General features: G+C 55.7%; 11 protein-coding genes, 1 long non-coding RNA gene and 5 other non-coding genes across 18 annotated transcripts; 4 read left to right on the plus strand and 13 right to left on the minus strand.

Annotated features, from left to right (window-relative positions):
- Window positions 1–1,102: 1,102 nt before the first annotated feature.
- LOC104567385 (unconventional myosin-Ig-like) lies at window positions 1,103–12,538 on the minus strand. The gene is given in 23 exon segments (XM_088533286.1): window positions 1,103–1,259; window positions 1,344–1,384; window positions 1,386–1,499; window positions 2,309–2,422; window positions 2,500–2,604; window positions 2,687–2,831; window positions 2,907–3,130; window positions 3,568–3,775; window positions 3,848–4,014; window positions 4,451–4,583; window positions 4,719–4,793; window positions 5,837–5,907; window positions 5,994–6,164; window positions 6,494–6,608; window positions 7,107–7,252; window positions 7,323–7,529; window positions 8,826–8,942; window positions 9,629–9,724; window positions 10,386–10,439; window positions 10,526–10,691; window positions 11,838–11,931; window positions 12,046–12,254; window positions 12,435–12,538. Coding segments are annotated over 23 exon segments (3,024 nt in total). The 5' UTR covers window positions 12,530–12,538.
- A 1,193-nt stretch (window positions 12,539–13,731) lies between these two features.
- LOC148592876 (small nucleolar RNA SNORA9) lies at window positions 13,732–13,865 on the minus strand. The gene has a single exon (XR_015913868.1). It is a non-coding gene; the product is annotated as a small nucleolar RNA SNORA9 (small nucleolar RNA).
- A 1,560-nt stretch (window positions 13,866–15,425) lies between these two features.
- LOC148592877 (cerebral cavernous malformations 2 protein) lies at window positions 15,426–34,025 on the plus strand. Its single transcript, XM_088533272.1, has 10 exons — window positions 15,426–15,516; window positions 25,452–25,625; window positions 26,208–26,291; window positions 26,720–26,903; window positions 27,468–27,604; window positions 29,334–29,469; window positions 30,084–30,141; window positions 30,903–31,041; window positions 32,296–32,434; window positions 33,595–34,025. Exons 1-10 carry the CDS (start codon window positions 15,487–15,489, stop codon window positions 33,873–33,875), a joined length of 1,362 nt encoding a protein of 453 aa, XP_088389398.1. The 5' UTR covers window positions 15,426–15,486; the 3' UTR covers window positions 33,876–34,025.
- Window positions 34,026–39,620: 5,595 nt separating this feature from the next.
- On the minus strand, window positions 39,621–40,089 carry LOC148592878 (uncharacterized). Its single transcript, XR_015913861.1, has 2 exons — window positions 39,966–40,089; window positions 39,621–39,794 (listed from the first exon to the last, which is right to left on the minus strand). It is a non-coding gene; the product is annotated as an uncharacterized LOC148592878 (long non-coding RNA).
- Window positions 40,090–43,937: 3,848 nt separating this feature from the next.
- FASTKD4 (FASTK mitochondrial RNA regulator 4) lies at window positions 43,938–51,656 on the minus strand. Its single transcript, XM_088533274.1, has 10 exons — window positions 51,231–51,656; window positions 48,788–49,105; window positions 47,836–48,007; window positions 47,212–47,369; window positions 46,656–46,766; window positions 45,854–45,998; window positions 45,273–45,515; window positions 44,814–44,925; window positions 44,619–44,733; window positions 43,938–44,039 (listed from the first exon to the last, which is right to left on the minus strand). The coding sequence occupies exons 1-10, from the start codon at window positions 51,654–51,656 to the stop codon at window positions 43,938–43,940; spliced, it is 1,902 nt and encodes a 633-aa protein (XP_088389400.1).
- LOC148592880 (small nucleolar RNA SNORA5) lies at window positions 45,027–45,164 on the minus strand. The gene has a single exon (XR_015913864.1). It is a non-coding gene; the product is annotated as a small nucleolar RNA SNORA5 (small nucleolar RNA).
- LOC148592881 (small nucleolar RNA SNORA5) lies at window positions 45,661–45,798 on the minus strand. The gene has a single exon (XR_015913865.1). It is a non-coding gene; the product is annotated as a small nucleolar RNA SNORA5 (small nucleolar RNA).
- Window positions 48,107–48,240, minus strand: LOC148592882 (small nucleolar RNA SNORA5). The gene has a single exon (XR_015913866.1). It is a non-coding gene; the product is annotated as a small nucleolar RNA SNORA5 (small nucleolar RNA).
- Window positions 50,808–50,941, minus strand: LOC148592883 (small nucleolar RNA SNORA5). Its single transcript, XR_015913867.1, has one exon. It is a non-coding gene; the product is annotated as a small nucleolar RNA SNORA5 (small nucleolar RNA).
- Window positions 51,657–55,319: 3,663 nt separating the features above from the next.
- On the minus strand, window positions 55,320–57,630 carry CAMP (cathelicidin antimicrobial peptide). The gene is made up of 4 exons (XM_088533278.1): window positions 57,457–57,630; window positions 55,699–55,806; window positions 55,536–55,619; window positions 55,320–55,465 (listed from the first exon to the last, which is right to left on the minus strand). The coding sequence occupies exons 1-4, from the start codon at window positions 57,628–57,630 to the stop codon at window positions 55,355–55,357; spliced, it is 477 nt and encodes a 158-aa protein (XP_088389404.1). The 3' UTR covers window positions 55,320–55,354.
- A 1,787-nt stretch (window positions 57,631–59,417) lies between these two features.
- Window positions 59,418–73,670, minus strand: KLHL18 (kelch like family member 18). 2 transcript variants are annotated; one of them, XM_088533275.1, is made up of 10 exons: window positions 73,453–73,670; window positions 67,659–67,789; window positions 67,374–67,514; window positions 65,325–65,523; window positions 64,211–64,371; window positions 63,715–63,851; window positions 62,897–63,119; window positions 61,013–61,117; window positions 60,690–60,801; window positions 59,418–59,804 (listed from the first exon to the last, which is right to left on the minus strand). In XM_088533275.1, the coding sequence occupies exons 1-10, from the start codon at window positions 73,588–73,590 to the stop codon at window positions 59,418–59,420; spliced, it is 1,734 nt and encodes a 577-aa protein (XP_088389401.1). In that variant the 5' UTR covers window positions 73,591–73,670. The 2 variants fall into 2 exon arrangements, with proteins under 2 accessions (XP_088389401.1, XP_088389402.1); XM_088533276.1 differs by having other exon boundaries at window positions 62,897–63,134; window positions 73,453–73,618.
- Window positions 73,671–76,071: 2,401 nt separating this feature from the next.
- On the plus strand, window positions 76,072–94,112 carry KIF9 (kinesin family member 9). The gene is made up of 20 exons (XM_088533273.1): window positions 76,072–76,233; window positions 76,849–77,014; window positions 77,220–77,326; window positions 78,236–78,460; window positions 79,398–79,481; window positions 79,612–79,704; window positions 80,427–80,574; window positions 81,281–81,345; window positions 82,364–82,441; window positions 83,761–83,829; window positions 84,265–84,369; window positions 85,486–85,541; window positions 86,868–86,958; window positions 87,546–87,679; window positions 88,328–88,510; window positions 89,382–89,590; window positions 90,797–90,976; window positions 92,246–92,361; window positions 93,531–93,635; window positions 94,005–94,112. Exons 1-20 carry the CDS (start codon window positions 76,138–76,140, stop codon window positions 94,110–94,112), a joined length of 2,418 nt encoding a protein of 805 aa, XP_088389399.1. The 5' UTR covers window positions 76,072–76,137.
- Window positions 94,113–97,197: 3,085 nt separating this feature from the next.
- SETD2 (SET domain containing 2, histone lysine methyltransferase) lies at window positions 97,198–137,885 on the plus strand. The gene is made up of 21 exons (XM_088533279.1): window positions 97,198–97,266; window positions 104,895–104,910; window positions 106,360–110,750; window positions 112,028–112,159; window positions 112,702–112,830; window positions 114,887–115,010; window positions 116,186–116,263; window positions 116,537–116,634; window positions 118,168–118,294; window positions 119,758–119,892; window positions 120,637–120,765; window positions 121,994–122,635; window positions 128,239–128,287; window positions 129,597–129,777; window positions 132,601–133,291; window positions 134,300–134,434; window positions 134,830–134,969; window positions 136,526–136,637; window positions 136,733–136,813; window positions 136,899–137,000; window positions 137,724–137,885. Exons 1-21 carry the CDS (start codon window positions 97,208–97,210, stop codon window positions 137,883–137,885), a joined length of 7,713 nt encoding a protein of 2,570 aa, XP_088389405.1. The 5' UTR covers window positions 97,198–97,207.
- A 959-nt stretch (window positions 137,886–138,844) lies between these two features.
- On the minus strand, window positions 138,845–142,498 carry LOC148592885 (death domain-containing membrane protein NRADD-like). The gene is made up of 5 exons (XM_088533268.1): window positions 142,349–142,498; window positions 141,018–141,153; window positions 140,108–140,423; window positions 139,894–140,039; window positions 138,845–139,143 (listed from the first exon to the last, which is right to left on the minus strand). Exons 1-5 carry the CDS (start codon window positions 142,406–142,408, stop codon window positions 138,845–138,847), a joined length of 957 nt encoding a protein of 318 aa, XP_088389394.1. The 5' UTR covers window positions 142,409–142,498.
- A 1,545-nt stretch (window positions 142,499–144,043) lies between these two features.
- On the minus strand, window positions 144,044–152,655 carry LOC148592886 (D-serine dehydratase-like). Its single transcript, XM_088533269.1, has 8 exons — window positions 152,596–152,655; window positions 151,249–151,406; window positions 150,893–151,173; window positions 148,677–148,863; window positions 147,347–147,468; window positions 147,084–147,273; window positions 146,910–147,015; window positions 144,044–144,140 (listed from the first exon to the last, which is right to left on the minus strand). The coding sequence occupies exons 1-8, from the start codon at window positions 152,653–152,655 to the stop codon at window positions 144,051–144,053; spliced, it is 1,194 nt and encodes a 397-aa protein (XP_088389395.1). The 3' UTR covers window positions 144,044–144,050.
- A 2,060-nt stretch (window positions 152,656–154,715) lies between these two features.
- Window positions 154,716–181,514, minus strand: NBEAL2 (neurobeachin like 2). Its single transcript, XM_088533270.1, has 55 exons — window positions 181,401–181,514; window positions 175,260–175,348; window positions 175,004–175,168; window positions 174,456–174,537; window positions 174,245–174,363; window positions 174,057–174,139; window positions 173,240–173,325; window positions 172,500–172,770; window positions 172,322–172,428; window positions 172,051–172,122; window positions 171,875–171,952; window positions 171,689–171,787; window positions 171,064–171,608; window positions 170,845–170,977; window positions 169,718–169,837; window positions 169,310–169,637; window positions 169,151–169,233; window positions 168,976–169,068; window positions 168,537–168,708; window positions 167,641–167,774; window positions 167,407–167,566; window positions 167,228–167,330; window positions 166,803–166,956; window positions 166,383–166,541; window positions 166,143–166,302; window positions 165,871–165,956; window positions 165,053–165,766; window positions 164,754–164,932; window positions 163,803–163,962; window positions 163,252–163,389; window positions 162,864–163,169; window positions 162,620–162,769; window positions 162,386–162,543; window positions 162,192–162,316; window positions 161,992–162,112; window positions 161,653–161,810; window positions 161,219–161,352; window positions 161,019–161,126; window positions 160,754–160,849; window positions 160,556–160,680; window positions 160,337–160,477; window positions 160,127–160,257; window positions 159,926–160,035; window positions 159,707–159,824; window positions 159,527–159,624; window positions 159,321–159,437; window positions 159,140–159,229; window positions 158,938–159,047; window positions 158,213–158,385; window positions 157,997–158,091; window positions 157,742–157,858; window positions 157,495–157,656; window positions 157,082–157,230; window positions 156,849–156,984; window positions 154,716–154,863 (listed from the first exon to the last, which is right to left on the minus strand). Exons 1-55 carry the CDS (start codon window positions 181,449–181,451, stop codon window positions 154,756–154,758), a joined length of 8,259 nt encoding a protein of 2,752 aa, XP_088389396.1. The 5' UTR covers window positions 181,452–181,514; the 3' UTR covers window positions 154,716–154,755.
- Window positions 181,515–181,991: 477 nt separating this feature from the next.
- Window positions 181,992–201,478, plus strand: CCDC12 (coiled-coil domain containing 12). Its single transcript, XM_088533271.1, has 7 exons — window positions 181,992–182,141; window positions 194,475–194,536; window positions 199,131–199,210; window positions 200,435–200,496; window positions 200,575–200,609; window positions 200,920–200,996; window positions 201,380–201,478. The coding sequence occupies exons 1-7, from the start codon at window positions 181,992–181,994 to the stop codon at window positions 201,457–201,459; spliced, it is 546 nt and encodes a 181-aa protein (XP_088389397.1). The 3' UTR covers window positions 201,460–201,478.
- Window positions 201,479–275,003: the final 73,525 nt, after the last annotated feature.

Below are 275,003 nucleotides of genomic sequence, written 5' to 3' on the forward strand. Positions count from 1 at the left end.
GGGCTGCATTGCCATGGCGACGCCCCGCCCCCTGGGAGGAGAGCTCCGTTGCCATGGTGACGCCCCGCCCACAGCCCCGGTACCGACGCGGGGCGCGGGACCGGCCGAGGCGGCGGGAAGGGGGATCCCGGCGGAGCATCCGGCCCCAGCTCCGTCCATCCCACCCCATCTCCATCCCGATCCCGATCCATTCCCTTCATCCCCTCCCATCACAGCCTCCTGCAATTGTTACGGTTGGGAAAGACCTTCACGTCCAGGCATAAACCCGTCCCCCACGTCCTGCTAAACCATGTCCCTGAGCACCTCATCCACACGGCTCCTGAGCACTGCCGGGGACAGCAATGCCACCTGGTCCAGTGTGTCACCACTCCTTCCATGCAGAAATGTTTCCGAGTGCTCCCCTGAACAGCTCTGCCCCATCCTCTTCCTGTCCCGTCATCATCCATCCCACCCCATCTCCATCCACTCCATCCCATCCCATCCTGACCCACTGCATCCATTCAACCCCACTCTGCTCCTGCCCCGTCTCCATCCTGTCCCCTCATTATGGGCCTCACCTCATCTCCATCCCACCTCATCTCCATCCACCTCATCTCCATCCTATCCCATCCCATCTCACTCCATCCCATCCTGACCCTCCTCCATCCATTCCACTCCGCTCTGCTCCTGCCCCATCTCCATCCTGTCTCATGTCCATCCATCCCATCTCATCCCACACCATCTCCATCACTCCCACCCTCTCTCTATCTCATCCCAACATGCCCCATCCTGCCCCATCTCCATCCAGCTCATCTCATCCCATCCTACACCAGCTCCATCCAGCTCCTCCTACCCTATCCCATCTCCATCCTCACTCCATCCCCTCCTCACTCCATCTCCTCTCCCTCATTCTCCACCTTCTCACCCTCCCCATCCCTCCTGCCACCCAGTAGCCAATTTTAGGGCAATGGCTGAGCCATGGGGACCCGAGGCCACTGTGCCCAGGCTGCTGGAGGTCCCAGGCAGCATCACCCCGTGCTCCCATCCAGGACTTTTATTCCCAGTGCACACAGAAACATTTCCACCTCCGCAGGATCAGGAGCGGACGAGGGCAGCGGGACCCTCATTTGCCGGGCCAGTAGAGCACGAAGCCATCGCGGCTCTTGCCGAAATCGGGGCTGGCCACGTCGGGCCGGGTCTCCACGGTCAGCAGGCGCCGGCGGCCGCGCAGGCTCAGCTGGATGCAGTCGGACACGCGGACCTGCAGCTCCCGCTTGGTCCTGCAAGAGCCCGGCTCAGCGCGGCGCCTGGGGACGCCCGCGTGCCCTCCCGCGTCCGTCCGTCCGTCCGTCTGTCCCACTCACGTGCGGCAGTGCTCCAGCAGGACGCCCACCAGCTCGCCCGCGGCGGTTGTCACCCGGCGGCTGCGTCTTGTGCAGGCACACGGCCACGTCGTCACGCTCCTGCGTGTGGAAGACCACGAGCTGCGCCTGGCAGCTCGTCACGCTGAGACCTGTCACCTGCGGGGCGCGCGCGGCCATCAGGAGGTGGGACACCAGCGCCGGGCGTCCCTCATGGCCCGAGCTGGGACACTGGGAGCCCAGCGGGCAGGGGTCCTGGGCATCCAGGAGATGGGACACCAGGAACAAGGGATAGAGGGACCTGGGACACCAGGAGGTGGGGACATCAGGACCTGGGACACCAAGAACAAGGGATACAGGGACCTGGGACACCAGGAGGTGGGACACTAGCACCTGGGACACCAAGAACAAGTGATAGAGGCACGTGGGGACACTAGAAGATGGGATACCAGGATCTGGGATATCAGGAGCCAGGGACAGAGGGACCTGGGACACCAGGAGTCAGAGATACAGGGAGTTGGGACACTAGGATTGAGGGACAGAGGGACATCAGGACACCAGGACCTGGGGCACAGAGATCCTGGATCACTGGGATCTGGGCCCCTAGGACACAGGGACCCTGGCAACCAGGGACCCCAGTGACCTGGGACACCAGCAGCTGGACAGCGAAACCTGGAGCACCAGGTGCCAAGGACCTCAGGGACCTGGGACACTTGGAACAGGATAGTGCAAGGCAGGGACAGCAGGTCATGAAGATGCATGAGGGAGCTGGGACAGTGGCACCAGGGAGCACCGGGGACACCAGGAGACAGGATCACTGGAGAGGGAGGACACCAGGAAACACAGGACAGGAGGACACAGGGAACATGGACCTTGGGACACCAGCAGTGAGGGATCCCAGGGAGCCGGGTCGCAGGGAGGCGGGACCTGAGGACATTGGGACAGCAGGGAGCTGTCCCCAAGCTCACCGTGCTGAGGGGCAGCGCCCGCATCACCCGGTACTGGCGCCGCGGGTCGAGCTTGTAGAGGTGCTGGTCGGTGACCAGGATGGCCCGGTCCCGGCTCTTGTTGAAGCGGTTGATCTGTGGGGACAGAGCCGGCATGACCCGGAGCGGGAGGATGCGGCAGCGCCAGGGGACGGCATGGGGGGACCCCTCACCTTGCGCACGTGGCAGGAGAAGAGCACGGCGCCGAAGTGCACCTTGTCCCGCAGCGCCTGCACGCGGCGCGCGAAGGCCAGCGCCAGCGCCGGGTTCTCCGTGACCTGCGGGGACACGCGGCGTCGGGAGGGCGGCCGGGACCCCATGTGTCCCCACTGGCCCTCGGTGCCCCCCGCGAGCCCTTACCGAGGAGAGGTAGTCGCGTGCCCAGCTCCGCTGGCACCCCCAGTCCTTGCGCAGCCCATGCAGCGCCCCGAAGGCGGCCACCTTGGCGCGTAGCTGGGCCATGTCCGACGGGGGGATGTTCTTGATGATCTGCCGCGCGCGCCACCTGCGAGGGCCCAGGCAGCTCGGAGGGCGCCCCACGAGCTCCGGCGCGCGCGCCGCGGCCGGGCCGCGCGCTCACCTGCGGAAGAGCCGCTGCGTGTCCTCCTGGAAGCGCGCCAGCACGGCGGGCGGCGCGGGCCACGCCACGCTCTTGCCGTAGTCGGCCATGGCGCGCACGCCCTGGAAGCGCCGCGCCAGCTCCCGCAGGTAGGACTTCACCTTGTGCCGCTTGTAGTAGCCCATGATGGCGTAGGCGGCGCGCAGGTAGCGGCAGCGGCGCCGCGCCAGGGCGCCGCGCCAGGCCTGCGAGACACCCGAGGTCACGTAGGACATCCCATCATGGAGGCAACCTCTTGGTCACCTCCTCCTCCATGCCAGGTCCGTAGAGCAAACCCATTGCCGGCTCCTTGGGTCAGCCCAGAGCTTGGGGATCCAATCCCAAGACCATCCCGGTCTTGGTGAAGGCCGCTTCTTGGTCACCTCCTCCTCCATGCCAGGTCCATAGAGCGAACCCATCGCCGGCTCCTTGGGTCAACCCACAGCTTGGGCACCCAACCTCAAGACCACCCCGGTCTTGGTGAAGGCCACCTCTTGACCACCTCCTCCTCCATGCCAGGTCCATAGAGCCAACCCATCATCAGCTCCTTGGGCACCCAAACCCAAGACCACCCCGGTTTTGGTGGCAACCTCACCCCTGGTCGGGCCATTGTAACCCAAGTTGCATCCCCCGCGGTGCCCACCTTCTGCAGCAGCAGGACGATGATGGGGATGAGCTGTGCCCGTGCCTGCTCGAGGCTGAAGAGGGTGCGCGGTGTGCGGATGAAGACCTTGGTGTGCCCATAGGCCACGTCCTCCTGGAAGCCGTGCTGCTCCAGGAGGGCTTGCGTGGCCTCGCGGTCGGTGGCCATGAGGTGGTTGGGCCAGGTGTACTCGCACGTCATCTTGTACCTGGGGACAGACTGGGGGGTCAAGAGGGACAGCGGGAACTCGGGGATGTCCTCGGGGCTGGGGCGGCCGTACCGCAGCAGGAAGCGGTCGTAGGGCTGGCGGTAGGCGAAGCCGGCGCGTCGCACCCGCACGTTCTCCAGCAGCCCCAGGTAGGAGACCTGGTGGCGGCAGCGCTCCTCGTCGAAGAGCTCCGGGGACTTGGAGTCGTTGGGCTTGATGCAGCGCACGTAGTAGGGCTCCTGTGGGGACACGCGGTTGTCCCCTCCTGCCTGCCCCTTGCGCCCGCTTTGGGGACCCTCACGTGTCCTGGGGCCAGGAGGCTCCAGGGACACAGGGTTTGGGTGGCACGAGGACAGCCCGCTGGCTGAGGGACAGACCAGTTGGCCTGGGGACATGTCAGGCCGACACAGGGACCACCTGGTTGGTACAGAGCATGGCCAGCTAGCTCAGGGTCATGTCCAGCTGGCAAAGGGACATGCCCAGGTGACACATCTGGCATGGGGACATGTCAGCTTGGCATAGGGATGTGGCCAGCTGGCACAAGGACAGTCCAGATGGCATGGGTACAGCCTAGCTGGCAAGGTGACATGCCCAGGTGACACGGGCACAGCCCAGCTGCCATGGGGACATGCCCAGCTGGCACAGGGACAGGCCTGCTGGGCATGGGGACGCTACCTTGGAGGCCAGGTTGTCCACCAGGGCCACCATGGAGTTCTTGAAGAGCGTGGCGGCGGTGAGCGGGCGCTTGGTGACCTCGGTGATGCTCTGCTCGCCGTCGGGCCACATGGCACGCAGCACGGGGTCGGCGCTGGGGACAGGGCACTGGCACGGGGCTGGCGGCACCCAGCCCCACTGCCAGCCCCATGCCGGTGTCCCCAACCCCATGCCGGTCCCCTCTGTCCCCACGGAGTGTCCCCAGCCCCAAGCGGGCTCTCTCCCCAACCTGTTGTAGAGGAGCCGCTTGAAGTCCTGGAAGAGCGTGTCCTTGTTCTTGTCCAGGAAGCCCTCCACCGAGTACCTGTGGAAGGGGGACACCATGCTGGCCCTGGGACAAGCCACATCCTGAGGGACCCAGGCGTCCGGGCAGCCCTACGTCCCCCAGTCTTTGTTGTAGGTTGCAGGGGGCTCTTGCAGGACCAGGGTGCCAAGAACCTCCTCCTGGGACACGGGCACCCGGCCCCAAGCCCTTATCCAGCCCCATGGAGGCAAGGTGGGTGCTCCCCTGGGGAGCCTGGGGGAACCCCATGGTGCCCCGTTCTCCCGCACTCCTCCCTAGTCCAAATGATCCCCCCACCAAGGTCCCCCATAGCCTCCCATGGTTCCTGATGGTCCTCCATGGCCACCATAATCCCGCAGGGTCCCTCTGTTGTCTGAAACGACTCCCTATGGCCACTCACTGTCCCCATTACGCCCCCTGCCCCTCATGGTGGTGGGGCGTGGGGTGGGGGGAGGTGGTCCCTATGCCTCCCCCACAACCACCCATGGATTCCTACAGTCCCCCATGATCTTCTGTGATTACCAATAGACCTCTACAGCCCCATTGTCCCCTATGGCTCTGCAGTCCCCCACGGTGTCCTAGGGCTCCCTATGGCCCCATGACACCCATCGATGACCATCTCCCCCCACGGTGCCCTGTGGCTCCCCATGAACCCTCATGGTCCATTATGGTTCCTCACAGCTCACCATGGCCCTATGACACCCACCAACGTCCAACATTCCCTGTGTCACCCTATGGCTCCTCATGACCCACCAGGACACCCTACAGCCGCATTGCCCCCACCCCCTTGGTGCCATGGCCACCCATAGGCATCCGTGTGGTCCCCAACGACCCTGTGGCCCTGCAAGGTGCCCTATGGTCCCCTCTAGCCCCTCATGCCCATGGCGCCATGGCCACCCACAGACACCCGCATGGTCCCCAATGACCCTGTGGCCCTCCAAGGTGCCCTGTGGTCTCCTCTAGCCCCCACGCCCATGGCACCATGGCCATCCACAGACACCCGCGTGGTCCCCAACGACTCCATGGCCCTCCAAGGTCCTATGGTCCCCTCCTGCCCCCCTCACGTGACGTCTCCGGCGTAGTGCTTGATGCGGAAATCCCGGCCGAACTCCATCGTCTTGTCGGTGGGGCAGAGCTGGGCAGAGACGCGGGGTCATCAGACCCACATGGCCACGGCCACCACACGCCCCCCGTCCCACGCGCTGGCACCGCGGCGGGCACCTTGCGGCTGGTGTAGTGGGGGTGGCGGCCAAGGCGGGTGTCCATGGAGTCGAGGAAGAGCGTGTCGGTGACGGCGCCCGCCGCCAGGCAGGCCTCGTCCAGCAGCGCCAGGACGCCACGGTGCGGCTGCTCCACCAGCTCCACGATGAGCTCGTTGTTGAAGTACTCGATCTGCGGGGACGGCGCGGCCATGTCCCCACCAGCGTCCCCCTAGCCATGCTCGGCCACGCGATGCCCTCCCCGGTGTCCCCAGATATCACGTTCTGCCAGGCAATGTCCACGGTGGTGTCCCCCCAAACCTTGCTCTGCCAGGTGATAACTCTACCAGTGTCCCCAAAATCACGCTCTGCCAGGTGACATCCCCACCTGGTGCTCCCCAAACATCTCCCTGACACAGGATACCCTACCCAGGGCCCCCCCAAATTTCACTCTGCCGCGTGATGTCTCCCCCCAGCTCGTGCTCTCTCAGGTGTCCCCCATGTCCCCGTGTCCCTGCTCACGGTCTGCCAGGTGATGCCCTCGCGCTGGTACTCGGCCTGCTCCTGCCGCAGGATGAGCTCGATGAAGAGCTGCTGCAGCTTCTCGTTGCAGTAGTTGATGCAGAACTGCTCGAAGCTGGGGACAGAGGGGACAGGCCCTGCTGTGCTTGGCCCCATCCCCACGTGGCTCTGTGCCCTGTCTCCTCCATGGCACCTGCTGTGTGTCTCCATGGTGCAGGCATCCTGCTGCATGTCCCTCCTGCACATGTCCCTTATGGTCCTGTCCCCACTGTGTGTCCCATCCACGTCTTTTGTGCTCCTGTCACCTCTGTGTGTCCCATGTCCTTCTGTCTCCTTCAAGTGTCCTTATGGTCCTGTCCCTTCCACGTGTCCCTTGTGCCCTGTTCTGTCCATGTGTCTCTGGTGAGTCCTGTCCTCTCCGTGTGTCCCACATGGTCCTGCCACCTCCACATGTCCCTTGTGCCCCATTCTGTCCTTGTGTCCCTCCTGGGTCCTGTCCTTCTCCCTCTTACGTCCTGTCCCCTGGACACATCCCTCATGGCACGGGGGATGGCAGGTCCCCTCCATCTCCCACCTAGGGCACGGCAGGTCCCCGCGTCCCGCCCTGGGTCACCTGTTGGTGTCGAAGATCTCGAAGCCGTAGATGTCGAGCACGCCGATGACGGTGCTCTTGCCGTGCCGGCGCGCATCGTAGCCGCGCGCCGCGATGCCGGCGTTGACGCGCCCCACGATCCAGCCGAAGAGCCGCTCATAGACGGCCTGACCGCGGCAGCGGGGAGCGTCAGCGGTGGCCTGGGGACACCGCGGTCCCCGGGGTGTCCGGGCTCACCTTGGCGCAGGCGTCGCGGGCGTAGGCGGCCTCCTTGGCGCTGTGGCCCTTCTCGATGAGCTCGCCGCCGCCGGTGGCCACGGTGCGGGCCAGCAGCGCCTGCCGCAGCCGCTCGGGCGCCGTGGCCGTCAGCGCGGCCAGCGTGGCCAGCAGCGCCTCGTCCGCCACCGCCGCCGTGTCGCCCTCGGCCACAAACGCCACGTTGCCCTGGGGACCCGGGACGCGCCGTTGGTGGCCGTGGCCCTGTGCCACCGGCTGGGGTGCGCTGGGCAGTGCTGGGCTGTGTGGGGCTGTACTGGGTTGGGTGGGTTGTACTGGGTTGGGTGGGCTGTACAAGTTGTACTGGGTTGGGTGGGCTCTACTGGGTTGGATGGGTTGTACTGCGTTGGGTGGGTTGTACTGCGTTGGGTGGGCTGTACTGGGTTGTGTGGGGCTGTACCGGGCTGTATAGGGCTGCACTGGGCTGTGTGGGGTTGTACTGGGTTGGGTGGGTGGTACTGGGTTGGGTGAGGCTGTACTGGGCTGTGTGGGGCTGTACTGGGTTGGGTGGGTTGTACTGGGTTGGGTGGGGCTGTATTGGGTTGTGTGGGGCTGTACTGGGTTTGTGGGGCTGTACTGGGCTGTGTGGGGCTGTACGGGGTTGGGTGGGCTGTACTGGGTTGTGTGGGGCTGTACTGGGTTGTGTGGGGTTGTGTGGGGTTGTACTGGGTTGTGTGGGCTGTACTGGGTTGTGTGGTGTTGTACTGGGTTGGGTGGGGCTGTACTGGGTTGGGTGGGCTGTACTGGGTTGTGTGGGGCTGTACTGGGTTGGGTGGGGTTGTGTGGGGTTGTACTGGGTTGTGTGGGCTGTGCTGGGTTGTGTGGTGTTGTACTGGGTTGGGTGGGGCTGTACTGGGTTGTGTGAGGCTGTACTGGGTTATGTGGGACTGTACTGGGTTGGGTGGGGCTGTACTGGGTTGAGTGGGCTGTACGGGGTTGTGTGATGTTGTACTGGGCTGTATGGGCTGTACTGGGTTGTGTGGGGCTGTACTGGGCTGTGTGGGGTTGTACTGGGTTGTGTGGGGCTGTACCGGTGCCTGTTTCTAGCGGTTAAGGCTAGCTGGGATGCTGGGATGGGACAAGATGGGACTGAATGGGATGGAAAAAGATGGAACAGGATGGGGCAGGTTGGGATGGGACAGAGCAAGATGTGACCAGACGGGATGAGGCAGGACAGGACGTGACAGGATGGGATGGGATGAGATGGGACAGGGCAGAAGTGGATGGGGTGGGACAGGAGGGGACAAGATGAGATGGCGCAGGAGTGAAGGGGACAGGACAGGCTGGGACTGGGTGGGACCAGACGGGACGGGAGGGGATGAGATGGGATGGGATGAAACGGGATGAGACGGGATGAAATGGGATGGGACGGGATGGAATGCGATGGGACGGGATGAAATGGGATGGGCCGGGACGGAATGCGATGGGACGGGACGGAATGCGATGGGACGGGACGCCTTTCACCAGGTGCAGGATGGCAGCGAGGATCCTGTGCACAGAGCCGATCTCCTCCGGAGTGAAGCCGATCACGGCCATGGCCTCCTCCACCTCCTTGTAGCTGGCCGCGTCGTCACCCCCGGCCTGGGGACAGCGGGCACCGGGGCCACGTGAGGGCACCGGGGTGTCCGGGTACCCTGCTCGCCCTCCGGCCTGGCAGGCCGCGGGCTGAGCCCTGTCGCGCTCATCACTGCTGCCGCCGCAGGGCACAGCGCCGTGGTGTCCCCAACACCACGGTGTCCCCAAAACCACAGTGCCCCAAATGCCACCGTGTCCCCAATGCCGCCATGTCCCTAGTGCCGTGGTGTCCCCAGTGCTGCGGTGTCCCCAGTGCCGCCGTGTCCCCAACACCACGGTGTCCCGAATGCCGCCGTGTCCCCAATGCCGCCATGTCCCCAATGATGCGGTGTCCCCAGCGCCACAGTGTCCCCAGCGCCACAATGTCCTCAACACTGCTGTGTCCCCAATGCCACGGTGTCCCCAACGCCACGGCGTCCCCAATGCCACTGTGTCCCCAGCGCCGCCGTGTCCCCAGCTCCGCCATGTCCCCAGTGCCACCATGTCCCCAGCGCCATGCTGTCCCCAGCGCCATGCTGTCCCCAGCACTGCTGTGTCCTCAGTGCTGCCGTGTCCGCAGCACCAAGCTGTCCCCAGCGCCACCATGTCCCCAGTGCCGTGGGATGCCCGGTGCTGCCGTGTCCCCAGCACCACGCTGTCCCCAGCGCCGCGCTGTCCCCAGCGCCGCGCTGTCCCCGCACGCGCTCACTCACGCCGCCGGCGGTGCCCTCGCGGGTGTAGCGGTAGGCGTCGGGGTCGCGCTGGAGCTGCAGCGAGGCCAGCAGCGCGGCCGGGGCTCCCCGCAGCAGCTGAGGACAAGGGGTGGCCGTGGGGCCCGGTCACCACCCCGGGCCACCCCTGGGAGGTGACGCTCGGGACAACATCCCGCCTGTCTGGACCCAGCTGGTCCCATCCGGCCCTGTCTTGTTCCATCCCACCATGTCCTGTCCCATCCCATCCCAGTCTGAGCTGTCCTGTCCCAGTCAGTCCCATTCCATCCATCTCCATCCCGTCCATCCCTGCTGGGTCCAAGGCTGTTTCCCTCCAGTTCCATCCCATCCCGTCTCATCCCATCCCATCTTCTCTTCTTCCAGTCCCATCCCACCTCAAATGTCCCCATCTCATCCCAACCCTTCTGATCTAAACCCAACTCATCCTGATCCCTCCAGCCCCATCCCATCTGTCCCATCTAATCCCTTCCCATGCTGTTCCATCTCATCCTGTCCCATTTCATCCCAGCCCATCCGATCCCACCCAGTCCCATCCCATTTCATCCCGTTTGTCTCGTCCTACTCCATCCTACCCCATCCCCTCACATCCTATTACATCCCATCCCATCCAGTCCCATCTGTCCCATCCCATTCCAATCCATCTGTCATATCTACTCACATCCCATCCTGTCCACCCCATCCCACTCAATCCCACCCCATCTCACTGCATCCAGCCCCATCCCATCCCATCCCGGCTCACCTGGTAGAAGGAGTGGAAGTTCCTCTCGCCCGGTTGCTGCTGGATGATGCGGGACTGGAGGAAGGAGCAGGGGGTGGGTGCCCGGCGGTGCCACCACGGCGGCCGCGCCGGAGCGCCCACGCGGTGCCCCGCGCCTGCACCTTCTCCAGGAGGTAGTTGTGGATGTGGCCGCCCGTGGGGTCGCCCTTGAAGTCGAAGTTGATGTCCATGTACTTGCCGAAGCGGCTCGAGTTGTCGTTGCGGTTGGTCTTGGCGTTGCCGAAGGCCTCCAGGACGCAGTTGGACTTGAGCAGGACGTTCTTCACCCTGCGCGGCGCAGGGTGGCATGGCCAAGGACATGTGACGTGGCACCCCGGGGGCCCATGTATGGCCCTGCTGGAGTGGGGCACCCCACGGGACCCCACAACCACCCCTATGGGCATGGGGCATCCCAGGGACCCCCATCATCATGGGGTACCGCAGGGGCTCCCCGTACTTTGACATGAACACAGGGCACCCCAGGACTCCTCACAACTGCCCTACGGACATGGGGCATCAGAGGGACTCTCACATCAGCCCTACAAGCACGGGGTTCCCACCTCACTCTATGGGCATGGGGCACCCCAAGAATTTCACATCACCCTTATAGGCATAGGGCAGCCCCGCACCCCACCATGAAGAACCCTAAGGACCCCCCTGCACCACCCCTATGGGCATGGGGCATCCCACGGGACCCCACAATGACCCATACGGGCATGGAACTGTCCAAGAACCTCCCACCATACCTATGGGTACAGGGCAACCCCAGGCTCCCCATACCCTACCCTATAGAGCACCTTATGGACCCCCACACCATCCCCATGAGCATTGGGCATCCCAAGGACCCCCATGATGCCCTATGGGCACAGGGCATCCCACAGCATCCCACAACCACCCCTATGAGCATGAAGCTGCCCATGAACCTCCAACCACCCCTATGGCCAGAGGGCAACCCTGGGCTCCTCATGCCCTACCCTATGGAGCACCCTATGGACCCTGCTGCACCATCCCCATGGGCATGGGTCATCCCACATCCCATAAAGCCTCTACGGGCATGGGGCATCCCACAACTACCCCTATGGACATGGAGCTGCCCAAGAACCTCCCACCATCCCTATGGGCATGGGGCAACCTCAGGCTTCCTGTGCCCTACCCTATAGAGCACCTTATGGACTCCCACACCGCCCACATGGGCACGAGGCATCCCAAGGACCCCCATAAAGCCTCTATGAGCATGGGGCATCCCACAGCATCCCACAACCACCCCTACGGGCCTGGAGCTGCCCACGAACCCCCCACCATCCCTATGGCCATGGGGCAACCCTGGGCTCCCCACGCCCTACCCTATGGAGCACCCTATGGACCCTGCTGCACCACCCTTATAGTCACGGACCCCAGGACCCCTGGCCCAAGGGGCCGCCCCGCTGGCCGCACCTCTCCACCTCGGCGCGCTGCGTGGGGTTGGTGATGGCCGCGATGTACTGCATGATGTACTTGCTGGCCTCCGTCTTGCCCGCGCCGCTCTCCCCTGCCACGAGGGTGACGCGGGGCGGGTGACACGGGACGGGTGACACGGGGCAGGTGACACGGCGCGGCCGGCGCTCCGGGGCGTCCCCAGCCGCCCCCGCGCGCGCACCCCTACCCGAGATGACAATGCAGGTGTCCTTGGCGCGGCGCTTCATGGCCTTGTAGGCGGCGTCGGCCACGGCGTAGAGGTGCGGCGGGCGCTCGTAGAGCTCGCGCCCGCGGTAGCGCTCCACGGCGGCGGCGCCGTAGAGCGGCAGCGCCCGGTACGGGTTCACGGCCACCACCACCTCCCCGATGTACGTGTAGATGCGGCCGCGGGAGAACCTGCACGCAGCCGAGCGCTGGCGACGCGGCCCCGCGGACGTGGCGCCGTTCCCCTGCGGGCGGATGCTTCCTGCCCGCGGGGCTGCTTCCCACCCCGCGTCCCCGGCCCGCGCAGGGCGTCACCCGCGTCCCCGGCGGTGACGCCCGAGGGCCGCGGGCTCCGCGGCGCCCACCCCGTACCGCAGGCGCAGGTTCTCCATGAAGTGCTCCATGGTGACCTCGTCGAGCAGCACGAAGTCGGCCTTGCCGAACTCGGGGCTCTCCTGCTCCGCCATGGCGCGCCGGGCACCGCACGGATGTCCCCGAGGCGCCGGCTTCCTGTCCCCGCGCCGGCGGGCGGCGCAGGCGCCGTGCTCTGCGCCCCACAGCCCGGCCCCGTCACCACATCCCCTGGGTGCCCACGGTGGCAATGGGGACGCCTGCCGCGGCGCCCGGCTCCGGGGATGAGCGTGGCCCTCGCTCCGGGGTGCCGGAGCCAGCTGGGTGCTCGGGATGGGTCAGGGATCCCAGTGGGATGAAGCGTCTGGATTTGGGGGGCCAGGGGGGCTGCCGCGGTGGCGCAGCGTCACTTCCCTCCGGAGCGGCGGTGGCGCCACCGCGGCATCCGGCCCACGCCCCGGCGCCCGCGGCCACCCCGCGCGCGGGCACTTCCGCAGACAGGCGGCACCCAGGTTCCTGCCAGAAAGCGGGAACCGCTCGTGCGGGGAGCGGCATTCCCAGCAGGAAGCCCCTGGATACGAACTGCCCGTGGCAGAGCACTTGGAATGCCCCGGAGCTGCGGCCCGGAGCTGCGTGGGAGCAAAGTGGCGCCAGGGGACAGAGGACACAGGACTGCAGTGCCAGGGACTCGTGTTTATTCAGTCGGGCTGCACCAGGACAACCCCGTGTGTAGGAATCGCCTCCCGCGGGACAGGAATCGCCTCCGGAGCAGCGCCAGGTTCCTCCTCCTCCTCGCAAGGCTGCGCTGGGCATCGCTGAGGGAGCTGGAGAGAAGGTGGCAGCGTTAGGAGCCTGTGGGACAACCTCAGCGTCCCCAAACAGCCCCAGCCACAGCGGGTTTTCCCGTCGGGGCGTTTCCTGGTGCTTCCCACGACCGCGGAGCTGGAGTGGCAGCTCTCACCGGCGCCGGTGCCTTGGCGCGTCCCCTCTGTTGGCGCTGGGATGCGACGTGTCTCCGTGCTCACGCTGCACGGGAAGCCCGTTGGAACGGGCCAGGACTGCGGCGCAGCCGAGCCGGGTCAGGGCCGAAGCTCCCCATCCTCCTCCTCCTCCGTTCACGGTCTTCCTGTGCCTGTAGGTGCCATCCCGGGGGGAAAGTCCCTTCTCATCCTGTCGGCTCTGCAGGGCAGGAAAGGGATGTGGGTCCGTGTGCAGGCCCTGCGAGCTCCGCCCGGCCACCCCCGTGTCCCCCAGGGCCACGCGGAGCTTCTGCCCTGTGGCCCGTGTCACCACGGTCACATTCCAGGTGAGAGGCTGCCCCTGTCCGAGACTTCTATAGCCCCCCGCCGGGAAAAGGCGGCAGGAGACCTCAAACCGTCCCGGGCTGCTCTGGCAAGCGCTGCAGGAGTGTGCGGGGCCACCGCAGGCCGCGCCACGCTGGACGGCTTGCGGCCAAGCCCGGAGGCAGAGCCCTCCTTCCGGAGGGATTCCGGCCCCACCGAGTGCTTGTTCGTGGCTGGAAAGGGAACGCATCTGTTGTGGCCGCGTTTGGACTCACCTGGATGGACAAAATGCCCCGACGCGGTGGAATGGGGAAGAGAAGCCCCTCGGGACGGGCCCGTTTCGGGCACCTGCCTGCGGTTGTCCATCTGTCCAGGCTGCCAGGAGGGAGGGAGGCTGCGAGCTGGGAAAGAAACGGAGTGGCTGTTATCCCGGGAGCACCTACAACAGGCCCGCGCGGCCGCCTGGGAATAAGCCAGGGAAAAGCTGCCCACGTGCAGGGGATACTGGAGTGAAACGCCGGGGCCTGCCCGAGCCTCCTACTGCCCTGCGCTGGGAAGGGCGGCGGGAGCCCCCGAACCGCCCCGGGCTGCCCCAAACCCGGCCCCGGGACGGAACTGCCCCCCCCCGGGCTCGATGTCCCCCCGTCAAAGCACTTGGCAAGCACCGACCCCCCTCCCGGTAAGGCTGCACCTCTCGGCCCGGAGGACACGGAGCCCCCGCAGTGCTCGGAGGCCGCAGATCCCCCCCAGGGCCGGGGGTTCCCGCCGCCCCCCTCCATCTCTCACGGGCCCGGGCCCACGCGGCCCCCACGCGCGTGGGGGGACGAGCCCTCCCAGCGTGCACCGCGCCAGGCGGCGCCTCGCGGCCGCGGCGCCTCCCCGCCGCGCCATCGGGGCAGCGCCGCCGCCCATACCGCCGCCATCCGACCGCACAGCCTCGGCGCTGCCGCCCAGAGGCATCCCCGGCCCCCGGGAGCAGCCCCGGCCGCCGATGGCGGCGGATGTTACCACGCCACCGCTGCCGCCCTACCTGCCGCCATCGCCGCCATGGCTGTAGGCGGAGGCTCGGCGGCGCGTGACGTCAGCGCGTTCCCTCCCGGGAGGCGGAGCCACCTGGCGGGCGGTGGCAGCGCAGCCCGAGGGCGGGGCAGGCGCATGCGCAGTGCGCACAGAGGGGAAGAGGACAGGGCGGGGGAGTCAGCTGGGCGGGGCCGACGAGAGGGGGCGGGGACAACTCCGAGATGGGCGGGGCCGACATGAGGGGGCGGGGGTGGGTCGCGATGGGCGGGGGCTCCGCATTGGGGGCGTGGCGCGGGTCGGGCTTCGCGGCTGCGCATGTGCCGTGTCGCGCCCCCTCCGCTGCGGCCCCGCCCGCGGAGGACTGAGGTCAGTCCTCCGGGCGGCGCGCGGGGCACGCCGGGAAGCCGCCGCCCAAGATGGCGGCAGGATTGAAAAGTTGCGGGCGCCGCTGAGGCGGCTTCGCGCGGGCCGCGAACGGGAGCGGGGCCGCCGGCACCCCCGGGACGCTAACGGGAGCGGGGCCGCCGCCACCACCCCTAGGCTGGGAGTGGAGCCGTCGTCACCCCCGGGCCGCGAGCGGGAGCGGGGCCGCCAGCACCCCCGGGCTGGGAGAGGAGCCGCCGCCACCCCCGGGCCAGGAGCGGGAGCGGAGCCGCCGCTGCCGCCAACCCCGGGCCGGGAGCGGAGCCGCCGCCACCACCCCCGGGCCGCGGCCACCGCCGCCGCTGCGGGGATGCTCCGAGGGGGCCGGGAGCGCCGCTGCCTGAGACATGGAGGAGGAGGGCAAGAAAGGCAAGAAGGTGAGAGCGGCGGGGGCGGGAGGGGGTGGGTTTCTGCCCCGGGGCTGCTCCCGGGGCCGCCGACGGCGCTTTCGCGGGTGGCAGCCCCGCAGGGTTGTGCCGTCCCGCCCGGTGCACGCCGCGAGGCACCGTGCGTTCGCGACGAGCCGCCCCGAACGGGGCCGGCGGCGCTGCCGTCCCCTCCGCCTTGCTTCTCCTGACTTCAGCTTCTCCTCTTCGAGCCTCTCTTTTTGCGCCCTCTTGTCGTGCGTAACCGTGAGGCGAAGCTCCCGCTACAGGCTGAGGCCCGGCTGCCGCCTCTCTGCGCTGCCTGAGCCTGTCGCTCTCCGTGAGGAATCAGCCCTTCGCCCGCTCTGGTGGTGACATAAGTGTGGGGGAACCGGCTATTTTTAGTCCCCTCTGCTTGGGGACACCTGCAGTAACTCTCCTCTCAGAAGGTGGCAGCAGAGCCTCCCGCTGAAGCGCTGGGATTCGCAGCCCTGCGAATACTCATAAAACTCTCGGTTCTGTCCCTCTTCTTCCTGATCTACCCCACGTTGTTACCACAGAACCGAATCCTGAAGGCTTTTCTCAATGCTCTGTCTGGGAAAGAAGCTTAGATCGCATCGGTAAAGGGCAAATCCAGAGGGCTGTGACACATCTAGTGACCTGCGGGCTGTGTCACCACACCAATGGTGCCGTTGGGACGAGAAGTGACCTGGCTTTGCGCAGCAGGCTGGGCATGGGTAGCATTCCCTCGAGGCAAAGCGTTTTCCTCAAAAAGCAGCAAATCTGGACGTGCCCGTTGAGGCCTCAGGTGCTTGCGGGGTGACTTGAGAACCGGGGTGAGAGCAGCTACAAGTCAGTGCCTGTTGCTGCACCAGGCAGGGGCTGTAAGTGCTGGTCAATAAAAGGGTGTAATCAAGATTTGTTGATCTTCAGAAGTGGAATAATCTGTTTCTCTTGAAAAATAGCCTTCTGCTGTTAGGGCTTTTATTTATTTTCCTTACGAAATGATGCTGTCCGCTTGTGCGGTCGCCCTGATTGAGAGCTGTGTTGTCCCCATTGATGTAAACTGCATTTAGGGAAACTTGGAGTGGGGAAAGGTGTGAGTATTTAGGTGTGAGCAAACAGAGGGTAAAAACAACTGGAAAAAGAGGTGTCTGTGCTGCAGTGCAGGGGCTTTTAGGACAGAAAACCTGCTGCTGTGGTCATAGATTTGCAGACCTGGAGTGGCCGGGGTTGGCGCGGAGGTCATCTAGGCCAAACCTCCTGTTTCCAGCCTGCTCTTTCCACTCGCTTTGAATATCTGCTTGGATGGAGACTTCCCAGCCCCTCTGGACATCTGCTGGATCTCCTTCAGTTGGAACATAAACTTTTGCTGTGAGTTTTGTGTATTTTGGGTTTGTCCCATTGCCTTTGGCCTTTCCCTGGACACCACTGAGAAGTGTCTGGCTCCTTCACACCCCATAATTAGTTTATTTAGATTAATTAATAGATTATTTGTCTGTCCCTGATTTCCCCCCACTTTTTCCCTAAACTGCTCCAGCGTGTTCCGGTCTCCTGCCCTGCTGAGCCCAGGAGGGATCCTTGTGGACAAGGTATTCCCGAAGACCTAGGGGCTACAGGGACATGTGGCTGCAGCTGACAGATTGGGCTTCACCCTAGGATGGAGTCTTTGGTGCTGCACGATGTTCCTGGAGTCTCTCCATGCTGAATTCTGGCTGTTTTGCCTAGTTTTCTTTGGCACTTACTGCAGCCAATTGTGCCGATGGGATCTATTTGGAGCTTGAGAACTTGGGGACTCCATCTAGGATGTCTGCTCCTAATGTTACCCTTCTTGGGAAGGGTGGAAGGGGATAGGCTTCTTGGTGAGCCCTGATATCTAAATACCTTGGTCTGCAGAGTGGGATTCTCTTTCCTAGGTCCTGCTGCCTCTTCTGTTGAGGCTCTGGAACCCAGCAGAAGGTTGTGCTTTTGGCTTGTGTGGGGTGTGCAGAGGGGAATGTGAAGCTGAGGACCTTCCCAAGGGAATCAGAGGAGCCAAATCCCTTGAGTCCAACTGCTTGTTGTGCTGCCCATTTCCCTAGGCACAGAAAATACCAAGGTTTGAGCCTTACTCTTTGAAGCAGCAGCTCTGAGACTATGTTTCTGTAGAAATGGTTATTCCTTGACTTTACTGGGAGAATTAACCCACTTGAATGCAGCATCCTTATTTTTAGCTCACTCGAGTGTTTTTAGGCTAATGAAAGCACCCACATTGGGCATTAGATGTGGATTCGAGTCCGGAGGGCTTGTTCTCATTTTGCAGCACTTCAGCCAAAGCAAAGCACGTGCAGAACCTTCCTGTGAGCCCCGAGTTGTGGTGGTTGCTCCTTCCTCTTCCAAGACTTGAAGCGGTGGCTGTGATCAAATCCCAAGCTTTCAAGGCTGCTAGGTGTTATCCAAAATAAGGAATTGGTCCGGATGGGCTCAGAGCGGAGCCTCCGGTGTTGTCCTGCAGCTGGAACACTGCTCACCTTGAAGCTTGGCCACTTCAGGCAGGACTTTGGTGCTTGTCAGCACAAAAATCCTCCTGTGTTTGATCTTCCCTGCTTGATGGGAGGCTCCTGTAGGTGCCAGCAGCTAGAGATGCTTAATGAGGCTCTTTGAAGACCTCTTGATTTCCATGGCTTGTTCTGTGTGAGTTTAGAAGTGGCAGTGACAAGTCCTGTTGCCGGCTCGGCTCGTTTGGATTCCTTGGGAAAACCCCAAGGGCTGCTCGGCATTTCGCTAATCTCGCAGCAAATCTGTGCTCAGAATTTCAGTGAAGAGTGAGCTTGGCATCCCCCACCCTGCCTCTGGGTTGGGAAATGGCCTTTTCAGGCTCTGAGTGTCTATCAACCTCATGATCTAAGGCTCGTAGGGAAGCTGGAATACCCAGAAAACGGGATCTTGAGCAGCTGCTCTCCTTTGAACTGCTTGCTCTTGACTAGCTCCGGGCACGGAGCTCAGCAGGACCATCCTGTATTTGCTGCTCTTGGCTGCGATCCGGCAGAACGGGGAGCCTCTTGTGCTCGCAGGGCTTCCTCCTGCCTGTGAAGAAGCCAAAAATCCCTTAAAGGAGGGAGGAAAAAGCGAGCAGAGTCTCAGTGACGGTGGGTCCCTTTGGTTATAAGCTTGGCATGCAGAGCTGGGGACATGGGGGCAAAATGTGGCTAGCGAGAGCTCTGGAGGGAAGGGGCAGGAGTCAGTTGGCTCCTGTGTCCGACTCGGATGTGGTGACAGTTGGAGCCAGCTGTAGTGACAGCTCTAGCAACCCCTCTGCAGTGGGTTTCCTGCACAGGGCTCTCCTGCCATGTTGATGCTCTTGTCTTCTCCCTACCCTTGTGCACTTGATGTCCTCAGCAGATGTTGCTCCTGCCTGTGGTCCTCTTCTGGATGGCAGGTGAATGTTGTCCTGTGGGAATTTGTGCGCAGGTTCCTGGGAGCTCTGTCCCTCCCAGATGGAAAAAAAAAAAGGGGGCTTTTTTCCCAAACCTGACCAGCTTTGGCACTGCAGGAATGTCTCCAGCATGTTCCTCTGCTCTCCTGCTCCCTGCCATGGGCTTAGCACCAGGATATGAGGAACAGCTGTGGCTAGAGGCAAGTTCACCAAAGTGTCACCTGCTGTGGAGGGGGAAGATGAAGCTCTGTGTTGGAGCAGAATCCTGACTTCCAGCTGCAGATTCTGCCTTGGGAAACACTCCTCAGCTTGCCATGACCTGTGTAATCACAGGCTGTGCATTAACCATTCCACCTTCAAATGCTTGCTGGTATGTATTTTTATTTTGTATTTGCTTCCCCCTGCAAAAGAGGGGGTGAGAGGGGTCGCTTGGCCAGGGTTAAAGCTTCAGAGCCGTGAAAATAAACAGGACCAGTTCCCATCTTCAGCATCTTGGACTCAGTAAGTAAAGGTGGTATCTGGGTTGCTCACACTTGCTTTGTCCTGGTTGCCCATGGGTGGCTTCCCTTTGTGACCAGTTTATGTGGGACAGGGTCTCTTGCTCCCATCTCCTGCTGTGTTTGAGGGACGTGAGGCTCCCTCGCATGGGGTGACAACCAGGGAGCTCCTTTGCTTTTTGGAAACATGGGTTGTTGCTGTGCAGAGAGGGACAGTGCAGCCAGGTTAGTGTTGCCCGAAACTTCGGAAACCTCCAGCTTCACTTTTAAAGCTTTCAGCTCAGGCTCAGCCCCTGGAACATGCTGAAAATACACCAAGAAATGGAGCTTCCAAGGGCAACAGGGCTCCGGAGCGGTTCAATAAGTGCCAAAAAGGGAATCTGAACCTACAACCCACTTGGGACAGCAAAATCATGCAGAGAGCCTTCAGTGTGGTACCTTGGAGCACTTGGTCATCCCAGTTATGGAGCTGTGCTGATAACGTGGAGGCTAACGTGGATTTTCAGCTTGTTTTGCACTCTTTATCTCAAAATACAGCTTATCCAAACTAATTTATTGGTGTGCATCCTTCCCCGCTGCCCAGAGGGCCCTCAGTGCACTTCAGCTGCCATCTCAGGGTTAAGCTGTGCATTTACAGCGCGGCGAGCTGCAAAAACCTCTGCAATAAGTGACCTTTGGCAGGAAAACGGTGACAGAAAGTGCAAGGTTTAAGGCAAGCAGAGAAAGGGCTGCGATTGCTGCCGGGCTGGAGCCTGCGACGTGCCGAGGTCGAAGAGCAGCGGCCCCGTTTGCAGGCCGGGGTGTAACCAGAGAGCTCCTGCCCTCTGTGCAGGAAGGCCAAGGGCAAAACCATCCTTAAATCGCTGCTTTCTCCAAGTCTTGGCAAAGCTTTAAGTAAATAAATATCCTTAAGTGCCTGGCTTAGAGCGGGGGCAATGCACAGCCTGTCAGCCGGGACCTCGGGTGCCTCTGGAGTGTCATTTATGCTTAAAAACACAGTTTTCCCCCAAAGCACTTAAGCAGAGATGAAGCGAAGTTGCTCAGCACAGCCTTAGCCACCAGCCTTTCAACAGGCCTTTCTGTTTCCTGGAATATTCCAGTTGTATTTACGGAACCATAAGCCCAACTCGAGATCCTCCCTGTGTCTGCGTAGTCTAAGTTTGCTAAAGGGGCTTTAAGTCACCAAGTTGGAGAACAAACATGGAAAAGCCACTTAGTGCCACTGGGTGCTGGTGATGTTGTGGCAGCTTTGAGGCCTCTGCTTGTTTTTGTAACCTTAGGCAAGTAAAATTTCTCTAATAAAGAGAGGAAATAGCCACCTTTCCTGCTCTAATCCCTCTCGGCCATCCCGAGCTGTGGGCCCTCCTGGCAGAGCGGCGCTTGCGGAGGGCAGGAAAGGAGGGAGGTCTCTGGGATGGGAAGGACCTCGTGGGGATGGGATGCTGCCCTCAGGACCAGGAGCTGAAGGAGAAGGGTTGGAGTGGTGCTGCCCCTGGGGAGACGTGGATACAGATGGATACAGGTGCTGCCAACGTTGGCCCTTCCTCTGGGGCTTTGGGCTCCTATCTCTCAATGCTGGAGTCGCAGCAAATGTGCTAAACCAACCTGGATGTTATCCCAGAAACCTCCTGGGGTTCCTCACCTGCGAGCTGAGACAAAACCCTGTTAGCTGATGCTACCCCGAGTCGCTTCAAAGTTATTTCCCAGTGAAACAACCATCTCGAGACGGCGAGGAACTACCTGACCTCAGATCTGGGTCTTCCCCTTCTCGTTTCTATTTTAAGCACACAAAGAATTGAAATATCTTTCTGAAAGGCACCAACTCAAATGGTTCTGCTTGAAGATGGGCTTCCAAAGGGAGCTTAGGCCCTCCTGTGGCTGCTGCTCGGGTTTGTTCACCGTGGAGCTGCGTGTTCCCTGTTCCCAGGCGGAAAATGGGAATGGCGGCTCTAGCTACTGGCCTCGCCTGCGCCCGGACGCTTGGGCCCTCTCTGGTTTTAAGGATTCTTCTTGTTTTCAGGCATCCAGGCAGCTCCGCAGGCATCTCTGAGCTCTGCATTTTGGCAGCATCCCCTTGGCGTTTGTGGAAAGAAAGCGGAGCAGCGCTCGCTCCAAAGGCAGATTCCAGAAGGGCTGCAAATAAGCGGCTCTTGCCACATTCTCCTGCAAATATCCCCAAGGATCAAAAGCCAAAGTGGTACCGGGGCCGCCCCGGCGGAGCGGGAGAAGCAGTGCGGATGTGGGTTCCACAGCTGTGGATTGAGTCCTACCTCATCCTACAGACTTGGATTTGTGGAATCGGGATCAAATTGCACCCCTGAGCTGTAGTTTCATGGGTTCGGGATCCTAAGCCCGTGGCTGGGAGGTCCTAATCCGAAAGCAGGGAGTGCAGTCGGCAGGAAGCCGCCCCGATGCCGCCTGCTGCTCCAGCACACGCTGCCTGCTCGGCAGATCCGTGGAAACCTCTCCTGGCAGCTTAGCAAGGAGCCTGTGCCCGTTCCCACCCGGCCGTGCCGGCGCTGCATCCCAAAAAGCCGTGGGCGGAGGGCTGAGCCGGAGGAATCTCTCCGGGAGGAGAAGCGAGGGCCTGCTAAAAATAGCCAGGGAAAATTCCTTTGCTCCGGCCTTAAAGGAAAATCCCGTCCGTGTGGCCGGAGCCCCGGCTGAGTGGGCAAAGCGGCTCCGGGTGTGGAAACACGGAGCGGAACCGCGTCCTGGAAGAGGCTCCTGCAGCTGCTGCATTGCGGGACACAACGGCTGCTCTTTTTCTAAATGGACTTTGGTGCGAGCTCTTTTTTTTTTTTTTTTTTTTTTAGGAAAATTGTGTGTTCCTGCATTGCTTGGATTTAATCATCCCCAGTGCTTGGCGGGGTGGGATCGGATGGCGGATTCGCTGGGGAGAGCAGGGCTGGGGCTGCCCTTGAGGAGGGTCACGTCACAGAATCCCAGAAGGGTTGAGGCTGGAAGGGATCTCCAGGGATCACCCAGTCCAACCCCTGCTCCAGCAGGGATTTGGTGTCACCCAGGACTCCCAAATCCCTCTCACGGAGCTGCTTTCCAGCAGGGCAATCCCTAATCCGTGCGGGTCCCTGGGGTTATTCCTGCCCAGGCGCAGGGCCCTGCCCTTGTCCTTGTTGACCCTCAGGAGGTTCCTCTGTGCCCAACTCTCCTTCCTGTCCAGGTCCCTCTGAACGGCAGCGCAGCCCTCGGGAGCGTCGGCCGCTCCTCCCAGCCTGGTGTCACCTGCAGACTTGCTGGGTGCCCTCTGTGCCCTCGTCCAAGTCACTGATGAACAAGATGAGGAGCCCCGGGCCAGGACTGACCCCTGGGGACACCACAGGCCCCCAGTGGGACTTGGCCCCATTTGTCACCACCCTCCAGGCTCTTCTCCAGTCCTCAATCCACCTCCCTGTCCGCTCATCCAGTCCGTGCTTCGGGACGCGCTTCCCCACGAGGATGTTCTGGGAGACGGTGTCTTCCTTCCGGAACAAATCTCACATTGCGGCGAGATCTCGTGCAGGAGAAGCAATGTGTGCCGGAGACGGCTCCCAGCACCTGGGATCTTCCCTTGCTGCTCCTTGGAAGGGGCTTGCTCTCTCCAGGAAAGCTCTTCAGGTGGAAGGAGCTGCACGGAGTGTCCCCTTGGATCCAGCACCTGCTCCAGGCTTTGGGTGCTGGATCCCAGCAGGTCCTCATCCATGGAGCAGCTGCAGTCTGGAGGGGAGATGAGGACTTCTTAGCCGGAGTGACCTATTCCCTCTGCTTCGTGCCGCAGATCCCGCTCCCGCGGTTCAGCTCAGGTGCTCTCCCCAAATCCCGGGAGGCCCCTGCCCACATCTTGGCGCATGTGCGAGCTCCGTGCTACGAAATGTGGGAGCAAACAGGCTCCAGTCGGCTCCCAAACCTTGACCCATGGAGGTGACCACAGGTACCTGCAGCTCCGTCACCCCGATAGGCCTCACGCCCGTCTGCTCGGGCTGCCCTTCCTCCTCCTGCCTCCTCTTCGCAGGACGGTTTCCCTGGGGCAGTAACCAGGCCTGGGAAGGCTGCAGCTCCCGACCCCTTTGCAGAGCCTGCCCATCCGCACGTCCCTTCGCTTTTTGGATGTGAACAACAAATTTAAAGCCTCGAAATTTAGGCCCTGGGACAGCTCCCTGCGCACTAGGAAGCTCAGCCGGCCTCAAACAACGTTTTGAAACGGTGGAAAGGGAGGAGGCCTCCTCGGCAGGGCTGTTCATGCTTCTCCTTTCCTTTCCCCCCTCTCCGGAGCCGTCTTGCCCGCAGCTTTATTGGGTGCCTCGAGTGTCACAGGAGGAAGCTGCGGTTCTCGCGCTTCCTGGCCGCGCTGTCGCAGGTTTTGCAGCTCGTCGCCGTGCCCGGGCGGGCTCAGGAGCCCCTGCAAGCTGCCTAGCGGCGTCCCCTTCCCTTGGGGACATCCCTGGGGAGCCCCCGGAGGACCCGCACCCGTTGGCTCTGCTCCTGCTCCGCTCCCGGGGCCCTTCCATGGAGAACGAGGTAGGTCCGGGCGCTGCAGCCGCGCGGAGGAGCACGGGCGCCGCCGGGTCCTTCTTCCTCATCGCCGTCTCATGCCGCCATCCTCAATTCGGACCTTCCAAACTGCAGAATCCGGGCACGTCGGGGCTCGGAGGAGAACCTGCAGTTTTCCTGCGGGGCTGGAAGGTTGGCTGCTTGCTCACAAGATCATCTGGAGCATCCATATCCCGGCCCCGGCCGGATTGCACACGGCAGCAGCTCCATCTCTCACCCCCGTCTTCAAAACCCGCAGAGCAGAGCTGCTCAGCAAGGACAGGTTCACTATCACGTAGCTGTTTCTTCTGTCCCTTTTGTCCTCCCAGCTGCCTATTTTTGGCACACACGGGTGGAAGGGAAGTTTTCCAGGGCAGGGCTGTCCCTGACGTCCTTGCGGTGCCTGGGAGCTGGCGAATGCTGTTAAAGCAGTAGCTTTTCGGTACCATTTTCTGCTCTTAGGCTCGTATTTCAAACCATTCTCGTCCCTCCTGGGTCTCTCTCAGTCCTGAAGGTCTTTGGTGTTGGTCTAAACTGAGGAGTGGAACAAAGCCAATATGTCCAAGTACCGAGGGGAGGATGCAGGGAGGACGGGGCCAGGCTCTGCTCGGTGCTGCCGCTGCCAGGACCAGGGGGAACGGCACAGGCTGAACCCCAGGCAGCTCCATGTCCGTGTGAGGAAGAACTTCCTTGGTGTGAGGGTGCCCGAGCCCTGGCACAGGCTGCCCAGAGAGGCTGTGGAGGCTCCTGCTCTGGAGATCTCCAACCCGCCTGGATGCGCCCGGGTGCCCCGTGCTCTGGGTGTCCCTGCTGGAGCCGGGGCTGCACTGGGGGGTCCCTGGAGGGCCCTGCCAGCCCCAGCCCTTCTGGGAATCTGGAATGCTGCAGAAGGTCCTTTGTGCCTCCCATTCGAGCTGTGGGATCCCTAGGGATATGTAGGGATGGCGCCTGGTGGGCACCGGCCAAGCCAGAGCCTGTGGCGCATCCCGGCCTCCGCAGCCGCTTCCCAGGCGGAGCCGCGGGACAAGGACAGCCCGATGCTCCCTCTATAGCTGGGAATCCGTGTGTGCAGCTCCTGCAACCTCCAGCTCCCGGGGCAGCAGCGGCTCAGGTGTTTTTGCAAACACCCCCCTGGGCACCACTGTTGCGGCCTGAGATATTTGCAGGTCCCCCTGGAGCTTCTGCAGCGCAGACTTCCAGCCTCCCAAATCCGATTGCCACGATCATTGCTCCAAACTTTATTGACCAGGCGCTGCCCTACACAAAGTGCATTTGTTCACCTGTTCTTGCAGGGTTTCTTGCCCTCTCACTGCTGTTTCGTCGCTCGCTCTGCTTTTACACTGCCTGTAAGGAGCAAAACCCTCATCCCGCTCAACCCCATCATGGAGACAGCATCTCGGAGGCTCTGTTTCCACTGGAGTCCCTGTTATTAGCCTAAAACGGGCGCGTGGTGGCGCGTCCCGCGGAGCCCTCGCCCCTAACCGTCCCCTTTCCGTCTCTGCCAGCAGCCGGGAATCGTGTCCCCCTTCAAACGAGTCTTCCTGAAGGGCGAGAAGGGCCGCGATAAGAAGGCCCAGGAGAAGGTGACGGAGCGGCGGCCCCTTCACACCGTCGTGGTGGCCCTGCCCGACCGCGTCGAGCCCGACGTCCTGCTCAACGACTACATTGAGAAGGAAGTGAAGGTAACTCCTGCCTCCTCCTTTGCCCCTTCCTTCCCGCAGGGGTGTCCAGCTCCAGCATTCGTTGCAAAAGAGTTTCCCTGTTTTTTTGCTGCTGAAGACGTTGAAATCGCATCCCAAATTGCCTTAAGGGCGTTGCTGTCTCCTGAGCGAGCAGCAACAGCCACGAGGAATTCGTGTGGCTGGGAAAGGTGGCCCCGCCGCCTCTGTGTCCCTCCCTGCCACCGCTGGCCTCGTGGCTTTAGCTCCTGCAAAGCGTTTTGTGGTGCAGTCCGTAGGAGTGACGCTGCTCCGAGTCACTCCCTGATCCCCCAGGCCTAATCCCAAGGGAATGCTGGGTTTCTGGCACCTCCCTCCCGGTAGCAGTGGGAATGGATGGATACCCTGGTGTTAGACCTCCTTAAAAGCAGAGATCTTCCATACTGAGGTGCTGTCTCGTGCCTCCAAAGAGGGGCTCAGGCAGCAGCCGCTCTGCAGTGCCCTCTGCACAGGGTCCATGGTGCTCCCTCATCCAACAGCTCCCGTGTTTGGGGCCCTGCTCGGTGTGCGTGTCCCCTGGTGACACTTTTGGGTCTTCTTTCCCAGTATTTAGGCCAACTGACATCCATCCCCGGCTACCTGAATCCCTCCAGCCGCACCGAGATCCTGCAGCTGATAGATAACGCCAAGGTGAGTGCTCAGCCCTTGGGAAGCTCTGGAATGCATCGCCAGAGACAAGTTGTGGGAGGGGGGTTTAGAGCTGGAAGAGCTTCCCAGGGAGCTGCCTTCATCTGGGGTTCGAGACCCTGCTGCACTGAGCTGCCTTCACCCCCATCCCCTCCTCTTCATCGCTTAACTGCCGGTTGTGGGTATTTACCATTATCAGGAAGCCCCAGCAAACACAACATGGCTGGATGAAGAGGTGGGAGAGGAAGATTCTCCTCCTTCTGGGAAGAGGGGCCTCCTCCCTGTTACCCAGCAGCTGCCAGAGGAGAAGCAGTTCAGATTGTAACGGCAATGTCCTCGTTTCAGAGGAGAAACAGTTCAGGTTTCGGTGGAAACGTCCTTGTTTCAGAGGAGAAGCAGTTCAGGTTTCAGTGGAAATGTCCTTGTTTCAGAGGGCACATCAGCTCCCGGGGCAGCTAACTCCAGAGCACGACGCCGTGATCAGTCTGTCCGCCTACAACATCAAGCTGGTGTGGAGGGATGGGGAAGACCTCATCCTCCGGGTGCCCATCCACGACATCGCGTCCGTCTCCTACATCCGCGACGACTCCTCGCACTTGGTGGTGCTGAAAACAGGTAGGTTGTGGCCAACATGGGCCATATGCTTGGGGGTTGTGCTGATGAGAGCTCATCCTGCTCTCCTTGGCCTTCAGGGTGTTAAATAGCCACACGAAATAACTGTGATGACACCCCGGGGCCTTGCGGGCATCTCTCCAGTCCCTTGGATTGCAGAGAGGAGCTGGAGCAAGGAAGAGTGTTTGAGGGTCTCCCCACTAAAGAAGAGGCCTTGGGAATTGGCCCGCAGCAGCTCTTCATGTGTTAAAATTGAGTCTTTTTTTTTTTTTTTTTTTTGGCTCAAGTGTTTGGGGAACGCTGAGCTGCTTAGGGGATATAATGACAGAGACTCATCGGATTAGAAAACCCTGTGACAGCAAAGGAGAGGCTGGAGAATAAATGAGTCGCCGGCTTGCAAGATTGTAATTCCACCTATGGGTTTTTGTGCCTCTCTAAGCCATGGAAATAAAGCCAGCGATTTCCAAAGTTGTCAGAAACCTCCTCTAAATTAGAGCCTCTTAATTGTGGGGTTTGATGGGGTCGGGGCAAGACGTCCCTTTCCGTGACGGATTCTCTGTTTCTCAGCTCAGGACCCCGGGATCTCCCCGAGCCAGAGTCTGTGTGCCGAGAGCTCCAAGGCGCTGACGTCGGGCTCGCTGTCCGAGAGCGGCGTGGTGCCCGTCGAAGCTTGTTGCTTGGTGGTCCTGGCTACGGAGAACAAAGTAAGGCTCAAATTGGCCGTCCTGCCGTGAGGTTGCTGCCAGAATCGCTCCGGAATTGATGCCTGAATGGGATCGCAGGGAGGTTTCAAGCGAGGTGGCCACAACCTCTTAGGTTGGCACTAGAGAAGATGGACCAAATTCTTCTCGGTGTCAGGACGAGGGGGAACGGCACAAGCTGAACCCCAGGCAGCTCCATGTCCGTGTGAGGAAGAACTTCCTTGGTGTGAGGGTGCCCGAGCCCTGGCACAGGCTGCCCAGAGAGGCTGTGGAGGCTCCTGCTCTGGAGATCTCCAACCCGCCTGGATGCGCCCGGGTGCCCCGTGCTCTGGGTGTCCCTGCTGGAGCCGGGGCTGCACTGGGGGGTCCCTGGAGGGCCCTGCCAGCCCCAGCCCTTCTAGGATGCTGGGAACCAGGAGCCCCAGGCTGGCCTCTCTCATGGCCACAATTGGCACGTGCTGATGTCCCCCCTCCAAGTGTCCCCTCTCTCACGAGCAGACATAGGCCTGGTTGTGACAAGGAGGGTCTAGGACTTGGGGTGGGTGACAAGCCCTGCACTGCTGGGACAGCTCTTGGGGGAGCTCAGGAGGTGGCCAGTGCTTGGATGCCCATGCTGGAAGTGTCCAGAAGTGAAGTCAACTCCCCCTCTCCCACGTAGGGCTGGCTAAGGTGCTCTCCTGGTGCTGATCCCGAAACCTGCATTCTCCAGGAGCCAGGATTTTTTCTCTCTGCCTGTTTGTTCCCATTTCCACAGCAGGAGCCCTTTACCTTGAGGGTGGAGTTTCACGCTCCTCATTTTCAGGTCTTTTATCTTTAGCACTCTCTGGGGTGCCCACAGCTATTTGGGATGTAGGTTGTGCCAGAACGAATGTCCAGGGAACAGAACCAAGGAAGGAGAGCAGGACAGCGCACGGAAACAAAACCTGGATGTTATTTAATAGTCGTGAGTTGATTGTGAGGGTGACGGAGCCTCCTGCTGCCTCCGACCGCGTGGGGGAAGAGCGCTGGGATGTTTCTGGGGATTGCGGAAGGGCGATGGGCAGCGAGGGGGTCATAAAATCATGGAATGCTGAAGGTTGGCAGGGTCATCCAGTCCAATCCCCCTGCACACGCAGGGTCACCTAGAGCACGTGGCACAGGGTGGCATCCAAGCGGGTTTTGAAGATCCCCAGAGAAGGAGACTCCACAACCTCTCTGGGCAGCCTGTTCCAGTGCTCTGGCACCCTCACTGTCAAGAAATTTTTCCTTAAGTTCCTGTGGAACTTTTGGTGTTTCAGTTTGGGGCCGTTCCCTCTAGTTCTGTCGGTGGCCACCAGTGAAAAGAGGCCGGCCCCATCCTCCTCACTGCCTCCCTTGAGGTACTTCTAGACACTGCTCAGGTCCCCTCTCAGCCTTCTCTTCTCCAGCTGAACAGGCCCAGCTCCCTCAGCCTCTCCTCACAGGGCAGATGTTCCAGGCCCCTGATCATCCTCGTAGCCCTGCGCTGGCCTCTCTCCAGCAGCTCCACATCCCTCTTGTCCTGTGGGGCCCAGAACTGGACACAATACTGCAGATGTGGCCTCACCAGGGCTGAGTAGAGGGGCAGGATCCCCTCCCTCGACCTGCTGGAGACGCTCTTCTTAATGCACCCCAGGATCCCATTGGCCTTCTTGGCCACGAGGGCACACTGCTGCCTCATGGTCACCTTGTCGTCCACCATGACATCCTGCACGTTCATCTCCTGTCCCCGCAGGTGACAGCAGAGGAGCTCTGCTCGCTTCTCAGCCAAGTCTTCCAGATCGTTTACACCGAGTCCACCATAGACTTCTTAGACCGGGCCATATTCGACGGGGCGTCCACGCCGACGCGGCACCTGTCCCTGCACAGCGGTGAGTCCGCGCTCCTTCCCTTCCCCTGCTCCTTCCCTGGGCCTCTCCTGTCCCACCTGCACCGGGTGCCTCTCTTCCTGCCACGCTCCAAAAGGGAATCCAGGCAGGATGGACCTTCAGCTTCCCCTCCTCAGCTCCGTATTCCCTATGGGCCGTGTTGCACCTCCAGTGCCGTCAGCTCCGGCCCCACACGGGACCTTCCTTTCCATGAGCCTTGCCCCAGTGAGGGGCAGGAGAGCCCGAGGCCGTGCAGAGCTTTGGGAAAAGGCCCCTTTTCCCAGCTGCTTCCCAGCAGGGCTGTGGTGAGCCTGGAGCCACGAGCTGTGGCAGGGCAGTGTTTTTGCTCCAGAGCCTTTCCCTTGCTCTATTCATCCCGTGGAAGGGAGCAGTTACAAAGGGGAGCTTTGTCCTGCGTGGATCCGCGTCTCTTCGTCCCCAGCCCTGACACAGTGTTGCTCCCTCTTCCACCGCCGGCTCAGCCCATCCCGCAGTCCCTTGTTTTGTTCCAGACATGAATGCTGAGTCAGGAATCCGCACGCACGGGGCTCACGGGCTGGGAAAAGCGCTGCCTTTCTGCCCCTCAACCCCTTGTGTCTTCAACATCTTCCTTGCAGATGACTCCTCTACAAAAGTGGACGTTAAGGAACCTTACGAAGCAGAGGAGAGTGGCTTGTAAGTTGAGAGCCAACGCTGTATAATGTGAGAGCTTGGCACGGTGGGGGTGACACCTTGTCCATGCAGCCTCCCTGCCAGCTTTAGAGCAGGAACTGCTGCGGTCTGCACATTGAAAAGCTTCTGATGAGCTCACCCGAAGCATTTGACAGCATTATTTGTGCCTGCACACGGGTACTATAGGCCCTGCTTCCTCAGCAGCCTTTGCTGCATTGTTCTGTTGGCACAGTTTTCCATATATACACACCTATATATTCATATATATTGTGTTCAGCTCCACACATCATCAGGAGCAGGGTTGGAACGTGCACAAATTTGGTCTGCCATGGGGGAATCGGGGGTGGGTTTGGAGAACTGATTTCACCCTCTTTCCCAAACCCCATTACTCTGGAAACATCTTTTTCCTGAAGCAGAGTGAATGCAAAAATGCCAAACAGTTGTGGACTGAAAAACCTGACCCTTGAAGTCCTTGAGCATTTCAAATGTAAAAGTATTTTGAAATATCCCTCCTCACAGTACACACACACACACACACAAATCCAGAGGAAACAATTTGAGGGAATCTTTTCCCACAGAGGGCTTCACTTCCAGCAAATCAGAGAACTAAGGAAGGGGCAAAGCTCCCCAATTGTGTTTCAATCCTTGCTCTGTGTAAAGCTGCAGTCAAGGGCAGTGTTTTCAGCAGCCAGACCATAGTGGCAGCAGTAGCAACAGTGCTGCTGGAGGAGACCATCTCATCTCACCCTCTCTTTGCCTTTCAGCTCCTTTCCAGAAGGCCTGGACGTAGATGACAGCTCCCCCTCGTCTTTCTCCACGCAACAGTCTCCGCACGTTAAAACCATCAGCGAGAGCGAGCTCAGCACCACGGCCACGGAGCTGCTCCAGGACTACATGATGACGGTAGGGTGGCCTCGAGGCAGCACCTCGGCCCAGGGCAGGACACATGGGTCTGTTCTGAGATGGTTCATAGAATCAGAGAGTGCTGAAGGCTGGAAGGGACCTGTAGAGATCATCTAGTCCAACCCCTGCACATGCAGGGTCACCTAGAGCACGTGCCACAGGGCTGCGTCCAAGTGGGTTTGGAGAAGAGAAGGCTGAGAGGGGATCTAATCAGTGTCTATAAGTACCTCAAGGGAGGGAGTGGAGAGGACGGTGATGGTCTCTTTTCAGTGGTGGCCACTGATAGGACTAGAGGAAATGGCCACAAACTGAAACACCAAAAATTCCATAGGAACTTAAGGAAAAATTTCTTAACAGTGAGGGTGACAGAGCACTGGAACAGGCTGCCCAGAGAGGCTGTGGAGTCTCCTTCTCTAGAGATCTTCAAAACCCGCTTGGATGCAGTCCTGTGCCACGTGCTCTAGGTGACCCTGCGTATGCAGGGGGGTTGGACTAGATGATCTCTAGAGGTCCCTTCCAACCCTAAGCATTCTATGATTCTATGAAGATCTCCAGAGAAGGAGAGTCCAAAACCTCTCTGGGCAGCCTGTTCCAATGCTCTGGCACCCTCACTGTCAAGAAATTTTTCCTTCAGTTCCTGTAGAAAACATAAGGAGAGAGGTTGAAAAGGAACATCCCTGTTCCCTCATGGAGGCAGAGGCTGCGCTCCGTGCTGGCACACAGGGAGCACTGGATGTCCCACTTGGACACAGTCCTGTGCCACGTGCTCTAGGTGACCCTGCTTGTGCGGGGGGATTGGACTAAATGATCTCCAAAGGGTCCTGCCAACCTGGGTTTGTCATCTCCACTTGCATAAGGTGACACAACAGTAGCATCTCATCCTTTCTTGACCACTTCTGCTCGGAGCCACCCTGGGATCTGAACCTGCATAGCCACCCTCACCCTGTTATCCCCTCTCGCTGCGTTAGGGCCCGTCCCAGCACAGACGGTGTTTGGGATCTGTCACTTTGGGAGGTGGGGACAAGCTGGGAGTACAGGCAGAGGCCCTGTTTGAAAGCTGCCAGCTCAGTCGAGGATCCCACCAGCCCATCCTGCTGGTTGATTACTGCAGCTGCTGCGCTTGACCCTTGTCAAATAGCAATAAACTAAGCTGCCTTGTACCTGTTTCCCCTCATCTCTTCCCCCTGCCACTTTCAGGGCTGAAAACCCACTCCTAAAAGTCAGTGATACTTGTGCTGCTCTTCTCTTCCTCAGCTCCGAACGAAACTCTCTTCCCAAGAGATCCAGCAGTTTGCAATGCTCCTGCACGAGTATCGCAACGGGGCCTCGATCCACGAGTTCTGCATCAACCTGAAGCAGCTCTATGGGGACAGCAGGAAGTTCCTGCTCTTAGGTGAGTTCCTGGTGCCAGAGATTCCTCACGGATAACAAACCAGAGGGCGGGAGCAGCCTCAGGCTGTTCCCAAGCCCTGGTTGGGATTTAAGATCTCACTAAGTGACAGCTGACTGATCTCATCAAGACAACTACCCTTGCTCAGTGTCCTAGGCTTGAGATGTAGCCAAGGAAGGGGTAAGACCTTAATTCCTGGCTCCTTGGAGTCACCCTCTTCCCAAGAGCAGTTTAGTCCCTCTAGCTCAAGTCCCCTGCTCTTAAGGCAACTCAAATCATCCCTTGGGATCCATCCCAAGGGACTGCAGAGGGAGCCGAGATGCTTGACCAAGGGCCTCCATGGTGCCACCTCCCCGCTGTCCCTCAGCGCAGGAGGAAAAGCTGGGGGCTGCCTGCAGCCCTGCATCTAATTGCAAAGAAAAACAGGTTGAACCCCTCAAAGAGAGGTTAAAGAGGCAACAAGAAGTCACCCGCCGGCCTGCCGAGCCCACGGCTGCTGGAAGCATCCTCTGGGCTGGGTGCTGTTTCCTCCAGCTTGGCTTAGCTCTCTTAAGCTGGAAGTTGCTTCCATGGTGCTGATCCTGCTGACCTTGCCGGTCCCCTTGATTCAGGGCAGCTTCCAGCTGTTCCTGCTGCCCTCAGGGCTGCGCCAGCAGCACGGGGGCTTGGAGTGAGATGCCGGGGTGGGAAGAGGGGCCAGATGTTCTCTCAAACCCCCTGCCCGTTGCCCTGGGGGAGTTTAATCGCAGGCTGATGCTGTTACCGTAACAGGATCAAAGCTGAGCAATAGGATTGAGGGAGGAGCAGCAGGCGAGCCCTGGAGATCCCACCTCAGCTGCTTGGCTGCCTTTCTCAGGAGCACAAATGTGACATGAGACCACACAATGAAGTCCCCAAAAGCCCTACGGGGCCATCCGGGCCCTGGGCAAGGTTGGGCTGTGGCACCACTGTGAAAAGTCACCCCCAGCCACCTCCTTCCCCTCTGGGGACGCAGAGGGGGCTGACACCGAGGCTGCTGGTGGCCTCCTGCCCACGATGAAGTGGTTCAGAGCAGAAACACCCCCCAGAGCTTGCCACAACCCAACAAGTCCCCGTTACAGCACCGGCAGAGCGGGTGTTACCCCCGTGCTCACGTTCTCCTCGTGTCCTCTCTCCTGGCCCAGGCCTGCGACCCTTCATCCCCGAGAAGGACAGCCAGCACTTCGAGAACTTCCTGGAGACCATCGGCGTCAAGGACGGCCGGGGCATCATCACAGACAGTTTTGGGAGGTACAGGCGGACGCTGAGCACGACCTCCAACTCCACGACCAACGGCAACGGCGCCGCCGGCAGCTCGGACGAGCAGTCCGTGCCCTCGGAGGAGGACGAGTGGGACCGCATGATCTCGCACATCAGCAACGACATCGAGGCCCTGGGCTGCAGCATGGACCGCGATTCCTCGTGAGAGGGAGCAGGGGGAGGAAGGCTCCGTCCTCTCCCTTCCACCCTCCCGCAGGGACACTCGTCTTTGTGCCTGTCTTCCCGACCTCCGTTCCGGAGGAGGGTTTTTCCCGGGATGGAGCAGGCTGGCCTCACGCTCCCGTCCTCGCCAGGGGCTTCGCTGGCCCCCGTGGCCGCTCGCGGGCGCCCGGGGACCCCTCTTACTGTGAAAGGAGGGAGAGGAGCTGGGATCCCCGGGATGAAGGCCAGTCCCAGCCCGCGTTACCGTTTTGCACAGGAGCTGCCCCCGCACCCGCTCTTCCTCCCCCTCTCAACAAAGTTTACCGCAATGTGAATTTATTTAAACCCACCGTGACGGCGGGTGACAGAGGCCCCCCCTCCTGCGCACACACTGCTCGTGCCACCCTCAGCCTCCTCCCGCTGTCCCCAGGTCCCCGTCCCCCCCACAGCGACGCTAGCACCGCCACTCCCCACGGAGCGGAGGAGGGCGACGGCACCGCGAGCCCTGCGGATCCGCGCGCCCTCCCGGCGCAGGGAAAGGCCCCGAATGCGCCGGGGGCTATAGACACTCATGTACAGGTTGTATATATTTTCCAGGCCCTTATAAATACACCCTTATTTTTGTAAGCCCTCCCACTCCGAAAAACGGGGAAAACGGGAGCGCGTGGCGCTTTGTGCCCAGACACTGGCTCAGCAGTTTGGGCAGCACCGCGGGGTCCGGCCGCACCGGGCACATTCCTGGGCGCTTTATCCCACGCGGCCGCCTTTAACCCCTGCTTTTCCCCAGCCTTTTCCCATCTCCCAGAGCCAGGACGCGCAGGGGCATCACATCCCTAGCCCCATCTCCCGCCCTTGCCAACAGGGACCTCCCTCCAGAGGCCATCCCTGTTGCTTTTCCCTCTTTTTTCCCTTAAAAGCCACAGCTCCCATCCTAGCGGTACAAGAGCGGCTGGAGCGGGGCTCCCAGCGAGCTCCGGCCGCAGGGAGGAGCCGGCGCCGGCCGTGGCTCCAGCTCTTAGTGCCTTTTTCTCCATTCGCAGCTCAACAACAACACACACATCCGTAAACACGGACACGCGCACGGCGGGGGAGTCACTGCAGACTTATGCAAATTTGGAAGAAAATCCCTATTTTTGAGACGATTGTATAACGAGAGCTATAAGAGAAGCCGGCATCGCTCGCGGTATTTTCCTACTTGGCTCAGGGGGAAGGTTGGGGCCGGGGGGTCTCACCTGGTGTCCCCAGGTGCCGTCCTGCCCGTGCCACCGAGCCGGGCGCTCGCGAGCGGTGCCGGCGCTCCGGGGCCCTTTGTACATCCGCTTTCTGTACGGGGTTCTTTGGTAAATATAATCCTGCACCCGGCGTCTTCCTGAAGCCTCCGTGTCCTGCACGGGGTTCCCAAATCCCCATCGCAGGAGCAGCCCGTGCCCATCCACCCTGGCATCCCGGCACCATCCTGAGGGAGCTCCCCCATCCCAGGGCCTGGCCGAGGTGCAGCCCCCGCTGTCCCCAGCCCTGGCTTTGTCCCCTCCCGCCCCGTCACGGAGGCGCTGAGCGATCTGAGTGCTGCAGGAGGCCGTTTATTGAGCGCTACAGTCGCGGCAGCAGCGCGCGGGGATCCGGGCGGCGGGGACGACGGTGCTTCTATACAGGGGGGGACGCGGGTGGCGCCGCTCGCTACATGGTCAGCTCCTGCGGGGGACACCGCGTTAGGGACACGGGGGCTCCCTCGGGGTCCCCGCGGCATCCCCCCGAGGCGGCCACTCACCATGATGGCGTTGACGATGTCGTTGTTGTTGTGCCTGAGCGCGCGCACGGCCTTGGGGCGCGACACGTTGGCCTGCGCCATGACCAGCTCGATGTCCCTCACCTCCAGCCCCGTCTCGTCCACCTGCAGGGGACACAGCCGTCACCCGCCTCGCACCGAGGGGCCTCCGGAGCCCCCCGGCCTCCGCGGTGGCGCCCACCTCCTCCTCCTCCTCGCTCTCCTCCTTGATGGTGAGGCTGGGCGCCGTCTCCGTGATGAGCGGCGAGTGCTCCATGGGCACCTTGAACTTCTCCGCCGCCGCCTTGTGCACTTGCTGCGACAGGTCCTCGATCTGCGGGGACACGGCCTTGTCCCCAAGGGCCACCTGCCCGAGCCACGCGCCCCGGAGCCGGCCCCCCGCCTCACCTTGGCCTCCCCGAAGACGATGTAGATGTCGGACGCGGGGCTCTTGAAGACGTCGGGCTTGGTGATGACGAAGAGGATGTTCTTGGACTTGCGGATGGTGATGCGGGTGACGCCGTGGATCTGCCGCAGCCCCAGCTTGGACATGGCCTGCGGGGACACGGCGACGGGTGTCCTCCAGCTCGGCCCTGGCGGTCCATGCGTGTCCAAGGGGCTGCTTCTGACTCCCAGTGAACACAGGAGCCGGCTCCCAGCAGCAGGGGATGAGGTTGGTGGCCCCCCCAGCTTGGCCACCACGGCCTTGCTCCCTGTGGCCACCATCCAGCAGGGACACCCAGGCAGGACACCGGTCCCCATCACACCCAGCTCACGGTGCCACCAAGTTAGTCCCTCCAAGAGGCCCAAAACAGCCCGGCCACCACCCCCCATCCCGGGAGCCCTTCCAACGCGCCGGGGACTTTAACCAGAGCTAATCCCTGTGGTCAGCACCAAACCCGGCCCGATTTGGCGCCCCAACCCGTGCGCGGCAGGAGGAGACCGGGCGCTCCTCTTGCACCCACCTTTCGGGCCTTCTTCTCGCTGCGGCTCTGCTTGGCCTTGCTGGCGCTCTCCTCGCCGGCGCCCGCCGCGTGGCCGAGCGGCGCCTGCGGGACGGGGACGTGAGCAGCGCCGGCGCCGGCCCCGCTCCGGGCGGCCTCCGCGGGCCTCACCTGGCTCTGCGCCGCGCGCGGCTCGGCGCCCTCGGCCTCCTCCAGCTCGGGGATGGAGTCCTCGTTGCTCTCCGAGTCATTGCAGGAGCCTGCGGGGGAGCCGTGAGACCCCTCCGAAACGCACGAATCGCCCCCAAAAACCCGCCCCGCCGCGGCGCCGCTCACCTTTGTGGTTGGCCTCGCAGCGCGGCGGCGGCGCGCGGGCCTCGCCGCACGGCGCCCCGGCCTCGCCGGCCTCCTCGGCCTCGCTGGACGAGCTGGACTCGGAGTGCAGGGAGCCGCGGGCGGCGCGGCGGCCCTCGCCCGGCGCCGCCTCCGGGCCCCGCGGCGGCTTGCGGCCCCGCGGCGCCTTCTCCCGGCCCGGAGGCGCCTCGGCGGCTGCGGGGGCAACGGGAGCAGTGAGGCCGCATCCCACCCGGATCCCCATCCCAGATCCCGCTCCGGTGTTACCATCAAGGTGCTTCCGAGGGCCCGGCGGCGGCGACAGTGGAGGCACTTGGACGAGTTTGGAGAGCGGAGGGCAGGGAGCTCCCGGCGGCACCGGGGTGTCCGCAGAGACCATCGGAGCTGGAACCGCGTCCGGAGGAGCCACCGGCGGCTCCGGGGAGCCCGGATGGGGGGCAGCAGCCGGAGGCTCCGGAGACTCGAGGGCAGCAGCCGGAGGCTCCGGAGAGACATCCAGAGGCTCCGGAGACTCAAGGGCAACAGCCGGAGGCTCCGGGGAGCCCGGATGGGGGGCAGCAGCTGGGCTGGGCTCTGGAGCTGGAGACTCGAGGGCAACAGCCGGAGGCTCCGGAGACTCAAGGGCAACAGCCGGAGGCTCCGGAGAGTCGTCGGCCTGCGCAGGACTCAGTGGAGCGGCTGTATCCAAGGGGCCGGCACACGGCGCCGCGGGCGCTGCCGCCTCCTCTTCCTCAGCGCCAGGGGCCTCCTCTCCCTCGGGACGAGGCGGCTCCTCCGGCCTCGCGGCGGCCGGCGGCTCCGGGACATCTTTGGGTTGAGGCTCGGGGGCCGCGTCCCGGCCGTGGCCGCGCGCCAGCTCCCCGAAGGAGCCCTGCAGCAGGGAGGCCACGTGCCGCCGGTCGCGGAGGCGCCGCGACGCCGCGGGGCTCTCCGCAAAGGCACCGGGTGGTGGTGGGAGCAGTTCGCTTGGGGCGGCCCCCACGTAGACCTCGCGCTCTGAGGCCGTGAAGCGGGGCCGCCGCGGGGCCCGGCAGTGCCGCCACGGCGCCCCCGGCCCTTCCTCTTCCTCCTCTTCCTCCCGGCCGCCGCGGGGAGGGGGGGACGGCGGCGTGATGGCCCCCGGGGGCCGCCCGCCCACGGGGTCTTCGCTGGGAGCAGCGGCTCCCGTCGGAGGCCGCTCCGGCTCCGCGGTGCCCGCAGGGTGCGGGGGCGTCGACCTGGCACCTTCCTCCTCCTCTTCCTCCTCTGCGGTGCCGGTGGCTCCCGAGGGCTCCGCTGCGCCGTCCTCCTCCAGGACGGGCGATCCGGGCGCTGCCGGGCACGGAGCCGGCGGCGCCTCCGTCCCCTCCACCAGCTCCAAGGGCACAGGGGGCTCCTGGGGGTGACACGTCCCCAGCTCTGCTGGGGCCTCCGCTGGCACCGCGGCCTCCTCAGGCATCGCGATGTCCTCAGCCATCGGAGCATCCTTTGGAGTCACGACATCTCCAGGTGCCACAGCATCCTCCAGTGTCACATCCTCGGGTGTCACGATGTCCTCTGGTATCGTGGTCTCCTTTGGTGTCACAGCATCCTCCAGTGTCACATCCTCGGGTGTCGCAATGTCCTCTGGTATCGTGGTCTCCTTTGGTGTCACATCTCCGGGTTTCACAGCATCCCCTGGTGTCACATCCTCAGGTGTCACAATGTCCTCTGGTATCGTGGTCTCCTTTGGTGTCATGACATCTCCAGGTGTCTCATCCCCAGGTGTCGTGATGTCCTCAGCTACCATGGTGTCCTTTGGAGTCACGACATCGCTGGGTGTTGCAGCATCCTCTGGCATCACATCCCCGGGTGTCACAATGTCCTCGGGTATCATGGTGTCCTTTGGTGTCACAACATGCCCGGGTGTCACAGCATCCTCTGGTGTCATGATGTCCTTGGGTATCGTGGTGTCCTTTGGTGTCACAGCACCCTCAGGTGTCACAGCATGCTCTGGTGTCACATCCCTGGGTGTCACCATGTCCTCAGGCATCACGGCATCCTCAGGTGTCAGGACATCCCCAGGAGCCACAATGTCCTCAGACATCACGGTGTCCTCTGGTGTCACAGCATGCCCAGGTGTCACGATGTCCCCAGGCATCACAGCATCCTCAGGTGTCACGACATCCCTGGACATCACAGTGCCCTCTAACCCCATGACATGTCCAGGTGTCACGATGTCCCCAGACATCACAGCATCCTCGGGTGTCACGATGTCCTTGGACGTCACAGCATCATCCAGTGCCCTGGTGGCCTTGACTGTCACAGCACCCTGTGGTTCTTCAGCCTCCTCCACCTCCTCTTCCTCAGAGGGGCAGACAAGGAGGCACTCGGTGGCCGGCTCCACGGTGGCATCTTCAGAGGGGACGTGGACAGGGCTGCCCTGCACCAGGCCAGCGTCGCGCTCTTCCTCCTCTTGCCGCTGCTCCTCCTCCTCCTCTGGGGCTGCCAATGCTGGCTCAGCTCCATCTCTCTGCTCCAAGGGCTCTTCCTCGCCAAGGTCTTCCTCACACGGAATCCTAGGGCTGAGGAGCAATGGAGGAGCCACCTTCTCCTCCTCTTCCTCGCCTGGTGTCCCAGGGCTGCAGGGTGATGGAGGCGCCACCTTCTCCTCCTCTTCCTCACCTGGCGTCCCAGGGCTGCAGGGTGATGGAGGTGCCACTGCCACCTTCTCTTCTTCCTCACTTAGTGCCTTGAGACCATGGGGTGATGGAGGTGCCACTGCCACCTTCTCTTCCTCACTTGAAGTACTAGGACCATGGGGTGATGAAGGTGCCACTGCCACCTTCTCCTCTTCTTCCTCACTTGACATACTGGGATCATGGGGTGATGGAGGTGCCTCCTCCTCCTCTTCCTCACTCAGTGTTTTGAGACCATGGGGAGATGGAGGTGCCACCTTCTCCTCTTCCTCACTTGGTGCCCTGAGACTGTGGGGTGACAGAGGTGCCGCTGCCACCTCTTCTTCCTCACATGACATACTAGAACTGTGGGGTGATGGAGGTGCCACTGCCACCTTCTCCTCCTCTTCCTCACCTGGCATCTCAGGGCCACAGGGTGATGGAGGTGCCGCCACCTCCTCTTCCTCGCCCAGGGCCCTAGGAGCGCAGGGTGATGGAGACGCTGCTGCTTCATCCTCCTCTTCCTCAGCTCGTGCTCCGGGGCTGAGGAGCGATGGAGGTGCCACCTCCTGCTCTTCCTCACTCAGTGCCCCAGAGCTGGGGGATGATGGAGGTGCCGCATCCTCCTCTTCCTCACTCAGCGTCCCGGGGCTGCAGGACAATGAAGGCGCCGCTGCTGCATCCTCCTCCTCCTCGGCCAGTGTCCTGCCACCCAGGGGTGGTGATGAAGGCACCTCCTCTTCTTCCTCTTCCTCAGCCAGTGCCCTGCTACCCAGGGGCGGTGATGAAGGCGGCACCTCCTCTTCCTCGGCCAGTGCCCTGCCACCCAGGGGCGGTGATGAAGGCAGCACCTCCTCTTCTTCCTCAGCCAGTGTCCTGCCACCCAGGGGCGACAAAGGTGGCACCTCCCTCCTCTTCTTCCTCCTCTGCCAGTGTCCTGCCACCCAGGGGTGATGATGAAGGCGGCACCTCCTCTTCTTCCTCAGTCAGTGCCCTGCTACCCAGGGGTGATGATGAAGGCAGCACCTCCTCTTCTTCCTCTTCCTCAGTCAGTGCCCTGCTACCCAGGGGTGATGAAGGCAGCACCTCCTCTTCTTCCTCACCCAGAGCCTTAGGGCTGCAGAGCGACAGAGGTGCCGCCACCTCCTCCCTCAGTGTCCCGGGGCCACGTGGAGATGAAGGCACCTCCTCCTCCTCCTCCGGGGTCCCAGGGCTGCGTGGGGACAGCGGCGCCGCATCCTCCTCCTCCTCCTCGCGCGGCGACGAAGGCGCGGGCTCGGCGCCGGGGCCGAGGCGCAGCTCGATGCCGCCGGCGGGCGGGCGCGGGGGCAGCGCGTGGCGCTCGGCGCCGTAGAGCCGCTCGTCCTCGGCGCCGCCGTACGAGGATGAGGAGGATGAGGAAGAGGAGGCGGCGCCCGCCGACGTGTCATCGCGGAAGGCGAAGGCCTCGTCCGCCCCGTCGGCCACGGAGCTCTCCGAGAGCGAGCGCAGGAAGGAGGCCGAGGCGCTGTCATCTTCATCGTCATTGTCATCTTCCTCCTCCTCCTCCTCGGGGGAGGCCGGGGTGATCTCCACGGCTTCGGCCTCGAAGAGGAGGCTGCCGCGGAAGGGCAGCAGCGCGGCGGGCACCATGCCGGCCTCGGCGGCGCCCAGCAGCCGGGCCAGCAGCGGCGCCCCCCAGCCTTCCTCCTCCTCCGGCGTCGCTTGGCCTTCACCCTCCTCCTCCTCCTCTTCGGGCAGGGCAAAGGGAGCCACGTGGCAGCCTTCGTCGCCCTCCTCCTCCTCCTCGGGCAGCGGCTCGGCGCCCAGGTTGGGCGAGCAGGAGGGCGACGTGCTGCCCGTGCCCGAGGAGCCCCAGCTGCCGCCCTCGGCCGTCATGTAGGAGCCCGACGGGGAGGTGGGCGGCGAGCCGGGGCCTTCGCTGCCGCCCGCCGCCTCCTCCTCCTCCTCCTCATCCTCCTCCTCGTCCCGGTCCCCGCGCAGCCGGGCCAGCGCCGCCTTGACGGGCGTCGAGGGCGCCGTGAAGAAGAGGTCGGGCTCGAGCGGCGCCCGCCGCGTCTCCTCGCCCATGACCACGCGGGCGTCGAGCGGCTCTGCCCGCGCGCCTTGCCGGGGGACGACGGCGGCAGCGGCGGCAGCGGGGGGCCGCGCTCGGCCAGCGCCGGGGGGTCCCGGCGGCGGCAGCGGCCGCCCCGTCGCAGCTGGCGCCCTCGGGCGGGGGCCGGTCCTCCTTGTGCGCCGCGGCCGGCGGCGCCCGCGCGGCCTCTGCGGGGAGAGGGGCACCGTGAGCCCCGGCGCTCATCGCTGCAACGAGCTGCGAGTTCTCAGCCCTCGCCCAGCCCCAGGGACCCAGCCTGCGCTCATCACTGCACTAAGTTGCAGGTTCTCAGCCCCCCTCCTCACCCAGGCCGTGCTCACCAGTGCACTGAGCTGCACGTCCTCAGCACCCCTCCAACCCCACCTGCTCCCAGGGACCCAGCAGCCTCCCCGCGCTCATTGCTGCACCGAGCTGGGCGTTCTCAGCCCCGTTGCCCCCCCCCGCCCAGCGGCCGCCTCCTGCTCCCATCAGGGCCCCGAGCCGGGCGCCACCAGCCCCTCCCCGCGCAGCCCCGGGGATGCGGCAGCACCGCTGTGATGAGCTGGCCGTTCTCAGCCCCAAAACCGCAGAGCCTCCCCCCAAACCCGGCCCCGGCGGCCGCATGCGGCGCTCATCAGTGCAATGAGCGGGGCGGTCTCAGCGCGCGCCCCGTTACCTGCGGGCGGCGGCTCCATGAGCGCTGCCCGGAGCCGCTCCCAATCCCGATCCCGGTACCGATCCCGGTCCCAGCACGGGCCCCCCCGCCCCGCGGCGCGTTATAAAGGGGCGAGGGGAGGGGGCGGGGGCACAAGGGCTGCTGGGAGGGGGCGGGGACCCGGGCAGGGATTTAAGGGGGCAGCTCAAACCCCCCCCCCCCCGCAAGGTGGAATTGGGGGGGGGGGTATCCCAAAAGCGCCGCCCCTGGAGCTGCTCCTTCCCCCCCAGGGGCTTTTCGGGGTGTCTCCCCGCTCCCCCCGCAGGTTTCCACGCGGCGGGGGGGGGGGTTGTGCGGCCCCATCCCCATCATGGGGCTAAACCGCCCCCCGCCCCGGCGCATCCCGGCCCGCGACCCCCTTTGCGGCGGCTCCCGGGGCCGGGCCCTGGCGACGCTGCTGTCCCCAACCTCCCCCCCCTCCCCCGGGGTGACCTTGGGCCTCCGGTGTCCCCAGCGGGGCCGCGGGGCGCGGGGACGGAGCCGGGGCTGGATGCGGGGCGGGGGGGGTCGATGGTGGCGAAAGGGGATGGCGCGGGGGGAGGTCCCCGCTGTCACCTGCGGGCGGCGGCCGCTCCGGGCCCCCCCCCCCCCGCGCCCATCACCGTCGCCTCGGGCCGGTTCCCCCCCCTCCGGCGCCCCCCGGCCCCCCCCCTCACCTGCGGCCTCGCCGGGCATCGCGGCGGCGGCGGCGGCGGGCGCGGCAGAGCGGCCGGGGGGGCGGGGGGGCCGGCCCCGTCATCCCGATGATGTCAGCAGAGATTTTTTTTTTCCCTGTGTTTTTCCCCTCCCTCTTTCCCTCTTTTTTTTTTTTTCCCTCCCCCTCCCCCCCCCGGGCCGTGCCAGGCGCTGCGGAGCCGCCACCCCGGGGGGGGGGGGCGGCGCCGTCTCGGTGTCCCCTGTCACCCCCCCCGGTGCCGCTCAGCAGGGGGAGGTGGTCCCCCCCCCCCGGGTCACCATGGGAACAGCCCTTCTCCTCCTCCCATTGCCATGGCAACCACGTGGAGGATGGGGCTGGTTGCCCTTGGCAACGGGGGGGAGGGGGCTGGTACCCCCCCCCCCGGCGTGGGGCTGGAGGGGGGTGGTCCTGGATGGATGGACGGGCAGGTTGGGGGGACACATGGATTGGGGGGACACTCGGCCGGACACCTGGACAAGGACAGGCGGACACAGGGATCCAGGGGGGGCACCCGGAGCGGGTGGTTGGATGTTGGTCAGGGGGTACCCTGACAGACGGACGCCTGGACAGAGGGATGCAGGGAAGGGCCCACGGCCGCTCGGATGGGGAACAGGGTCCCCCCTTAGGGACCAGCCACCCCCGGGGACGCCGGGGCCTGGTGGCGCATCCGCATCCCGGGCCGATGCCGGCAGCGCCCGGAGCGGCGCCGGCAGCGCCAGGACGGTGACTCAGCAGCCGGCAGGGCCGCTGACTCAGCGCGTGCGCCAGGGGCCGCGGATGCTCCGAGGCCACCGGGGCCCAGTGTGTCCCCCCCGCCCTCCCCGAGGCCCAGAGCGAGAGGGACACGAGTGTCACTGCAAGTGTCACTGCCCGGCGGTGGCTTTATTGAGGGCCGGCGCTCAGCTCGCCAGCTCGGTGGCCACGGCCTTGTGCAGCTTGTCCTTGAGGAAGGCCACGCGCTGCCGCTCCGACTTCAGCTCCAGGAACTCGTAGTAGGGAACCTGCGGAGAGGGCGGCCGTGGGACGGAGCCGCGGGAGCCCCGAGACCTCCCCGTGTCCCCAGGACAGCTCGGCGGTGCAGGATTCCCTGCGCATCCCGCCGGATCCGTTCCCGGGGGACGCTGCCGTCGGAGGGATCCCGCCCCCCGTTCCGTTTATCCAGCCAAGGCTCCGGCCGGGGGACGCGGCAGCTCCGTGATCCTCCTCCTCGGCGTCTCCCCACCTGAACCTCCCCGGCCGCCGCGCGCGGGGCGGTTACGTAAGCGGCGCCGCCCGGCTCTGCCGCAGCGGGAGCGGCCCCGGAGCGCCGCTCCGGATGGGAACGGGCTAAACCCGGCTCGGCGCGGGCGCTATAATTACCCCGGGGCAGCTAAACCGCGTGTGACCCCGTTTGGAGGCCAGGAGAGGATCACAGCGGCTAATCCCGGCGCGCGGCCCGGCCTGGGATTTGGAAGCGGGAGCCTCCGGCACGGGGAGAAGCAGAGGGCGGCGGGCGGGCGGCCGCCGGCGCCCCGGCTTCCCGCAGCGCTTCGCGGCCCTCCCGGGAGCCGCTCGGCTCCGCTCCCGTCGTGGCTACTCACGTCGACGACGAGGAAGCCGGCGGCCTGCACGTGGCGCCGGGCCATGGCGCAGCGCCCCAGCAGCTCCCGGCTCCTGTTGCTGAAGCTGGGGAACTCCCACCTGAGGAAGGCCACCCTGCGGGGACGGTGACAGGGTGGCCGTGAGGCCCCGGCCGCCCTGGTGAGGCCCCCGGCCACCCCGTGGCCCGGACCCACCTCCTGGCGCCCGGTGGCAGCGGGGCTGTCCCCTCCGAGCGGAGCAGGTGGGGAGCGACGAAGCCCCTCAGGGGCAGCGGCTTGTTGTCCCCGTCCAGCAGCATCTCGGCGTCTGCGTGGGGCGGCAGGGCAGCGCGGGGCGCTCGCGACGCGTCGAGGCCCACGTGGCGCCCGCCCCGGACCTGCCCTCCCGCCCGTCCCCGCGGGCGCAACGCGTGTCCGTGGCACGATTTTATCCCCGGCATCCCATGGGAAGGGGATGCGGAGCCCATGGACTACGGCCTTGCTGTGGCAGCCGGCTGGCCGGTCCCCGCCACGGCGCGGGCGGGCACCGAATTTGACGGGGCTGCAGCGGAGCCGGGGGGGAAAACAGAGCGGATCCCGAAGGATACGAGGGAGAAGGGAATCAACTCCAGCCTCTCCAGCCACCCCCGGGCTGCGGGGAGAGGCCGGGCTCACCGAGGTGCCAGCCGTAGACGGTGGGAACGTCGAAGCGCCCGTTGTCGCTGCTGCCCAGCACCGCGGCCAGGGCCTCGCGGAGGCCGCTCTGCAGCGGCGTCGCCTTCTCGGCACCCCGGCCCTGGGCGCCCAGCGCCTCCGCGGGCAGGAAGGGCCCCGCGTAGTCTGGGCTCTCCAGCCGCGCCGCCGCGTTGACGTGGATCAGCTTGAGCCGCGAGCTCTGCGCTCTGGGGGACGAGTCGCCTGGCGGCAGGAGAGGAGCAGCCCTGGGGACGCGGCCACAAGAGGCGGCTCCCATTCCCGGCCCCACGCGGGATTCCCGCTTCCAGCCCCATTCCCACCCCGCCCCGGCTCAGGATCCCGCCCGCGCGTGCACAGCGCCGCTCGCCCGTGTCCGTGGCACAGTTTTATCCCCGGCATCCCACGGGAAGGGGACGCGGGGCCCATGGACTACGGCCTTGCTGTGGCAGCCGGCTGGCCGGTCCCCGCCACGGCGCGGGCGGGCACCGAATTTGACGGGGCTGCGCGAGCCGAGCGGGTCCCCCGCGGCGTCCCCGGTGCCGCGGGGACGGTCCCCTCACCTGGCAGGTGCGCGTGGAAGGCGGGCGCCAGCACGTGCCGCAGGTAGGGAGCCCTGGCCTGCTGCAGGACGCACAGCGACCACACCACGTCCGTGAGCACCGGCGCCTCCAGGCTCTCCAGCTGCCCCTGCAGCTTCTCGTGCACCTGCGGGGACGGGGTGGCACCGAGCGCGGCCGTGTGGGGACGGCCCCGCTGCCTCCGGGCGGGAAGGGAAGGGACCTGCTGCCCGTGGGGACTTGTTCCCTGGGCCGAGGACACTCGCTGCGGGTGTCAGCACGGCCGAGGGACGCCATGGGAGCACTCCGTGCCGCACGGTGAGGCCGTTCCCTTGGGATCGGAAATCCCAGGCGTTTCTACACCACGTGCCAGGCAGGCAATGATGGAAGGAGCTCCTGCTGCTTCCCGCAATCCCCCCGGGATGCGCAGACACGGACAGAGCGAGCACGACCGCCCAGAAGGGTCTCCATCCTTCCCGGGAGCGCCGTGTGGCTCCGCCGGGGCTGGGCGTGCGGCCGACAACCCGCGGCCTCGTTAGGGGGGTTAATGAGGGCAATTAGGTCTGGGAGGGCACGGAAACACCCTCTGCCCTCGCTCGGCACCAGGCAAGGAGCCAGGGTGACTCCGGAGCCGGCCGTGCCCCCCGCGGGTGCCGTTCCCATCGCCCATCCCGGCTCTTCGCAGCTGGCTCCAGATGTCCAACGCTCACGTTTTGCACGGGAATAAGCGCTAGGAAATCTGCAGCCTCCCCCCTGGCTCTGGGAGGGAGGAATGGTAGAAGGAGAGGAAGAGGAGGGAGGGTACCATGCTGAAGAAGTCCTCGTTTGCGCTGGGCTGGAAGTTGAGGCGGGCAAAAGACACGATGATGCTGCACAGCTGGGGCACCGACATCTCCTTGCAGTTGTCCAGGGCGTACTGGGTGGCAAAAGCAACAAAATCAGAAAAACGGGCACAGGAAAAGATCGACGAGGCCAAGTGAAGATCCCCAGGGCAGAGCGGGAGCATACGAGGAAATAGGCCTCTTGTGCCTCCCTGGGATTTTATCCTGGCGCCAGGAAAAGCCGTGAGCGGATGCAGAGCTTACGGAGCTCAGACCTACATCTCATCTTCCCCATGTCCTGCAGGAGCCAGGGGAGAGAAGCCCCTCTGGGATGCAGCGGGCGGAGGCTGAAAAGGCAGCTGAAATGGGCCCAAAAAATCCCAACGGACTCTTGATTTTAGTGAAGCGCAAACAGCACCCAGCGCAGTGACAGTCAGCGGGCAGGGAGAAGAGTGACAACGTGACAACCGCTGTCTTTGGGGAGGGGGACACCGTGCTGGCCCCGGCGGCGCCTCCGTTACCCCCCCGGGGCCTCCTCACCTGCGCGATGGCCTCAAAGAGCGGCAGGTTGAGCCACTTGAGGAGGGCGAAGGAGCGGACGCAGCGCGTCACCTCCAGCGGCGACATGGTGGCCACGAGGGGCTGCAGCTCGCCGGCGATCTTCTGGAAGACCTGGGGCTGGTGGAAATTCAGTTTTCCTTAAAGGGGCAAAAGAGAGCGGCGGTCGCTTACACGGAGCTGGGGCGGGAAGCGCGGAGCGGCCGGCCCGGAGCGTCGCGGCGCTCGGACGCGACTCTTCCTTGGAACTTATTCCAGAGTCATCAACCTAATAGCAATAATCAAGCTAATAACATCAGCCTCAGCCCCTCCAAGGCCAGCTCTGCTGGGGTTATTCCTTTTTTAGAGTACAGCTATCCCCAAAATGCCCTAATGAGAAGAGTCGGTTCCGCTCTCGGAGGCCAAATGAGGAGCTGAACCTCTAACCTGCACAGAAGGGCTCCGGATGGGCTCTGCTCCCTTCCTTAACCCTGTTCGTCCGGGATTTTTGCTCAGGATTTTTTTGGTTACCAAAAGTAAGGTAGGAGAACACGGCCACACAAAACATGGCCCAGAGCGAGGAGGCGCAGGGTTACAAGGCAGGTCAGAAGCCAGCCCAGCACGTACCGTAGGCGAAGATGAGGTCCATGAGGACGGCGAGGCCGAGCTCCGTGTGCCTCTGGAGCAGGTGGTAGGACAGGGCGCGGAGCAGCGGCACGGAGCGCCGGTTCTGGTAGGCCAGGGCCAGCGCGATCCTGCGGATGTCCTCGGGGCTGAACTGCTCGGCCAGCTCCAGCGCCTGCGTGGGACAGAGGTGGGAAGGGAAAGGCCGGGCCGAGCTACGGGCTCGGCCTCTGCACGGAGGCCCCGTGGCCAAGGCCTTCTGCCTTGTCACACGCCGTGTCCGCAGCGTTTACCCCCCGTGTCCAGGCACAGGGACAGCGGGGCTCGTGAGCTACAGGTGTTGCTGTGGCAGCTGTTTGGCCGGTCCCCAGCACGGGGCAGGCGAGGACCGAATTTGACTCAGCTGCAGTCAAGGCCAGAAGGGAAAAGGGGGGTCCCTGCAGTGGCTCCTTCCCAAAGGACATTTCCCTCATCCTGAAAACAGGGACTTCCCTGGGCAGGGACAGCAAAGGGGACAGATCTTCCCCAGCCTTGCAAGGTGGGCTGAAAACAAGGCTGGTTTTAGCTCTCTGTTCCAGCTCCCATCACAACCCAACTCTTGCGGGGCAGCAAAGGCACCAAATCTGGGGCAGCCGCCTTATCCCGGCTCTGTTAAGTTGCTGCCCGTCGGCTGAGCAGGAATAAAGTGCTGGAGCTCGATGAGCTCAGGCTGCCGTGAGCCAGGTTCCCTCAGTGGAAACTCTTCTTAGAGCAGCCACGCTCGGAAGCTGCTTAAACAGGACCAAATTAGGCTGGCTTAGCCGGGAATGCAGCCTGGGAGGAAGCAGAGAGCTGGGAGGAGGCCAGTTGCTTAAAGAGCTCCTAGAGGGGCATCCCCTTATATATAGGGAGGGTTTTATTGCCTGCAGAATTCCCAGAGGGAAGAGATGGAGTGGGAAGCAGGAGGGGACCGTACCTTGTCCTCCAGGCGGTCCATGAGCGCCGGCGCGACGTGTCCCACCTTGGCCATGAGCGTGACCACGGTGCGGGTGCCCTCGAGCTCGGTCCAGCGCAGCTCCAGCTTCCGCAGCACCTCTCCGAGCAGCCGGCTGCCCCCGGGCGGCTGCAGGGCCAGCAGCTCGGCCAGCGCCGCGAGCTGCCGGAAGCTGAGGCGCCGCAGCCGCCACAGCACCTCGTGCTCGATGGACTGCGTCTCGCGGCGGCCGCCGTCCAGGCCCAGCGCGTAGAGGCTCCTCAGGAGGTTCACCAGGGCGTTGTTCCACACCTGGGACACCTGCGTGGTCGGGAGGAATCATAGAATAGAATCACAGAATCATAGAATGCTTAGGGTTGGAAGGGACCTCTCGAGGTCACCCAGTCCAACCCCTGCACACGCAGGGTCACCTAGAGCACGTGGCACAGGACTGCGTCCAAGCGGGTTTGAAGATCTCCAGAGAAGGAGACTCCACAACCTCTCTGGGCAGCCTGTTCCAGTGCTCTGGCACCCTCACTGGGAAGGAATTTTTCCTTAAGTTCCTGTGGAACTTTTGGTGTTTCAGTTTCCGGCCATTTCCTCTAGTCCTATCAGTGGCCACCAGTGAAAAGAGACCAGCCCCATCCTCCTCACTGCCTCCCTTGAGGTACTTCTAGACACTGCTCAGGTCCCCTCTCAGCCTTCTCTTCTCCAGTTGAACAGGCCCAGCTCCCTCAGCCTCTCCTCATAGGGCAGATGTTCCAGGCCCCTGATCATCCTCGTAGCCCTGCGCTGGCCTCTCTCCAGCAGCTCCACATCCCTCTTGTCCTGTGGAGCCCAGAACTGGACACAATACTCCAGATGGCGGCCTCACTAGGGCTGAGTAGAGGGGCAAATGTGAGGAACGTGAGGACAGCATCACAGAATCATAGAATCACACGAAGGGACCACTCGAGATCATCTAGTCCAACCCCCCTGCACACACAGGGTCACCTAGAGCACGTGGCACAGGGCTGCGTCCAAGCGGGTTTGAAGATCTCCAGAGAAGGAGACTCCACAACCTCTCTGGGCAGCCTGTCCCAGTGCTCTGGCACCCTCAGAGCCCCGTCGATGCGGATCACGCATCGTTTATGCCCATGCACAGCGTGAACGTGCTCTGTCTCCTCTGGCCTCCTCGCTGCGCGCATGGCTGAGGGGTTTAGGCAGACTTTACCCTGCTCTGGAGGTGCACACACTCACACCTTGTCGCGGGATGTGACACCAGTGAATGAGGGACAACCCAGGACAAGAAACTCAAGCAGCAACAAGGCCCAGGACGCCTTGTGTCGCCCGGACGCGGTGCCAAACCAGGGCCACGGAGAGAGCAGGGGCGTTTCGGAGCGATTTGCAGCTAAAGAGCCCCTGGTTTTTCCCCAGTGCCTCTAAAAGGAGGCCCTGTCCCTCACTGCGAGGCTGCTACACAGAATTTCCAGTCCAAAAGCTCCACGAATTCCCGTAAGAAACTAAATCCACAGGAAAAGATCAGTTCTGACGGGGAAAACACTCCGGAAAGGGCCGCCTCCGGAGCACAGCGCCGACCTGACACCGCGCTAGCACGGAATGGTTTAAGACACAAAAATTGCTTCAAATTGACAGCGCGGGAGGCAGGCGAGGCCGCGCGAGGGCCCGCAGCACTCGGAGCAGGACGTGCAGGAAAACCAAGGCTTCAATTTTCCGGCCTGTCAAATCCCTGGCACTTCTACCAGCCAGGACAATTCCTCAGGCAATGCTGGGGCTGGTGCCTGATTGGGGCTGGACCCACCAATCTCATAGGGATAATCCGAGCACTCCGAGGGTGCTGCAAAGGGTTCCTGGAGCAGGAAAAATCACAAACCAGATGGAGCTACGCAGATCAGCATGGGCAGGATCTTCTTTAAAATGCAGCAGTTACGGAAGCATTTCAGCCCCCTTGGGACAAATCCCACCTGGAATCCTCCGGCAGGTTATAGGGAACAGGTATTTCAGCATGGATGAGGAGGGATAAAAGTGTCTGCAGGTTGTTCTCGTGCCCAGTGCTCGGTCAGGGAGAGCTGGGGCTCAGGAACTACAGAGGTTTCTGTAGCAGCCAACTGGGCCAGTACCAACCACAGAGAGTGGCACCGAATTTGACGGGCTGCTAAGGTGGGAAATAAGGGGAGTGGAATTAATGTGACGTAAACGGAGTCGTTTCACTCTGTTTTGGTCATGACACAAAAAAAAACCCATTGCTTTTGGGGAGAATTACTGGGGCATTCGAGATGGAGCCGGTCACTTCCTCTTCCTGGTTCCCACAATTTCCCCTTGGAAAAGTGCAAATCCTAAAAGCCCAACTAGGCTGATCCCCAGCAAGCACTTCCAGGAAAGCCAGTCCCGGGAATGCAGAGGGCTTCCCAAGCAGCTTCTTCCCTGGATACAGGTGGGAACTCACCTGAGAGTCTACGATAGCAAAGAGCTGCTCAAAGCGCTTGTCCTGCAAAATCCCATCGGTCTCCAGGTGTTTTTCCGCGGCGAGGCGGGAAAGCCGGGTGATGACCAGCGAGGCCTGGTTGCTATTTAGAGAGTGCAGTTCGTGGAGACGGAAGAGTTCCTGAGGGCTGGCAGCGGCTTCGATGAGTTCACCGACGAGCTTGTGCTCCGGGTTCCCACCGTCTTCCAGCTGCTCCTTGGCCGGGAAGCCGTCGGCACGGGCGGAGGGGCCGGGAGCGTGCAGGGAAGCGAGCGGCGCCCGCGGCAGCGCTCGGGCCACGGCCACTTTCCCCGTGGGCACGAGCAGGGCGGCCGGCGCGGCCGAGGGGGCGCAGAGGAAGGTGCCCAGGTGGTGCCAGCGGCAGCGCCGCACCAGCCGCGCGGCCATCGCGGCGGAGCGGGAACGCTGCCGAGGAAACAACGGGAGCGTCAGGGAAAGGAGCGTTTCGGCGCGGGGAAGGAGGGAGGAGGCCTCAGGCTACGGGGAACCCTGGGCGGAAAAGGGGCTTTTTACTCATCAGTACTTGAAGCGGTGGAAAAAGATCAGGAAAACACCGAGAGAGGGGCAGGAAAATCTCCCCATGGGGATGGCTGGGGTTAAGCACTCCCAGTGACCTCCGCTGCGATGGTTAACGTGGCTTTGGGGGTTTCAAGGGCAAACTGGACAAACGGGGGGAGAAGGACCCTGGAGAAGCCTCATGGATGTGGGGCTCCCGGAGAAGCCCCATGGATGCCAGGGCTCCTGGGGAAGCCCCATGGATTTGGGGCTGCCAGAGAACCCTCTTGGATTCGGGGCTCCTGGAGAAGCCCCATGGATGCGGGGGCCCCTAGAGAAGCCCCACGGATGCCAGGGCTCCCGGAGAAGCCTCATGGATGCTGGGGTTCCCAGGGAAACCCCATGGATTTGGGGCTCCTGGAGAAGCCCCCCGGGTGCCGGGGCTCCCTGTGGGGTGCCGGACACGCCAGCCCCGTGGCCAGCCCTGGTGTCCAGACCCCCCACCCCGGTGTCACCCCCACGGCGGCCCAGGCCCTGCTAGGCCGGGCCTTGTGCCCCTTCATGGGCTCTCACAGGGCGCCCCCCCTCTCCGAGCCTCTCCAGGCCGGGCCCAGTGTCCGTCCGTGTCCCCCTCTCCCAGAGCTTGGCCTCATGTGGCCTTGTCCCCCTGACCCCTCCCTAGGGCGCCATGTGGCCTTGTCCCCCCCCTCAAAGGCCTCATGTGGCCTTGTCCCTCCCAGCCTCTCATGTGGCCTTGTCCCCCCACCTGGGATCTCTTGTGGCCTTGTCCCCTCTGAGGGTCTCTTGTGGTCTTGCCACCCCCCCCCCCCAGGACGTCTTGTGGCCTCGTCCCCCCCAGGGTCTCATGTGGCTTTGCCTCCCCCACAGGGCCTCATGTGGCCTGTCCCGGTCAACCCTCAAGGCCAGATCCGCACCGCGTCCCCCTCCAGCCTCTCCCCCGTCCCGCCCTGATCCCGAACTCCAGGTCCCGACCCACCGAACCCCCTTTTTCCCCCCGCAAAAGGGCCCCGGCGTCCGGGCCTCCCCCCACCACCGCCGCCGCCATTGGGCCTGACCTCGGCCGCGCCGCACCGCCGCGGAGGCGCCGTGCGCATGCGCGCGCGCGCGGCCCCGTGACGTCAGCGCGCGAGAGGCGGGAACGGCGTGAGGGGAGCGGGGGAGGGCGGGAGCCGTGAGGGGAGCGCGGCGGAACCGGGACCCTCCGCCGGTACCGGGACCTCGCGCCGGTACCGGGACGGCCCTCGAGGGGGTCCCTGGGCCCCCGCGCCCGCCCTTGGCGCCCTTCTGTGGCGGTTGCGCTGCGAAGGCTGCTGCTCCGGGCTCGGAACCGGATTTTGGGGGTTGTTTTGGGCTCGCTCTGTCCTCGGAGGCGCCGCTAGGTCCCGCTCTGTGGTGGGGCTGGGGGCGCCGCGGGGACTCGGGGGCTCAAGAACCCCCGAGCTCCCTGGGGTGAATTAAAAAAATAATAATAAAAATGAAGGGTTTACAGTGGGACTAGATGATCCTAAAGGTTTTTGCAACCGTAATGATTGTGTGTGAAAACAGGAGCTCCCACGTTGTGGAAACGGAGCGGAGCGCACGGGGATGGGTATCCATTGGGATCGGCTCCTTCCCGTGGCCACCTCGGCGCAGGGCTCTGCTCTGCCTCGCACAGGGGACACCAGGACCCGCCACCAGCTCCTGGCCACCGCGCTGGCCCCCAGGACACCCGGGTCCCTCTGCAGAGCTGGATCCGGGATCTAACGGATGGATCCGGTGGCCTCTTCCAGCCACCTGAGTCTTTCCAGGGCTGGGGGGGCAAAGCGACCGTGGCCGAGACTCAGCACCCTGCGGCAGACCCGGCATCGAGCCGAGCGTCCCCCAGCCCCTGTCCCCACGGTGTCCCCGTGTCCCCTACCAAGTGTCCTGAATCCTTGCGGCATTCCTGGGTGTCCCACCTGGCCCCTGGCCCCACGGTGTCCCCGTGTCTCCTACCAAGTGTCCTGAATCCCTGTGGCATCCCTGGGTGTCCCACCTGGCCCCTGGCCCCACGGTGTCCCTGTGTCCCCTACCAAGTGTCCTGAATCCCTGCGGCATCCCTGGGTGTCCCACCTGGCCCCTGTCCTCCTGGTGTCCCTGTGTCCCCCTGGTGTCCCCGTGTCCTCATAGTGTCCTTGTCGCACCCCTCAAGCATCCTACATCCCTGCAGCATCCCTGGGTGTTCCGCATGGCCTGTGTCCCCATGGTGTCCCCATGTCCCCCACCAAGTATCCTGCATCCCTGCAGCATTCCTAGGTGTCCCATCTAGTCTACGTCCCCATGTCCCCATGCCCCCCATCCCTGCGGCATCCCTGGGTATCCTGCCTGGTCCCTGTCTCCATGGCGTCCCCATGTCCCCCAAGGAGCATCCTGCATCCCTTGGTGTCCCACCTAGCCCTGGTCCCCCCCCACCAGGTGTCCCACTTGGTCCCTGTCCCCATGGTGTCCCCATGTCCCCCACCAAGTGTCCTGAATCTCTGCGGCATCCCTGAGTGTCCCACCTGGCCCCTGTCCTCATGGTGTCCCCATGTCCCCATAGTGTCCTTGTCGCACCCCCCAAGCATCCTGCATCCCTGCAGCATCCCTGGGTGTCCCGTGTGGTCTGTGTCCCCATGATGTCCCCATGTCCCCCACCAAGTGTCCTGCATCCCTGCAGCATTCCTAGGTGTCCCATCTGGCCTATGTCCCCATGCCCCCCATCCCTGCGGCATCCCTGGGTGTCCCGCGTGGTCCCTGTTCCGTGGTGTCCCCATGTCCCCCAGGAAGCATCCTGCATCCCTTGGTGTCCCACCTAGCCCTGGTCCCCCTCACCAGGTGTCCCACGTGGTCCATGTCCCCATGGTGTCCCCATGTCCCCCAAGAAGCGTCCTGCATCCCTTGGTGTCCCACCTGGTCCATGTCCCCTCCAAGCATCCCACCCAGCCCATGTCCTCGTGGCGTCCCAAGCGTCTCCCCCAGCCTGTGACCCTGCATCTCCTCTGTGTGTCCCCCCAGGGTCCCACTGTCCCCAGTGCCCCATGCTGCCCATGTCCCCATGTCCCCGCTGCCAGCATCGCGCCCAGCCCACATCCTGCAGTGTCCCTGGATGTCCCACCCGGCCCACGTCACCCACCCGTGTCCCTGAGGTGCCCCATGTGGCCCATGTCTTCCTGTCCCCACCTTGTGTCCCTCCCAGCCTGCATCCCTGTGTCCCCAAGGTCCCCCCTGTGTGTCCACCCATCCGGTGGCCCCGTGATGTCTCCAAGTGTCCCACCAGGTCTGTGTCACCACATCCCCCCTGAACACCCCACACTGCCCATATCCCTGGGTATCCACCCGGCTGCTGTCCCCATGTCCCCCAAGGTGTCCCACATGCCCCATGTCCTGGTGCCCCACTGGCCTCTGTGTCCCTCCGTGTCCCCATATCCCCCCAGCTGCCCCACATTCCCGCAGCGCCCCCATGCCACCCCCCTTGGCCGCCGTCCCCGCGTCCCCCACGCATCCCCGGGCCGCACGGAGGGGAGGTGACACGAGGACGCGTCGGGGGTCCCGGCGGGGCCCCGCTTTATTGCTCAGCCCACGCGGACCTCGCCGCGCGCGTGGATGTTGAAGCGGATGACGGGGCGGAAGCGGCGCAGGCGCCCGAAGAAGCGGCCGATGCGGCCCCGCTGCACCAGCACCGGCTGCGGGGGGGACAGCGGCGTCACCGCGGGGCGTCCCGCTCGCCGCGGGGTCCCCGGGGCCCGCACTCACGTCGGAGGAGGCGTCCACGCAGCGCAGGTCCAGCTCCGGGGCGCCCTGCTGCGCCTGCACCGAGCCCGTGCAGTCCTTGATGACCTGCCGGGGACACGCGGGCGTCAGCGCGGGGACATCGCGGGGACGCGGCGGGGGGGACGCGCGCGCGGGCCCCGCTCACCCCGTTCTCCTTGAAGTCGCAGTCGTCGGGGAGCGCGCGGGCGCCCGCCTCGCACTCCGTCTCCATGAGCGTGAAGTTGAGGCCCCGCAGGCTGCTGAGCGCCACGTCCTGCCGGGGCGGCGCGGCCGGGGCCGGCGCGGATGGGCACGGAGAGCCGGCTCCCCCGGCCTTCCCTCCTTCCCTATCCCAGCCCGCCCCCTCAGGCCACCCCTTCTGTGCTGTGCTGTCCCATCCCATCATGTCCCATCCCATCCGTCCCAATCTGTCCCTTCTGTCCCATCCAGTCTCTCCTGTCCTGTTCTGTCCCATCACGTCCCCGTCTGTTCCTCCCCTCCTAATCCATCTCATCCTACCCCATCCCATCCCTTCCTTCTCATCTGATCCCATCCCTTCCCCCCAATCCCATCCTATCCCTACTGTCCCATCCTGTCCTTTCTATCCAGTCCCTGCTATTCCATCCAGTCACATCCCTCCTATCTCATCCCATCACTCTCTTCCTGTTCCATCCCTTTCCATCCCATCCCATCCCATCCCATCCCATCCACCCCAATCTGTCCTTTCTGTCCCATCCAATCCCTCCTTTTCTGCCCTATCCCATCCTGTCCCTGCCTGTTCCTCCCCTCCTGCTCCATCTCTTCCCATCCCTCCCATCCCAATATGTCCCATCCTGTCCCATTCAGTCCCTCCTGTCCCATCCCATCCCATTCCTCCCCTCCTGCTCCATCCCTTCCCATCCCTCCCATCCTATCCCACCCCATCCCATCCTATCCCATCCTGTTCCTCCCCTCCTGCTCCATCTCTTCCCATCCCTCCCATCCCAATATGTCCCATCCCGTCCCATCCCATTCCTTCTGTCTCATCCACTCCTTCCCCTCCCACTCCATCCCTTCCCATCCCCATATGTCCCATCCCATCCCTTCCCATCCATCCCAATCCATCCCTTCTGTCTCATCCACTCCCTCCCCTCCTGCTCCATGCCTTCCCATCCCAATATGTCCCATCCTGTCCCATTCAGTCCCTTCTGTCCCACCCCATCCCATCCCATCCCATCCCATTTCTCTCCTCCTGCTCCATCCCTCCAATCGTATCCCACCCCATCCCATCCCATCCCATTCCTGCCTGTTCCTCCCCTCCTGCTCCATCTCTTCCCATCCCTCCCATCCCCATATGTCCCATCCCGTCCCATCCCATCCATCCCAATCCATCCCTTCAGTCTCATCCACTCCCTCCCCTCCTGCTCCATCCCTTCCCATCCCTCCCATCCCAATATGTCCCATCCTGTCCCATTCAGTCCCTCCTGTCCCATCCCATCCCTCCCCTCCTGCTCCATCCCTTCCCATCCCTCCCATCCGATCCCACCCCACCCCACCCCTGCCTGTTCCTCCCCTCCTGCTCCATCCCTTCCCATCCCTCCCATCCCCATATGTCCCATCCCGTTCCATCCCATCCCTTCCCATCCATCCCAATCCATCCCTTCAGTCTCATCCACTCTCTCCCCTCCTGCTCTATCCCTTCCCATCCCTCCCATCCCAATATGTCCCATCCTGTCCCATCCCATCCCATTCCTCCCGTCCTGCTCCATCCCTTCCCATCTCTCCCATCCCAATATATCCCATCCTGTCCCATCCCATCCTATCCCTGCCAGTTCCTCCCCTCCTGCTCCATCTTTTCCCATCCCTCCCATCCCCATATGTCCCATTCCGTCCCATCCTATCCCATCCCATCCCATCCCGTCCCGTCTCCCCCGGCGGCACTCACGGGCGCGGGCTCGGGCTCGGCGCTCAGCAGCCGGAACGCGCTCCGCACGCCGGGCCGCTGGTTGAAGGCGTCCACGGCCTGCGCCAGCGCCTGCGGGTACGTGAGGGCGGGCGGCGCCGCGCGGCCCGCGGCCGCCAGCAGTGCCAGCAGCACCAGCGCCCGGCACCCCGGCATGGCAGCGCTGCCCGCGCCGCCGCCGCGCCGCCCTTTATCCCCCCGCGCCCTTGGGCAGCGCCGGGAAGCCTTGGGCAACGCCGGGAAGCCTTGGGCAACGCCGCGTTGCCCCATCCTTCCCCCGGGAGCCGCCCAGGAAACGGCGGCGGGGGGAAAAGCGCCGGGAAACCGCGCTCGGCCCCTGCGCTTTGTGCACGCGCGCGGCTGGGGATTCGGGATGTTCTCCCAAATTTATAGATTAAACAAGAGGCTGCCTGGAGTGGGGACATGGAAAAGCCCCTCTGGCGCTTGCCCCTTCGCCGAGGCGCGGGATCCTGCTGGTTTTTGCCAAGTCCTGGCCAAAGCGGCTCCGTTTTGATCCCACCATCCTCATTTTTCTCTTTCCGCAGAGTTTTGGGAGCGCGGGAAGCCCCGGCGCATCCGCCTGCTCCGGTGCCACCCGTATGCACGGAGCAGAGAGGTGTCACCGACGCCGCACGTGTTACACAGCCACATACGCTCATATACATATATATAATATATACCTAAAATATACACAGTACCTGAACATATAGACAGCCACATATACACCCAAAGGGAAAAAGCCCCGTGGAGACCGGGACGGGTGGGAAGGGTGGGATTGGGATGGAGGGAGCCGCAGGGGCACCCAGGGATCCGGCTCCATCCGAGACACGGGAAGATTCGTCCACGTTCCCGCTCCCTTTGCCACCGCCGAGGGGGACGTTTAGTGTCGAGGGGCTCCCGGTGCCACCGCTCCAGGCCCCATCCGGCTGCTCCTCCGGACACGGGGAAGGAGGATGGAGCGGGGGGAAAGGGGCTGGGGATGGAGCCCCGGCCGTGTCCCGACTTGTGTCCATGCAGGAGCGACGCTCCAGGCTCCGACGTGGATGAGCGTCCCCGAAACCCACGCGAATCCCGGCTGCGTCAACCGAGCAGCGAAACGTGGGGCCGAAACCAGGCCCCGTGCAGCAAAATGGGGAAAAAACCAACATTTTTGGCACCGCGGTGAGGCCGTCCGCAGCGCCTTTCCAAAGCCATCGTGAAAACAGGCGCCTCTGCTGCTCCTCATCCCCACGGCAGCTTTGAGCGAGGAAATCCTGCCTTTTCTGGCCAAATTTGAGGGACATCTGCCAAATTAGACCCGCTTGCCCAACGTGAAGCCGTTAGAGCTGTTGCTTCGTGGCCTTTCGGCTCCCCTTTTCCCCAAAGGTCTGAGGAAACCCAGGAGCGGCTCTGGGCAACCGTTTCGCCCCCGGCCTCGTTTCTCCATCGCGCGGCTCTTGCGGAGGAGTTTTCCCCATCGCGTTGCCCCATCGCGCCCACCCGGGCCCGTTGCTGCTGCCGAGGGTTGTGCAAGGGCCAGAGCCCCCGCGCGTCCGCAGGACGCGGCCTCAGCGCCCGGGCCGGGCGGTTCTTGTTGTGTTTCCATAAACCGGGCAGGATCCCACCCGGCACGGCTAAAACAAGGGGCAAGGAGCAGATTTTGCCCAAGGCAGAGCCGGGGAAAAGTTAAATGAGGGAGAAGGAGGCGGCTGTGTCCGTGGTGGCACCCGCCGTCCCCGCGATTGCCCCGGATTTGGGTTTTTTTGCTCATTCCAGAGCCCGCCCGGGACAAAAGCCAAGGGGAGGGCTCGTTTCCGTGGGGAAACGCGGAGTTTCTGACTGTTTGGGAATGACACGCGAGCACCTGGAAACGTACCTGCGGGGCCGGGATCGTCGCTCCGAAGGCAGCGGCCACCCCCCGGACCGGGACAAACCCGTGTCCCCCTCCCCGTCCCGGTCCCCCGTCAGAGCGTGAGCAGCGGCACGCAGCCCACGCCGACCCCCCCTTCGTGGCACACCATGGGCGCCATGAACGTCCAGCGCTCGCGCTCGGGGTCGTACATCTCCACGGAGCTCAGGTTGGACTGTCCGTCGTAGCCGCCCACGGCGTAGAGGCGGCCGCAGTTGGCCACGAGGGAGACGCGGCTGCGGCGGCTGCTCATGGGCGCCAGCAGGTACCACTGCCCGGCTGCCGAGCTGTAGCCCTCGGCGGCGCTCAGGAAGCCGGAGCCGTCGTAGCCGCCGCACACGAACATCCTCCCGGCCAGCGCGGCGGCGCCGTGGCGGCAGCGCTTGTTGAGCATGGTGGGCACCGCGTGCCACGTGCCCGTCGGGGGGTTGTAGTACTCCACCTGCGGCACAGAGGGGACAGCGTCAAGGAGGGTCCCCCGTGTGCCCCGAGCTGTTCCCTGCGGATCGCGAAGCGGGAGATGGGGCCGGCACCGCTCCGAGCGCGGGATGAGAAAGACTGGGAGGTTCCTGGCCCAGAATTGGCCTCAGGGGCATCAGGTTGTGGCTGGAACCTGCAGTTCCCACAGAATCCCAGAAGGGCTGAGGCTGGAACCTCCAGGGACCCCCCAGTGCAGCCCCGGCTCCAGCAGGGACACCCAGAGCACGGGGCACCCGGGCGCATCCAGGCGGGTTGGAGATCTCCAGAGCAGGAGCCTCCACAGCCTCTCTGGGCAGCCTGTGCCAGGGCTCGGGCACCCTCACACCAAGGAAGTTCTTCCTCACACGGACATGGAGCTGCCTGGGGTTCAGCCTGTGCCGTTCCCCCTGGTCCTGGCAGCGGGCAGCACCGAGCAGAGCCACATCTCGATGACAAGTCCCCTTGGGCCACTGCCTCCTGCGCTCTCCAAACAGGTCTGTTTGGAGGCCAAACACTTTCTAAGTGCACCTTTCTTTAGGGGATGAGCAGAGAACTGAAACTCGGAGCGCAGCAGCCCAGGTTCCCCCATCATGAAGCTCATTCCAAGCTTCCCCAACTGCCTCCAAACGGGCGAAGGAAGCAGAGGAGAGCGCAGGGCACCCAGGAAACCCCAAGAGTTTGAGCCCAGTTCTCAGCAGGTGCCTGGTTTTGCCCTTAGGAAGAGGGAAGGTCCTGCAGATATCACTTGGCGGTGCAAATGGTTAAGGAAGGGAGAGTTTGGGCACATAAGGAGAGGGCATGGAGCCTTCCCAGCCCCGCTCCGTCCCGGCACAGGGATTCAGGGAAGCGGAGCCGCGTGGGCACTCACGCTGTTGAAGATCTGCAGCCCGTCGTGCCCTCCGGACACGTAGATGCGGCCCTCGAAGACGGTGACGCCGGCGGCGCTGCGGTTGGAGCTCATGGGCGTCACCGCCGTCCACCTTGCCGAGGGAGAGGGCAGGTCAGGACGGGGCTCCCGCGATCCCACGGATCCCTCCAAACACATCCCGTTTCCCAGGACTCCCTCTCCGTAATTCTGCCTCTTGCAGCGAAACCACCCGCGTGCAGCGAGGAAAACTGTTGCTAGAAGGGGCTGCCGCGCACCCAGGGGCTTTTCCAGCTCGTTCCCCGCGCGGCGCTCGCGGCTCTTACTTGTTGGTCTCCGGGGAATAGGCCTCCACGGAGTTGAGGGACGAGTTTCCGTCGTAGCCGCCGCACACGTAGATCTGCCCGTCCAGCACCACGGTGCCCATGGCGCTGCAACGAGGAGTGCGGGCCCGTGAGGTGGCACCCCCGAGTGCCGTGTCCCAGCGGGGGACACGCGAGTGGGGGACAACCAGCGGGACCCCAAGGGGGTTCTCTGGGTACAACGTGTCCCGCTCAGGGGGCAAAAACGCCCCTTTGTCCCCATCAAACCAAACTGAAAGCACAGGAACGGGGAGCCAGGAATTCCAGCATCTCCCCGGCTTCCTAGGGGGGCTTCCTCCCGGCTGCTGTTGGAGGATGACCTGGAAATTCCTGCAGTGGGCACCACTACCCAGCCCAGGAGACACCGTGGGAGCAGCCACATGTTCAGCTGAGGTTTCTGGTCCTCCTGTTGCACCCTGCAAATCCCATATTGGGCCCCCAAGGCATTTGGGCAGGCTGCTTGGAACAAGAGGCTGGAATTGCACCCTGAGAGGGAGGTCTGGAGAGCCCGGTGCACGTCCTCGATGACACAAACCCAACCCTGCTGCAAGAGCCAAGCAGCGAGGAGAATAACTGCTGTTACAAGAGCATCTAACCCTGTCCTGCTTGTGGGAGAGGAGCCAGTGTCTCTCATGGTGGCAAAGCTCCAGCATCCAAGGGATCTCATTGCTATGGAAAACGGAGCTTTTCTGCTGCAAATGAAAAACGTGGGTGACCTCCCTGGCTAGAAGCAATCCCAGGATTTTATATGGGCTCTGCCTCGGAGTTGGAAGCTTTGGTGAAGAACCAAAATGCCCAGGACTTATTTGGGTGCCACAAAGCCACAGAGACGCTGTCACTGCGAGCCCTGTGCCTGGCATCTCACACACGTGCTCACAGCACGTTCCTCCCATCCGACCAACATTTTAAACCCCAAAACCAAACAAAACGCCCCAAAACAGACAAATCATTACGGTAAAGAAGTGCTGCAGAGCTTGCAGAAACACGAGCGACTTAACAGCTCACAGCGACCAGGCGAGAGGGCAGGGAAAACCACAGCAAAAATGCTGGGAAGCAGGAATCTGTCTAGCTGGAAGGCGGCAGCAATCGCCATGTGGTGACGGGGAGGACGGAGCGACCACACGGGTGGGTTTTAAGCACAACTAAAGGCAACCCTGGGCACAAAGCGGCTCCTTGGGTTAGTCCCCAGCTGCAGCACTTCTGCCATGGCACACAGAGCCCCCAGCTTCACTCCAGGCTTCTCCTGCAGACTGCAAAAACACTCTCCTCTTCTCCCCACCTGTGAGTGTCTCTGCTTTCTGCTGAGAAAAAATGATGCCTGCACCGCACAGAAAGGGAAAAAGAGGGTTATTTCAGCTTCTGTCGACACAGGGAGCTCCCCTGCGTCGTTCCTGCTGTATCTCCCCTCTGGCATTACATCAGGACATGGGGATCCTGCTGCTTCCTAGGGAACTCCAGCACAAACCTTGGCAGATCTCTTCAGCTGTTTGGTTTGACTTCCCTCCCCGGTGCCACCAGAAATAAGTGATCTCTGTCATTTGCAGCCCACGCTCAGTCACTTCTGAGCTGCTTTTTTTTTTTCCAAACGTATGGAGATGTTAATGTTTTTCCTCCTAAACTGATGCCTGGGTAAATTTTGCAGCCCTTGATGGCAGTGCCTGGGTTTGCTGCAAGCGCCTCCTTCCTTCCACGTAATTCCAAGTATTCATCCTGGGAGGGCTGTTGGCCTTTTTTGCTCCTTTCCCACCCAGGAAACCCTCCCCTGGGATGCAGCACCCTCCAAGCTCGCCCCAGCACCACGTTTTCCCACCCCGGCCCGCTCCAAAGGAGCCGGGGAGCCGCACGCACCTCCGCTTGCTGTTCATGCTCTCCACGTGGGACCAGGAGTCGCTCTCGGGGTCGTAGACCTCCACGGTGCTGAGGCGGAGCTGCCCGTCGTAGCCGCCGATGGCGTAGAGGAGCCCGTTGAGCACGGCCACGCCGACGCGGCTCCGCGCCGTCGCCATGGGCTGGCACCGCTCCCAGCGGTTGGCGACGGGGTCGAACACTTCCACCACGTTCAGCGAGTCGCCTGCGGAGAAATTTGCTGCTCACGTTAAAAGGGGGAGGCCGATTTGTCGGTCTCTGCTGTTTCGTGCATTCCCTTCTAGCAAAATCGCCCTGGGAAGGGGCATGGAGGGAGGGAGATGCTGCTCAGGCTGCACAAGGATGCTCAGACTTTACCTGCTGGTTTCAAGGGAAAAGGCTGCTCTCATGCTTCCCGCTCCAGCCTCCCCACTCCTACACAACAGTCGGATTAGGGGCATTTCCCAGCCACAGCTCTACTCCCCGACAGAGAGAACCTGCTCATGGTTCACTAAAAAATTAATTAAAATTGCCCTCTGCGACACAAAACGAGGACAGAGTGCTTCCAATCTGCCCATTCCCTGTGCAGCAAGTCCCTAAAAGCCCGGAATGGTGCGAGAGGGGCCGGTTATAACCACAGAAGGAGCAGGAGGATTGATCAGACACAGCCACCTCGAGCATTTTAGTGTCCCTTCGGAAACCAGAAAGGGCTGCACAGAGTGGGGAAACTACCCAAAACTTTACAGAGCGGGGAGGATGACGGTCCCAACGCTTCAGCCTATGAATTTCTGCGCACTGCAGGGAGCAGAGGTGCAAGGTACCTGCCGAGTTGAGGCCTCCCACGGCGTAGATGAGCCCCGCGATGGACGTGCAGCACCGCGGCCGCGTCTTGAACGCCGGCAGGTGCGGCCGCCGCTCCGGCATGAGGTGGAAATCTTTCGCCTCGTCAACAAGATCCCTGGAATCAAAGGCAAAGGGATGTTTGAAGAGAGCTCGGTCGAGCGTGGCCTTTGCCAGGACGAGGCCTTGACCATGCTGAAGCAGATGCAGGTTTGGGCAATAGGCTTTTCCCTGCCCAAAAGGGCTGATTCTACTGGAAGAGCCCATTTCCCTCCCGAAATAGCTGCTTTTGCCAGAAGCCTAGCCCTGCTGTTAGGTGATCAACAGGGAGGCTGCTGCTGCGAGGTGCGACGTCCACGGAGAGAGAACTCCGGTCTCCGGGATCCCCGGCGGCATTCCCGCTATCCGGGATCGTTGGAAACATTCCCGCTATCCACAGACAGCGCCGAGAGCCCCCAGAGGTTCCTAAGGCCTCACCTGCACTTGTGGCAGCAGCGGACAAGGTCGTCCTGTTGCACGCGGTCAGTGAGAAACTGGGGCCGGCAGAGGGGCAGGCGGATTTTGGCCAGGAGCTCGGGCAAGTAGGACTCTCTCTGGTCCCGGTCGTAGCGGATCCAGGCGAGCGCAGCCTCAAACACCTGCGGGAGGGAGGCCAGGTCATTTTCACAGCATCCCAGAAGGGCCGGGGCTGGCAGGGCCCTCCAGGGACCCCCCAGTGCAGCCCCGGCTCCAGCAGGGACACCCAGAGCACGGGGCACCCGGGCGCATCCAGGCGGGTTGGAGATCTCCAGAGCAGGAGCCTCCACAGCCTCTCTGGGCAGCCTGTGCCAGGGCTCGGGCACCCTCACACCAAGGAAGTTCTTCCTCACACGGACATGGAGCTGCCTGGGGTTCAGCCTGTGCTGTTCCCCCTGGTCCTGGCAGCGGCAGCACCGAGCGGAGCCTGGCCCCGTCCTCCCTGCATCCTCCCCTTGGGCACTTAAGCTTTTCTTTCCCCCCATGGGACAGCAGAATAAGAGATTACGAGGGGTGACCGGTGCCTGGTTTCACCTGCGCTCTCTGGTTCTCCTCCTGTTCCTCCTCCTGTTCTACTGCATTTACGTCCAGACGAGGGCACCCAAGTCACCACTCGGCCGTGGTTGTGGCTGCCACCTCGTGGGACAGCCCTCGTGGGACCCCATGTGTGTGCACCCATTTTGGGGGGGTCTTTCATTGCAACTTGGGGTGCCGGAGCATGTTCAGCAGGACCGTAGATGGGAAGCAAATGATGAAGCCTCTTGTTTATGGTGGGGAGAGCCAGAGCCTCCCACGTCACCCTTCCCGAGGCCCTTTGGAGGACTGCTGTGATCTTCCAAAAAACCAACAACATAACAAAAACAACCCCCAAACTTACTTCCATATTCCCAGCTTCCTTAAGCGCTTTATGCATGGTTATTCCCTGATTATTCATGGCATTCCGTGGTTATTCCAGGAATAACCCTGTCTAAACAAGCTCTCTTGCTGGCAAATTTAGGGGCACATTTCCTACCAAAAAGCCACGACCCCGAGCCCAGGAGCAGGGTCGTTTCCCACCCCGCTCCCGCGCGGGTACCTGCTCCTCGGACTTCACGTTGAGCTCGTCCCGAGAAACGAGCTCCAGGACGTCCTCGAAGGGCAGCGCCAGGAACTCCTCGGACATGGACACCTCCACGAAGTGCTGCTGGATGAAGCTGTTGGCGGCGGCGTAGAGCACCGCGCACATCATGGTCTCGGCAAACTGCCGCACGCCCAGGCAGTTCTTGGGGTGCAGCCTGCAAGAACGGGGAGAGAAGAGCAAAAAAACCCCAGGGCAGTTTAGCAGGAGCAGGGAATTGCAGCAGGGCCAGGGATGCAGCGCGCGGGAAGCACGTGCCAAGGGCGGGAGATGTGGAGGGATGCAGGGAAAGCAGCTGGGCCCACTTCCAAGCCCAACGTTTCTGTTGGAGCATCAGATGGCAGATTCCAGCTCAACGAACGTGGAGATCTGATGCGTGGGAAACCCGAAAGGATGGGAATCGCAGCTGGAAATCTCCGGGAAGCGCCACGGGAGATTTCCTCTGCTTTTTGGCTGCCGTTCCAGCGAGGGGACGTGAGGCTCTGCACGAAGCATGTCCATCCCTCCCACATCTCTCATCCCAGGGCTCCACACGTGGCACCTCCTTGTTTTCCAGCCCCAGACAAAGCTGGATTCAAGCACGCTGCCCAAACACCAACAACCCCCGCTCTGTTCCTCGCCTTGCAGCTTTTGGAGCCCTCCAGAGCCGCATCGCGGCTTCCCGGAGCTGTTTCCCGGGATGAGGGAGGCCGTATCCCAAAACCTGCCTTTGCAGCGGAGGTGAGGCCGGCAGAGGGGCTGTGCAGCCCCCCGGCTCCCTGCGCTGCTCCGAGGCCGCTCGGAGCCACGAGGATCCGGAGGCGACGTCGACCACAAGGAGCTGCCGCTTCCAAGCGGCTCCGCTCCGCTCATCAGCACACAGTAGATTGAAGGGCACCAGTTTGGGAAACACTTTGGATTCCCGGGGTTTTCCATGTAAAAATGGGATCTCAATGTGCACGTTCCAGCTCTTCGGGATGGTCAGAGCCCACAGATTGCTTTGTTATTAATCAAAATGATAGCTGTGCATTTCGCTCGTTACTTAACTTAGGACAACCAGCTGCTCCGGGTAGATTTTGGAGACCCATGGCCACTAAATCTGAGAAATAAACCACCCTGTTTAACCTAGATATAGATACAGCTACCTAGAGCTAGTGGGGACTCATCTCTCTGCAGTCTGTCGTTATGATCAGTACCAAAAATGGGATTTTGCAAGAAAAATGAATACACTGTAGTATTGCATGGCTTAATTGTAAACCAAAGAAGCTTTGGATGCACACAGGGCTATACACTGAAACGTCTTGAACCTGGAGGAAACGTGTTTCTGCTCCCCAATCCAGGATTTTAGGACAAATGCATTGAGAGTTTTAAAAAACGGCAGAAATGGCCACGATGTTTCAGCTGTTTAGGAGATATGTTTAATACCACAGCACTACCCTGAACAGCTGCAGAGAAATAAGGTGTGTGCGTTGGCAGGGGTGGAAAATAACTGCACAGGTTTCCCTGGCACTATCTACCGATACGGGGGGAATGTTTCCAAGGAATAACCCAGCTCCTCCGCTTCCAGATCCGCTGCTGGAACCGTCCTGCAGCCAAATGTGAATCCCAGAATCCCAGAAGGGCTGGGGCTGGAACCTCCAGGGACCCCCCAGTGCAGCCCCGGCTCCAGCAGGGACACCCAGAGCACGGGGCACCCGGGCGCATCCAGGCGGGTTGGAGATCTCCAGAGCAGGAGCCTCCACAGCCTCTCTGGGCAGCCTGTGCCAGGGCTCGGGCACCCTCACACCAAGGAAGTTCTTCCTCACACGGACATGGAGCTGCCTGGGGTTCAGCCTGTGCCGTTCCCCCTGGTCCTGGCAGCGGCAGCACCGAGCAGAGCCTGGCCCCGTCCTCCCTGCATCCTCCCCTCGGTACTCGCACACGTTGATCAGGTCCCCTCCGTCCCCTCTCCTCCCTCTCTACGTGCCAGGCGCCCCGTGTTGCAGGGATCAAGTTGTCCCGTGGGTGCTGGTGGCCCCGGGCGCTCACCTCTCGCGCAGGAAGGCGCAGCACGCGTCCTTGATGTTCTGCAGCTGCAGGAAGCTCGCGCCCATCAGCAGGGACTGCACGTTCTGCTGGTCGATGGCCAGGTGGCCGTTGTAGGCAAAGTTGATCAGAGCCTCCAAGGCACTAAAGGAGGAGGGAAAAGGGCAGGAAACGCGTTGATCCGATCGGCAGGACACACCGCGAGCAGCAAAGTCCTCCCCAGGAGGGTTTATATTAAGAGGGGAGGTTTTGGAGCAGGCTGTATCGAGGACTTCCCTTGGGAATTACCTGGGATCCATGCCCTGCATGACGATCTCGTCCTGCTTGCACTCCATCATGTCGTTGGTGAACATGGCATGGAAGTAGGGGATGGAGGCCGCCAGCACGATCCGGTGGGCGCTGAATTTGTGGTCCCCCACCTGGGAGGGGACACAAGGAGAGAAGCTGAGCACCATCCATTGCTCCCTGCACGGGCCGGATTCGCTGCCCAGCAGAACCAAGGGCTGAAAGTCGGGTCATTCCCACTCATGGATACGAGAGCAGCCTGGGTGTTTGGAATGACATTCACGCTTTGGAATCCAGGCCTTCAGCCTCCTTGTAAGAGGGTTCCCCTTGGCAGACATGAAACAGCATCACGGACGGGCAGGGCCACCCCAGAGCGCTACAAGGAGAAGCCAGGATCACCGAGGCAGGAGTCGGCACAAATTCACTCCCCATTCCCCCACGTGCACGAGTTTCCAGCCTGGATCTGCTTGCTCCGCACAGGAAACACTCAACCACGGTCCTGCATCCGCCCCGCTGTCCAGCTGCCCCTTTTCCACGTCACCCGCCTGCTCCCAGGACACCCGTTTTGGTGGTGCCTCTCCCAGCAGGGTTTTATGCTCTGACTTTCAACAGCCGCTCGAAAGGGACCACAAACTCCATGCTGGCCTCTTTGGCCGAAGATGCTTAAAACCACTCGTAAACACGCTGTTTGATGGGGGAAAAAAGGGGAAGGAAACGTAATTCCAGCAGCTCGGCACCTCGGAAAGCCAACGGCACCTCACTGCATCCTGGTCGTCGTTCCCGGTCTCTCCCGGTCGCCGGGTTCGGCGTGCGAAGGTGCCCGGGCTTCGCTGCTCTCCGCATCCTCGCGTAAAGCGGAGCCCAAAACGCTGCTTGTGAGGAAAACGCTGGGATAACCAGGAGGAATCTGGTGTTGGAGCAGAGCCCTGCAGCGCCAGTCCTGCCGTGTGGGTATCCAGGCAGCTTCCAGGAGCTTCCCGCGCTGAAGATCCCGGTTTGGCCCTTCCTGTTGGTTCAGCTGCAAGGGGGATGCCTGGGATCACTCCTGTGCTCCGCTGCATTCCAGAGGCTCAGGAGCGCCCGACCTGCTCGGCCAGCTCCGCGGGCTCCTCCAAGCTTCCCCGGAGCCTTCCCGCCCTGCGGATGGAGCTGCCTGCCCGGCCTTCCTGACATAATAAAACATCCGTGGGGGATAAAACATCCGAGAGGGAGCAGAGCTGCCCAAAGGGGAGCTGTTCCCTGGCGGGGGCAGGATGGAACCTGCGATTCCTTATGCAAAAGCAAAACCCCAAGGGCTCCGGGAACGACACGGAGCCCCTAGGAGATTTATCAGCTGGGATCTCCGGCCTAGAAACCCTCACTGCGTTCGTGCCATAAAACCTTAATGCCAAAGTCTGGAGGAACGACCGAGCCCAGGGCTGCTGGCGAGCGACGGCTCCTGGTTTTCCTGTACAGGCCAAAAACGCTCCTGGAGATGAGCACAACAGGGCAATCCTGCTCCGTGCGGCCCTTCCCCTTCCCTCGAATACGGACCCTTTACCCCGTGCAAGGGAAGTCTAATGCTAAAGTGACAGGGAACTCGGGCTCTTCTTGGTGTCCCTTGAGCCCCACGGGCTTCCGTTTGCCAACCATTTGTCACAGCCTTTCCCAGGAACTGCAGAAGCATCGGCAGAGCCTAAGAAAAAGCAGAAAAGAGGCTTGGCCTGCTGGAATGAAACCCTCTTTTTGCACTTTCTGAGCAAGTGGCAGGGACAGCCTCTTGTTGGGGCCTTGCAGCAGAGCCTGGAACCGGCTGCCCGTTTTAGCTGCGCTCCGGAGAGCTCTCCAAGCAAAGACTTTCCCCTTTCAATTACCCCGGACCTCAGCACGCTCCTATCGCTACCCGGGATCAGGAAGATTTGTAGACTCCATGTATACGGCGCCCAGAAAGAGGAACATCCCAGGAGATACCATCAGGTCGGCAAAGGGAAGAGGCTCCAGGACGAGCGTGGCCTGCAGGAGGTTTCCACCCTCGTGCCAGGAAATGCCACCGGCCTCTGCCCACGGGAGAGGGTTTGGCAGGAGCACGAGCATGACCAGCACGGGCAAAGCGGCGTTTCTGACCTCGGCTGGCGCAGGAGGCTCTTTTTGTGCCTTCCCGAGCTCATTCCTGAACAGCTCCTTCTCCAGCACCCTCCCACGGCCGCGCAATGTTAATAAGTGCCGGGGCACAATGCCGCTTTCTCCACGGAAAACGCGGCGTGGGTGTAATAAAGACATCCATTCTTTCCACGACGTCGTTGCGCTGCGGAGCCGGGAAGTCTCTTGGGCTCTCCTGAAGGAGCATCCACAGGAGATGCTTGGCTCTCCCACTGTATTCCCACATCCCCTCCTTCCAAGGAGCAGTGTTTTCCACAAGCACGGGCTCCTCCTCCACGGGATATGCCGGCACCAAAGGGCACTCAAGCTGCAGGACAAGGTTTGGCTCCTCTCCTCCATTCTCACCACGTCCCCTCGACCACCTGGCTCAAAGGGGACACGGGACCCAGGACGGCTGATGACCGTCACACAGAGCTGCCTTTCCAAACCGAAAGCATTTTGCCAAGGGCTGGGAATGAGCTTGGAGGCAGGCAGCAGGTCTTTCCATCAGGGCACGACGCGATTTGAGCAAGAGCCTGAACCAAAAGGTCTCATGTGCAAAGAGATCAGCTCTGACAGCTCATCCCTGGCCTAACAAAGAGAGTGTTTTGCTCAAGAGCTCAGAAACACCCCTGAACACCCGCATAAACTGCCTGAGATCCCACTTCTCCTTCGGGAAGAGGCATTTTGGGAAGAACACACTTAGATCGGAGCCTTTGCAGGGAGAAAAGCCAACAGGAGCAGCACGTGCCCGTCCGGTCCAGCTCAACGCCTCTCCGTGCTGGGAGACGCCTCATCTTACAGGGCTGAATAATTTTGAGGAGATTTTTCTCATTAGTCACAGGGTTACTCACGGGAATGTGGCATGTGAGCTCCTCAAAAGCAAGGGAGCAGCAGCAGCGCGCGGAGCTGCCGTTGAGCGGGCGCTCGAGGGGCTGCCGACGGCACAAACCTCCTCCTCCTGGACACGGATTTATTCAGGATTTGCTGTGGGCGCCAGCTTGGCACCCGCTCCTGCTCTGCTGCAGCAGCCGTAAAAACGTCGGCTCCGACGGATTTTATCAACGGAAACAGCTCGGAATATTCCTGCTTCCCAGCTCAACGTGTCCCCCGGGAGCGTTTGGGCCTTGGAGCGAAACTCAGCAGCAAACTCCAGAAAACAAAACAGGGCCCAAAGCTCCTTCCTCCCAGCAGGAGCCTCACGAGCAAAAACCACCGTTTGGGAAAACCAAGCACCGAGCGGCTGCTTTTATGCAATTAAAACGCAGGCAAATGTCCAAATCAGGGCTTAATTTCCCTGAATACCTCCAGCCTTCAAAGAACTGAAGGTGTTTCTCCATTTTTGCAGTATTTGAGGGCTCTAAAATGCCTTGAGAACATGTGAAAATATTCAAAGTTCACTGGAAAATAGCGGGGAGAGTTTCTATGGTGGCACTGGCGGGCACAGAGAGAGGAGCAATGAAGGCCCAAGACTTTCGGGCAGAGCATGGCTAATCCAATTAGCTAAGAGCTAATTGCTTTTTAGCAGCAAGGTGCTGGCAGCGGGAAGGACCGAATGCAAGGTTTACGTGCAGGCAGGAGCTGATTCCCATTGCAGAACATCCTCCCAAAGCTCCTCCGAAACCGAGCGGTTGGGAGTGCCCCGAGATGTCCTGATGCTTCAGATCCAGCTCCTGGGGGAAAAACAGGCACAAGAAACAGTGGACAGAAACCACAACCTCACTTATTTCAGCCTAAAACCAGCACTTCAGCCAAAAACAGGTTGCAAAGCTAATAGCCAACAACTTAAAATAGCCACCGGGCCTCAAATCACTTGACACAACCATCCAAGCAGCTAAAAACCCCGGGAAATTTGTTTTCCTTGGAACGGCAGCGACGCGGATCCTCCGGAAGGAGACCCCGTCCTGCCCCGCGGCAGCTGGATCGATGCCCGCCCGGCTTTACGAGGGCAGTAATTAAAACAGACACTCGCTAACGATTCGGGGTCAGTTTGAACAGCAAACACTGCTCCGGGCTGGCAGGATCATTCGCAGCCCTTGACCCCAACGCTGATAGCGCTGAAGAGGCCGCTGAGTAACCCCGGGGTGCTCCGAGGATCCGCCGGCTCCCGTTTCCGCGGAGAGGCCGGATACCCGGAGCATCGCTCGGCACCGAATTCCCAGTGCTGGCCCAAAGCAGCGACCGGGGGGTTGTTTCTTCATGCAGGAGCCTGAAAACACCCCTAAAAATACCGCAGTGAACCTGCTCGGTGGTGCAGCAGGATCCACTTCCCGCTTTTCCGGGGTTGCCTGGAAGCGCATCCCGATGCTCTTCCCTCCGCCGCTTCGGAGGGCTCCCCGCTCCGTAGGCTCCGTGCACAGCGCGACGTTTTGCAGGATTTGCAGCACAGAAAACACAACAAGGCCAAGGGAGAAGCGGGTCTGACGCCAGCCCACGGTGCCCGACCGATTCCAAGACGCCACCGGAGCTCCGTTAATAATGAGTCTTATTATTAAGACTCCGAGGAGAGTTCGGGAAGACACCTCGTTCCAAAGGAAGCCTTGGATCACCTTCAACACGCAGCATTAACTCAACTGCTCCGGGCCAGCGCTGAGAAATGGGACGTCGGGAGGCAGAGGCAGCAACCGAGTAGGAAACATTGACGTTATAGTGAAGGAATACCCCAGCAGCAGAGCAAGAAAGCTGAGATTTCAAGAAAAGCGACTTTTTAAAATAGTTGTTAAAGTTTTGCAGCGACGACAAGCCCCACACGGGGCTCTCCGGGTGAGATTTTGCTCCAGGGACTCTAAATAGCGAAATATCAAACAAAAAGGGAAAAATCGCGGGGACAACGGGGTGTCTTCACCCACAGAGCAGCCCGCACGGGCAGGGGACACATTGGGACCTGCGCTGGGATCCCTTCAGCCCTCAGGGTTTTGAACGTTTTCCCGCTCGGTGGTGGAAGAAATACAAATAAAATGCAATAAATAAGACTAAAACAAGGCACTTTGATGGGAAGGGAATTCAGGGCCGGTTTGGCTGGATGATAAGGAAGAGCAAGAGGCCGAGCTGCTCCCAATAAACACGCCGGCCCGGGAAGCGACGGCGCGCTCCGGGCTCCAGGACTCGGATCCGCAGGCACCGCTCCGGGAGGCGCCGCTTGGGAAGCGCCTCCACGCGCCGACCGAATCCCGGGAATTCCGCGGTGCCCTAAGGTGCCCCATGGACACCGGGCCGGGAGCTGCCGGCACCGACGTCCCCATTGAGGGACCCAGAGGGGACCCCGAAATGGCGGGGGGGGGGGGGGTCCAGCTCCCCCTCTGCCCCCCAAGGGGCTGCGGGAAGGGGGGGGCTCTGCTCCATTTTACTGCTTGTTAATGGGGACCCTCGGGGGGGGATCCTCAGCTGTCCCCTTCCTGCACCCCAAAAGGGTATCGGGGAGCCCTCAGCTGCTCCCAAAAATGGGGTCAGAGAAGCCCTCAGACCCCCCCTAAACAAATGGGGTTGGGGGGGGCGGTTGAGCTCCCCTTTCCCACCCCAAATGGGCCCAAAAGCGCTCGGAGAGGCCCTCAGACCCCCTTTTTGTCCCCAATAAAACGGCGGGGGTGGGGGGGAACATCAGCTCCCCGCTCCCCAACGCGTCCCCTCGGCCGCCCCCTCCCCGCCGCCGGGGTCCCCGCGCCGCCATGTCGCGCCGCACCTTGAGGGTCACGTCGCACAGCTTGCCCTGCCGCCGGATCTCGCCCATGACGCCGTAGCCGCGGCTCGGCAGGTCGCCCACCGAGAAGTGCACGAGGTCCTCGGCGTCCAGGTCCAGCTCGGCCGCCGCCTCCAGCATCTTCCTCCCCGCCGCCGCCTTCGCCTCCCGCGCACGCTGTCCCCGCCCGGCCGCCGTAGCGCGGCCCCCTGCCCGCAGCCGCCCCGCCAGTGCAAGGGCGGAAGCGGCCGCCCCGCTTCCGCCCGCCTTCACTTCCGGCGGGCGCCATGGCAACCGCGTCCCCGGCCACGCCGGGCCCTGGGCCGCCGCCATCGCGGGCCCCTCGGTCCGCTCCAGTCCGGTTCTTTCCGGTCCGATTCTTTCCGGTTCGATTCGTTCCGTTCCGTTCTGGTTCGGTTCGGATCAGGTACGAGCGGGGCCGGGGTCCTCGCACTGCCCGAGCCTCCTTCTCCTCCCGGCTGCGTCGCTCCCTCCTCTCTTAAGGCCTCTCGTCCCCTCGCCGAGGCCTCTGGTCCTCTCCGGGCCCTCCCGTGCGGCCCCGTGTCCCCCCCCAGCCCCGGGCCCTGTCGCTGCCCCTCGGGTCCTTGTTTCTCCCCTTACACCCCCAGCTCCTCCTTCCCCCCTTCCCAGCCCTCTCCTCCCTTGTCCCCTCCTTAGGGCCCTTTCCCCTCTCCAACGTTGTCACTCCAGGTCTCGTCTCTCCCTTTCCCACCCCACAGCCTCTTTGTTTCCTTCCCTCCAGGCCTCTCCTCCTCACAACGTCCCTGTCTCCCACCCCAGGCCTGGTGTCCCCCGCCATGGCCCAACCCGCTGCTCCTGGCCCTGCTATGGCCCCTCCTGCCACTTCTTTTGCCCCCATCCTCCCGTGCCCCCATTCCCACGTGCCTCTTTCTCCAGCCCCCTTCGCTTCCCACATGGCCTCGTCCCTTTGCACCCCTCCTGGGTCATTTGGGCTCTTTTCTCCCTGCTGTTCCCCTCGGGACAGAGGTGGCACCACAGGTGCCCTGTGCTGGGGCCAGCCGGAGCCTTGGGGACTTATTGCCGGGTGGATCCGGCACCAAAATCATCACAGGAGCCCAGATTCCAGGGGACCACCTCAGGGCACCCCAAAGCAGTTCGACCTCCCGGGTTACACTGACTTTTGGCCCAACTTCTGTCCTCCTGTGACGGATAAATTCAGGGTCAGAAATAAACGTGGCTTTACTGGGTGCAAAAAACGAGGCCTTTTGTCTCTTCCTGCTGTGTATTATGATGGAAATTGTATTTTTTGGACTCTTTGCAATGTGTTCCAGGTGCTGGATGCTGACTCGTGGGGATGGCAGCTCTTGCTCTGGTCCTTTAACCACTTACGCTCCAGCCCGGCGAGGATGGTGTTGGTGCCGAGGCAGCCTGCGGTGGTTCTGGTTAGTTAAGTGCTAAACACGCAGATTTCCTCATAGCACCTCACTAAAAACTCCAAAAACTGATTAAAAATGAGGGTGGCTGGAGGCTTGGGGTGCTGCTAATGAGTTGGAGAGCTTTGCCCTTTACGTTTTTGGTGAAGAATCTGATGAGGGTTAAATTGGACACTTTATTCAGTGGTTTTGGTATGAATCTGAGGGCTGGCAGATATTTTTCCAGCTTTCTGTGATTTCTGGGCAAACCACTTAGGGGCAAGGCTTACAATGGCTCCTGTGCCATCGTAAGGAGCTGGATGTCCCCACGGATTCTCCAGGTTTTTATAGGGAACATTGTGCCCATATCGCTGGGATGGAGATGGGGAAGCAGCACCTCCGAATTCCTCACACGCAGCAGCTCCCTCAATCGTTGACTACTCAAATGCTCCCCCTTTTTTCAAATAAAAAGGAATCTTGGTGAGATTTCTGCTTTTCTTTTTAGAGCAGTCGTGGCAGATAAGGTGATGGAGGAAACTGAAACTATGCAAGTCTAAACTAGACATTGTTGGTAGCTGTGATCTAACCATTGAGCAGAGCTCAATGTAGGACACAGGCAAGAGAAAACACAAGATATTCCAAAGAATTTAATCAGAGGTCATTAAACCAGAGGTTTAATGAGAGAAAATCAAAGATCATGGTGAGAAAATCACATTTCTCAAATTGTGTCATAGGGAGATGCATACACAGCCCTGTAACTGCTGCTAAAAACACAAGAATCTTTAGGCTTGGTTATAAAATGTCTTCCTCAAAGCATTAGAAGCTCAAAACTCAACTCTGGATGGCCTGATGGTACAAAACAGCAGGTCCCAAGGGACTGGTGAGCACAGAAGCCTCCACACTTGGAAAACACCAGAGAAAAAAAGAAACCATCTCCTGCTCCTGCAATTCTTTTGCTTTGCAAGGCTAATAGGACAAGAAACTAATATTGTTAAACAGTGCCAGGTATAAAAGAAGAAATTATCATGAATAAGACAACTGGCCTTTTTTTAACATGCTCAGTTTTCTAAGCAGAGCAATACTGGGAAAAAAAAATCAGCCTAGGCCAGTTTGACCACAGTGGCTCTTAATAAAGAAAAGAAACTGCTGCTTAACTTTCATCAGCGCTTTATTTTTAAACCTGACTACTCTGTAGCTTGTCTTCCGGTAACAAATAAGACTATTTCTTTTTAGGGAATGCAATATTGTTGCATATGTGTTTTTTTTTTTCCCTTTTTCTTCCTCTTTAGGTAAAATGGATACAGTAGAAAAGCGAGTCCACGCCTTTGTGCGGGTCAAACCGACAGCTGATTTTGCTCAGGACATGATCAAGTTTGGGCAAGACAACAAGGTAGAGAGAAAAAAGCTTGCAAGCATGAAAGGTTTGGGGGTTTGTTTCAGCTTTGCCCATGGAAATGCAGAATTCTTCATTCCTCAAGGCCACACACGTCGGGTCACGTTTTCCTGCTTGGTGCAGACTGAACCTCATGATTTTGTTCCAGTGTCACTGTTTGTATCAAGCGCCACCATTTGTGTGATAAAGTCACTAAAAATCTTTTAAAAATGGGAGTTGGACTGATCCTGGAGGAATTCCCAGTGGTAAGCACTATTCCAACCAAAGAGGTCTCCTTGGGATGCAATTTCTGCCTCCCCTCAGGCAAGTTCCTTACTTTACCTTATAATCCCTGTGTTAATACTCATCTCTCTTATTTAATTACCAATTTCCCCGGACACCAAATCGCAAACATCACTGAAATGTAAACAGATGAGCTCAGCCATATTTCCCTCTTCTAGGACATGTAATACCACAAAACACCATCCAGGTCAGTAAAGCAGCATCATTATTTCGGCTCCATTTGCTCCTTACTTCCAGATCTTCAGTGGGTGTCTTCATTTTTTTGAGAAAACGGGTGCTGAAACCCTTCCTAGCTATCGGCCTTATCTTTGTTTCTCCGTTTGGTTGCAGAGCATAGATATTTACCTCAAAAAAGATGCCAAGCAAGGCGTTGTGAACAACAGGCAGACGGAGTGGTGCTTCCGGCTCGACGGGGTTCTTCACAACGCCTCCCAGGACCTGGCCTACGAGACCGTCGCTGAGAAACTGGTGTCTGAAGCTTTGAACGGCTATAATGGTAATTTGTTGTTATTCTGAGCAAGAATTGTTGTTATTTTGATCAAAAATGGTTGTTATTTTGATCAAAAGTTGTTATTTTGATTATTTTGCCCGTCGGCGGAGGGTTGAGCGGAGGTGGAGATCCTCCTGAGGTCTCCTTTGAGGAATGCAGCTGTTCCCTCCTTCCCTCCTGAGCTGGTTCTTTTGCTGTGGAACTTTCCCAGGCACCATCATGTGCTATGGGCAAACAGGGGCCGGGAAAACGTACACGATGACGGGAACGACGGCGGACTACAGGCACCGAGGAATCATCCCCCGCGCGATCCAGCAGGTACCGGGGCCGGGATGAGAGCAGAGGATACAAGGAAAAGGCAAAGGCATCGTTGCATTTTTTCTCTTACCTGCCTATCTGCTATTGCTGGTAACCATGGCAGTGTATGGACACAGCAAAAGAGGTTTTATGTGCTTGCCACCAGCCCATTTCCTTTCATTTTAACTACGTGATGATCATTAAGGGCTTAAGGGAGCTTTAAAATACACTTTTTATATAAAAATACACATTTTATGACGCTGTGGCTTTGCGCAGTGATGCTGGTGACATTTGAGGGCACGGGAGTGGTGTTGCTTTGAAGCACAGTGATCTGTGTCACTGTCCAGAGTCTCCTGCTGCTTTAGTGATATCTGCACGTGCCAGCACGTCGCTGTGCTTTGTGTTCATTTACGGAGCTTGTTCCTGTTTGCCTCTCTCTCACATCATACACCAGATGCTCCCCAAATGTAGGCGTGCCTCGTTCTTGCCTCAAAGGCCTGTTCTCAATAGCTTGCTTTCAATTAGCCATTTTTTCCTCTTGAGTAATACTCTACCAGTTATATTTTTGCCACAAGTGCTATTAGGATAAGGTAAATTAGTCAGTATATGAAGAAGCCTTTTCATTATATGTTCAGGGAGGGCCAAGTCCTCTACATTTATGTTAATATTCCCACCCAACCATGCTATTTTAAAGATATAATGCTTCAAAAGTGTTTCTGAGATGATAATCTTAAGAAATCATATTTAAAGTGTTGTCTGCATCTGGTCAGCCCTCAGGCAACCACAACTGAGCAATTAGCTGCGTGCTAATTGCAGATGAATTTACGGCCGTTCAGAAAGTCACAAATAGCTTCTCTGAAAGGCTGTAAATAGCTGATAGTTCTGTCTGTGAACTAAGATGCCAAGAGAAACCCCTTGATGTTTGTGCAGGTCCTCAAGGCGGCTGCGCATTGCGCCGATCGATTCGTCACCGTGCGAGTGTCCTACCTGGAGATCTACAACGAGACCCTGTGTGACCTTCTGGCCACCGTGGCGAGCGGGGGCACCGGGGACGTGCCCTTGGCCGTGGTGGACTGCCCGGGGGGTGTTTATGTGAAGGGTTTGTCTATACATACAGTCAACCATGAGGAGGATGCTCTAAATCTCCTGTTTGAGGCAAGAAGAAACAACTGTTGCCCCTCGGGGGACCGTGACGTTTCCTGGCATGGCTGAGGGAAGAGGCAGGAGGCGGGTGGTGGGTCTGCTGGAGGGACATCCGACCCTCTCCGTTCTTCTTCCAGCAGGTGGAAGAACTGGTAGCTCTTTGTAGCTGGGATTCTTGCAAGGAAAATGCCCTTGGCACAGAGATTCTGCAGGATCCCCCTGGTGAATCCCTGATTTTAGCATTTGCCAGAGCCATTGCAGGAAGCCGGAATGGCAGAGCAAGCGATGGCAGCACAGCAGGGCTGAGACCCCTGCTCCTGGGGTTAGAAAGCACCAAGGTGTTGAGCATTGAGGGGGTTAGAAAGCACCAAGGTGTTGGGCATGAAGGGCATTTCCCTGTGCGTGAGCTTTGGCCGTTTCCTTTTCCACCTTGCAGATTGGCTGCCCGGCTCTGTACCGCGCTGGCAGCCCCACAGCCTTTCCAGCGACTGTTTTATTTTGTTTTCTGTTCCTGTAAACCATCATTACGAGCTCGTGGTTCTCCTCTGCAAGTTACCTGTGACAAATTTAGCCTTGGGGAGCTCTTTGGTTTCCCACTCATCGAGAAACTGAAACGGAGAGGGAGGTATCGCCTCGGAACGAGCCTTGTCTGGCTGTTCCTCAAAAAAACCCCTCAGTTCTGAGAGCTGAACCTTGAAAGTGGAAATGCAGATAATGTGGTCTCGGCTTTTACCGTAACCCGTGGCCTTTACCAGCTGTGCTGCAATACGCTTCAAAAATCTTCTGAGTAAGAAAGGGAGACAAACAAGAGCTCCTGCTTTCACCCAGTTGTATTGCGGTCTCCTTGCAGCATGAAATTGAATTATTTGCTTAATGGTGTGGATCTGTGATTTCTCCCTCATTCTACAGAATGTAATAATATGATCCTCAATTTTGCCTTCATTCGCAGGGTGAGACCAATAGAGTAATAGCAGAACATGCACTGAATAAAAATTCATCCAGATCCCACTGCATTTTTACTATCTATATTGAGGTAAGTGCTCCAGCAGTTTTTCTAGGGCCTCAGGTGGCTGATGCTCATTAAATACCTGTATTTTTTAAGTCTATTTTAGTTTTGTCCAATGTTAAGTACAGTTTATATTCTCTCTTCCCCCCACCTGCAGTGTAATTTCAGAGTTTTGTCGGATGTCAAATGCTTGAACTCCAAAATCAACCTCATAGACCTGGCAGGCTCAGAGAGGCTGAGTAAAACTGGGGTAAGTCATGGAAGAAGAATTTGAGACCTCGGTGAAGAGCGTAGTAATGAGCACGGGGCAGCTGAAATGACAGGGTTTTCCCACAGCAGAATTCAGGCTCTTAATAAATAGGAAGCTGTGGCAAATCATAGGCCACATTAGCACATCAGAGAGCACTGGGTTGCTTGCAGGTGCTCTGTATCTTAGTTCTAAGTTGTACTTGACTCCTGTCCTTCAGTGCCTTCCAAGCTAACCCAGGTTCACAGCGTTCATGCCACATTATTGTTTGTCAGCAGAGAAAAAGGTCTGAGCAACCGGCTGTATTTGGGCAAAAACTCTCTGAGTTTTTCTCTTTTTTCCCCATGACCAAGTGTGAGCCCTTGGCTTCTAGTGCACAAAGTGTTGAAACCTTCCCACAACGCTAGGGCTCAGCAACGGAGACATTCCCAGGGCCCTGTGAAATTCTGTCTGGATCAAAACAGAAAGCCCATCAGCCCTGTGACAAACACATAATTTTCCTTTTTTGAGGGAAAGACAGTGATCCCGGTAGATTTTTAATGTAGAAAAGAAGGTCTCTGCAACCTTGTTTTCAAACTGGAAGGAGATTGGACTTTGCTGAATCTGAATTAGATCCTTGTCTTGGGGGTCAAGCAGAGCTGCCCCGTCAGGAAGAGACGTGCTCTGCTTTGTGGCTCGTTCCCAAACACCCGCTGTGAAGCTTTGCCTTCTGCTCTCCCTCGCAGTCTGAAGGGCAGGTTCTGAAGGAAGCCACCTACATCAACAAGTCGCTGTCGTTCCTCGAGCAGATCGTCATCGCCCTGAGCGACCCGAGGAGGGACCACATCCCCTTCCGCCAGAGCAAGCTCACGCACGTCCTCAAGGACTCGCTCGGTGAGGACATCGGGCGACACCAGCCCTGGGGTACACGGAAAACGCTGCGGTTTCAGCGAGCCTCTCGGGTCCTAATGGACAGGGTGACACGTGGCACTAATCGTTGGTCACAGCGCGGCTGCTTTTCCTCATCACTCAAGCAGCAGGCGCAAAGACAGCACAAATGCACACACCGAGCAGCCTAACAGGGACACACTCGGCTTTTCTTAGTTAGAAAACTTAAAAACAACCTCCTGCCAAGACCCGCTGGCACACGAGCCTGCTCAGATGGTTGTGCTTTGGCTGCAGATGATAAAGCCAAAGCTGTGGTGCCTCTGGCAACGCAGATGGGCAGCACACGCAGGTGGAGACTGCGGGGACTGAAACCATCAAAACTGAGGGGAGAGCTGAGGTATTTTGAGCCCAAAGCTTGCACTGCTCTTGGGAGAGATGTGACAAACTCCTGTTGGCTTCCCTGGTATTGGAGTTAGGCCAAGGCTTTTCAAATCCTCTGCTCTGATTTCATCCCGTTTCAGACTTTTACAGTTGTCACTTGCTGTCTTCTTGCCGCAGGGTCACCAGATGAGAAACACATCTGATCTTCATTCTTAAGTCATTTTATACCAACTATATGTGTGTATATATATATATATATATATATGCATATATATATATGCATGTATTTCTTGCATCTTTTATTTATTTTATTTTTTGGTGTCATTTCCAGGGGGAAACTGCAATACTGTCCTGGTGGCAAATATCTGTGGGGAAGCTGTGCACATGGACGAGACCGTAAGTGGAACCAGTTTCTACAGAACTGAGGTCTTGTCCCTGCTACTCTTGCAATTATGTTGGCCACAAAGAGATTTAAAGCAGAGTCTCTGTGGGGCTGTGGCAAGATTCCCAGAGGAGCATCCTGCCTAATTCCTCAGAAACATCTCAGAGCCTTGGAGCACAAAGTGCTTTTGCCAGTCTGTCTGTGATGCCAGCAGGGGAGTAGTAACCTGCTCTACTCAGAAATGAGAAATGAGGATTAGAACAGGCTCAAGCAGCTAAAACCTAAGCACACTGGATACTGTTAATTATCACTGTGGTTCCGCTCTAAAAATGTGCTTTGAGTGGTGTATCACATAATTAAGTCAGTGGAATGGCTTCCAGCCAGGTTGGGATACTGGCAGCAGGAGAGCCTGCTAACAGTAACTCTTTTTAAGCCATGAAAAGATAAAATTAGTGAAAGCCTTGCTGTGTGAACCAGCCCACCTCAACCACTTCTGTCACACAGGGAATTGCCTTGCTGTTTGCCAAGGGAGAAGCTACACATAGCAAAAGAGTGTAAATACAGTCACGGGTTACGCAGTCGTCTTTGAGGCACTGGCTTTATCATCTTCTACTCTGGTTCTGATATTATCTACAAAACAGAGGCTCCACTTTGTATTCAGAGGAGGATTTTCAGGCTGAACTGGCTCAGGATATCACAAGAATCGGGCCTGAAAGCCACTGGTATGTGGTTCCAAATTATTATAAGTATTATTTTGATGCGAAAGGGTGTGATCGCTTCTGAGATCACGGCCCTGTTGCACAAAGAGCTGCCACGTGCATAGCAGAAAAGACAAAAACATCATTTGAAGCTGCCTAATCACCTGGAAGCAGATAAGCAGGAGAGGACACACTGCAGGAGTGAGAAATCCTCCCTGTCATTAAATAGCTTTTGTATTTCTACCTAGTAGCCTGCGATGTGAATAGCAACGGGTTATAAAAATTATACCTTTGTCAGGATTTCTTTTAATTAGTGTATACGTATATTTTTCAGTTGTCCTCTCTTCGTTTTGCTACCAGAATGAAATGGATCACAACAGAACCAGTTGTCAATGAGACATGTGACACATGGGTAGGTAGAGGAGGGGATTGGAAGATTTATTTTCTCAGGTTCATTCATATTTAGGCTAATGACCTTAAAAATCTGAGGGAGATGCTGCAATTTAATGAGTTACAACCCCTCAGCCGAGGTGACATTCCTTGGATGCGAGCGTGTAATGAAAAGAAGATTAGTATTAACCTTTTAATTGGGATTTATTTGGAATTACTGGGAGTGTGCAACAGGGTACAGTCGTACAGGGGGTTCCACTTTTCCTGGAACATGGAGATCCTTAAACTGGGAGTCCGTGCTGTTTCATATGGGAATCTCCTCTTAAGAGAGAGGTTAGATTGTGGATCTCTCCCCTGACTTGTGGGCAAATCACCTCCAGGTCTATCTCAGCTTCACACAGCATTACCCTGCTCCTGTGGGCAGCCTCACTTTTTTGACACGATTACGATGCTTGTTTAAACACAGAAATAATTTAAGGAAGGTGATTGTTGTATTTTAGATGTTTTTGTGTGTGCTTTCACACCTGGAATTGGTGGGACAGCAGCAAATGCTCTATGAACTGCTGATGGCCCAAAGAGCAATGTCAGGGTTATCTTATCCATGCATGGAGTGAGAGAGCCCTGCTGCTGTTTCGTGCTCTGATTTCACCTGTAAGCAGAGAAGCAGCTGGGGAGTTCCCTCCAGCAGTTTCCAGGGAGGTTTGGAGCTGTGCAACAAGCTTTCCCTCTTCAGTTCCCTTTCATTTGTGTTGTGTGGGATGGAAAAGAGCAGCCAAAATGTATTTAAGGAAGTTACTGTGCTCTGATACTCAACAGGTCACTTAAAAAGTAGCTCAGCATCCAGTTTTCACTGAATTCCAAGGAGATTTGGTTATTTACACCTTTTTGGAAGCTTATTTTAAATAGCAAATGCTTGAAAACATCCCAGATTATGGGGAAATTCAATCACAAATACACCCCAGGGCATCCTGGCCTTGAATAAGGTGAATGCCAGAAGTCCTACGGGTTGTATAGGGAGGAGAGTGGAGCCCTGCCTGGTTCTTTGCTTTCAGGATAATTCCTCACAGTCCAAAATCTGACAGCCACAAGGGTGCCACATCCAATCATGAAATAGGTGACCCTCCTTTTAATGGCTTAGGCTGATCCAGGACAGCGCAGGAGTTGTCCTGTTGGAAGCAAATCAAAGGCAAAATCATTTCCAGGCTCCCCGATACAAACCTGACAGCAGATCCAGGGGGAGATGCTCCCCAGCCCTGATGTTATCCAGTTTGATGCTGCCCTTCAGCAGCTCTTCCACTGACAGCACTTGAGCATTTGCTCCCCTTTTTGTTTTCCTGCTAGTGGATGGTGAAGACTTTGGAGAAGGAGATCAGTTACCTGAAGCGGGAGCTGGCCATGCACGACAGCTTGGTAAGGAACAGCCTAAGCTGCCTTAAAGAGCATCTTGTTTTCGGAAGATTTTTTATTATTGTGAGCTTTGTTGAGCAGTAGGAATGGCCAAATCAGTGCCCACCGTGCTTGTGCTCTCTGCTTTCAGCACAGTCTCTCCAAGATGGGCCAAAGCTCTGAAAATCTCTTGCTGTTGAGATTGTTTTAGCCTCAGGCCCCCTGAGAAAAGGCTCACAAAGCCCTTCCCTCATATGATGGGAAAGTGGAAAGGAGGAACCGTTTTCAGCACGGCCCTGAGTCCTGCGTCCTGCCAACTCGGGTGATGAGAAGCCACACTCAGAAATTAAGTATAAGGCTTCCACGGACCCACTAGAGAAATATCAGGCATTCACCCAGAGATTTTTATAATTCACTCATATTCAATTTTCACTTTTTTTTTTTTTCTTTTCCCCCTAGGTCAATCGCTCTTTGGTGACTTATGACCCTCTGACTGAAATCCAGATAGCAGACATTAAGTCTCAAGTGCTAAAATACCTCGAAGGATCCATTGATGAAATTGATGTAAGTAGCTTCTTTAGTAGAGAATGATTTATATGCTGATTTTGTCCCGTTTTGTTCCACGTCAGAAGGAATAAAGATATCTTCTGAAGAAGCTGTTTTAACCTGAAAGATATTGCAGGTTTTTGTTTGTTTGTTTTACTTATTAAGGAGACAGTCTCTCCTGGATTTCATCCCATTTTTGCCTTTTGGAAGTTTAAGGGGACTTTTCCTCTGACTTTAACCTCCCTGGGGTTCTTTCTTTGGAGTCTCTTTAACTATTTTGCTTTGCCAATGTGAAAGCAGACCTTTGTAAGCTGTGCTCCCAAAGCATCCCTCAAAACACGTTGTAGAGAAATGCACTGGGGTTTCTCAACTGGAAACTGCCTGTTCATGGCAAAATGGTTGTAAAAAGAAATAGCAAAAGTCCCTCGTGTACAAACATTCCTTTGTGGGCAAGCAGGCAAGCAAAGAAAATGAAAGAAAATTAAAGAAATGAGCACAATTAGATAACCCTAAGGAAAGAAACAAAAAGAAACCCTGCTGGAGACCCTGCCTCTCATTTCATGTTCTCCCCACGCTTCTCCTGAAGGCCCCGTGTGCCCCCTCCAGCAGGCAGGAGCAGGGCAGCATGAGGGTTTATGTGAATGTTTGTTTTCCCCGGGCTGCAAAATGTGCTGTGGGCAGCTCATGGGGAGCAGGGAGGCACCCGAGACCCTGGGGAACCCGAGTGCAGATTCCTGCTCGGCTGCAGCCCGCTGTGACTTGTCCGTGTGTCCGACCATCATCTCCAAACCAGGGGTAGCAGCAGGGCTGTATTCCCACGATTCGATTTCATGGGCAAGTGGACTGAGGACAGCGCCCTGGCAGCAGCGTGATAATCCACAAGGACAGCAGAGCCCATCCTATGTTGCTTGTAAAGGATTTCATATTGTAAATAATTCCCTATCTGGAGGCTGGATGCTCCCTGGAATTCACTCCAATCTGTGAGGTTCCTCTCTCCTTAAACATCCCTTCAAAGTGACTTCCAGCGCCTCCAGCCTGACTTCCCAGCCTCTCCTCAAGCGTTGGGATCCTACTCTTGGGAAGCTCCTCTAGAAATGCCCGCCTGTTTCTTCACTATGTGCATCTCTTCCCCAGATAGTGAACATGAGGCAAGTCCAGGAGGTTTTCAGACAGTTCAAACAGCTCGTAAGGTAAGATAACCTGCTGGTGTGCCCTTCTCCATAAGGTTTAGAAATTCCACCAACCTTTTCTTCTGTGATACTGCACTTGCTGTGACGTTGGTATGAAATACAGGGAATAACTCGTGACTGAAAAATCAGTGGCTTTTCCCCGAGAGGACTATTATATTTAGCCTTCCAGTGCTCACAGATCATGTGCCAGGTCTGTTCGTGGTGTGACTCACTGATGTGCTCCGTAGAGGTATCAGCATGGAATATATCCTGGGCCTCAGGTACTTGGCCGTGGAGCGCGTGTCCGTTGTGCAAGGCGTTCTAAAACACATCTTTGGGAAAATAAAACTCTGTAGGATGAGATGATATGCAATGGTCTCGGTGCAGCAACTGCTAAATGTTAGGAAATGCTTTTTTTGAAGGGATTGTGGCAAAAGAAGGTCATAAAGGAATACGGAGGGGCATGGAAAGAAGGCTCCGTGGCTATTCCCAGGGAGCTCTCCCTGGTGTGTGCTGTGGGACGGGAGAAGTGGGAAAGTGCCATTAAGAAAACATCACCAGTGGATGATGAAAGTTGTTTCTTGAGCTTTTGAGGGAAGGTAAAGAGCAGGCGCAGAAAAATTCCAGGAATGAGGCCAAGCAGCTTCAATGTCATCAGAGAGCACAGAAGGGATTTATGGCAACCACCTGCCAACATTTTGACTTGGAAAATGTCCTTTGCAGCAGCCGTCTGGCCAGGCAGTAGAGGCTGCTGCTCCCAAGAATGAGGCTGAGATATCACTGCAGAAAATCTGCCTGCCCCCACATCCAAAATAGGTTTCTTGGTTACTGTCTTCACATTTTGCCTGATTTTTTTTTTAACTTAGGACTCCTTTTATTGGGCTGAAACAGTGCATTATGGTCTTAATTTGCAGATTCCCTAACAACTTGCAGTCTTCTGTAGTGTACTTTTTAAGCCTATGGATACTGCTTCACGTGTTTTCTTTCAGTGAGGAAAAATATATAGTTTGAATCCCAATAGGTTAAAGATGAAATTGTTCTGTGGCAGAACTGAACAAATGTGATAGTAGTTGGTTTGGATGATTAAAGGTTATGTTAAGTATTTAAATAGCCATAAAAAGCTTCTGTATCCAAGATGCCAAAAGGATATCATGGAAAAAGAAAGGAAGAGGAAAATGGAAAAAGGCTAAAACAGGTATCATGAAGAATGCAGGAGGCCACGTGGGATGCACGGAGGGGACATCACATGGAAAAGATGTTTTTCTTGGAAATCTGGTGTGTTTACAGGTTTGGGCATGTGGAATAGCCCTCCTCGAGCACAATACTGAGGGCCTTTTTCTCCCCTAGTCAACAGGAGCAGGAGGTGGAGGCCAGATTACGAAGCAAGTATGCGCTGATAGACAAAAACGACTTTGCTGCTATTGCTGCTGCTCAGAAGGTAACGCCCGGGGCTCCAGCCCCGGCCAAAATCCACCTCAGAATCCGCTGATGTCCATCTCGTGTCAGCAGAGAACGTGGCCCGCCATCTAAAGAGAATAATTTATTAAATGGGAATGAGGAAAACACAAATTAATATGAGAAAGTGACCTCTCTGTCAATCGGTTAATTGTAAAAGGCAAGGGCAGATCACCTTCCTCGATGGGGGTTCTCCTTCTAGTTTCTGGAGAAAAGAAAATGTGCCCTATGTAAAGCATAAAGTCACATATGGATCCATACCTGGTTTTTAATATATTTTTCTTTATCCACTTCAATATGTGAAATACTTTCTCTCTGAATTGGTCAGTATTTACCTCAGAATTGTTTCTCTGATATTAAATACAAGTTATACCCACCTTAAGTGGCTGACATGTTCAGTGTAGGAATCTCAGGGTAACTTTGTCCCTAGTTTTAATGTTTGATTCATTTTCATGGATGTGTCTCCCTGAAATGCCTGCTGGTGAGTACGGATCTCCGGAATAGATGGTACAACAGGGTGGAATTGGTGCCGATGCTTCCCAGCTCATTGCTGCTTCTTCCCGTTTCCAGGCGGGCCTCGTTGACGTGGATGGCCATGTGCTGGGGGACATGGACGGGCAGGATTTGGGGACAGGAACTGCTCATTTTTCATCCAAACATGGTGGGAAGAAGATAAAGCCCAAGAAAACCAAAGAGCAGGGCAGGTGAGTCCTTATTTTCGGGTAGCGCCTCGTCACCCGCTCCGGTTGTGGCCAAGGCGTGAGGGCAGCCCGGGGAGGACGGCAGAACCGGAGCCGGCCTCGGAGGTGTATCCAAGCGTTGGGTTTCCTCAAGGATAGTTTCGCATCCGTGGTATCCTCATGGCCACAAGAACGTGGCAGGGCAACACGTGCGGCAGCAGACATGGCCTGTGGCAAGAGAAGAACCCCGTGAAGAGGAATTTGGGGCACAAATGGTCAGTGTGGGCCCTGTTAGGGGTGAATCGAGGCTTTGGGCCTTGTGGGCTTGTGGCCCTGAGGGCAAGTGAACCCCGTCAGGGGGACAGTCCTGGGATAAACCCGGAGTTTTCCTTTCAACTCCGTAGGTAGGAAATGTGTTAGGGGGAAGGAAGGGGCAAGCGAGGAGGGGCAGTAGATAAGGAGTGGGGCTGAGAAGGGATCGTGAGGGGGAAGGACGAAGAATCGGTACAGCAAGGCCCAGAGGCTGGTCTCATTCCTTGGCAAGAGACGTTTGGCCCTAAACTTTGGCAGATGCAATGTCAGACTGCTGGTTTTTTAACCAACAAATGAGCACTTGAAGTGTGTTTTGGTTCCAGTATAAATTGATCTGGTTCCTCTTGTTTGCCCTGTCAGGAAGGAAGGAATCGGGACCTCTTCTTCTGGGAAAGAGATGGATGTTCTTCTGCAATCAAAAACTCAGGTGATAACTTCCACCAAGGATGTGGATGTGAAAGAGGGAGTGAGGAGCCAGGATGCAGCAAATATTGACACGCAGCCCTCGAAACTGGCTTCTCTGCGGGACTCCCAGCAGCTCAGGTAAGCCCAGGCAGGGGAGTGCAGAGGTGGATTTGGACCTGAGTGAGGCCATTGTGTCCCCCTAAAACCACCTGCTTCAAAGTGAAGCAGGAGAGACTTAGAGATCTTCACTGCAGACGTTTGTTGTAGGATAGCAGTGCTCATGTGGGCACCTTATGTACCTAAGGATGCTGGTGGCACCTTCATCTGCTTCGTGCTCTGTCCTGGCCAGTCCTCTGTGTAAGGGGCCCTTTGGAGGTCAGTCAAGGGAATGCTGGAGGTCTCCACGCTGAGGAGCATGGAGACTTCTATAGCTGCCTTCTACCAGATCCCTGCATGCCAGGAGCCCCTGCACCACACAGGGCAACCCATCAAAGTGGGACATTCCTGCCACGGTGCCGAGGGTCTCCCGGAAGCCCAGCTCCTTTTTCCATGGATTTTGTGTAAAGTGAGGAGCACGTCTGTGCGAAAGCCCTTTCCTAGAAAGCTCCAGACAAGGCAAGTCTGGAAGGGCACGGTAAAGGCAGGCAGCGGGGTTTGGTGGGCAGAGGTCACTGGTCTTGCTGGGAACACAGGAAAAGGCAAAAATATTTCTGTTTAGCAGCAGGCACAGCATTAATTTACCTTCCTGAAGAATCAGACCGATTTCCAGGAAAGGCTCAGAAGTTCTGAGGCATCTCCTAGGAAACTTGGTTTTGGTAGGAATAACTCTGGGGATAGTTTGGGGGAAAAAGGGGCATGAAGCTTGGCACAGAGACAGGGCCAGGACGCGGCCAGCACGGTGAGATCCTCAAAGATCCATTTAAAACCATGCACAAACCTCAGCTGGGACCGCGTCATGCTGCCCGCTACAGCAAACTGAGCCCCACCGTGTCTGTCTCCTTCTCTCCAGCTCCCCTCCATCCAAGCCGGCGGCGTTCGAGCAGTTTAAGAAGGAATGTGGCAGTGAGATCAACCGGATCTTTAAAGAGAACAAGAGCATCCTCCTCGCCAGGAGGAAGAGGAGCGGAGCGGTCGCGCAGCGGCTCAACCTGATGAAGCAGGAGATGGAGGGCATCAAAGAGGCGCTGGGGGCTCAGCGGCAGGAGCGGTGGCAGCAGGGTGAGTCGCGGGGAGGGAGGACACAGCTCTGCCCCCCGAGTCCTGCACCCTTCCCTCCTCCGGCTCCACGAGCCGCAGGCTGCTGCCCCCCGCGCTCTGCTGCATGGGGCAGGGGACAGATTGTCCCTCCTGCCATCCGAGGGGGCTCCTCGGGGTTTTACCTCTGCGTGTGACAGTAGGAAATGCCAGTGGCGACGTTCCTTGGAGGCAGGAAGGGCAGAACAACCCAATTCTGTGCAACTTACAGCCTAAATTTCTTGCCAGTGAGGGTGCCAGAGCACTGGAACAGGCTGCCCAGAGAGGTTGTGGAGTCTCCTTCTCTGGAGATCTTCAAACCCGCTTGGACGCAGCCCTGTGCCACGTGCTCTAGGTGACCCTGCATGTGCAGGGGTTGGACTGGGTGACCTCGAGAGGTCCCTTCCAACCTTCAGCATTCTGTGATTCTATGATTCTATAAATTATCTCCAGGCAACGAGCAAGGGGTGAGAGGGAACGAGGAAGTGAGCAGTGGAAAGCGAGCGGGCCCTGCCTGGCGGAGGGGACAGCTGTGTGACTGGGCCCCTGCAGATGCTCCTGCTCTGAGGTGCTTCCTGCTTCCTCGGCCATCCCCGTGGAGCCACCTCGGTGGCCTAAATGTGGCCCAAGTGTCAGTCTTGGAGCTGAGCCCCAGCGCGAACGCTGCTCTGCTGGGGGGTTTATTCCTCCTCCTATGGAGAGACTTTTGTGACCACCCTTTTTAAGGGGCCTCTTCCCGCGGGATGCAGTCCTGCAAGGTGCACAGCTTGCAAAAAGGGATCTTCTCTCAGGATCGCTGCCTGCTCTGGGCCTCTGCTCTCTGTGATGACATCTCCCAACCGCTGGTTTCTTGTGGCTGCTGGAAACCAGAGCAATGAGAGGAAAAGCAGAGAACCAAGAACATGATGTTTAGCACAGGGGAGCAGCGCTGGCCTAATGGTCTCCCAGGGACTGGCCAGGCTGTTTCAAAGACTTTCACCTTGATGGTGAGCGGGTTCAGGCACTCAGCAGTGATTTCTGCCCCACGTTACTGCAACCCGGTGTTTGTAGAAAGCCTGTCTAAGGAAATGGCAGCTGTGTGGTTAACCTCAGCATAACCGGGTAACTACCGTGCGGTTCGAAGCACCAGGACTGGTCTCCGGCCCTCTCCACCCTCACGAGAGACCTTTGCTTCCTCCTCTTCCCCTCCAGGAGAGTACGTTGATGAGACGGGTCAGATCATCATCGATGAGGAGGAGTTTCTACTCATTATGAAGCTCAAGGACTTGAAGAAAGAGTACAGGTCTGATTACGCAGAGCTTCAGGACCTGAAGGCAGAAATCCAGTATTGCCAGCAGCTCGTGGACCAGTGCCGGAACAAACTCATCTCAGGTACTGGCTCACCAGGGTGCTTTCTAACAGGGTGCTTGAGGGCAGCTCAGCACTTTGGTGCTTCACAGACACGTGGCATCAAACCTCCGCCATAAATCCCCGTCGTTCTCTGTTGCGATTTTTTCTTGCTGTCTCCCAGACCTTGATTTTGTTGTTGTTATTTCGACGTGTTGCTGAAGTGCTGCAGGTTCTCTCCCAGGTAACGACGTCCTCGGTGCTTGAGGCTGGAAGGAACCTCTGGAGATCGCCCGGTCCAATCCCCCTGCTCAAGCACGTTGCCCGGGATTGTGTTTGTGTGGATTGTGAACGGCCCCAGAAATGGGGACATTCCTTTAGTCAGGTTCTGCTGAAAACGCCCCGGCGGGAAGGAGGGTTTGGCCGTTTTAGCAGGTTTTTTGGGAGCCTCACGCTCGTGGTGCTGGGTCACCCCGTGCATCCATCACACGCCACGCAGAGCGTGGGTAGCAGGGATGTGGTCCTGGCATTTCCCTGGATTTGTCCTGTACCCTGGAACACTGTAGCTGTACAAATCCCAGAGTCCCAAGCACTTGGATGCTGTACACGTGGCAGCACTTTATTTTCCAAACTTGCCAAAGCACAACTTGCATCCACGAGGCCGGTCCCACGCTGCTGGAAGTCCACGATTCATCCCAGGATTCATTCCGGCTCCACAGGTGCAAATCCTAATTCTGCTGAAACTTTGCCACGAGTTTCAGCTGGATCCAGGTTTGGCATTTTTGGGTGCTCCAGATGTTTCCCGATCCGTGTCAGGAACATCCGTGTCATCCCAGGATGCACAAGCCATGGCCGAGGCCACCTCTTGGAGTCATTCCTGGGAAATGCTGCCTTCCCGGCGGGGTTTGGGCTCTAGCTCCATAGGGAAGCGTGCCAGCGGGACGGCAGCAGCTTTTCCTGGGAAATTCCTGCTGTTAAACTCCACATTCCCGTGGCGCCCGCTCTGTGTTAGCACTGGCTATTATGGGATGCAGAGTGGCTTCTCCCATGGTATTTGCAGCTGAAATCTGTCCCCAAACTGCCGATGGCTCCGAGCTGCTGCTTCTGAGCAGAGGCCGGGGCATCCCTGGATGCAGGAGCAGTGCCACCTCGTGGCCAGGGGACTGTCCCCAGGGCCAGGCCTGCTCCCCGGCCACCTCCCGGGCAGCAAGGCCACGCTGCAGCTCCAGGAACATCTCGGATAGTCCGTTGGCGATCCGCAAGGAGCCGGCAGAAATCCCCCCCTGGCCTCTGACGGCTCCGCTTTGCTTGCAGAGTTTGAGATCTGGTACAACGAGGCCTTCCTCATCCCCAAGGACGTGCAGGACACGCTGAAGCCCGGTGGCAGCATCCGACCTGGAATGATTCCCATAAACAGAGTGCTGTGCCTGGTGAGTTGTCCCGGCGGCTCTGCTTGTTCTCCTTGGTAGCCACACGTTGCGTGGTGACGAGGGCACGACTCAGGGGACGAGGAGGAGGGCACGGCAGCTCTGCCCCCTCTAAACGCAGCAGCTGGCATTAAAATGCCACCCGATACGACGCAGACAGGGCAACTATGTGGAGATGCATCTTGCTTTCACGTTAGCTTTACCACCAAGAGGCTAAAATCGACCACAAGGACAGGGCAGGGCTGGGACACTCGGGCCATCTGTAGTGTTTACAACTCAACTATTGTGTTTCATGTTGTGGCAACTGGGGCTTGGCCAGCCCTTGGCTTAGAAACGATCACTTTGGGCTATCCAGGATCCACCGCTGCCAGAGGATGGTTCTTTTAAACCGCTTATTCACCAGACTTGTTCTTTGCATTATTCTCCCCCAAAGTCACTCTGGGTTTTGTCCTTTACTGTTAAACATCAGGCCCAAAATCTTAATGCCACTAGATAGGGACATGGGGCCAGCGCTTCACATTTGGGTCCCATTTCTAACTTGTGGGGAGGGATAGGAAAGCTGGAAAGGGATTTGTCTCCAGGCGCCTGCTTATTTTGACTCAGGGCTAAGCATTTTCTGTATTCCTCTCTAGAAAGGTATGGAAAGAGCTTTAAGGCTGATCCTAGAAAGGTTCTTCCCTCTTCTCCGGAATTAGCTCCTCTGAGAGTATAAGTAACAGATATTAGGGGAGAAAAAATGTAGCAGCTTGGCTTTTAAACAATGTTTTGATGTAGGGGACTGTGAAACAAAGAAACAAAGTCTATACAGGAAAGAGGAGGAGGAAAAGGAGGAACAGGCACCCGTTGGGTAACGTGGTGGCCCAACGAAGTCAACAGGCAAAGTCTGAGTGAGTGCCCAGGCCCCGGGTGTCACCCTTTGGGGACGGAGGGAAATCTGTCACTGGCCACTTGGACCAAACCAAGTTCCTGTATTCATAGAAACGGTTTCCAGCCTCGGATTTCTTGTCGTTGCCTCAATTATAGCCTGAGAGATGAGTGAAAGGCGCCTGCTAGCGCTGCCGCCTCGAGCCGGAGATGGTCCCGGGAGGAATCCCGTGGGAGAGGGTGATCCCTGCCGTGCCGTGCCGGGAGCATCCCGCGCTCACCGCGGCTCCCTGCCCTTCCTCCCGCAGGAGCAGGACGTGCAGGACGGCTTCGAGCGCATGCAGGAGGCCGCGCTGCCCGCCTGCCCCGACTCGCTCTCCTTCTACAACGCCAAGATGAGGGCCGAGCAGAAGGTAAGGGACCTTCTCCCTCGCCCCGCTGCGGGGCCCTGGGCTCCTCTGGCCCCTGGCGCTCTGGGCCAGGGCGTTTTGCGGGATTCTGGGCTCATCCCGCAGCACAGGGAGGCTCTTTGAGCCGCGGTTCCCCTCTACGTTTAAAATTAGGCCCTCCTTAAGGCACAAAATAAGAGCACGAGAGCCAAGCAGGCTCCCCAAGCCCAGCCTTGCCTAGCGCAGGGCCAACTTATAAATCAGGCCTTTCAGAAATCCCGCTGGCTCCGGGCGCTGCCCGACCTCCGAGGAAAAAGCGGAATTTTCTGAGTGCCAGGGGCGGATTGTGCGCGGCCGCGGCGGGGACGCTCACGGCCCCGTTTCTGCTCGCAGCACACGTACGCCCGAGCCATGGGCTCCCTGGAGCAGATGCGCAGGAAGCCCGGCCTCATCACGGCCACCATGAGCGGCAGATCCCCGGCGTCGCCCCGCGGCACGTAGCGGCCACGGGCTCGGCCCGCCTCGGCGAGCGGGCGTTTTCCCTTTCCGCGGTGGATTTATCAAAAATAAACACCCGTGGAAACGAAACCGGGCTTTGGTGCTGTGTCGGTCCATGGGGGAGCCCCCTCCGGCGCGGCACAGCCCCTGCAGGGGAGCGGGTCGGCGTTTCCCGGCATTTCCCGGGAATGCGGCTTGGAGCAAAACTCGGGTGAGCATGGACGGCCTTTCCTCAAACCTGCCACGCAGCCCAAACCACGAGGGACATCTCGTGATGCTCCTGAAGCTCCATTTCAGCCTCCTGCCCAGGAAAAGTCTCCTGGCGAAGGGATTCGAGCCATCCCACCTCTCCCTCTCCTCATCCCGAGGCTCAGGTGCAGCTCCCACTTTCCCTGCTGCCCACGGCAGTCTCTGCACCCTCAGCATCAATTCAACGAGTCCCAGATCTGGAGAAAAAAATAAAATATTTAAAAAAAAATATCTCTCTGTCTATGTTTTAACCCCACAGATGTCATTTTAGGGCTTTGGGTGACTTCCCGTTGGCCTCACCCTGAGCCCTGCCCGAAGGCAGATCGGCTGTAGAAACTTCTTCAAGTTTCTTACCGTGTTAGTCTTCATTTTTTTTTCTCCTTGTGCTTCTCGAATTTAGCGATATCCAAAGAATTGCAAAGTATCAGTCCGGAGCCCCAGAATGTGGAGCCGAGTCTCAGGGTGCTCCAGGTGCTGGTAAATTTGCGCAACTCCGTAAGATTTAAGGAGTTGGTGGTTATCTTGGTCACCGTTAGCTTGAATTACGCAACACAAATCACTGTTTAAAGAGCAAAGATGGGGTTATTTTAGTGCTCTTTGGGTACCCAGGAGGGTGTTGGTCCTGGTGTCCCATGGGTGGTGCCCAGTGGGGTCTTTGGGGTGCCGAGGTCCTGATGTCCCATGGGTGGTGCCCAATGAGGGTCCTGGTGCCCAACGGGGGTCTTTGGAGGTGCTGAGGTCCTGGATTCCTGGGGTTGCTGAGGTCCTGGTGTCCCTTGAGTGGTGCCCAATGGGGTCTTGAGGGTGTTGAGGTCCTGGTGTCCCATGGGTGGTGCCCAATGGGGTCTTTAGGATGCTGAGGTCCAGTGGGATTCCTGGGGGTGCTGAGGTCCTGGTGTCCCAAGGGTGGTGCCCAATGGGGTCTTGAGGGTGTTGAGCTCCTGGTGTTCCATGGGTGGTGCCCAATGGGGTCTTTAGGATGCTGAGGTCCAGTGGGATTCCTGGGGGTGCTGAGGTCCTGGTGTCCCTTGGGTGGTGCCCATCGGGGGTCTCCGGGGTGCTGAGGTCCCAGGGCCTGGTTCAGGGGGGAAGGTCTCAATGTTGGGTGCCCCATGGGGATCCTAAGGGATGTCGGTGTCCTGGTGTGAGGCAGGGGGTGTCCTGGGGTGCCGATAGGAAATCCTGACTGGTGGGGTGGAAATCACAGTGTCCCAGTCCCTGGCTTGGGGGGGTTTGAGGGGATCCTGGTTCGGGTGTTCCCGTCTCCAGGAGGGGGCATCCCGGAGGGTTTTCCCAATGTCCCCATCCCTCTTGTGGGGGGGTTTTGAGGGCAGGTCCCAGTGTCTTGGTCCCCAGGAGGGTCTGTGGAAGTGGGTTCCCAATGTGCTGGTCCCCAATGAGGGCAGGGGGACATCCTGAGGAGGGGCCAGGTCCCTCCCAAATGTTGGGGCCGGGGTCCTGATATCCTATCAGTGGATTTCGGGAGGGGGTCCTGGTCCTGGTCCTGGATGTGGGTTGGATTTTGGAAGGTCCCCCTGCCGGGTGGATTTTGGAAGGGGGTCCCTCTGTCTCAGTGCTTGTGAAGGGATTTCGGGAGGGTCCCGGTGTCCCGGGTGGAGGGAAACGGTGTCCCGTGGGGTGTCCCAGGAGGGTCCTGGTATCCCAGGGGAGGGAGGGGGGTCCCAATGCCAGGTTTTTGGAGGGTCCTGCTGTCCCGGGGGGATCCTGGTGTCCCAAGGGGGTGTCCCGGTGTCTTGGGAGGGTCCCAGGATTCTGGGGGGGTCGGTCCCGGTGGGGTGTCCTGGAGGGGGGCGTCTCAGGAGGATCCCGGTATCCAGCAGGGGAGGGTGTCCCGGGAAGGGAGTCTCGTGTCCCGGGGGGTCCCCAGGAGAGTCCCGGTGTCCGGGGGGGCCCGGTGTCCTGAAGGGGTCCTGGTGTCCTGGAAAGAGGGTCTTGCTGTCCCGGGGAGGTGCTGGTGTCCCGGAGGAGTCGCAGGGGGTCCCGGTGTCTCATAGGAGTCCCGGGAGGATCCCGGTGTCCTGGAGGGGTCCCGGTGTCCCGCAGGGGAATCCCGGTGTCCTGGGAGGGTCCCCGTGTCCCGCAGGGGGATCCCGCTGTCCCGGGAGGATCCCGGTGTCCCGGAGGGGTCCCGGTGTCTCTCAGGGGTCCCGGGAGGGTCATGGTGTCCCGCAGGGGGTCCCGGTGTCCCAGGAGAGTCCTGGTGTCCTAGTGTCTCGTAGGAGTCCCGGGAGGGTCCCCGTGTCCCGCAGGGGATCCCGGTGTCCCGGAGGGATCCCGGAAGGGTCATCGTGTCCCGCAGGGGATCCCGGTGCCCCGGGAGGGCCCTGGTGTCTCTCAGAGATCCCGGGAGGGTCCCGATGTCCCGCAGGGGGTCCCGGTGTCTCGTAGGAGTCCCGGGGGGTCCCGCTGTCCCGGGAGGGTCCCGGCGTCCCGGGAAGGTCCCCGTGTCCCGCAGGGGGATCCCGGTGTCCCAGGAGGGTCCCGGTGTCTCTCAGGGGGTCCCGGTGTCTCGTAGGAGTCCCGGGGCGCTCCCGCTGTCCCGGGGGGGGTCCCGGTGCCCCGGCGGTGCCGGTGCCGGTGCCGTTACCTCAGCGCGGCGGGGCGGAGCGGCGCGGGGGCGGCGCGGCGCGCATGGCGGCGCGGCGGGCGGCGGCGGCGCCGCGGCGGGCGGCGGACGGCGGCGGCGGCCCGGGGCCGAGCGGCCGCCGGGGGATGTGAGGCGGCCGGGGGGGAGCGCGGCGCGGCCCGAGGGCGGAGCGGGGCGGCGCGGCCCGCCCTGCCCTGCACGCGGGGAGGGGGCTGCGCGGGCCCCGCCGCCGCCGCCGCCGATGGAGAGCGGGAGGCCGAAGATGGGCGATTTCTACGACCCGGAGCATCCCACGGCCGAGTAAGCGCCGGGGCCCCGCGGGTGGCAGCGGCGGCGGCGGCGGCGGCGGCGCCGGGGCCCGCGGCCTGCGCCGCCTCCCGGGCTAGGCCGCGCATCCCCGGCCTCGCGTGAGCGCCGCGCCCGGGCGCCGCGCGCCGCAGGCCGGCGCCGAGCGGAGCGGGGGGCGGAGCGGCGCGGAGCGGCCGCGGGGCCCGGAGGAGCCGGAGCGGGGGGCAGCGCGGCCCGTCCCGCCGCCGCCTCCAGCACCGCGGCCTGGCGGCGCCGAGCGGGCAGGCAGTGTGGACGTGTCCCAGTTTTCCCCAGGGGGCCATTTTTTTCCGCACTTTTTAGGATTATTTCCCTTCCCGACCTCCCCTAGGACTTTCTTTCCCTTTTCCCCCTCTTTTTCCCTCCGTTTCTTCCCTCGCTTTCCCGGCTTCCCCCCGCGGGGCCCAGCCCGCGTCCCCGCAGCAGGAAGAGCCGAGCGGCGGCTCCGGGGCCGGGGCAGAGCAGCCCTAATGGCTGGTGCCTCCCCTGCTTTCTTTCCCCCGCTTCATTTTTTGCTTTTCTGGGTTTATTTTTGCACCCGCTGGCCGTATCCCTTCGTCTGCGAAAGCCGTGCGTGGTTGTTAGCCGTGTGTGTATTTTTTAACGACTGCATTATCTCCAACGCGGCTGTGAATAACGTGTCTAATTCCTCAGTTATTTGCTTTTAGGCTTGCTCTTCCCGCAGGGTTTTGGGGGTGCTCCGTAAACACCCCCGGCACCTTCCTCCCCCTCCTCATCATCATCGTCGGAGCCCCCGAAACGGCCCGTTTTGGCCCCGGACGCCCCGCTGGACCCCACGGGGCCACGTGTGGGTTGTGGGGCCCCGGCGGGTCCGTCGCTTGGCGAGGACGCTGGCGCCGGACCGAACCGTTTCTGCCCAATTTGGGTGTTTTTGTGTTTTAGGCTGTTTTGAGGTGAGCCGAGCCCTGTCCCTAGGGTGTCGAAACGCGAGCGTCGCGTTGAGCTCGACGCTCCAAAGCGTTTTAGTTGCCTAACTCTGCTCGTTGTTTCCTAAAAGAAATCTCCAAGGGTCACAAACCTGCTCGATTTGGAGGAACCGGAGCAATCCGTCCAACAACTTTTTCTTTTCTAAAAATTTCCTCTAACTAAAGTCCCGCTCTGGAGCTTTCTTAGCGTGCTCGCTCGAGAACTCGTGGCGGTTTCGGATGGTTTTAGGCGCCTCATTCCCAAGTGTCCTATCTTGGAGCCCTGGGATTTGTTGTGGACCCGAGCAACGTTTTGGCCGTCCTTGGAGCGAGCGTTGCCCCCGCTCCGTGCTCTGCGGAGCCCGGGCGCTTCCCGCTTCCCAAACCAAGGAATTATTTTCGGTAGCGCCGCGGTTGGCCAGCCCCGAGGCGGGAGCACCTCGTGGTCCAGCAGCTCCCGGCTTCCTCCTGGATTTGGAAACCCGCTGCATCCCGCTTGAGCGTTTCCAAGCCCCTTTGGACATCGTGCTGGAGAACAGGGAGCGAAACCGGCCACAGGATGAAGACAGCACCATCCAGGGATGCTATTCCAGGTCGGAACTGAGCCCTCCTTCCCGCCAGCTCCATCCTAGTCCTCTCCGGGATCGGCAACAGTTGGATGCTGACGGATACCTGTGTGTTATTTCTTTGGAAAAATCGTTTTCCGGAGGTTTGCCATTGGAGATGTGCCTCTAAAATGCAGCGTTTTGTCACGGCGTGTGGTGTAACCAAAGTGCGGCGAATTGGTAGCCCCACACGGTTATTTTCCATGGGAATTACCACTGGGATTGAGTTTGGCACTGGACTCGTAAGAGTGAAGGGAGCTGTTTAATCCCGCAATGGAGCCAGGGCCAGCGGATGAGCGCGAATGTTGGTGGCATCTCCTGGAGCTTCCCAGTGAAGAAAGACCATGGAGCTTTTCCCTGCTGCGTCCTAGGAATCTTCGGAAGCTTCGTGTCCGCTCCATCCAGTTCCTCCTGGCTGCGGATGCCTTCGCGCCGGCCCTTGCGTTGGAGCAGGGAGCCCTGTCCTTGGAGCAGCCGCTTCCTTGGCGAAGGAATTCTCCTTATTTTTGGCATTTGGAGGGTGTCACGGTTGCAGAGCCTCTCGGGCAGTTACCGTTTGTGCCGTAGCGTCGCTTTGGGATTTGATTAATTTTTAAAATTTCATTTTTTCCCCCCGCGGGCTTCCATTTTCCGCTTTTCCTGAGGGAAAATCATCAGTAACTTTAGTACCCTCAGCAGGAGCTCTTGGCAGTCGCGTTGCAGGTGGATCTGGCCAAACACCCGCGTTTCCTTCCTGGAATATCCGTCTGGAAAGCGCCGGGGGGACGAGGAGGGAAGCGCAGGGCTCCTTTCGCACCCGCTGCTCCATTTGCAGCTTCTGCCCCTCGTTAAAGTGGCTAATTACGGTCTCCGAGGGCACCAGGTTGGGAGCGGCGAGGGACAAACGTGGCTCTTGCTGCCTGAGCCTCCGTGAGGCTTTCCTAGCTACTGCTTTGGATCTCTTGGGAAAAAAATCAGTTTATTTACGGAAAAAAGCCCTTCGTGTGTTGAATTTGTCACTATGCAGCTGATGCACAAGACGGGAGCGTGTCCACCGCGTCCTCCGTGTTTGGATCCATAAATTCCAGGTAGGGACCAGAGCCACTTGCCTCATACACCCTTTGGAGTAACAGAAATCCCAGGAGCTCCGATCTCCAGCGCAGGAGGAGAACTCGCCTGGCCAGCGGGTGGTTATTCCATGAATTTGTCGCTTGGATTTGCTGAGTTTTGGAGTCATCTTCTGCTAAATCCGGGCAGGATCTGGACTTTTTGAGCCAGTTCCTCGTGCTCTGCTTCCATCGGGGAGCTTCTGGAACGGGATCCGGCGTTTCTGAGCTGGATTGCCCTGGATTTCCCGGCTGCATCCTGGGGATAATTAGTGGGCTGGAGAAGTAGGTGAGCGGAATTAAATAAGGCCATTGGACTTCAGGCTTTGCACCTGCCATTGGGAAAGGTTTATATATACATATATATATATTTATGTATATATATATAAATATGTATTTTATATATATATACATATATATATATATATATTTAGATTCAGGTAGGTGAGTGGAAGCAGCCATAGGCTCCCTCCATGTTATTTATGTTATTTATATTATTTATTTTGCACGCAGATAGTTCTGTGTGCCTTTAGCCACCCAAACATTCGGGTGGATGATTTCAGTGCTCCCTGTTTTCCACTATCCCGTGAATGTTCCTTCCCACCAAGCACCTTGCAACTTCCACCGATACATTTTATACCAGTATCACACATCCATGGACTTCAGAGCTGTTGGAATTGCTAAGAAATCCCTGATTTTGGGGAGAAAATGGCTTTTGGGTACTTCTGGTGTCTTGCTTTTCCCTCTTTACGGTTATTCCCCTTGCGTCGTGGCCAAGGAAGGGCGCTCGAGCGGGACGGATGCGCTTGGAGATCCGCTAACGTAATTCTAAATATATAATGTTTGTGTATCTGGCTATATATATAAACCGAGGGAGACAGAGGATTTATAAAGAGCTATTTTTAAGGCTGTGCATTTAGGAACGTGGCTAACGAAGAGGAGTTGGCCGCGCGCTCGGGTAGGGGTGGCAGCAGCCACGGAGCCCGACGCGTGTCCCCGAACCAGGTTGTGCTCAGGAGGGATCTTGCATTTTCCTGCCTGGATTTAACGGGAAGAGGAGCTGCTTGGATGCAGCTTCCCTGGAGCGACGCTTCCCAGGCAGGGACACAACGGGCCGCGTTTTTCCCCGTTTCCAGTGTCCCGAGTGCTGCTTTTTTGTGGTTTCCCTCGACAGAACGGCCATGTTTCCCTGAGAAGCCCCAGGAAAAGACCCCTCCGTATCCATAACCATGGCGAGGATTGCTCTGCTGCTCCGGCATCACCTTAGGAGTGTATTAAAACCAGTTTCACTCGACATTCATCACAGAAAGGTTTGCAGCCGGAAACAAGAAGTGTCTAATTCCGCCTTATTGCAATGGGTTTTCTTTTTGTTTTTAATGTTTGCACAATATTTGCAAACGTAGCGCCCGGCAGCAAAACTCCCAGCCCGGAGTTTGCCCTTCACTCGCCGCCGCAGCTCCCGTTTCTCCTGCAGATTCCTGCTGCGAAGGAGGCAGAAGGGGGGAATTTATCTGCTCCTACGTTAATTTTGGCTCTCTGTTTTTGGTGTTTTTGGCCTTTCCCTGGCCGTGCTGCTCTGCATTTAATCGAATAGTTTAATGGGGAGTTGCAGGGCGCTTGGTTTTGATCTTCCTTCGTCGCGTTCGCAGCTCCGGGAAGGGCAGGAGTGACTTTGGAGACGGCTCCTGCTGCTGCCTTAACCTGCTGGGCAGGTTTGGCCGTGGGAGCTTCAAGTTCGTCCCTGATCCTGGGAGGAATAGGGCCCTACGGATCCTCCGGATCAGCCTGGAGCTCGGGCATTGCGGCGTTGGGGAAACGGTGGCGAAAGGACGCGGCGTTTTGGGGAACGCCCTGAGCGCCGCGGGTTTTTAATCCCTCCAACCTCCTCCTAAATCCGGGTGTTTTCTGCGGAGCGAAGGCGGAGATTCCAGGTGCGGCAGGAGAGGTGGAAAAAGGAGGAGGAAAATAGGAAAGCCAGCGTGTAGGTCGGGGTAAGGCAAAGGCTGATCGAATGCTTCTAGCCCGAGTTCTTGCAGTTTTAGTGCCAAACAGGTGATGTTGGATGTGCTGGATGCTCCGGGAACAGCCTTGCACCCCGGCATGCCCAAGGACTTGGGCATTTAGGGACACCAGCCTATGGGAAAACACCTCATTAAGCCAGTGTTAATTTGGAGCGAGGAGAGTTGGATTTTGGGCTCTGGAGCTGCTGGAAAGTGGCAGAGGACGCGGTGGGAATCGCTGGCACCGCGCGACTTCGCCGCACGCTCCGATGGCAGGCGCATCCTGGCTCCAGACAAGGCCTGGGATAGGGAAACGGGGGGGTTGCACCCACGTTTTGGGAGTTTACTGCGTGCAAAACGCAATTCCGGAGCGCTCTGCACGCGGGAAACGCTTCCTTGTGCCGCTGGAGGACGCGATCCCGAGCGGCACCGAGATCCCGTTTGCACATTCCCGGCGGGAAGACGTTTCCTCCGGGGGCCGCTAACGAAATCTCCCCTTTTCCGCTTGTGGAGGGCTCTATCCAGGGGATTCCTGCTCCTCACCAGTGTTATTCACTCCCACGTAGCTCTCCGGTAGGTAAATGAAACTTTGCACTTTGCCTCGTGCTGTTTCCTGGCCTGTGTTTGCTTCAAAACCGGAGTGTTGGTGCACGTAGCAACCCCCAAATTTCCAGCTCCAGGGTTTTCCATACGGCATCGCGGCGGCTCCATCCCGGTCCCGCGTCGGACGAGCACGCGAGCCTGTCCCGGGCTGGCTGCAGCTTTTCCCTGGGTTTTCCTGAATGCCAAATCCATGGAAGGGCCGCGGTGCATTAAAAGGGGGGTTGCAGGTGCGGAGCAGCCCCCAGGGTCTGTATTAAGAGCAAAATCCTTTAGTGACACTTGTGCCCGATGTCACTTAGCCCTTATTTTATAGCAAAAGAAGGAAGGAAAAAATAACTTGTTGTCTCCTGGCGTGTTCAGTTTGCTATATATATATATATATATATATATATATATATATATATATTTTTTTTTTCATATTTGAGCACAGGAGAAACAGTCTCGCTCCCCATCCCTTCAGCCCCACAACTCCCAATGGAGAGAAATGTTTTATCCACGGGAAAACAGGGATGGAGAGCCGGATTTAGGAAGTGCCGCTCAGGTAAACGCTTCCAGCCACACTGACCTCATTTTCTGGTGAAATCTGGCCAGGTTTCAGGCTTCTATTGAAGTAAAATATTTGACATGGATTTTTTTCCCCTTTTTCCTGCTGGGGCTGTAGTTTGTCCTCTCCGTGCAGTTTGTGTGGGGAAAGAACGGGGTTGCCTGTTAAATCTCCTGCTTTTTCCCCCCAACGCCACCTGATTCCCAGTTGAACTTGTTGTGCTGGGAATAAGGATGAGTTGGGGGATCGAAAGCCCCGCGCTCGGCCACGAACCCCCTCGCACTAATTTCACCCCACTCTTTCTCATGGTTAATCATAGGATTTTGGAGTAATTTGTCCTACTTTTTAATCTCTAGCCGGTTGCATTGGAGACCAGAACTTCAGCCCTGCAGCAGGTTTAGGAAATTTGCTCTTTTATTTCACGCCGAGGGACTCGATCCTGTGGGGCTGCAGGTGCCTTTAGGCAGGCCCGTGTGTTTCCTCTCTTGGAATTTTGCTGGAGCTCAAGGGTTTCCCCCCCAGCTCACACCTGCCTAAATCCCGGACGCTTCCCGCTTTGCTTTGCCCCGATTTTTGGGAATTCAAGCAGTTTTCATTGGTGTCTCTCCTAGATGAAAGTCCAGAACAGCCACGGAAAGCAGCCGATCCGAAGGATTCCCTCCTATTGAGTGCCCGGCTGGAAGAGTTGGATTTTCCATCTGCTTTCCTTCCTTAAGCAAGAAATGGAATTGCAGCATCCCTGTCATGGGCTGTCTTTGAGCGGCTTTTCAGAAGCAGAATTGGGCTTTTCTGTGACCAGAATCGGGCTTTTTTGTGGCCAGAATGGGGCTTTTTTGAGCTCGATGAGGGTTGTTCCTGTTGCCCTGCTCAGCTATGGGGAGCTTTCAGCTTCCAGATGTTTATCTCCCAGAAGGAAGGGGACCCTTTTGTCATGCGGAGCCCGGGGCGTTCCTGCTCTTTTAGCATAAGCAAAGCCTGGAGTTTGGACGAGGGGTCTCCTGGGAACCTGTATAAGCCCCTTGGAAGTGCTGAAACTAAGGAGAAAAAGGGAAAAAGGCACTTTTTTCCCTTTTCCAAGGGCTGTTGGAGGCAGGCTGTGCATGTGAGGCTGTTGTCGCTCTTTCACATTTTCCTCTATTTTAAGGACCCTCGGGGTAGCCGCCGTGTGTTTAGCTGTCGCTGATGGAGTTTTTGAGGAGCAAACCACAAAAAACCGCTGGAAACGCTGCCTGCAGCCTAGGACTGTTTCCCTTCCAATAGAGGTTAATTCTGGGAGTCTCAAACTCTGTGCTCTTAAAAACAAATCCTCCTCCCAGGCCCTAATTCCAAAGAATTTGGCGTTTTCTTAACCCCCCGTCAATCACACGCGCGTCCGTTGGCCAAGCCAAACCTTAAACTCGCGGGTCTTTTCCTCAGGAGAAGCAAAGCCTGGAATTGCCACCGGAAAAATAATTCATAACCTCTTAATGCAGCTTTATTGCTTGGAGCGGAGCCTCCGGAGAGGCATCCCGTGGCGGCGGGGCCTCCCCACGGGTTGCTCCTGGTTTTTGGGTGACAGTTGTTGGAACGGGGAAACGGGTCCGGAAAACTTTCCGTCCTTCAAATCATGGAGCTCCGAAGCTTCTCCGGGCGCCTCTTCTCGCGTGCTTCCCTGTTAGGTGTCTCCAGGAAAAAGGGATGCTCCAATCCATAGGTTCGTTGCCTATTTGCAGCATCGACGCCGGTCTCCTGCCTGCTCCCGCACTTAGGAAGTTCTCGGACCTTGCTCATTCCTGCTTCATTTTTACACCTTCTCTTTCTGTTTTCTTTTGCATGGCTCCTCGCCTGGATTGCAATAGAGAAGAAGAAAACGAGGTGAGTAAAATCCATTCCTCTCATTTCCTGTTGCTCTTGAGAAACACTTGGGCCCCACCTGGTTATTTTGGTTTACGGGGGTGGATCCGTGGGAGCTTCTTTCTCCCCTTCTCCCCTTGATTTCCACAAGGATGGACGTATCCCAACGGCAGCGTCGGAGCGGGAGCGCCGATGGCAATTCTCCTGGCAAGACTTTCCTCCACACGCCGACATGGATTGCCATAACTGTGAATTTTTGCTCATAAAAAGCAATCAGGGAAGTTTTTGTGAAAGTCTTGAATGCAGATGCTCTGCATTTACCGTATTTATGTATCGATTATGCAGGTGTAAGAGCATAATCCAAACCTGGATTCAGGTGCACTTTTGAGTTGGGATTTGGAGAGCTCCCTCCATTTGGCATCCGGATATGTGGGATAGTAGAAACCTGAGCTCTTGCTGCTACAGCAAGAACTGCAGCAGGTCGAGGGCAAAAAGGGGGGATTTTGCCCTTGGTGCTTCAGTGGAGACCCTCGTGCATTAGTTAAGATTAATAGTTAAGATTGAAAAATGCTACACGGATCCTGTTGGAAGCAGATGCAGTGTTTCCCAGAGAAGGAAACTTGGGAACCTTGGGAAAAGGTCACTCTGGTCTGTGCATTCGCTTTCAGAAATGCCTAAAAGGGGCAGATTTCCCCCTTTTTCCCCCCAGAATGCAGCTAACCACCCATTCCTGGAGAGCAGATGAGCCAGCGTTAGGTCACATGCAGACCGGGACATGTTTTTTTCCAAAATTTAAATAATAAAACCAGGCATTTTACCAAAAGAACAAAAAAAAAAATCTTATATAAATGGAATCTGAGGGTGCAAGTAGAATGGGATGGGGTTTTCATTCCACCACGGACTTATTTAATAATTTACCACCGAGCCTTTAGCAGCTCCGCATTGTTTTGCAGAAGTTCAAGGCCAACAAAGTGCATAAAGATTCACAATGGGCTGCAGGAAACCCCTCTTGCTGCCAAGGATGTGTTCATGCCATAGTTATGAGCCTAAAGCCCTGCTCTATATGGCTTTAGGCTGTCCAGCTCCTTAGACGAGCTGCAATTACAGTTGGATTTGTCGGGATCGTAGGTAGAATCCTGTTTTTTTTATAGGAATCAAATAAACCCCCAAAGTTTTAGTTTAGTCAGTAACCAACGAGGAAGGGGCCTTGGCCGAAATCCCCAAAGAGGTTTTGCTCGGAGCTGGAAACAACCAGTTGTTTCAACCAGTTCTTGATTGATTTGGTCCATAGGAGAGAGGGGCACAGGAGGTAGCTCCGTGGCCCCATCTTGAGCCACAGATCCCAATTTCTATCTCATTGTCCTGAAAAACCCACCGCTAAAAAGGATTGTCCAATATTGCTGTAGAACAGAGTTTAAAAAAGGAAAAAAAGGTTCCTCTAACAGCGTCTTTTGCTTTTTTTTGTTGCAGAGCAAGACAGAAACCGTGCAGAAGGCCGGCTTCATCAAGGGCCCGCTGTTCAAGGGGGTGGCCTCGAGCCGCTTTTTGCCCAAAGGCACCAAGACGAAGGTTAACCTAGAGGAGCAAGGAAGACAAAAGGTGTCCTTCAGCTTTAGTTTAACCAAGAAAACCTTGCCCAATAGGTTTCTGCCTGGGCTCGGAAACGAGAAGCAAAATGAACCTCAGAACTCGCCGGCGGCGCCGCTTCCGAGTGACTTTAACCCCAAAATTAAAATGGACCTTGGGGACGCGCCCGGTGCCGCCGAGGAGTCTTCGCCTCCGAAGCCGAAGGTAGAGCTGGGGAAGATCCATTTCAAGAAGCACCTGCTCAACGTCACCGCGAAGCCGCCGCCGGCGGTGGCGCCGGTGCCGGAACCGGTGGCGGCAACGGTGGCGGAATTCCCGTCCACGCCGCCGCCGCCGCCACCTCCGCCTCCGCCGGCGGTGTCCCCGCCGGTGTCCCTGCCCCTTCCTGCCACGGCAGCCCTGCCGCAGGTGACGCTGTTGTCGACGCTGTTGCTGTCGCCGCCTGTAGAGGCCGAGGCCCCCGTTCCGCCGTGTCGCGCGGTCCCGAAGGAGACTCCGGAGGTGGACGTGAGGCCGGATGCTCTGTCCCGCGGTTCTGAGGAACATTTAGCTCCAAACGCCCTCGAGCAGGCGGAAATAACCCCCCAGAAGGAAGATTCCCATATTGGGAAAGAGGATGAAATTGCGGACAGCTCTAAGGGTGCTTCCCTGTGCTCTAGGAAACAGGGTTCAAAGAGGAAGTTCTCCCAGTCCGACGGCCCCTTCCCCGCTTCCGAATCCGACGAGGATTCTGTGAGGACTTCTTCCAGCCAGCGGTCGCACGAGCTGAAAGTTTCCAGCACGGAAAAAGAGAGAGATTCCAGAAGAAGTTCCGCTTCGCTCAGGGGGGAAGAGCTGGGGAAGTCCTCGTCGCGATCCAAGTCGGATAGAGAGGAAAAATATTCCAGTTACTCAAAATCCGATAGAGATTCGCGCTATGGGTCCTCCCGGTCCCGATCGGACAGGGAGAGGAGACGGAGCCGCTCCCGGTCCCGCTCCCGCTCCGATCGGGGCTCCAGAACCAGCTCCTCCTATTCGCGGTCGGAGCGGTCGCATTACTACGAATCCGAGCGGAGGTACCATCGGAGCTCCCCGTACAGGGAAAGGACGCGGTACTCCCGCTCGTACGCGGAGAGCAGGGCGCGGGAGAGCTCGGATTCCGAGGAGGAATACCGCAGGACGCATTCCAGGTCGAGCGACTCGAGGCGGACGTCGTCCCATTCCTCCTCGTACCGGGACTCGAGGACGTCGTACTCCAAATCGGAGCGGGACGGCAAAACGGAGGCGTCTCACGGCGAAACGGAGAGGAGAGGAAAATCTTCTTCCAAAGTAGATCGGGATTCCAAAAGGACTTCGGAGAGCGAAGCCCCCAAAAGGTGCTCTCCCCTTAGCGAGCTAGGCTATCGCAAGGGGACATCCCATTCTAAACCTGACAGTAATGTGAATTCCTCCCGCTATAAGTCCACCCCTTCAAAGACCCCCGCGCCAAAGCCTGATAAATTTAAAAGTTCTTTCTGTTGTGCAGAATCGAATGAAGAAATAAAGCAGCAGTCTAATTCTCTAGATGTAGAGGCCTCTTGTCTAAGAAGCAACGAGGCGAGAGTGCCCGTTGCAAAAAAATTGGAAAGGGAAAAGACTCTTTCTCCGGTGAATCCATGGAACGAGTCGCCCTCTTTTAAAAAGGCAGACGAGTCAAAAGATGGTTTTTCTAACGCAAAAGCTGATGAACTTTTAGGAAATGAATGCCATGACAGTGTTAAGGGACAGGAAACTCTAATAAAGCCTGAGCAATTAAGAACTTATTTACCTATGGAACTGCATATAAACGGGTCCCCAGAAGGTAGGTCCGACGGCTTGGCCGCCTCCAGCGCCTCCGGAGCGGAGGCTGTTGCGGCGGCTCCCGCCGGCGGCGCGCGCGGGTCGGGGGCGTCCCCCGTCACGAACAGCGGTGAGTTGTGCGCGTTGCCCTCGAACGGGTTGGAGGCCGCGCGTGCGGCTCCGGAGCGGGAGCCGGGTGATGCCCACGTGCAGTCCAGCGAGTGCAACAGCTTCCTTGGACACGCAGAGGCTCCGGCCGCAGAGCCGCGAGGGGAAGCGGCGGCTTTGCCCGTTGGGAATGTCGATCATTCCCAAGCTTTCCTTGGGACGCTGGCCGATCAGGCCCCTCCGTGTGACAAAACCAAAGAACCCGTTTTTTGCTACATTGCAGAGGACGCCGCCCCGTCTTTGTATCATTCGGAAGTTGAAATTGAAGTCGAAGCAGCAGATATCAAGGTCACTTCGGAGGCTTTCCTGGACGTTCACGTAGAGCCGCAAACGGTGACGTGCGGCTACGAGAGCACCGAGGATCAGAATTCCAAGTCTGCCTGTGAGGATGAGCAGTATCTGATTCATCCTTCCCACCGAGGTAGCTTAGCAGTGGATAGTTCAAGCAGAGATTCCTCCCAGGACGGTTGTTCCCTGAGGGTGAAACTAGACAATCCCGTTGTTTCCCAGCAGCCGGGCGAAATGGTGACTTCCAAGTGGGATCGAGCCCCGCCGGATCAAGGCGAGAAGCTGCCGCAGCTTTCTGAAGGTGAAGAGATGCAGGAATGCGGGAACCAGCACGTTGATTTCCATGTCGCAAAAGGAAAACTCTCCTTTAAAGACGAGCACTCGTATTATTCCGAAGTCCCGCTGGAACACCGGAGCAGGGAGAAAGCAGCAGCAGAAAGTGCTGTTTCTACCGGAGGAACCGGGTCGGATGAGCATTGCCTTGGAATATTGCTTGAGAGGGACGAAGGGAACGAGTCCGTGGTGGCTTCGGCTTTTCCGGAAGCTCCGTATCCGTCTTGCGACGTCGTCGTCACGGCAGAAGAAACCGTAACGCAAGGCCCGACGTGCGACAGCAGCGGCAACGCTGCGGAATTCCTCCCCGCGCGCAGCGGCGCCTATTCGGACACGGCGGAAAGCGAGAGCGACGCGGGCAGCGAGGAGAGCGATTCAGAAGAGTCAGATTCTGATGACGGCGTGCCGCGGAAACGGCTCCAGTCCATCGTGGTGGTGCCCAAAAACTCCAGCATCGCGCTGGAGGAAAGCAGCCCGTGCTCGTCGCGGAGCAGCCAAGGCGCCAGGCGCTACTCCGACCACTGGGACGACGAGAGGCCGGAATCCAGCCGGCCCTACTACGAGGAGAGGCCGGAGAACCTGGCAGGTAAGAACGGGCCGCAGGTGGAGAGCAGATGTTCTCCGAGAGGGATGGACAAGAGTCCGGCTACGTCCACGGAGCCGAGCAGGAAGGAAGCGGAGGAGCCGGACGCGTCCCAGCCGCAGAGCGACGGCGTCGACAGCACGAGTCAGGCGGACCTGGCGGCGGATTCCAACGGAAAGCCCAACCCGGAGCAGAGGATGATCCTAAAGGAGCTGGTCGCTGTGGGTAGAGCAGTCGGCCGCCCGGAAGAGCAGGCGTTTTGTGTGCCCGAGAGTTTCGAAGGTCCTGATAAATCCCAAAACCAAACAAGCTCTTCCAAACCGGACAGTAGGCAAGGGAAGGGTGGGCCTAACCAGTCCTCGCACGGAGACTTTTCCCGGGTGGACGGTTTTCATCCGACGGAGGATTTGAGTGGTTTGGGCTGGGACTTTTCCCAGCCGGAGAAGCCCAGTAGCACCTACCAGCAGCCCGACAGCAGCTTTGGGGTCTACCCGGGCTACGTTTTCCAGCCCGGGTCGGGAGCGTACGGCGGCTCCCAGCCTTACTGGGAAGGCAACGGATATTGGGATGCCCGATCCGCGAGCCGGCCTTCCGGGATGAGCTACGAGCGAGCTCAAGGACAAGTGCCGGATTCCTTGACGGAGGATCACGAGGAGTACGAAGAGGACGAGCGCTGGGATGACGACTGCAAGCCCCATTTTCCCAGCCAGTCGAGCCAATTCCATGGGCCTGCAGAGCAGGAACAAGGTTCCGTGCAGGCCCACGAGATCAGCAGCAATTCCACCAAGGAGCCCGTCTCCGTCGGAGAGAAAAAGGAGGAGGTGAAAGTTGCGGAAAAGAACGACGCGAAGGAGCGAGGACCGCCCAAAAAGAGACGCCAAGAGGTGGAGAGCGACTCCGAGAGCGACGGGGACGCGCGCGAGAGGAAGAAGGTGAAGACGGAGGGGGAGCCCGCGGACTCGGCGCCGCAGGATTCCTCCATGGTCGGGCGGTTGTGCATCATGGAAGACTTCCGAGACCCGCAGCGCTGGAAGGAGTTCGCCAAGCAGGGAAAAATGCCCTGCTACTTCGACCTCATCGAGGAGAACGTCTACTTGACAGAAAGGTACCTGCTTTGTTTGGTTATTTACTATTTTTCTTACCTGTAGCATTTCTAGATATCCGCTTATATGTATCTATATTTTAATTTACTTTCAAATTGGCAATTAGTAGAGCAGTGAGGAGTGGGTATGGAAGACGGTTGCATTGCCAACATCTACCAAAGTTGTCCACAGAGGAGACACTACCCAACACGTGCTATAACCCCACCAAGTCTTGGCTCCCAGACACACAAAGAAGGCAGAAGTGAAAGAAGGGAGGGCGTGGGAAGGGCATTAGCCTTTTCCATGGGAATGTTGAACAGGATATGATCCTTTAGGGGAATAAAAACACTTCTTTTGAGCTTTGGAAATGGCTAGTGATTGCATTGCTTCAAAGTTCAAGCGTCTTCAGCCTTCCCCGAAACATCCCTCCCCTTTGGATGTTGGTCACGAGTCTTGCCCCCTTCCTCTGGATGCTCTAAGCTGCAGTGTTTTAGTTTCACTTGAAAATGGACAAAAATATTTTAAATTTAAGTGTGTTTTAAAACATATTCTTTATGCAAAACCTAAATGTAAGCCACTTACCCCTGAGTTTGTGTTATAAACAAAACACCTTTTTCAAATTGTATGTGTGCCCAGTAAAGGGTTTATATGTTAATATTTTAGAAGATGTTAATATCTAAAAGATATTTTAGAAGATGTTCTCCTGGCTTGTGAACCAGAGAAAATAAGGGAACTATTACAGAATAGTTGAGATTGGAAAGGATTTTGGAGTTTGTCCCCATACGTTGTTATACCCTGGTGTGGAATATAGAATACTGTGGAGTATAGTATACACTAGAATAAAGTATTTCAAGAGAAGATAATGAAAAGTTTATCCTTGGGAATTGTTCATAGCTTCTACTGTGTGGTAAGAAACCCTCTCCCTGTAAAATCAGGACTTTTCTGGAAGTTTGATTCTTTACTTAGATGACAAAATGAAGGGATTTGGATCCTTCCTTTGTGTGTGTCTGTGTACCTATGGTACCTGTATGTTGAAAGTAGAGTTGCGTTGTGTAGGCTGGGGAGATGGTGGGTGGAAAACGGGTCTTAGAAATCATCTCGTGCTGTTAGAAAGTCATCACATCTCCAAACAAGCAGTCTCTCCACGGCTGCCCTTGGACGTTCTTGTGTGGCCATTCAAAAATTATCCATCCATTTGTAGGGACAAGTGGAATTTCCTCCAGTAACAGCAGGGGAAGATGGAGGGGTGTTGCTCTGTCACCTCCCGCCTAAACTGTAATCCCGTTTATGCTCCATATAGGAAGAAGAACAAGTCTCACCGGGATATCAAGCGGATGCTGTGTGAATGCCCTCCTCTTTCCAAGGAAGAGCGAGCCCAGGGGGAGGTGGCCTGTGGCGAAGACTGTCTCAACCGGCTGCTCATGATAGAGTGGTAAGTGCCACCTCACGACTGGTCACGACTTGGCAGCGTCGTGTGATTTGGGGGAAGTCACTGCGTTCCTGGGCAGTGGCACCAAGTTGTGGTCACTGTTTTGTTTGTCTGGTGTGGGTCGATCTTTGGAGAGGTCAACGGATCCGCTCCCTGGCGGGAGCATTGGCACCGTTGGCACCTTCCATTGGTGCAAGACAAGGAATTACTTGGCAGCAGCTCTCCACTTTGTCTTCTGCTCTGCCCAGGCAGTTGAGGCAGAGAAGAAACCGTAGAAACGTGAAGAGAAGAGGCCAAGTTGAGTCCCTTTTAGTCCCATGGCATGGGAGTATGGTGGCATTCAGACTGAGAGTGTTTTATCCTCTTTCCCAAAATAAATTGTCTGCATTTGCATGTTGACAGTCAGATGGTTATACTTTTTATAGCAAAACGTATTTGATGGTTTTACACTGAATTGATTATCATTTCTTTATCTCTGTTTCCCATCTGAGCTGTTGCTGCTCTCGTCCTGCTGGGAGTTGATCTGTTCCCTCTCCTTCACTTAGTTCTTCCAGGTGCCCAAATGGCGACTACTGCTCCAACCGGCGCTTCCAGAAGAAACAGCACGCGGATGTCGAGGTGATCCTCACTGAGAAGAAAGGCTGGGGCCTCCGAGCTGCCAAAGATCTCCCATCGTAAGCGTTTGCTCTTCAGATTCCCTTCTCGTCGTGCTGTCGTACCCCCTCACGAGTGGAAAACAAGTTGCCAGCATTTTCTTCGTTTCATTGGCATGAGCAGATGAACTGACTTTTCTCCTGTTTTATGTGCTATCCTCATGCTCCTAGCTTAGTTGTCTGCACATACATATCCACTGATTTTATATTAGATCTCCCACTCTGCTTTTACTGTGTTCCCATCTACTTTCAGGAGAGTTTGACCAGTGGCCTTGGCTTAGCTTCAGCTTGGGCTTAATCTGCGTTTCCCTGTTGCATTGCTCTGCTGAAACCAGGTTTTTGTGTTTCCTCCTTCCCTCTCCGTGAAATTTACCCTCTCGTGAGCCTTCCTCCTCCTCTAGTGAGGAAGAGCCCGTAGGGATCTTCTCCTCTTCCATGGTCTAGAAGCACAACCTCTACCTGGTAGCTTTACATCCCTAATGCTTACAGCTTTGAGTCAGTTCTTGACCTGTCTCCATTTAGCCAAACCAACTTGTGCAAAAAATCAATAGGTTTATTAAACTATTCTGTCCTCACTTAATGCTTCTTCAAGCTCCTCAGGCTTGGCTCTATGCCTTCATGTAGCCTTTCTGCCCATAAAGGAGCTGGCTGGCCCAGACACAAGAGTTGTCCCACTTTAGACCCTGCAGGCCTCCTCCCAGCTTGGTGATAGGCTGGATGCCTGTTTTTTTGGGAGTTAGAGCTTTGTTCCAGAGCATGGGACATGCAGGACCCTGCGGATGAGCAGCAAGGAGGGCAGTGCTGGGTCTGCTCAGCCTCAAGCACCTGAAACTCCACGAGGCTTCAGACAATCTGCCTCAAATCTTACTGTACAAATACCAGGTGCAACTTGGGATTTTTCGTAGAGTTTCCTCAGAAACTCAGATTTTTTTTTGCTTCCGTTGAAGACAAAAAGGTTCTAATGAGTTTTTTGACACTCCTTGGGGTAGGGTTGGAGGTGTTACGGCTGGGAAGCAGCACTGCTGGCCACAGAAGTGGCTGCTGCCCCGTATAGACTTGTCAAGCCCAGGTTTTTTTTCACGTTGTTGCTGGTTGTTGTGTTGACTGGCTGTGGTTTTCTTGCTCGGAAAGGTGAAACTAAAGATTGAATTTGGCCCCTGCGTGTTGAGGGATTTGGATAGGGTTCCTTGCCAATGTGATGTGCAGCTGTGTGCCTGGTGCTGGCTGGAATACTGCTCATCTTTATACATGTCCCATTCCAAAAAATCTTTGGAAAAAGGTTTGGAGAGCAGCAGGAAGCTGCAGCTGGTTTTAGGAGAGGACCTGGCACAGGCTGCCCGGAGAGGCTGTGGAGGCTCCTGCTCTGGAGATCTCCAACCCGCCTGGATGCGCCCGGGTGCCCCGTGCTCTGGGTGTCCCTGCTGGAGCCGGGGCTGGACCAGGTTGTCCCCAACGGTTCCTGGTGACCTCAGCCCCTCTGTTGTCCCGGGGTTCCGTGGAGGGGCTCCCGGGCAACCGCGCCACTCGCGAGGGACTCGCTGCGGTGCAGGAGCTGCCCCCTCGCTGTGCCTGAGTGTTTGGGAGTTAGAAGTTCTTCTCTTGCATCTCCAGCCTCAGGTTTGTCTTTCCTGGGGTTAGAAAGGGGATTTTATCAACTCTTCGTTTTACCCATCAGATCAGCAAGATGCAGACGGGCTTCCTGCATCAGTTCCTGCATCCCGTGTCCTCTTCACGCTCCTTATTTTCATCCTCACGAGCCCACAACGTCTCGGTTCTTTACAGAACAAACCCTGCTTCAAAGGAAGCTTTATCCTTGCGTTGGGGCCCTCCGCTGGTAGCTCCCTCCCCGTGTGATAGTGTCAAAAAAGAAGTTAATTGCTGGAGATTAAAGTGGTTAAGGAATGCTGGGCCAAATATAAAAACCTGGGCTGTAACAAAAGGACTAAGAGGCTGCAAAACTGTTCTGAGAGCAGGTGTCAAAGCCAATAGTTTTCTCTTTTCTCGGGGTTTTCCGTGTGTTATTAAGTGGACTCAGTGCTCTCTCCCTTTCTTTTTTTCCCCTTTTCTGGCTGTGCAGGAACACGTTTGTGTTGGAGTATTGCGGAGAGGTGCTGGATCACAAGGAGTTCAAGGCCCGGGTGAAGGAGTATGCTCGGAACAAGAACATCCACTATTATTTTATGGCCTTGAAGAACGACGAGGTGAGCAGAGCCCGGAGGAGCTCAACCCCAATGACCTGCAGTGCTGAAAGCCCCTTGCCCGCAAAGTGCCTTTTCTTCAGTCAAGTAAAATAGATTCTCCTGATTTTTTTAAGTCGAGGAAAGGAAATTTAGGCTTTGTGTTGTCGCATCCCATGTTTTTTAACCCATTCCTTGTTTTCAAGCTGGTTGAACAGTCTCGTAGACACTCAGCCGTGTCCCGTTGCCTCAGAGCAGGTAGCCCAGTAGAGAGGAGATGGTGACAGTGTCCCCAGCGAGGGAAGGGATGGAGCAGGGGCCCAGCCCTGCCATGTGGCAGCAAAGCCACATCTGTGTCCCAGCTGCTTCACATTGAACTCGTCCTCCTTGGACACCAAAGAAAAGCAGAAAACGTATCCACAGCGACCGAGTTTCCTTTCTGTGCCCCAAAACCATGTTAAATTTCCCTGGTGGAATTGCTATATGCAGTCTACTGCCATTGAAATATTTATATACCCAAAGGTCTTCATTATTTGTGTCTGCTTCAGCTATTTCACATCATCTGAATTCTGTAGCTGCAAATGCAGAGACGTGCAGAGTTGCCCATCCTGAGCAGAGGGCCCTACCTCACGAATAAGCAGACATTTAATACCACTTTCTGCTTGATGGGATGGTGGGGGTTTTAGTATCTTTGCAGTAAAATCACTTAAAATACTCCAGGTGCTTTTGTTCTTTTCCCATTTTCCCCTGCAAGGAAGTGGTTTCTGCACTGTGGGATTGTTGTGCAATCACAAGGGGGAACAGGGAAATATTTTACTTGGTTGTGGAAGGGAGGGCAAAATGATCTTGGGCACGATCTTTATCTGCGTGGCAGAAGTGTTCAGCTTCAGCCTATTCGTTGTATCAGGGGATTGAAAACTGCCATTAAAAAGTCAAGAATCACCAAATTGAGGAGCTTTATATTAACGTGGAACGAAAGCAGAGTCTGCATAATAGTTTCAGGGCATTGCCCTTATTTTGGGGCACTTTTACCACTGCAAAAGCCATTCTGTGCCAACCAAATAAAGCTGATAGCAGCAGATGGGCAGGGTGATAACCGTGGTCCCCCTCACCTTGTCCCCACAAACCTAACGTGGGCACAGGGAGAGGCAGGCAAAGGAAGGCTGTTTTGCTCTATTTGCTCTTTCTTTTCTCTTTAGATAATAGATGCTACCCAGAAAGGAAACTGCTCTCGTTTTATGAACCACAGCTGTGAACCAAACTGCGAGACACAAAAGGTAAGGGCAGCATCAAAGCCTTGGCGGCTCCTTTCCACCGCCCTGCGACTTCGCAAGCTCCCAGGGAAGAGCAGGGCTCCTTTATCTTTATCTCCTGCTTTTTCTTCCTCTCTTTCTTTTTTAAACTCATTAGTCAAATGTAAACACCTGCCTTTGAAAGGGGCAAGCGCTGGCCATTCCCTTTGCAAATTTTAGATTTGCCAGGGCTGCGTTTGGAGGGATGGGTGTTGGGCTTTTGCAATAACTGTGTTACCCTATTTTTCCTTGCTACAGTGGACTGTGAACGGGCAGCTCAGAGTTGGATTTTTCACCACCAAACTAGTCCCGTCGGGCTCAGAGCTGACGTTTGACTACCAGTTCCAGAGATACGGGTACGTTGTGCCGCTCGCCGCCGCGGCTGCTGCAAATGGGCTTTTGGAAGCTGCAGAACCAGGTGTTGGAAAACCTCAGCTAATGCTCAGCAGTTGCAAACAAGCTGGAATTCAGCTATTAAAAACAAAATCCGTTTGGATAAAGTTTATTTCCTTTCTGACACAAAAGATTGGGAGAAGAGCTTTCTCTTGATTTTGCACATTTTCCCAGTTGCACTTTATGGGCTTTTTCTCCCACTTTTACTGTCCTCTCCCCCGTGGAAGTTTCCCAGATAATTACCTTGGCTGTTTCTTTCCTCTGTCTAATTATTAATGGCTCCAGCTCCTGGCTTTTGTAGTACCCTTAAGTTATACTCCCCCTTTCTTCCGTGCCCACCGGGGTTTTACAACTTTGCAAATAGTTGTGGAGCTGTAAAAACCTAGCAGGTAGCATGTGGTTTCTTCCTGTCTAACTGCAGCACCTGTGAGAGCTACAGTGGGGACTTTCTAGCTCTTAGTTTTTTTGTTTTTCCTCAGCATTGGCCCCTTAGCTCTCCTTTCCAAGCTTAAGAGCGGAATATTTTCTATTCCTTCCCCTTGAGGTGTATGGTGAAGTATTCTAGAGCCAGTTTTATAATTATGAAGTATTTCTACTGAATAGCATTGTTTAATAAGTTCTTCCCTTTCCTTCTGGATCCTGCCCTCTCCAACAGCAGGGTTCTGTCTGCAAGCTGAAGAATCACAAATGCATTTTTAGCTGTGTTATAAAATTACCCGCCTTTACATGGCAGCTGCTCTCACGCAGCTTTATGTCACAAATATTAATCAGCCACTGACCTTTAAGATGTTATTTGTTTTTATTTTTAATAACTGAGGTGGCATCTGACTACTAAGTTCATTCCCTGGGTGGGAATTGTCTGCCTGAATTCGGGCAGCAAAACAGAAGCTGCCCCAATCCCAGCAGCTTTTACTGGGTCCCTCTGCTCTTAACTGAGACCAAGGTCCCTCTGGAAGCAAGTTGTTCTATACACCCTATGCAATCTATACATGTAACTGCAGTCACCTCTAGGTTATTTGGCTCAGTCAAAATCCTGGGGCTTTAGTATTAAGGGCCTGTTAGGAGCCTCTCTGATGGAGAATTTTTTTGTTATAGTAGTTCACTTAGATACCAGCTCGTGTTCAGTGAATATATTCCCCATCTCACTGGAGTTTTCCAGCTCTTAACTCTCTCCTGTTGTCCACTGCTGTATATCCATGCTAAAAAGCAAGTCTTCCGGCTCAATCTTTTGTTGCATCCATGGATCTGCACCACGTTGAGCAACACGGTGCAGCTCTTCCTCCAGGCGATCATTTAACCCTGGTTGTTTGTGCAATGCAGTTTTCCTCACCAGGCGTTGGAGCAACGATGCTAACGGGAAGGAGGGAGGATAAGGGGTGCTTGTGCAATGTCATCTTTCCCCTGGCACCACCGTGATGCCCTGAAGAGATGAAACGACCTCCCCGTGGGTGCCATGGAGCTGGTACTAACGCTGTGTTTCTCGTGCCCGTGAACAGCAAGGAGGCTCAGAAGTGCTTCTGCGGCTCCGCCAACTGCCGCGGCTACCTCGGCGGGGAGAACCGGGTCAGCATCCGCGCGGCGGGAGGGAAGATGAAGAAGGAGCGCTCCCGCAAGAAGGACTCGGTGGGTGGCACCGGCCCGCGCCGGGGAGCGGCAGCCAAGGTTGACCTGGGCCCTCGTCCTCCTCCTACGAACCTCCAGGTCACCTTTGTAGAACCACCTCTGTGTAGGATCGGGATAGCAGCCTCAGACTCCATTCCCATGGCTGTAACTATATCATTTTACTTCTTATTGGCCCCAAACACGTGTTTTTGGAGTTTTAGTTAAACACATGTTTTCTTGCTCCAGATTACTGAATATAAATTGCCACCAGAGAGGTGTTTTTACACTTACTGCACCCCTTGACCAGCGTCATGAATCCTGTAGCCTTTTCAGCTAAGGAAAAGCCCACTAAATTGTCCAATTTGTTATTTTTTTTGATAGTTTTGTTTGATTTCTAAACTCCAATGAACAGCAGGCAATGCAGGCTTTCCTTTTAGGACACAATCAAACGTTTGACAGTGCAAACGGGGCAGATGTTTGCCATCTTCCAGTCGGGATGTGAAATTTGAATCTCTAATTGCTCTGGCCTAGAGGCAAGGCAGCTCCAAGAAACTCGTACCAACATGTGTTGCATTTGCTTTTTGCCTTCAGTTTCGCTTGTCTTTGCAGATGGATGTGAATGAAATATGTAACATAAATCCAGACTTTTTTTTTAGTCTTTTTTACAGTTCTTCACCATTCCACATGGCTAGACAAACCTGCTCCCTACATTGCCTTGCAGTGGTGGATTTACAGACTAAACGCTGTAGGAAAGTTTCACAGGGTGCTGCTAAGAAATTGCATGAATTCTTTTGACTTCCTACAAAATTGGGTTGTTCTCAACTTGAAGTAGCAATTCCTGATTCTTCTTGCACACACTAATTGTGTCTGACCACTCAAAAATAGCCATTTTCAGCAAATTTCCTTAGATTTTTCTGTGTTATGACATAACACCAAAAGAGAAGCACCTCTGGTTGTAAAGAATGTAAGTGGGAGTTGGGTATTTGCAGAATCAACTTATTTTCTGTAGTTAGAACAGAGATAATCTGTTTCCCTACGTGGAAAGATAAATTTGTGACCGGGAGTATTTGCAACCGGGAGGATTTTGGTGCACACAGCTGGGATTTGCCCTGCAAAGCTCCTGGGATGAATATGCACTTCAGAAACGTGCTGCTCGTTAGGGGAAGTTTATGTTAGAGCTTGAGGACTCCCTCGTGTCAGCTGCTCGTCCATACCTTCCACTCCTGCAGATGTAAACGCAGCTAGTGTGAAAAATGCCCTTTTTTTTAAACCATATTTAAGCTCTAAACAATGTTGAAGATGAAAGAAAACCAAGCAAACCCAGTCAAATTAAAGCCAGACTTTTTCCTTCCAGTATTTGAGAGCTGTCCAAGGGAGGCTTGTTCTGCCTCCCAAAACCAGGCCACAAATTGTCTTTAACATCTTGTAGGGAGGCATTTTGTGAGCCTGGTGTGACCTGAAAACTGTCTTTTTTGCCGTGGTAGGTGGATGGGGAGCTGGAAGCGCTGCTGGAGAACGGCGAGGGCCTCTCGGATAAGAACCAGGTTCTCAGTTTATCCCGGTTGATGGTTCGGATCGAGACCCTGGAGCAGAAACTTACCTGCCTCAAACTCATACAGGTGAGGAGATCTCGGCTGCAGCGCGAGGGGATCTCTTGCTGTATAAACAGGAGCATTTAACCCTTGTTAGAAGAAGAGGGAGAAACAGCTTAAAGGTTGGATGGTCGTGCCCGCACCCCGAGCACGAGATGAATCACGGCAGGGAAACTTGCAGTTCTGCCTGGTTTATAGGCCCCATGTGATCCCGGCCCTTTGCTTGGTCTGAATTTGGTGGAACAAACGTGCCTAAATGATCCTTTCCCCAAGAGTCTCCAGAGGTCCCTTCCAACCTCAACCATTCTGTGAGAAGCAGGAAGGGATTGAAATGAGAGTGATTTTGTTCCCTGCAGGTAGGCTGAGCTGCTCAAAGCTTCCCCGAAGGAACCCACAAAGCCCATGTTTGTCATCTTCACCCAGCTGATCTCCAAGATTATCCTGATTTTTTTCCCTTTGACTCAGTGCAGAGCAGTTGCAGCCAATTTCCCATGCAGTCCATTCCCTCTATGAGTTTTATCCACCAGGTAGGCTTGCGACCCCTCTGCTCTGAAAACAGCCATTATATCCACCAAAATCATGTGAAACATGCTTATTTTGGCAGATACCTGGCTCTGGCTCTTTATTTCATGTGTTTTTTTAGTAACAGTGAATTGTATGGGTAATATCTACGGGTATATGCCCGGTGTGGTAGTTAGCCATGTCGGTGTGCAGAAACCAAAGCTTTTTTTGCCTGTTCCCATGGACTTTCTGTACTTTTGGCCTCCCTAGAACACGCACTCGCAGACCTGCCTGAAGTCCTTCCTCGAGTGTCACGGCTTGTCCCTCCTCTGGATTTGGATGACGGAGCTGGGCGACGGGAGGGGAAGCACGGCCAACAACCTGAAGCTGCAGCTGGAGGTCAGCAATTCCCTCGAGGACGGCCGGGATCCCTGTTTGCATGTGGGAAGCTTTTGAAGCAGCTTTGCTAATTGCTCACAGGAAGCATGTTGATTTTATTTCGTGTATTTTTTCTTTATTTTATCCCCTTTGGGTATAACTATTACATCACACGTTGGTGAAAATAAGCTGCAGGTACCGCCGGAGTCACAGTCTGAAATTCCTGCTTGAGGGGAGGTTCTAACTACATGGAAAGCATTTGCCTTTGTGGTTTGTCTTAGATTTCTGGGTTAGTGACACGAGCCAGACTTATAGAAAGATCATTGCTGCCTGTTGGGGACCGCGCTGCGCAGGGAACTGCAGCTTTTGCTTTTACAATCTCGAGCAGAAGTTGAATTTCTCTTTTCTGCACGTGCATTGCATGCAAACATCATCTGGGGTCCCTTTATTAAAGCCACTTCTCCAAGAACTTGGCTGTGTGCTGGAGAGAGGCTCTGGCAGCCCTTAATGCCAAACAGGGGAGCAGAAGCTGCAAGAGCTTCAGCCTTCAGGTATCTCCTCCTCCTGACTTGGGTTGTGTCTTTCCAAGTGGTGACAGTGACAGGTTTTTTCCAAGCTGTGCTGGATTCAACAACTTCGGTTGTGCTCATCCCTCCCATCCCCATGTGGGAAGCTGCTGTGATAGCGGTGGCTTTGTCTCCACTCCAGCCTCTGCCTTTTCTTTTTTTTTTCTTCGTATTTTGTATTTTATTTTTATTTATTTATTTTTAAGCCGTCACTGGTGTAGGAGAATTGGTCTTTGGCCATCTGATGCCTGTCGCAGGATTTAGTGTTATGTTGCTAAAACACCTGCTGTCCCCCAGTCCTCGACGACTCGTTTGAAAAATGCACGGAGTGACTATTTCCTCTATCCATGAACGTGCAAATCATAGTGCGAAATCAAACCTAACTCTCTTTCAAGCATCATGATAGAGTCTAGGATCCTCCTTACCGAGTCTAGGATCCTCCTTACCGCTTTTTATTTTTTCTTAGGAATTCTCTGTTGCTAGCTTAAGAAAAACAGCTAAAATATGCTGGATTTTGGCGTAGTGTATGATTTTTATTTAATTTTTTTAATGCAGTGGCCTATTAAACCCCGAGTGTATGATCATGGGAGCTGCGATGGCTCCGCGTATCCGAGGCCGGGGCCTTGCTCCCGGCCGGAGCCGCGCTCGCATTCTAACCGTTCCCCTTTTGCCTTTGCGAGCAGATCATGAAGACGCTCGAGCTGCTGCCCATCCCCACCAAGAACATGCTGGAGGAGAGCAAAGTGCTGCCCATCATCCAGCGCTGGGCGCAGACCAAGGCGGCCGTGCCGCCGCTCAGCGAGGGCGACGGCTACTCGAGCGAGAACACGTCGCGCGCCCACACGCCGCTCAACACGCCCGACCTGTCGGCCAAGGCGAGCGCCGAGGCCGACGCGGACACCCCCAAGAAGCTGGTGTTCCGCAGGCTCAAGATCATCAGCGAGAACAGCATGGACAGCGCCATCTCGGACACGACCAGCGAGCTGGAAGGCAAGGAGGGCAAGGAGGAGCTGGAGCAGCTGGAGGGCGCCGCCGCGGAGGGCTCCGAGGAGCAGCCCCAGCAGCCCGAGGCCAAGGCGGCCGCGGAGGCCGCGGTGGAGAGCAGCAAGTCGCAAGCGCTGGAGCTGGAGGCCGAGCCCGACGTGGAGGCCAAGGAGAGCAACGGGGCCAAGCTGGAGGAGCCCATCACCATGGAGACGCCGTCCCAGGACGAGGAAGAAGGCGTCTCCGACGTGGAGAGCGAGAGGAGCCAGGAGCAGACGGACAAGATGGTGGACGTGAGCGACCTGGCCACGCGGCTGCTCGACGTGTGGAAGGACCTCAAGGTAAGAGGTGCCCTGCGCCGCCTCCGCGCTCGCGCCGCAGCCCCAAACCATCCAGCTCGTTGTCCTCTTGCCAGATCCTTGACCACTCAGGCTGCCTTTCGCACCCAAAGGGCTTCTCCAGGTGCTCTCCATCTCTATCCTTCCGTTGCCAACGGCCCCGTCTGCTGCTTTGTTGGGTGCTGGTGTGTGGCACACTGAAAGCAGCAGGTTGGTCGCTTTGGCCAGCACAAAGTCAACTTAGTCATCCTGTTTTCAGTGGTACTTCGCATTGGCCACCACAAAGTCAACTTAGTCATCCTGTTTTCAGTGGTTGAGGTTCGTCTCTCAACCTCTATGAAAATAAGAAGGTAGTGGCAATGTGGCAAGCGGTTCTGGTCGAGCATCTGTCAGTGCTGAAACAAAGTGCCCGACCATCTACTCTTAATTCACTCTTAATTCTACTCTTAAATTCACTTATCACGGGATTATCGGGCTTTCCTGAACATCAGCTTTTCACCGCAGTGTGCCCAAACACTGGCAGTTCAGCAGTCTCTCCATATTACTCCATGTTACTTTTTGTGCTGGATTAACCTGTTTTTCCAATCCATGTGATCGGGTAAACATCCAGATTTGCGGATATGAATCCAAACCTTTAAAGATACCTTTAAAAATAGCTAGACCCTTTAAAGACGCCTTCAAAGACAGCTGGATGTGGCTTCATGTTTCGCTTCCATCAAGGTCTTTCTAGAGCTGATAACTCCTTTAGGAGAAGGATTTGGTGGTGCCGAGTCCAGCAGACCTCACCTGCATCTGTAAACATTCGTATTCATAAAACAAAACTGCTTATTTATTAGTATTTAAATTAAAGCAATGTAGTTTATGCGAGACTTGGGAGAATCCTTGCTTTTCTCTCTGAATTTTTCAGAAGAATCTGATGCCCTTGAGCATTTGTTTAACCATAATCATTCGTGCCTTAAAATGTTAGTGGGAGGAGAGGTGGGACGTCGCCATGCAAGCAGTGAACTGAAATATGGTACTAAATAGAGCGTTAGGTCGTGCTCCTTGGTCTTGCCTCCATCCCTTTACTAAGCACACCTGTAATATGTCAGTTATTAGGTTTTAATTTGAAGCCTTTTGGAATTTGTGTGGGCCTGCGGATTTTTCATGGATTTACGGGACACTGTCAGGTTGAGTTTATGGTTAAATGGGATCAGGTTGAATTTATGGTTAAATGGAAGGAGAGACCTTTTCCATACCCTGCTAATCCCTAGGACGGTTTGAACTGGAAGCTAAACTAATTCTTCGCCCTACACCCCATTTAAGTTGTATTTATGTTGCTCTGCACGGGTCACTCTTCTGTGTGTAGCTAGATGCTTTTGCTTTCAGGATCCCATGTTGCGTTGTTTAAACTCCAAAAGAGAGTAGGAAAAACAAAACCAGAAATGTTCCGTCACCAAAAATGTGAAGTTTTGAGAAACTCGTGCAGCTTTTCTAAAATTTGGGGACTTTTCCACCAAATTTGACCTGCCAGTGTCGTGTTAGCGCTAAGTGTCGCCTCCCAGAGCAGCCGGGTGTTCTCTGGGCTCCTCTTTGGGTGCTGCAGGGTGGCTCTGGGGTCATTGCGCGTCACAAGCTGCCACCAGGATGTGGTGGCTCCTGTCCCTGTGTCACCGTGTGTCACCTCCTGTGTCGGGAAGGACTCCGGTACCGGCCTGCAGTGCGGTTCTGCTCTCGGGGACACGGGTGTTTATCCCAAGCCAAATATCTTGGGATAACATCTGATGTCTGTGGTGGTGCCAGCAGAGACAACCCCGCGGTTCTGCCATCGGGGCTGGGAAAAGGTGTTTTTCCCTCTTGCAAAGTGGCCGTGGGGCTCCTGTGACCCGTGGCTACAACGTGTCCTGCGCCTCCTCGAGTTAACTGCTGCTGTCCGACTTTTCACCTCTTAAGAAGCTGCTTTAGGGGTTCATTTACCCCTGTTTTCTAAATAAAGCCGTGGGAGGACTCAAGTCACCCAAGCGGGAAGAGGTGCTTTTTCCCAGCACTTCCAAGCTTTCCACCCGCCGGGCCTTGGCTGGAACATCCAAACATCCCTCCAAAACCGCTGCTGTCGGACGGGAGGGTCTCGGGACTCCTGTCCCCCCAAATCTTGCCGATGCCCCCTGGTAATTGCAACCGTTTCCACGCAGCTTCTCAGGGCAGCAAGGAGCTTGTTAACGTCACCCGCTCGGCCCGTGTCTCCTTTGCTCCGCTCCATTCCCAACTCCGTGCTGAAGACGGGCCAGAACGGAGCGCGCAATACGGTGACGAAGCAGGAAGATGGTTGGGAAGCTGCATGAGAAATAAACTAGGTGCAAAGAGGACAGAGGTGGTTAACTCGGTGACGCCGGCGTAATTTCGGGGCGTCCGTTGCCGTCACCCTGGGAAAAATCAGAGCCCCTGGCGCGAGAGGATTAAGTGAGCTCTGTTTTTCTACACCTCCACACACGGGTCGACAGCTCCACACAAACCCATGGTGCTGGGTGCCCACACGCTGCCCCAGGGCCACGTTTTCAGCCCGGGCTCGTGCACGCGGTTGAATCTTATTTCCACAAAACCTTCCGACTTGCATTTCAATAACCAGGGCCCAGGGCTTTATTAGGGCTTTAACTTAGGCTGGGCTTTAACGGCAGTGGCGTTCTGAGGGTGATCTGCTCATTGGGGCTTCCCTAGCCCCACTTAAACCTACCTTGCAGCTCCGCCATCCAAACCAGAGCCTTTGCAGCATCTCAGGTTATTTAGACAGCTAAAATTTGTCTTGGAGAAGCTGGGAGCTTCCCATGGCTGTGGCTCTCCTGCCTCCAAAGCCTCTCCTGCAAGTTGGAGAGGTTCCTTTTAAGCAAAAGCTTTCGAAGGGGCCACCTCTCTTGGGATTTAAAAGGTTTTAGCTGGACACTTTGGACCTGAGAGTTATTTCACCGTGACTTGGCATTCAAATCTGAGATATTCCCCTCGCTATTTGCCTTAGGCAGGGTGGGCTTTCTCTTTTGCCATCAAACCAGCCTTTCCCCGAGGTTAATCATTACCCTGGCAGGGCTGCAGTGACCCACACAGACAAACTGACCTTTCTGCTTGCCTGAAGAGCAGTCTTTCCAAATCCCACTCTCTGCACCTCCATCGGGCAGATTTCCTGGGAGCATTTCCCTACACACAACCTTCCCTTCTCCTACCATCACGTCCTCTGAGCCTCGGATCCCTCCTTTCCCACCTCAAGGTTTTATACCTGCAACCAGAAAGGTTGCAAAATCCTGGTCCTTCCCCGTTTGCATCAGGCTTTTTCCCATTGCTCCTGGTTTTTTGCATTTAATTTTCCATGTAACTCATTAAACGTTGCCCTCAAAGGCAGGGAAGCGTTTGGACTTTGCCAGCAGCGCTCACAGTGACCCAGCAGATGTGCACACACGATCCAGCAGTTTCCCTTCCCAAAAATACCACCAGCTTTGGAAACCTCCCTGCCTTGCATCTGCTTTGTCCACCAGCTGCTTTTCATAGGATGCTTCCGCAGTTTTCCTCCGGAATTTGCTGTTCCCAAAGACTCAGTGGCCTCTGCTCCTCCCCAGACCGATCCTGCAGTTCCGCAGCCCCCAGATGGGCACCAAAATCCCATCCAGCAAGTTTGCTCCCAGGCAACTGCCCGGAATTATCCTTTGTTTCACCTGGGCAGCTAATTAGACGAGGGAGATCTCACTGTGGAGTCATCTTCCTTAGCCCTGCTCCCAGCAATCACCTCTATTTAGTCGGAATCACTATAAATACTTGAGTATTTATACACTTATTTATGCTTCAGCAGCACTTTCAGCAGAGACCGTGGAAAATTAATTCCCAACCGTATTTTGAAAATCAAGATTGATATTGGATCTTTGGAGAGAAAATATTTTGCTCTGCTGGGTGGGTTTCTTCTGACCTGCACGGCCAGTTGGGTCGCTCCATCTTCAGCTCCAGGAAAGCCCCAGTCTCCCCAGCCCGGCCCCCGTTTCCCTTCCCTGGCTCCTATCGCTCGTATTTATCCAAAAAGAGCCAGTTCATCGTGTGCTGCTTGCCAGGAATTAGACGTTTGCGTTTCACTCCTGTTGTTATTTCAGGAATAGAGCGGATACCCAGGGCTTGGTGCACCTCAAAGTTGGAATAACCTTTTTCGGAGCTACCACGGCTTGGAGAACCTGTGACCCCACAAAACGTCTATGCAGGGCACATCTCAATCAGCGTTGGCTGCTGCGGGGTCATTAACATCACTGCTAGGGTGAAAATAATGTTTTCATTTCAAGTGCCAGCGTATTTAGAGTAAAAATACACCTGAGATCATGCAGGTTCTTCCAAATCCATTCCATGATCCGCAGCAATCCGGCTGAACACGGCATCTCCGTAACCCTTGCTCCGTGGTCTAGCGGCCGCGCGACGATCCCGGTCTTGGTGTTCGTAGCAGCAGAACCTCAGGCGAGTTTTCCTCTCGGGTTGAGCTTCTGAGGTGGCCGGGAGCAACGCTGGCACCTCGGGTCCTTCTCGGAAGACCAGGACTCTCCTTAAGGTCCTGCAGCCCGCGCGGGTTTTGCAGCAGATCCAAACGCATCATGGGCTGCCCCTGTGTGTGAGAGGCGGTTTCTATCTCAGGTAGCTTGAAGCCTTAAGGAAGTGCCTTTTACTTAGCAAAATGCACGGAGCTTCCTCCTTGGAGGCTCTTTTCCTCCCTCCCTTTCTTCCATGAGCTCTTTACCTGGAGTTTCAAACACAGCGATGGAGAAGGAATCACGAACCCAGGCCCGGGGCTGTCGGAGAAGCAATAAAGTGTGAAACGTGCAGCGACATCTCTTGCTGTCCCTTGTCAAACGGGACCTGCTTGGAAATGCCTAAATGAATAAACACGTTTTTGCTCTCAAATGCGCGACAGGGTCCCAGGGACTCTCCCAGCACGTGGATCCCAGGTCCATAAATGATGTTTGAGTGACGGTCTCGGTCTTAGCTCTGGGGGCGGGATGTGGAGGTGGCACCTGACCCCGCCCCGGCTGTTCCCGTTGTCGGGAATGTCGGGAGGTGCCTGGAGAAGGGCTGGGGACCCCGTGTCCGAGGGGTTGGATCCGCTTGGCCACCTGGCCGGGAGGTCTGGCTCCAACCCGGCTATCGAGGGCCTCGAGATCAGCCGGCCCCGAGGCCCCTTCTGGCCTTGGTTCCCTCAACCAAACCGTGACTCCATGGCACCATGGGGGCTGTTTAATAGGTGAAGCCAAGGGGCAGGCGGGTTTCCTTAGTAAAACAGCAGGACATTGACCTCTCTTGGGCATCTCCTCGCACACCAGATGTCCAACGTGGAGCACGTCTGCGTCCAGCTTGCTCCACAGCGGCTCCGCTGCAGCCCCTGCTGCAAAAGCCCCCAAAACTGATGCAACGGGGCGTTCCCATGAGGGATAATACATAGAAAGCCCCATGGGGATACGTTTACAGACCAGACGTTGGGTTTGTTTTGTTTTGAAGTGGTGCTGGAGTTGCTCGAGCTCCTCGGGTAGCACGTTGGGGCGCCGGGGACCCGGGGAGAGCGGGAACGCGCTCGTGTGCCTGCCCCAAAGCCTTCACTCTTGTGCCTTGTTTTGCAGGAGGTGTATCGGATCCCCAAGAAGAGCCAAGCGGAGCGGGAGAACAGCGGTACGTAGCCATGCTTCCCTCTTCATCCTGTTCCCATTCCCCCCCTGTGGAACGGCTTGATTTTCCAAGCACCGTTGTCCATGCGGAGCTCGGGATGTGTCATCGTGGATGCTGGAGACCAGCACTACGGCTCTTGCTGGTTGACCTTGGTGATTTGGGGGCTGCAGGGGTCTCCTATAGGCAGAGCTCCTGTTGTAGCACCCGAAAAGTAAATAGAGAAGACAAATAAACATCCCTATGGAACGAAACATCCCTATGGAATGAAACATCCATCCGGTGTCCCAGACAAGAGAGCAGGAGATGGTGTTTACCCTCCTACATAGGCTCTCTGCCATACTGCAAAGGCTGAACTTGATCTTCTGAAGCCTGCAGCCTCCTCGTGCATCCAGCATAGGACACTAGAGCCGATGCCGAAGCAGCTCCCGGTAAAACAGATGCACTTGGAGGAAGAGTCTACTTTAAGGGGAGTTTCACACTCAGCGCAGCGCCGCTTCTCTTCACAGCATATAGATGCTCTTGAGAGCTCTTGAATTCAGCTCCCTGAGCCACCTTCGGAGCTCTTCCCATCTGGGCAGCGTAGTCAGCACCCCAAGATCATCTAAACCCGCCCTGGAGGTGGCTCTGGGACCTGGGGCAGAACCGGGGCCGGGCCTGCCCTTCCCAGCTCTGTTTTCCCTTCGTGCACACGGAAACTCTCCCTTCCCCACTCCCCTCACCTGGAATGACCCCCGTGGCTGGAAGTGGGAGCGCCCGGGGCTCCCCGGGATTTCCAGGGCATCGGAAACCCCTTTGGGCGCTTTGCGAAAGCTCCCGCATCGCAGAGGCGAGCGGGGGGAGCACGGCGAGAGATTTACGGCCCTGTCGACGCGGCCGCGTGCCAGCCGGCACCGCCGCGCTCTTCAAAGGCTCTGGGTCTTCTCTTGCAGTAGTAGCTGTGTTTACATTAGCGGGGAGAGCGCGCGCGGTGCCAAAACCCATCCCGCTCGCTGCCGAGGGCGGCGGCGGCGGCTGCTGCCAGCCCATGACATAACCAGGGCCCAGCTTTCTTCCCTCCGCTTGCTCGGAGTTGGTTTTGCATCCAAAATAATCCTGATGCACGACGATCCCCTCGGGAACGCCTCAGGAACGGATGAAGTATCTTAAACCAGAGTTAAGATAGAATTTTCACCTCAGCTGTACTGAGATTGATGGGGGAAAAGGGAATTTGTTTGAGGGGCGACTCTTTTGACTGACAGAGAGACTGTGATTGCATGGAGGGGAGCTAGAAACATGCTGAACTGTAATGTTTTTTCCCATTTTTCCCTACCAGCGGATCGCGGGAGAGAGGCCGCGGGCCACCGGGATCAGACGCCGACTCCCAAGAACCCCGTCCTGAACCGCGAGCGCGATCCCGAGCGGCAGAGCCAGAGCAAGGAGAAGAAGAGGCGACGGGATTCCCTGTCGCCGCCGTCTTCGGCCTACGAGCGGGGAACCAAGAGGCCCGAGGACAGGCAAGTGCTCAGAGGGGGGAAAAATGGGGCAAAAAGAGAGATTCCTCTGGGCTAAATTCCACATGCAAGGTGAGTTGTAGTCCCTGGCTGGGAGTGATGCTTGCAGGGGTGCCCAAACGCCCTGAAAGCCATCCAGGAGGATAACACAAGAGCTTTTTGCCCTGTACACCATCAGCAGCCCTTCTCTATCCCTGTTCCTCCTGCTTTCCCATGGGAATGGCTTCGTGGTGCTGCGTGTATCTCCTAAGAGGTTTTTACCAACTTGTGCCAACACGAGTTGTGCTGCTCCACGTGCTGCCGACCAGCAAAGGGGTTTGCAAGAGCTGGGGGACAAAGAACTGCAAGGCAGAAGTCCATCCTAAAGCCAGCTGGTTCCCCTGGAGGAATGGTGCAGAGGGAGAAAACGCTTCTAGTTACTGCAGGAGCCTTTTCCTGCCTGTTTGTGCATCCATTTGGTGCCACCACTCACTGCAGTTTTTAAAAATAAGGTACCACCTTCTTCGTTGCCACTCCACTGTAATTATTTTTCATTGTTCCTCTCATTTGGAGGACTCCAGTTTTCCTTACTCGAAAGTTCCTTGTTAATTAAGGGAAGGGAAGCGCTGCCTTTTGTTTCGGGTACCAAAGGCAGCTCCATTACCGAGGAGTCGCCGTTAAAAGCAGCCTATTGTGTCCCTGAAACAGGATCTGAAGCGCCTGGGTAATTACAGCACAATTGGTGGTGAAGGGGCCAGCCCAGCAGACTTGTGTCCCCGGGCTGTGTTCTGCCCCAGAAGCTTGAAATGTCTGCCTAAAACTGGAGCCAGAGAGCTCCAATCCTGCAGTTAGGATGGAAACGGAGCCCATGGATGGGGCAGGAGGAAAGGGAGGAGAGTAAGTGCGCAGAGAGATGGCAGAAAGGGAGGAATAAGTGTGGAATAGGTCAGCCTGAGGCATTGAAAAAGGTGGACTTGAAAGCATGGGGTTTCATGAGAACGCCCATCTTTTGCCTCTGGGTATTTTGGCCTTAAATATGTGTTAAATTGCACTGATAAATGATGGGGATAAAGGGGAAGAGCCGCCCAGGGATGTTCTCCGAGGATGGGAGGCTTGGCAGCATTCCCATCCCCTCGCCTTCCTCTCCCACTTTTTCCTCCGCTCGCCTTTTGCCGGAGCCTTTCTTAGCGGAGACGCAAGCGCCGGGAAGGACCCGGATTATTTACCTCGGACCCAGCGTGTCAGTCTGGTTTGTATTAACACATCAGCTGCGCCACAAACAGGATCGAGGAACCGGAGCAACATCTGAAGCTCGTGGATTGGTCACAACACCCTTTTGAGGTGCAAAGCAAACACACGAGTGCAAAGTCAGTGGATTAAGGATATTTATAGGGCTGCAAAGCATTTTGCTTGTAAGCCACATCTGACCACACTCACAACGTCTCAAAATACCCACCTTTGATCTGAAGTTTTCCATGGTTGAGGTCCGATCAAAGTTCCTCAGCCTTTTCTTTTTTAAATTTATTTAACTCCTTGGAAAAATGCCCGCAGCTGCTCCGCATCTTGGGGTGAAAAATTCTTACTCTTTATAAGAATCTGTCCGTGCTTCCTTCCTTCTTTCTTTTTTCCTTCCTTTCTGCCAGAGCTGTGGTCTAGTGAACAGCCTGACTCCAACCAGAGCCGCTCGCTGGCGTTTCCATTGCCCACGCGGCCGAACGCGGCGGAGTTTCCCTCGGGATTATCCAGGATTCCTTTGTGTCCATCAAACTTCCCCAGAGCTCCCCGTGGGCTGGATGAGCCCTGGGGTGGTGCGGAGGGAGCCTCTCCCTCTGCTCTCCCGTTGGGCTCCTCTTGGCCCTCAGTGCAGCCCCGGTTGCCTCCGTCTCCTCAGCACTGCCCGAGTGTCTTCCGGACCCTGCAGCCAGGATCTCCATTTGGAGCCTGAGGTGGAAGAGCCCAATGCTCCTTGTTGGGAGCATCCTCCTCCTGAGGACCTTCCTCCTTGTGGGGAGCATCCTCCTCCTGAGGACCTTCCTCCTTGCTGGGAGCATCTTCCTCTTGAGGATCTTCCTCCTCACGGGGAGCATCCTCCTCCTGAGGACCTTCCTCCTTGCTGGGAGCATCCGCCTCCTGAAGATCCTCCTCGCTGGGATCATCCGCCTCCTGAGGACCTTCCTCCTTGTGGGGAGCATCCTCCTCCTGAGGACATTCCGCCTCACTGGGAGCATCCTCCTCCTGAGGACCTTCCTCCCTGTTGGGAGCATCCTCCTCCTGAGGATCTTCCTCCTCACCGGGAGCATCCTCCTCCTGAAGATCTTCCTCCTCGTTGGGAGCATCCTCCTCTTGAGGACCTTCCTCCTCATCGAGAGCATCTTCCTCCTGAGGACCTTCCTCCTTGTTGGGAGCATCCTCCTCCTGAGGATCTTCCTCCTTGCTGGAAGCATCCTCCTCCTGAGGACCTTCCTCCCTGTTGGGAGCATCCTCCTCCTGAGGATCTTCCTCCTCACGGGGAGCATCCTCCTCCTGAAGATCTTCCTCCTCGTTGGGAGCATCCTCCTCTTGAGGACCTTCCTCTTCATCGAGAGCATCTTCCTCCTGAGGACCTTCCTCCTTGTTGAGAGCATCCTCCTCCTGAGGATCTTCCTCCTTGCAGGGAGCATCCTCCACCTGAGGACATTCCTCCTCGCTGGGAGCAGCCAAGCTCGGTCAGGAGCCCAAAGCAAAGCAGTTCCTCCCGCTCTTGCACGTGGTGCCCGAGGCTCTGGACCTCACCGCGCCGCTGGAGGCCGTCCCGGTGGCCCGGAGGTCTCCCCGCGCGTCTCACGGAGCCTTTTCCCTCCCTTCCAGGTATGACACGCCAGCTTCTTCCAAGAAGAAGGTCCGCCTCAAGGACCGCAACAAGCTGTCCACGGAGGAGCGCCGCAAGCTCTTCGAGCAGGAGGTGGCCCAGCGGGAGGCCCAGAAGCAGCAGCAGCAGCTGCAGAACCTGGGCATGGCGTCGCCGCTTCCCTACGACTCCATGGCCTACGGCACCCCCCACCACAGCTTCCTGGGCTACCCCCCGGGCTACCCCATGCAGGCCTACGTGGACCCCAGCAACCCCAACGCCGGCAAGGTGCTGCTGCCCACGCCGAGCATGGAGCCCATGTGCTCGCCGGCGCCCTACGAGCACCCGCAGACTCTGGTGGGCCACGCGGTGGAGCCGGCGCTGGCGGCCGCGCCGCCGCCGGCGCAGCCCGTGCCGGTGGTGCAGCACGTGGCCGCCGCCATGGAGGTGACGCCGCCGCCGCAGTACGTGGCGCAGAGCGACGCCGTGGTCCACCAGGAAGCCAACGTGGCCGTCCTGCCCGTGCCCGCGCCGGGGCCGGTGCAGGGCCAGGGCTACGGCGTGTGGGACTCGGGCCAGCAGACGGTGGCCGTGCCGCAGCAGTACTCGCCGGCGCAGTCGCAGCCAGCCATATATTACCAGGGACAGACCTGTCAGACTGTTTACGGGGTGACGTCCCCTTATTCGCAGACGACGCCACCCATCGTGCAGGTAATGAGGGGATTTGACAGCCAAGGTGCTGGGAGAAACACGCTGGGGACGGGGGGACCAAGCAGGAGGTGACAGCTGGGCTGAGGTTAGTTCTAACCTGGTCAACACAGTTGAGTTGTATGACAGGAGATCCTGGGTAGGAGCTTCTGCCTTCGCTAAATACAGTCGAACGTGAAGGTAGAAGCCTTCAGGGTGCTTGTAGAAATGGGGTTCTTGCAAACGCAGCTGGATTCCTCACGCTGTGGAGTGGAAATCTGTGCTTGGACAGGTGAGATGGGGTGACATGAACCTCTTTAGGGCATCTGCTGCCCCAAGCTGGTGCCACCATGGGAGCGGTGAGTAACAGCACACGGGATCTCCGGCCCTTTCCCCCAGTCAGCTTGGTGGAGCTGTGGCACTGGCAGCCCCTTGGTCTCCTCTGAGGAGCAAAACTCCTCAGTTTAACCCAATCCGAGCAACTTTGGGTGGTTTAATGACATGGGAAGAGCTCATGGCTTCTCGTGTCCTTGGGGAAGTGGCTGGAGGTGGCTGCAGGCCACACCATGGGCTACCTGCACGGGGACATCTTTTAGCAGTCATCGACTTTGTAGAAACAATATTTGATTTTGATGGCAGGTTTTGCATTGACAGTGAATCGATGGCAAGCGTTGATGGCTTCTTTGCAGTGACAAACGTCATCAGACCACTTAATTTCTTGTGTTTCTGATTTTGAGAGTTGGAAATATCTGTTATCAAACCTCTGTTTCCTTCCCTCTCCTGTATGGGAAATGGTTACAAAGAGCAGGAAAAAAACCCTTAACCTTCTAGAAGATAAAGTCCCCAAGAGGAAATTTCCAGGTGTTTAAGCACTTAGGGGATCTCTGTGAAGCCCTCTCTGGTCTTGCCGGGTTGGAATTTTGGACACTTTTAGACCGAGAGTTGCAGTGAGGCCAAGGGGAGCCCTCAGGGCCTCGGGGAGCCGCCGGTGCGCGCGGTGGGAGCTGATTCCCTTCCCGTGCTCCGTTGCAGAGCTACGCGCAGCCGGGGCTGCAGTACATCCAGGGCCAGCAGATCTACACGGCTCATCCGCAGGGCGTCATCGTGCAGCCGCCCGCGGCCGTCACCGCCATCGTGGCGGCCGGGCAGCCCCAGCCCATCCAGCAGGTAGGGGACACGGGGGGGCTCGCGGTGATGGGGGCAGGTGACGGTGACAACAGGAGATCCGTGTCGTGATGAATTTGGGAGCGACGTTGCAGGAGGTGCCACCTCTGTGTGAGGGTGCCCGAGCCCTGGCACAGGCTGCCCAGAGAGGCTGTGGAGGCTCCTGCTCTGGAGATCTCCAACCCGCCTGGATGTGCCCGGGTGCCCCGTGCTCTGGGTGTCCCTGCTGGAGCCGGGGCTGCACTGGGGGGTCCCTGCCAGCCCCAGCCCTTCTGGGATTCCGGGATTGCTCCCCTGAGCTCCTGTTGAGTAGAGGGAAGGGGAGGATGGTTACGGGATGCTGGGGCTCTCCCTACTCCTCTCCTTTTTTTAATTCACACCTTTTCTCATGTTTTTAGCCAGAGCTCGTGGTGACCAATAACCTCCTGGACTTGCCCCCGCCATCGCCTCCGAAACCCAAGACGATCGTCCTCCCTCCCAACTGGAAAACGGCCCGCGATCCCGAGGGAAAGATCTACTACTACCACGTGGTCACCAGGTAGGTGGCACAGGGGGAGCTGGATGTCCCAGGGCTGGGAAAGAGCCCCAGCATCTCCCGGGCAGCACCCGGCAGCAGAACACGGCAGGGGAGAGGCTGCTCTCGACCGAAAACCCATCCTTATCCCCAAAAATCGACACTGGGGTCAGAGCTGCGTTTCCCAGGCCGTGATGCACGTCGAAGTCCTCTGGATAAAAAATCCAATAATAAAAATCCCACCTGAGCATTCCCGCAAGCAGCACCTTCCCCCACCAGCACCCGAGTGCCGTTTATTTATAAATTCCAAATCTTTTCTTTGCTCTTTTGGCTCCAAAACCATCCTCTGTGCTGCCGAACCGGCGCTTCCCTCCGCAGCCCCAGAGCCTTGTGGATGGGCCGGCACGTGGCCGCGAGCTCCTTGGCAGCTTGTGCAGCATCCAAGGGTTTTTATCCCCTTCCCTGCTCTCACTTTTTCCATCTTGAAGCCGCTGGTCTGTTCTTGAGCAAGAAAGAAGAAGAAATTCCCTTTCCTTGCTGGGCACTTCTGTGAGCTGCTCTTTACGGTATGCCGGGTTTGGATCTCTGCCTAGGAACGTATCTAAAAGGAATAGCATGAGTTCTGCACCGTTAAAAGGGATTTTTTTTGTCGTTTCCAACTTTGAGAGCCCTTTGTGGGATCTCCCCTTCTTTCAGGGTTAAGGCCATGATTTTTCCCAGACAAATGAGGCCAGTGGCTTCATGTGGCTCCGAAAGGAGCGGGGCTCTTGTCTGTTTTCCCCACATCCCGCAACCTTTCCCATTTCCCATCAGCAACCCCTTTTCCCCCACTACCTTTAAAAGCCAGGTTTGCTCTGAGGGCAGCACAGGGGACCCTCCAAACCCCGCGGAAGGTGGGAGATGCTGAGGACGAGCAGGGATTTGGCAGCCTCCATCCAAAACCGGGTGATGTGGCTGAGCCTCACCCGCAGCCAGGCTCCTTTGCGAGTCCCTTAACTCGGAATAATTCCCTATAGTTAATCCTGAGGTTTCCAGAGGCGTGCATCCTTGAAAGTCTTTCTGAAGCCATCTTCTCATTGCAAAAAACAGAGAAATCCTCCTTGTCCATGCACTTTCCTTGCTCTGCTATCTCAAATCTTCTCCGATCCAGCAAAATGCAGTTGTTTGCCCCCAGGAATATTCGGGAGGCGCTGGGGAATTCAGCAGTGTGCCGGAAAACCCACCGGGCTGGTTGGAACGAGCAGCCCTGCATTTTTTCCGACGGTATTTCCTGACGCTCGGAAAGCCGGGGAGCGCCGCGAGCTTTTCCGCGGACGGCTCCGAAGCTCCTCCGCCGCGTTTCCCTTCGGAGCGCGGGGGAAGCCCCCGGCTCTCCGCAGCCGGAGAAGGAAAATAGTTGTAGTGTTAGGTCACCCCGTGCCACGGGGGCTGCTGACATGGGTGCCCTTGTTCCTCCTTCCGGAGGTTCCCGCTGTATCCCGGGAATCCCACCTGGGCCCAAACCGGAGCGGCCTTTCCCAGATGGAGCCCCCGGCGCTGCCTCCTTCCCCGGGGGGTGACAGCGCCGTGTCCGTCCCCAGGCAAACCCAGTGGGACCCTCCGACCTGGGACAGCCCCGGGGACGACGCCAGCCTGGAGCACGAGGCCGAGATGGACCTGGGCACCCCCACGTACGACGAGAACCCCATGAAGGTGAGCGCGGCGGCCCGCCCGGCGCACGGGTTTCACAGGGATTTCTTTAGAGGGTTTTTCCAACCTCTTCCATTTCCTTTTCCCCCTCAATCCAGTCTTCCAAGAAGCCCAAGACGGCGGAAGCGGACACGTCGAGCGAGCTGGCCAAGAAGAGCAAGGAGGTGTTCAGGAAGGAGGTGAGCGTGGCCGGGGCCGGGCCGGGGCGGCGCGGGGGCCCTCGGCGTCCCCTGCGCCCCGCTCACGCGTGCGGCTCCTCCGCAGATGTCGCAGTTCATCGTGCAGTGCCTGAACCCCTACCGCAAGCCCGACTGCAAGGTGGGCAGGATCACCACCACCGAGGACTTCAAGCACTTGGCGCGCAAGGTAGGGGCGTCCCCGGCGCGGGTGGCCTCTCCTCCCCGCTCAACGTGGCCCCAGCGTCTCAGTCAACGAGGGCTGGTGGCCACATCAGCTCGTGGTGGCTAGAACCTCACCTGGGGTGGCCCGGAGCTTGGCCCGTGGTGGCCAGGACTTCGCCTTGTGGCAGCTGGATTTCAGCCCACAGTGGCCACCAGAACCTTGACCCGTGGTGGCCGTGATCTCGGTCCACAGTGGATAAGGTGGGGGCCAGGACCTTGGCCCATGGTGGCCAGCCTAGTGGCTGCCTAAACCTTGGCCCACAAGGACCAGGACCTTGTGCTGTGGTGGCCCATGGTGACCAGAACCTCAGCCTGTGGTGACCAGAACCTTAACCCAGGTGGCCAATGTGCTGGCCATGACCTTGCCCCATGGTTTCCAGCACGGTGACCAGAACCTTAACCCATGGTGGCCAATGTGCCAGCCACGACTTTGCCCCATGGTTTCCAGCAGGGTGACCAGAACTTTGACCCATGGTGGCCAGTGTGGTGACCATGACCTTGCCTCATGGTTTCCGGCATGGTGACCAGAACCTTGACCCAGGGTGGCCAATGTGGTGGCCACAACCCTGGCCCACGGTTTCCGGCACGGTGGCCTGGACCTGGGCCCGTGGTGCCTATCGCGATGACCAACCCTTGGCCCGTGGTGGCCAGGAGCTCATAGTGGGGTGGCCAACGTCTCGTTCCACAGCTCACGCACGGCGTCATGAACAAGGAGCTCAAGTACTGCAAGAACCCCGAGGACCTGGAGTGCAACGAGAACGTCAAGCACAAAACCAAGGAGTACATCAAGAAGTACATGCAGAAGTTCGGGGTCATCTACAAACCCAAAGAGGACATGGACTTGGAGTGACTCCGGAGCCGCGGGAGGAGCCCGCGGGGCCCTCGCGCACGGCGACGCCGGCCGGATCCTTCCCGAGGGAGCGCGGCCGGGATGGGCACGGAGCCGGGGGCACCGCGCCGACACCTGTATTATATTTTAACGTATATGTGAATATATTGATAATTTTTTTTCGTTTTTTGGGTTTTTTTTGGGTTTCCCTTCTCCGCTTTTAGCCCCGACACGTGCCGATCCCGTGGGAACACTTTGTAAGGATAGTTTGGGTTTTTTTGGGGTTTTTTTGTTCCCCTCCTTCCCCTCCCCGGCCCCGTTTCGTTTCGGTCTGCGAGGTTTGACACTGTTATCATGTAAATACCCCGGCCGAGGCCGCCCCGCGTTGGCGCCAGGCCTCGCGCTCTGTTGATAAGATTGATTTTACTGCTTAAATCATTTTACTTTATCCAATTTTTACGGAACTTTTTATGTAAAAAAAAAAAAAAGAAAAAAAAAAAAGAAAACGAAGAAAAACATAAAAAATTAAACGACAACAACAAAACAGAATGAAAAGGCGAGCGAGACCCTACGCGGCCCGCGAGGCGGATGGAGGGAGCGGGGCGGCGGATGTGGGTGTAGGGACGGGCCGTGCACACCTATATGCGCCTGCACGGGCACGTATAGGTGCACATCTGTTGCCTGCACACGTATATTTGCATGTATATATATAGGTGTGCACGTGCATACGTGCCCGGGTGCAGCCGTAGGGCCTGGGTGCCCCCCTGGGGCTGCCCCTGTGGGTGCACGTGGATAAAATACAGGTGTATAGGGGTGCATATAGGGCTCTGCACGTGCAAGTCCTTGCCTATACGTGCCCGCCCTGCACAAACCGCTCCGTGCACGGCCCGCCTGGCACTTTAATGCCCCGGTGCCCCCCAGCCACTTACAAAAGCCCCGAAACCAGCGTGAAAACAGCACGAGAACAGCACGAAAGCCGCTCACACCAGGGAGCTGGCGTCGGCGGGCGCCGCGAGGCGCTCGGCCGCGTCGGGGCGGCCGATGGCCACCAGCGCCTGGGCGAGCGCGTCCACGGTGGCGCCGTCGGCGGCGGCCCAGGCGGCCAGCAGCGTGCGGGCGGGCGCCTGGCCCCGGCCGAAGGTGCCCACGGCGGCGGCGTCGTAGCCCAGGCGGGCGGCCAGCGCGCGCCACTCGCCGCCGCTCTCCAGCAGCCGCTCGAGCTCCTCGCGCCGCGCCGGCGCCAGCGCGCTCAGCGGGCGGCCCTCGGCGCGCGGCGCCGCTGCGGGGACCCCGTCATGGGGGGCACCGCCGGGGTGCCCCTCCATGCTCCCCTACCCCGTGCGCACTCCCCAGGGTGCTCCTTGGGATGTGGGTGCTCCCCCAACCCGTCCAAGTTGCCCCACAGGACATGGGGGATCTCCAAACCCTCCCCAATGTTCTCCAGGACATGGAGGATCCCCCAACCCGTCCTAGTTGCCCCACAGGACATGGGGGATCCCCAAACCCATCCCAGATGCTCCCCAGGATCCCCAAACCCATCCCAGATGCTCCCCAACCCCATGCAGATGCTCCCCAGGCCATGGGTGCTCCCCAACCCCATGCAGATGCTCCCCTGGACGTAGAGTCGTAGCCTCGTTACGGTTGGAAAAGACCTTCAAGACCGAGTCCAAACGTGGAACTTGTCTGGGACATGGGTGTTCCCAGGATACGGGCGCTTCCAACCCCACCTGGATGCTCCCAGATCCCAGGGGCTCCCCATCCCATCCAGCTGCTCCCCAGGACACGGGGGTTCCCTAGCTCCATCCAAACATCCCCCAGGACACGGGTGCTCCCCAGGCCATGGGTGCTCCCCAAACCCATCTCGACACCCCCAGGACACGGGTGCCCCCCAGCCCCACGCAGACGCTCCACAGGACGCGGCTGCTCCCTGCACACGATGCCCGGATGCTCCCCAAGATATAAGTGGCCCCGGGACCGAAGTGTCCCTCAATCCATGCCAATTCCCCCCGCGCGACGGGCCCGTCCCCGCGCTCACCCTTGCCGTGGGGCTCCTGCAGGCTGTGGCTGTCGAGGAAGACGCCGCTGTCGCTGTGCAGCTTCTCGCCGTCGGGCGCCGTGCCCAGCTCGCCGGCGCGCGCCTTGGCCAGCTGCTGCTTCTGCTTGCAGCCGTGCCAGCTGCGGGAGCGCGGCGTCACCGCGGCGTCCCCGCGCTGCCGCCCGCATCCCCGGCCGGCGGCACCTACCACTTGAAGGCCACGTAGGCCAGCAGCCCCACCACGACGGCGGCCAGGATGGAGCAGTACACGGGGATGATGTTCTTGCCCGCGTCCTCGGGCGCCGCGAACTCGGGGGCGCCGGCCGAGGCGTTGGGCGCCGCGGGCCCCGTCCCGGCGCGCTTGAGCACGCGCAGCTCCCCTGGGACGAGGGCGCGCGGCCGCCGCGGGGGCCCCGCGCACACGGCGTCGGCGCGGGGGCTGCAGGGCCGCAGCGGCGCCTCGCCGCACGCCGCGCACGGCCGGCACCGCTCCGACGCGCTGCTCGACGCCGAGAAGCTCCGGTCTGCGGAGATGGATGGGGACCGGGTGCGTTTTGGGGCTGGGAGTCGGGTTTTGGGGCGCGGGGGTGGCCTTGTGGGGCTGGAGGGTGCGATTTGGGTTCAGGGGGTTGTGCTGCAGGTCTGAGGGGTTGTACTTCATGGCTGGGGCTTGCATTTCGGGTTTAAGGAGTTGTATATTGGATCTGGGGGTGGTTGCACTTTGGGTCTGGGGGTTTCCATTTCAGGTCTGGGGGCCGCATTTTGGTGATGGGAAGTTGCATTTTGGGCCCAGGAGTTGCATTTTGGGTCCGGGGGGTTGCATTTTGGTGCTGGGAGGGTGCATTTTGGGCCTGAGGGGGTTGCATTTTGGGGCTGTGGGATTGCACTTTGGGCCCGGGAGGGTTGCATTTTGGACCCAGGAGTCGCATTCCGGGTCCGAGGGCTGCACTTTGGGCCCAGGGGCTACATTCTGGGTCCGGGGGCTGCACTTTGGGCCCAGGGCTTGCATTCCGGATCCAGGGGCTGCACTTTGGGCCCGGGGGCTGCCTTCTGGGTCTGGGGGTTGCATTCCGGGTCCGGGGGCTGCATCCCGCGCCCGGGGGCTGCGCTGCACTCACTGCGGCCGCAGGGCTCGCACCGCGTGTCGGCGGCACCGCAGGGCTCGGCGACGCCGAAGCCGGGCGGGCACAGGGAGCAGCACTCGCCCGTCGCCGTGTAGGCCCCGCTGGGGCACGCGGGGCTCCGCGCTGGCACCTGCGCGACCGGGGACAGGGTGTCACAACCCGGGGGGACACCCCGATGCGCCGATCCCCCCATCCCGGGCAGCTCCCTGCATCCCTTTCCCCCACTGCCGCCTCCATGATGGGGAAACTGAGGCAGGAGAAGGGGGAAACTGAGGCAGGGGGGAACACAGACCTGCACCCCCCCAAAGCAGAAACAGCCCCCAAACACCCCCTGCCTGGGTATTTTTGGGCTCCACATTAAATATTTTGGGATCAGGTTTCGGTGACGCCGGGGCGGCTCGTCCGGCCGCAGCCTTTAAAGGCGGCTCCCCCCCGAATATTCCCCCCCAGCCCAAAGCGTTAATTGGCACCAGGCAGCTGGAGCCGCTTAACGAGCAGCAGGCGGCGGCGGCTCCCGGAGCATCCGGAGAGAAACCCCCCCCCCTCCATTCCCGAAAATCCGGAGCAGGAGCGCGGCCTCCATGGAGCACCCGGGAAACTGAGGCAGGGACCAGCGGCCCTGGCCAAGCCCGGGGGCGGCTCCGCTTCCCGATTTCCCCCTCGTGCCCAAAGACGGCGTCGAGAAAAATGTTTAAAAATTATTAAAAATCGACAAAAAAGAAAGAACGAGGGGAGTTTTCTTCTCCTTGCTCCCCCGGCGACATTTTGTGGGGCGGCCGGAGCATCCCGAGCGTGGCCGGGATGAGGAAGATCCCGGCTGATGGAAACCAGGCCGCAGCCTTCGGCCTCGGCGCCGTCGAAGCGCCCCAGCCAAGGAGTTTTTTGGGGGGTTTCTCCCCCTTTTTCACCCACCAGAGAGGAAAATTCCCCCCGAGGAAGTCCCGACTAATGGGAAAGCAACAAAAAAAGTCAATTAAAAAAGTCAAATAAAGCCTGGGCTCGCCGGGTAATTGCCTCCCCTGGCAGCGGGGGGAGAAATGCAGCTTAATTACAGAGCCCGGCGGCAAGGGGAGGGAAGGGAAAAAGAAAAGAAAAAGAGAAAGAAAAAAGGGGAAAAAAGAAAAAAAAATAAAGAGAGAGAGAAGAAAAAAAGTTAATTCCAGGCGGGCAATGTGTTCCGCGTTAACCCGACGGGAAGCGCCCTGGAATTTAGGAAGGGCCGCGGCGCTCCCGCCGCCCCCGCAGCGGTACCCGGTGGGGCGGGGGGCGCCCTGCCCGGGCCGGGGGGTTCGGTTCGGTTCGGGCCGCCCTCGGCCCGCACTGACCTGCGCGGGGCAGAGCTGCAGCACGACGAGGAGGCAGAGCGGGGCCCGCTCCCGCCGCATGGCCGGACCGGGACCGGACCGGGATAGGGCACGGAACCGACAGCGGGACGCGAACCCGCGGCACCGCTTCCCGCCCCGCGGCGCGGCTCGGTTCGGCTCCTCCCGACCCGGTTCGGTCCCGCTCGGCTCCTTCCGACCCGGTTCGGTCCCGCTCGGCTCCTTCCCACCCGGTTCGTTCCCGCTCGGCCCGGTTCGGCTCCCCTCGGGTCGGCTCCTTGCGACCCCGTTCGGTTCGGTCCGGTTCGGCTTGGCTCGGTCCGGTTCGGCTTGGCTCGGCTCGGCTCGGCTCGGCTCCGCTCTGCTCGCTCCGCCGCGCGTCCCGGCTCGGTTCGGCGCCGGGCGCGGCTCGCTCCGGGCCGGCAGGGGCCGGGCGGCGCCGCCATTGGCTGAGAGAGCGGAGGGGGCGGGGCTTGGCGGGAACACGCCCCCCTCCGCCGCCGCCGCGGTTCGGTTCGGATCCGGGATGGATCCATTGGGATCAGAGTGGATCGGCTCGGACGCGAGTGGATCTGTGTGGATCGGATCCATTTGGAGCGGAGCTGACCCTCTCAGTTCGGGTCTGTTTGGACGGGACCGGTTCCGTTCAGATCGGTCCAGCCAGAGCGATTCTGGCAGGTCGGATCAGAGGGGATCAGCCTGGATTGGATCGGTTCGGTTTGGTTCATATTGGCTTGATCCGGTTTGGATCAGGTTAGTTCCAGATCGGTGTGGTTTGGATCAAATCAAAAGGGTTCCGTTTGGTCTGCTTGGGATCAGCTTGGGTGGGATCAACTCACGTGGGATCAGTTCGGATGGGATTGGATCAGATTGGATCAGATCTGGATCCAGATTGATTCGGTCCAGCCCGGATTGGTCAGGATCAGACCAGATTGTACCAGGTCAGTTCTAGCTGGATCAGTCCGGTCCAGGTCTGATGCAGACCAAATTGTCCGGGTTCAGATCAGTTTGGATCGGTTCGAATGGGACGACATCGGCACCATTTGGATCGACTGGGTCGCTTGGAGTCACATTGGTTGAGACCGACTCCAGATATCCGGGATCGTATCCGGACTGTTTGCTTGGATCCGATCAGATTGGATCAGTCCCAGTGCATTCGGATCCAGTCGGGCTTCTGCAGCTCAGGTCCAGTCCCGGATCAGTCCAACTCGGATCAAGTAGGTTCGACTGGATTCGGAGTCCTTGGGATTAGCTCAGTTTGGCTCTGATCCAGGCGATTCAGTTGGGACTGAGTGGGAGGGGAATGGACTGGAATCGAATGGGTTTGGGCTGGAGCAGTTCGGATGGGGCAGGATAGCACCGGAGCGGTTCCGACGGGAAGGGCCGTGCGCGGAGCCCTCGGACGGGCCCATTCCGGCTCCATGGGGATGTCCCGGGGCTCAGCGCCCGCCGCCGCGGGGCTGCCGGGATCAAAGCGGGACCGGAGGCGGGAGGCAGGATCCCGCCGCCCCCCGCCGCGTTTATGGCCCCGCAGCCCCGGAGGCGCCGCCGTCGCGCCCGGATCGGAGCCGCCGCAGCCCCCAGGCACCCGCTACCCCCCACTGTCCCCCCCTATTTTTTGGTGTCCCCTCAAAGCCACACGGAGCCTGCGGGGGGGCCCGGCTGCTTTATTGGTGGCAGCGGGCGCAGGGTGGCCGCGGGGCCGCTACCAGCCGCGCACGGGGTGCCACAGGGCCACCACCCGGCCCTGCGCGTGCACGAAGTACACGGGGTGCATGGCGGCCGTGGCGCAGGCCTGCGGGGAGAGAGGCGGCGTCAGCGCCGGGGGGACGCGCGGGGTGAGTGGGTAGGGGTGGGTGCGTGGGGTGGGTGCACAGGGAGTTGCATGGGGTGTATAGGGTGGGTGCGTGGGGTGGGTGCATGGGGTGGGTGCGTGGGGCGGGTGCACGGGGAATTGCATGGGGTGGGTGCATGGGGTGGGTGCATGGGGTGTATAGGGTGGACGCATGGGGTGGGTGCATGAGGTGGGTGCATGGCATGGGTGCATGGTGGGGGTGTGCAGGGTGGGTGCATGGGGTGTACAGGGTGGACGCATGGGCTGGATGCATGGGGTGGGTGCATGGCAGGAGTGCACGGGGTGGACGCAGGGGGTGGGTGCATGGGGTGGGTGCACAGGGTGGGTGCATGGAGTGGGTGCATGAGGTGTACAGGGTGGACACATGGGGTGGATGCATGGCAGGAGTGCATGGGACGGGTGCATGGGGTGCACAGGGTGGGTGCATGGGGTGGGTGCATGGGGTGCACAGGGTGGGTGCATGGAGTGGGTGCATGGGATGTATAGGATGGATGCATGGAGAGGGTGCATGGGGGGGTGCATGGGGTGCACAAGGTGGACGCATGGGGTGGGTGCATGGCAGGGGTGCATGGGGTGGGTGCGTGGGGTGTATAGGGTGGACGCATGGGGTGGGTGCATGGCAGGAGTGCATGGGGTGGATGCAGGGGTGGGTGCATGGGGTGGGGGCACAAGGTGGGTGCGTGGCATGGGTGCATGGTGGGGGTGCATGGGGTGCACAGGGTGGGTGCATGGAGTGGGTGCATGGGGTGTCTAGGATGGATGCATGGAGAGGGTGCATGGGGGGGTGCATGGGGTGCACAAGGTGGACGCATGGGGTGGGTGCATGGCAGGAGTGCATGGGGTGGATGCAGGGGTGGGTGCATGGGGTGGGGGCACAAGGTGGGTGTGTGGCATGGGTGCATGGTGGGGGTGCATGGGGTGGGTGCATGGGGTGTACAGGGTGGGTGCATGGAGTGGGTGCATGGGGTGTATAGGATGGATGCATGGAGAGGGCGCATGGGGGGGTGCATGGGGTGCACAAGGTGGATGCATGGGGTGGGTGCATGGCAGGGGTGCATGGGGTATATAGGGTGGACGCATGGGGTGGGTGCATGGCAGGGGTGCATGGGGTGTACAGGGTGGATGCATGGGGTAGGTGCATGGTGGGGGTGCACAAGGTGGGTGCATGGCATGGGTGCATGGTGGGGGTGTGTGGGTAGGTGCATGGGGTGGGTGCATGGAGTAGGTGCATGGAAGGGGTGCATGAGGTGGGCGCATGGGTGGGTGCACGGGGTGGACGCATGGGTGGACGCATGGGGTGGACGCATGGCAGGGGTGCATGGGGTGGGTGCATGGAGTATATAGGGTGGACGCATGGGATGGGTGCATGGGGTAGGTGCATGGGATATACAGGGTAGATGCATGGGGTGGGTGCATGGTGGGGGTGCACGGTGTGGGTGCACGGTGTGGGTGCACAGTGTGGGCACATGCACGGTGTTGAGCACAGCATGGCAGGGTGCGTGGTGCGGGTGCATGGCGGGGCGCACGGTGCCAGCCAGGACAGGGACAGGGAGCACGGAGTAGGACCCCGCAGGGTGCACGGCATGGGCGCACGGTGCAGGCACGGAGCGGGGTGCATGGCACGGAGCACAGCAGGGTGCATGGTGGGGTGCACAATGTGAATGCCTGGCACCGGTATGGCACAGGGTGCACCGTGTGGGTGCACAGTGCGTGCACACAGTGGGATGCACAGCAGGGTGCAGGGCATGGAGCATGGCAGGGTGCACAGGGTGAGTGCACGGCAGGGTGCATGGCACAGTGCATGGCATGGGGCACGGTATGGGGCATGGCAGGGTGCACAGGGTGAGTGCAAGCTGCAGTGCATGGTGCTGGCACACGGTGGGGTGCATGGCACGGTGCATGGCACAGAGCATGGCAGGGTGCACAGGGCGAGTGCATGGTGCTGGCACATGGTGGGGTGCATGGCACGGTGCATGGCATGGTGCATGGCACAGGGCACGGCAGGGTGCGCAGGGCGAGTGCATGGTGCAGTGCACGGTGCCGGCACATGGTGGGGTGCATGGCACGGTGCATGGCATAGTGCATGGCATGGGGCATGGCAGGGTGCACAGGGTGAATGCATGGTGCAGTGCACGGTGCTGGCACATGGTGGGGTGCATAGCACGGTGCATGGCATAGTGCATGACATGGGGCATGGCAGGGTGCACAGGGTGAGTGCCGGCACACGGTGGGGTGCGTGGCACGGTGCATGGCACAGAGCATGGCACCGTGCATGGCATGGTGCATGGCACAGGGCATGGCAGGGTGCACAGGGTGAGTGCAGGGTGCAGTGCACAGTGCCGGCACACGGTGGGGTGCGTGGCACGGTGCATGGCATGGGGCATGGCAGGGTGCACAGGGCGAGTGCATGGTGCTGGCACACGGTGGGGTGCATGGCACGGTGCATGGCATGGTGCATGGCATGGGGCATGGCAGGGTGCACAGGGTGAGTGCATGGTGCAGTGCACGGTGCCGGCACACGGTGGGGTGCATGGCACGGTGCATGGCATAGTGCATGGCATGGGGCATGGCAGGGTGCACAGGGTGAATGCATGGTGTAGTGCATGGTGCTGGCACATGGTGGGGTGCATAGCACGGTGCATGGCACGGTGCACGGCAGAGTTCCCGGCACGCAGCGGGGCGCCCGTTGCGCCCGCGGGCGCTACTCACGTGGAAGGGGATGAGCGCCAGCATGGTGCCCACGGGGAAGCGGTCGAAATCCAGGGTGCCACTTACGGGCTCCAGCTGCCCGTGCTCCTGCGTGAGCCCCACCAGCCTGCGCAGGGCACCCGTGAGCACCCACCCCGTGTCCCCGTCCCCGTCCCTGTCCCCGCCGGCGCTCACCGCAGCTCGGGGTGCCCCTCGACGGCGGCGCAGCCCGCGGGGCCCTGGCGCTGCCCGTGCAGGCTCAGCGCCGCCCAGCCGCAGTCCACCAGGAGCTGGTTGCGCCGCGGGTAGTGGCCCAGGACGCGCGTGAGCACGCGCAGCGCCACGTCCTGCGGCCCGCAGCTGCCCAGCTGCATCTGCTGCAGGTCTGCGCGGGGACACGGGGACACGGCTCGAGCGCGGCCGCGGGGACGCCCGTGTCCCCCCGCCGCGCCGCTCACCGTAGAAGAGGTAGTTTCCCGGGTGCAGCTCGGTGAGGCCGCCCATCTCCGGCACCGGGTGGCTGCAGGACGGCGTGGAGCCGATGCTGGCCTGGGGACAGGGCACGCCGGCCCGGCGCAGCCTGCGGGGACATGGGACACCCCGACCCGGCCCCAGGTGTCCGCCCGGGAGCTGCTCCGCACCGCGGGGACGGGGCCCCCAGAACGGGGCGCGGGAACCGCTGGGATTCCGGGGGAATCTCTGGGGTTCCGGGTGCGGGGTCTCTGGGATTTGGGGTATGGGGATTTCTGGGATTTGGGGTGCAGGAATCTCTGGGAGCTGGGGAGAAGGAACTGCTGGAATTTCTCTAATGAGAATCAAGGGGATTTGAGGTGTGGGAATTGCTGGGATTCAGGAAATGGGAACTGCTGGGATTTGGGGCGCAGGTTTTCCCTGCTGCTTTTCAGGGAATGGGAATCACTGTTTTTCAGGGTGCAGGAACTGCTGGGATTCAGGGAATGGAAACCACTGGGATTTGGGACTTTGGAATCTCTGGGCTTTGAGTGCAGCTACTGCTGGATTTTGGACTGTGGGAATCTCCAGGATTCAGGACGCAGAAATCTCTGAGATTTGGGGAGCAGGAGCCGCTGGAATTCAGGGTAGAATTCAGGAACTGCTGGTGTTTGGGCTATGAGAAACTCCAGGGCTGGGGGCATGGGATCTGCTGGGATTTGGGGTGCAGGAATGTTGGGGGGGGGGGGTTCAAAATTTGGGAATCTCTGTGACTTGGGGTGTGGAAAGTACGGGGATTCAGGACATGGGGATCTCCAGGTCTTGAGGTGCAGGAATCTCTGGGATTTGGGCTGCAGGAACTGCTGGGATTCAGGGCGGGGGAACTGCAGGGCTTGGGATTCTCTGGGATTGTGACACGGGAGGCTCTATATGGGAACAGATCCGATCCCACTGGCCCCTGGAATGCTGAGAGGGGAAACTGAGGCACGGCCGCCGGCCAGATGTGCCGGCAGAATGGAAAAGCAGGGGGAAGCGGGATGGGAAAAGGATTCGGGGGTGGGGTAGGGGAATATCCTGCTGTGCTTCCCAAGGTGGGGAATGCCGGCGCCGCCGGGATTTGCATTTATGGCCTGCGAAATGGGCGCACTTCAAGGGCTGCCGGAATGGGATTGGTGCCCGGCGGGGATGCAGATGGGGATGAGGAAGGGGGTGGGATGAGCCCTGCGTGAGTCTGTCCAACACCGGGATGGCCAAGCCGGGCAGCGAGCGGTGCCGAAAAGCAGAAATTCCCCCCAATTCTGCCCATTTCCCCCACGCGGACCCCGCGGGGACACTCACGCGGCCACGAAGTCGAGCACGGCGGCGGCGGTGGCGCGGGCCACGGCCTGCACCGCGGGCACGCCGGAGCACTGGTACGTGTCCCCGCAGTGCGCGTAGACGCCGACCAGGGCCACCTCGCGCGGCGCCTCCTGCGCGATGGCCCGCGCCAGCGCCAGGGCACCCGGGTCCGTGGGGCACACACCGACTGCGTGGGGAAGGAAGGGGCCCCGTGTGGGACACCGGGACCCTGTGGAGTGTCCTTGTGGCAAGGGGGGACATATGGCATGTGGCGGTTGCAAATGCCCCATGTTGGATGAGATGTTGGGGCTGGAGGCCATGGAGTGTCTACTCGGTAGAGCATTCTCACATTAGAGGGGTGAAATATGGGGCTTGGGGGGTCTCAAATGCCCCATATTGGATGAGATGTTGGGGCTGGAGGCTGTGGAGCGTCTTATGTAGCATCCTGACATCAGAGGGGTGAAATACGAGGTTTGGGAGTCTCAAATGCCTCATATTGGATGAGATGTTGGGGCTGGAGGTAATGGAGTGTCTACTCTATGGAGCATTCTCACATCAGAGGGGTGAAATATGGGGCTTGGGGGTCTCAAACGCCCCATATTGGATGAGATGTTGGGGCTGGAGGCCATGGAGCATCTACTCTATGGAGCATCTTTGCATTGGAGGGGTTAAATATGGGGTTTGGAGGGCTGGAATAACCCATGGATGCTGGGGCTGTGGGGGCTTCAGGAATGCGGGCACATGGGGCTTCTTCCCCTTATGGCACATCCTGGAAGGGAGGTTGGATGAAAAATGGGGTTCGAGGTCTTGATTGCCCCACATTGGCTGAGATGTCGGGATTGGAAACCACAGGATACCTTCCCTATGGAGTAGCCTTGCATCAGAGAGGTGAAATATAGGGTTTGGGGGTCTCAAATGCCCTGTGATGATTATTGAGATATTGGGGTAGGAGACCATGGAACAGCTTCTCTATGGAGCATCCTTGCTTTGGAGGGGTGAAGTGTGGGGTTTGGGGGACACAAATGCCCATGTTGGCTGAGGTGCTGGGGTTGGAGGCCATGGAGCAGCTACTCTATGGAACATCTCTGCAGCAAGGGGGAGAAATTCGGGGCTCAGGGGGTCTCAATTGCCCACGTTGGCTGAGGTGTTGGGGTTGGAGACCATGGGACACCTTCCCTATGGAGCATCCTCACATCAGAAGAGTAAAATGAGTCTGGGGGTCTTGAATGTCCCGTGTTGCTTGAGATGTTGGGGTTGGAAGCCCTGGGGCACCTTCCCTATGGAGTGTTTTTGCTTTGGAGGAGTGAAATATGGGATTTAGGAGGCTAGAACAACCATGGAAGTGGAGATGCAGGGGCCATGGACTTTAGGGAGGTGGGCCTTGTGAGGCATCTCTCCCTTATGGAGCATCCTGGCAGGGAGAGAAAGTTAGAATATGGGGTTTGGTGTCCTGAAAGCCTCATATCGGTTGAGATGTTGGGGTTGGAGTCCATGGGGCACCTACGCCACAGAGCATCCTTACGTTGGAGGGGTGAAATATGGGACTTTTGTGTCTTGAATGCTCCATGTTGGCCGAGATGTTGGGGTTGGAGGCCATGGGGCAACTACTCCATGGCGCATCCTTACATTGGAGGGGTGAAATATGGGACTTTGGTGTCTCGAATGCCCCACATTGGCCGAGATGTTGGGGTTGGAGGCCACAGGACACCTACTCCATGGAGCATCCTTACATTGGAGGGGTGAAACATGAGACTTTGGTGTCTCGAATGCTCCACGTTGGCCAAGATGTTGGGGTTGGAGGCCATGGGGCAGCTACTCCATGGAGCATCCTTACATTGGAGGGGTGAAATATGAGACTTTGGTGTCTCGAATGCTCCACATTGGCTGAGATGTTGGGGTTGGAAGCCATAGGGCACCTACTCCACGGAGCATCCTTACATTGGAGGGGTGAAATATGGGACTTTGGTGTCTCGAATGCCCCACATTGGCCGAGATGTTGGGGTTGGAGGCCACAGGACACCTACTCCATGGAGCATCCTTACATTGGAGGGGTGAAACATGGGACTTTGGTGTCTCGAATGCTCCACATTGGCCAAGATGTTGGGGTTGGAGGCCATGGGGCACCTCCTCTACGGAGCATCCTCACATCATCGGGATGAAATAGGGCGCTTGGGGGTGCCCTCCCGCCCCCCGCGATGCCCCGGGCGCCCTCCTACCTCTCCCGTTGCCGCAGTCGAGCTTGAGCCAGACGAGCCAGCGCTTGCCGGCGCGGAGCGGGCGCCCGCGCAGCAGGGCCAGCCCCGCGGCGCTGTCGAGCAGCACCTGGAAGGCGTCGAGGCGCTCGGCCAGCGCGGCGCACTCGGCCAGGCGCGCGCCGGCCACCGGGTACGCGTAGAGGATGTCGTCGAAGCCGCCGTCGGCGAAGAAGCGCGCCTCGGCCAGCGTGGACACGGCGATGCCGCGGCGCGAGCCGCCCGTGGCCAGCGCGGCGCCCTCCCTTGGGGGGACGCGCGGGGTGAGCGGGCGCCGCGGGGGCGCCGGGGGACGCCGCGCGAGGCGCTCGGGCACTCACAGCGTCTTGTGGGTCTTGACGTGCGGGCGCAGGCGGACGCCGAGCGCGCGGCAGCGCTGCAGCATGCGCTCGGCGTTGCGGCGCGCCGTGTCCTCCGCCACGGCCAGCGCCGGCGTGGGCAGCTCCTCGAGGCGCCGGCCCAGCCACGGGCTGCCCTGCTGCGGGGAGAGGGGTGGTGGATGGAGCGGGGGTGCTGCGCGCTGCAGCTGGTGCTGCTCCGTGCTGTGCCTGCTCCCTGGCGTGCAACTAGGGATGCAGCTGGTGATGTGGTCGGTGATGCAGCCAGCGGTGTTCCCAGGGATGCACCCAGCGATGCACCCAGTGATGCACCCAGCGATGCACCTGGTGATGCACCCATTGATGCACCCAGCGATGCACCTGGTGACGCAGCCAGCGGTGTTCCCAGTGATGCACCCAGCGATGCACCCAGCGATGCACCCGGCAATGCACCTGGTGATGCACCCAGCGATGCATCTGGTGATGCAGCCAGTGGTGTTCAGTAATGCACCCAGCAATGCACCCAGTGATGCACCCAGCAATGCACCCGGTGATGCACCCAGTGATGCAGCTAGAGATGCACTCAGCAACGCATCCAGCAATGCACCTGGTGTTGCATCCAGAGATGCACCTAGCGATGCATTAAGCGATGCAGCCAACGATGCACCCGGTGATGCACTCAGCAATGCACCCAGTGATCCAGTAATACACTCAGCGATGCACCCAGTGATGCAACCAGCAATGCACCTGGTAACGCACTCAGCAATGCACCCAGAGATGCATCCAGTGATGCTCCCAGTGATGCAGCTAGAGATGCAGTCAGCAATGCACCCAGCAGTGCACCTGGTGATGCATCCAGAGATGCACCTAGCGATGCATTAAGTGATGCAGCTGACGATGCACCTGGTGATGCACTCAGCAATGCACCCGGTGATGCAACCAGCAATGCACCTGGTAATGCACTCAGCGATGCACCCAGAGATGCATGCAGTGATGCACTCAGCAATGCACTCAGTGATGCACCCAGAGATGCTCCCAGAGATGCATGCAGTGATGCACCCTGCACCCAGCCCTTTCCCGAGCCTGGAATGCACCTTGGCACACACAGCAGTGCCCCAGCAACGCACCCTGCACCCAGCCCCGCTCCCTGCACCGTGTCCTGCACTCTGCTCCCAGCCCTATTCCCTGCTCCCAGCCCTATTCCCTGCTCCCAGCTCTCTATCCAGACCTTTTCCCAGCCCTGCATCTTGCATCCAGCCCTGCTCCTAGCTCCCAGCTCTGCTCCCATTTCCTAGACTTGTTCCCTGCTTCCACGCACGTCCTGTGCTCCCAATCTTGATCCATTCTCACAGTTCTCCATACAGACCTCGTCTCTGCTCCCAACTCTGTTCCGTTCTCCCAGATCTCCATGCAGACCTCCTCCCAGTCCTGTACTGTATTCCCAGCCTTGTACCCTGCTCCCAGCCCTCCATCCAGACCTGTTCCCTGCTCCCAGCCCTTCTCCTAGCCTGGGGAGCCTTCTCCATTCCCTGTTCCCAGCCTTATTCCTTGCTCCCAGCCCTTCATCCAGACCTATTCCCTGTTCTCAGCCCTACTTCCAACTCCCAACGCTGCTCCTAGCCTCATTCATTGCTTCCGGCCCTCCATCCAGAACTGTTCCCTGTTCCCAGCCCTACTCCAAGCTCCCAGTCATTCTCCTAGCCTCATTCCCTGTTCCCAGCCCTCCATCCAGACCTGTTCCCTGCTCCCAGCTCCCAGCCCTGTTCCCAGCCCCATGCCCTCCATCCAGACCTGTTCCCTGTTCCCAGCCCTGCTCCCAGTCCCATTCCCGGCTCCCAGCCTCATTCCCTGCTCCCGGCCCTCTATCCAGCCCCATTCCCGGCTCCAAGCCGGCACAGGCTGGCTCACACGTGCCTCAGTTTCCCCGCCGCGTCCCTCCGCACTTGCCGCCGCTCCTGGTGCCGGTGGGACCCCCGGCCCCGCGCCGCCGTCTCCCTCCATCCGTCTGTCCATCCGCGTGTCCGTCCGTCCGTCCGCCCGTCCCAACCTGCCCGTGGCCGGCGCCACGTGACGCCCCGGGCACCCGGGTACAGAGGGCACCGGCGGCCGCGGGGCCCCGCGCGGGCGGCCGGGCCAGGGGAGGACACGGGAGGCTGCCAGCGCTGAGACCCGCCGCGCTCGTGACACCGCCTGCCAAGAGCCGCGTTCCCGCCGGCTCCGCTCCGCACACGTGGGCGCGCGGCTGCCAAGGGCTGAGCCCCCCCGCGCTCGTGACACGTGGGGCCGCCGCTGCCAGCGTCCCGTCCCCCCCCTGCCCCGTGTCCGCGACACGTGGGGCCGCCCCTGCCAAGCGCTGAGGCCCGGCCCGCTCGCGACACGTGGGGCCGCGGCTGCCCAGAGCGGAGCCGCCCGCCCCGCGCTCGTGACACGGGGGTAACCGGCTGCTGAGACCTCCCCGCGCTCGTGACATGTGTGCGCGCGGCTGCCAAGAGCCGCCTCCCCCGGGCCGTGCTCAAGACATGCGGGGCCAGGGCTGCCGAGAGCTGAGGCCCAGCCCGCTCGTGACATGTGGGGCCGGGGCTGCTGAGACCCCCCTGTGCTCATGACACATGGGAATGGGGCTGCTGAGACCCCCCGTGCTCGTGACACATGGGAATGGGGCTGCTGAGACCCCCCATGCTTGTGACATGTGGGAAAGGGCTGCTGAGACCCCCCATGCTCATGACACATGGGAATTGGGATTTTGAGACCCCCCGTGCTCATGACATGTGGGAAAGGACTGCTGAGGCCCCCTGTGCTCGTGACACCTGGGTATGGGGCTGCTGAGACCCTCCTGTGCTCGTGACATGTGCGAAGGGGCTGCTGAGACCCCTTCTGCTCGTGACGCATGGGAATTGGGGTGCTGAGAACTCCTGTGCCCGTGACATGTGGGAATTGGGCTGCTAAAGGCCCCCGTGCTCGTGACACCTGGTTATGGGGCTGCTGAGACCCCCCTGTTCTCGTGACATGTGGGAATTGAGCTGCTGAGAGCCCCTGTACTCGTGACACCTGGGTATGGGGCTGCTGAGACCCTCCTATGCTCGTGACATGTGCGAAGGGGGTGCTGAGACCCCCCCGTGCTCGTGACGTGGAAAGGCGCTGCAGAGAGCTGAGGCCTGCCCTGCTCGTGACACAGATGAGCACCCCCACGCTGGTGGTGTGCGGCGATGGGATAACGGCTGCCGAGACCCCCCCACGCTGGGGCCACGCAGGGATGCCCAGGGCTGAGTCCCACCCCGCTCGTGACACGTGTGCCCAGACACATAACTATATATATATATATATATATTTCTTTCTGTAAAAGAGCTATAAACGGATAGAAAAACCAGTGTGCGGGGCGGGAAGGGGCCGGCCGGCTCCCGGCCCGCCGGCGCGGCGCTCCCGGGACGCCCCTTCCGCGGCTCCGGGGCGCCGTAGTGCAAGAGGGGGCGGCCGCGCGGCCCCCGGCGCGGCGGGCGCCACGTGCGGGCGCTACGTGCGGGCGCCCTCGCCGCCGTTGTACTCGGTCTCGCCCGCCGACACCTGCGAGATGCGGCGCGTGGAGCGCCACAGGCGCCGCGAGAACTGGCCCGTCCGCACCTGCGGCGGGAGGGAGGGAGTCAGCGCCCGCGCGGCCCCCGCTGGCCCCGGCCCCGGCCCCGTCTGCACCCCCCGATCTGAAGTGGCAGCCCCAGCCCTCTCCCTGTCTGCGTCTGCCTCTTCTTTCCCTCTCCATCCTCTTCCTCATCCCCTTCCCCATCTCCATTCTCTTCCTTTTCCCACCCCCCATCTTCATCCTCTTCCCCCTTCCCCATCTCCATTCTCTTTCCCCTTCCCCTTCCCCATCTCCATTCTCTTTCCCCTTCCCTTCCCCATCTCCATTCTCTTTCCCCTTCCCCTTCCCCATCTCCATTCTCTTTCCCCTTCCCCTTCCCCATCTGCATTCTCTTTCCCTTCCCCATCTGCATTCTCTTTCCCCTTCCCCATCTGCATTCTCTTTCCCCTTCCCCTTCCCCATCTGCATTCTCTTTCCCCTTCCCCTTCCCCATCTCCATTCTCTTTCCCCTTCCCCTTCCCCATCTCCATTCTCTTTCCCCTTCCCCTTCCCCATCTCCATTCTCTTTCCCCTTCCCCTTCCCCATCTCCATCTTCTTCCCCTTCCCCATCTCCATCCTCTTCCCCTTCCCCATCTCCATCCTCTTCCCCTTTCCCATCTCCATCCTCTTCCCCTTTCCCATCTCCATCCTCTTCCCCTTCCCCATCTCCATCCTCTTCCCCTTCCCCATCCTCTTCCCCTTCCCCATCTCCACCCTCTTCCTCCTTCCCTTCCCCATCTCCATCCTCTTCCCCTTCCCCATCTCCACCCTCTTCCTCCTTCCCTTCCCCATCTCCATCCTCTTCCCCTTTCCCATCTCCATCCTCTTCCCCTTTCCCATCTCCATCCTCTTCCCCTTTCCCATCTCCATCCTCTTCCCCTTTCCCATCTCCATCCTCTTCCCCTTTCCCATCTCCATCCTCTTCCCCTTCCCCATCTCCATCCTCTTCCCCTTCCCCATCCTCTTCCCCTTCCCCATCTCCACCCTCTTCCTCCTTCCCTTCCCCATCTCCATCCTCTTCCCCTTCCCCATCTCCATCCTCTTCCCCTTCCCCATCCTCTTCCCCTTCCCCATCCTCTTCCCCTTCCCCATCTCCACCCTCTTCCTCCTTCCCTTCCCCATCTCCATCCTCTTCCCCTTCCCCATCTCCATCCTCTTCCTCCTTCCCCATCTCCATCCTCTTCCCCTTCCCCATCCTCTTCCCCTTCCCCATCTCCACCCTCTTCCTCCTTCCCTTCCCCATCTCCATCCTCTTCCCCTTCCCCATCTCCATCCTCTTCCCCTTCCCCATCTCCATCCTCTTCCCCTTCCCCATCCTCTTCCCCTTCCCCATCTCCACCCTCTTCCTCCTTCCCTTCCCCATCTCCATCCTCTTCCCCTTCCCCATCTCCATCCTCTTCCCCTTCCCCATCTCCATCCTCTTCCCCTTCCCCATCCTCTTCCCCTTCCCCATCTCCACCCTCTTCCTCCTTCCCTTCCCCATCTCCATCCTCTTCCCCTTCCCCATCTCCATCCTCTTCCTCCTTCCCCATCTCCATCCTCTTTTCCCTCCCCTTCTGCCTCTCCATCCCCCTTCCCCACCCCATTCCCATGCCCATCCCCTTCCCTCTCCCCATCCCCATCCCCTTCCCCAAGCGCCTTCCCTTCTCTGCTCCCTTTCCACCCGTTTCCCCATCCTCATCCCCTCCCTGTCCCCTTCTGCATTTCCATCCCCATCTCAACAGCCACCCCTTTCCCCATCCCCATCACATCCCCCTCCTCTTCCTCATCCCATCCTCATCTCCAGCCCTTCGGTCTCCTCATCCTCCCCCCTAGTCCCATCCCATCCCCACCTGTTCCCAATCCCCATCCCCTCATTCCATCCATTCCCCATCCCCTCTGGTGGGACCACGGACCAGCCACACGCACAGAGGACAGCGACACACGACAGTGGCCACCACCACCGTCCCCCGGTCCCGCAGGCACCCGGAGCGCCGGGGCCGCGGTTACCTCCGCGGGCTGTCCTGCCCCCACCACGATGAGCTTCCCATCCTCCAGCCCCACCAGGATGTGGCTCTTCTCCTTGGTGACGGACACGCTGTGCACGGGGACCCGCATGGGCACGGGTGGCACCGCCGCCCGGAGGCTGCAAGGGGGACAGGACGGGCACGTCGCACCGCTCCGACGTCGCCCGCGTGTTGCCCGCGGATGAGACCGGAGCCGGGGCCGGCTCGAGCTCCCACCTCTGCAGGTCGCGGATCTCCAGGCCGCACTGCATGGTCCCCAGCACCACGAAGTCCTCCGTGACGCACATGGCCGTGACCTGCTCGTCCAGCGGGACGGAGGAGAGGTGCTTCCCGTTGACCGAGTAGAGGTGCAGGGCGAACTTGTCCTGGAGGAAAAGGAAACGGGGATGGGGCACCAGTGGGGATGAGGACCAAGGAGCAACGTGCGGGATGGCAGCAGGAGAAACCCCAAGCAGGACCAAGGCGCGATGGAGAAGGAGGACAAGGCTGCCACGGAGGTGGCGTCTGGCTGCAGCTTGGGAAGGAACTGGGGACACAACGCTGCCCTCTTTGGGGACAGGCCTTCCCCAGAGCGTGGTGACAACGGGCGCCTTTGGGGCAGAGGTTTTCCCTGGTCGAGGAGGACTCACCTTGAGGGAGGAGCGCTCGCCCACGGCGCTCTGGGCCACGATCTGGCCCTCCAGCCCCACGGCCAGGCTGGAGATGGTGACGGGCAGTGAGGTCTCGCTGGGCGGCCGCAGCGACTTCATGAAGAGGCCCCGGCGCACGGTGTGGATGATGATGGTGCCGTCCTGCCGAGGGGGACAACGTGGATCCGGCGCCTTCCCGGGGGAGGAAGAGCGGAGGAAGGAGCCGTGCTGCCCGCCCACAGCTCACCTTGGAGCCCGACACGGCCATGTCCAGCTCGGTGCTGATGGCCACGCACGTCACCTCGTCATCGTGGCCGTACAGGACCTGGACGGGTTTGGGAGCCAGGCCGCTGGAAAAGCCACCCTGGCCAAAGAGAGAAGACCTCAACAGTCTGTGTAAGGCACCGGAGCTGGCCAGGAGCCGCTTGGTGGCAGCAAGGGACCTTGAAGGGCTCTGGGGAGCAACCAGGTGAGGAGGAAGGAGAGGGGCCAGCGCAGGTACCTGCTGCAGGACCTGCCACACCATGCAGGTGGTGTCGCGGGAGCCAGAAATGAGGTAGATGCCGCACAGGTCGAGCGCCAGGCAGGTGACAACGTCTGCAGGGTCGGAGGGACCAAGGACGAGCCCTGAGCTCCATCCCAGCACGGCCGGGCACCTCGCGGGGTCTCCAGGACTGGAGAGGCCGCGGATGCGGCCCCGTCGCCCGCGCCGCCGTACCTATGTGCCGGGTGATGTGGCCAACCACCTTGCCCTTGGCCAGCGCGGTGACGCGGAGGCTGTTGTCCCAGTGGCCCCCGCTGAAGAGCAGCTTGCCGTCGGGGGACACGGCCAGCGTGCGGCACGACAGGTCCGCGCCGGGCGCGAAGGGGCCCTGCAGGAAGCGCTGGGTCCTGTGGGGAGGACAGCACCGGCGTCACCGCGGACCCGGGGCGCCCGCGGAGCCCGGCCGGAGTCACCCTGGGAAGGGATGAGGGGCCAACTCATCCCTTCGGTCAGGAGACAGGGAAATACAGTTCATTTAGGCAACAGGAGAGGACACATCGGATGCTGTTAGGGAAGCCTTGTACTCCATGTCTACCTTCCTTCAGTCCTTTATTCTCAATCACTCCCTCTGACCCCCAAATTAATTAACCCAGTTTTAGTGGCTGGAAAGGAGTGTGGAGGAACCAGCTCAAATACAGCCAGGAAGTTGGAGCTTTTCAAGCTTTTTAAAGGGATTTCAGTCCAAGCTTCCCTTCTAAGTACCTATCTGGACTAGCATGTTTTGCAAGGGTCTAAAATGATGTCCTTAACTTTTATAGGAGCTTTGCACAAAAAAAAAAAACCCACTTAGCTATCCAAGGAAACGGGCAAGAGAAAAAAAAACGCTCTAATTGAGATTGTTGGGCATCTGGGTGCTGGTGCTTGCTCCAGTGCCCACGCCGGGCACGCGTTGGACTCACTTGGTGTTGGAGACGGTGGGGTCTTTGGTGAAGCTGAAGTAGTTGGAGATGTTCTTGTCGTAGGGCAGCCAGTTGTGGGTCCCCAGCAAGCCGTTGGCGCTCACGGTGACCTGGGCAGAGGTGGAGATGGCACTTGTGTGGGATGGGGCTCCTGGCGCACCCGGGAGCGGGATCCGCAGCTCGGGCTGAGCCCCGCACTCACCAGGACGTCGGGGGATCCCTGAGTGATGAAAGAATGGGCCTGGTTCTTGGGGACCACGGCTTGCACCAAGGCCACTCCATCGCTGATGCCCTGCGGAGCAACCACAGCCGGTGGGTGCCCTCCTCGCTGCCTGCCCCCCAGCTCCCTCTTGCCACCCCACATTTCCCGGCACGGCCCTCACCTCCACAAAGAAGGACTTGAGCTGGTCGAGGTTCTCAAAGACGTTGGGCGAGTGGGTGTCGAGGCGGGCCAGGCGGCGGGCGGCGTTTTCGGCGGAGAGGCGCGCGGGATGGGGCTCCTGCCGGGCAGGAGGGCGCAGGGCCGTGAGGACCAGGGCATCCCGTGGCTCGGGATGGCCATCCGGATGCCCATCCTCCCCAGTGCTACCTTGAGCAGCTGGCAAGGCGTCTGCCCGAAGTTGCTGATGATGCCCTCCAGAGCCTTCCTCTGCGTCTCGTCGGCGATGGCGTCCAGGTCCACAGCCCCTGGGGATGGGGACGAGGATGAGGACGGGGATGGGGACACTGGTACGCGCGTGCCCGTGCCCTCCTCAGCCCTGCAACTCACCCTCGTAGGTGCAGTAGTAGAAGACGTTGAGGGCCTCCACGGCGGCCGGGCCCCGCTGCTTGTAGCCGAAGATGAGGTCGATCCACTCGTGCAGGTGGGCCGAGACGTACTCCGACTCCTGTGCAGAGACACGGCATCAAAGAGGGCTGTGCTGTCCCCCCTGCCCCAAATCCCAACGGATTCGGGAGGCCAGGGGGTGCTGGGAGGGGGCCGTCTCACCAGGGCTTTCCGGTGCTGGTAGATGAAGTCCTCTCGGGAGCGGGCCCAGCGCGGGAGCACCACGTCGCTCACCTTGTCGTTGGACATCTGCAGGCAGCCCAGGTCGAAGGCTGCAGGAAGAACCGACAGTGGTTGGAAAGGTTGGAAACCCGTGGTGATGGCACGGAGACGTCCTGCACGGGTCCCGGGGCCACCTCGCACCGTTCTGGTTCTCCAGGAACTCGGGGAAGTAGAAGAACTCAGGGATGAGCTCCTTGACGTCCACGGGGTTCTCCATGCGCGCTTGCCACGCCGCCGGCACCGAGTGGAACTGGCGGTCCGAGCAGTCGAACCTGGCGGCACGGGGAGGCCGTGGGCACCGGCGGGTCCCCGCGAGGCGCCCCGGGGCTCGCGGGGCCGCGCGGCGCTCACCGGCCGCTCTGCAGCTGGATGTGCAGCGTGGTGAAGGGCTCGGTGCGGATCAGGTAGTGCATGACGCCGGCGGCGTTGGAGTAGTGGGTGCCGTAGTGGAACTTGTCGATCATGCCCGTGGGGTCCTCGAAGCTCTCGTACCTGGGGGGCGATGCAAAGGGTCGAGCGGGGGCCGCGATGGGTGCCCCAAGCCTTCCCTCCTCCTCCGGTGGCGCTCACTTCTCCTTCACGTCCTTGGCGTGCCGCTCGTTGGCCACCCCAATGGGCTTGGACAGGTCTCGAAACACGTCCGGGTTGCTGAGGTCCAGCGTTTCCGAGACGTAGTCACGCAGGATCCAGGGGAACTGGAGAGCAGAGGGAATGTGGGTGACCATCCCGGCGAGCGCAGGGGGACCGGTGGTGGCCGAGGGTCCTTACCACGGGGTACTGCGAGAGGTCGTTGTACGTGCGCCCCGCGATGGTGTTCAGCTGCATGAGGTACTCGAAGTTGGAGATCTCCCGTAGAACCCATTTCTGGATCAAAAAGAGCAGGGCTGAGAGGCAAGGCGGGCATGGGAACCCCTGCGTTGCCCCGTGGGGACACCACATCCCACACTGTCCCCAGCCTCGCGCTGTGGGGCACAGGGCCACCCCTCCTCTTTGCACTGCTGCCGTTGTGGGGACACGGAGGTGATGCCGGTACCTGTGTGAGCCCCGAGGCCTTGAGCAGCTCCTGGGGCGAGCGGCTGCTGGAGTAGATGTGGTTGGGCGGGCGCAGGCCCAGGATGCTGGAGTACACCTTGTTCCTCACCTGGGGACGGAGGCGAGAGCGGGCAACGCTGCCGGTGCCGCGTCCCGCCGAGAGCCCGGCTCTCGCCGGGGTGGCCCTGGCGGCGCCCTCACCTTTTTCTTGAAGTTGACGAAGTAGTTGGCCTGGTCGATGAAGAAGAACTCGAGGGCCGAGCGGCGCAGGTTGTAGCGGCGCAGGTGGAGCTCGCGGAGGTGCGACAAGGGCCGCTTGAAGTCGTAGCCGATCCCTGCCCGGGGGAGAAGCACAAAACCACCCCGGGTTCACCACGCACCCCGTGTGCCCGGATGGGACAGGGCATGGAGACGTGGGGCCACCCAGGAGCTGGGACTTCACCCCATGGACTGACTCGGGAGCTAGGACAAGCCTGCTCCAAGCAGAGCCACCTCAAACAGGCCACCACCGCATGGAGATTGGGGATGGGGGGCTTCACTGCCTTGCTGGAGGAATCCGCACCCATCCCCATGTGTCCCGACATTTCTGGGAGCAGCTGGTGGAGATTTGGACTCTTGTGACCCGGCCCCGGTACCTTCCTCTGTCTCCTCCTTCTCGCTGCTGCCGTCGTAGAAGTAGATGTGTTGAGTGGTGACCTCCAAGCGGCCAGTGATGACGGCCACCGTCGTGATGAGCTCGCAGTCCTCCGAGATCACCAGCTTCTCCCGCTGGCTCTGCTCCTTGGGCTCGCTCCTGGGTGACATGGGGTGACCACAGGGGTGACCACAGGTGACCAAAGGCGGGTCCCAACCATGACCCACCAGCACCCCGAAGCTCCAGGAGGTCAGAGGTAAAGGACGTGACCATCCCCGAGATGATGACACGGTCCAAAAACCACGTTCCAAAAACTGCAGCAGGGGACAGAGACACTCACTGGCTTTCCAGGACGGGGAGATCCTCTTCGGCCAGCTGGTCGTCCTTCAGCTCGCTCACCTTGGCCTCCTTGGCCACGGCGAGCGGGAGGGACTCGGCGGGGTTGTGGAGGTGATCGGCTCCTGCAACGAGCTGAGCTCAGCCCCATGCTGGCCACATCGCCGTCCCCCACGAGGCCCTGTCCCCACGTGCCTCCCTCACCCAGGTTGTCCCGTAGGGCGCTGGCCTCCAGGTGCTGGTCAAAACTGAGGTTGGGCACCAGCTTCAGCCGCATGCGCGAGTAGGTCTCGGCGCTGGAGAGCTTCCAGCGGGTCTCCGGTGGGTTCCTGCGGGAGCAGAGCGGGATGAGCCGGGACAGCGCGCGGGGATGGCGCGTGGGGACGGCGGGCGCTCACCGGTCGGCCCACGCCGAGCGCGGCGAGGCCAGCAGGCGCCGCAGGCTGCGCCACTGCTTGAGCACGGTGCTGTGGTGGTTGGCGGCCTGCTTGAGGACGTTGGCGTGACGGGTGTTCTCGGCCTTGGCGCGCTTGGCCGACGGCTCCAGGACCAGCTCCTGCGGAGGGAGCGGCGAGGGTGAGACGCGCGGGGCCGGGCCAGCCGTGAGCGCGGCGCCGGGTCGCCCGCGGCACCTGGAAGAGCTGCCGGCTCGCCGTCCTGTCGCGCTCGCGCCGCTGCGCGCTACTCATCATGGCGTCGTAGCAGGCGTTCCAGAAGTTGGACATGTGGTCGTGGCTCTTGGCGAACGTGTCCATCTCGAACTGGGCCATGGTGGGCTGCACCTGCGGGGCGAGCGGGGACGGAAGCGGAGGTGCCCCCGGGGCGTTCAGCGAGGCGCCCGTGACACCCCTTCCCCAGCGTCCCCGGGGCACCCACGTGCTTCTCGATGAAGCCCCTCCACTCGGCGGTCGCGCAGAAGAGCTGGAAGTCCTCGTAGAAAGTGGGGCTGCCGTTGGTGGGGGGCAGCGAGGGCAAGAAGTGCTGCAGCTGCAGGCTCTCGTAGCACTGGTCCATGAGCGTGCGGATGATGGGCACCAGCCAGGAGAAGACCTCCGACTTGGCGTCCAGCGAGCGCCGCAGCGGGGTCTCCAGCTTGCCCAGGAGGTAGCAGGCCACGTCCTTGCGGGGCGCCGAGGCCGTCTGCAGCAGGCTGTGCAGCTTCACGTAGGCCAGCGAGTGCAGCTGGGCAGGGGACACGAGCCAGGTGTCAGCACGGGACCGCCAATGCCACCCGGTGTCCCCGCTGCGTCCCTGCGCGGCGCACCTGAGGGTCCTGCAGCATGATGTAGCCCACGAGGATGCGCAGGCCCGTCTGGGCCATCTCCTTGAGGTCGGAGGTGCCGTTGGCCAGGTGGTACCACACACCCAGCTTGTCCAGCAGGCTGCTCACCCCCTCGTAGATCTGGAGGGGACACAGGGACGGGCAGGATGAGTCCCTGGCCACCCCAGGTAGGTGCGGGCCTCTCCCAATCGCCCACTGGCCTCCTCCAGCAGCCGGGAGCCCTGTTTTGCTTGGAGCAGGTTAGGGTTAGGATTTAGGGTTAGGGTTCAGGTTAGGAGTTAAAATTTGTGTTGGGGTTAGGGCTTAGGGTTTAGAGTTAGACCTCAGGGTTGGGGTTAGGGTTTAGATTTAGGTTTAAGAGGTAGGATTTAGGATTAGCTTGGGTTTAGGGTCTGGAGTTCAGGAGTAGGAATAGGGTTTAGAGTTGGGGTTTAGGTTAGGGCTTAACATTATGGGTTTAGGGTTACGTTTAGGGTTAGGCTTAGAGTTCTGGGTTATGGTCAGAGATAGGACCACGTCCTGGGCTGGGTCACCTTCTCGCTCCACAGGGCCTGGTTGTTGTGTCCCTCGGAGAACAAGAAGTCCTGGAGCAGCCGCAGCAGCTTGAGGGCGTTCTGGGTGAGGCTGGGCAGGGCGGCCGGCGACGATTCCTTCAGGTCCGTGAACGCCGACTCCAGCATCATCTCCAGGAGGCTGGGGGAGAATCATAGAATGCTTAAGGTTGGAAGGGACCTCTAGAGATCATCTAGTCCAACCCCCCTGCACACGCAGGGTCACCTAGAGCACGTGGCACAGGACTGCGTCCAAGCGGGTTTTGAAGATCTCCAGAGAAGGAGACTCCACAACCTCTCTGGGCAGCCTGTTCCAGTGCTCTGGCACCCTCACTGGCAAGAAATTTTTCCTTAAGTTCCTGTGGAACTTTTGGTGCTTCAGTTTGTGGCCATTTCCTCTAGTTCTGTCAGTGGCCACCAATGAAAAGAGGCCGGCCCCATCCTCCTCACTGCCTCCCTTGAGGTACTTCTAGACACTGCTCAGGTCCCCTCTCAGCCTTCTCTTCCCTAGGCTGAACAGGCCCAGCTCCCTCAGCCTCTCCTCACAGGGCAGATGTTCCAGGCCCCTGATCATCCTCGTAGCCCTGCGCTGGCCTCTCTCCAGCAGCTCCACATCCCTCTTGTCCTGTGGGGCCCAGAACTGGACACAATACTCCAGATGTGGCCTCACCAGGGCTGAGTAGAGGGGCAGGATCCCCTCCTTCGACCTGCTGGAGATGCTCTTCTTAATGCACCCCAGGATCCCATTGGCCTTCTTGGCCACGAGGCCACACTGCTGCCTCATGGTCACCTTGTCAGAGAGATGGAGGCCCACCACCATGGCCCAGGCCAAGGGGACTCTGTCTCCTTCCTCACCCCCATCCAGCTCTTCCTACAGGGAGCAGCATCGTCCCCCTGGCTGGTGGTGTGGGATGGCGCCTGGTGGCCGCTCACCTGCGCTTGATCTCGTCGGGGGGCCGCACCAGCTCGCAGGCTGTGCCCAGCTTGGTGAGCACCGAGAAGACCTGGCCGCGCTCCTTCCAGGCCGCGTCGTCCCAGCCCTCCACCCCGCGCCACGTCACCGAGAAGATGATGTTGGTCAGCAGGTTGCACAGCTCCTCCTCGGGCATTTGCTGACGGCAAAGAGAGAGTGAAGCCAAGGAGCCAAGACTGAGCTTGGCCGTTGACATGGTGGGGAGCAGATCTCCAGGTCCTGGTGGGACATTTTGGGCCGCCCCATGGGGGTGACTTACCTGGGGGTTGCTGGTGTTGGAGATGTTGTCACAAGGCAGTGTGTCCTGGTAGCTGCTTTCATCAAGGACATTGGAGAGACTCGAGCTCTTGCGAGCTCGCAGCCCCGGAAAGGGCTTGAAGGTCTCCAGAGGGGATGGGGTGCCGGGGCCGCTGGCCGGGGTCCGGTTCCCGCTCTCCGCCGTGGCAATGGAGCTGGTGCTGGCCAGGTCCAGCCCCAGGTCGAACGGAGAGGTGGAGAAGGGCGAGAGCGGCTGGTAGACGCCATCAAAGGGGAGGCTGTCCCCAGTGGGACCTTCCCCGTGGTCGCCGGGGTTGGAGGAAGAGCGGCTGGCCCGGTCTGAGGAGTCGAAGGACTTGAAGTTGTAGGAATGGAAGGACTTGGTGCGGCCGGTTGGGGAGATGGAGTGGTCAGAGAAGCCCTCCGAGAGCTCGTGGTCCGAGGCCTCGTAGCCCAGCGGCAGGAAGACATCCAGCTCCTGCAGGTCGGTGGGCGGCGGGCTGGCGTCTCCCGGCGCCTCCTTGCTGGCCTCCTTGCCGGGGCAGTCTGGATGCTGGAGGAGCTCGAGGCAGCCGCCGTTGCCCGAGATGCTGAGGCTGTGCTGGCGGGACTCGTAGGACTCCTTGACGTAGAGCTTGGTGAGCGTGTCCTGCCAGCCCGCCAGCTTCGCCAGCTGCTTCACCATGTCGTGCTGGGAGTAGATCAAGTGGAAGAGCTGCGAGAGAGAAAGCAGCCAACGTCACCGAGGCAGCCCCTTGGGGACAAGGGACCCTCTGAGGGATGGCAGGCGCCTGCCTGGCACCCATGGGCTCCGCTCACCTTACGGCAGATATCGAGCCGGACGGTCAGCTCGGCGCGGTGGGACAGGTAAACCACGGCCACCAGGTCCTTGTAGTTGGGGGGATCTGTGGGTGAGAATAGAGCGTGGTGGTGGGTCCTCCTGTCCTCCAAAAGCCACCACAAAGACCCGGCACCAGCCCTAAGATTGCCTGAGCATTTTCAGCAGCTGCAAGTGTGGACCCACAGCGACCACCCCACCATGGATGGTGCAGGGGGGCTAGAAACAGGGTGTTTGCTGCAGTATGTGGTACCTGCGCCAAGGACCTGCTCTGAGAGGCAGCGGAAGAGCAGCACGGAGCTGGGGACATCACTGAGGTAGGCGATGAGCCCCTGGTAGCCAATGTCCTTCAGCTTCAGGCGGTTCTTGCTGCGCTCGGGGACCTTCTCGTACTTGAGCATCTTGTAGAGGATCTGGAGAGGTGGAGAAGGGTGGAACAGTGTGAAATCCCACCGGCGTGGAGCCCCCAGCTGCCACGGAGGCCCCGGCTCACCTTGAAGACCCTTTCTCGCACTTCATCCGAGAACTTCTTCTGCACCAGCAGCGAGAAGAGGACCTCCACGTTGCCCGGCTCGAAGAGGAAGGCGAAGAGCTGCTCCTGGGCCGGCGACCCCTTCAGCAGGCTGTGGATCACCTCCAGGGCCCCGCACACCTGTGGGCAACGGGGCCGGCTGCACATCTCCTTCGCACACTGGGACAGCGGCCAGGGCATGACCACACGGTGCCAGCCTGGCATCTCGGCTGCTTTGGTCCAGACAGGCTCGAGCGCAGCTCACGCTGCTGTGGGGCTGGAGAGGTGGCTCTGGCCCAGCTGTGCAGTGAGCCCGTCGGTTCTCTGCCTGCCCTGCCGGTTGGGGTTTTAATCCCCTCCTGCCTGACCAAGAGAACCCACGGGCTTGGCGGGGTGCTGTACCTGCTGCTCGTCCTGCGCTGCGACCACGTAGCTCAGCAAGCTCTGCATCTCCTCCGCAGAGAAGCTCCTGCAGAAGAAGTCCTTCACCAGGCTGAAGAGGGACGTCTGCACCGTCTTGACGTTGTCGGACGCCGTGGGCTTCTCCTTGGGGGTGCTGGGGGCGAGACACGCTGGCGCTGGGCATGGGCACAGCCACCCACCCCTTCCTCAGGTCCCTCCTTCCAGGCTCTTGGGACTGTCACCTGGGGCCAGCAGGATCCCAAATCCCAAAACTATGATTTTTGGAGCAGATGGGTTGCTTGGCGTGTTAGGTGCTGAGCAGGAATTAGGGACGGGCTTGGCGCTACGGTGGGTTCAAGATCCTACACCTGCCTCTGCTGCCCCGTGGAGGCTGGAGAACCCAAAGCGCCCAACCCCTCGCTCACCCGTAGTATGTCCGGATGGAGTCCAGCACGTACTGCACGCCGTATTTCTTGCGGATGCGCTGCTTGTGGTCCTTGACGATGTTGGCCAGGTACTGGATGTGACCTGTGGAGCAGAGCCCATGCCACGGGTCGGGCGGGTGGCCCGGGGAAGCCAGTGGGTGCCCGCGGCAGCCTCTCACCTAAGCGCACGGCGAAGTCGCTGTTGCTCCAGATGCGGAAATCGAAGAGGAGGTGCTGGTAGAGCAGGTGGAGCAGGAGGCCGCTGCCCTCGGAGGCCACCTGCTCCATGAGCATCTGCGAGGCCATCAGCAGGCTCATGTCCAGCCGCGGGCTGGGGACCTGCGGGTGGAGAGGGAAGAGGCTGCAGCCCGGCCGCGGCGCCGCGGGGCATCGCGCCGCCCGGCCCCACGCACCTTCTGCAGCAGCGCCCCGATGATGGCCGGCCCGTGGCACTGCACCAGGCTCTCCTGGTTCACCGGGTGGTTCTGGATGAAGTTCTTCACCAGCAGCAGGAAGGCGGCCACGCTGTTCCTCTCCAGACGGCTCTCTGCAAGGCACAGCAGGAGGGAAAAATCCTGCAGGGAGCTGCAAAGGCAGCAGTGCTGAGCACGTCCTCGTGCAGCGCGTCCCCATGACCCCAGATGTTGTTCGGGATTTGGCTACATTTTACAAGGAACTGCACCTTCCATCCTCTCTTTCTGCTTCTTCACCTATTCATAGAATCCTAGAATGCTTAAGGTTGGCAGGGACCTCTCAAGGCCATCTAGTCCAACCCCTGCACACGCAGGGTCACCTAGAGCACGTGGCACAGGGCTGCGTCCAAGCGGGTTTGAAGATCTCCAGAGAAGGAGACTCCACAACCTCTCTGGGCAGCCTGTTCCAGTGCTCTGGCACCCTCACTGTCAAGAAATTTTTCCTTAAGTTCCTGTGGAACTTTTGGTGTTTCAGTTTGTGGCCATTACCTCTAGTTCTGTCGGTGGCCACCAGTGAAAAGAGGCCGGCCCATCCTCCTCACTGCCTCCCTTGAGGTACTTCTAGACACTGCTCAGTTCCCCTCTCAGCCTTCTCTTCTCCAGCTGAACAGGCCCAGCTCCCTCAGCCTCTCCTCATAGGGCAGATGTTCCAGGCCCCTCTAATTTGGCCAGAAACCCCCAAATTTCTCCTATGACAGCAAAGGTGCGCGCATGAGCCCAACCTTGCTAAAAGACACCAGAGACTCCACACACAGGTGAACAGGAGGAAAGCAGGCCCTGCTTGCTTGGGGCTAACTTGTGCAGGCCAACATGGGAGACGCTGGCAAGGGGCTCACCTGAGGACTTGCCCAGCGGGATGAGCAGGCCCTGGGCGCTCCTGCAGGACGTCAGCTCGGGACCCACCAGCTCGTTGGCCTCCGGCTCGTCCCCGGCCTCCTCCGGCTCGGCCGCCACTCGCTCGAGCAGCGGCAGCAGCACGCCCATGCCGCCCACGCAGTTCACCACGTCCTGCGGGAGGGAGGACGGCGACGGGCCCCGCTTGGCCTTCGGCCTCACGCCAGGAGGACGTTGCGCAGATGTCGGGAGATGAGGAGCCACCAAGCCCACCTTGGGTCCCGCAGCCAGCAAAGGCCCTGACCAACCTTCTGTGATGGACACGCAGCAGGTACCCCCAAACCACCCATTTCCCTGCCCATCTACAGCCCAGGAACCCTCCCCAAGATGCAGCTGGGGGAGCCCCCATCACACACGCAGCAGAGGTGGCCCCGGTGCTACCTTGACGTCCCAGTTGACCACGCGGTGCCCCGTGAGCCGCCCGTCGAAGCCGTGGTTGGGAGAGAGGTCCAGGCAGATGTTGTTCCTGCAGGCCTGCGAGAGGCCGGGGCCGCCCCGTGAGGGGACGCGCGGGGACGCCGGCCGGCGCCGCGGTCCCGCCGCGCGCGCCCCTCACCTGCGGCGTGTAGTAGAGCAGCAGCTTGCTGCCCAGCTCCCCCAGGTCACCCTCCAGCTTCAGCGGCGACGCCACGTTGGGTCCTGGTGGGGCAGGAGAGCATCCGTGGGGCGGCCCGGCGAGCCCCGGCGCTGCCACGGCCCGTCGCGCCCCACGTACCGGCGGCGAAGAGCGCCTTGACCTGCGCCTGCTGCAGGGCTTCGTAGAAGATGGCCACGGAGCCCAGGTGGCCCTCGAGGGACGTGGGGGTGCCCCACTCGGTGTCCTGGCTGCCGGCGGCCGCCGTGGCCACGACGCCCTCGGTGGGCGGCTGCACGGGCGTCCAGGCGCGGGCGCCCAGCGAGGCGGGGAAGGACTGCGAGCGGCAGAGCGCGGGGTGCGGCGCGAAGGGCAGCTCGGGCGCGTGGCACGGCGGCGGGCGCGTGTTGCTGCTGGTCGTTGTGGTGGTCCGGTGCCCCGCGGAGCCGATGCAGCACGAGGTGAAGGACTGTGCGAGGGGGAAGGTGACGCGAGTGGGGATGGCGGCGGCGGCGCGCGGCCAGGTCGCCCCGCGCGCCGCGCGCTCACCTCGTGCAGAGAGGGGAAGCGCAGCTGGGCCGTCTTGCGCAGGTGCCCGTCCGCGTAGATGTTGAGCACATTGTGGCCGAAGGGCCGGCGGCCAGCGACGTGCACCACGTCGACGCAGTGCTGCGGGCACGGGTGGACCGTGAGCTGGTGGATGCAGCTGCTGCGCCGCGCTCACCCAGGCTGAGTTGGGTTGGTTGGTTGGATGTTGGGGTGGTTGCTTGGATGTTGGGCTGGCTTGGTTGGAGGTTGGGGTGCTTGGAGTTTGGGTTGGTTGCATGTTGGGGTGGTTGGATGGATGTCGGGGCGCTTGGAGGTTGGGTTGGATGGATGTTGGGGCGCTTGGAGGTTGGGTTGGTTGGATGGATGTCGGGGTGGTTGCAGGTTGGGTTGGTTGGATGGAGGTTGGAGTGGCTGAAGGTTGAGTTGGTGGTTGGATGGATGTCGGGGTGGTTGGAGGTTGGGGTGGTTGGATGGAGATTGGGGTGGTTGGATGAAGGTTGGGGTGGCTGGAGGTTGGGTTGGTTGGTTGGATGGATGTCGGGGGGGTTGGAGGTTGGGGTGGTTGGATGGAGGTTGGGGTGGTTGGTTGGAGGTTGGGGTGGTTGGTTGGAGGTTGGGGTGGCTGGATGAAGGTTGGGGTGGCTGGAGGTTGGGTTGGTTGGTTGGATGGATGTCGGGGGGGTTGGAGGTTGGGGTGGTTGGATGGAGGTTGGGGTGGTTGGTTGGAGGTTGGGGTGGCTGGAGGTTGGGGTGGCTGGATGAAGGTTGGGGTGGCTGGAGGTTGGGTTGGTTGGTTGGATGGATGTCGGGGCGGTTGGAGGTTGGGGTGGTTGGATGGAGGTTGGGGTGGTTGGTTGGAGGTTGGGGTGGCTGGAGGTTGGGGTGGCTGGATGAAGGTTGGGGTGGCTGGAGGTTGGGTTGGTTGGTTGGATGGATGTCGGGGCGGTTGGAGGTTGGGGTGGTTGGATGGAGGTTGGGGTGGTTGGATGGATGGATGTCCGGGCGGTTGGAGGTTGGGTTGGTTGGATGGGGGTTGGGTTGGTTGGATGGGGGTTGGCTGGTTGGAGGTTGGGTTGGTTGGATGGGGGTTGGGTTGGCTGAAGGCAGCGCCCGCTCGCTGCGCTCACCCAAGCTGAGTCGCTGAAGGTGAACTCGGGCAGCGCCACCGTCATGTAGTCGCGCTTGGTGCACACGGCCACCACCAGCACGCCGGCAGCGGTGAAGAACGCCTCGAAGCCCGTGCCGCTGGCCGTGAAGAAGCTGCAGGACGAGGGGGAGCCACCATCCTCATCCTCATCCGCCCTCAGAACACGCCGTGGTGGCCCGCGCCGCGCCACCGTCCCCACCTGTAGAGCTGCCTCCTCTTGGGCGGGCGCCGCTCGGTCTCCTCGCTGAGACAGAGCCAGGCGTGGAAGGCGAAGGAGCTCCCGGGCCACTTCTGGATGGCGGGCACCATGATGCCGGCCATGCTGGGCGTGAGGTCGAAGGAGCGCAGCGCGCGCGGCGGCCCCTCGGCCCGCGCCATGGCCGAGAGCGCGCGGATGACGGCGGCGGCGGCGCCGCGCTCGTCCCGCGGCAGCCGCAGCAGCTGCCGCAGCTCGGCGGGCCGCAGCGAGAGGCCGCCCAGCGCCTGCAGCAGCTCGAGCAGGTGCTGGGCGCAGGCCGGGGCCGGCGCGGCCGCCAGCGCCGCCAGCAGCCGGGCCACCATGCCCGCCTTGACGCAGGCGAGGCGGCTGGGCAGCGACGCGGCGCACAGGCGGCGCAGGCGGCCCGCCACCAGCGCCTGCAGCTCCGGCGACGCCAGCTCCGGCAGCCACGTCACCAGCACCAGCAGCGGCTGCTCGTTGCGGATGGCGCGCGCCGGGAAGGCCTCGTGGTCGCCTTCCACCGCCTGGAGAGACCGCGCAGGCGTCGGCGCCGTGCGGGAGGACGGAGGCTGGGGACGCGGCCAAGCGCGCGCATTGGCCTCACCATATCGAGGAGCTCGCGCAGCAGCCGCTGGCTGGGCTGGCCCTGGCTCTTGAGCACTTCGTAGAGGTGCGAGTAGCCGATGCGCTCCTTGAAGACCTCCTGCGGGCGAGCGGCGGGCTCCCTTGCAGCGGCCTCCGCCCGCGCCGGAGGCTGCCTCCCTCACGGAGGCAACGCGTCCGCGCTCACCTTGGCTGATGGCGAGTCGCTCATGATGGAGGTGAGCACCGCGACGGCGTGTACCGCGACGGCCGCGCCGTCCGCGACCTGGGAGACACGGAGACGCGCTGCGGGATCCCGTTCCCCACACGGGAACCCGTAATTGGGCGGATTCGCCCCGTTTTTGCAGGCGGAGAGTGCCGTACCTCCGATGGCTGCTCCGGCGCCGAGAGCTCGCCCTCGTGGCCACCTGCCTCCTGCTTGTTGCCGAGGTAGAGCTGTGGGAAACGGCGTGGGGAGAGCAGTTCCCAAAGCAGCGAGACAGCAGGAGAGAGGAAGGGGAGTGGGATGAGCATCCAACTGCTCGGGAGCATCCCCAAAGCAAAGGGGAAAGCAAGGATGGCACCCGGGGCCGGCCACGCTGGCAAGGGGGGTTAAAGCTGCTCTTTTTGGGAGAGGAGGCGCCGGCAGCGATACCTTGCTGTTCTGGATGAGGCGGATGATGTGCTCGAAGCAGTTGTTGCTGAGGAAGACGGCTTGCAGCACGGGGCGGTCGTCGCAGCGCAGCATGGCGGGGATGGCGTCTGCGGCGGCGGCGGCGCCGTGAGCCCCGCGCCCGTCCCCGCGTCCCCGCGTCCCCGCGTCCCCGACCTACCCAGCATGTGCACGCGGCGGGCGAGGAGCGCGGCGGCGCGGCGCGGGCAGGCGGCCGGCTGCTCGGCGTTGAGCACGGTGAAGTAGCCGTGGAGGAGGGCGCGCAGCGGGCCGGGCCGCGCTGCGCCGTGCAGCACGTGCACGGCGGCCACGGCGGCGCGCAGCGCCAGCGCCAGCAGCCGCGGGCACGCCGGGGCCCCCGCGCCCCAGCGCCGCAGCACCTGCAGCAGCACCTCCACCGAGGACGGCGTCACGGCCGCCAGCGCGTTGCGCTGCGGGGGAGCGGGACGGAGGGGTCTTTACACTGCCCCGGCACCCCAAAACCCCGCGTTTCGGCCCAAGATGCTCCCACGAGCTCCCCGCGCGCTGCGGGTGCAAAGCAAACTGCAGCGCGCGTTGGAGCGGCTCGCTCCGAGCTTTCTTCAACACTGAGCTAATTCCAGCGTGTTTTTGCTCAGTGCTGATTCAGGAAGCCACTCGGAGCAGCGATGCTGGAGCGTAACCGGGAGCCTTTTCCCCAAGAGCGTCTCAAACCGCTCCTGGTTTGAACCGCGGCCCTTTGCGGTGAATTTGGCCTCACATTTCCCACGCTGTTTGGGGTGGCTTTTGCAAAACCAATGGGTTGGTGCCCAGAGAGCATCTCCCACCCGACAGGGATTTGGAGCCTGAATTCCAGCCTCACAAAACGCTCCAAGACAAACAGACCCAGGTGAACGCAGCCGCCACGGCCCCTGCTGCTACCTTGTCTCCAGAGAGGATGGCTCCGAAAAGATGGATGAGCCGGAGCTGGAGCGCATCCGGGAGCTGCACGCTGGCTTGGAAACTCTCTGCGAGCACGGGAGAGGAGAGAGGGTAAGATGGGAAATAAAAGCCTGCTCTGGGGTCAGGTACCTACGCCTGGGCAATATACCTGTCCCTGGGGCCATATACCTGTCCCTGGGGCCATATACCTGTCCCTGGGGTCAGGTACCTATGCCTGGGCAATATACCTGTCCCTGGGGCCATATACCTGTCCCTGGGGCCATATAACTGCTCTGGGGTCAGGTACCTACGCCTGGGCAATATATCTGTCCCTGGGGCCATATAACTGCTCTGGGGTCAGGTACCTACACCTGGGCAATATATCTGTCCCTGGGGCCATATAACTGCTCTGGGGTCAGGTACCTACACCTGGGCAATATACCTGTCCCTGGAGCCACATACTCGCCCTTGGGGTCATATGCCTGTCCCTGGGGCTATATACCCATGCCTGGACAATATACCTGTCCCTGGGGCTATATGTCCATCCCTGGGTCCATATGCCTGTCCCTGGGGCCACATGCCCACGCCTGGACAATATACCCGTCCGTGGGGCCATATACCCACGCCTGGACAATATACCTGTCCCTGGGGCCATATGCCCATCCCTGGGGCCATATACCCACGTCTGGACAATATACCTGTCCCTGGGGCTATATGCCCGTTCCTGGGGCCACATGCCCATCCCTGGGGCCACATGCCCGTCCCTGGACAACATACCTGGCCCTGGGGCCATATACTTGCCCTTGGGGCCATATACCTTGGAACAAGGCGCCGAACTCGGGGGGCAGCACGGCAGGGGTGAACTTGTACTTGCTCTTCTCCGCCGCGCTGACCACTTCCCTGCAAGCAGAGGGGCCATGAGCAAGGCCCGGGGGCCACCCACGGGCGCCCATTCCCGCCGGCATCCCGGCGCATCCGTGCCCGCCGGCATCGGGTGCCGCTCACCCGCCCAGCTGCCGCCTCCACGTCTGGTAGGGGTCCAGCAGGCACTCGCAGAGGTGCAGCGCGTAGGTGACCGCGTTCTCCAGCGCCGGCACGGCGCCGGCCTCCGGGGCGCTTTGCAGCTGGGAAAAGGGAAAAGGGAAAAGCCCACGGCACGATGATGCTGCGGAGTCGGCACCCGGAGCATCCCGGGACGCGGCGCCTCCGCGCTCACCTTATGCGTGCAAGCGCGCAGCAGGGCCAGCACCTCCGGCATGAAGCCGGGCGTCTTGTCGCTCCGGACGTTTTCCAGGTTCCTGGATGACGGAAAGCAAAAGGGAGAGGAAAAAGGTGAGGGTGGTCAAAGGAGTCCCTAAAATCACCTCTTCCCGGGAAAGCTGGTGGCCTGGGCAATCCAGTGCTGGGGTTTGTCCTGGGTGTCCTCCTTCCTTCCAGCAGGAAGGAGGAAAACGGCTGCAGAGGTGCCTGATTTTTCCCAAACTAGACTTTTTGCAGGGATAAATCCCTCCCTGCTCCGGAGCTATCCCTCCCCGCTCTGGAGCTATCCCTGCCCGCTCCAGGGATCACCATCCCGGCCTTATCTCCGGCTCGCAGACACCCAGGGGAAGCGGAGGCGGGGTGGAAAACGCGGCTCCGCGCGGCCCCGGGCCAGCGGAAAAGGCGCCGCGGTGCCGTCGAAACCGCACGGAGCCGTTCCGCTCGCCGCCTCTTCCTGCCCGGATGGGGCGTCGTGGCGGGGATGGGGACACGGAGCGGCCCTACCTGGCGATGACGATGAAGAACTTGAGGAGCAGCAGGGCCTGGGCGAGCGGCGCGGCGGGCGCCTCGCCGCGGGCCACCTGCCCCGCGCACTGGCCCAGCTGCTGGCTCAGCACCTGCAGCACCTCCCGGGGCAGCAGCGGGATCTCCGCGGGAGGCTCCTCGGGCCTGCGGGCGGGCGGGAGCCGCGTGAGGACCGCGGTGGCATCATGGTGGCACCACGGTGGCACCGCGGTGGCGTCGCCGCGGCCGGGCTCACCTGCGCGGCTCCAGCGAGTGCACGGCGATGGCCTTCTCGAAGTGCATGACGAAGGCCTCCAGCCACTGCCGCAGGTAGCCCAGGTCCTTCTGCAGGGGGACGATGTGAGTGGCACCGGGGGGGTCCCCCCCTTGTCCCCACAGCCCCCAAAATGGGTACCCAGGGCTGGGGGTAGAGCATCCCCGGCGCCCCTGCCTGGCCAATCAGCATCTCCAGCATCCCCCTGTGCTGAGCTGTCGGCCAATGAGCACTTAGAGCATCCCCCTGCCGCGAGGCAGCGGCCAATGAACACCTAGAACACCCTCCTGCTGCGAGCTGCTGGCCAATCAGCACCCAGAGTAGCACACCGCTGAGTCCCCGGCCAATCAGCATGCAGAGCATCCCACCCTGCCTTGAACCAGCAGCCAATTGGCACCTAGAGCTGACCACCACTGAGCTGCCAGCCAATCAGCAGGCAGCATAGCTCACTGCCTCGAAAGCCCCCAGCCAATTGGCTCAGAGACCACCCTGCCCCCTATAGACAATGGCCAATCAGTGACAAGGGTGGCCCCTCCTCCTTCTCCCCTCAAAGCTGCTGGCCAATCAGCACCAAGCAACAGACCAACACCCCAAAACTTGGCCAATCAGCACACAGAGCAGCTTGAACCTCAGGAGTTGCTGGCCAATCAGCAAGCACAGCAGCCCAGCCCCTGGAGCCACTGACCAATCAAAAACCAGAGCAGTCCAACCCATGGAGCTGCTGACCAATCAGCACGCAGAGCAGCCTGCCCTGGGGAGCTGCTGACCAATCAGCCCCTGGAGCGGCTGTCCCAACAACCATCCCCAGCCAATCAGGGCACACCTGCGGCTACAGGCACCCGGCACCGTTTCACAACCGCAAGGCTGTGCCGGTGGCGCAACACCGTGATTCACACCCGGCCTCCGCTGCACGCACAGGCAGCCGCGACACCCCGCAGCCACCCGCAACAACCTGGGGTGGCCCGAAACACCCTCGGGTGACCCATGTCCCTGTGCACCCCCAGGTGACCCGCAACACCCCAGGGTGACCCACGTCCCTGTGCGCCCCCGGGGTTGACCTGCAACACCCCTAGGGTGACCTGTGTCCCTGTGCACCGCTGGGTGACCCAAAACACCCTGGAGTGACCCATGTCCCTGCGCACCGCCAGGTGACCTGCAACACCCCAAGGTGACCCACAACAACCTGGCGTGGCCCGAAACATCCTTGGGTGACCCATGTCTCTGTGCACCCCCGGGTGACCCGCAACACCCCAGGGTGACCCACAACAACCTGGGGTGGTCCAAAACACCCCCGGATGACCCATGTCCCTGTGCACCCCTGGGTGACCCGCAACACCCCAGGGTGACCCACAACCCCCCGGGCTCTCTTGCATCCTGGGGATTCCCACATCCCTGTGTGGCACCCGGGGGATTCCCTGTGCAGCCAAGCGGCACCCCGGCACATCCTGCACCCCCGGGGATTCCCGCATGCCCCTGCAGCACCCTAGGGTGTCCTGTGTCCCCAAGCGTCCCATGTGGCACCCTGGGGTGCCCGGTGTTCCCATGGAACACCCGGGAGCGTCCTGCATCCCTGCACATCACACCCGGCACCCTGGCACGTCCCACATCCCCGAGTGGCCCACGTGGCCCCCTGGGACATCCTGCGTCCCCATGCAGCACCCTGTGGCTTCCCGTGTCCCCAAGCACCCATGTGTCACCCTAGGGTGTCCCGTGTCCCTGTGGAGCACCCAGAAGCATCCTGCATCCCTGCACACCCCACGCGACTCCCTGGGACCTCCCACACCCCCGAGCGCCCCACGCGGCACCCTGGGACATCCTGTATCCCACTGCAGCACCCCAGGGCGTCCTGTGTCCCCGAGCGCCCCACGCGGCACCCTGGGACATCTTGTGTCCCAGTGCAGCACCCCAGGGCGTCCTGTGTCCCCGAGCGCCCCACGCGGCACCCTGGGACATCCTGTGTCCCACTGCAGCACTCCAGGGCGTCCTGTGTCCCCGAGCGCCCCACGCGGCACCCTGGGACATCCTGTGTCCCAGTACAGCACCCCAAGGTGTCCTGTGTTCCTGAGCGCCCCACGCGGCACCCTGGGATATCCTGTGTCCCAGTACAGCACCCCAAGGTGTCCTGTGTCCCCGAGCGCCCCACGCGGCACCCTGGGACATCCTGTGTCCCACTGCAGCACCCCAGGGCGTCCTGTGTCCCCGAGCGCCCCACGCGGCACCCCAGGGTGTCTTGCATCACCACGCAGCACTCTGGAGTGTCCCATGTCCCCCCCGTCCCCACGCAGCACCCTAGGGCGCCCCACATCCCCACAGGGCACCCTGGAGCATCCCTAAGCGGCACCGCAGGGTATCCCACATCCCCAAACACGCAGCACCCCGGGGTGTCCCTGCACAGCACCCCGGGGTGCCCCACATCCCTGTGCGGCACCCGAGGTACCCCAGGCCCCCGCAGGGACCGTCCCCTCTCCAGCAGCCCCCCAGCTCCGGAGGGGGACGCGGCCGCCCGTGTCCCCCCGGCTCCCGGCGCCGCCGTCCCCCCCGCGGTACCTGGCACCGCGGCGGCTCCATCGCCCCCCGCGGCAGGTGGCCCCCGGCCGAGACGGCCAACGGCTCCGCTTCCCGGAGCCGGCGCAGGGGAGGGGAAACGTGAGCGAGCGGCAAAACCGCGCGCGGGGAGGGCGACGCGGGGGGGGACTTGTTATTTTCTTTTTTTTTTTTTTTTTTCTTAAAAGGTCTTGTGCAAAATTAAGAAAAAAAACGAGTCAGGAAATGCCAAGTCACTCGAAGCCCCGACGACATTTCCTCCCGCGCCGCCGCGCGCGGGGCCGCGCGCTTCCGAGCCCGGCCGCGGCCCCCGGACCGGCCGTCCCGGCCTCGATCCGATGGAGCCCCCGGCCTCGAATGCGGCCCGGGAACCTGCAGAGCGGCTGCGTCTTCCCTATCTTCCCATGTGCTCCAAACTCAGTTCCTCATCCCAGCATTCCTATCTTCCCGTGCGCTTCCATCCCAGCAGCTCATCCCAATGGGATCCATTCCCGCAAGCTCGGAGCCTGGCGGCTCATCCCGGTGCCACTATCTTCCCATGTGCTCCAAACTCAGTTCCTCATCCCAGCATTCCTATCTTCCCGTGCGCTTCCATCCCAGCGGCTCATCCCAATGGGATCCATTCCTGCAAGCTCGGAGCCTGGCGGCTCATCCCGGTGCCACTATCTTCCCACGTGCTCCAAACTCAGTTCCTCATCCTGGCATTCCTGTCTTCCCATGTGCTTCCCAATGTGACCCATTCCCATAAGCTCGGAGCCTGGCGGCTCATCCCGGTGCCGCTATCTTCCCGCGCGCTCCGAACCCAGCGCTCATCCCAGCACCGCAGTTTTCCCGCTGCTTTCCCGCCTCATCCCAACGCCTCCGTCTTCCCGCGCGCTCCCAGCCCACCGGCCCATCCCAACGTCTCCCTGCACACTCGAAGCCTGGAGGCTCCTCCCGGTGCCACCGCCTTTCCCTGCTCTCCCGGGCCTCATCCCAATGGCACCACATTCCCAGGCGCTTCCAGCCCAGCCCATCTCCCCGCACGCTCCGAGCCCAGCGCCCACCCCGGCACCACCTTCTTCCCGCGCTCTCCGAGCCCGGAGTCCCATCCGGCGCCTTCCCGCGCGCTCCGATCCCGGCAGCCGGCGGCTCATCCCGGCGCCGGCCGCCCCGGGTGCCGGCCCAGCCGGCTCGCAGAGCCAGTTGGGCGGCTTCTGGGCTCGCCGGCGCGTTCCCGCGTGGGAACGGCCCTTTTATCCCGGCAGTCCTTCCGCGCCGGCGCTCTGGCGCGCTTCCCGGCACCGCCGGGGCTCGCGGGGCCTGGCGCCGGCCCCTGGAGCGCCGCTTCCGTAACGCCCGCCGGATCTCGGAAGAGGAGCGGGAGCTTTCGGTGCCACCACCGGTTTTCCGGCTCTTCAGGATGAGCCGGGGGATCCCGTGGTGTTCCTGGAGGGAGTCTGCTGGGACATCCCGGCCTCCTTGTTCAACTTGGTGCCAAACTGCCACCTGGGATGTGTCCAGGGTGTTGTACCCCCATGGGGGTCACCATGGAGGTGCCACCAAGGGACAACCCTCACTGCCACCAGTGGGACAATCCTTGACACCCGGGAGCCCTGGAGACGCATATCCATGGGGATCATCATGGAGATCCCACCAAGGGACAATCCTTGCTGCCTGGGATAACCCCTGGGAGATGCATATCCATGGGGATCATCATGGAGATCCCACCAAGGGACAACCCTTGCTGCCCGGGATAACCCCTGGGAGACGCATATCCATGGGGATCATCATGGAGATCCCACCAAGGGACAACCCTTGCTGCCCGGGATAACCCCTGGGAGACGCGTATCCATGGGGATCATCATGGAGATCCCACCAAGGGACAACCCTTGCTGCCCGGGATAACCCCTGGGAGACGCATATCCATGGGGATCATCATGGAGATCCCACCAAGGGACAACCCTTGCTGCCCGGGATAACCCCTGGGAGATGCACATCCATGGGGATCATCATGGAGATCCCACCAAGGGACAACCCTTGCTGCCTGGGATGAGCCCTGGGAGATGCATATCCATGGGGATCATCATGGAGATCCCACCAAAGGACAACCCTTGCTGCCCGGGATGAGCCCTGGACACACACATCCATAGGGAACATGATGGAGTTCCCAGCAGGACAACCCCTGGCTGAAGGGGACAGGGGTCCCTGACCCACGCACACATGCACATTTTGAGGACAGTCCTAGGCAGTTTGGGTCATTCCAGTCCCTTCCAGAGAACAGGGGGGAATTTGGGATCCAAACTGCACCAGGATGCACAGGGAACATGTGGGAGCGATTGGGGACAATGTGAAGTGTCACCCGGGAATCCTGCCCGGCAGAGACGGGATGCAGCGAGGGAACCGCCGCTCCGGCCGGCAAATGCCGCTCATCCCTGCGATGCCGTTTCCAAGGCTACGGAGCCTGGCACGTGCCTGGCGCTACCGCCGGAGCCGGGAAGGAGGAACGGAAAAAAATATAATCAGGGATCACCTTGAGCCGGGGGGAAAAGAAAACACAGGGAAAAGGCGGGGGGTGTTTTAACCCCTGGGCTGCCGGCCGTGCCGGGAAGCGACGCTCTCCGGAGCCGTGCCGGACGGGATCGCGTATCCCGGGATGCGGCACAGCCCACGGGAATCCCCTCCCCGGCTCCCCCAAATTGGGTTTTCCCGGGAAAGAGCCGGATTGCTGCCCGGCTGCCCAACGTGGAGCGGCCTCCGCCGCTCCCGGATCCGGGGAAGTTTGGGAGCGAGCGGCCGCTTCCCTCTCCGAACAAAGAGGGATCGCGGCGGCGGGGGGGACGCGGCGGCCGGATCCGGCCCGACGGGAGCGGGGAAGGAGGCGCTGGGGGCGGCCGGCGGTTTTGGGGCAGAAAGGGGCGTTTTGGGGCGGGAGGAGGGGCGGCCCGGGGGGCACCTGCTCCGGGTGCTGCCGCCGCGGCACCTGCTCCGGCCCGGAGCTTCCCGCCAGGGTGGGCTGTGCCGGGCCGTATTGGGCCATACCGGGCTATATTGTGCCATACTGGGCTATAACCATGCTATACTGTGCCATACCGGGCTATATTGTGCCATACTGGGCTGTGCTGTGCCAACTGGACTGTACTGTGCCATACCGGGCTATATTATGCCATACTGGGCTGTGCTGTGCCAACTGGACCGTACTGTGCCATACTGGGCCATATTGTGCCATACTAAGCTGGACCGTGCCATACCGGGCTATAACCATGCTATACTGCGCCATATCATACCAGACCGGGTTATAACCGCACCATACCGAGCTATAACACCCCCATACCATGCCATATTGTGCCACTACAGACCACAACCGTGCCGTAGTGGGCTATAACCGTGCCGTAGTGGGCTATGCTGTGCTATACTGTCCCATACCATAGGGCTATAGCCGTGCTATACAGTGCCATACCTGTGCCACACCGGGCTATACTGCTCCATACCGTGCCGCCCCATGCTATACCGGAGCCGCACCGTATCCTACCGTGCCGCCCCGTGCTATAGGGTGCCGGAGCGGTCCGTACGGCCCCGGTCCGGTCCGTAGGGGCTCACCTTGGCGAAGTAGAGCATCCAGAGCTCGTAGAGGCGCTCGCGGGAAGCCATGCTCCGCGCCCGGGGCCGCGCTCACGCGCCGCGCCGCTGCCGCCGCCGCGGGGCCATGGCCGGGAGGGTTCGGCCCGGTTCGGAACCGGTTCGGCCCCGGTTCGGCTCGGTTCGGCTGCGCCCCCAAGTGCGCCCGCTCGGGCTGGGCCTGGGCGGCGGCTCGGCTGTCCCCGGCTCGGCTCGCTTCGTCTCTATTCGGCTGGCCGCGGTTCGGTTCGGTTCGGTTCGGCTCCGCCCCCAGGTGCGCCCGCCCGGGCTCGGCCTGGGCGGCGGCTCGGCTGCTCGGGGCGCGGTTCTCCTCCTTTCGTTCCGGTTCGCCTCGTCTCGTCCCGGTCCGGTCCGCCCCGTCCCGTCCCGTCCCGTCCCGGCCCGGCCCGGTTCGGTTCGGTTCGGTTCCGCTCGGCGCTCCCCGCCGCAGCCCCGAGCACCTGCGCGGCCCCCGCCGCCCCCCTCCCCCCGCAGGCCCCGCCCCCGCCCCGCCCCCTGCTCCCCCCGCCCCCCTCCATCCATCGATGCGCTCGGCGCTCCGCACGTGGGAAGATGGCGGCGCCCGCGGGCGGCGCGGAGGCCCCGGTGCCGGTCCAGGCCCCGGTACCGGTCCCGGCAGCGGCCCCGGTGCTGGGGAGGCTCGAGGAGGAGGCGCGGCGCCGCCAGGAGCGGCTGCGGGCCCTGCGGCAGCGCACGCTGCAGGTGGGCACGTCCCGCGCGCCGCTGGGGCGGCGGGCCAGGCCTGCGCGGGGGGGGAGGCCTGTTCGCTATGGGGCTTGGGTCGGGGCTGTGAGGCGGAACGAGGCCCTTGGGGGGTCCCTTGGAGGGGCCGGACACAGCGAGGGGGTCCCAAGAAGTGTTTTGGGAAGGGGGGGTGCCCCTACACCTCCTCTATAGGCAGTGAGGCTGATTGGGGGGTCCCAAGAAGTGTTTTTTTTTGGGGGGGGGGGCGCCCCTGCATCTCCTCTATGGGTAGGGAGGTTGATTGGGGGGTGGGTTGTGGGGGGATGAGTCCTCCAGGCTCAGAAGCCCTGGGCGTTAGGGGGGGATGTGGGGCAGGTTGGAAGTGGGGGGACCCAGGGGCTCTGGGGGGTCGTGGGACAGAGAGTGGTTGGGGGGGACCTGGTTTTGGGGCACGGGAGGGAACAAGAAGAGGCTGGAGGGGGGCAGGGAGGGACCCCCTTGGTGAGGGGACACCCAGGCCGAGGAGCCGAGGGGGGTGAGGAGCCTGCAGAGCGGGCAGCCGTACCCGAGGGATTGGGAATGCGGGGAGAGGAGCCGGGATGGGCGCCCAGCCCTGCGCCCGGCGGGAGGGCCGGGGCTGCTGGAGCGAAGGGCACGGGGGGCCCCTCGACCCTGGGGACCCGTCCAGCTCCCTGGTGGCCCCCTCGGGCTCCCCCTCGCTTCTGCCCCGTGTCCTTGGCCTTTGTGTGAAACGGCAGCTGTGAAACGGCAGGTTTTGTGTCCTACCCGTTGCGGCACCCCTGGATTTTGGGGTTCTTTCTGCGGGGGCTGCAGAGATGGTCAGTAAGAGCAGGGAAAAGCGTGAGAGCTCGGAGAAGGATTCCCATAAGGAGCTGGGACAGCAATTCCAAAGCTCCATCCAAGAAGCCGCTCTTCTCTCCGTGCTCCCCATGCAGGGACCGATCCAGACAGAGCGACTTCCAAGCACCATCCTCCAATCCATCTCCTTCTTCCTACCCCTCGGAGTGAAATCCAAGGGTCATCTCAAGTCGTTCCTTGTGGCAGGAAGCTTTTCCACAGGGTGCTTGGAGCCAGGATGTTGCTGCAGTTAGTGCAGATCTTGCATCCATGCTGTGTCTAGGTTAAATTCTTAAGGATTTATTTTCCAAAAAGCTTCATGATGGAATGAATGTTCACCCAGAAAACTTGTTTTGACTGGTGGTTCTTGTTGCATTTCTGAATGATGAGCTTGGAAGGGGGAAAAATCTAATTTTTAGTTGGTGATAGAAGGAAAATGCAGTAAACTGGAGGAATTTAAGCATCCCCATCATGCGACCTGCATCAATTTTCATTTTTTTTTTAAATTGTATTTCCAGTGTAAACTAAATGGTGACTGTATTTCTGTCCCATCACTGCATCCTCAGAGCTAACACCAATTTTTTACCCTGTGCAAAACTGTGTTCTTGGCTCAGCCCTGCACTGACCCCTTTGTGGCTCCCCAGGAAAAGGGACTGCTGTGAAATTGCTTCTTGCTGCGGCTGTAAATTGGGACCAGAAACAGGCTGGATGGATCTCATGGAATTAAACGTCCTTAGCCTGTGTGTTTTAGCTCTTCAAAGTCTGCTCATCTGTATCATTTCCTTAAGCCCCCTTGGAAATTGGTTTTGGATGTTCCCTCATGCAGATAACTGCAAGAAACACTAATTGTGCTGTGGCTGTGTGATGTTACAGCTCCCTTGGGCTCCCAGGTTAAAATTCTGGGTTATAAAGTCCGTATTTGTCTGAAAACCTGGGGCCACAGCGTTTCCTGTGTATTTTTTATCTTTTTCTGCGTTCTCCCTTGGGCCACATGAGCCTTTTTTGGCTGTCAAAGCTCGTTTGTGGTTGCCAGTCCTCTCTATAAGTGAACTGCCCCTCGTGCCTGGTGCTTTGCTCCTTCTCTTGGCGTGACCTAATGGCACTCGTTACTGAGCTTATTTATTTTCTCTGGCCTCGAGCTTGGAGCGGCCTCCTGCACCATCCCGAGGTCTCTCCGGAGCGGCGTTCCCAGACAGATGGGATTTTTACCCAAAACCGTGTGGTGGCCTCAGTTCCAGGTATAACTGACACCTGAGAAACGTCAGTCAACACTCGCTAATACAACCGTGTTGAAAACCCTACGTGGGCCAACGCTGGGTTAAATCTCTGGCCCCACAACCAGCAAAGCTCCCGGTTTGAAGGCTGTTGTATCAGAGAGACCGTTTCCCTCCTAAATTCAATAAAATTCCCTTTCAGCAGCAAGTAATCAAACTTGTTTTATTACAAACCCCAACTCCAACTTGTTGGCATATCGAAGATTGCTTCCCATTCTGACAAAAAGTGCATTTTTGTGTCGTTTAACTGTAATCTTAAGTTTGCAACTTTTCCTTTCTTTAAAAAGAAAACAAAGGCAACACAAATGAACCCGAAATGGCCTGCGGCTGCTGCTGAGCGTGCCCGGTGCCCCAGGTTGCTGCAGGGCTGTGGTCGTTGTGGCTGGAAAATTAAACAGCCGCTTGCCCAGACCTGCAACTTGGTCCCTGTCCCTCTCGGCTCTGTGTGTGGTTCGTCCTTCCGCGCTGTTTCCCTCTCTGGGAGGGAAAACTCTGGTAAAACTCTTATTTTTTTAACGTGTTCAGACAGCACTGCGGTACCAGTTGGCTCTTCTGGCCGCTGGGATTCTCCCTGTGTATGAGGTTGTTATTTGAGACCGTTTTTACCCCCTGATCCATGTGCACTCGCTGGCGAAGGGCAGCAAAACGTTTTTGTTTAGTTTCTGCACGAATCTTGCCCACTGAAACCTCGTTTGTCCTTGCTTTTTGGACCCCAAAAGATCTATCTCTAACAGCAGAAGGCAAACGTGGGGGAAAATCAGTAGCCCAATGCCTAGAAACCTTTGGAAATTCCTAGGAAAAGGCATCGGGAGCGAGCTTAAGGTAAACCTTGTCGCATGGGGAACGCAGAGGGGTTGGGGTTGGAAGGGACCTCTGGAGATCCCTAATCCAAGCTGCCTGCCTGCGAGGAGCTGGGTTCCCATAATGACCGCCTTCTGACGAGCAGGTTGATAATTAACCATCGTTAGCCGCGACTGTAAACGTTTGGCCTCCTGCTTGCCCTTGAAGCTGCTTTTCCAACGCGCTTGGGTCTGTTTTGGAGCGGGACAAACACCTCGCTCGGCTGCAGCGTGGCCAATTCCGGGCTGGAAGAGCCTTAAAACAGCCACGTCCTGGTGGTTTTTCCCCTCCGTGCTTTACCAGCAGGTCCTGGGATATGTCTGGAAGCACCGAGTAATTTGGAGCTGGCGTCTGTTAAAAATACAGAACTATCTCCTTGGAAGATAACCAGATTCCTGGCTCATCCGTTATAGGGAAAACGGTGCTTGTAAAAGATCTCGGGAAGAGTTCAGCCCTTTTATCTGACTTAGATATCCCAGCAGAGCGATTGTGTCCTACACAACTGCCTTTTTTGCCTTGGGGAGGAATTTTTCGTTAAAAATATGTGTCTTTAGTAAAGGGCAGCTAGCTCATTCCTCGGGGGCAAGCAAGGAGGGGAAGCAGCGAGCGAGTTGTTATCCTTCCTGCAGGAAGCTGAGGGCTTTTCCCACCGCCGCTTGTTTTTAGCAGCAGGGATTGGAGCGGAGCAGGGGAGCGACCGTGGGGCTGCCCTTGGAAGGGGGGGATTTGGAGGCCACGTGTTTATTTTTCCTCCTCTTCCGTGTGAAGCCGCTGTCGTGGAATAAACCCCAGTGGGAGCCTCGTAACAGGAGGGTTAACCTCATGCAGGAAAGTGGCAGAGAGGTTGAGATCTGAGTTTTCCTGATTCTCATTAATCTCGAATGAATAAACTTGTCTCTCATTTGTTCCTTTGCTTGTTAAAATAGTCTTTTGGGGTAGCTTTTTTCCTTTCCTGTTAAAAATAAAACCTCTGAGGCTGCATGTCTCCTCTCCTCTGCGTTGACCAGCTTCATCCCGGTGCAGTGAGAGGTGGGAATTCCTGCAGGAATTTCCTTCGTGTGCCTTCTCCAAGGAAATGCCTGGCAGTTGCTGCAGGGAACATCAGCAGAGTCCTGAGCTCTTCGACTTAGCACCTTGTGTTTAAATTCAACATGATGACGAGTAACAGAGTTTAAGGTTGGCCTGGAACTTCTCTTTCCACGCAATCATTTGTCTGCCTTTCAGATTCAGGTTTTGAAGCTTTAGAAGCTTTTTCTTCACGTTTGGCAACTCCCTGGTAGCTTTTTTCTTTAATTTATTTTTACCTGGGGCTTGACATTGTTTTCCTAATTCCCTTTGGTTCCACGAATACGGCACATGCAAATTGTGAGGCACGGGCGTTTCAAGGGTAACTATTTCATCGGGAAAGCTGTAGCTTTGAAACAGAGAAGCGACGTTGACGGGCGCCTCGGACACATCCCGAGAGCGTCCGGAGCTGCGTAGCCAGAGACACGTTATTTATTTGTGCCTTTAGTGCTGCTGCTGCTCCTGGGTCTCTCGGGACGCCCGTGGCTTGGTGCCCACAACCTCAGGTTATTCCCGTCGGTGGGAAACAAAGCCGTAAGGAAACAGCGGGAACGCCCCTTGGTCCCTGGGGAGAAGGGTGTTATCTCCAGCCTTAAATCCGAGGTCGTGCCGCTAAAAATCCAGGCGGTTTGGGAGTGTTTGGGGGAGTTTGGGGCCTAGGAAAGTGCTAGCAGCGAGGGGAAGATGCTGAAAACTGGTGCTGTGTTTCTGCTTGCTCCCCTTTTCTGTCAGAAGTGAATGGTTTAAAGAGAGTTCTCCCAAAACACCTGCTTTGTAGTGGTTGGTTTCCTGCTTGTGAAGGAAACGGAGCCGGTCTGGAAATGAGGAGGAAAGGAAGGAAAGGCAGAGGGTGCGTGCGGGACACGTGGGCTCTCCTCTCCCCGAGGCCGTGGGATGTGACAGCCACCAATTCGTGGCACAAAAATAACCGGGGAAATAGCCAAAGAATGAGCAGCAATCCCCTCTTCCCCGCAAACCAGCGAGGGGAAGCGCAAAGCCCCTTCCCAGGCATCTTTTGTCCGCAGGATCCGCGTCCGGAGCGGATGGTTGTGTTTTGGGTTTCTATGGAAGTGCTTGTACACACACACATTTCGGAATTTTGTGTATGATATAAAAGCACGTGGGGCTCTTGAGCCGCCGTTCCCGTGGCCGGGTTCCCGTTTGCTCTCTGGTAGCCTTGTCTCACTCGCAGCATTCGGATGGAAAAAAGGCTCCTTGCTAGCCCGCTTTGAAAGCAGCATTTAGCATTTGCAATTATAAATAGACCTTGTGCAGGGATGTTGCATGTATATTTATGGCCGGACGTCTCACGCAGTGACCTGAGGAACGTAATAGCCTCGGGGCTATTTCTGTGCTACCAAAATGCCTCAAATGGCGCTCGGAAAGCGGCGACGCGGGAGCTTTTGGGGCAAGACTGGCTGATCTCGAGCACTCGGGGCAGCCAGGAAGGGTTTCCCTGGCCCCGTCGCTTCCCTGTGTTTCCCCCTCATTGGAAATGCAGTTTTGACCAAGTCTTTCCCTCGGCAGGTGTCTCGATCCCATGGATCCCGCGGACCCCGGCTCCGCGCTCGAGCGTGCCCTGTTTTCCCTCTCCGTTGTTTTTCCCGTTTTCCTGCAGCAAAGCGCGTTCCTGCAAGCCAAGTGCGAAGGGGCCGGGAAAGCAGTTGCTGTGGTAACAGGAATGCAGGAAAGTCATCCTGGCGAGGACAAAACACCCGCTCAGGGCTTGGTTTATGGGGGGCTTCTGTAGAAAATAATAAGTTTTTGGTGCAGCTCGGTGCCGTTGCCCCTTCTTGAGGCTGGATGTCCCGCTCTGGACACGGGTGGATGTTGGGACAGGAGTTACTCCCTGGGTCTGTATTCCCTTCGCCTCTTGGAGCTTTCCTAACTTCACGGACAGGGAATTCAGCTCTTGCTGCTGGAATGATGTGAGCGCTGGGTTGCTGGTAGCCACGGAGGGGTTTTCTTTAAAGTCTGTCCAAGCAGGTTGCCGGGCTAGCGAGGCAGAGCAGAAGGCTCTGGGAGTCTCTGCAAGCCCCCGAGTTCCCCGGCGTCTTTCCACCTCCAAGAGCAGAGTCAAATGCCAAGGGGGAGAAAACAAATCTGTGGGCAGGGAGCTGCACCCGTGGGGCCGCCCGGCCTTGCTGTTCAACGGGCTTTTTTGTGCCCTTCGCGAAAAAGAGACGGCAGAAAAAATAGGTTCAGCGGCGGGGCTGTCCCGCGGCAAGCGGGATCTAACCGAGGTGCTTTTCTTTCTTTTTTTCGTTTTTTTTTTTAAATAAATGCAGCGCTGGAGAAGGCCCGTGCGCGCAGGCTCCTCCTCGGGCAAACGCTTCACCTTTCGGCGAGGTCTTGGTGCCTGAACACGAGGCCGGTTGTAGCTGCTCTCTGGAGGAGAAGTGAAACCGTGTGAGGTTTTGTTTCTGCTTTTGGCCCCGAGCTCGGAGGTGACGGATTAACCCGCTTAGCTGCTCCTAAAACCCAAGCGTGGCCCCCTCGTCCCTCCAGGAAAACGTTCCCCAAGGTAGCAAATAGCATCCCGCTCCGCTGGTGCCTTGGAATTGAGGGATCTGCTCCTCTCCTGTGTGCTAGGAAGGAATTATTCTGATTTAAGAAAGCAGCAGTGAGGGGTTAAAACCTTCCGCTCGCTTTTGAGCTGGTTTTTGCTTTGACAGTGCCCTGCTTGGAAGGGAGAAGTGAAGTTTCTCCTGCATCGGGTGGGCGAAGTCTGTTCACAGCTCCCCAGGACCCAAAACAGCGCTTGCACTTTGCAATGTCATCTTCTTCCTGCCAGAACTATCCGTTTCCTCCCCTCAGACTTTCTGTATCTAATCGAAACTTGCCTGTTTTCACTGCACTTTCTGCATTAAGAAGTTGGTGCCTTTGCCAAGCGCGTGCACCAGTCCTTGCAGTGCAACCAGCGCCTGAAATCACAAGAACAGCTCGATTTAAAAGCAGCCAACACCTCTATTTTGCAATTATTTAGCGTTATCTGAAGGGAAGAAATACTTGTGTTTGCTTATAAACAACACAATTAGAAAAGCATGACAGAGACCTGCTGTTTTGCAGAGGGAAAGGGATTTTTGGAGGCCCTGGTGCAAAAACAAAGGTGTTGATATCAACAAAGGTTGATATTTGGAGGCTGTTTTGCTCCTTGGGTTGCTTTCTTCCGTGAAGTCGCCCCGTTCAATCTCCGATTTAACCATTTCCATAGCAACCAGCGGTGACTGAACCAGGATTATGACTTCAATAAGGCAAAAGGCAGCAGGGACACAGGAGCTCAGGCTCTTAAAAATCCTTTTTTTGCACAATTGCTGCAAGGTTGCAGTGAGCAAACGGCTGCTAAGTAGCTTGTTGGGAAATACCGGTGGATCTCGGGTTTGTCTTTAGTGATATTTTGAAGTTCAGAACTTCTTGCTGTAAAATTTTACAGCTCATTCTTCATTTTTTGGCTTCTTGTAACAGAATTGAATCTGGAGCTACTTTTAAGATGTGTTTTATTATTGCCAGTAGAAACCTGGAGTTACTCAAAGCCATCAAGAGACATTTCCTAGCTCTTAGTTTTCTTGGCAGCCCCAAGAAGGCCAAGAACATCCCCAGAAAGTGGTGAGGTGGGAACAAGGCTGCACATCTTGCTCCTCGCCAAGCTTCAGGGACATCTAGACGTAAATCTCTGCAAAGCAGTAAGTAAAAAGGCCCAGGATGGAGCTTTGGAGCATCTATTTCTTTCTGCTTCCTCAATAAGAGACACTTATTTGGCCAAAGAAGCAATTATCTGGTAGCATGACCATCCTCTAAGCCCTAATGAAAGATAAGGGCGTCATTAGTATTCCAGCCTTTGCTCCAAGACAAGAAGTTGGTATTAATTCCAATTAATAGAGGAGACTCGGGCTGTTTTGCTGGCTTTTTGGGATTGATGATGGATTGCTCGGCACGGCCGGGTTGCATTTAATCCTGGTGTGCAGTAGCCAAGGGGTTTGGAAGGGGCAGCAGCGCTCGAGCTGCGGAGGAACGGATGGAGATGGTCAAAACACCTCAATTTGGTAATTGCTGCTCTGGGTAAAGGCTAGTTCTGAGCAGGCAGCAGACGGTTCTTCAGACAGGAACCTTCAGGAGATGGTGAAGAGCAGCAAAATGAGCTTCAATTCTCAAGGCGTGTTTGAAAGAAGTGACCTCCTGGTGTCACACAGGATGACGAGCTGCTTTGCAGGCCAACAGTGATGAGAGGATGTTAGACATCTAGCAAAAACACTTACAATCAGGCCTGGCAGGTAATTTGCACCCCAGAATCTTTAAATAATCAGTTGAAGAGGCTGCTCACCCGCTGCGTTTTGATTTGATCTTTCCTGATTACTGGATCAATTCCAAAGGGCTGGAAGGGTGCGATTGAAATACCCCTGTTAAAGGTAAGAGGGGTAACGTGGGTGAAGCCAGTTAGGCTGTCACTCAATGGTGAATAAAACACTTTACAAATCCCTGTTCTCCTAAGAGCAAGGAAAAGGCAGCATCACTCTTGGCACGGGAATTTGCTTTAGGAAAAGCTGCTTTTTGCAGCACGCGCTGGCTCCAAATGTGAGCGCTCAGGTTGCCCCTGAGAAGGCAGGGGAAGGGCTTGACAAGGTGACCCGGAGCCGAGAGGTCTCAGTGGAGAATTGTCACCCAACAGACGTGTTGGGACGCGTTGGTGGGGCCTGTGCCCCCAGTGTTTCCATCTGTCACTTGGAAACGGGCGGCTGAACTTTCCGCTTCCCCGTGGCCAGGTGACTCAGAGCCCCAAGGTCAGGGCAGCAGCGGGTGACGGAGCCCTCTGGGAGTCAGGAGATGAAAAGGCCACTGCTGAATCCTGGATTTGTGCACAAAGCGAGGTGGATACTCTGAGTATTGTGTCCAGTTCTGGGCTCCACAGGACAAGAGGGATGTGGAGCTGCTGGAGAGAGACCAGCGCAGGGCTACAAGGATGATCAGGGGCCTGGAACATCTGCCCTATGAGGAGAGGCTGAGGGAGCTGGGCCTGTTCAGCCTGGAGAAGAGAAGGCTGAGAGGGGACCTGAGCAGTGTCTAGAAGTACCTCAAGGGAGGCAGTGAGGAGGATGGGGCCGGCCTCTTTTCACTGGTGGCCACCGACAGAACTAGAGGAAATGGCCCCAAACTGAAACACCAAAAGTTCCACAGGAACTTAAGGAAAAATTTCTTCCCAGTGAGGGTGCCAGAGCCCTGGAACAGGCTGCCCAGAGAGGTTGTGGAGTCTCCTTCTCTGGAGATCTTCAAACCCGCTTGGACGCAGTCCTGTGCCACGTGCTCTAGGTGACCCTGTGTGTGCAGGGGTTGGACTGGATGATCCCTAGAGGTCCCTTCCAACCTTCAGCATTCTGTGATTCTATGATACTGCTTTTCCGCACCTCCCGTGACCAGGTGAGCCCCTCGCTGCTGTTCCAGTGTTGGTGTTTTAAGGCATCTTCAAAAATCAGCATGTGGATGAGGAGAACCACCCGCAGTGCCTGATTCCGGCAGCTCATCCTGGTGGTTTCTCCATGCCTGTTCTCATCCTGGTAAGTGCCCGGGCGTCCTCGTCCTCCAAAGGCAGCAGCTCCAGGCACAGTCTTTAATGGCAGACGATGACAGGAACCAACAGCTGGAAGAAAACCGTGTCACTGTGCAGGTTTCAGCCACGCTCCCAGTGGAATGGATGCTCCATCTGCTGCCGTCAGGAGCAGGTTGTCTCCTTTGGCTTTTCTTGGAGACAACGTTCCACTTGGATGCCTGTCCCGTATAGGGATAGCTGGGAGAGACCTCCCAGATCTCCAGTGCCTCCGTTAAGTCAGATTGGATGGTTGAAATGACACTCTTGGCTTTCAGGCTTAGGATGTGATGCAAAGCGACAACCTGGGCAGGATCCTAGCAGGAAGAGAAGCTGGGATAAGGTATGGGAATCCCAGGAGAAAGTTTTGAGTATATTACCTATATGCACCAGAGCTGGCACTCGTCTCGCTGGTACCCGAGCCCGTTTCTCTACATCGTGATGCTCCAGCAGCCTCTCTCCTCACTGCCCTCCTGATGCACGTTAGGGCTTAGTTGTGTTGTCCACCTTGCCTGAATGACGTGTGGACAGATCCGTTCTTCTCGACCCAGCGCTGCCGACCAAATAACCTGGCTCGTAGCCCGCGTTTCGCAACCTTTCTAATGACGTGTAACTCCCCGAATATTCGAGGCCAAGGACGTAGGCTTTTACCTGCTCCCCTCCCAAGCTTGCCGAGGGCCTTGCAGGCGTTGCAGGCTGCCACCCTTCCTTGAACAACCTGATGCAAATCTTGGGTGCGTGCCCGAACAGGCAGCGCTTGGGCCTCTCCTCGTCTCCCACCTCTTCGCTGGCTGAGATGTCGAGAATGGAGCAGCAGGAGCCTAGGAGCAAGCGAGCTCTTCCACATCCAGTTTGTCTTTAGGCTGTCTCCTCCCCGGAGGCAGCAGGACGGGAATGACTTTGCTTGGCAAAGGGTCTTGTAGACCGTGTCTCCAATCGCACGAGTTGCAGCCGGCGATAAACACCTCACTGGGGGGCTCTGAAAAGAGGAATCGCTGGCGCGAGGGTAGAGCAGCACGAGGGTTATTTTGGGCTCCTCCTGCGGCGCGAGGCCTGCCCTTTTCCAGATGTGAGAAGAGGAAGCTGAACCGAAAAGCGGGGAGAGTCGAGTTCCGGCCGCGCACCTGTGGGAAGCACCCGAGGGGGACCCGAGCACCCGGCGGGTGACCCAAGCGCCGTGTTGGGCCGTCCAAATGCCCGTTGTGACGGGGCCGCCGTGAGGATGATGAAGGTCTTGAGTGAAGAAGGCCGAGTGAGGTGGCCCCGAGGCCGTCGCCGCTGTTGCGAGGTGCTTGGTGGAGCCGCGCGTGGGTGCCCGGAGAAGCGCAGCGTGGGCAGCTGCTTGGAAAGAGGACAGAGATGAAGCCCAAACCGAGCGTTTGAGGGACCCTCCCCGCGTTGCTCAACGAGGCCGGCCCCGTGACGCGCCGCGGCGCGAGGACGCCCGGCCTTGGGGGTGTTGAGCAAGCCGGGACGCCGAGCGCTCCTCGCGCCGGCGGAAACGGAGCCGCGCGCGCAAACAGCCTCCCTCGGCTGCGGTGTTTAGGGGAGTCGGTGCCAAACGGTGCCCAACGGTGGCCGCTGGACTCCGGGGCCCGTTCAGCACGTGTCGCCTCAGCCCTGGGGCTTGCTCTGGTTTCGGCCACCGCGCTGACGAAACCGAAACGTTGTCGGCGGAGCGGGCTGCAAACGGGGAACCGGCCTTAATTCCTCCTGCGTGGGAGCCCGACTTCAGACCTTTCCCTTTGCACCTTTATGAACCTGCAGCCTCTATTTCAGGCCCCTTCCTGCTCTTTCCAACGTGGAATATCCCCAGGGAGACTGTGGCACCCCTTCCCCTGTCACCCCAGGCTGCCCAACAGGGTATTTCCAGGACAGCTGTAGCAGAATGAGACCTTGGGTTGCAAATACTGTGGGGCTTTTTGCACCGCGTTGGTGGCAGCGCATTTAAATTTATGTATTTATTTCTTCTTCCTTCTATATCAGCAGGACTTCAGAAGAGATTTGGGTGCTAACGGGCATTAAACTGCAGAATCTACCTGGCAGAGAGGGGCTAAAGCCCTAGGACAGTGATAGGCTTCTCATATCAAATTATTTCAAGTTCTGAGGCGAAGAAGAATTTGGAGCAGTGTGAAAACTACAGTCTTGTCACGGGAAGAGCAGCCACAGCTCAGTGTGGGTATTTTTGGCCCTGTGTTATCTTTCTTAGCCTTTGAGAACCTGCTTATAACCGCTCCAGATAAAACTCTAGCGAGAGCAAAGCGCAAGACGGGCCCGAACCGCAGCTGAACCGTTTCCTGCCTCGGCGCTGCTCGCACGTCACCTACTTTTCAAGACGCTGTTTTGTAACCCGGGTTAAAGGCAGGTACCCCAGAAAGGCACCGCAAGCCACCTGCTGCCCTGGGAAACCTTCCCGATCCTTTCGGGGGCTGGAAATAGGATTTGCTGGCAAATACCTTTGGCACCTTGGTGCTTTTTAGGTGGCAAAACAAGCACGGATGTGTTTGGTGCCGAGTGCTTCGTTCAGCCACGGGGCACGCGGGGCTTTTGCAAGGAGGTTTAACAAACTAATGTGTTTTGTTTATAGCTCCCTGCAGCCAAAATAGCAGTATCTGTGGCGATCCTGAAGGTTTGGGGATGTGTGTCCGCCCCGGGCCTCCTGCTCAGGGTTTTTATTTGCTCCCTGTGATTTCCAGAAAGGCCCAGGCCTCACAGATCCTCTTTTCTCTCTTCCAGAATAAGGACGGTGAGAAGAAGCAGCTCAGAGAAGATGAGGAAGAGGAGCCCGTCAGGCACAAGTAATTATTTATTTATTCCCATTTGTCCCTTACGGGTGTATTATTCCAGTGCTGGTCTCTCGTTTGCTAATTAAGAGCTTTCCTGGGATTCTGACATGCCGAAGTTTGGGCGTATGTGAATTTAATCTCTTGGTGTCAGTGACTTGAAATGTGCAGCTGTGCCGGGGACCAGCTGAGCGCACCGTGGGTAAGTTCCTTAGGAAAGGATGGAGGGATGAAGTTCAGCCTGGAATCGCAGGACAGTCTCCTGCAACCTCCTCTACAGGGAACTCGAGCTGCCCACGGAGAGTGGAATAACCCCCTGGCCACCCCGAACGCTCTCAGTTCTGCCCCATATGGGGAATTTCTCCTGGCAGAAGCTGCCCATGCTGCCTCGTTTGGCTCTTGAGAATGTCACAGTGTCTCGAAGCTGCTTTCTCGACTCCCTCGTGCTGGGACAGGGCTGAGTCGCGCCGCGGCCGCGGTGAATAATGAATAAACGGCGCCCGCGCCGCTCGGCTGCCACCCGATCCCTGCGGATCACCAACCCGGCCCGGGAGCTCCCGCGCCTCCCAGCCGGGCAGCTCTGCTTGTCGAACCGCCTGTTTCTGCAGCTGAAATCAGGCGGGGGGCTTTAACGTGCCATGAAAATACTGTTTCCTCTTAGCTTCTCATTTTCCAGCGCCAGCGCCGGACCTGCAGCCCGGCCCCTGCTTCACACCCTGCAACAGCAGCTCCCCGGGCGCCACTTTTATAACCCCGCAGCCGCCGCGCTGCTCTCGGCAGCTTCCTGTTTGCGCCGCCCGCGGCCCCTTTTTGGCCCTGGTTTTTTATCTCTCGTGCCGCACGGTACCGCCGCGGCAGCGAGTGCTGACGGGGCCTTCCGTGGAAAAAACAACAAACCAAAACGCGATCCTTTCGCGGCCGTTTCAGCTCTAATCGCCCCCTCTCCGAGGAGTTTAAGTGTCCCCAGCTCGTGGGGCTTCTCTCTTGGTTTGTTTTTAAGCTCTGCTCAAGCAGGAACTCCCTCCCGCGCCGGCTCCTTTGGAAGCTGCGCCCGGCAGGGTGTGGATGGACTTCGGCCCTTCCGCTCCGCTCGGGAAAAGCCGCCGTCGCCTCCGGGGATTTGCGGCGGCCCCCGGGGAGGCGCCAGGCTCTGGAGTTGGGCTCTGGGCGCGCTGAGCTCGCCAGGAATGCCCTGAATGTAAACAGAAATCCATGGAGGGCGCCGAGAGGGGAAAAGAGGAGCCGAAGCTTTAGCCTTTTCCCCGCTGACTAGCGGGATCCCTGGGATCCCAAAGGTGCCCCGGGCAGGCTGAGGAGCTCAGCAGGGCTTCGTGCTGGGGGAATCGTGGTTGCTCCCGTTCTGAGGTCACCCAGAGGCAGGTCCAAGTCCAGGTGTCTTCGGAGCTGCGAATGGAGAGGATGGGGGCGCAAAGGAGGAAGCTCAAACAACCTCAGGGAGGGTGGGAGACCTCAAAGCCCTTCTGCAAGGGCCACCAGGAAGCTGCTCCCTGCCTTCCTTGGAGAGATCTTCAGGAGAAACCGGGTGGCCGTGCCGGCTCTGGGGCATTCCCTGAGTTCCCGCACCGGCACACTCGGCTCTCGGAGCGGCAGGATGCCGGGATATCCCTGACGGCTCCGAATCTCCGCTTGTCCCTTGCCTTCCACCCTGGGTGAGGAATTGGGAAGCGTGGGGGCAAACACTGCACCCTCCCCATGACTAAAACTGGGGGAAACCTGCGGAGCCCCCGTGCGTCGGTGCTGGAGTCTCCTGCTCCATGGTCCTTGGTTCTCCAGCCCTTCTCGCCGCTCCTCCTGCCTTCATGGGATACATCCTGGAGCAGGGAAGAGGCCACCGCTCTGCGGCTCCTCCAGGGACTTGGGACCTCCCCGGTGTCTCCTCTCGCAGTAACTTTTTCCATGTTTGAGTGCGGCTCCCCGGGACCACCCGCGAGGGAGGGAATTTTGGAAAGGCGGAGGGATGAAATGAAGCCCTCGCGCGGGTTTCCCTTTTAAAGGGCAATGTGGGAATCATTGTCCAGGACATTTGGTTTTGAGCAAACTCAGAAAACAAAGTCTCTTCAAACAGGGGCTCTGCAGCAGCACGAGAAGGTTGAAGGGCAGTAAATCCTCAAAGCAGATGGGATTTCTTCTCCAGGGCTTTGGAAGGGGCCTCGGCGCGTTGATGCGTCACCCGGAGATGTGGAGCGTCGTTCGCTCATCGGAACACGATGTCTGTCCATAGAGCCCTCGGGGCTGGAGGAGGGAGCAGAAACAGCCTTGGACGTGGTCTTGGGGGGTTGGTTTTGCACCGTTCTTTTCCCATTCAGCTGGGGCCTTTCCAACTATCCTGCTCCTATCCCTTCCATCCCCGGCCAGGGGCTCCAGGCTCGCGAGGATGAGCAGATCCGAGCAGATCCTTGACCATCTTCCCAAAATGAGGCCCCGGTTGCTCCTTGCTGCTCTCAGGGGGAGCTCGCGTGTCCCTGGGGAGGCAGCTGAGGATGAAGAGGAGGATGAGGGTCTCCCAGCGAGGTGGTACCAACCGTCCTGGCCGCGTTGATGGGATGAGGGAGCTCATCCCGACTTCCATGCTGACTTCCTCCCGCTGGGATGGGGAGAAGGAGCTGCAGGCCGTTCCTTTTGGCAAGACCATCGTCTAAAGCAGGTCCCGCGCTCCGGGGCCGGCTCCTCCGCGGCGCCTGTTGCCAACAGCCGCCCGCGCTCCCGTTGTTGTGGGAACGGCGGTAATTCACCGCCTGGGAAGGGCTCCGGGCTGTCTCCCTGGAACGCGGCGCGAGAGCCGCCGCTGACACCTGAACTCTAGTTAACCCTCCCAGGGAGGACGAGCAACGTCTTGTTCCACATATATCTGTATATGTGTGGGGGTGTGTGCACATATTTTTCTTTTGCGTGCACAAATATATATAAAAACATATATATGTATAGATACATAAATACATATTTGTTTTTTTAACTCTGTCTCCTTTGAGGGCTGTGGGGGGAGCATCTCTAGGCATCTTTGCAGCCCCAGTGCTGGTGAGAAGAGGAAGAGGGATGAAATAAGGCCAGTTTGTGCACGTGCACCCAGAGATGTCGGAAAAATAATCGGAGCCTTTGGAAGCAGATTCAGCTTGTGGACTCAGCCCGGGGGTGGCTCTGTGCCCCGGCGAGCGAGGATGGTGCCGTGGAAGGGGACGGAGAGGGATTGGGGTTGCGCTTGGGGTTGAAATAATTCGTGTTAAATGTCATGTACTGAATGCACCCTGTATTAAGAGAATAAAAAGAAAAGGAGAGAGAGGAGAATAAAAAGAGAAAAGGAGAGAGAGGAGAATAAAAGAGAAAAGGAGAGAGAGGAGAATAAAAGAGAAAAGGAGAGAGAGAAGAATAAAAAAGGAGAGAGAGAAGAATAAAAAGAGAAAAGGAGAGAGAGAATAAAAGAGGAGAGAGAAGAATAAAAAAGGAGAGAGAGAATAAAAGAGGAGAGAGAAGAATAAAAGAGAAAAGGAGAGAAGAATAAAAGAGGAAAGGAGAGAGAATAAAAGAGGAGAGAGAAGAATAAAAAGAGGAGGAGAGAGAGAAGAATAAAAAGAAGAGAAGAGAGAGAAAAATAAAAGAGAAGAGGAGAGAGAGAAGAATAAAAAAGAGGAGAGAGAGAAGAATAAAAAGAGGAGAGAGAGAAAAATAAAAGAAAAGGAGAGAGAAAAGAATAAAGAGAGAAAAGGAGAGAGAGAAGAATAAAAAGAGAAAAGGAGAGAGAGAAGAATAAAAAAGAGGAGAGAGAGAAGAATAAAAAGAGGAGAGAGAGAAAAATAAAAGAGAAAAGGAGAGAGAAAAGAATAAAGAGAGAAAAGGAGAGAGAGAAGAATAAAAAGAGAAAAGGAGAGGTAAAAAAGAGAGCCTGTGGTGCCTAAGTGCTGGGAGCCAGGATGGGCTCCTGGCCCCTTGACTAAGGCTCCGGGTTTGGGAATGTCCCGCTGGCAGCTGAAGTTCCCTGGTGTGTTTGTTGAATCCCTGCGTTATTAGCGGGGCCGGAGCAGGAACAGGGTGAGCCCTGGCGCGGGCGGCGCGGAGGAGGGAGCGCCTGCGCCCTGGGAGGGGACGCGGGGAGGAATTTCTGGGTGTCCTCGCGGTCACCGCGGGCTGCGCCACCCACTTGCTGCAAAACCTGCTTTTTTCCTCCCTGTTTGACGCCGCACCCCGGCCTGGAGCCCTTCCAGCAGCAGCTCCGGGAGCTGCTTCCCCGTCTTTCACCCTGAGCTGACGCACGGACTTTGCCCCGTCCGTCCCCAAAAATCCTGGGGTCTTTTGGGCCCCAACCCGCTGTGTTTGTGGCACTTCTGTTGGCACCAGCCTCTTGCTCCTCTCTGTCCCCGTGGCAAAATGTGACCTCTTAATGCAAATAAATGCCCCAATGTGCATAGCAATCCCAGCTGGGAAGTCGCCTCCTCCTAATGGAGCATCTCCCTTTCTGTCCTGCTGATGCCAGTTAAGCTGGACCTAAAAGGGAGCTAGGCTGAAGGTCAGAGCTTGGGTCTGGCCATCGGTTGCTCCCTCTTGGCTTTGGCCCGGGCCGCCTCTCACCCCTTTGTGCTCTTCCCCTTCCTTCCAGGGAGCTCCGGCTGCGGAACTACGATCCCGAGGACGAGGAGCTGAAGAAGAGGAAGGTGCCGCAGGCCAAGCCGGCCTCAGGTGGGTGGGAGCTGCAGCGTGGGACGCGACGGAGCTGGGACAGCGCCAACAGGGACCGGGAGCTTCCTCCGACCTCGCGGTCTGGAGGTTCTCAGAGCCCTCCTGGGCCTCAGCCGTGCTCCTCGCTTCGCCGCTGCGGCTCCCACATCTCCTTTTTTGCTAGTTTTGATTCCCCAGCTGGGTTTGCAGCCGCCCTGCGCTGCTCAAACCCGGTGTGTGCCCGAGCGAAGGGGCCCCGGGAGCGGGGCTGCTCGGGGACATTGGGGCTCTTCTCCTCGAAGTGCCTTTAAATCCACATTAGCTGCGAGTCCGGGATGTTCAAGCTGCTCTTTCCACCACAAAGCCCCTGCACACCTTTGAAAGGGAGCCAAAGGGGAGGCGTTGCCTTCAGCTCGAAATATTAAGTCCTCCTGGGAGAGATGTCTTTAAAATGCCCTCAATAAAAGGCTGCCTGTGCCTGGCGGCGAAGCGCCTGCAGGAGAGAGTGCTGACAGGGCAGTTTCTTTATCCTTCTGTCAAAGTTTAAAACTTCCTCCTATTCTTCGCCCGCATGTGGCTGGGAATTGGGAACAGCCTTTTTGGCTGCTTTCAGTAAAACCCAGACCCTCTCGGGAGCCGCGCTGCCCCTTGGATGCAATTCCCGGGTCCGGAGCAATATGAACGTCGTCCTGTTGTCACCCTCTATTTCCTGGGACGCTTTGCTCCGTATGAAGCCTCCGGGACCACGGAGGAGGAGTGAAAACCCAGGACTGCTGAGCTGGTACCTTGGGGTTGGTCCCAAATCTTTGCCTGAAGTGCAAGAGCAGGTTGGGTCAGATCAAGGCCTGTTTTAGCCTCTTGCCATCGTGATTTCTGGGAATGAGGGAGCCTAAAGGCTGCTGTGGTGTGAGCGCTGCCTCCTTCTCCGTGGAGCTGTCGATGCTTTCGGGAGCGCGGCTCCTTCAGGAAAACGCCAGGCTGCTTCCCAGGAAGAGGTGCAGAGCCCGGCGGTGCCGTGGACTTCAGAGGAAGGGGTTGTGGATGCAGCACGCCCCGTGGTTGTGGTTTTGGGTCGTTGGCAGCTGATTTGAGGCAGGCCCTGGCCTGCGGGTGCTGCTCCGTGCTGCGCTCTCAAGGCAGTGCCTTTCCTAGCGGCTTTTCCAAAGCAATCCCAGAGCTCCGGGGAGGCGGTTCCTTGACTTATCCCATGTCCTGCCCTGACGCTGATGCTGTTCCCCCATCTAGTGGAAGAGAAGGTGAAGGAGCAGCTGGAGGCTGCCAAGCCGGAGCCCATCATCGACGAGGTGGTAGGTACCCGGGGAGCCGCTCGGCGCCCGCGGCCCCGTTCCCGGCGGCTCTCACTGGGTGTCCCCGCTCTTCCCTAGGACCTGGCGAACCTGGCGCCCAGGAAGCCGGACTGGTGAGTGCCAAGGGCCCTTCCCTGGTTGTGCTGCTGGGAAAGTGGGAAACGGGAAGGCTGGTCCTGCCTTTGAGGAAGATGCCAGGCCAAGGGCTGTTTCTCTGTCTTCCTTATGCCGAGTGACACCCTGGTGTCCTTTGGGGCGCTTGTCACCGAGGTGGCCTTGGTGGGCTGTGCTGGACACCCTCTGCTCCGGGCTCTTCGTAGGAGGAGCCGGGGGAGCTCTGCCCCTCTGGAAGGGGTAACGCGGCCCCCACATTCCTACCGGTGTCCGGAGGAGGATTCGTGACCTTATCGTTCTTCTCCCCAGGGATTTGAAGCGAGACGTAGCCAAGAAGCTGGAAAAACTGGAGAAGAGGACGCAGAGAGCCATCGCCGAGCTGATCCGTGCGTTACGGTGCTGCGGGAATGCCGGTTTTTCCCAAGGGATTACACACAATCCTTGTCGGGAGCTCGGTGCCTGGCTGTTGGGCAAGGGAGGGAACGGGCGGAGGTTGATCCTCCTGCTTGATTCCCTTCCCAAAAGGGCAAGGGAGCCTCTCTGGCTCTGAATCCCTGGAGAGGGAGCTCCCTCGTCGTGTGATGCGGCAGGACCCAGGGCAATGGGGGGACAAACGTCACCTTTGTCCCTGTAGGAGCAGGCGCCTTTCCAGCAGGGTGGTGGCGGATCTCGGGGGCTCGGGGCTGCCATTGGGGTCCTCCACCTCATCCCACGTGTTCCCGGGCACGGCGAATGTCTCGCTCAGCAGCTTCTCCCTTCTCCTTTGCAGGAGAGAGGCTGAAGGGCCAGGAAGGGGAGCTGGCGTCGGCCGTGGGCTCCGCGAAGCAGGACGGGAGCGACTCTGAGTGAGGAGCCCCACGCGGCAGCCGCGGGCTCTGCGGGCCCCCCTTGGCCATCAGCACCAACCTCCTGTCTTCTCGGGACCTGCTGCTGGCGAAATGCCGTGGAAGGAGAGGGACAGACACTCCGAAACGGTGCCTGGTTGTGAAGAGCGTTTCACAGGCACCTTCTTGGGACCAACCTCACTGCCAGCAGACGCTGGTGGGAGCAGGACAGACACCCGCGTTAGCTTCAACCTGGACTGGCAGAGCAAGTGTAAGCAAAAGGGCTGGTGCCAAAGAAGATACTGACCATCCACAGAGCAGCAGAAACCACCCTCGGGACCTCTTGTCATTCTACATCGGGCATCGGGCTCCCGTGGTGCAGCTGATGTGTGGTTTGTTCTGTTCCCTCAAGCTTCCAGGTCCTTCAGGCTGTGCCGCGTGTTTTATAAGTGACAAAGTTTGGTTGTAAGAGTTATTTTCATAATAAAATGGTCCCACGGGGTAGAAACCATCACTTGTTCTGTCTGTCTCCAGGCTGCTGCATTCGCTGGTCCCTCGCCCCTGGGTGTCCTGTTTTTGCTGAGGAAGCTCTGGGATCTTGCAGGTTGGGAGCTTGGCCAGGCCCACGCTGGCTTCACCGTGGTGCTGTGGGCTGTGCCGGCTTCAAATCCTCCGGGATTTGGTTCAAAACCGCTTTTGTCCCCAGAGGAAAACATCTGCTGGGTTCGGACTTGCCAGCAGCGTTTAGAGCAGGCTTCACCTGCAAGAAAAAGAACTGTTCTTGCTAACACACACATCCTGCTGCTTGTTGGAAGGAGCTGCTGGAGGGAGAGCTCCGCAGCCCGGCTCTTGCTCTAAGTGGTCCTTGTTCTGCCTCTGGTCCTGGTTCTGCCCGTGGTCCTGGTTCTGCCCACGGTCCTGCAGAGCTTGGCCCGTGCTTGGCACTCGGGGGCACCTTCCTGCGTGTCCCCCTTGTTGCTGGGTGGCCCTGGGCTCCCTCCAGGCTTCGTTTCTAGTCGGAAACCTGGATACCACCAGGGATGGAAGCACAACCAAACGGTGGGGCATTTTAGGGTCGTTTTTATTGCTCGTTGCAACCTGCCTCTGCCCAGAGTGCCTCATCCTCCTCCTCGTGCAACAGGAGCTGCTGGGAGGAAAGGGTTTGCAGAGGGGGAAACTGTCTCAAGGCCCTGTCGTCTCCGAAATTTAAAGATTGGGGCCAAAAGGGGCTCTAGATGCCCCGTAACACTGCGCCCAGGTGCAGGCGCGGGTGCTGCTGATGGGGGCCACCGAAACGGCGAGCCCCAAGCCTTGAATTCCTCACTTCGGCCGCCTGGAATAGCAAATTTTTGCAGTGCTGCCTGTTTGCAGCACTTACATTTGCAGGAGAAAAAAATAAAAGGCCGGGTTATTTATTTGCTAGGACTGAAGCCCTCTTTTCCTCCGCAGGGGTGCCGGAGCGCGGATTGGAGCGCGGATTGGAGCGCGGATTGGAGCGCGACCGCGCGCGCTCGGCAAAGCTGTGGCCTCTTCTCGGTAAAACGCCCTGTAGATGTCACCAAATCTCCATGCACGATCCCGAGCTCCCATCCTGTTTGCTCCTGGAATGAATTCCGCTGCGGATGCTGCCCCGGGCCGGCTGAGCCTTCGCCCCCTTGGTGCATGTTCGTGCCTGCCTTTTCCTCCATCTGTGGCTAGATCCAACCTCAGATGCTTCTATCCATGCAGAAAGAAGTATTTGACCTTTTTATTTTATTTCGACTTATTTGAAGTAATCTTTTTCTTCCCCAACAGAATGAGAGGGGGGACAAACCTGCAGGTGGGACAAACCCAGGAGAGCCGGGAAGGAAACAGCTGCCCGGAGCTGCTCGCAGCTGGTGACCTGGACCAGGCTGGCTGGAAAATACCTACCGGGAGTCCTGGGGACACACGGCCACCTCTCTCTTTCTAGTTATGCCTGATTTTCCTTGGTGATTGCACCCACAAGCTGCTTTTCTGCCTGTTAAATGGCCAGTTGTGAGACCCGTTCGTTGCAGGAGGGACCAGGGTCACGGCATGGGACTTTGCTTTAGCATGGGACAGACATCCTGACAAGGAGGGGATCCTAAAGCGGGATTGAGGTCTTGATGTGGGACAGGGGACCTGGGATGGGAGCTGGGTCCCTGCTTAGGACTGGGATCCCAAGGCACGATCAGGGTCCTAGCGTGGGACTGAGATCCTGAGGTGGGATCTGACATAGGACTGGGGTCCTGGTGCCCAAGAGGGGTCCCAGCATCGAACCGAGGACCCTAGTGTGAGACCAGAGCTCAAGGCCTGGAGGGAGTTTTAGCCTAACCCTGGTTTTCTTTGCTGCCTTGCACAGTGCCCAGCCCTGCACCTGTGAATGGCCTGAAGGAAAACTGGATTTCTGAGCGGGAGATGCTGAAAGAGGAAAAAAAAAAATCCCTATTTCTAGTATCCCAGATCTGGAACTAGGCACATGTGTTAATGTAATGAAATATAGAGCCCAGACTCTTTCTGCTGGCAGGCGATCTCAGTCGTGCCTTAATATTTTATAGGTCATCTTTATCTAAATATATATGTATGTATGTGTGAAAAGAAAACGAGGGCTTTTTTTTTCCTGTTTTGTGAGAAATCTCGTGGTTCTGAATTCTTTTCTTCAAACCAAAGCAGATTCAAAGCTCTCCACAAGATGAAATGAAATAGAAAAAAAAAAAATGCACGTCAGGCTCATCAAAATGCCTCTGGGAAGCAGATGGGCACCGTTTATGATTTGCAAATGCCAAGAGTCGCCCTTGTCAAAGTGTCTCATTTAGGTTGTGCTTTTTCTGAAAGCGCTTTAGTCGTAGCCAGGGAGCATGGGGAAAACTGTGATTTCAAACCTAAAGTGTATTATTTCTTTTTTGTTTTCTTCAAAGAAAGGCAAACCGTTCTCTCGGAAGATTCTGCACAGCAAGGTGTATCCTTGATTACAAGCTTGTGCACTGTGATTTGCTGAAGATGCTGAATGCAGATTCCCCTGCGCGTCCTTCTTGCTGCTGCATCTGATGTCAGCCTGAGAGAAGCAGAGTGACCTTGAGGAGCCTCTGCCACCACATGCACCCCAAGGGTTTGGATGTGGTCCCCTTGGTTTCCATGCTGCACCCTTGGGTAAGCTCCTTGGGGCCATATTCACCCTCTGAGCTTGCAGCTGGGCTGGTCCTGTTGCATTTTGGACCTTCTGGGACACCCTGTTTGCAGCCCTCAGGGTGGCCTCCTTTGTGGTGGAGCCACCACCATTGCTGCAGCTCCTGGAAGGACCCCGGGTGATGTCGGTGGAGAATTAGGGGCTGCAAATCCTACAGGAGGTCCCAGCAATGTTTTTGTCCCTTGCACCTCCTGGCACAAGTGGGGCCCCCAAACTTGGTGAGACAAAATCTGGAGAAACTGGTGCAAACTGCAGCATCCCGGGCTCAGCAGAACTGGCTCCCTTGATGCACGACTGTGAATGTGGCAGCGTTAGCTGGACGTAGACTCAGAAAAGTCAGGTGTAGCACAGATTTTCATGGATATTTTAAGCACCACATTTACAATTTCTCTCGAAAACCAGCAGTGACTATCATCTGGCATGTGCTGCCCTCATGCCAAGAGACCAATTCCAATATCCACGAGGAGAGGCTAGAAAGTGGAGATAATGGCATTTTTTAAGGCACAATCTAAATGGCACTGTCGACACCGGGTGATACCCTGTGCCAGGAGGATTAAACACAGAGCTGATTGATGCAGCGTGTCGCCTGAGCCACGCTTGCAGAAGTATTTTAGAGGAATATGTTCCTCTAAAACGCAAACTAGGCACCTGCCCCAGATAACACTGATTTTTGCAGATTTTTGGGCTGAGTTGGTCTCCCGATCTTGCTCCTGATCAGGTGTGACGTCCAGTCCTGACGTATGAAGGAATGAGGTGAGGTCACGTCATGCCACCAGTTTCCAGGCCGGCTCATCCAAGATAGTCCTGTCTGGTTAAGGGTAACGCATCTATCAGATATTATCCTCCCTAAGTGGACTTTTTTTTTTTTTTAATAATTAAGCAGTTCTTGCCTGATTTACGTGTTAGGACTTGCTACCATCTATTGTTCTGTGTTTTGCTTCCCGCTGGACTGCAAGTTGTACCTCAAAGTCATTGTGGAAATAGCTGTAGATCTTTCCTATGACTCAGGAAACTCGATTCTTTCTCCTCTACATCCTAAGAAACAGGAAAAAAAAAAGAAGAAAAAGTGACTCTGTTGTGGGCTCTGTTGTCCTGCTCTCCATGCCTTATACCCTAGAGTAGGGGCAGGTCCCAGTCTTGGGGATCGTTGATGGTAAATGGGTTGCTGAATCGGGAAAGTTCTACTAGATAGATGAGGTCTAGCTGGTCATCAGGTTCATCCCTTGCTCCTTCATTTGTGGCGTGCACTCGTGTTATTTATTAAAGGGCCTCTGTGTGTGTGTGTGTTTCCCATTCCTTTCCGTAACCCCCCCTTTCCCAAGGGTGCTCTGGGGGCAGAGATGGATGCCCTCAGCCTTGGGACACATGGATGAAGCTTCAAGAGAGCTGCTCTTCCAAGAGGAGCCACCGTCTTGGCTAGGGCCGGAGCAGAGGCCTAGAAGAGGGAACCGGACTCCAACTCGTGGCCTTCCTGGATGCAATCAGCTGCTGAGGGGGAACACGCTTTGATTTCCCAGGATCTTTCCTGCATTTGTTCTGCCTCCTTTGCGTGTCTTATTTGGGGACATCTTGTTCTGGTTAAGGCCCTTGGGCTCCGGGCCATGCAGAGCTGATTGCAAAGCACTTGAAGGCCCTCGCATCATGCGATGGATGAAAACCACTGAGCAGAAGACACCTGCATTTGCAGTAGGAGTTTGTAGTCTTATCTGACATCTATCCAAAACCCTCGAGAAACAACCTCTCCTTGAACTGTGGACTGAATCATCTCACTGCCCCGAGCAGCACTAGCCCCGTTTGCATGATTAAGTGCATCTTGATTTACTGCCTGCAAGCTTTGGAAGTGAATTTAGCTAAATCAAATTAATCTATTTTAGTTCTGAGTAAGAATGTCTTCACAGGAGCTTTAATGCAGTTGAACTAATCTGCTGTGGATGTTAATTCGGATTAATTTTCCCTAGTGTCTCTGGTGAATTAGCCCTCCGAATCGAAGAGGTCTGAATTCGTTTTAACTTCATTGGTTGAGATGCGAGTTTCACAAATCAAGTTAAGGCCCCTTGAAGTTATGGGCAGGAGTTGGGGGTTAACATGGTTTAGGCTAAGTTACTTTGAACAAGAACCTTGAGCTGATTTGCGCTAACTCTCTTGAGCCTTCCCAGCTCCAAGTGCTATTTCCTACATGCGTGGACAGAGCTGCTTGGCCCAACCAACCCTTGTAGCCAAGGAGCATCTCCATTTCCACCCAGATTGCTCTCTGAGCAAGACAAGGTTGTGCCCAGAAGAGATGGGAAAATCCATGGGGTCGTTGGAGACCTGTTTTCGTGGCCATGTATAGATGTATATGTGTGTTGCATGTGGGTGTTTTGCATGCCTACAGGCTCAGCCTTGCTACGGGTCCAACCTGGGTGTCCAGAGCTCACCTCTGCGGGGGTACCGGACCTGGCAGCCCCTCAAAACGCTCCTGTCTTTGGATGGGACCAGCCAGCATCCTTCTCAGTTGTTATCGCTGGTCAAATGATGGGGAAGCAAAGGAGTGGAACTTCCTTTCCATGTGTCTTGTGACCTGATGGACAAGGCTGGGTCTTGGAACTGAGACGTGGGGACTCTCTCTCCTCCTGTGCTGCTGGTTGGCAGGAGAACCCTGTGTACATCATTTTCCAATTTTGTGCCAAGCCGTGGGTCCCTTGGGTTGGTCTGCTTATCCCTGGACTCCAACCTGCTTTTCTAGTCTCTTGATATTGGTTGTAGATGCCACTGGGCCTTGTTTGCAGTGTTGAGGGACCAGTGAGAGGGGTCAGGTCAGCTGCTGGGGACTGTGATAAAGCTCTCAATAACAACCGTCTAACGAGGGTCATGGAGAGCTCCTCCACACCTGAAGCCTACGTTCTTCTCAGGGATGGAGCACCCTGAGGGGTGTGTGGATGCCAAGGGTCCAAGGCTCCGATGCAGCTAGTGCTTGTTGGTGGAACTGTGATATCGACTCCCCTTCGGGCTCCTGCCATGCATCAAAGATGGCTCCTGAGAGCAGGAGCACATTGGGCAGGTGGGGTAAGGGGCTGAGGAGGCGTTGGGGTATCCGCCTTCATGACTTGTCCCAAGGAGAGATGGAAGGCAGAAAAACTCCCGTTTCCTGGATATGGACCGTTCTGTGCTTTGAGCCGTCACTGGGCTTTCTGCAGCCATGGGAAGGGCCAACCAAGCTGTGTCTTCTACTCCTACCATCTCCACGTTCATGCTCTCCTTACTCTGTCTCGTGTCAGGCAAAGCTGCCTCCTCCTTCGCAAATACCATCTGCTGCTGCTCCCCCAACTCTTCTCTGTAATGACTTGTGTGGGCAGCCCGGTCTGTTCTTCTTTGGTGGATCTGGAGCATGACGGCTTCATTGCCTTTTATCGGCAAGCGTAGAAAGTGCCGATATGCCACAAAACTGACAACAGCGTAAAATATATCCCAGCAGGACTCTCCTGGCCACTTGTTGTGGTTCGTGCTCCGCCAGTACAATGGCCTTATAAAGATTCATTTTGTTTCTTCCACTCTGGTTGGAAATGCCACCTCCTGCATCTGTTAACTGGATGCTCTTCTGTGCTCATGGTGTTCCAGCGTTGACGAGTGCCTGAGCTGCTGAGTCTTGACCAAGCGGAGTCTTGACACCCCCCTGCTCCTCTCATGAAAATAAATGGGCGTTAACATGTGCTTGGTCAGACTAAAACACAGCAGGGTGGGCCAGATTTTGCAGGAGACTTGGACGGCTGCGTGTCACGGAGCAGCAGCGACCCTGGTGAGACCAAACGTGGAGCCAAGTGCGCTGGTGTGGGGGTCCCGGGCCAGCAGATCCCGGGGTCCTACCTGCTGGGACTTGGGTGGCGTCATCCCGCATCCCCAGCCCTCCGGGTGGCCTCCAGCAGACGCGGGGAGGCTTTCAAGTGTCCAGCTGTTCGAGCAACATGAAAGGGAAGGCCCCGTCTCTGACAGCTGCTGAAAAGCCCCGTTGTGACATCCCTGGCCAGGCTTTTCCCAAGGCAAGAGCTTCTGCTGGCTGCTCCGTGAGCTCACTGGAGAGTGAGGAGCATCGTTGCTTCTGGTAAAGGAGAGAAAAATTCCTCTTCTGGGCTGCCGTCATGACTCAGCAGGTGTCTGGGTCTTCAAAATACAGTTTTGCTCTTTTTTTGTGTGTGTGTGCTTTCTGCAATATCATCTTGAAAAGCAGGGCAGAGGCTATAGTGGAGGATTCTGTTTCTTAAACATTTCAGATGCTTTGGGAATGCTTGGATGCTTCCCAGGGCCATTGGAGGTGCTCTAGGCCAGGCTGACAGATGGGACCCAGGACCTTCTATAGACCCGTTGCCCTCAGGAAATGACAAGTTTTTCAGCTGTTGGAGACTTTTAAGAGCAGGACAGGTACCTGTGTCATGAGCACTTCAGGTGGAGTGGATCCTGCCGCAGGGCAAGGAGTGGATGAGATCTCTGAAGGTCTTCAAGTGTCTTATAGTGTCTTGATACCTTCAAGAGTGCCTAAAGCCTGTTGTTCCAAGTATGTCGACACGTAAGTCTACCCTCGGGCTCTATTTCTGTGGATATAACCTGGAAAGCCCTGCCTGGGACGCGCCACCATGAGAAGTCTCTGCAAGTGCAACACCTGGGCTGGGTAGGGAAGGATCATGAGTCAGGACCGAGGTGCCTTAGCAGGGATCCAACTTTGGCTTTGCAGCTGGCATCAATTTTTCTCCTCTTCTTCCCTTCCCTTTCCTTGAGTGATGGAGCCTGGAGAAAGGCAGGGATGAGGTCTACGTGGTGGTTCTTGCTCTTACCAACTCCTGGGACTTTTTGTCCTGAATCTTATGGTGGTGGCAGTTGTGGGTTTCCTCCCTAGCTGCCCTTCCTGGAGTCACACAAGAAGCTTGCTTTCCATTGGAGGGAGGATGGACACGTGCATATCCAAACTCCTACACCCAGGAGAGCTCCTGCATCCCCAGGCAGGACTTCAGGGAACACTGGTGGGTTTGGGGCCATTTTTCAGCTTTGCAAGTTGTGGTGGGCCAGGAGTGTGGGGTCACAACCATGTCCCTCAAGGCATCTGTCAGCTGAGCCAAGCTGAGGAGAGGCAGGAACGTCACCCAGGATGACGAGGTCCTTGACCTTAATGTCCTTGCCTGAGCTGCTGACCTGGTTGCATGACCTGAGGGTCTGAGAGTGGAGCAAGCCCGCCGAAACGAGAGCACTTACCTGATCCCTCAGTTTGCTAGGGCTCCCGTTTTCCCTGAGCAGACCTTGGGAAGCAAGTTACGGCAAGAACCAGAAGGCTGCAGCATAAAGGAACTGAATTATGCCTGTGTCTCACGAGCATTTCTTTAGCTGAGATAATATCTGTGGGTTCAGCAGCTGTATGGAGATGTTTGAGGTCTCCATGTGGGAGGAATTCAGCAACAAGTGGGCCCCATTCCCGTTTGCCCTCCTTTGCAGAACTCCTTTCTTTGGGATTTTGAAGCTTGTGACTGTGTTTGAAGTTAGCCCTGCTCAGTACAACTACCCCCAACCCTCCACTCCATGTGGAGACATGAGATGGGCAAACCACATTTTGAGCAAGTACCCACGTGCTCTTCTTTGCACTTCATTTTGAGTCTTCAGGGTTTCCTCCAAAACCTTGAAAGCTGGAGCCCTGTTTAAAGAAACATGGAGCTTTCTCATGGAATCGTGAGTTGCTGGAATGGGAGAAACGGTCTTCCCTTTCCTGGAAGATGTGGTTTTCCTCTTTTCTTCTCTCCTTGGCCTTTCTGTATATCGGATCTCCATCCTTTAGGGTGGAAGCAGGCATGGAGTCTTTCCAACAGCCAAGTCTTCATGTGTCAAAGAGCTCCTCAATCCCTGCATTTTCCCTGCACTGCAGGGAAATCGGTCATATGCAGCATGGAGGAAATTGCATGAGATCTATCAAAACTGGTAGGTCCATACAGGGGTATGTACTTTCAGCTATATTTTCGTGAGAAGTGCATTCATTTTAGCTATCTCTGCTTTTGAAGGAAGTCTCTGAAACCCCAAGTCATTCCTGGACTTGTCCATGAACTCTTTGCAGTGCCTGGACAGTTTTTTTGGGAGTGTGAACCAACAAACTGGCCTCCAGGAATGATTTTTTGAATGCTACACAGAGGCAAACTGCCTCTTCACTGAGCTTCTTTGGACCTCCAAGACCTCATTTTTTGCTTGTGTTTTGCTGAGCTTTTTTCAGTGACTGAAATCTTTGTATCACACACAATCCAACAGCTCAGAATAAAATCTTGCAATATATATATGCAAAATAAATACTTCTCTTTGGTAGAAAAACTCCACTAAGGAGAACAAAATCCACTTTACTTAGCCTAGCCAGAAAGTTCCTAAACAGCACTAGTCATCTTGTCATTTATGGACTGCTCTCCCTTTTAAATATTTGGTTATATAAGAGGGCCAGGAAGCGCTTCAAGCTTTGTATGATTTTTTTTTCCTTCATATTATGATATTTGCAAGAAAAATGCCTTCAGAGTTTTAATAAAATGCCTGCTGAATTTATTACGTTATTGTTAGAGAGCAGAAAATGCCCAGTAAAAAACCGTTTTCAACAAGGGACCAACCTACCACAGTTCTTTATGGACAGTATCTGTGGCAAATGAAGCTGTATTAAGTAAACCAACATCTTGCAGGCATTTGGATATGGTAGATGGAACTAATAATAGTAAAACCCTATTATCCTTAATTACTTTTTTCTCTGGGGTGGTTGAAGAATCGAGGAAAATTGAAGGTCGTGCGAGATCTTTCCACCTAACACCATCAGCAAAGGTTCAACGTGATCTTTTTCTGCAAGAGCATGTCGGTCACAACTGCCTGGCTGCAGGCGTTTGACCTATTGTTCACTAAAATAATGACAAAAATTAAAAAAATAAGAGAGAAGGACTTACTGTTCATCTGCATTTAATGGGGAATTATGGCATGTTTGTAAGCGGAGGGTGGTTCGTGTCCTGCGAACACTTGGCAGAAGGGATCACAGCTTGATGTTTTGCAAAACGCTTGCTTGAGGCATTGGGGCTACTGGGACTTTGTCCTTCAGAAAGCTGAAGAACAGCTAATGTGCAGAGTTCCTTGAGGACCTGTCCCGCTCTCCGCGTGGCGCGGAGCCCCTTGGAGCGCCGGGGCCTTTTGGCCAACGTGCCGCATGGAGATGTAAGGAGAAGGGGCTTCCCATGCCTGTCAACACTTGGATCGAAGCAAAAGAGAAGCTCTTCAGCTGTTTTCCATTGGAGCCATGACCAAAGCGTGCCAAGGAGGCAGCCCAGAGCGTTTATTAATGGAAATGCATGAAAGTCTCGGGGAGGCCTGAAATAGCGTTATATGCTTTTCTTTCTACGCGGGCCAGGGATTTTTGGAGGTACCGTTGTTCACGACTGGCAGAAGTGGGACAGATGGTCCCATTAAGGTTAAATAATTTGGATGGCTTCTCTGAATACGATGGAGCTCATGCAGAAAGGCAGTTTCATACTTCCCATGCAAACGCTGCTCTCCTTTACGCATGTGCTGGCCAAGCCTTGCTGAGATCAGTAGGAGTTTGGCTGATGAAGGACCTTCAAGACTGGCAGAAGAAAGAGCCTGGATGCTCACATGCCCCAGTGAGCAAATGGAGGTGGTTTTATTGCCTTCGGTGACGATACGAATCTGTTTTTTTGTGGTGAAAATAAAACCAGAAAGAATATCAACCTTCTCACAGTTTTTTAATCACTATTGGCGTTTCTGAGATGGAGACAGCAGCCAGGCATCTTGCTGCAGAGCGATAAAGAGGCCAGAGCCTCTGGAAATTCATGGAAAAAAATCTTCTTTTGGCTTTAACGAGGTTTGAATTAAACCCTGAAATGTTGTCCATCTGGATCCCATTTCCAAGCAGTGCGAGAGCTGGGGTGGAAGGTAAATTAACCTAAGAGCAAGCTTGCTTCAAATACACATTTAATGAATGTGAAATGAGTTAAAGGGAAAACTCCATTTTTTGGATGAATAGGCATTGTCATTTTCTTATGTGGTCAAGTAGCCAAGACTGGGAGAACCTGGGAATTGCTGGAACCTTTATGGGCTCCAGATACAATTTTCTTCTGCTTTCAGGCTGTGTGTGTATTTAGTGTCTGGCTGAGGGTGTTTCTCAAGGCACTACTAAAATGGCCTGTTCAAAGCACTTGCAAAGATACCTGGGCATCTACTCTTACCTCTCTTTGATATCAAGGCAGAAGGTCATCCTTTGTCTTGCCCCAAGTTCATGAACTACTTTCCGTGTTAGACTTATTTTGGCATTTTATTTTTTTGGACCAGGATTTCATTTCTGGATTTTTCCTTGAAATTAGCCCAGGTTAAACCCAATGACTGTTTTCTTTGATTCTCAAGGATCTGATGGCAGTTTCATGCTGGGACAACCCAGGGATGGGGAACTATCACAACTCAACTTACTGAGATAGTACAGTAGTGAAGAATTGAAGTTTCCCAAGCAAAGGCCAGTTTTCTTCTGTAACCAGCATTTAAAAGAGGTTGGTGCTTTTTGTGTTTTGAACGGAGATTAAAGAGAGACCCTTGTAGAGCATGAGTAATGCTGGAGATTGACTGCAGGTATGGGGTGCAAAGGGGTGCAGAGACTTCACTGCTACAGGAGCCAAAATGCAGAGAGCACAAACCATCAGGCTGCTTCTTGCAGTAGGTGTAATAGATAATCCATGTTTTCCAGGGTGAGTTTTTAGGGTCTTTGATTAAAGGCTACTTCTAAAGACCATCCTTATTGTTCTCTTGGGCTCTCATCTAAGACCCCTTTCCCTTCCAAAAACATCCCATCCCTTCTGTAGTGAAGCTGTTCTGTTGGCAGGTGTCAAACTGTCCAAAACACTTCTTTCCACAAGAATAACACCAGCCTTGTTGTAAAAATGGAAATGCAAAGAGGTCTCCTCTCTTTCCCTGCACATCCCTCTGCGGCTGCATTACGGACAGGACCCAGGAGTCCTGGCTCTTAGGAGCCTGCGTCAAGACTCTCCCTGTTGTAGCCTCTTTAAGCAAGCGCTAGAGAATAAATAAAACGACTCCCAAGTCCTCCTTGCAGGCGTGCACATTCGCACACGTCCTCTCAGCTGCCAGCCAAAAAGCCAGCTCCGCTAATGTCATAACTGCTAATTTATGCAAAGTGCCTTGTTTTGCCATCGGAGTCTTTTCATTCTTGACTATAGTCCAAGCAAAATCCCATTAGGTCCTAAAAATTAATTTAAGGCACATTTCCCCAGTTGTTTACAATTACCCTCCACACTAATTCAAGCAGCATGCCAATCCCCTCCTGCTGGCTTTAATTTATTTATTTCAGCCTAATTTCCCGCCTCCCCACAGTCACTTTGTGTATCCTGGAAAAGCAGAAGATTCCAGAGCTAGCTGCATTGCAATGGACAGAAACCTTATGCTCGGGGTCCCAAAAGAACTGCAAGGCAGTTTGGGATGTGGCTCCTGAGAGATGAGATGAGCTTCAGCCTTCTGCTGTAACTTAATTTTTCAGCAAAGAGAAGACAAGAGTTGAGGATGAGGTTGAACAAGTCATGGAGCAAGCTCTACTTCGCTATGGTTCTGGGTACGAAGCAACCACAAGGCAGCTTCATTTCACATCCCCTAAAGCATGGGATGGGTGTTCAGGTCTTCCAGGGTTGTAGCTGCTGGCTACAGTCGTGCCCTGTTGTTCCAGCCCGATGAATCCCTAAAGCTTTTATGAAGGTCAAAGCTTTCAAAGAACCAGGAGACCAAGAGACTCATTCCAGAGAGCCCTAATGGTGGAGCTGATAACGGTGGGAGGACTTGGTCAGTAAGAGGGTTCATGGGGGGTTTTACTGCCCCTGGTAGGAATAAGCCTGGAAATCCTGGGTTCTGGTTTGTTGTCTGTCTCCCACTTGCTTGAAGGTTTTTAGAAGTGGTGTCCCTTCTCCGATTGACTTTCTTAGCCCAAAAAAGGTTCCATCAAGGCTGGTGCCTGAGCACTCAGGCAGTGCTCAGACTTTAGAAAAATCCCTCTCTAACATTCTGAATATCTGTTTAGCTCTCTTTTTACAAGGAATGGCCTGATCTTTCCCGCTTATATTTTCCTCTGTGTACCACCCCAGTGAACACCCTGCTGGAGTATTTTTTCTTTTCAGCTTCCCCAGTCCTCTCCACCTTCCCCTCCTCATGTCTATCAGGCCTTTCTTTCTGCTCCGTCACTACCGCTCTCTCCTTGGGTATTGTGGTTTTCCTGCACTTAGAGACATGTGGTCAGCAGTGGAGTGTGTCCCTTGAGAAGTGACTCAGGCCATTTTAATGTCAGGGGCACTTGAACCATTTAATCAATTGCGTTATTTGGAGTAGGGCTGTTGCATCCTCAGGAATGTCCTGGACTCCCTAGGGGCCAGGTCTGTGACATAGGCTTGAACCAGAGAGCAGATGTGAGACATGATTCGGATGCCTACCCGTGGACATCCAGTGCCTTTGAGATGCCTGTGGGTATCTGAGACCTCCACACAGTGTGGTCACATAGGACCGTTGGAGGCCCATTCTCTGGATGATGCTTGCAAGCTAGGTAGGATAGATTCATCCAATTATTTAGGTTGCAAGGGACCTCTTTAGGAGATCTGGTGCAACCCCAGATACCTTCAGACATCTCACGTGTTGCTGGGCATGTCTAGGGACTTCTTTAGGAGATCTGGTCCAACCCCAGATACCCTCAGACATCTCACATGTTGCTGGACATGTCTAGATGCCCCTCTCCACCCCTCCCAAGTGGTGTCCCCAAAATGCTCGTTCATTTGCCTGTTGTTCTGCCCAGATTTGAGGCCGCTGTGAGCTCCTCGTCCGCAGCTCGCCGTCTTCGTGAGCTGAGAGCACAGCAGCCTCCTGCAGAGCGAGCCCGAGGGCCTCGTCCAGCCCTCGCGCCCTTGGTTTGCAGCAGGGACAGGACCATGCTGATCTGCGCAAGGTGCCAGCTTGGCATCTCTCTTTTTGCCTCTTTTCAGTGGTGGCCACCAACAGAACTAGAGGTCATGGCCACAAACTGAAGTACCAAAAGTTTCACAGGAACTTAAGGAAAAATTTTCTAACAGTGAGGGTGCCAGAGCACTGGAACAGGTTGCCCAGAGAGGTTGTGGAGTCTCCTTCTCTGGAGATCTTCAAACCCGCTTGGACGCAGTCCTGTGCCACGTGCTCTAGGTGACCCTGCGTGTGCAGGGGTTGGACTAGATGATCTCTAGAGGACCCTTCCAACGTTAAGCATTCTATGATTCTATGATTCTATGATTTTATGATCTCCCCACCTTCCCCCTTGCCTCTGCCAGTGGCCCTGGCTTCCTCGCTCAGGTGTTTTGGCTGCAGCAGCTTTTGGTCTCCTATTGGGGCTGCCAGCCTCCTTTCCAACTCACGCTGGGCTTCTGGTGCTTGAGCATCTCCAAGGGATGCCACCAAACCCGTTTCAATGGGACAATGTATCTCGCTCCAGCTCCCTGCTCGTCGCGGCGCGCGCGGAGGCGCCCGCCTGGTGTCCCCAGGGGCAGTTTGTGCTCGCTGGGGCAGCCGGTTCCTGGATGTCCCCGCGTTCCCGCAGCCAGTGCTCCTGCCGGGCTTTGAAGCACCTCCAAGGCTCGCTTTCCAGCACTCACCATTGAACTAATTTGTCTGCGAGGCTCCCCAAAGGCACCATCTCACCCGCTGAGACAAGTAGTAGCAATTTGAACACCTACAACTTGTCCTGTTCCTCTCTTTCTTTTCCCCCAAACCTTGCACGGCTTTCCTCATCAGGAGGTAGTGAGCTGCACGAAGACGTCTTAGTCAAACCAAACTGTACATAATCCTTTTCTGCTGCTTTGATTGAATTTCCAGTGATGGAAGCCAAGAGGATGTCGAAAAACAGGGTCTGGACTCATCTTGCACATCTTCCTTCAGTAGGAAAATGGGGAGAGGCTTGGCTGAGATCTGTATTTCCTTTGGAGATGTCTTTTTCTCTCCCTTGAGAACCCCCTGCCACTTTAGCTCTGAAGCCTGGTGTGACTTAGGTCCTATTTTAAGAGTAGCTGTGCTCAGCCTAAAATTAGATGAGCCTGTGTGCATGTGTGCTGGTGTGCATGCCAGTCTTCCCAGTGGATATCTTCATGTCCTTTGGTTTTCTCAGTGTCTATTTAAACTATTTAAAGGTTTATTTGTAACTAAACTATTTATTTGCAACTATTTAGAGGTTGGGAGGCCTTAATTTACTTTTCTGGACTGCAGATTGCCAAGATAGAGCATTTCACATGAATGATGCCGGCACGAGGCTGGACTGGGCAAAGGATGCTTTGTCCTGATGTAGGGATGTCCAAGACGAGGAGACCTGGTCCCCTACTGTCTTCACCCTCTGTATCAAGCACCATCCAGGGAGTTCATAGCCATGTTCACCAAGATCTTCTCCTCTGACCAGCATTTTTGACCTGGGCTCCAAAAAACATATTTTCCTCTCTTTTTCCAGTTGCGAAATTTGTCCAATGAGTCTCCTTTTTTTCTGTACAAAATCAGGTCTCCACATGCTGTGACACTTCCCTTTCAGAAGGTTTGCTGCTTGCTGAGCTGATTTTGTTCCCTGTTTTCTCATCTGACTTTAATGATTTGGGGCTACCAGTCCCAAGCAACGTATGTGCTCTCGATGCCCCTCAGTATTTGGGGTAGAAGTGCTACTCTTCTTATAAAATCAATACGTGTGTGTTAAAAATGACCTTCAGTGAGAACACTTTGGCCAAGTGTAAAGTGCTCAATAGGAGGGTAAAGTCATTTTGTGCCAGTGCAGAGCATCATAGAAAGAAAATTTCAAGTGGCTTCGAATTTTTCCTGTCGTCAGCCCAAAACCCTGTTTTTATGTCACAAATTGAATTGAGCATGTTGAATGTTGAATTGAGTCAGTTGCAGAAGTGTGTTTAGTATCAGGTAAAGGGAGGAGAGAGTGTTATTTTTGGGTTAACGTTTCAACTATTCTTTTGCTTACGGTTTTGTCTGGAGTTGGAAATTTCAGATGTTCTTCAGGCTGCGGGATGCTTTGGCAGGAGGAAGCTGACTTAATCTCTATTTATTATTAATACAGTGTAATGGCAGAATTAAATCAACAAGGGTCAAACCGCAGAGTCCTCCTTAGGAAATTAATTCCTTGTAAATCCCTGCAGAGCATATCAGACACCCGTAGACATATTGAACTAGGAAGACTTATGCCCTGCGCTCGAGATCAGCCAGAGGCAATCCTGGCAATGAAGTTCTCGTTCCGCTTCTGTCATTTTTAATTAACATTAGATGAAACAATCTTAACAAACTCAACTATTAATCTTTTTCTTACCTGGCCCCAGATGCTGGGGGATCCCTGCTGGTCATCAGCTCAGTGTTAGCTGATTTTGGTTATCTATTTCCAGGATGTCAGAACAAGGTAGCTGGTTGGCTCTTCTGTTCTATAGAAATAGAGGTCATAGAAGACAACAAGCCCTTGAGCCCTTGAGCAAATGTGTCAAAACATAGCTTAAAACCCACTAGCTTCTTTTGCCTGCAGATCACTCATAGGAAGATGTACAAACTTTCTCTCTGACAACTCAAAACCTTCTCTTCCTCGCTGGTCTAATAGTATCCATAGCTGATTTATGTCCACTTCTCCATCCTTTCTGTATTTTGGGATCGTCTTCCCATATCCCCTCCCAGAGATCATACAATGGCTCAGAGACCTCAGGGACACTGAGTTCGAGGTGGTGCTCCCAGATGGCTGGGACATGGCCAGAGAAGCAGGGAACAGTCGCAACCCCTAATGGAAAGGAAAATCATGAAGCATCTAAGTCAATGGGCACCATGTTTGATGACTTGGGTGCCTCTATTTCTCATATAAATGTTTGTAGCTCAGAAAGGAAATTTCTGCAGGATGCTTGTTTCTTTACAACCCCCCCCTCCTTTTTTTTGAGCTAGCCAACTTTCTGCAATTTTCCAGATGGCCAAAAATCAAAAGAAATGGGCAGAATATGGTATTTTTAATCTTATTTTCAATCATAAAAAACACCCACACAAACAAAAAAGAAAAACCCACAGCCCAATCACCTTGATTTACCAGCTCCCATATAGTTTTTACAATTGATTTCTTTGATAAAAGTCATGAGCAAAAAAATGCGACTTGCTTTTTTTCCCCACTCTTTCATGAGAACAAAAGACAGCCGGGTTTTGTGCTCAGCAAACCCGCCAGACTGAAAGCCTCCTCTCTTATTATAGAGCATCTGTTGGAGCTGTAGGGACAGCTGAGGAGATTGTAGGGGAGGGAAAGTAATCTTTTTGAAAAGTCTGATATAAATAACACAGTCTTTTGGCTTTCCTGTGCTCAGTGACGGCGGTGCGATTACAGGCCTGTCAGAAATGATGCTGGTACGGAGAAGAAATGAGTTGGGAGAGCTCCCTATCTTTAATACATTCACCTTCTTCCAGGGCTTCTGTGCTCAGTCCTGCCTGGATCTGGGGTTTGGTTTGAACCCTTGGTGCAATGAATCTCTAAACAGCGATTATGCAGCTGTGAGAAAATCAGAGAGTGCCATTTGTTCTCTTCTTGTTCTGCCTTGAAAACGAGACCCTCTCCTTCATGTTTCACCCCAGACATGGACAATTAACAGACATGACCCCATGGATCATCCCCATTTTAGAGATGTAGAGCTGGTGGAGAGAAAGCTGAGGCTGACTTAGATCTCTTGGGGCACATAGTTTCCATGGGCTTTAGTGGGAGGTTGGCACCTCCTTAGCTTGAGGATCTCTGAGTAACATGGAAAAGCCAGTGGTGGAATGAGAGATCCAACGGAGACCTTCTGAGACCCGTCTCAACACCCTAACCACAAGCCCAGCCTGCCTCTGGGTTGTATGTCCTCCCTTTGCTTGGTTTGGTAGCAACTATATGTTCCTCTGCTCATTCCTGTGGCTTGTTTGAAGTCAATGGTTTGGCCTCAGCCTGATGAACAAGCAGCCACAATGCTGGACCTCAGTCAGCTGCATAAGCATCTCCTACCACATCAGGACTTTGCCTGGAGTCAGTACAACGTAGCCCAGCTGCTCTCCTTTGATCTGAGCAAGTGCCACATCCCTCGGAGACCTGCAAGAGGGTCGAATGGGCAATGTGGGGGACATCCGAGATTGCTGCATCCAGCAGAAGAGCATCTAGGACCCTCGTGGGAACCACTGGAGCTAGGATATTATTTGAACTGGGTGAAAAGATGATGAGGGGATTTAAATATTTGGTCCCTATTGGATCTCTGTAGCCTGTGTCAGAGGACACAATCCTCCCACCACCTTTACCTGTCCAAAACCAAAGCCTTTGCTTTAGGAAAGTTATCTTATCCCAAAATGGGCTGAGTTGTCCTCCTGGAGGTGCTGACCTTGCCTTCCATTAACCACAGGGGAAGCCAAGATGGTTGTTGTAGATCAAACACTTGGCTCTCAGGTAAGCTGACCCCAACCCAAAGAGAAGGAGAAGATCAATTGCTTGGGAGTGCTGGGCTGAAAACACGGTGCACCCTCCCCACTGTGTCTTAGCATCACCCACCTCCTCTTGGTCACTAGCAAGACCTGAAGTCCCCTAGGGTGATAAAACCTGGGTGCAGGGCAGAGGGGTGACAAACCTTCCCCTGTGGATTCAGGCACTATGTATGGGAAAAGCCTGGTTTAAAGCACTTCATGGCAACAGGGACAAGTCCGGACTGTAAATGTCCTCTTCTCCATGCAGGGCATTACCTACCATGAGTGAAGAAGGCAGAAAAATCACTGGTCTCTGGCTACATAAGAGTCAATTGGCAGGACACAAAGGCTTGTAGCTTCAGTTGTACCTCCCAGGGAGCTGCCCAAAGATAAGTTACCTTGAGGCAAAGGCTTGGAGCAGGGGATCCCTGAGGGACCTCCAGCAAACTAGCAGGGCAGGTGACCCAGCAAGCAGGTGGGGAGAAGGAGGGTCCCATGCCTTTGCCTCACACCATCCATCTAGCACCAGCTGATGTCACGGGAAGGCCCGACATGCCAAGGACACATGTTCTTTGGGTCAACCTGACCCAAACTTCATAACTCACAACAGTGTTGGGCATGGTGGGAAGAGGAGATGGGGCCATTCAAGATCCCAATATGGGGATAGGGTGCACTCCACACCTCCCTTCAGTGTCTGAAGTCCCTTCTCTTTAAACTGATCCTATTTGGCAGTCCCCAAATCACTTGAGAGACCTGAGACTTGAACTCCTGAGCTTTGTGGGGTTATTCTGCATAGAAAATTATCATCAGACTCTCACATGAATCTGCAGTGACTCTACTTGGACGATCCTCATCCCAAGGCTCTTGCCACCAGTGTGCACAGTCCCATGCTAAGTGGTCCAGGTACACCCTGGTAGCAAACACAACGTTTGTCATTTTTTTTTGGCTTTGGGACAGCTCATCTGGCAGCCGATCAAAAATGAGTGGCTGCTTTTGTATAATTAGCTAATTAGCAGGTGTAGCAGTTTGAATTGACCTGGATAAAGGGCTCGTTGTGATTTAGCACTCTGATGGGAGGTTAAGTAGTTGCACGCCTGCACTGCTGTCAAATGCTCAGCTTCGCCCTGGTCTCTCCATCTGCTGCTGGGGAGCTAACTAACCAATGCTGTTAACCAAAACCTGCCTTAGCTGGCTTTTCCATGCTCCGTGGACTGGAAGACTCTAAAATCCATAACGGGATTGATCAGGAAGGCTGTGCCAGCACCTGAATGAGCACCAGCCAATGGAGACTATCTTGTGTTGTCCGAAGCCCTGGACCTTCTGGTCCTGGTGACCTTCTGCTGCCTGGGGCTGAGCCCTGGTCCAGGTCACTGCGGATGGTCGGCAAAGCAGGACAGGAGCAGGAGGAACACATCGCAGAGGGGAAAAAGCAGCTTGCTGGCAGCAGGGCTAAATATTTCATGTGAGTAAATGAGTTTAGCCAACAATCTGTAGAGGGCTGTCTCCGCACGCCAACTAAGTGACTAGCTATACTAAGCAATCCTGGCCTTAGTCCCAGGAATTCAGCAGGGTAAAATAAAGCAAGCTGGGGCCGCGATCAGCAGCTGGGGTTTTATGGTCGCGGGGTAATAAAATCTGAGGCATTAATATGCAAGTGAAACATTAGCACTAAATATTGGAGGATGTTTTAGGAGAGTCCAAGAAAGATGTACTGAGGCTCAGACACTGTACGAGAGAAGACATGGCCTGTTCCTACAGCTTGTGCTTGTCTGGGGAAAAAGTGGGATGACTGGCTGTGAAAAAATAAGATCCATGGTGAAGTTTATTAGAAGAATCAACTTGCTGAGGAGGAAAATTGCTTTCTTTACAGTGAGGAAAACTACTTGATAGAATGAGTCCATGTGCTTGTGCTGAGTAACTCTGTAGTTGTCCAGTCCACCAATGAAATCAGCTCCACCAGGTAAATGTGGTGACCTGACATGGGGAGAAAAGGCACCGGTTTGGTTTTCTGGTCTCTTGGAAGCAGGTTTTTCTCTCTTACGGTTCCCTCTTGGGGTGATGGTCCCAAACCAAGACATGCTCCAGCTTTGCAAAGCTTCACTTACTGTTTTCTCACTCTGAATAAGTAACATCAAAAAACCAAGTGAGCATTTAATGCCCAACTAAAGAAAACAAGGAATCCACTTATTTTTTTGCTCTAATGATGAATTTTGTATGTCTTTTGAGTCTAAATTTTTTTTTGTTTTCTTGCTGGGTGAGAGGATGAAAAGGTATATGCTCTTCCATGCAATGGTCTGGCAAGAGATCTGTCCGTTTTGGGAACGGTAGCTTTGCAGGACCTCATCTCTTCTTTCTTGAGTGCAGTTATCGCGTTCTAGCAATCCTCTTCTGAGCTCAGTGGAGCCTGCTGAAAAACACTATTGCATATATAGATATATCTAACTATATATATGCAATGCAAATATATCTATGTGCATAATATAGAGGCAGAATATGCATTGGGATATAATCATTCTTTCATCCTCTTGGGTCTTTTTTAATAAATTAAAATTAAATCTGCTCTGTCAAGTCTCGCTAGCTGATCCCTGCAGGCAGGGAGCTGTTTTAGCTATAAGAGAGGGACCAGAGAGGCTGGAGCGAAGCTGAAGGGAAGGGAAGAGAAGGAGAGGAAAGGAGAGAGGAGGAGGAGGGAGGCACGGAGCTTTCTGCCCTGCAGCTGGAATGCGGAATATGTTTAGCTGAATTTACAGCAGGCCGAAATTATTGAATTTTCCATCTCCACCATGGAATTAGCATCGGGGAGCACTGAGCGCTGAGCTTTCCAGTTTGTGGTGGCCGGGCAGGGAGGGAAGAAAAGCCCACAAATTTTTACTGCTGAAACGTAACCTGCTGTTGCTCTGCTCTAAGCACGGTGCCCACGACGCCACGGGCACCGCGAGGGCTGGACGATCTGGGGACACCTGAACTTGCAGATAATTCTGTGATCCAGCTGCCCTGAGCTGCTCAGATACAAAGATCCTTGAGGAGCGAGGAGAAGAGCTGCCACGTGCCCATAATTTCCTATTCAGAAGCATTCAGAAACCTTGGGAGAGGTGCCCTGCATGCCTAAAGTGAGGCACGCGGGTGGAGGAGGACCAGCAGGATGGATAAAGTGGAGATAAAGAGGGCAAAACTGTGCGGTGGCATCAAATAAAACACGGAGGAACAGGACTCCTGGGCTCTCTTCTGCTGCTCCCGGTGCTTCTGTCTCCTTGAGGAGATGAAAGATGGATTCTGCCCTCGAGATCTGCAAAATGGCATTTGATGACGCTTTGTGTCATCAAAACAAACAAACAAACAAAAAAAAAACAAAGGAAAACAAGTAAATAGAAAAGCCTATAAAATAAACTCTTGAGCTCTCACTGCATCAGAGGGAGCCTGGGTCTGGAGGGATCACTGACCCCATTAAAGTGCTGAGGAATGAAGAGGCTGAATCCTGTTTTTTCCAGGCTTGGATCCAGCCTAGGGAGTCTATGGGGCACCATGGAGATTAAAGAAACCTCTTCAACCTCATGTCTCACCCTACACCAATAAAGAGATGCATAGGAGGAGGAAGAGGGGTTTATGGACTTGGATATGAGTGATGGGCTACGAAACATTTAGTGGTCTGAGGTAGGGCAATCTCTGGGGCATCAACAGACATTTCTCTCGATTCTTAAAAGCAGGAGACAAGCAAGCAATAAATATGCATGATGGCTCTCACCTTCTCTCTTCCTCTACCTGATTCACTGCTTTGCTTTTCCTATCTGTGTTTTGACTTTCGGTTGCTGAAACACAGCAGATCCTCTTGGATTTTCCTTCTTCCTGATAAAGAGATCAACCTCCTGTGACATTTTCCCAATCTTCCAACCCTTTCCTGGGTGTAGGCACTGCTGATTTATCCCTTCCCTGACCCTCGGGCACCTGCACATCCCATCTTTGTATCCGAGCAGCTCCTGCCCTCTCTTCTGCTGTTTCTCCCGTTGGATGTCCCCTTCATTCTCCTCCTCAGCTCCGCAACATCTTTCTTTCTGCCATCCCTTTTGTGATGCTGAGCCGTCCAGTGTGCCAAGAGCTGTCTGCATGGAGACGTTTTGGAAAGCTGCTGCAAACTCCCTGGAGGCACAGAAGCAAGTGATTTATCTAAACTGCATCAATCATGGTCTTGAAGGTCCACTTAGAATTAAGGTCCCCTTGGTCGGGTTTAACGCAACTTCACATAAGGAGTTAATTCAAGTTCCTTTTGCCTCTCAGCAGATGTCCTTTTGAAGTGGATTGCACTATAGCCAGTTTTAGGAGCTCCTTTTTTTTGGGTGTCTCTGCAAAGAGCTTCTGGAAGATGAGTGGCACCAAACACCCCACGAGGCAGAGCTGCTGACGTCCATGGAGATCAGCTGATTTCTGGTCACAGCTCACTGAAACAACCCCTGAACGGGCTTTTTGGCTGCCATGGTCTTTATTAGACAGAATTTCAAAAAGGACATACAAGACCTTTAGATAATGCGGTCTCATGATGGCTTTTCTGTGCTAGGAGCAGTAGGTATCAAGAAACCTCTCAAGATATCCCTGATTTGGGGACAACTTGTTATAATCTCAGGAATACTGAAGGTCTGTGAATATCCATGGTGTCTATAAAACAGAAGTGGGGAGAAGAGTCCCCACTCGTGGATTTTAAACCCCTGGCCTCAGTTCGGGTGCCTCGCAGTGGCGGTCCTTGATGTTCCTTGCTCTTCTCTCCATTGTCTGTGAGATGGGCAAGGTGGTGATTTGGGGCTCATATGGTCACAGTTTGCCTCCTAGGGGCTGAAAACCAGAGTTTCACCAATGGTTACAGCTGGCTAATTGTAACCAGGCACATTAATGAGCAAGTCATACCCACCAGTTATCTACAATGCTGGGCAGAGTCCAGGTGCCCTTAAGCTGTTCCGATCCAGCTCCAAGGAGTGCAGGATAATGTTTCCTCAGGTGTCAAGGTGCTCTTTACTGGTCATCCTTAAAGCCCCTGAGATGTTCTCCAACACTTTGGAAATTCAATGGATGGAGAGAGTCCAGCGCAGGGCCACAAGGATGATCAGGGGCCTGGAACATCTGCCCTATGAGGAGAGGCTGAGGGAGCTGGGCCTGTTCAGCTGGAGAAGAGAAGGCTGAGAGGGGACCTGAGCAGTGTCTAGAAGTACCTCAAGGGAGGCAGTGAGGAGGATGGGGCCGGCCTCTTTTCACTGGTGGCCACCAACAGAACTAGAGGAAACGGCCACAAACTGAAACACCAAAAGCTCCACAGGAACTTAAGGAAAAACTTCTTAACCGTGAAGGTGCCAGAGCCCTGGAACAGGCTGCCCAGAGAGGTTGTGGAGTCTCCTTCTCTGGAGATCTTCAAACCCGCTTGGACGCAGCCCTGTGCCACGTGCTCTAGGTGACCCTGCGTGTGCAGGGGTTGGACTGGGTGACCTCGAGACGCCCCTTCCAACCTTCAGCATTCTGTGATTCTATGGTTCATCTGATGGAATGGCTCTGTGGAGTCAAGAGTGGATGGCTATCTAACCCTGAAGTAGGGATGTAAAACAGGGCAGATGGGTTTGAGAGAGACATGTGGAGCTCTTCAGTGTTACACAGTTTCCCTGTAGATCTGTCTGCTGCACAGAGAGAATTTTCCAGGTGCCTTCAGACAAATTGGGCTAAGCCAGTGCATGGAAACACCTCCACTCTTGCTGGCAGCAGCCATCACCACGGGTTTTCCTGCATGGATCTCTGATGGGAATCCCAAGAGGTCTCCAAAGAGAAGAGCTCAGCTTGAGTTTTAGGGAAGAGCCAGGCCTTGCAGAGACAGAAGACCTGAGGACCTCTGAGACTATCCTCTCTCCTGGATGCTGTGCATTTCCCATGACCATCCAGCACTGCTTCGCTCGACAGAGAAAAGCAACCCAAAATGCTTCTGAATTTTCATCTGTTGGCAAAGGCAGCCCTGGTGTCTGTGCCAGCCTTAAGGGAGAGAGATAGATGGTGTCACCTATCCCCACCAGCCCATGTCCTCCTTCTGTAGAACAGAAGAGGACCCCAGAAACTCCTGAGGCAGCCAGATGTGACACTGTCCCTCTCAACCGGCGTCCTGCAGGGAGCTAAGGCCAAAGGAGCATTTCATGGGGGTGAGGAAGGTCCATGGGGATGCCATGGACCATAGGGAGGTGCAAAGCCTCCCTTCTTGCACCTCACTTGCTAGCAGGGCTGAATCTGGGCTGGAGGACTTGGGGGTTCTTCCTGAAACCAAGGAGCTGTTATGTGGGGACGGAGCTGGGTGAAGAAGGGATATTTCAGGATGTTGCTTATTTTTTAGCCAAATCTCCACTGCCACTGAAGTGGAAAAGGAATTCTGCATGAATCTGTTAAAGCAGGTTTCTTTCCCCAGAATAAGAAGTAAACCAACCCTCAAAATGATTCATTCTAGATCAGCTTGAAGCGTTTTACTCAGTCCGAAATAAAACATTTTATTCTCTTTTAGGAGCAGCCTCCCTCTCTATATAATCTGCAGGTCACTTTTTAAAACAAAAGTTAAATAAACACCATTTCAGGAGCAGAAAGGGGAAAACTTTGTTTCAGAGTTATTTTAGTAAAGAGTCCCTCCTCAACTGCCCCCATTCCATTTAGAAATAAGATATTTTGACATCTTCGGGGTTTTCCACACTGTTTTCTAAGCTAAATTGCTTGCAAATTCAAGCCAGTCCACCAGAGTTTCCTTTCTCTTTCTCTCTCTCGTGCTCTCTTTTTTTTTCTTTTTGCTTTTTTTCTTTCTGGCAAATTTAGGTCTCTCTGGAAAATATCACCATTGCTTATTTGAAAAGAGGGCTGGGGAAGAGAAGCGGTTGCTTTGGCGTGGACCAGTCCTGCTGCTCATGGGTTAGTGGTTCTCCAGGCCGTGCCGAGATCCAGCATCAAGCCCCCTTGTCTGGTATAGAGGAGAATCAGCCTGTGCCCAGGCAATCCTGGCCAAAGCGTGCCCAGATGTGGTCTACCCATGTCCAGTGGTGGAGTCAGGCTTGGCCCCGGGGTCTGCACTGCAGGAAGGAAAGCTGCTTTCCTGAGCTCCAAGGCACCCCTTTCCCTCCTACATCTCTTCTACAGATGCTCCTACAGCTCCGAGGTTGAGGTTTTGCTCCACAGCACAGTCAAGCCACCTGGAACCAAAAGAGGGCAGCAAGAAACCTCTCCTTCCCAAGCTCTGCTCCTGGTGCTTATCCCGCCAGCTCTGCGCTCCTGCAGTCAGGAATCCTCCCTCCAGAGAGAGGTTTGTGGACAGTGAGAAGTTTCATATTTGCGAAGAGTGACGTTTCCTATTAGGGAGAAGGAGACCGTTTCAGAGATGCTTTGCTCTCATTCATGCAGTGAGATGCTGGTGCTCAGCACATAACGCTGTCTGCAGTCTTCTTTTCTCCCAGCTCTCTCATTGCATTGGAAAAGAGCTGGTGGAAAGAGGAGTCCCAGCAAATGGAGCAGCAGGAGGAGATGATTTCTTGACTTGCACCCACTTTTGGGAGTGTCAGCAGCTTTTCCAGGCTATGGGTCATTTGTGCAGAGCCCCCCAAGCAGGCTCCAAGTATCCAGGATCCTAGAGGTATTTATTCATTCCCTCTTCAGTGCATGGAAAAAGCACTTATTACCACATCTTCCCAATATCGGAACTTTTCTGTTACCCCAAAGAGCGATGAGTTGGTTACAACCACCACTTTGTATGAATACTACTACTTGGAGGCTGTTGTTGTCTGGTTGCTAGATGACATTGGTTCACTCCTAACACCAAAGCCAGGATTTGCTCAAAGCCACTCAGTTATACCCCCAGTTTCTGCAAATCTGCCCCAACCCTCATCAGCAAGAGCAAGGAGTCTGCAGAGTAGGATAAAGGTGACCTAGAAGATATTGGGGAAAGAGACATGGAATCTGGTCTTGTGTTTGCAGGGATCTAGACACAGTTCCTCCTTCTTCCAGGTGCTTCCAGGCATTGCTGAGATGTCCCACCTGGGGAAGGGTCTATCTGAGCTGTGGACTTGGGTTGACGCTGGGCCGTTGCCCTCTCTGGGGGCTCCCCAAATTAGTCTGGTCCCATGAAAATAACCAGGACTGGGTCTGAGTGCGTTGGCAGTGAGAGGAGGGCATCTGCCTCCTGTGTGGGCATGACCCCATGGAGCACCCAGGCCTGATGGAGCTGTTTGCTCTGGCCTCTTTGTTCTTGCATCCAACGTGGAGCACAGACAGGAGTGTCCCAACAGGGCCTCCATGCACAAGCGATGCAAGGAGTGATTAAACTGCACTCAGAAAGTTGTGAGCCACATTCAGGTGTTTGAAGAGCAGCCAAGTAGGGCTTGTAACCAAGCAGAAGGTAAGTAGGGGACAGGCAGTGTGGTAGTGTCTTTGCAGACATCCATGGCATCACCTCCCATCACGTACTGCTCTGTAGCACAAGAACTGCCATCTCCAAGGCATTGGGTGAGCAGTGGGGCTAAAAACAGCATCAGCGAATGCCCATCCTTATTATCCTCTCATCCTGGAAAGAAATACCTCATGCAGCAGGATGTCACTCTGTGCAGGACAGGACAGAAGCAGCATTGGTATTCGGCTAAATACTTGCAACAAATCAAATTAGAAAACATTAAAAAAAAAGCAATGTATGTTCCTGACTATAATAATCCCCTGCATAGAGCTCCAGTCTACAGAATGCATCCCTTTTTATCGTCCTGTATTATAGGATTATCGCTGTCAAATGGTGTATTACTGAAGGCTGGATTTCTTCTTTCTGTCTTGCCCCCTTTTTTGAACTCTTTGTACTACTGAAGTATCTTGTTAAGCTGAAATTTTGCAGGCCGTGGTTCAGCACTGAATTGTACCTTTGGGCATTTGGCAAATAAATCCCTTATTCTTGGAGCAGAAATGTGTTTTCCAGGAATGCAGAAGAGCTTGATTAAAACAGAAACCCAAGAGATTTTCACAGAGAGGCTGCGTCTGGTGCTGACACTTAGAAATTGTGGCATCCTGTGTTTGGAAGCCCATGAAGTTTCCCAAATGTTGTTGTCTATGACAAGTAGTCCTACAGGGAGGGAAAACCAGGAGGAATCAGACGAATCACATGCAAAGTGCACGTGAACTCCTTGCAGCTCCAGGAATATCAGAGCTTTTCCATCCTCCAAAAGGAGCTCTGTGCTTTCGGCATGAAGGATTTACCTGGGGTGAGATAGGAATGAACATTGTGGATCTGACCTGTGATTCCAGACTCCTGTCTCTGACAGCTGGTAAGATGTAGGGCCCTGGAAGAATGAGTAGCCAAGTAGCAGCCAAACCTCTTGGATTAAGGCTTCTAAAAGTCCAAGATTGATGCCAGCTCTGAAGCACAGAGCATGATGTCTCTTCCAGCATGTTCATTCTTATTCAGTGTTCCTATCAGTCTGGTATGGAAAAAAAATATATACAGTTGTTCTGAAGGAAATGGCTTGTGTAAATCTTCTCTGATGATTTGGGTGCAACCAACCTCATCTCTCTTGAGACCTCTCCAAGGCAGATATGTCTAGCTGAGGTAGTCACCTTCTGTTCTGTTTACAGAACAGAATAAAATGAACAATTTTAAGGTGTGATTCATCTGACCTATTTTAGACATCACTTTGAAGAAGAATGAGTTATTTCAGGGAACCCACTGACTCTACTGTCTACATCTCTATTGACTGTAATGAAGACCCAAAGCAGCTGGCTACCAACTTAGTCTACCAATACTGAATCCCATCCTATGCTTCAAAATAAGTTCTGAATGTACCAGACAGCCTCTAAACTGGGTCTCTTGTGTAAAGACTCTCATCTACCTACTCTGAACTTCAGCATTACTCTGTCAACATTGCTTTGCGTTACCACTGTGGTGTTATAACTCGTTCTCACCTGTCAGGGAGAGACTTTAGAAAAGTCTTGGTAGTGGAGGAATAGGAGAAGCAATTTTGGGACAGGAAGGACTTTAGGACAGCTTCCTAGCAGAAAGTCAAGTCACTGCAGGGGTTGTGATTTCCACTCCCTCCCGGCTCTTCCCTGCCAGGGGCTTTGAGTCTCTGAGGTGCTCAGGAGTTGGGAAAGGTTAGGACAAGAAGTCATGGGTTGAACTGCAGTAAGACGACTTAAGCTGAACCTCAGAGAAGAGGTTTGGTTGTCTCAGCGTGGGTATCCAAAGGCATTTGAGATGTGCTGGGGTATCTTTCCCAGCCTCCTGCTCCTCACTCAGAAAGCAGCAAATCTTCTGCATCCTTCCAGCCCACTTCATGCGGATATTTGCAAACCAGAGGGTCGCATGAGGCACCTGTTTCAGCGACTGGATCTCATCTTTGCTGACGATCTGTTGAATAGTTCTCTAGACACCCAAATGTAGTAGAAGAAACACTCCTAATAATGTTCAGAGGAGTGAGCGCCCTGATCCAGCCAAGCAGGAAATCCTCACAGGCACTTAGAACATCATGGAACATGCCAGGAGATAGAAGTGAACCTCAGAAATGTTTTGACTCTGATTTAATTTTAATGACTCTTTCACAGGGGATGCAAGGCTTAGATTATTTCATGCTTTCCACTCCGTTACCATTGACAAAATTCCGTGCAAAACAGCTGTATATCATGATATCTTCTATCTCAATTATCTAGGGGATAAAATACACAGGTGTGAACACTGATGTCCAAGTCAGAACTGCACTGCCATTCACATCCAAGTTGGAGGGGACTCCACCATGCTGCAAGGACCCTGCAAACAGGCTGCAGACACCACCACGGCCAGCGTGTCCCTGCACACATAGCTGAGATATCTGCAAATCCAAGAGTGCACGTGCTGGTATGTGCCTACGCACACAGGGCCAGGACCGAAATAATCTGACCTTCCCTCCTACTTGCAATGGATGGTGACTCCCAGATAAAGCAGGCAGACTCTATTTGGAGGGTGCCTTTTTGATGGGCAGCCTATGGAGTTATAAAATGCATAAAAACATTCTTTTTCTGTCAAGCAGAGGTTTTTAATAGCCACTGTAAGGTATATTGCTGTCTCCAGTCTTGTTGGTGGCAAAGGAATGTGGCTGCTCTCGGTGCATAGGAAGCTGCAGCAACACCCAGAAAGGTTTCTCCTTTTTAATCTGTGGCTCCTGCCAAGCTTGCTGAAGTTGTGCATGGGAGGGTTTTTATTTTCCTGTGGCTTCTTCTGCCTTTTGGCACAGATCCTAAATCAGGCACTGAGCTATATGTTGGAAACCACATCCACCAAATATCCGTCAAGGAGCCAAGAAGATTGCAGATTGAGTTTCACTTGGAAAAGCAGAAAAGGCAAAGCACCGACCTTGGCCAGGAGCTGCTTCCTGTGCTGAAATTCAGTCACGCTTTGGGACAAAAGGAGGCTGAATTGGGACCGTTACAGCGTCTTTGCTTAGGGAGCGAGAAGACAGTGCATGCTACCAGTGCAATTTCGGAATATGCCCATTAGCTCGAGCTGAGACACCAGTGTGACTCAGGGTGTCATTAAAATATCACGGGAAACCAAAAGCCAGCGTTCTGGCACAGCACTGCGTGGCTTGTGTAGTATATTATTATTTTTAGAATAATGGCATAATATATAATCACGCATTAAGTTCTATGATATTATTGTAAGGATATACCTCATTAGAATCTCAACTGGCAATGAAGATCTCCAGACAAGATTGGGGCCCTGTTGTTGCTGGATCAGGCAGCCTAAAGCAACATAAAGTCTAAGTGGGAATAGGAAAATAAAGGCGGGGAGAGAAACTGAGGCACGGAGGGGTGACCTGAGTTTTCTGTGGAGATGCAGTGGGTGAGGGCTAGAGACCCTTTGGTCATTGCCTGACTGCTGAAGCAGGTCTGACACCTGGACTGTGTTATGATCCGATATCTATTTCATTGGGGTCAAAATAGCTGGGGCTATGGGTAGTTAATGCAGATTCCTAGAGAGGTGAATAAGTCTGGAATCATTTCTTAGGCTCCCTTGGAATGAGGGCATGGATCTTAGCTCCTGCCCTGAGCCATCACCACTAACAGTAGCTATGTAGAAAATGCTGCAGCATCAGGACTGATTTTCAAGTGCCTGATGCTGTTTAAATGACTCAATTTATCCCTCCAAGCACTTGGCTGAGGCAGGAAAGGGAAGCAAAAATATATCTTGGCAAAAAGCAGAGCACCTTGCGTGCGTTCGCCTCTTACCCCCACTTGAGCCTTATCGGTGGTTGAATTACAATTATTGAGACATATGGCCTGTGACACCAGCACTCTGGTGCTTAATTTGCTTGTAGAGCAACATCAGTGCCAACCTACTGGGCTGAGCTGCAGCGTTTGATGAGGACTTTGAATTGGGAGCCCTTCTCCCATTTGTTTTCTCTACTTGCAACATGCTGAGAGAGATGGTAGACACTCCATGGATGGCTTGAGAAGGAGGTTCTTGCAGAGGACATCTGGAGGACAACTGCAGCTGCACTGATTTGGTTCATCTCCTTTCTTGGGGCCATTCCCTAGCAGGGATCAGTTCACTGAGTATGACAAATTTTTGAGTAAATGAGTAGATAAGAGATCGTTTAATCCATAACACACTGGACTACTTGCAAATATCATCATGATGGTTTAGTTGCAGTAGTTGATCCATCAAGTTATTAGAAAGACAGTGTCTCTTTTCAGTTCTCATAAAGTCTACTTCAATCGCTCTGTTCAGATCCCTCCAAACAAGCCTATTTTCAGGTCTGAAATGATTTAAGAGCTGTGGAGCGTGGACCATACAAGGATTCTGCTTTATGCCAAACATGACATCTTTACGGGCAACAGGGAGTGAGTGTTATATCAGACTGCGAGGCCGGTATTTAAAGTAAGCCATGTGAAACATACCACAGAAGAAACTTTTTTTTTTCCCTCCCCAATGTCTATAAAGGGAATGAAAAAAAAAAAAAAAAGTGCAGACACAGAGGTCTGCCCTATAAAAGTCTAAATTTGGACAAGAATATCCCAGTCGGTATGTGTGGAAGAATAACTCTCTCATCGCAGGCTACCACAGATGTTATGGAGATCAAAATACACACAGAGAAAGATAGGTGGATAGAGAGGAACGAAATATTTGGAAGGTCTAAAAACAAAACACTCCACACACCTCCTCTAGTGCAACTTGCACTTAGCTTTGAGAATTGGGAGCCCTACAGTTGTATTTATGAACTTGATTCCTCCAGGTCCCCCCAGATCCTATCAGAGTGACTTAATGTTTTTGGATTATACCAACTGCAAAGTCAAATTTTTCACCATGTCTTTAACAGAGACTTTTTATCCACACTGGTTTGGGCATGGTGTGATACCTTTACCTCTAAATCCGTGGTGAGATGCCTCTTTGAGGAATTTCATATCTTAACCTATCTGGATCATCCTTTGACTGTATCTGTCCTTGTTGAGCAGATGGTCAACAACCAGGGTGTAGCCTTCATTTTGCATCAGCAATTTTAGGTGGTCGTGTGGTTACAATAAGTAGGACCCCAGACCATTCCAGTCATGTAGGATACATTAATTTATTGCCACATTAAATAAAACGGGGTAATGAAATAATATACATTACATACGGAATGAGCAGTTTCTTGTTCGTGACCTCGCTGGCCAGACTCCAGCTGCCAGACAAGGGGGACTATTGTAACGGGCTTAAAGGTTATTCAGTCTCCAGTTTCCACCTTACTTGTTCTCAGCTTCTCATTTTATTGCATTTTTGCCTCCAGCTCGCAATATTAATGTCCAACCAGCTACATTTAAATGTCCCTGTTGTTGAAGAATGAAGAGAAAATGTTTTTTGTCCACTTCTTTCTTGAGAGGTTCTGTGTGTTCGAAGCCTGTCACTTGTGTGTCATGGTAGCAGTTGCATCTTCAATTTACTCTTGCCTTTAGCAATATGGGGTAAGAGCAAGAACTTGAAATGCCCAGTGGCCTGGCATTTCCATCTGGTCTAGATATTCTCCTCTCCCCTCTGCTTTCCAACCTCTTGGCAAAGCCAACATGACAAGGAGGTTTTCCCTGAAGCTTCTGGAGACCTAGATGGACAAGGGGCCTCAGACATTAGCCAGATTGCTGTGCCATCCTCCATGACTTGCTTCCCATATGGAAAGTCTCATGTTGTACTTTTCCCTATATATACATATACATTAACATGCTAAATTAAGAATGGGTCAGCATATGCCAGATTGCTACCTGACATGTAAAACTTGTCTGCTGGCACCTTCACAATGTGAGTTGAATAGACCAGGTAGCAGGACATTTACCATCATACTGAACTCCTGATTTCTCATGTTAACTCTCCTATTCTTGTGCAAACCTGTACGTGTTGTGTATGCACACCCACCCCCAGACTGAGAGAGGAATTTAAGTGGATAAGCTTCCTGCAAGCAGAGGACCTACTTCAGATCCCATTTATATTGCTGTAAATCAGGAATAATTCCCCTGAAATCAGCAGTGCTGGGCCACTCTAAGGAAAACCAAAATCAGGCTCGTTGCCTGCATTTGTGCACAGGTTTTCTCCAGCCAGCCCGCTTCAATGCTCTCTTGTCCACTTCCCATTTCAATTTATCCCCTAAATCCTCATTTCCTTATACTCCTTTCCCTGCGAGCTGCCCGTCGTTCCCATGGGCAGGGTCTGCTACAAGCCCCGCAGCAAAAGCTGGAGGGTTTAACCCGCTCCAGGTCGGACGCGGGACAAAGCATCCACACAAGCTCCAGGAGAGCCAGGGACACAGATACAAGTATAAAAACATTCCCCAGCTCTTGTTGATGTTAGGAGGGTCTTCTCTGTCAGAGAGACTTTCCCTGTGGCTTCTAGGGTGCATATAATTTTTGATGAACGAGGCCCCAGGGCATTGGCTGCAGACGGAGAGCTGTTTTGATTGTAACAGGCTTTGATTCAGAGGAGCCAGATATTATTTATTTTCATTTAGCTTCCCTCCTCCCCTTCATTCCCAGTTGGGGTTGAGAAACTCTCTTTGCAAACCTTGGGGGCTCTGGTCACCTTGCTACCTGCCTGTCACTCCTGCCTTGGTCAAGCAGCAAGTCCTGGTGGAGCAGGGCACCAAGCACCTGGATTGTGGTTGCTCTGACACTTGCCCCCACTCCAAACCCCTTGTAATTTGTATAGAAATGGGAACTCTGATGAGCTGCTCCCTTTGATAGAAATTTTCTTCCAAAGAGATTCCTTGCCTAGCTCTTGGGCTTGAATCTTGTCCATTTAAGTCACACTGTTGTGACCTCTCTCTTGCCCATGGACTTCTTTGTTTGCTCTAGGTGGCCTGATTAACAGGATCCAGTGCCTAAGGTATGTTAGATTTAGGTCAGATTTAACTTCGTTCTGTATCTGCCCTTAGTATTTATTGAAGAAGGGGCACCCAGCTTGAGAGACGCTTGGTGTGATTCAGTATGACTGCTCTTGGTTTTAATCCTCAGAGAAGTTGTAGATGGATCCAAAGCTTACTGAAAGGACTTTTAGATCACTGTTTATGAATATTTACCCAATTAAGTCATTAAATCATCTGATTGCCTCAGGCTGTGTTTCTGATGTCTTTGTAATAAAAGAGTAACCAGCTCAGGTGAGATTGACTGCCTTTTATCAGAGGAACCTCACCTGAAACTCTGGAGCTTGAGGTTTCCCTTGTGGAAATTCCAAAGGCCAGAAAGCCATGAGAATTGGATGCAAGTAGCATCACCGTGTATTGAAGCTCAGTTCTCCTCAGGATGGAGGGGGCGGCTTTCAAGAGCTTTAGCACCATGCCTGTAAGAGCTGATGGACTCGTGAAGAGCTCTTCCATACCTCCTGCGTGTTCCCTGCCTGCACTTTGCTCTGCTCCAGGTGAAGGACCTGCCAGTGCTGGGACCCTATTACCACCTCGACTTGTTGTTCCAGGCTGGCTGGATCTCTGGAAAACTTCTGGATGTGAACCTGGGGATTTCGATTACTCAAAGGGTTGGGTAGAAGAAGGAAGCTGGGGGACTGTGAATAGCTTGGGATTGTGGATGGTGTGATATGTCTGCTTTCCTTGGCTGATTTTATCATCCAACAAACAAACAAACCCAAAACACATGTAAAAAGAAAAAAAAGTTGTTTCTGCTCAGTACTAAATTTCTGGATATTTCTTACATGAGTGATTTGTCTTGTGGGTGACTAGTGCTGTATTTGACTGTTGGCCCATATTTTTGGAAGATCAGAGCTTGAGTTCTGGACTTCCATTTTAGCTAGACTTTAGTAGAGGGTGAAAAGTGTTTTGGGTCCTTTCTTCAGCCCAAGACTTGGATGAATGCCTGGATACTGGGATATTGCCAGCTGTACACAAACACGGAGTCTTTCCTACCAAAACACTTTTTTTTAATGAAAAAATCCACTTTGAGAAGAGAAATGATACAGCTTTGGGCCAATGTGAGTTGAATCCACACTGATATTTCTTGGAGCTATCACTTTTATGGCTCATTCCTCCGTTCACTTGGAAAGATATATATTATCTATGATGCACTGCTGTCTCTTCTCTGGCTGAGCCCCTGTAATTCATGGCTGGAAGGACAATCACAAAAAGCCAAGGCCAACTTGAACTATGTGATTTGTAAAGTATGAGTCTCATCTGCTATGCTAGGAGTTCAGAACTGATCCAGATCAGTTCAGGTTTTCCTCTTAAAACTCGACCACTGAGATGTCTCGGGAGGTTTCTGACCTCCTCAAGATGGAAAGCTCCGTTATTTCAACCCTTCCTCCTGCTGAGACAGGAACAGACACTGTGACAACTGGATTTGGCCATTCTCATGGCCACCGGTCAATAGCTCGGGAAGGGATGTCTATGAGGTACCTCGCACCATCCCTAGCACTGACTTGGACGCAGTCCTGTGCCACGTGCTCTAGGTGACCCTGCGTGTGCAGGGGTTGGACTAGATGACCTCGAGAGCTCCCTGCCAACCTTCAGCATTCTATGATTCTATGACTAATTTTGAGATCTGCTTCAATCCAGCCTATCCTCAGGCTATACATGACGTTGGTGATTGGCGGTGGCTTTTAATGGTGAATTTAAAACGTTGCAAAGGAAAACAAAGGCTCTTTTTGAATATTGCTAACTTGAAAAGTAGGAGCATGCTTACTTACTGGTCAGGATGGAGGTGTTTTTGGCTACTCCTCATCTCACTGGACCTGAGAGCTCATTGATGAAAAAATATTGTTGATTTATTTCTCTTTCCATTGAAACCAATACTGGTGTTCTTTAATGATTTATCTGCCCAGTTTTATAGATCATACTTTGTGAGTTAATTTGGGATTGTGACAGACACTTAAAAACTGTCTATTTGGAAAAAATTACTTGCTGTTAGAGGAATAAAAGTAAGATGATCTCCATTTCTTATATACATTCAAAGTGACAAGGACTCTCATAAGGACTCTCAGATGTTCTTTTCTCATTCCAATCTAGATTTTGGGTCATTTTTCTTGTAATGCATGGGTGAAAATTCAAATACAGTAAAGCAGAGGTGTTTAAGTGATGGCTCCTGAGCTCCATCACGTTTGCTTATGTGACTGATAGTGGTACAGGACAGGTATGGGGTCTTAACTGTAGTGTCTGCAGGATCACCTCTAACCTGGCCAAGCATCACAGATGGCTCTGGGGCATACGAGGAGTTTGGTGAGGAGCTGGAGAGGTTGGCCATTCACTGCACGTGCTCTGAACACTTCCATGGAGCTACTCTAATGGGAGCAGAGCTGCCAAAAGTAAGGAATGAAGAACTGCCTTTTCACCCTGACTGGTGTGATGTGATTCTACTCAACCACAGTCACCTTTGTGACTTTGTCACCTCTTCCCCATTTTTTACCAGAGCTGCAGCTGGGGCCACCACTGGAGGACCCGACCACTCAAACCCCTTCTCATGGACTCTGATGCCCAGCACACCTTGGAGTGCTAAAAGATATTCCAGTACTGGGGATTCTGTGGGATATCTCATCTTTTTCTCTTTTCTCTTCCTTGTGGCTTCCCTGTTTATGACACAATTGCCTTTTTTTAACTGATTGCCTTCATGCCTTGGCCTTTGCTCTTTAATTTTTCCCTGCAGCTTGTTTTCATTTGACACTTTATTTGTTTTCTGTTGACATCTCTTGGCATACATGGACACTCCAGCATAGACCTTTGGCTCATTTGAATGCCTTGGATATTCCGTTTAAACATTCTGGCTATTTAATTATTTGTCTTTTAGCCTAGCTCTTGTTTAGGGCTCTGCAAATCTTCAAATTGCTTTAACTTTCAGAGTACCTCAACTACCTTTGCACCAAGGCTAAAGGAATGCTTTTTTATTATCTTCTGACTTCTTTGCAGCTCTATTTTCCCCTTCAGAGGCTCTCTGAAGTTGATGATCATCTTGGATGCCTTCGCCCCTCTTGGTCAGACTTTGCTCTTTTCAGGTTGGTGGCTCTGTGCATTATAGATCTAGAAGCAGTCTGTGGACCAACCATGAACCTTGCATCTTCTGATTGCCACCTGCCCTCCTGCCATATGAGGAGCACGATGAACATTGTAGACCATGCATGGCTCCCGCCTGAGCCAGAGCACCACGGTCTGAACACCCTGATGCTTTCAAAAGGACATCAGAGCAGGAATCAGCTTTGAGGCCATGCGTTGAATACTGCTTCATAAAAATGACTTCATGCTCCTTTTATGTGGTCTGCTGGCAGTAGAGCTCCTCTTATGGTAATGCTTATGGGCAATGTCCAGTTCAGATCTCTTCTCTAAATGGCAGGGAAGAGTTATGTCTGTCACCTTTTGGTTTTGAGCTATTTAGGACAAGAAGTTCCCCCTGCACCTTGCTCTCCATGAGCCAGGCTCTACTGTTGGGAACCTGCTCTGTGCAGCTCAGGCTCTGAGTGGTCCCAGCAGGTCTTTTTTGGATTTTATGAACCATCATTCCTGCTCCCCTCTATGCTCTAGTGCTCCAGAGAGCAGAAATGCCAGATGAGGTGATTTGTGACTTATTAGGTACAAACTCTGCTGTTGTGTAAGCAGTAAAATCCGGTGGAGTTTTGGCATTTCAGTGCATTGACACTGGAGCAAGATGTCTCACCAAGCAGATCCACATTAGGAAAAATGCATCTGGACATCCTGATGAAACCCTTTTGCATCGGCAAGGTGTCAGCAGTTTGGAATAGGATAATGGAAAAATGTTCTGGAGAAAGTGCCAAAAGGACTCCCTTGATCCTTAGGATATATGAAAATCACAAAGCTTGCTGAGTTTATTAAACATCACTGTGGATGTTATCTTGCATTTTTTCATAACTGTATGGAATATGTTAAGAAGAATAAATATGTCAAAAAGTTGGTAACCAGGCTCGAGTAGCAGTGGATATTTCAGCTTGTGAGGTTATTTTCCTGAAAATGAAACTAATAAGAATCGGGCAAGTATCTGGTGTGGAAAATGCCAGCATGTGATAATTAGTTGTTAAGTGAAATCAGAGTTGCATTTATTGTAGTAGTATGTTTGCCCAAACACATGGATCATTTAAGTTGCACATAAACCTAAAGTAAGACATGAGCAGTACCTGGGTCTTAGGAGTAACCTCTGGTCTGGAACTGGAAGAGTGGACTTTAAACAACTCTATTTCAATGACACTGTTTTATAGGATCGTGAAGTCTGGATGTGGAAACATTTTTCTAGATTAGTTAATCTCTCTCTGCTCCGATGTGGGTTGGATTCTGAAAGCAGAATCACTAAAGTTGGGCTGGAATCCATCAGGAGCAGCTCAAATGATTCAGATTTTGTTTACCTACCTTGGTAGATAAGACTTGGTCTCTGAGCAGGAGGGAGGACACTTGGGCCCTGCTGGTGAGAATCAGGTCAGATTTCTGGCTGGTCCTGACTGATGGATCTCCAGAAACTTTGCTGGAGATACAACAAATTACCAGAAATGGCAATCTGACCTGAGGATTTTACTGAGCTCTCTCTTTGGTTTTCTTCTTTGCTTATTCCTGGAGCCTTCCAGAATGTGAGTGGATAAATAGGGTTACTACATCTCTTTGTCTGGTTTGGTTACACTTTGGACAATCTGGAAAAGGTGCCATTCAAGACAATAAAAACTCACATGTTTCCCTGCAATTAGGGCTTTAAATTAAACATTAAAAACTCCATCCTAAAGTTGTGGGTTTTTTTTTTCCCTATTGTAAAGGACCTAGTGTTGCAGAATGAAAGCAGGACTGATTTTATTGTTCAAATAGCTGGGAAAAAATGTAACTTTGTTGTACCTAGCAGAAAGGAGATAATAGATGCTTGCAGCTGGCAAAGCACATCTTGAACCTGTGGGCAACTTGGTTGAAAAGAGGAAATGGGAGGGGAAACCATATTGCTAACAGGGAGATGCAATTATCAATCCGGCATGACGAGATTGTGGCCAAGCAAAGCAGCTGCTGGAACATTAGGAAAACAGTCACGTTTTTAAGGAGCAGACCAGCCTCCGTGGGGAGGCTGCCCCATCACAATATAACTTGACCATGTGAGGTCCAGCACCTGGTGTCACATGGGGGGTTTTGATGAAAATGTACTTACTGCTTTCTTGTTGTCTTCTTTGGTTGCTCCACTAAATCCATGCCTGGCTTTCAAGTCAGGAGTCTGGAGCATAGAAAAAAACACTGCTCTTTGGATCACACCTGGTTTTGTTCAAGCATTCCCAACCCCTTGGAAGCTACCTCAGGAAGGATTGGTTGTGGGATGTTTCCATGCCTATGGAATTAGCTTTCCAAGTTCCTTTTTTTTTTTTTTTCGGTGATGTTCCTTAATTTGCTTATTAATTTGCATTTTGCTGTGGGTGGAAGATATGTGTTTGAAAGTGGAAGTTTTCTCTCCATGAAAAGGGAGAACCATGCAGGACATGAAAGCCGAATGGACCGTTTCATGATGGATAACTCACAGCTGTGAACATTGTGCTTGGATTCTTACTCTTGAGTAAGGAAAATGTAGGATGAGGTGGTGATGTGGCTGGTCCACAGACTTGGAGTAGCACCAGGAGGAGAAACCAGTTCTCTGAGGTGCCTGATTTGAGATCACTGCTCTACAATGTCCTTCTTAGATTAAGGTCTTGCTGCCTCCTAGGATCTCTGCAAGAACTGGACTGAAATTACTGGCCCTTTCACTAGCAGTTCTTTGTCATGGGCTGATTTTGAGCTTTTGCCCCCAAAAGAAGCTGTCGCACACCCCAGCACTTGGACTGTACTGGAGGCTCAGAGCTTCAGAGCTGTTGTCGCCGCTGAGGTGGCTCTCAGCATTACACCCAAGTGATCCCTAGTAGAAAGAATCAAACCATTTTGGAAACAAAGATCTGTACCCAAAACTCTGGCTAGGTAAGTGCTTCAACTGTCAGGTTTTTGTTCACGCTCTGCTCATTCGGATGGTCTCTTTGCTGCATTAAGCCACAATTTCCATGCACAATTCTTCTAATCTGCTTCCCCAGGACCTCTTGCAAAGTTGGCTAGGATGTCTTCAGGCTCCGGTTCTTAGGCAGGCATGCAGTCTCCATTAAGTCCTTCTCTCTGTGGACCAAAGAGAAAATTTAGATTATTAACTTTGACCTTAACTTTAGACAGCTTTAGTTAGGGCGACGGATTTTACCTCTCTGAAGCCTTGAAAGAGTTGCCCGGCCCTGGGTCTCCTGGGTGCCCTTGTTGCTATACTTGCAGCGCTAATAATATTTGCATGTCTGCAAATGTAACTGAGACATTTAGGGGATGCCTCTCGCATTCCTGCCCCGTGTCACAGAGACGCTTTCAGCTATTCAAGCAGAAACATAAGCCTCACTATTGTGGACGGCGGGGCGTGCACGGGAGTTTTTGCTTAGCTATGTTATTGGCCATTAAATTCTCCGCTCCCTTTCTAAATCCAGCCACAGAAGTCGACTTTGCAAACTTTGGCAGGGGTGAATTCCACAGGATGTGGGTCCATTTCCTCTAATTTCTTTTAAATATGTCCACTAGTTAACTTTACTGACTGTTTTCCTGTTCTCATTTCAGAGAGCGGGGCTGGAGCGCAAGGCGATGGAGCAGCTCACGCTGTGGCACTTATGGTCCATCCTGATGTTGACCTCCTGGTCATCTTGTCTGACCATGGTCACCCAAGAGGGATGTCCAAATCAGAAGCCTCAAAACAGTCATGACAGAGCGTTCATCTCCACCAAGGAGAGCAATTCCGCTTATCCCAAGACCTGATTCACCATCTGGTTAAATGCCCCATAACATCCAAGCGCAAGGAGCTGGAGGGATGAGGCCACGACATGCAGAGCTGGAGAAACATCACTTCTTACAATCTCTTGCCCCATATCTTGAGTCTGTATCTGCTCTTCCCATGTCTATATTCCTATATTCCCTTAAATTGACACTGATTATTTACTAGACTTGACTGAGAAAGGGAATATTGTATTTATTTGTTATCTGAAAAAAAATTGCCATTGGTTTCTTCTAAAGAGGAACATTTTACAGGAAAGAAATTCCAAAATGCTAATCTCCAAGAGTACCTAAATGTTTCATTTTGATTATCTTGACCTAGTTCGTTATGCCAATGTTGAATTTATTCACTTTGGTAACACAGAATGGGTTCATTTTGAAAATACCACGACAACATAATTTGTCATAAAGTGAAATATAATGTAAGAAATGTAGCGTGATATTAAAAGCAGCAGCTTGTAGAATAAAAGTCAAAGCTAAATTAATCAAAATATCAAAATGAATAGATACATTTGCTTTATCAAAAGGAAATATTGAAACATTGAAACAAAATGAGAAAATAGAAGCAATCTGTTTCAGCTTTCTCTCAGTGATGTTTTCCAGCCTTCTTGCAAAATGTGGTTGCTGCTCCAGCTATAAAAGAGTATTATTTAAAACTCCCTTACTGCTCAATTTTAGTATTTTTAGGGCGGTAGCACAGCGTGGAAGTCTCCCATAATTTATTTAAGGTGGGATTTATTCTTAATTTCACAGTCTGAAGCATGGATATGTATTCTGAACCAATAATCTGGGCACCTTCTATTGTCAGGGGAGAAAGAGAGGAGCCTCTGGTTATTCCTCTCATTCCAAGAAGGTGTTTGGATGTCTGGGACGAAGCACCGTATATAGGGGCTGGTCTTACTCCTCTCCAGCCGCCTCAGTTTGCCTGGGTGATGTTGTCTCAGTGATGTTAATGGGACAGGTCACCTGAAGACGGTCCTGTTTCATGGGCTGCACCAGCGCAGGTTGAGGTGTTGGCCAATTCTGTGAACCTCAAAGGAACCGGAGCAAAATGTTTGGGATAAGATGTAATCTCCACTGAGATGGTTCTTCTCCGAGCACAGGAAGGTCCTGGGACATGACTTTGGTTTTGAGGCATTACCAAAGTAGAAGCCAGTGGTCCTATAGGGATTTTGGAAGAATATTAACACCATGTGTGTCACACTTGAGACAATGAACGCTCAGTTTTAACCTGGATTTTTATTTTATTTTATTTCCTGGAAAAATCAGTGGCAGATCTTCCGCAACGGCCGTACAACCAAGTAACAACCGTCATAAAATTCCTAGGCTGGAAGGCGACCGAAGGAAAAACACTCTACAAAGGTTACTGGGCCAAAGCCCTGGGGCAACTGAAAGCTAAATTAAAAGGGGAAAAAATGAATATCCCATACTAAACCAAAAACCAAAACCCTAATGAAAACACTAAAAGCAATGATTAATATGACAACTGGGCAGCTTTCCCCAAAGACATGAATTCCCATCAGGGTAATCAAATTTGTCTTAAAAATGATAAATAGTGCTACCACTAACCTAAAAATGTACCTTGATCCTACCAAACTCGATCTCTTCAAACACTAGCTGCTTCATTTAAAAAAAAATGTATTTAAATAAACAAATAATATAAAACAAAACCCGCAGTCCCAACACAGATTTTTTCAAAGTTACCTCAGTCTCTTTTGGCTGTTCAATCCACTCCCTGATGTCCAGGTGTAAACAATTCCCAAAAAGAGACGTCTGTATCCTCGAATTCCAGAAAAGGTAGCGCTTTGTCTTTCTTTCCCAAGAAGGCTGCCTTTATGCTGACTTTCTCAAACAAACCGGGGATGTTTAGGCCTTTTGATTATTTTTTCCCCTCCATTTTTTTCTTTTTTCAAACACTCTCCTCCATTCCCGCTGGCAGCTCTTTATTTCTTAATGACATTCTTCTTCCTCTTGCGCAAGGTTATCTCATCTTCTTTTCCACTTCCCACTCCCACAAGTCCCACACTCCCTGGCAGCTCCATGTGCTTCATACCAAGGCTTGCTGCCCTCTAGAAACAGACTGGCACCAACATGGCATGAAAAGGGATATTTATGAGCACGGTCATGCAAGACGGGCTGAAGACCACGTACACCCTCCTCAAGAAAGCCTTACACTTCACTTTCCATCTCCAGTCTTCTCTCCCACTCTTCATTGTGAATTTTTGTCCCTGTGGCTCCAAACTCATGGTTGTTTGTGGCTTTATCTTTGCTCTGATGTGGCTTGGTGTTGATTAGCTCTTTAAGAGTGCAGCTATCATCAAAACGGGTTGGTTATGTTTAGGTTGACTTCAGGGCCTTTTTTTTTCTTGGCCTTTCCTTTTCTCTCTTTGTTTCTATATCATCCAGGAACCCTAATCACGACATTACTAAGCTTCATGTTTTTGCTGTAGAGTGACTTTGCTGCAAAAGAGACAGTTGGGCAAATGGTTTTCCAACACGGCTTCTCATCAGCTGACTTCTTCATTTAGGTGGACAATTACTTGAACGAGCCCTGAGGAACACTCTTAGAGCAGAGATGACAGCATTTTATCCAGCCTTGGCTTTGCCACTAAAGATCGGTCCCAGAGCAACCAGGCTACAATTTTGCCGATAAAAATGGAAGTTTTGCCTTTTCTGGCTTCCCATTGCACCGTTGTTTCTCAGCACCAAAACTGAGTGCAACATCCCCCGTTTTCCTGGTAATTTCCCAGTCGTTTTACAGATGTGCATGTGACAAATTTTCCCTTTTCTTTGTACAAAAGTTTAGTGTACAAAAGTTGTTGTGGAAAGAGGGAGAAACAAGTGAGTAGGTACCATCCTTCAGCCTCATCTCCTCTGGCTCTTAATAAGGTCATCCACATTTTGGAAGGCTGACCTGACCATAGTAAATCCCAGATGCCCTGCTGGGGTATGAAGCGTGATTGGAGGAGTGGTATGACTTCGAGAAGTCGCATGCAGTCAAAAGAAGTGTGGCAGTTTATTCCCAGGAAATAGACCTGGAGAATGATGAAGTTGTATTTCAAGGACTCTTTGCATCTGTGGTTGACCTCTGATTGGATAAAGATGCCTCTATGATAAATGCCAATCACTGAAGTAGTCACCCTGGGCCCTCCTTCTTGCAAATGAGATCCCATTGATATCATCAGTGGAAGTTTGGGTACTTGCCCTCATCCTGAAATAGATGTCTAATAAATCATGGCCCGGCTTATTTTTCACTTTTATCTGTAAAGGGTGTTTGAGATGATTGCCTCAGCTTGGAGACTAGATGAGATGCCAGAAGGAAAAATAAATGAGCCAGCCTTTGCCTCAGTAGCCAGATAAACCAATAAATAGTCTTTTCTCACTTAGAAAACTTGCATCTCTCTGAAGTCTGTTGTCCATAGCTGGCAGCTGCACTTGCTCCTCTTCTCCAGCCACCCACTTCTCCCTTTGTGAGCACTGTATAAATCACATCCTCCAGCTGTGCTTTGGCACTGCATGACACTTCATCCAATGCAAGTGGCAGTATATCACAGTGCAATCAGTTCAGCATTTTTTCCCTAGGAGCAATAACATTAAAACTTTTTAGTCTGAACTATGTCCTGTATTCAGGGAGATGGGATGTCCTGCACTATGTCCTGTATTCAGGGAGATGGGATGTCCACAGATAGCTGTAATGTTGTCCCAAGCCACAAATGGATACAGAAGAGACTCCAGCCCAAATGACTGAGTCTTCTTGGTCTCTTATTGCAAGAAGGAGACCAAATAAGATTTTGGAGTGATGGGTGATTGAAGGTAAGGTTGTGATGGATATGGTTTGCAATAATGCCTGAGTTTGACGGAGAAGAAATCCCCCGAGCTGAATGAACTGCCAGTTTGCTGACTGGTAACATTTATTTCCACTCTGCAGTGCATGCTCTATTTTTTTTCTGTTATTTTCCAAGTGATTAAAAAGAAATAAATGAAACAAGAAGCAATTGTTTATCATCTATATTTCAGTTAGGCCCTTTGCCTTCTTTGTCACACCTGATAAAAGAGTTGTGTAGTTGCAAACTTAATATATCAGTGAGTCTAATTAAGAAAATTACCATTTCTGTTTTTTCACTATCATTAATGTTTTTTCTCTTTGCCTGCCACATGAAAGAGTCTCTGATACCTTCTAGCAGGTACCTTCTGTCCTTGTAGATCTTTCTCTACTAGGATGTGATCAACTCTTAAGCGTCTCCACCACATATTTGAATTCCTTAGTGTGCTCAAGTTGAGCCTTGGCAGGGATTCAACACCCAGAAGGATGAAAACAGCTGAGTTCTGCTACAAGAGCTTCACAAGGTCAAAGTGACCTGTTCTGGTTAACAGATGATTCAAGCAAGCCAGTGTCCAGCACTAACTGTTCCTCACTTGATTTATGGAAAAAGGGAAGACAAGTGATAGTGGCTTCTAATTATCTCCTCAGAGCAAAAGCAGCTGAGAAAAGAGGAAAGCAACCTTCTCTGTGATATCCGGAGGGGGTAAAATTCATGAAACCTTGGGAAATTGTGGCATATGGGAGTTTGTCTAGTTTGGGAGATAATGACACTAGGATGGCTCAGGGAATGATGGAGTATCAATGTAGCTGTAGATCCCAGGACCACCACAAGCCAAGAGGGTGGCCAGTTCCACGTTCTAGCTCTTGGTTCTGCTGCAGAAAAGCAGCCAGCTGTACCAGACAAGAGCACTGCAAGCTCTCACCTTCCCTGCTGCCTTCATCCCAGGACTCCCTCCCTCCATCTTGAATGGGTCTTTCTGTACTCTTGTTTGGCCTGTCCTCTGGCTCTCATTTTCCAGGATGATTCTCTTTGACTTCCTTGTCTCATTGCCAAAATGATTTTCCCCAAATAAGACCAAGAAATCCCAAGCTCCAAGAGGAGAAAAAAGGCTGTGACCACTGAAGTAAACAGAGGATTAGAAGACAATCCTCCCCATTCCACACTCATTGCAGTCCTCAGCTGGACTCAACCATTCTGCCACGCTTCCCTGAAGCACAGGAAATTTTCTTGCCCACCCACCTGGGTTTAGGATGGGATCCTTTTGGCCAAGTCCTGCATGCTTTTCCTGCCCCAGGGTTTCCAAAGATTAATACATCATGACCAGACTGTCCCTGCACTGGGAGGTGGGGATCAATTTCCTATGGCCTGTGGTTAGACTTGAAGATCTGGAAGGTCTTTTCCAACCATAATGATTCTATGATTCTATGAATGTATTTCCAATACGAGCCAGCAAACCTGTCCATGGATGATACTGTGGGCAGACCCAACAGAGCACCTAGAATTGCATTCAGTCTTGGATATTATCCTCTCTGAGCACAAAATCCATGTCAGTTTGGATCACTGCCTCTCAAACAACACTCCCCCGCATCTCCGATCCCCATCCAGCCTGGGGCAGTCAAGTGTTGTGACGGCTTCACCCTGCATGTTAGAAAACCACTTTAAAAAACCCTTAAAACTATAGAGATGACTTTGACAGGCCTCCCACCCGAATATCTGGTTGCTATTTAGTGAGAATAGCTTGTGCATAAATGCAGTGGGTCAGGGGTTGTTTACCGTAGCCTTGTCTCTGTGATTGATGCTGCCTTCCTAGCCAAGAGATTTCAACTTCTCCCACTTGATAGTGATTTGGATATAGTTGAGACATTGATTTCACAACGGATGATGTTTAAGATGCGACAGGAGCTCTGAGACAGCTTCTCCCTCGCAGGAGATTTCAGCTTTTGTTGTAATCAGCCGCACATATCTCTGCTTCATACAACACAGTTTCCTGGGCTTTTTATCAGCTCTGACCCTATAACTCACTTTGAACCCCTCTTCTCACCCACATGAAAGGGAGCATGTTTCTCTTTCAAAAACACTCATATTAGCTTTCTGAACTGCCTTTTAAATTCTCCCCAAGGCAAAAGGCTGGCAATAGCCACAATTACTGATGGCAGCTGCTAGTCCTGTGGCCTGATCCTCTTAGTGGAAGGTGACTAGATGTTGCGGAGGGGTTAAAGGAACCAGAACCAATGAGAAGTGCTTGAAGAATTGCTCCTTATACCTGCCGTGCTTCACTCAAGATGTGCCAGCAAGAAAGGTTGGATCTGAGTCTGTTTTGTGCCTTGGTTTACCCAGGGGAGCTGCGTTGAGCCAGACCTTGCGTGAGCACTAGGGTTCCTCAAAGCACCCGTTGCTGTGCCCAGAATGCTCGAGCTGCAGAGGTTATCCCCATCCTCCACCTCCATCCTCTCCCTTTCCATGCATATGCCTAAGAAGCAAACGGATATAGAGGGAGCAGGACTAGCCCTGGGCTTAGCCACCCCATTTCTGCAGTCGACCTGCTGAAAATCATTATAATTAAAGTGGTTTCCATGTATATACGTGCTTTTCTCAGATAAGCCTCTCACTCTGCTCTAAAACCTCTCACAGTTCTTCATGTGGTTTGCCCTAAATACTCTTAATCTCTGGGGCACCTTTCTGCCTTCCACAATCTATCTTCCCTTTCTACATTACTTCGTCACAGCAGTGATGTTTTTATCAAATTAGGATATCTACTTAGCCATTTCCTCCCTTTGCTGTTTGCTCTATGTGGCTTTCATGAAGCTGGTGGCTTGGTTGCAGGAGGGAACAAGGTGTCCCTCCCTCATGGTAACCTGATGGCAGAAATACTTCTCTTTTCTGCTCGTCACTTTTTCATGAGGTTTAGGTTGAGATTTTAAAACTCACTCCTCTGTGATGCACCGGTACAGATTGGGTTGTCTCATTAGGCCCCGTAAGGAAACATTCAGAGACTATAAGGTAAACTTAGACATGTTAACTGTTTCTATTTTAATATCCTTGGATCCTGATGCTGAATGTCAGCCTGAGAAGGCAGTTCTATGCTTTTCTTCTTTGAGTTCCTCCATTTCAGCCCCTTTCAAGAGTCCTGCCTTGATGGTGGTCTGGTTACTTCAAGCTTGTCCATCCCTTGCCAGTCTACTATGGTTGAGAGGTTTGATTAAATTTTATCTACGGTGATGAAAAACAAAAGCAAGACTTCATGGCTTCACACCTTTCAACTGAAGCTGTCCGAACTGAGACATTGGTCATTGCAAGTCTCCTCCATGGGCATCAGGGAAGGGGGTTTAGCTCTTGCTTTTGCTGAGGAGATGCTTTGGACTCTGCACAGGGTTGTGCAGCACACATGTGGTGGGATGGGACCTTTCCCATGGCCGCATGTGCATGAAGCTGTTGATTGGGTGAATGAGGCTTTCGTCCTCAAGTCCTACAAGACCCTCTCAAACTGCTTGGTGAAAGGCGAAACAGACTGAGGCCTGTGGCCCTGCTGCTTTAGGAACAGCAAAAATAATCATGGTTTGGACGTGGCATTTCCTGACATCTCACGGCTTAGACGAGGAAACACAGGGTATCTTTTTGGGAATTTGTGATCTAGGATCCTGAGAAGGCTGTTGGTCTGTGGTGTCTCTTAATAAAACAAGCAGAGTTAGCAAGCCGTGGCACAGAGGTATTACACCACAGACTACACCCTGCATTTAGAATAAGAAATAATGGCTGTTTCTTCTCTTTTAAAAGCATAATGGAAAGAAAACACAAAACACATTTATTTGTATTTCTCTCTGTATTTTTTTCCCCTCTGAATAATGCTCTGATCTGTTTTATGGATATTGCTATCAGGAGCCAGGACAGAGCTCTCAATTTCCAAGGCGTACACGATTTCCCAGCTAACTCCCTTCTCCCCTCGGTGGAAGGTCCACTCTTGCCTTTGATCAGTAGCTGTGTCCTCCCTGTGACCCCCCTGGGCTCCTACCGTGCACTTTCCTTGATCTCTGTCATAACCATCCTCCTGACCTCAATTTGATGATAGTCCTGTTTGTTTCTGCTGCCGTCTCCAGGTGTCGGGGCTACAGCGAGGAGGCGTTTGTTGTTGGTGGAATTTTTCCACGGGAAGACGGCAGCTCGGTGGTGATGCTATCGGGAAGTGAGCACAGCAGATCAGAGCACTGACTCATACAATGGCACTTAAAAAAAAAGCAATTGAAATGCACTGTTTTGTTGCTTTGTGGCCTATGAGATAAGTATCGATTCCCTGTTGTTCTCGGTTTCTTTCTTCCCGGATCAAGGTTGATATTCGCTTCTGGATGGGACTCTCAGCTTTATTGAAGAACCTCTTGCTTTAAGATGGGAGTATTTGTGCTCTCACTGTCTCGAAGCAAACCTGTTTTATGCTTTCTTACAAATCTGCCTCTTGAAGGCATCAAAAGGAGGTTCTCCTCTTCTTCAAAGCCTTCCAAAATTTTGGCCTAAATGGAAGAGGAGCAGTTTTGTGCAATTGCCTCTCCTGGTAGCTCTCTTTGCTGCAGGGGCAAAAGAGTTGGATCTGGGAGCAGCACCTTGGCTTGGCTGTGCCATGGGTTGCCTCAGGAACCATGAAATGAGGCCAACTTATCTCTCCAGCCCCTCTGGCCATGCAACTCTGCGGTGGGCTGAGCGAAGTTGATGGGAAGACCCAAGAATGGAGACAGTTGTAAAGTGGCATAACTCTGGAAGAGAAAATCCTACATGGGTTAATTATCCAGCAGCAGGAAGAGCTGGCAGTACAAAACCTTTTTTTTTAAGGGGTAAAAACTGATGTCTGGAGGAGAGAGCAGAGCATCCATGATACTAGGCTTGAAGTCTCCTTGTCTGTTAATGGCAGAGGAGATTGTGACAGTGGTATCCAAGAGTCTCATTGTGCCTTGAGTCAGTCACCTTCCCCTGAGAGTTGGTGATGCACTTCCCAAGTGCCAGCAGATATTGAGAATGCCCTTTCGCTACCACACAAAATAAGACACAGGAGCCTGAAGTGACTTCCATGGCACACTGGACTTTCCTTAAAAATATGGCATCTTCTCCCTTTCCCTAACGCACAATCCTGTTTCTGCTCCGTTGCGCCTTCCCAGCAGCTTGAATGACCTCGTTTGCTATTGCAGTTACCACAAGGTTGTCCTCACCCTTGTCTGAGGGTCCTTCTGGGAACACCATGGATAATGATAACAAGAGGAATAATTATAATTGGTGCCAGGTCGCGATTCATGCACTTCTGAGAGCCTTCACTGGCTTCTGTGCAACTTCATCCCGTGGCAAGTCTAGAATTTATTTCCATTACCTTTACCTCAGCTTATTTTCACAGGTGATTTGGATGAACTCTAGTTTATCCAAAAATAGCCTGGGCTTTAAAATACTTTCCCAAGAAATTCTGTTTCTTGTTTTTCTCTCTCTCTTTTTTTTTTTTTCAGTTATGCCAAACATAAAGTATATATATATATGTCTAGAGACAAGTAAAACAAAAAGAGAAATGGAGGAGAGCAAAAAAGTAGGATGAAATTAAAACATCACTGTTCTGTCATTCCTTCACCTCATAAAGTCTTAAAATTCATCAGGAAATGTAAACAGAACAGAAATAAAGGAAAGTAGCAGTAAAAACAGTGAGCAAAGACAGCTTTTGGTGGCCTAGCACATGTTTCCAATGGAGTCTGCTATTGTTGCCAAAGAATTTCATATGCAGAGCCATGGCTCATGCATTAGGAGGCTTTCAGAAGAGAAAATCAAACCCTACTCCCTCCAAACTTTGATAGTCACATTTTCTATTCCTAATTGAGATATAACCCTTGCTGCGAGAGCTACCAGCAAGAGGGTTGGTTTGAACAGAATTCCATTTTTATTTAGAAAGAAAGAAAAGCAGTGGGGGTCAGAGCAGAGGCTGTTTTGCAAATGTTTCATAGCCTCAGGAAAAAATAGGACTACGAGCAGTTGTTTCAGCCAACTTTTAACATCAAGGCAGGGTGAGATCTCTGTGAACCCTTCCCAATGGACGTCTCTTTAACGTGTTCCTTGAGACCTCTAGCTGTGAAGTCACAAACTCCATAGACCATCATAAATTTCGTCTCTGTTGTAATTAAATACAGAAATTTGGTCCATTTATTCAGGTCTTTACGGCCAGAACCTCAAGTTATGATTTATTTTCGTTCTTTTGAAACTGTATGTTTAATTGCAGCTTTCTAGGCATTTGTGTGACCTGGTCAAAGCAGATGTTTCTGTTTGGATACTCTTCAGGTTTGCATGCGGTGCCCTATTTGAAATCAGTCATCAAAAATGACTCAGACCACAAATGAAGGAGGAAGGGACTAGGGAATGAAGCTAGTGAAATGCAGAAAGAGTCTATGGAGGCTTTAAACCCCATGAGATGAATGAGCCACACTCCTATTTTAGTTAATAATCTTTGTTTCAGCTCTGAGTCTCATCTCCAGGCAAAGTGGTGACTCTTGTGCAGATTTTAGAGGGCCGAGAGCATGTCCTGGACACTTTCCATCTACTTGGTCATCGATGGGGCTAGGAGCGTCTGATGTGCTTAAGAAGAGCTGAACTTGGGGCCTGGGCTGACACGATGTGTGTGTTTTGTCTTGTCCCCTCCGGAAACCAGCTGTTATCCGAACAAATTCTTGTGCTGAAACAGGGTGGAGAGTTTAATCTTGTAGAGAATTCTCAAGGTCCCGTGAAGACTCAGACGGATCTGAGAAAGGAGCCCTCAGTTCCAGATGCCAAGTGAGCATTGCCGTGAATGCTTTAGATGACCTTTGCAGCCTTCGAAAGCCGCTTGGCACCTGGATTCGGTGGGAATATAGTAGCTGAATTACCAAGCAAGGCATCAGTGCAGAGCACATCATCCTTCCCGCAGAGCCTGCCAACACCTCTCAGGGCTAATTATTCTTTGGAGGGTGACACAAGCCAGTAGTGGTGCTGGAAGGTCTCTTTTTTTCAAGGAACTGTTCCAAAAGAGCTCCCAAGCTGTATGAAATCTCACAGAAATCTATGCTGATCCCATGCTTATGTATTGCCCCAATTGAAGAGCATTTTATCTAAGACTAAGATTCCTTTTTGGTCTGCTGTAAAGGACATTTTCATCAGTTTCAGAGGCTAAGTGAGCTGTAATATTTTCATTCATTTCTCCAAGACTCTTAAAGGGAAACATTGAGGAAATGTGAAAAAAGAATTCACATTAAATTGAAAAATCCATTATTATGATGATGTCTAATCACCTTTGGCTCACCCCAAGTCAGACACAGCTGGGACTCAAGCCCGTCTCCTACAGTTTTGCTCTACTTGGTGGAAAGACCTTCCACTCCCATCCCCAGACTTTGCAACCTGGCATAAATTCTGTTGAACTTTTATGCTTGCAGTGTCTTCCTCTCTCCTCCCAGCCTTTCTTCCATGTGTTGCTCAGCATCCAGCTCCGATAACCTTCTGCTGTGGGGATTACCCTTCCTCTGGGCTCAGCGGGCTCTGGCTCGATGCAGTTTCTTTCCCTGCTCAGCGTGTTATAGCTGTGCACGCTCTTCTTGTTTGCATTCTTTTGGAAAAGGCCCCAGTGGGAAGTTTGAGTCTTGTGGCACATGGCAGGCATTTCACTCTGCAATTATATATCGATGCTGCTAATCTGCTTCGAGTGGCGCTGGCCGTGCTCGAAACGTGCTTGTGGCTTTCCTCATCTTGGGCTCTTTGCTGTGGTTTCGGACCTTTCTGAATCCTCTAGTGTTCAGGAAGAGCTGGAGAAGTTCTCACACTGTTTCTTCTCCTCCTACTCTCTTTCCCTGGTCCCTTGGCATTCTCAGGCTTTTAGTTGTAGCCCACGTTGGTATTTTTTTTTTTAATGCACATTGAAAACCCTGTGCTCCCTGGGTTTCCTTTTCAGTCTGCATGAAAGGAAGATTGTCTATATATAAAATCAGTTCCTTCTTCTTTCTCTCCTTCCTCTCGTCTTTTATCTCTTCCTGCAGATTGTGTCTTTCTAGACTTCTCTGTTTCTGTCTTCTTTCTAAAAGCCTTCAACTACAGATCAGATATGCAGCAATGGGTCTGGGTCCTCTCATCACAAGGAACTTTCCAGTGGAGGCAAGGACCTCCTTGGAATCCTATGTGAAAAATTGTGTATTCAGAGCTGTCAGAGGGAGTTTGGCTACAGAAGCGCAGAGGCAGCACGGGCGCTGCTGGTTTTGATTCTTTGCGCTGTTTAATCATTTGTGTTTTTGCAAATGTGAAATGTACCATACTGGTGGTAGGAACATTTCTCATCCCCTTTGCACAAACAGAAAACAGCAGATAATGAAGACTTTGTACCTGCTGACTTTGGATTGTAAGCTCATAAATGGCCAAGAAGATCGTCTGGGCTGCTGCAGAATACAAGCTAGAGGTTTCATAGAATCATAGAATCATAGAATCATAGAATGCTTAGGGTTGGAAGGGACCTCTAGAGATCATCTAGTCCAACCCCCCTGCATACGCAGGGACACCTAAAGCACGTGGCGCAGGACTGCATCCAAGCGGGTTTTGAAGATCTCCAGAGAAGGAGACTCCACAACCTCTCTGGGCAGCCTGTTCCAATGCTCTGTCACCCTCACTGTTAAGAAATTTTTCCTTAAGTTCCTATGGAATTTTTGATGTTTCAGTTTCCGGCCATTTCCTCTAGTCCTATCAGTGGCCACCACTGAAAAGAGACCATCCCCGTCCTCTGCACTCCCTCCCTTGAGGTATTTATATACACTGATTAGATCCCCTCTCAGCTTTCTCTTCTCCAGGCTGAACAGGCCCAGCTCCCTCAGCCTCTCCTCATAGGGCAGATGTTCCAGGCCCCTGATCATCCTCGTAGCCCTGCGCTGGACTCTCTCCAGCAGCTCCACATCCCTCTTGTACTGTGGAGCCCAGAACTGGACACAATACTCCAGATGTGGCCTCCCCAGGGCTGAGTAGAGGGGCAGAATCACCTCCCTCGACCTGCTGGAGACGCTCTTCTTAATGCAGCCCAGGATCCCATTGGCCTTTTTGGCCACGAGGGCACACTGCTGCCTCATGGTCAACTTGTTGTCCACCAGGACACCCAGGTCTTTCTCCGCAGAGCTGCTCTCCACAAGGTCGGTCCCCAGCCTGTACTGGTGTCTGGGGTTATTCCTCCCCAGGTGCAGGACCTTGCACTTGGCCTTGTTGAATTGCATGAGGTTTTTCACCGCCCAGTTGTCCAGTCTGTCCAGGTCCCTCTGGATGGCAGCGCAGCCCTCTGGGGTATCGGCTACTCCTCCCAGTTTGGTATCATCAGCAAACTTGCTGAGGGAGCACTCTGTGCCTTCATCCAGGTCATTGATGAATAAATTGAACAGGACTGGACCAAGGACTGACCCCTGGGGGACCCCGCTAGCTACAGGCCTCCAACTAGACTCTGCACCGCTGATCACCACTCTCTGGGCCCTGCCATCCAGCCAGTTCCTAATCCATCTCACTGTCCACTCATCTATCCCACACTTCCGGAGCTTGCCCAGGAGGATGTTGTGAGGGACGGTGTTTCATCCAGAGAGTCTGGCACCACACTGGATAATGCAGGGATTATTTTAAAAAGGGAAATAATCTTGATTTCAAGGTCCTAAATCTCATTTCTATGGATCTTTTTCTCACTAGCAATATTTTAAAAAATGGACTCACAAGGAATGAGAAATGATTCCCAAAGTCCACATTTCTAGGGACAACCTCCCACCTTTCCAGAGGATTATTTACCATCATGATGAAAAAGGTTCACTGAATAGTTACTTTAAATGTGTTCGAGTTCATCTTCCACACACTGATGGATCTTGCTTGCGCCTTTTTATCTTAAACCTTTTTCATGTTGCAGATAATTGTAAACTATGATTGAATTTCTTCTCCAGGAGCCTTGCTCATGCTAGGAGAAGTGTGTGACCTGAGCGGGCTCTTTTATTCTGAGCATTATGATATCCTCCAAAGAGCTTCACATCAGCTTTTGTCTCAACTTCCACCACGCCAAGCATGATTGATTTGCCGGCTTTCTACTTTGCTCAGTTATTTGTTATCTTTATTTGGGCACCATTGTGTTCAAATCAATGAAGTCATCTGCTCAGCGCTCCACGGCTATAAAAAATAAAGTCAGAGATGGCAGAGGGTTATTTTGAGATCAGACACATTTATGCTTGTTTGGCTGTTGGCCAGGGAGGTCATAAACATAAAATGGGACGGTATAGTCTTCCCTTGAAAAGCACACTCTGGCTCTTGCTCCATAAAAACACAGCAGAAATAGCAAAAGTCTAGACTTGAAGCAAAAGAAATGTTGCAGCATTTCTGTAGCAAATGTCTACAAAGCTGATCATAATCAAGCACCAACAGCTTTCCAGAGCTGTGTCTCTGTCGAGCTTCCCTGGAATTATGCTTAAATTACAACAAGAGAGGAGAAGAAGGCCAGGTAATTGGAAGAGAGACTGCTGTGATAACAAACAGCCTGAGCCGAGGGTAACTGCAGGATGAGTCCTCTTTTAGTTATGACATTTTGTAAAATATACCATACCTTTTGTTACCTGGCAATAAAAACAAAGGCAATAAAAACTTCAGTCTGGAGAAGAGAGGGTTCAAGGGGTTCTTGTCAATGGATACAAGTACCTTCTGGGAGGTTGTGAAGAGAATGTGATGGCCAGTGACAAGACTCTTTACGGTGATGGCCAGTGGCATGATGAGAGGCAACGGGCTCAATCTCAAACACAGGCAGATCTGTTGATCATGAAGAAAAACTTCTGTGATGGTGACTGAACACTGGAAGAGGCTGCCCAGGCTGGTTGTGGAGTTTCCATCCTTGTAGATGTCCAAAAGACATTTGGACACAATCCTGGGCAATGCGCTCTAGGTAACCCTGCTTGAGCTGGAGAATTGGACTTAGTGATCTTCAGAGGTTCCTGATGACCTCAACCATTCGGTTACTCTGTGATAATAAAAGTTACAAGGTCAATAAGACTAACCAGCTGTGCCTAAAGCAGATGACACTCATGAAATGTCCCAGAACCCCCATCCTTATGAAGCCTTGGGGGTTCCTGGGAAAACCTTTCTGGGTCTCTTTTCTGTCCTTGTCCTCTGCTAGTTCCACAGTAATATTTACTGGTGAGGGATGGTGAAGTGGTTCAGTAATTCTTTTTGCCAGAAAAGTGAAGCCTTTCCCTATAGAAGGACTTTGTCTGCCCTAAACCAACTGGCACATTCTTTGGCTCAAGGAATTGCGCTTCCTGCTGGATTTGACTTTACCTTGGAAAAGTTAATGTCTGAAGATAGGGGAACAGAATGTGTTTTTGCTGCCAATATATTCAGAGCTCTGCTGCCAAGAGTGGAAGGTTGCAGGAGCGATCAGCAAAGAGCCTGTGTAATTGTCTGTGAACGTGGGGTCAGATGAGACAGACGTGGTTTCAGAAGGGGCTTGTTGCTTTCGTGCAGGGTAACCACCTCACCTCCTTCAGCCCAGGCTGACATAAAGGCTCCTTGATGCGAGTAGTGCCAGGTGTACATATAGCTGGAGTATCATAAATATCCTCCTTGGGGATGCATCGTCACAAAGGTTACAGAGACGCCTTGTCAGGACGCCGGCGGCTTGAGAACAGGTACAGCCAAGAACAGCACATGTTCAGTCCTGGATGCAGACAGGACCGTGCTTTCATTTTGCTCCTTCTCCCTCATTCCCTGTCTTTCAGGGCTGTGCAGAGGCAGGTCCGATCCGAAGGGTGCTGTCCTCCCTGGGAATCCCTTCTCCTTGCTCTTGCGGGGCTTGGGCTGAGCCTTGTGAGGTGGTAGACCCCTGGGCTACTTAGACCAATGCTCAGCCTCACCACTGCAGTCTGGAGAGAAGAACCTGAGAGCACTGGTTAACTGGAAATAAACTTCCCTCTGGTTACCCCTCCTTTCCCCTCCTGCTTTCAGACTCTGCAGGCTCAGCAAAGGAAGCAATGGAAACTGTTGGATTCAAATTTTGGATGGTTTAGACCATCCAGAGCATGACCATGCTTTGCCCTCTGGCGTGATTTCATGACTCTGCAGGCTTTTATACTCACATGCCAACCCCCTGTGGCCTGCTATTCTGCGGTTCTCCAGCAAGGAGATGTCTCCAGCTGAGATGCTGGGTTGTGTCCGTGACTGCGGTGCAACGGAGAGAGGTCTCAGCAGAAGTGGTGAGAGACCCCAGAGAAGGAACCAGCTAGTTAGTCTCTATGGGTGGGATTTATCTTCATTAATTGCAGCTGTCTAAATGAGGGACATCTAGTCAAGAGCAGCTGTTCAGAGTCCCTCTAATAGAGCTCAATAGAAAGAGCTCAGGACCTCCAGAGAGAGGTTCATTCTGAACTAAGATTGATGCGTAGGAAAGACGACCTGAATTGCCTTCTGAAGGCAAATTTTGGAGGTCTGCTATAAGATAAGTTCAGACAAAATGCCAGCTTTTAATAGCTAAAACTGCCTGAGATGACACCTGGGCCCTCTAAATCCAGCCTCCATTTGTGGATGCCAAAGTGGATTACTATTCCTATTGATAGTAGAGAAGATCTGATTGGGGCAAGGGGCAAGACATGACAACCTGTTTGCATTTGAAGAACATGATATTACTTCACACAGTTTGCATTCTTGTTGCTTTTTCCTCTAACTGGAGGTTTCCCGCCCCGAATAGCCTAGATGGAAAACTCAAAACACATGGTAATGTGCCATGAGAAAAATGTTTCCTTGGCATTTGTTGACTTCTTTAGCTCTAGACATCCAAAGAACCACCAGGGATTTCACTAGTACTACTCAAATACCGGAGTGTAAAATCTCTTGGTAACAACTTCTTGCATATACATGTAAATGACACAAAACCAAGAACTGTCCATGCTGTTTGATAGCTAGCATGTGCCGCAGCATAGCTTTGACCCGTGCTAACTTGTCTCCTAGAAAAGCCCCACTATTTGCACTTGGTTCTTGTCCCATGTGTACTTCCAGACCATGTCTGGGAGATGCCTGGTTCTGGCTCAGGCCGAGTTTTCCCAAGCATCTCCAGACGTGGTTTGGAAGTTCATATGAACAAGAACAACTTCCTATGTACGGTCAGATGCAGCTAGTATGTTCTGGGGGTGAAAATATTGTACTAGAGAGGACACATCATGCCACCTGGACACAGCATTGGGCACACAGTAGCAAAGACTGCCCAAGCACATTTCATTTACTAGGACAGCCATGGCCTAGTAAACCTCCTGGTCCTGGATGAGTAGAACGCTTAGGCCAGGGGTTTCCAAACTGTGAACTACTGTTGGTGTGCGAAACACTTCCAAGTCAGGGGAAAATCAAATAATAAATGTCATTTTTGCTTTCTAAGCACATGGGTTCATGCCCAGTGCAGTGCGTTTATTGGGTCTTCAGTTCAGAGCCTGTAGATGATGTCTTTGGCTAATTGGGTGCATCAATACAGTGCAGGAACATCCAAAACAGCAGCAGTGTAGTGACAGTAAGCCTGGAAATAACTTTCCACTCTTGCTTTCTCAGCCTCTTCATGGATATCCTTCACACTCGAGCAGCTTTATGAGTTAAATATTCACACCTCATTGATCGCCTCCTGGATGTTTATAGGACCTGGGCAAAGCTGCTGCAATGGAGGGAAGGATAAGACAGGAAACGAACAGCAGCAGATGTCTCAGTGAGGATTCATGTGCAGACTTGGACCAGGAAAATTGTCTGCCTCTTCCTTAGCCAGGAAAATGGTTGTTCAGAATGACATCATGGGATGCCCTGTTAATTTTGTCTCTCTGCATGCTTCCAGATCAGATTTCACTCTGCAGATTTCACTTGCCATGAAGCATGAAGCACTTAGAGTGAGATTGGATTGTTTCTCTCCTTCCCCTTGCCACGCTACCTGTGTCTCATGGGAAAATCCCTAGAAAGAGCCTTGCGTTGCTTCTGCTCCCTTTTCATGCCATCAGTTACGGTGGGATTATAATGTCTCTAATACCATAACCGTGCACTGAAAATAAGAACTTGCAGCCAAGAAAGGCTGCTGTCATCCAGCTCTCTTTCGGTAGCCCTGGGTGTATTGGTCTCTATCAGCATAGCTTGCCTGACCATGTGAAAATTCTCCAGTGAGTTTTGTCTCACTGAACTCTAGACGTTCATGAAGTGGACATCTGCCTCAGTGCTGGTCAGCCTGCAGCCCATCTGTGGTCTACAGTGGGACTGGTTTCATCCTAAAGAAGAGGTGTAATGGGTTGGACATCACTCATCATCAGAGTCCACCTTTTCCCATGGGCTATAAAAGGAAGTTGGGTGTCCTGCTGCAATGTGGATGCTTGAAGTGATATGAGGTGAAGACTATTTATTCAGCCTCCTCCCACCATAAGCTGACTCTGTTTACTCAAAACATGCTAGAAAGGACAAATTTTCTAAGCTATATGTCCCTTCATAAGATTCTCTTTTCCATGAACTCTCTTGGAGTAAGTCTTTGGGAATTCAGTGGCCATTCCTAGAGAACAGCTTTCCTCTTTCTAACCTCTTCAGCTCCAGAGGAATCCCCAAAATGGGAGCCAGGGTAAGGTGAACTCCAGCCTTATGACAATTTGCTTTTCTAGCCTGAGGAGGAGTAGAAAGAGCAGACAAACATTTAAAGACTCTATAACCATTTGGAAACTTCTCTTTCATACAAATGTACTGCGAGGTCTCAGTTGATAACTAAGATTCTCAACTGGCTGACACTGATGACTTCCTACCACTCTTGCAAGTAAAGTACTTCCCAGTCCTTGTGCTGGAGTTGACCATTAGCATGGCCATTGACCGAACCAGTTAACCCCACTAAGTTGGTGGACAATCTCTCCTTCTCATTTTTTCCTTTAATTTGATGTCCTGTCAGTGACTGACTGTTTGTTTGAATGATTGCTGGATCAACATAAGGAACTGACAAGACAAGAGGATAGCGGGGAGAGAAATACTATGCCTTTTAGCTTTGAGGAGGTAGATTTTGTCAAGCTGTAGTGTGAAATCACATCCTTTGCAACTTAGCCTTGGCTGGAAAGGCTTATTGTCTGGAAGTGTTTATTATTTGGCTCTTGAGTTGCCTCTAGTTGTCTTCCCCATGCGGGCTGATGAACATAGTTTCCACTTATCAAGCAGCTCTTGATACCTGCAGCTTGTAGAATAGTTTTTCAACCTTGTCAACTACTGTCTTTTGCCAAGGCTCAGCCAATGCACAATATGTTAACAATTTTCCTGAAGTGACTTAACTACATGATGCAGCTGGCTATTACCTAGGGATTTTTACACAGAATCACAGAATGGTTAAGGTTAGAAGGAACATCTAGAGATCATCTAGTCCAACGCTCCTGCACAAGCAGGGACACCCAGAGCACGTGGCACAGGGCGGCATCCAGGTGGGTTTTGAAGATCTCCAGAGAAGGAAACTCCACAACCTCTCTGGGCAGCCTGTTCCAGTGCTCTGACACCCTCACAAAGGGTATTGAAAGCTTTAGTCTGAAAGTGTTTTTGGGGAAAAAGTATATTCGGGGAAAAAGAGCAAGCTTTAGCTTTGAAATGGCTGAGCCTCCCCATGGAACGGAGGTGCTGATCCATGGTTCTATTTATTTGGAAGTTTGGTGCCAAACAGCAGAGCTGTTGAAATGATGCAAAAGCAGAATTATGAATACATATACTCTAGATGCACTGACTCACATTTATTTTACGGTGGTTTGCTCTTTGTGGCTTGCAAATATTTGCAAGACTGCTGCTACTTCTGGAAATATTTCTCAGCCCTGAAAATATTGTCGTTTAGTCACAAAATCTATGTCTCCATTTATAAAATCTCTTCATTTGCATGGAACTGCCTATGGACACTTCTCCACTTGTCATCAGTGGGTTATTAGGAGCACACTTAGTGGTGAGATAGATAGACTCTTGTGATAGACTTTAAAGGTCTGGCCAAGGATCTTTAAAAGTTTTAGGTACTGAACAAACATGGAATGAGGAAAACAATAACAGCAACAACAAAAAAAACCCATAATGTGACTGGATTCTTGCACTCAGACCAGTTTCGTCTGATGATTTGGTTCTTATTTGCATGCACTGCGGAGGTGATTCACAGTTAGAGTAATTGTGTGCCCTTACTTCAAATCCACTCTGTACACTTATCTTATTCCTATCATTTATTCTTGTCTTTTGGAAAGCTAAAAGCAAACAAAAAAAAACCCTCTCTGGCCATGGCAAAGTGGTTTGGGATGTGTTCTGCCCACTGTAGATTTGCACTGATCTGCCTCTTATTACAATGGATGAGCAATGGGAGCCCGTAATTGTAAGCATTCAAATAAACTGTCCCCGAGAATTGAGATATGAGAGATTGCAACTTGTGTTTCAGATTCTCTTAACAACACTATGCCATTTTAGACTTTATTGATAATAACATTATTGTTCCCATTACCTTTCAAAATGATATCATTTGAACCCGCTCTTGTTCTCTATTATCTCCAGTTCCATTAAATAGGAAGATGCATTAAACACACAAATCAATGTTTCCCTGCCATTATCACAGCTCCCTCTGGTAGAATCACTCCCATCCATTGCCCTTTTTCTCCCACTGGCATCATAACAATTCAATTCTCCTCGCTATAATCAGAAACAGGCTCATATGAGGAGCACATGAAAATGATTCTGGGTATTAGATGCAATTTAGGAGATGCTGAGTAGTCTGGTTGGCAAGTCAAGGGGAAGTGACTTCCCTTCTTGCAGCCTCCTGGACTTCTGACAGGAGTTGCAGGGCAGTTGGTGTAAATTTGCCTCACCCTCTCCATATCAATGTTTGAACAGGTTGAGGATCTGACTCATTATGTGTTTGCACAATCATTTTATTTTCCTGTGTTTTTTTTTCTTTTTTTTAATTTTTCAGCCTATGTCTCTCATCTTTTCTGGGAACACCCTGCTCAGATCAGAGATCCCTCAGAGCCAAAAAGCACAGCTCATCAAACATGTCTCCAATGTGGCATTTTGAGTTGTCAGTATGATGCTATCTAAATGCTGTGTAACAGCCTTGCATCTAGAGTGGATCATTCTGGAGAGAATTAACATCAAAAATCACTTTTTCTTCCTCACAAAGTTGCTACACTGCAATAATTGCAAGTTATGATCAATGCCAGTAAGAAACACAACAGCAAGCAGATAACCATAACCTCTTAATTGGTGATATTTATTCCTCTTAAATGACCATCATAAACAACTGTCTTCAACTGTCTTAATCACCATCTGGAGTGACCATCACCTCCTCACTGAGTCTAGGGGTTTTAGTGAGATGACTATGTTCTAAACATCTGAATTCCTAAAGAATTGTTTAAGAAACATCAATGTTTAAGAACATCAATGTTTCTTAGGTGTGAGCAGGTGGATGACCTGCTCAGCCTGGTGGCGGAGCTAAAGGAGGAGGTAGAAAGGCTGAGGGCCATCAGGGAATGCGAAAGGGAAATCGACTGGTGGAGCTGCATCCTGCAGTCTTCCCAGGAAAGCGACCCTCAGAACTCCCCAATTCAGTCGGAAAGTCCAGTGCCCTCTTGCCCTAGGGTAGAGGGGGTGGACTTAACAGTTTCCAGGGACGACCAACAATGGAAACGGGTCCCCACTCGAGGTGGCAGAAGATCCCCTCCACAGCCCACCTCACCTCCACCGGTGACCACGTTCAACAGGTACGAGGCCCTGGAACATGTGAATCAGATAGAGGAGGCCTTGAACCAAGACCTGTCTAAGGGGATCTCTACAGAGGGGCAGTCTAATCCAAGCAGCAAGGCTGCTCCCCCTAAAGTGAGAAGGAGCACCCGGAAGAAGCGGCGGGTGATCGTCGTGGGCGACTCCACGCTGCAGGGCACAGAGGCACCGATATGTAGACCGGACCCCTCATCCAGAGAGGTGTGCTGCTTGCCTGGGGCCAAAATAAAGGATATCACAGAAAGACTCCCAAGAATAGTTCAGGAGTCGGACTATTATCCTCTACTATTGATTCATGTGGGTGCTAATGATGCCATGGGGAAAATGAGGGACGTCAAGCAAGACTTCAGAGCCCTAGGGATGGCCATCAAAGGTACAGGTGCCCAGGTGGTGTTCTCCTCCATTCTGCCAACGAGGGGAATGGACTCAAGGAGGAGAAGGCGAATATGGCAGCTAAACAACTGGCTGCGCCGCTGGACCTGGCAACAGGGTTTCGGCTTCTACGACCATGGGTCTCTGTTTGATGACCAACAGCTAGTGGGGAACGATGGTACTCATCTTAGCAAGAGGGGCACACGTCTCTTTGCAAAAAGGCTGGCCAACCTGGTTAGGAGGGCTTTAAACTAGGCAAGAAGGGGGAAGGGGAGTGGCACACTGACACGGCAAGCGGTACCGCACAGCCCAGGTCAGATGGCGGCCAGCGGGAGTATGGTAGTGGGGAAGTGAGGATAGGAAATGATCACGGAGGGTCCTCTTTCACCCCTCCTGGGAAACCTGTGGCCTCTGTTGCTTCCCTGAAATGCCTGTATACCAATGCGCGAAGCATGGGGAATAAGCAGGATGAACTGGAGATCTGTGTGCGGTCCCAGCGTCATGATCTCATCGGAATCACAGAGACGTGGTGGGATAGCTCGCACGACTGGAGCGCTGCCATGGAAGGCTATGTGCTCTTTAGGAAGGACAGGCTGGGAAGGCGAGGTGGTGGAGTTGCTCTTTATGTGAGAGAGCAACTGGAATGCATGGAGCTCAACCTGGGAGTCGAGGATGAGCGAGTTGAGAGCTTGTGGGTAAGGATTAGAGGGCAGGCTAATGTGGGAGACACTGTGGTGGGTGTCTGCTACCGGCCACCTGACCAGGACGAGGAGGTTGATGAGGCCTTCTATAGGCAGCTGGATGTTGCCTCACGGTCACAGGCCCTGGTTCTCATGGGGGACTTCAACTACCCCGACATCAACTGGGAGGACAACACAGCCAGGCATAAGCAGTCCTGGAGGTTCCTGCAGAGCGTCGACGATAACTTTTTGACGCAGGCTGTGGAGGAGCCGACGAGGAGAGGTGGGCTACTGGACCTCGTGCTATCAAATAGGGAGGGCCTAGTAGGAGATGTGAAGGTGGGGGGTAGCCTCGGCTGCAGTGACCATGAGTTGGTGGAGTTCAGGATTCAACGAGGAGGAGGCAGGGCTGTAAGTAGCCTTGCGACGATGGACTTCAGGAGGGCCAACTTTAGCCTCTTCAGAGACCTCCTCGGTAGAATCCCATGGGCTAGTGCTCTAGAAGGCAGGGGGGCCCAAGAGAGCTGGTTAGTTTTCAAGCGGCACTTCCTCCACGCCCAGCAGCAGTGCATCCCTGTGTGTAGGAAGGGAGGCAGAGGGGGCAGGCGACCTGCATGGATGAGCCGGGAGCTTGTGGCAATGCTCAAGCAGAAGGCAGCGGTATACAGAATGTGGAAAAAAGGACAGGCCCCCTGGGAGAAATACAGGAACGTAGTCAGGGAGTGCAGAGATGCGACAAGGAAAGCTAAGGCACGTCTGGAAGGCAAGCTGGCAAGGGACGTTAAAAATAACAAAAAAAAAATCTTCAAATACATTAACAGCAAAAGGAACATCAGGGAGAACGTGGGTCCGCTGGAGGACGGGATGGGCACCTTGGTTACAAATAACACAGAAAAAGCAGAGTTGCTCAATGCCTTCTTTGCTTCGGTGTTTACCAAGGGCAGCCCTTTAGAGCCCCAGGCCCTAGAGGCAAGAGAAGAAGCGGGTGGAGAGGAAGACTTGCCCTGGGTAGAGGAAGATTGGGTCAGAGAGCACCTAAGGAACCTCGATACCCACAAATCCATGGGCCCTGATGGGATGCACCCCAGAGTGCTGCGGGAGCTGGCAGATGTCATAGCTAAGCCGCTCTCCATCATCTTTGAAAGATCCTGGAGAACGGGGGAGGTGCCGGAAGACTGGAAGAAGGCCAATGTCACGCCAGTCTTCAAAAAAGGCAAGAAGGAGGACCCAGGCAACTACAGGCCAGTCAGCCTCACCTCCGTCCCCGGAAAAGTGATGGAACGGCTCATACTGGCCGTTGTCTCCAGGCACATGGAGGACAAGAAGGTGCTCAAGAGTAGTCAGCATGGATTCACCAAGGGAAAATCTTGCCTGACTAACCTGATAGCCTTCTATGATGAAATGACCGGCTGGATAGACGAGGGGAGAGCGGTGGATGTCGTCTATCTCGACTTCACCAAGGCTTTTGACACCGTCCCTCACAACATCCTCCTGGGCAAGCTCCGGAAGTGTGGGATAGATGAGTGGACAGTGAGATGGATTAGGAACTGGCTGGATGGCAGGGCCCAGAGAGTGGTGATCAGCGGTGCAGAGTCTAGTTGGAGGCCTGTGGCTAGTGGGGTCCCCCAGGGGTCAGTCCTTGGTCCAGTCCTGTTCAATTTATTCATCAATGACCTGGATGAAGGCACAGAGTGCTCCCTCAGCAAGTTTGCTGATGATACCAAACTGGGAGGAGTAGCCGATACCCCAGAGGGCTGTGCTGCCATCCAGAGGGACCTGGACAGACTGGACAACTGGGCGGTGAAAAACCTCATGCAGTTCAACAAGGCCAAGTGCAAGGTCCTGCACCTGGGGAGGAATAACCCCAGACACCAGTACAGGCTGGGGACTGAGCTTGTGGAGAGCAGCTCTGCGGAGAAAGACCTGGGTGTCATGGTGGACGACAAGTTGACCATGAGGCAGCAGTGTGCCCTCGTGGCCAAAAAGGCCAATGGGATCCTGGGCTGCATTAAGAAGAGCGTCTCCAGCAGGTCGAGGGAGGTGATCCTGCCCCTCTACTCAGCCCTGGTGAGGCCGCATCTGGAGTACTGTGTCCAGTTCTGGGCTCCACAGTACAAGAGGGATGTGGAGCTGCTGGAGAGAGTCCAGCGCAGGGCCACAAGGATGATCAGGGGCCTGGAACATCTGCCCTATGAGGAGAGGCTGAGGGAGCTGGGCCTGTTCAGCCTGGAGAAGAGAAGGCTGAGAGGGGATCTAATCAGTGTATATAAATACCTCAAGGGAGGGAGTGCAGAGGACGGTCATGGTATCTTTTCAGTGGTGGCCACTGATAGGACTAGAGGAAATGGCCGGAAACTGAAACATCAAAAATTCCATAGGAACTTAAGGAAAAATTTCTTAACAGTGAGGGTGACAGAGCACTGGAACAGGCTGCCCAGAGAGGTTGTGGAGTCTCCTTCTCTGGAGATCTTCAAAACCCGCTTGGATGCAGTCCTGTGCCACGTGCTTTAGGTGTCCCTGCGTATGCAGGGGGGTTGGACTAGATGATCTCTAGAGGTCCCTTCCAACCCTAAGCATTCTATGATTCTATGATTCTATGATTCTATGATGAGTCCTTCCAGATGCTGGTCTCTCTCCAGCACTGCTGAAGGAGCCTGCAGGACTAGTTGAGGCTGTATTACCCCATTTTAGATAGTTAAAGACAGAGAAGAAGAATCTGGGGCGTGGTGTCCAATTTGCTTTCAGCCCATTTATCCTCCTTTAAACCACTATATGATGTTTCTTTGGAGAAGTAACCACTGATACAGAGCCAGAAGGACCCTGGAAAAACATTGGGGCACTCATCCATGGCCCCAAGACAGGAGTTGCTCCACATAAATCATTTCTAACAGGTGCTTAGCTAACCTGTTCTTAAAAACTTTCAACAAACGAAACTTGAAGAGCATAAGCACCAATATTGCACTTGCCCATGTCCTAACAACTGATTGTGCTGTTGTCACCTCATTTGTCATGCTTTTCTGACACTTCCAAACCCTTGAGAGATACAGCCAGTGCAGATCTGGAGGGCACTCACTGTCTTCTCTCATGTTGCCACACGTTGTTTTTTTTTTGTGTGTGTGTCTATGTGTACACATCTAGTTTCACCTGCCTTTTTCCCCCTTTTTTTCAGATCTCCAAGATCCAGTGTCTGTCATATCACAGTGCTGCCCATTTTCCACAAATGTGGAGAGATGGGTAAAGACTTTTTGACTTCTAATTTCTAATTGCATTTTCTAAGACTGATTCTGAGTTTTCCAAAAATCCTTCTCCAGGTCTTTGTCTCCATCTTTTCTTATGGAGTCTAGTTTGCTTAATACCTGTCTGTTTAATACTTGTCATTTAAGATCTTATCAAAGTTTTTTCTTTAAAACAAACAAACAAGCAAACAAACAAAAACAAGATACCTGTTGCAGTATTCAATGCTCCATTACTTTATTTAATTTATTCTTCTCTCTCTGTTTCTTTTCCCTCCACTGCTTGGGTTCAGTAAAGCTACTGAAAGTCTCAAATGCTTAGTGTCATCTATTTAATAAATCTGGGTGTTTTTTTCCTCTTTGCAACAAAATGGAGGCTTCTGCTCCACAAGAAAAACTGCAGTCATGAACAATGTTTGTAAAGCAAAATTAAATTCATAATTTGACACAGACATTTTCCCTTAAACCATTGTAGTGATGACAGGAATATTAGCCACTCAACTGCTAATTAGCAAAAATCTACTCTAAGAAAGATAAGCTCATTTCCAGAAGCATTTTGAAATAAATGCCTATTTGCCTTTTTCTTTTTTTTCCCATACAATTTAACGTTTTTTCATGTGATGGTTTGGGCTTCTTTATGAAACTTTGCTCGAGAATTTTAGGCGAGAATTTAACTCCATGACTCCCCATCCTCCAAATGTGTTTGGAGAAAAATGTTTTCCTTATCTTATGCTGGCAAAAGACAGGACACATGTCTGTCCAATAGAACAATAACTGGCATTTTGACTTTTTTTTTTTTAAAGCCCAGAATTTCCATTAAAAGGATTTTTTTTTTGGTGAAAATGTTTCTTTTAATAATAAACATTTAAGAATGGTAGAAACAACTAAGGAGCTGCTGGAAAAAACATACCTGTTACCAGAGACCCTGCATTTCAGAGTCAGCAATAGGAAATGTTGTATGGAGGGTTTCTCATGTCTTTCCTTCTTCCTCCAGGCAACATATCTGCATCCTATTGACTTTGAAGCCCAGGGATAAAAACAGATAAATGAAATGTCACAGCAATTTGGGTGTCAAAAGCCACTATTAGAAAAGGGGGACATTGACATTGGATATTACCTAGCATAAAAAACGAGAGGAAAGGGAGAAATTTAGATGCCTTTAATATTGTTGGCCAAAATGAGGAAAAGTGACTGCATAACTGTGGCCGATGGCATGTAGTGACACTATCACACCACTTTGAGATCACATTTCTGTTTTTAATGTCATCTTTTCTTTTCTTTTTTTTTTTTTTTCAGAGCATGCAATTAGCTCAGAAAAAATAAGTAGCCAGGTGTCACTAAGAAGGACAGTTTGCTCAGATGCAAAAGAGCTGTTGAATGGAAACGAGTAGTGTTTCTCCTGCCTTGACAAAGGAGACCAGTGGCCAGAAAGATAATTTCCTTTTTTATAGCAGCTCAAGTTCTTAAAATCTTTGCAGGCAGATGTGGTAATTACGGATGAGGGTGGCTGAGGTTACTTGGGATTTGCATATCAGTTTGCTAGTGGAATCATTTTCTCACCCCAAAAATGCACTCTGGTGGTGATTTGGGTCAAATTTAGTGACCTATTCCTGGGGAGAGGAAGAAAACCCTACAATATGCAACACAAAAAAAAAACTAGAGGTCGCTCCTGGCACAGTGTAAAAAGCTATTTGCAGTAATACATGATTTAATTCCTTGCTGCATGGAAAAGGCTCAGTCCTGCAAATCTGTGAAATGATTTATTTCCCATTAAACTTGGGCTAGCATCATAAAATTCTTTGCTCTTCTGCTCTTTGGGTAGGGAGGGAAAAAGGGGCCACTGTAGTGCGCATCCCTCTGCATAACGATGACTTCCAGAGGCGACATCAGGGAACTTATTGGATTAAAAGGAGTTTGCATAAATGAGTTATCTCGTATCTATAGCACGACAGGAACATTAGGTGTTGGAGGTCTGGCTGGAAGGTCCAACTCTCCCCACATCAGCTGGTGAGAAGTGTGATGCAAATCCGTGATGACCACCCTCCTTCCACCTCCTCTCGCTCTGCTGTGCTGGGGACCACACTTAGCATCTCTGTCCAAGCACAGACCAACTTCTGTCCTTGCTGAGTGACAGGTTCATGGGACAGGAGGTCCCACGATTTTGTAGTCCCTTCCTCCAGTGAAATGTTTGGAGACCCTATAGCTTCAGGCATGTCAAATCTCAGGCACCCTGCTCAGATCCTGAATTATGACTACAGCTATGGAAAATGATATAGCATTATAGTTTGGCAAAATCTGAAAGGGTTTGGTGTGCCTTTCTGTGAGAAGGGGGCTTGGACCGGCCTCCAGGTTATTTTGGCCTGGTGATTTGATACAGGCGGTTGCAAAGATTATATCAACGCCAGGCTTTGAGAGCAAGCAGACTGGGGCAGATTGTGCCACTTTTGAGCTTGGAATAAACAATCCATCAGGCTGATTCAAACAAACCGACCAAGCCTTCTTTGTACTTGGACCATGTTTTCTTCTATCAATCACCGAGTCAATTAATCTGTCATGGGGAGGTTTCCCTGACTGTGTTAGACAAGCGAAGGCCTTCGGTGCAAACATCTGTGGAAAACATGTGGTGCTGTGGTGAGCAATGAGAAGTGCCAAATGTGCATCCTCCTGAAAGTTTGACCCCGATGAGGGGGGAGTTATGGTCTTTTAAAAGCCCCTCAAGCTTTCTGAATAGGTCTTGTTCCCTCCCTGTCTCTCCCGGCTGGTATTGAGTGATAGATTAAAGTCCAGGTCCTGGTTTTGGCTGCAGATCTAGGGAGGATTCTTTTTTTTTTTTTTTTCTCATATTCTGCTCAAAAATATATCTTCCACAATAGCAATGTTAAAAAAAAATGTGTATCTGTGACACCCAAGTGTCTGCAGTAACTGAGTCCTTTACGGTTCTCCCAGCTAAAAGTTGGATGTCCACTCTCAGAGGTTCATTCTACAGTTAATTGTAAAGGGGAGAAGTTTCTCCCTGTTTTGGAAGGACTGGGTTTGCACTGAGTCACAACATACGTCCATTTGGCCAGGATTCTCTCTGACCACGGTCAGGAGCAGATTCCGTGGGAAGACCGGCATCAAGACAGAGTTTCATCCTACTCCCAGCAGTCTGGAGTTCATGGAATTGCTGACCTGGGTGTATCTTACCCTACATTATCAGCTTATAAACCTGCCTAGGATGAGACTCTTCCCAATCATCTTTAACTTTGGTGTTCCCCTCTCTTCCCCCTTTTTAGACTTGTCCTTTAGGACAAGGTGAGTTGTAGATGAGTAGTGCTGCTTCTGCCTACTCACCAAAAAGAGAGCGTAGATGGGGTAATCTGGAAGCATCTGTGCTCTCAAAGTCTCCCCTAGACTACAAGAGTTTCAGCTTTAATGTGTAGATTGCTTACATTACTAAAATGGGCTAAGGAAAAGTAGAAGTATGCTGTAGGTAGGAATGAAGACAGCTATATGCCTGAAGACTCCAACATGTCTGTCTTTTTAGGCACCTGTAATCAAAAGGCGAGCGATCAAAAACTTGCCCGAAACCACATGGCAGAAAAGGGAACCAGACAAATCCTTCAGGTGAGACTATTCCCCTAGTGCTAGCTAAATCCAGGGGAATATAAATACATGGAAAAAGAGGTACTATGCCTAGTCTTTATGAGGCTGCCTGAAACATCCTACAGGAGCTCATCAGGAATGGCCGATCATTGTCTATAATTGCACTGATTTTAATATTGCTTGGCTGATGCTTGCTGGTAGGATCTGGTAATTGCAAACAAGCAGGTGCAAGACCATACGTGCCATGACTGGAATGTCCATGAGAGTGGCTGCACCACTGGGGCATGGTTGTGCCATTGTGTCATCCTTGGCCCATTCTTTTAAGGCATGGGACAATCCTGATACCATCGGTTTTGAGTGACTTCTTTGACAATTGCCTTTGTCAAGCACAGAGAAGTGGGTGGAGGAGGGAAAACACAGTTCTGGAACCTTTATATTTGATCTCTGCTCCTGCTTGCATCCACAACCAACAACAAAGGAGATTTTGAATCTGATAATAGACACTGCCTGCAAGGGGGAGAGGAATCCCCCAACCGCAGCAGATTTTCATTTCTGAAAAGTCATCTGCATCGGATGTGAAGTACCCTGGTTCTAACACACACACACAAACAACAGCCGCAGCAGCAGCAACAACAACTTGGAGGCAAGCTGTACTCCCTTCTTGGTGCTCCATGTCTTGCAGAGAGGAGAATCGATGAAAGGGGGTCCTGCAGTTTGCAGGCTTGAGAGAGGGTGTCAGCTGACAGAATCCTGCAGCCTATATGCTTTCCTTCTGTGCGTTTGGCTCTGCAACTCAAACAGAATGGGTGGGATTTTTCTACACTGGAGTTGAATGTTGACAAGACAGACATCTCTTCCCGAGCTGGCCGCCCTGTCATCCAGTTCCTGAAATTTAGTCAATATATTTAATGGTCTTGAGGTTTCATTTTTACTCAGGCTGCCCAAGTAGGACAGATGAATCATATCCATGAAGTTGCTGCTTCTCTCTGCTTGCTATGGAGATAGCATCCACAGGGCATCTACAAAGGAGATGTTGAGAACTGAATGCTCTGTCAGATGGGTGGTAGAGAGCAATGACAAGGACACAGGACAAGGAGGAGGAAGTTCTATTTCACGCCGGTTGATGGTTGCAACCAAAGAGCTGATGTAACCTGTGAAAACCTAGGCAGAGCAGGTGAGTAGGTGCCATTGCCTTAGCAGAGTTCACCTGATGATTAATTTGTCTAACGATGATGCCCCAGCCTTCTCAACCTCTTCCTTCTCTAACAACATCATATTCCTAACACCAGTGCAGTTAGGTATAGGTGTTCCAACTTTTCTTTATAGTCAAATTTAGTCAAGTTTATAGTCTTTCAAGGTGATTTAGACCAGGCTACTTGGAAACCCACTTGGACAGAAGTCCCAGAAGAGGACAAGAAGGGCCCTAGAAGTCCAGAAGGGTCCCTCTCTAAATATCAAGGTGAGTCCAGATATGAGCAGAAGGCATGCTGCAAGATGGACTTCTGAAAAGATGGATCTCACGGGTTCCCAATGCAGCTGGGCCATTGCGAGCAGCTGCTGAGAGAAGAAGAGAGCTGGCATGACAATTAGTTCTGTGGGGTGCAGTACAAGCCGTATATATTAAGAGCAGACCTGCTTGGAAAGCTTTTAAACAGAAATGAAACATTCCTCCTTGGCAAAACGTTCAATGGAAAATTTCAACTTGTTGGTTAGACCCTCCCTCTCTCCTCCCTCCCCAGTCTCTCCCAGTTTCTCTCTCCCTGACTTTTTTTTTTTTTCCCTTAGCTTTTTGGCTAAAACCCTTTTGGTTTCCAGCTACACCAATGAGACTTCATTTGTTAATTTTTGCTAGAAAAGAAAAGAAAAAGTTTTTGATCAAAGAGGGTATTTTTCATAGTATTTTTCACTGAGTTGGAGAGAAAGACCTATGGACAGGAAATCATACCTGATTTTTAGCTGATAAAAGCAGGCACCTCTTTGTATGAAACTTTTATGCCCTGTATTTCTTCATCATTGTGGCTAGAATGACACAGCTAATAAAAATATCAACAGGAAATGAGTGCCTGCTTTTAATTAAAATTTGGATTTTTTTTCCCTAAGCGATCACTACTGGTTGAATTCGGTGGAGTCAACTACTTGCCCCGAAGGACACAGAAGTGAGTGGCTCCAGACTGTGTGGTCTTGGGCAAACTGCTTCCCACTCCGTGCCTCAGTTTCTCATTCCCTCACATGATCCATGGCTTCCTCCAGGCCATTCTGTGGATTGAACAAAGCTTCACAGAGTTAATGATTATTATTAACATATGACTGCTCTGCTCGTCTGCATTGTGAAACCCTCAGTGCTGTTCAACAGGGCAGCCGCTCTCCCAAAATAAACGCTGTTGTTTTTAAACATAGTTGTATTTTTACCCACATATTTCTGAGTCATTTGGGGTCAGGGTATTGATTCCATTTGTCACCCAGCTTTATCTTGGCCAGCAAATGTGTTTGCAAATAAATAATCAGCAAGAAGGAATTCATGGGATGTGATGCAATTACTCCACTATCCAGAGGGGCCAAGGCATCCTGTGAGTTGTAATCATGCAGTCGCCTCTCTCTCTCTTTCTTCTGGCTCCCTAACTTGTAATGTTTCTGAGTTAATATTTCAGCAATTCACAGTGGGTGTATTAATGCATTCCCTCTTCTCTCTTCTTCACCTCCTTCCAGAAGAAAACAAAGCAGAGTACAATCGATATGTTTAAAGCTGGGATGAGCAAAAGTGGATCTGGCAACAAGGTTGCAGTGAATGCCACGAGCAGGGAGCATCTACCACCCCTTTGACTGCTCGGGAATCCCAGCTCGGAGGGGAAGAGGCCTGGAGCAAATGAGTGTTGCTGGGAACAGGGAGATGGTCTCCAGCACCAGGATTGTGATCCAAATGTAGGCTTAACTTCTAAGTCTTCATTTCTCTAGCTAGGGTTGAATTCATCTGTCCCAATGGGCTACTTTAATACGTGTATTGATTCATTATGTGCTCCTTCAACCATGTGGTTAGCGTTTGCTTTACAAATACAAGCTGTTGCACAGCTACATCCAGCTAGACACTGTTCTTGTCTGTGCATGGTCTCCAGAGGTCCTTTGGACACGCATTTTGGGAGAGAAGGGGTGCAACAGGCCTGGAAGGGGGCTTTCAAGGTCTTGTCTGGATCCAGAAAGAGGTATTTCTCCTTTAACTCACAAACAGAACAA

The sequence above is a fragment of the Tinamus guttatus genome, unplaced genomic scaffold, assembly GCF_059628265.1.
Source record: "Tinamus guttatus ecotype Peru unplaced genomic scaffold, ASM5962826v1 Tinamus_guttatus_pri_ptg000490l, whole genome shotgun sequence".
Classification (NCBI taxonomy): domain Eukaryota; kingdom Metazoa; phylum Chordata; class Aves; order Tinamiformes; family Tinamidae; genus Tinamus; species Tinamus guttatus.

Bases quoted from the DNA above. Each gene is read 5' to 3' on its own strand.
- LOC148592877 (XM_088533272.1), top strand. From the start codon at position 15,487: ATGGAGGAGGAGGGCAAGAAAGGCAAGAAG. The intron at 26,904-27,467 runs GTAGGTTGTGGC...TCTGTTTCTCAG, and splicing joins CTTGGTGGTGCTGAAAACAG to CTCAGGACCCCGGGATCTCC. The intron at 27,605-29,333 runs GTAAGGCTCAAA...CTGTCCCCGCAG, and splicing joins TCCTGGCTACGGAGAACAAA to GTGACAGCAGAGGAGCTCTG.
- NBEAL2 (XM_088533270.1), bottom strand. From the start codon at position 181,451: ATGGCTTCCCGCGAGCGCCTCTACGAGCTCTGGATGCTCTACTTCGCC. The intron at 169,638-169,717 runs GTGAGCGCGCGG...CCCCTCGCACAG, and splicing joins GCTTCCCCTCTCTGCACGAG to TCCTTCACCTCGTGCTGCAT. The intron at 160,478-160,555 runs GTGAGCGCCACC...ATCGCCCCCCAG, and splicing joins GCCAAGGACGTGAAGGAGAA to GTACGAGAGCTTCGAGGACC.
- LOC148592885 (XM_088533268.1), bottom strand. From the start codon at position 142,408: ATGCGGCGGGAGCGGGCCCCGCTCTGCCTCCTCGTCGTGCTGCAGCTC. The intron at 140,424-141,017 runs GTGAGTGCAGCG...CCATCTCCGCAG, and splicing joins GTGCGAGCCCTGCGGCCGCA to ACCGGAGCTTCTCGGCGTCG. The intron at 139,144-139,893 runs GCGGGGACGGGC...GGGTCCCCGCAG, and splicing joins GCCCCACGGCAAGGGTGAGC to CGGCGCCGCGCGCCGAGGGC.
- KLHL18 (XM_088533276.1), bottom strand. From the start codon at position 73,590: ATGCTGGAGGCGGCGGCCGAGCTGGACCTGGACGCCGAGGACCTCGTG. The intron at 63,852-64,210 runs GTGAGGCCTTAG...CTTTGATTCCAG, and splicing joins CGCTGCTGCCACAAGTGCAG to GGATCTTGTTGACGAGGCGA. The intron at 59,805-60,689 runs GTGAGTGCCCAC...TCTGTGCCGCAG, and splicing joins GGCTGCAGATCTTCAACAGC to GTGGAGTACTACAACCCCCC.
- CCDC12 (XM_088533271.1), top strand. From the start codon at position 181,992: ATGGCGGCGCCCGCGGGCGGCGCGGAGGCCCCGGTGCCGGTCCAGGCC. The intron at 194,537-199,130 runs GTAATTATTTAT...CCTTCCTTCCAG, and splicing joins GAGGAGCCCGTCAGGCACAA to GGAGCTCCGGCTGCGGAACT. The intron at 200,610-200,919 runs GTGAGTGCCAAG...TCTTCTCCCCAG, and splicing joins GCGCCCAGGAAGCCGGACTG to GGATTTGAAGCGAGACGTAG.
- KIF9 (XM_088533273.1), top strand. From the start codon at position 76,138: ATGGATACAGTAGAAAAGCGAGTCCACGCCTTTGTGCGGGTCAAACCG. The intron at 77,327-78,235 runs GTACCGGGGCCG...ATGTTTGTGCAG, and splicing joins TCCCCCGCGCGATCCAGCAG to GTCCTCAAGGCGGCTGCGCA. The intron at 87,680-88,327 runs GTGAGTCCTTAT...TTGCCCTGTCAG, and splicing joins AAAACCAAAGAGCAGGGCAG to GAAGGAAGGAATCGGGACCT.
- CAMP (XM_088533278.1), bottom strand. From the start codon at position 57,630: ATGCCGGGGTGCCGGGCGCTGGTGCTGCTGGCACTGCTGGCGGCCGCG. The intron at 55,807-57,456 runs GTGAGTGCCGCC...CCGCCCCGGCAG, and splicing joins CCGAGCCCGAGCCCGCGCCC to GACGTGGCGCTCAGCAGCCT. The intron at 55,466-55,535 runs GTGAGTGCGGGC...TCCCCCCCGCAG, and splicing joins GCGTGGACGCCTCCTCCGAC to CCGGTGCTGGTGCAGCGGGG.
- FASTKD4 (XM_088533274.1), bottom strand. From the start codon at position 51,656: ATGGCCGCGCGGCTGGTGCGGCGCTGCCGCTGGCACCACCTGGGCACC. The intron at 49,106-51,230 runs GTGAGTTCCCAC...CCGACCACGCAG, and splicing joins TTGCTATCGTAGACTCTCAG to GTGTCCCAGGTGTGGAACAA. The intron at 45,516-45,853 runs GTGAGGGGACCG...TCCTGCCGCCAG, and splicing joins CTTCCACGCGCACCTGCCAG to GCGACTCGTCCCCCAGAGCG.
- SETD2 (XM_088533279.1), top strand. From the start codon at position 97,208: ATGGAGAGCGGGAGGCCGAAGATGGGCGATTTCTACGACCCGGAGCAT. The intron at 110,751-112,027 runs GTACCTGCTTTG...TGCTCCATATAG, and splicing joins AACGTCTACTTGACAGAAAG to GAAGAAGAACAAGTCTCACC. The intron at 128,288-129,596 runs GTACGTAGCCAT...TTTCCCTACCAG, and splicing joins AGCGGAGCGGGAGAACAGCG to CGGATCGCGGGAGAGAGGCC.
- LOC148592886 (XM_088533269.1), bottom strand. From the start codon at position 152,655: ATGGAGATCTGGGAGAACGGAACAGAGTTGGGAGCAGAGACGAGGTCT. The intron at 151,407-152,595 runs GTGAGAATGGAT...CTCTCCCCGCAG, and splicing joins CGAGGTCTGTATGGAGAACT to CAGGGCAGCCCGTGGCTGGG. The intron at 147,016-147,083 runs GTGAGCGCCGGC...TGCCCTGCGCAG, and splicing joins GAGGGGCACCCCGAGCTGCG to GCTGGTGGGGCTCACGCAGG.